At 49.3% G+C, this 288,358-nt stretch overlaps 2 protein-coding genes across 2 annotated transcripts; both read left to right on the top strand.

Annotated features, from left to right (window-relative positions):
* Positions 1 to 104,168: 104,168 nt before the first annotated feature.
* LOC146830582 (proteasome activator complex subunit 2-like) lies at positions 104,169 to 287,799 on the top strand. The gene is made up of 11 exons (XM_085604783.1): positions 104,169 to 104,612; positions 115,125 to 115,157; positions 115,406 to 115,468; positions 143,887 to 143,970; positions 144,072 to 144,114; positions 149,189 to 149,286; positions 231,149 to 231,217; positions 256,972 to 257,039; positions 257,285 to 257,339; positions 286,575 to 286,661; positions 287,594 to 287,799. Exons 1-11 carry the CDS (start codon positions 104,562 to 104,564, stop codon positions 287,672 to 287,674), a joined length of 732 nt encoding a protein of 243 aa, XP_085460909.1. The 5' UTR covers positions 104,169 to 104,561; the 3' UTR covers positions 287,675 to 287,799.
* LOC146830583 (uncharacterized) lies at positions 154,914 to 156,101 on the top strand. The gene has a single exon (XM_085605095.1). It carries the CDS (start codon positions 154,914 to 154,916, stop codon positions 156,099 to 156,101), a length of 1,188 nt encoding a protein of 395 aa, XP_085461221.1.
* Positions 287,800 to 288,358: the final 559 nt, after the last annotated feature.

The following is a 288,358-nucleotide window of genomic DNA, read 5'->3' as shown; positions in this document are numbered from 1 at the left end:
GGTGTCCTCTCCCCCCTAGGGAATATTGAGGGGGGGGGGTTATTATCCACCTCCTCTTCTTCCCCTTCCTCATCTGATTTGCCATCACCATGTTCAGATGGGTGGTCCTTAGCATACTCAGCCAAGAGATCCTGGAGCCTTAGTTTGGTTGGATGCAGGACCATTGGTATATTTTTAAATTTGCATAGGGACCTCAATTCCTTGAAAGACAAGTGTAAGTAAGGTGTGAGGTTGAGCTCCTCCACCAGGTCCATGTTATTATTTTCACTAATAGCTGGGTTTGTTTGAGTCATTCTAACCTGACAGTTCTAATCCTCTACCCTGACTATAGTGACTTATTTTTCTAAAATTCTAATGGGACTTAACCAAGGCCATAGCAAGACTTTTAGTATTTTTGGAAAAGACCAATCAGAATTCTAAAGGCAATTTTAAGAGTTCTGTCGTGTGATCAGATGGTAACCAAGTAGTAACAAATGCAAGTTTGTATCCCATCGCTGATCCACCAAAGTGAGAAAGTGGCTCTGTATGGAATATGCTACTTACCAGTATGCATCTGTTCTTGGCATGTAGAGCTGCAGAGTCACACACTTAGGATAGTAGATCGCCATCTGGTGTTGGGCTCGGATGCTTGCAGGTTGTTGTTGTCTTCGGAAGACGTATTTGGTCACGATATAGGTGACTCCTTCCTTGGACGACAGTGCGCATAGGCATCAACTCCATCGTTAGATTGTTTTTCGCCATGATGGGAAATGATGGAGTTTGTAGAAAAGAGAGAGATGTCCATGTGTGTTGTCTAAGTAAGACAATGCTGGAACAGATACAGGTCCCGGGGAGGTGGGTGGGCGTGTGCGACTCTGCAGCTCTACATGCCAAGAACAGATGCATACTGGTAAGTAACATATTCCGTTCGAGGCATATGAGCTGCAGATCACACACTTAGGATAGACAATATAGCAGTATCTCCCCTAGCGGTGGTCACCTGTATCCGTTGCAGCAGTTTGAAACAAAGTTTTAAGGACAGCCTGACCCACAGAAGCTTGTTGCTTTGCTTGTACATCAACACAATAGTGTTTGGTAAAGGTGTGTGTTGTAGACCATGTGGCTGCCTTACAAATAACTTCTAAGGGAATGTTTCCTAAGAATGCCATGGAAGCCCCTATTTTACGTGTGGAATGCGCTCTAGGGGGGTAATGGTTAGTGTGCGTTTAGCCTTGTGGTAGCATATTTGGATACATTTAACTATCCACCTAGCTATCCCAGATTTGGAAATGGGGTTGCCTTTATGTGGTGGAGAGAAAGCGACAAACAATTGTTTTGTTTTGCGGAACGATTTGGTTCTGTTGATGTAGTAAAGGAGGGCTCTTTTAACGTCTAGGGTATGAAGAGCTCTTTCAGCTACCGAGTATGGATTTGAAAAGAATACTGGTAACTCTATTGATTGGTCAAGATGGAACGGAGATATGACTTTTGGAAGGAATTCCGGATTTGTTCTAAGAACCACTTTGTTACGGTGCAATTGTAAGAATGATTCTTGTATGGTTAAAGCTTGGATCTCACTTACCCTTCTGAGGGATGTGATAGCGATAAGGAAAGCCACTTTCCATGTGAGGAGCTGTAGTTCGCATTTATGCAGAGGTTCAAATGGGGGTCCCATGAGCCTTGCAAGAACAATGTTTAGATTCCACACTGGAGAGGGTGGTAATCTGGGAGGAATAATTCTTTTTAGTAGTACCATGAAGGCTTTGATCGCAGGTACTCTAAAGAGTGACAAGTGTCTATTTTGTAAGTAGGCTGCTAATGCTGCTAGGTGGAGACGTATGGATGAGTATGCCAAGTTACATCTTTGCAAGTGTAGTAAGTAGCAAATGATATCCTGGGTGGATGCATCCAGTGGGTTTATATGATTGTTAGTGCAGTAAATGGTAAATCTTTTCCATTTTGCAGCGTAGCAGGCTCTAGTGGTAGGTCTTCTGGCCTCTCTTATAATATTCATGCAGTCTGGTGGTAGGTTGAGATAACCGAACTCTAGGACTTCAGGAGCCAGATTGCCAGGTTCAGTTGACCTGGATCTGGGTGTCTGATTTCTCCATGGTTCTGGGTTAATAAGGACGGGGAGAGATGCAGTTTTTGGTGTGGCACTAGCGAGAGTTCCAGTAGTGTTGGGAATCACGGTTGGTGTGCCCATGTGGGAGCTACTAAGATCAGTTTGAGAGACTGTTGCCTGAGCTTGCGTACCACTAATGGAATGAGTGGGAGAGGCGGAAAAGCGGACGCATATCTGCCTGACCAGTTCATCCATATTGCATTGCCCTTTGACTCCGGGTGGGGAAACCTGGCGGCGAAGGTTGGGCATTTTGCGTTTTCGTGTGTGGCGAACAGATCTAAGTCTGGTTGGCCCCATTGTTGGAAAAAGGGTATTAGGACTTGGGGATGTAGTTCCCATTCGTAGATCTGTTGAGTCTGTCGACTTAACAGATCGGCAATCTGATTGTGAACCCCTGGAAGGTGTTCTGAAAGTAGGTATATTTTCTGGGGCCATCTCCAAATGTTCTGTGCGAGCTGGGACAGCTGGAGAGAATGTGTGCCCCCTTGTTTCTGTATGTAATACATGGCTGTCACGTCCGGATGAGGACAGTTTTGTTTTGGAGATGTAGTTGGAATGATTTCAGTGCTAGGAACACTGCTAGCAGTTCCAGGTAATTGATATGGAGCCTTTTTTGTTGAGTGGTCCATTTGCCCTGAGTGGTGTGGCCGAGAAGATGGGCTCCCCATCCTGTGAGCGATGCGTCTGTTGTCAGCACTATCTGTGGAAGAGGCTCTAGGAACGGCCGCCCTTTGGAGAGGTTTGTTATGTTCCACCATTTGAGAGAGCGATTTGAGCGGCTGTCCACCAACACCAGATCCGTAAGTTGTCCGTGAGCCTGGCTCCACTGACGTGCTAGACATTCTTGCAAGGGGCGCATTTGAAGTCTGGCATAAGGCACAATGAAGATACATGACGCCATCATGCCTATGAGTTGCATGAACACTCTTGCAGGAAGAGAGTGTTGGATTTGGAATTTTGTGATAAGAGCTTGTATATTGGCTATCCTGGCTGGATTGGTATATGCTAGGGCTGTGGAGGTGTTTATGGTGGCTCCTAGATACTGATGTATGTGAGCAGGTTGGAGGTGAGATTTGGGATAGTTTATTGTGAATCCCACGTTGTGTAAGATTTGGATGGTTTGGTGAGTGTGTAGAACACACTTGTTGAATGACTTGGCTTTTATTAGCCAGTCGTTTAGATACGGGAAGACATGAATTTGTTGCCGTCTGAGATGTGCTGCTACTACTGCTAGACATTTTGTGAATACTCTGGGTGCGGTTGTTATCCCGAATGGAAGGACTGTGAACTGGTAGTGTTGTCCGTCCACCACAAACCTTAAATACTTCCTGTGGGCAGGATGTATGGGAATGTGGAAGTAGGCGTCTTTGAGATCTAGTGTGGTAAGGAAATTGCCTTGTTGCAGTAGTGGGAGCACTTGTTGAAGAGTGATCATATGGAAATGATCTGAGTTGATATACAGATTTAGTGGTCTGAGGTCGAGTATTGGTCTTAGAGTCCCGTCCTTTTTGGGGATTAGGAAGTAGAGTTAGTATACCCCTGTACCCTGATGTTCTAAGGGAACTGGTTCTATTGCGTGTTTTTGAAGCAATGAGAGAACCTCTTGTTTGAGGAGTGTAAGATGGTCCGGTGACATGGAACGTTGTTTGGGTGGTATGTGGGAGGGGGGGAAGTAGTTGTGAGTTCCAGGCAGTAACCATACTGGATAATTTGTTTGACCCACTTGTCTGTTGTAATGGAGTTCCAGACAGGTAGGAACTGTGTTAGTCTTACCCCGACCGGAGTGGAATGGTCTGGGGGGAGTGGAGGAAAGTCACTGTTCTGTGGCAGGGGAGGTGCAAGTGTTGTTATTAGCTCGACCTCGCCCCTTGTTGTTGTTTCCTCTGTATCCGCCTCTAAAATATCCTCTACTGGGGGATGTGTGTGGCGCGGTTTTGAATGTAGAGGAGGTGTCCGTTCCAATATTTTTGGAGGCTCCTCTATAGAAGGAGCGCCGAAAGGAGCCACGTGGTTGGGGAGTCTGTAATGCTCCCATGGACTTAGCCGTCTGTGTCCTTTTTCATTTTTTCAAGGGCAGCGTCTACTGCTGGCCTAAAGAGTTGTTCCTGATTGAATGGCTGACTAAGTATAGTAGTTTGTACTTCTGGCTTAAAGCCCGAAATACGTAGCCATGCATGTCGTCGAAGGAGCACACTTGTGTTAATTGCTCTAGAGGCGGTGTCTGCGGCGTCAAGTGCACATTTAATTGCTGCATTTGAAATGATCTTTCCCTCTTGAAGGAGGTCATTTGCCTGGGCTTTATATTGGTCTGGCAGGTGTTGTAAGAGAGTCTCTAATTGGTCGTAATGGGCCCTGTCATAGCGTGCTAGTAGGGCTTGGGTGTTGGCAATACGCCAATGATTAGCGGCTTGTGCTGCTACTCTTTTGCCAGAGGCTTCCAATAGTTTGGATTCTTTGTCTGGGGGTGGTGCATCTCCTGTGGTTTGGGAGTTGGCACGTTTCCGAGCATTGGAAACGACCAAAGAATCCAAAGGGAGTTGCCCTTTGATGTAATTAGGATCTTCAGGGGCAGGCCTATATTTCCTTTCGATCCGTGGGTTGAGAACCCTGGCACGAACGGGGTCTTTAAAGACTTCGGGGGCGTGTTTTATGACTCCTTTAATCATGGCCAGAATTTGTACAGACTTTTGAGACTGTTCGAAAGAGTCTAATAGGAAGTCTTCCTCTGGTGCGTCTGAGTGCTTTGTGACGCCGTGGTATATTGCTGCTCTATTTAATAACTGTCCAAACCCCAGGTGATCGTCAGGAGGTGATAGTTTTGAGGGATATGGCTGAGGGTCAGCCATGTCTGGTAAAGGGAATGTCCAATCATCCATTGGTGAGGTGTCTGGATCCGTGAACGGATCATTAGGATCACCCCCACCCCCTAGGTCATCATCATTATCCTGTGGTGGTGGTGTATGTGTTGGAGAGGGTATAGGTAAGGGTGGTGTAGGCAGAGGGGGTGGGATAGGAGGCAGTATAGGAGAGGAAGGCGGGATAGGGGATGTTGAAGAGTCCTTCCTGTTTAAACTGGGGCAGGGGGTGTGTCCAGTTTCCGTTTTTTACATGGCACCGTGGTGACATGTCCAGCCTTGGGGTTGATATAAGGAATATGCAGTATGCATCTGTTCTTGGCATGTAGAGCTGCAGATCTACACACTTTTGCATAGATCGCCATCTGGTGTTGGGCCCGGATGTTTGCAGTTTGTTTTTCCTTTTGGAAAGTCTTTGGAAGTCACGAGGTCGGTGACTCCTCCCCTGGATGGTATTGCTCATGGGCTTCGGCTCCATCTTCAGATTGTTTTTTGCCAGCAGGGAAAGATGGAGCGTAGTAATCACAGTGAGGAAACCCATGTGTGTTGTATCTAAATAAAATAGACTGGAACAGATACAGGTAGCCAGGGAGGCGGGTGGGCGTGTGTAGATCTGCAGCTCTACATGCCAAGAACAGATGCATACTGGTAAGTAGCATATTCCGTTCGAGGCATATGAGCTGCAGATTACACACTTTTGCATAGACTATATAGCAGTTCCCAACCCTAGCGGCGACCACCGGTATCTGTTGCAGTAGTTTGAAAAAGTGTTTTCAGTACAGCCTGGCCCACACTAGCTTGTTGCTTGGTTTGCACATCTACACAATAGTGTTTAGTGAAAGTGTGCGGTGTTGACCATGTAGCTGCTTTGCAGATATCATCTAGTGGGATGTTCCCTAGAAATGCCATGGAAGCCCCTATCTTTCGTGTAGAATGGGCTTTAGGGGGAACGGAAAGCGTTTGTTTTGCTTTGTGGTAGCAGATCTGGATGCATTTAACAATCCACCTAGCTATCCCTGATTTTGAGATGGGGTTGCCCTTGTGTGGTGGAGAGAAAGAGACAAACAGTTGTTTGGTCTTTCGGAAGGGTTGTGTTCTCTGGATATAGTAAAGTAAGGCTCGTTTGACATCTAGCGTGTGCAGAGACCTTTCTGCAACGGTCTGAGGTTGCGAGAAAAATACTGGTAATTCTACAGATTGGTTTAGGTGAAAAGGGGAAATGACCGTAGGTAGGAATTTTGGGTTGGTACGGAGAACAACCTTGTTTTGGTGCATCTGAAGAAAAGGTTCTTGTATGGTAAGTGCTTGTATCTCACTAACCCTTCTAAGGGAAGTGATAGCTACAAGGAAAGCTGTTTTCCATGTGAGGAATTGCAGTTCACATTTATGCAAAGGTTCGAAGGGAGGCCCCATGAGCCTCGTGAGAACGATATTTAAGTTCCACACAGGTGAGGGTGGTACTCTGGGGGAAATTATTCTTTTGAGGCCTTCCATGAAGGCTTTAATGGCAGGTACTCTGAAAAGCGATAGGTGCTGCCTGTTTTGTAAGTAAGCTGCAATTGCTGCGAGGTGTAGCCGAATGGATGTATAGGCTAGATTACACCTTTGTAGGTGGAGTAAGTAGCATATGATGTGTTGTATAGACACGTCTAGAGGATTGATTGTGTTGTTATGGCAATAAACAACAAATCTTTTCCACTTGGCAGCGTAGCAGCCTCTAGTGGCAGGGCGTCTAGCTTCTCTGATGACGTTCATGGAAGGTTTAGGTACCCGAATTCTAGGATTTCAGGAGCCAGATCGCAAGATTGAGCTGATCTGGGTCCGGGTGTCTGATCTCTCCATGATTCTGGGTTAGGAGGCATGGTGAGAGGTGTAGCTTTTGGTGCGGTACTACTGAGAGTTCCAGCAGCGTGGTGTACCACGGTTGTCTGGCCCACGTTGGAGCTACTAGGATCAGTGTGAGGGAGTGCTGTTGTAGCTTTCGCACCACTAATGGAATGAGTGGGAGAGGCGGAAAAGCGTACGCAAGTTTGCCTGACCAGTTCATCCATATCGCATTTCCTTTGGACAATGGGTGTGGTTATCTGGCGGCGAAGCTTGGGCATTTTGTGTTTTCGTGGGTGGCGGAGAGGTCTATCTGTGGATGCCCCCAGATATGAAAGAACGGATGAAGAACCTGTGGGTGAAGTTCCCACTCGTGGATCTGTTGTGTCTGTCTGCTGAGCAGATCTGCCACGGTGTTTTGGACTCCTGGGACATGTTGAGCTAGGAGAAAGATTTTGTGGGGAATTGCCCATCTCCATATGCTCTGTGCTAATTGAGAGAGCTGTGGAGAGTGTGTGCTGCCTTGTTTTTGAATATAATACATGGCTGTCATGTTGTCTGTGCGAATGAGGACTGCCTTGCCTGAAATCTGTATTTGAAAAGATTTCATGGCTAGAAAGATTGCTAGTAACTCCAGATGGTTGATATGGAGCAACTTTTGTTGCGGTGTCCATGTGCCCTGCACTGTGAGGTGTAATAGATGCGCTCCCCAGCCGGAGAGCGATGCGTCCGTTGTTAGTATTATCTGGGGAACCGGGCCCAGGAACGGTCGACCTTTGGAAAGGTTCTTGGTGTTCCACCACTGCAGAGAGCGATGGACACGACCGTCTACCAACACCAGATCTGTCAGTTTCCCCTGGGCCTGGTTCCATTGGTGTGCTAAGCACTCTTGGAGTGGACGCATCTGGAGTCTTGGGTTGGGCACTATAAAAATGCAAGAGGCCATCATCCCTATGAGTTGCATGAACACTCGTGCTGGAAGAGAGTCTTGAGGTACGAATTTGTGTCGCAAAGCCTGAATGCTTGCAATCCTGGCTGGATTGGGGTAGGCTATTGCTTTTGAGGTGTCTATGGTGGCACCAAGGTATTGTTTTATGTGGGATGGTGTTAGCTGGGACTTTTGGTGGTTCACTGTGAAGCCTAGTTGGTGAAGTAGATGGATTGTGGTGGCGGTGTGGTGTACACGTTGGTTGTATGAAGTGGCTTTTATCAGCCAATCGTCCAAGTATGGGAAGACGTGAATGTGCTGTCTTCCGAGGTGTGCCGCCACTACCGCTAGGCACTTGGTGAATACCCGTGGTGCTGTTGTGACTCCGAACGGGAGCACTTTGAATTGGTAGTGTTGTCCGTCCAGTACAAATCTGAGGTACTTTCTGTGAGCATGGTGTATTGGAATGTGGAAGTATGCGTCTTTCAAGTCCAGTGTGGTGAGAAAGTTGTTCTGGGAGAGGAGCGGAAGTACCTGCTGAAGCGTTACCATGTGAAAATGGTCTGAGTGTATGTATGTGTTTAGGGGCCGGAGATCTAGAATAGGTCGTAGAGTCTCGTCCCTTTTTGGTATTAGAAAATATAGGGAGTAGACCCCCAAATTTTGCTGATTGACAGGAACGTGTTCTATTGCCTGCTTTTGTAGGAGGGAGATTACCTCTTGCTTTAGCAATGTTGAATGTTCTTGTGACATTGGGCGTTGCCTGGGTGGAATGTTTGGGGGGCTAGATGTTAATTCCAGGCAATATCCTGACCGAATTATTTGGGTCACCCACTTGTCTGAGGTGATGGTCTCCCAGACATGAAGGAAATTTGTGAGTCCGCCCCCGACTGGAGTGGAATGGTCTGGGGGGAGCGGGGAGAAGTCATTGGGTAGTAGGTGTGGCAGAACGGGCGTTGTTTGTTTTCCCTCTGCCCTTGTTGTTGTTACCCCTGTAGCCGCCTCTTTGGTAACCTCTTGTAAAGGTGGTCTGGGTAGGGGACTTGTACGAGGTGGACGCTGTGTCTCTGGATGCACTCCGAAAGGATGAGCGGCGAAAGGAGCGTCTGGGCGGGTGAGACTGTAAGGCCCCCATGGATTTTGCGGTATCCGTGTCCTTCTTCATCTTTTCTAAGGCCTCATCCACCTTTGGCCCGAATAGATGTTCCTGGTCAAAGGGGTGGTTAAGGATGGAGGCTTGTACCTCTGGTTTAAACCCAGATACCCATAACCAAGCATGACGACGGAGAAGGACGCTGGTGTTAATGGCCCTGGAGGCTGTGTCTGCTGAATCTAGGGCACAACGTATAGGTGTTTGTGATTGTTTTACCCTCTTGAATCAACTCGTTGGCTTTACTTTTATATTTTTCAGGGAGATGTTGCATTATGCTCTCTAATTGGTCATAATGAGCCCTGTTATATCTGGCCAGCAGTGCCTGAGTGTTTGCTATACGCCATATGTTGGCGGCCTGGGATGCTGTGCGTTTGCCTGAAGCATCTAGCAGTTTTGACTCCTTGTCAGGTGGAGGTGCATCACCTGACGCTTGCGAGTTTGCCCTTTTACGTGCCGTAGAGACCACTAAAGAATCTAGTGGCGCTGGTCCCCTGATGTAAGAGGGGTCTGAGGGAGCAGGTTTGTACTTCTTTTCGATACGTGGGTTAAGGACCCTGGCTCTAACTGGGTCTTTAAAAACTTCTGCCGCATGCTTTACCACCCCTTTGAGCATGGGCAGTATGGAGGTGGACCTCTGTGTAGTATCGAATGTGTCTAGGAGGAAATCTTCCTCCACAGGGTCATTATGCATGTCCACCCCATGATAATGTGCTGCCCTTTGCAGAAGATGGTTAAACCCTAATGAATCTTCTGGCGGAGATGGTCTAGAAGGGTAAATATCGTCTTGTGGGACGTTGGGATATCTGGTATATGGTAATCGTCCCATGGATCTGGAGATCCTGTAGGGGTGGGGTCTTGTGGCACATCCCCTGTATCATAATATGGGTCCCCGTGGTCATCATCGTCTAGAGACGGAGTAGGAGAACGATGAGGTGGGGGTGGAGATGGTGGAGGGGGTGGAGGTGGGAAAGGAGGAGGAGGTGAAGGTATTCTGAATGGCGAGGTAGCAGAGTCCTTCCTCTTTGGAGGTGGAGGCGGAGCCGGCTTCTACAAATGTCTCTTCTTAGTAGAGAGTATCAAATGTCCAGTTTTTGGATCCTTGGTATGAGTTTTTTGCAAGGGATCCGGTGTAAATAGCTCTGGTCCGTCGGCACTGAAGGCTTCGGGGCCGATGATTTTTTAGGTGTTTCCGTGCCGGTTTGATGTTTAGAACCCGGCTTGGGACCCTCCGGTCTCTTGGTCGGCGCTGAGATGGGCTTCGGCTTGGAAGTGTCGGTGGCTTTGTGTGGTTTGGTCGGTGCCGAAGGGCTGGGTTTCGACCCCGAGGGCTTCGGTACGGAGCTCGGTGTCGAGGTGGAGTCCGTCTTCTTTTTCGGTGCCGAAGTGTATTTCTCGGCACCGCTGGTAGGCTGGCTCGAGCCGGAGCCGCCTGAAGGCTTATTTGGCTTCTTCACCGGGCCCGAAGGTGGGGAGTGTGAAGCAGTGTCTCTGGTCTTGCCTAGGCCCGGAAGCGAAGGCGTGACCTAAGCCTTTTTGGGTTGTTCCACCACTGCAGAGAGTGATGGGTGCGACCGTCTACCAACACCAGATCCGTCAGTTGCCCCTGGGCCTGGTTCCATTGGCACGCTAAGCACTCTTGGAGTGGACGCATCTGGAGTCTTGTATGAGGCACTATGAAAATGCAAGAGGCCATCATCCCTATTATTTGCATAAACACTCTTGCTGGGAGAAAGTGTTGAGGTATGAATCTTTGACGCAAAGCCTGAATGCTTGCAATCCTGGCAGGATTGGGGTAGGCTATGGCTTTTGAGGTGTTTATGGTGGCACCGAGGTATTGCTTTGTGTGGGATGGTATTAGCTGGGACTTTTGGTGGTTCACTGTGAAACCTAGCTGGTGAAGTAGTTGGATTGTAGTGGCGGTGTGATGTACACATTGGTTGTAGGACGCGGCTTTTATTAGCCGGTCGTCCAAATATGGGAAGGCGTGAATGTGCTGTCTTCTGAGGTGTACCGCCACTACCGCTAGGCACTTGGTGCATACCCTTGGTGCTGTTGTGACCCCGAATGGGAGCACCTTGAACTGGTAGTATTGCCCGTCTACTACAAATCTGAGGTACTTTCTGTGAGCATGGTGTACCGGAATGTGAAAGTATGCGTCTTTCAAGTCCATTGTGGTGAGAAAGTCGTTCTGAGAGAGGAGCGGAAGTACCTGCTGAAGTGTTACCATGTGAAAATGGTCCGAATGTATGTATGTGTTCAGAGGCCGGAGATCTAAGATAGGTCGTAGAGTCTCATCTCTTTTTGGTATCAGAAAATATAGGGAGTAGACTCCTAAATTTTGTTGACTGGAGGGGACTTGTTCTATCGCCTGTTTTTGTAGGAGGGAGATTACCTCCTGTTTTAGTAACATGGAATGTTCTTGTGACATTGGGCGTTGCCTGGGTGGAATGTTTGGGGGGGTAGATGTCAATTCTAGGCAGTACCCTGAACGAATAATTTGGGTCACCCATTTATCTGAGGTGATGGTCTCCCAGACGTGAAGGAAATTTTGTAGCCTGCCCCCGACCGGAGTGGGATGGTCTCGAGGGAGCGGGTGGAAGTCATTGGGTAGGCGGTGTGGCAGAGCGGGCGGTATTTGTTTTGCCTCTGCCTTTATTGTTATTGCCTCTATATCCGCCTCTTTGATAACCCCTTGTGAATGTGGATTGAGCAGGGGATTTGTAGGACGTGGACGCGCTATCTGAGGAGTAGCCTCTGGCCGTGCCCCGAAAGGAAGAGCGGCAAAAGGAGCGCCTAGGAGGGTGTGACTGCAAGGCTCCCATAGATTTCGCCGTATCTGTGTCCTTCTTCATCTTCTCGAGGGCCTCACCTACCTTTGGGCCGAATAGATGTTCTTGATCAAATGGATGATTTAATATGGAGGCTTGTACCTCAGGTTTAAAACCTGAAACTCGCAGCCAAGCATGGCGACAGAGGAGGACACTAGTGTTATTGGCCCTGGAAGCTGTGTCTGCTGCGTCTAAGGCACAGCGTATAGAGGTGTTAGTTATGGTCTTACCCTCTTGAATTAATTCTGGGAGATGGTGCATGACGGTTTCTAGTTCATCATAGTGCGCTCTGTCGTATCTGGCCAATAGCGCTTGAGTGTTGGCGATACGCCATATATTGGCTGCCTGTGACGCAGTGCGCTTTCCTGACGCGTCCAGTAGCTTTGACTCTTTGTCAGGTGGTGGTGCTTCGCCTGACGCCTGTGAGTTTGACCTTTTCCGTGCAGTGGAGACCACTAGGGAATCCAGTGGCGCTGGCCTTTAGATATAGGCAGGATCTGTGGGGGCAGCTTTATATTTTTTTTCTATGCGTGGTTTAATGACCCTAGCCCTGACTGGGGCGCATGTTTTATTACCCCCTTGAGCATAGGTAGTATGGAAGTAGACCTATGTGCGGTATCAAAGGTGTCGAGGAGGAAATCTTCCTCTACCGGGTCAGTGTGTAGCTCTACCCCGTGATAATGTGCCACCCTCTGAAATAGGTGGTGAAAACCTAATGAGTCCTCTGGTGGAGATGGCCTGGATGGATAAAGGTCATCTTGTGGGACATCTGGAATGTCTGGATTATTATAATTGTCCCATGGGTCTGGGGATCCTGTAGGGGTGGGGTCTTGTGGCACATCCCCTGGATCGTAGTATGGGTCCCCCTGATCATCATGGTCTGGAGACGGGGTCGGAGAGCGATGAGGCAGGGGTGGAGTAGGCGGAGGGGCGGGGGTGGAGGAGGTGGGGAAGGCACTCTGAAAGGGGAGGTAGCACAGTCTTTCCTCTTTGGAGGTGGAGGCGGAGCCGGTTTGTCCAAATGTCTCTTTTTAGAAGAAAGTGCCAAATGTCCAGTTTTTGGATCCTTGGTAAGCGTCTTTTGCAATGGATCCGGTGCAAACAGTTCCTGAGACAATGTTTGTTCCGTCGGCGCTGAAGGTTTCGGGGCCGATGACTTTAGGCTTGTCCGTGCCGTGCTTTTTTGGAACCTCCGTTTTTTTTTGTCGGCGCCGAGGTAGGCTTCGGCGCGGGAGTGTCGGTGCCGAGGGCCTTATGGTGTTTGGTCGGTACCGAAAGGCTGGGTTTCGACACCGAGAGCCTTGGTGCGGAGCTCGGTGTTGAGGTGGAGGCCGGTCTCTTTTTCGGTGCCGAAGTGTGTTTATCGGCACCGCTGGCAGGCTGGCTCGAGCCCGAGCCGCCTGAAGGCTTATTAGGCTTCTTCACTGGGCCCGAAGGTGGGGTGTTCGAAGCAGTGTCTTTGGTCTTGCCTAGGCCCGGAGGCGAAGGCGTGACCGAAACCTTTTTAGGTGTCGGCGCGGGTGTGGGAGGGGGTATAGTACTCACGACCCTCTGCGCCGGGGTGATGTCCTCCACATCCGAGTCGTCGGCTTCGGAAGCACTGACGAGGTCCTCTTCGGTGTGCTGCTGTCCCGGAGCTTCGACGTCGTCCCCGAAGATGTCGACTGGAACGGAGGTCGAGGACTGCGCCATGTTTGGTCTGGCCCTTCGATCTCGAATAGTCTTTTTCGATATGAAAGACTTGAAGGCGGGACAGTCTCGAGCCTCGTGTTCAGGGGAGAGGCAGAGGTTGCACACCTCATGAAGATCGGTGTGGGGGAATTTGGACCCACATCGAGGGCACTTCTTGAATGGAGTTCTTTCCATCAACCTGGACCGGAGCTTGGATAGGCCCGAAGGCCGCCGTCGACGACTGGAATCGAAGATGTGTCGAAGAGAAGGTAATTGAGGAGATCAGGATCTGAAAAATACCGCGATGAGCGAGGATTCCGCTTCGATCGTCGAACTGGAAATGTTCGGAACCGGAGCACGAAGTATTACATCCGAGCCCGATGGCGGAAAAAAAACAATCTGAGGATGGAGCCGAAGCCCATGCGCAATATGAACCAAGGGAGGAGTCACCGACCTCGTGACTTCCAAAGACTTTCCAAGAGGAAAAACAAACTGCAAACATCCGGGCCCAACACCAGATGGCGATCTATGCAAAAGTGTGTAATCTGCAGCTCATATGCCTCGAACAGTCTTTTTGGATCGAAAAGACTTACAGGACGGACAGTCTCGAGCCTCGTGTTCTGGGGAGAGACAAAGGTTGCATACCTCATGAAGATCGGTGTGGGGGATTTTGGACCCACATCGAGGGCACTTCTTGAATGGAGTTCTTTCCATGAGCCGGGACCGGAGCTTGGGTAGGCACGAAGGCCGCCGTCGATGACTGGAACCGAAGGTTTGTGTCGATGAGGAGGCGCGTTGATTGAAGAGATCGTGATTGAAACAATACAGCGATTGGGGTGAGGATTGCGCGTCGATCGTCGAACTGGAAGCTGTTCGGAACCGGAGCGCGAAGTATCACATCCGAGCCCGATGGCGGAAAAACACAATCTGAGGATGGAGCCGAAGCCCATGCGCAATACCATCCAGGGGAGGAGTCACCGACCTCGTGACTTCCAAAGACTTTCCAAAAGGAAAAACAAACTGCAAACATCCGGGCCTAACACCAGATGGCGATCTATGCAAAAGTGTGTAATCTGCAGCTCATATGCCTCGAACATCTTTTTCTGCCTTGGGTCGATTGGATCTGGATGAAAAAGTTCTTGTTTTTCAGGAACAGTCTTTGTTACTGATTTTTTCGGTTCCGATCGAGGTTTTGGTTGATCAGTAGCTTGTTTGGCTTTAGGAGGCGTATATCGCCCTTGGTGTTTTCGGGGCGGAGGGCTTTGGAGCCGATTTTGGTGCTGAGTGGTCTTTTGTCTTCCTTGCCGATGGTGCCGGTCGGACAATGACATGCGGTTAGCTCGGTCCCGAGCTACCGGAAGGCTTATGTTTCTTCGGAGCAGAGCCCGGAGGCGGGGCTTCTGAAGGATGTTTTCGGTCTCGACTGGGGCCAGCAGGCGAAGTCTTGACCAATGCCTTTGGTTTTGGTGGGGTTGGGGCAGGGGCAGTAGTACTCGCATGTTACCCAGGAGTGATGGGGTCGTCTGAGTCGTCTGCTTCGGAAATTATTTGTGGATCTTCGGACTCTTCTTCCGGGACATCGGGGCCTTCATCAAAGATGTCCTCTGGTTCCGGAGCTGGTCTCTGTGCCATGATGTGGCGTCAAGCCCTTCGATCCCGAATGGTCTTTTTGGATCGAAAGGATGCGCAGGCTGGACAGCTGGACTCGTCGTGTTCCGGTGATAGGCACAGGTTGCAGACTCTGGGGTGGTCACTGTGCGGAAATTTTGCTCCACACTGGGGGCATTTTTTGAACGGCGTCCTTTCCATGAGCCGTAGGCCTCACAGCGTGGATAGGCCCAGCAGCCCGTGTCAACGTCCGGAATCGAGCCGATGTAATCGATGTCGAGAATGAAGGTGCTTCGATGGTTTGTGTGAAGTTTTTCGCTTCGAAAGGCTTGGAAAGAATATGCTACTTACCAGTATGCATCTGTTCTTGGCATGTAGAGCTGCAGAGCCACACACTGAGGATAAGATCGCCATCTGGTGTTGGGCTCGGATGATTGCAGGTTGTTGTTGTCTTCGGAAGAAGTCTTTGGTCACAAGATTGGTGGACAACAGTGCGCATGGGCATCCACTCCATCCTCAGATTGTTTTTCACCATGATGGGAAATGATGGAGTATATAAGAAGTAAAGAGAAAGGATGTCCATGTGTAGTGTCTAATTAAGACAATGCTGGAACGGATACAGGTCCCGGGGAGGCGGGTGGGCGTGTGTGGCTCTGCAGCTCTACATGCCAAGAACAGATGCATACTGGTAAGTAGCATATTCCGTTCGAGGCATATGAGCTGCAGATCACACACTGAGGATAGACTATATAGCAGTGTCTCCCCTAGCGGTGGTCACCTGTATCAGTTGCAGCAGTTTGGAATAGAGTTTTTAGGATTGCTTGGCCTACTGAAGCTTGTTGTTTGGATTGCACATCAACACAGTAATGCTTAATGAAGGTGTGTGTAGTAGACCATGTGGCTGCTTTGCAAATGTCTTCTAAGGGGATGTTCCCTAAGAAGGCCATAGAAGCCCCTATTTTACGCGTGGAGTGCGCCCTAGGGGGAACGGTAAGAGTACGTTTAGCTTTTTGGTAACATATTTGGATACATTGGACTATCCATCTGGCGATACCCGATTTGGAAATAGGGTTACCTTTATGTGGTGGAGCAAACAGTTGCTTGGTTTTCGGAAAAGGTTTGGTTCTGTCGATGTAATACAGTAAGGCTCTTTTAACATCTAAGGTATGAAGTGCCCTCTCAGCTACTGAGTCTGGATTAGAGAAGAAGACTGGCAGTTCGACTGACTGGTTTAGATGAAAAGGGGGAATGACTTTAGGGAGGAATTTAGGATTGGTCCTAAGAACCACTTTGTTCCGATGTAGTTGTAGGAAGGGTTCTTCGAGAGTTAAGGCTTGTATTTCACTTACTCTTCGCAGGGATGTGATTGCGATGAGGAAAGCCACTTTCCATGTTAAGAACTGCAGTTCGCATTTGTGCATTGGTTCAAATGGGGGACCCATGAGCTTTGTCAGAACAATATTAAGGTTCCACACCGGGGAAGGTGGTAACCTTGGAGGAATAATTCTTTTAAGACCCTCCATAAATGCTTTAATGGCTGGTACCTTAAAGAGGGACAGGTGTTGTCTATTTTGCAAATAGGCTGCTAATGCCGCTAGGTGTAGACGTATAGAGGAATACGCTAAATTGCATCTTTGCAAGTGTAATAAATAGCAAATGATGTTTTGGATGGAAGCATCCAGTGGTTGTATGTCATTGTTAGCGCAGTAAATGGCAAATCGTTTCCATTTTGCAGCATAGCAAGCCCTAGTAGTAGGTCTTCTGGCTTCTTTAATGATATGCATACAGTCTGGAGGAAGGTTGAGGTACCCGAACTCTAAGACTTCAGGAGCCAGATTGCCAAGTTCAGTGTTTGAGGATCTGGGTGTCTGATTTCTCCATGGTTCTGGGTTAGAAGATCCGGGGAGAGATGCATTTTTTGATGTGGAACTAGCGATAGTTCCAAAAGTGTGGTGAACCAGGGTTGACGTGCCCAAGTGGGAGCCACTAGGATGAGTGTCAGCGACTGTTGTTTCAGTTTGCGTACCACAAATGGAAAGAGTGGGAGAGGCGGAAAAGCGTACGCAAATCTGCCTGACCAGTTCATCCATATTGCATTGCCCTTTGACCGTGGGTGTGGGAACCTGGCGGCGAAGTTTGGGCATTTTGCGTTTTCTTGTGTGGCGACCAGGTCTATGTCTGGTTGTCGCCATGTTTTGCAGAATGGGAGTAAGACTTTGGGGTGTAGTTCCCATTCGTGTATCTGCTGTGTGTGGCGACTGGGAGGTGTTCTGCTAGCAGGTAGATGTTTCGGGGAATTGCCCATCTCCAAATTTGTTGCGCCAGTTGGGACAGTTGTAGAGAATGTGTCCCTCCTGGTTTCTGTATGTAATACATTGTGGTCATGTTGTCCGTGCGGATGAGGACAGTCTTGTTTTGTAGATGCACTTGGAAGGATTTCAGTGCTAGAAACACCGCTAGGAGTTCTAGGTGATTGATGTGGAGCTGTTTTTGTTGAGTGGTCCACCTTCCCTGAGTGGTGTGTTGAAGGAGGTGGGCTCCCCACCCCGTGAGAGATGCGTCGGTGGTTAGCACAACTTGTGGAAGAGGCTCCAAGAACGGCCGCCCTTTGGACAGGTTGATGGTGTTCCACCACTTCAGCGAGCGAAGTGAGCGGCTGTCCACCAACACCAGATCGGTAAGTTGTCCGTGGGCCTGGTTCCACTGTTGTGCTAGACATTCCTGTAAGGGACGCATTTGAAGGCGTGCGTAGGGTACTATGGAGATGCATGATGCCATCATGCCTAAGAGTTGCATGAACACTCTTGCGGGGAGAGAGTGTTGTGTTTGAAATTTTTTGATGAGACTCTGTATGTTGGCTATCCTGCTGGGATAAGCTACGGCTTTGGCTGTGTCTATGGTGGCTCCCAGGTATTGTTGTACTTGGGAGGGTTGTAGTTGAGATTTGGGATAGTTGATGGTAAATCCCAAGTTGTGTAGGGTTTGAATAGTGCGGTGAGTGTGGAGAACGCATTTGTCTAGAGTATTGGCTTTTATAAGCCAATCGTCCAGATAGGGGAAGACATGGATTTGGTGTCTCCTGAGGTATGCTGCCACAACTACCAAGCATTTGGTGAACACCCTGGGTGCAGTTGTTACTCCGAATAGGAGAACTGTAAACTGATAGTGCTGACCGTCTACCACGAATCGTAGATACTTCCTGTGAGCGGGATGCATAGGGATGTGAAAATATGCGTCCTTGAGGTCTAATGTGGCAAGGAAGTCTCCTTGTTGAAGTAATTGAAGGACCTGTTGGAGAGTGATCATGTGGAAATGATCTGATTGTATGTACTGGTTTAGTAGTCTGAGGTCCAGTATGGGTCTTAAGGTTTTGTCCTTTTTGGGAATGAGGAAGTATAGGGAATATACTCCTGTGCCCTGATGTTGTAGTGGAACAGGTTCTATTGCTTGTTTTTGAAGCAAAGACTGTATTTCTTGTTTGAGGAGCGTGAGGTGGTGAGAGGTCATGGGACGGTGCCTGGGTGGTAAGTTTGGGGGTGGGTTTATGAGTTCGAGGCAGTAGCCAGATTGGATAATTTGGCTTACCCACTGTTAGACCTGGCACCATTGGCGTGGGTCACCCCTCCATTTTTGTCTGTGCCTCAATGTGTTTTTGTGTTGGTGTTAGCTGCTCAGGGCACTGTGCCACTGCCATCCAGTGCCACAGTGCAAGTGCTCAATATGGTAAAATGTATTATGTGAATTGACTTCCACGTTTGGCATATTTGGTTTACTGTCAGTCCCTTGTAGAGTGCACCAGGGGTGCCAAGGGCTTGTATATCCAAATGCTGCTAGTGGGCTTGCAGCACTGATTGTGCCACCCACCGAAGCAGCGGGGTAAAATGTGTCTAGGATCTGCCACTGCAGAACCTGCGCGCGGTCTGGTACCGTCGCGCTGACTGAGCAAGTGTCCCCACTTGCCAGTCCCTAAACCTTCCCTTAACTACATGTTAGTCACCCCTCTGGTAGGCCCAAGCGCAGGGTGCATTGTAGGCATAAGGTAGGACATGCCCTGATGTGTGTGGCATGTCTTAGTAGTGAATTACAGCCATTTTTCGTTTTTCACTATTGAAGGCTACCTGCTCTCCATAGGCCAGAATGGGCTGCTGGGATCGCTACACACTGTGACCCCAGTGGACTCAAAGAGCATGGTAGAAAGTCATGTTTAGTATGCCTGAACTCAGGATAATAAAATACATCTTTTAGTAAAGGTTATTTTAATATCCTGGGTTTGCAAATGCTACTGTTAGAAAGTTAGCCTCTGCGTGCCTGACCATCTCAGTCCGCCTCTGCTGTGGGTGTGTGTTCTGCCTAGCAACAGTACAGGAGCAGGGCTGGGGGATTCCAGGAGACAGGTTGGCTGCCAGGTGGAGGGTAGAGAGATTACACCAGGATGGGTGGGAGGAGTACACCCTGACTCTTGAATAGACCTGTGCTCTGCCACCACAAAGCCGGCGCCGCCCCCTGTGGAGCGGCTGATGTCTCTGCCCTGCTGCTGAAAGGAAAGAGCAGAGTCACCAAAACAAAGTACTCCAGAACTGGACTGAGCCAGGCCCAGGCCCCCTGGCGCTAAGGAACACAAGAATCACTGTATAAAGGTAGGAGCCTGGCTCCTAAGAAATCAGATCCAGATTGAACCACGAAGGAACTCTGCCCGACTAGAAGGACCTGGAAGAAGCTGAAGGAGGAGTAACTTTCCCTGACCTGAGGGACTGGCCTGCAGTAGGTGCCTTGCTGAGGAAGGAGAGGAAAAAGACTGAAAGAGACTTTTGCACTTTGTTCTTCAACTATCTCCAAGGGCTTGGAAGAAGAGCTTGCCCCCTGAACTGAACCCCAGGACCAGTGGGTTCACCGTGTCTCCGCTCGTCTGAGAACTCGAGCCGTGTGCTTTCTCCCGCCGGAGTGCTCTGCGCACCTTGCCACCCCTCCTAGGGCCGTGACACCCAGAAGCCTGGCCGCCTCCCCTCGCTGAGAGCCCCGCTCTACCTGAGTCGCTCTGGACCCATCGAGGCTGGCCGCCCCGCTTCCCTGTCACCTGCCTGCCACTGGAGCGTGCCTGGTGCCCTCTTGCCCTCCCGCCGGATTTCTAATTGGGAAGTGAAATCAAGCCTCGGACGGCCGCCCTTACGTCGTAACGTATCCGGCCGCCCCGCTTCACCTCCCAGCCTGAGTCTGACCGTTGCGCCCTCCGCAGTGACCTCCCGCACAGTCCGTGTCGGAGGCCCTGGGTCGCACCTGTCTACCGAGAGCCGCCCGCTGAATTCTCGATCCGGAAGACCCACGAGGTGCAGAACCTGCATCTCCCCTGAAGACTCGTCCAAGCACATCGCACGTTCCCAGGTACAGTGAACAATCTATCGGACTCGGGGTCCGCAACGTTCTGATTTCCCCGTATCACTGTATCCCGGGTGCACTGCGCATCATCGTGACTGGACCGACTCAACCGAGCCCTGTGAAGCGCTCGTGATCGAATAAGTTACCAAAGACAAGAACAGTGCCTAATTATCATCTTGTGGCTTCCATTTCGCAACCGTTATTGATGGTCTTGTACATGCCTGCGTAACAAAGAATCTTTTATATAAAGCATCCGTATTTTTGATACAACTTACGCCTGGTGTCCGTTTGTGGGGGATCGTTGTGGTTTACTGTGTGTGATCATAAATGCTTAACTGACTAGCGCCCTGAAGTTTTGCCCTGACTGCTCGCGCCACACTACCTATAGGGTGAGCAGGGGTTGTTCTGAAGGGGTAATTCTCTCGCCCTGAATAGAAGAAGGGACCACTGCTTGTCACAAGTACCTACCTGTGCCAACCAGAGGTTCCCCATTCTAACATTGGTGGCAGCGGTGGGATTTCGAATTTGCATTTATGATTTACATACAGTGAATTATTGATCACCACGTAGAGCAGACCTATAACACAGCCACAGATTGATTGACAGTTGTTGCTAAAGAAGAATCTCCACCTTAAGAAACCATGCCTAGCTCAGTCAATGGAGGCGGAGCTTCTTCTGTATTCTCTGGAGTGGATGACATCGATTGGGAGCCCGAGGCACTGAGGAAGTGCACAAATGATGTCCTGAAGGGATATCTCTCCAAGTACAGAATCAAGCAAAGTGGACTTGGCAACAAGGATCAGTACGTGACAGCGCTGAGAGCCTGGCACGAATCAAAGTTCCCAGAGAATGCACGGGAGGTGATACCCCCCGAAGGTGTTTTTGAGCCTAGCAGAGGCCTGTCGCCCGAGGAGATGGCCGACAGGAGTGCTGCACGAGCACATGAGGTGGAGATGGCAAAACTGCAAATGGAGATGGAAAGGCAGAAACTGGCCATGGAGCATGAGGTAAAAATGAGGGAGTTGGATCTCAAGGCCAGGAGTTTAGACAACTCACCCTCTGGTGGCAGCAATTCAACAGAGTCAAGGGTGCACATTCCTAAAGATGTAGTCAAAGAATATTATAAGCAGGATGATATTGGGCAGTGGTTCAGGGCCTATGAAGTAGCCATGTCCTCCCACCGGGTCCCTGAGAAGGATTGGGGAGCGGGGTTGTGGGGAAGGTTCCTGAGTGAGGGGCGGGACACACTGCTGGATCTCCCCTCTGATGTCACCACATCCTATCCACACATGAAGGAGGCTCTTATGACAAGGTATGGGTTAACTCCTGAATTGTACAGACAGAGATTTAGGGATTGCACCAAGAAACCTGGTACCACTTATGTAGAATATGTGACCTTTTTTTGCAGAGCGCTGGATGGTTGGGTGAAGGGTAGCAAAGTGAATGATTACCAAGGGCTGTTTGATTTAATTGCATGGGAGCACTTGTCGGATAATTATTTTCCTGAGCTACGCCAACACCTGATCGATAGCAAGCTGTCCAACCCGAGGAAGCTTGCTGAGGAGGCGGACCGCTGGATCAGCACCAGGGTCCACAAGGGTCCCATGGGAGGCCCCGCCAAAAGTGTTCAGGGTCCCGAGCAGAAGAGTGGGGGGGACAAGGGTAAAAAGAGGGAGTTCTACAGAGGGCCCCAAAGTAATTCCCAAGGGAACCAAGGGAAAGGTTCTCAGCCACCCCCACCCCCGAAGCAGACCGGGGCCCGACAGGTAACCCTGTTCAAAGAGGGCCCCTCAGATGTTACAAGTGTAACAACCTGGGGCACATTTCCGTGGATCCTAAGTACCCCCTGTATGGTAAACCAGCACCCTCTGGTGCTCCACCCCCCAAGCAGGTGAATAGTGTAGCCTTGGGGAGGGAGATAGATGTCCAAGGGGCGGGGGATCCCGTACAGATGACCCTAGTCTCATTAGGAGACAGTGAGATGGTTGCTGAGGCCCAGCTGCCCCCCAATACTCAAAAGTATGGGCAGTGGGTGACCATAAATGGCAAGAGGGTGGGGGCTCTTAGAGATACAGGAGCCAGTGTGACTGCTGTCAAGCAACACCTGGTGTCTCAAGAGCAGGTTGTCCCACACAAATTCTGCCGTGTTGTCAACGCCGACAACACAGAGAGTCAGTGTCCAATGGCTCAGGTTCCCTTTGAGTGGGGGGGGTCTCTGGTACTCTGCAAGTGGCTGTGAGAGAGGCCATGCCGGTTGATTGTCTCCTAGGTAACGATTTGGAGAGCTCCCCTTGGGAAAAGGTGGAGAAGACAACTTACCTGCGGATGGTGGGCTTGCCTGATTGGGCGTGCGTGACCACCCGGTCGATGGCAGCCGGTAGGGGTGTTGAAGGAACCCTGGAGCCTGAGGGAGAGGCCCAGGAACCGGCCTTAGAGAGAGGGCAAGGGAGGCACGGGAATCCGGCTCCTGAAGTTCCCACGGCCCAGGAGGAAGCAGACCTTGAGGGGGATGCCCTGGAGCCTACCGGGGAACAGATAGCCGAACTGGGGGACCTGCCTGAGCTGACCCATTGGCAGCAAGAAGGAGGCCCCACCAGGGAGGAATTCTGCAGGGAGCAGAAAGAGTGCCCCTCTTTAGAGGGTATGCGGCAGCAGGCTGCAGCCCAGGCCAATGGTGATCAGTCCGGAACTCACTTGATCTACTGGGAGAACGACCTCCTATACTCAGAGCCTAAGGTTGCTGAACCTGGGTCAGCCCGTGCGCTGGTGGTACCCCAGAAGTTCAGAGCCTTCCTACTGGGGCTGGCTCACGACGTACCGTTAGCAGGACATTTGGGGCAGGACAAGACCTTTGAAAGGCTTGTCACCCACTTTTATTGGCCCCAAATGCGCAGGAGTTCTGACACTCACTGCAGGACATGCCAGACTTGCCAGGCAAGTGGCAAGAGTGGAAGGAAGCTGAGAGCTCCACTCCAACCTTTCCCTGTGGTCAGTACCCCATTCCAGCGGGTGGGGATTGACATTGTGGGACCACTGGACCCCAAGACAGCCATGGGCAACAGGTTTATCCTGGTCTTGGGGGACCATGCCACCCGGTACACTGAAGCCATCCCTCTGAGGACAGTGACGGCCCCCGTGGTGGGACGAGCACTGATGGGAATTTTCTCACGAGTAGGATTCCCTCTAGAGGTGGTGTCCGATAGGGGGACCAATTTCATATCGAAATATATGAAATCCCTTTGGCAAGAATGTGGTGTGACATACAAGTTCACCACCCCTTACCATCCACAAGGAAACGGGTTGGTTGAACGATTCAACCGAACCCTAAAGGGCATGATCATGGGCCTTGAAGGACCAATGAGGCGTAAGTGGGACGTCCTCTTACCATGCCTTCTCTTTGCGTACCGTGAGGTGCCACAGAAGGCTCTGGGGTTCAGTCCCTTTGAGCTTCTGTATGGCCACCCTGTACGTGGACCTCTGAGTCTGGTCAAGGAAGGCTGGGAGCAATCTCCCAGGAAACCTCCCCAGAATGTATTTAGTTACATGCTGGCCTTCAGGAACCAGACTAGGCGTTTCAGGCAACTTGCTGAGGCAAATCTGGAAGCCAGCCAGGAGGAAATGAAGCGGTGGTACGACCAGAATGCCACTCTGGTTGAGCTTCAACCTGGTCAAAAGGTATGGGTCCTTGCCCCTGTGGAGCCTTGTGCACTCCAGGACAAGTGGACAGGACCCTTTGAGATTGTGGAGCGCAAGAGTTCTGTCACCTACTTGGTGAACTTGCGGTCTCCTAGGAACCCCTTAAGGGTCCTACATGTCAATCGACTGAAGCCCCACTTGGAGAGGTCCGAAGTGGGCATGCTCTTGGCCACCGATGATGGGACGGAAGAGGAGTCCGAGCCTCTTCCTGACCTCTTGGTAGCCTCAGAGCGAGACGGGTCAGTGGATGGAGTTAACCTCTCCCCCACCCTGACCCCTGAGCAACAGGGTGACTGCCGCCAGCTGCTGGGGCAGTTCCCTGACCTGTTCTCCCTGGTTCCTGGTATCACAAATTGGTGCGTCCATGATGTAGATACAGGAGACAGCTTACCTGTGAAGCACAAGGCCTACCGGGTAACTGACCGGGTCAGAGCCTGCATCAAAGAGGAGGTCTCGAAGATGCTTGCTCTAGGGGTGGTTGAGTCCTCCAGCAGTCCTTGGGCCAGCCCAGTGGTCTTGGTCCCAAAGGCTGCAGCGCCGGGTGCCACGCCCGAACTCCGGTTCTGTGTGGACTACCGAGGACTCAACTCAGTCACGAAGACTGACGCGCACCCCATCCCCAGAGCTGATGAGCTCATCGATCGGTTAGGGGCTGCACGGTACCTCAGCACGTTTGACTTAACGTCTGGGTACTGGCAGATCGCCTTAACTGATGGGGCCAAAGAGAGGTCCGCATTCTCTACACCAGATGGGCATTACCAGTTCCGGGTGATGCCCTTTGGGATGAAGAATGCCCCTGCCACCTTCCAGAGGTTGGTCAACCAGGTGTTGGCGGGGCTGACCGAGTTCAGCGCCGCCTACCTGGATGACATCGCAGTGTTCAGCGGCACATGGGAAGAACACCTGCAACATCTCTGGGAAGTGTTGATGGCGCTGCGCAAGGCAGGCCTCGCGATCAAGGCAAGCAAGTGTCAGATCGGGCAGGGTTCAGTGGTGTACTTGGGACACCAAGTGGGGAGCGGCCAGGTGGCGCCCCTCCAACCCAAAGTTTAAACCATCCTGGCTTGGGAGCCCCCAAAGACCCAGACGGAGGTGAGGGCCTTTTTAGGACTCACAGGGTACTACAGGAGGTTTGTCAAGGGGTATGGCAGCATCGTTGCCCCCTTGACAGAGCTGACTTCGAAGAAGCAGCCCAGGAAAGTGATATGGACTGACACCTGTCAGAAAGCCTTCGACACCCTGAAAACTGCCATGTGCACGGCGCCCGTGCTCTTGGCTCCTGACTTCTCCAAAGAGTTCCTGGTGCAGACGGATGCATCAGAGCATGGTGTAGGGGCTGTTCTCTCACAGATCACTGAGGAGGGCTTTGACCAACCCGTAGCCTTTATTAGCAGGAGGCTACTTCCCCGGGAACAAAGGTGGAGTGCGATATAACGAGAAGCATTTGCTGTGGTCTGGGCGCTGAAGAAGCTAAGACCCTACTTGTTTGGGTCTCACTTCCGGGTTCAGACCGACCACAGGCCCCTCAGATGGTTGATGCAAATGAGGGGTGAGAACCCAAAACTGTTGAGGTGGTCCATCTCCCTACAGGGTATGGACTTTACGGTGGAGCATCGCCCTGGCACAGATCACGCCAATGCTGACGGTCTGTCCAGGTTTTTCCGCCTTAGTGATGCAGAACTCCCTGGGGTAGGGTAGTTCTCCCCACTTTTCAGCTGGAGGGGACACGTGTTAGACCTGGCACCATTGGCGTGGGTCACCCCTCCATTTTTGTCTGTGCCTCAATGTGTTTTTGTGTTGGTGTTAGCTGCTCATGGAACTGTGCCACTGCCATCCAGTGCCACAGTGCAAGTGCTCCCTATGGTAAAATGTATTATGTGAATTGACTTCCACGTTTGGCATATTTGGTTTACTGTCAGTCCCTTGTAGAGTGCACCAGGGGTGCCAAGGGCTTGTATATCCAAATGCTGCTAGATTGTGCTACCCACCGAAGCAGCGGGGTAAAATGTGTCTAGGATCTGCCACTGCAGAACCTGCGCGCGGTCTGGTACCGTCGCGCTGACTGAGCAAGTGTCCCCACTTGCCAGTCCCTAAACCTTCCCTTAACTACATGTTAGTCACCCCTCTGGTAGGCCCAAGCGCAGGGTGCATTGTAGGCATAAGGTAGGACATGCCCTGATGTGTGTGGCATGTCTTAATAGTGAATTACAGCCATTTTTCGTTTTTCACTATTGAAGGCTACCTGCTCTCCATAGGCCAGAATGGGCTGCTGGGATCGCTACACGCTGTGACCCCAGTGGACTCAGAGAGCATGGTAGAAAGTCATGTTTAGTATGCCTGAACTCAGGATAATAAAATACATCTTTTAGTAAAGGTTATTTTAATATCCTGGGTTTGCAAATGCTACTGTTAGAAAGTTAGCCTTTGCGTGCCTGACCATCTCAGTCCGCCTCTGCTGTGGGTGTGTGTTCTGCCTAGCAACAGTACAGGAGCAGGGCTGGGGGATTCCAGGAGACAAGTTGGCTGCCAGGTGGTGGGTAGAGAGATTACACCAGGATGGGTGGGAGGAGTACACCCTGACTCTTGAATAGACCTGTGCTCTGCCACCACAAAGCCGGCGCCGCCCCCTGTGGAGCGGCTGATGTCTCTGCCCTGCTGCTGAAAGGAAAGAGCAGAGTCACCAAAACAAAGTACTCCAGAACTGGACTGAGCCAGGCCCAGGCCCCCTGGCGCTAAGGAACAAAAGAATCACGGTATAAAAGTAGGAGCCTGGCTCCTAAGAAATCAGATCCAGATTGAACCACGAAGGAACTCTGCCCGACTAGAAGGACCTGGAAGAAGCTGAAGGAGGAGTAACTTTCCCTGACCTGAGGGACTGGCCTGCAGTAGGTACCTTGCTGAGGAAGGAGAGGAAAAAGACTGAAAGAGACTTTTGCACTTTGTTCTTCAACTATCTCCAAGGGCTTGGAAGAAGAGCTTGCCCCCTGAACTGAACCCCAGGACCAGTGGGTTCACCGTGTCTCCGCTCGTCTGAGAACTCGAGCCGTGTGCTTTCTCCCGCCGGAGTGCTCTGCGCACCTTGCCACCCCTCCTAGGGCCGTGACACCCAGAAGCCTGGCCGCCTCCCCTCGCCGAGAGCCCCGCTCTACCTGAGTCGCTCTGGACCCATCGAGGCTGGCCGCCCCGCTTCCCTGTCACCTGCCTGCCACTGGAGCGTGCCTGGTGCCCTCTCGCCCTCCCGCCGGATTTCTAATTGGGAAGTGAAATCAAGCCTCGGACGGCCGCCCGTACGTCGTAACGTATCCGGCCGCCCCGCTTCACCTCCCAGCCTGAGTCTGACCGTGCCGCCCTCCGCAGTGACCTCCCGCACAGTCCGTGTCGGAGGCCCTGGGTCGCACCTGTCTACCGAGAGCCGCCCGCTGATTTCTTGATCCGGAAGACCCACGAGGTGCAGAACCTGCATCTCCCCTGAAGACTCGTCCAAGCACATCGCACGTTCCCAGGTACAGTGAACTATCTATCGGACTCGGGGTCCGCAACGTTCTGATTTCCCCGTATCACTGTATCCCGGGTGCACTGCGCATCATCGTGACTGGACCGACTCAACCGAGCCCTGTGAAGCGCTCGTGATCGAATAAGTTACCAAAGACAAGAACAGTGCCTAATTATCATCTTGTGGCTTCCATTTCACAACCGTTATTGATGGTCTTGTACATGCCTGCGTAACAAAGAATCTTTTATATAAAGCATCCGTATTTTTGATACAACTTACGCCTGGTGTCCGTTTGTGGGGGATCGTTGTGGTTTACTGTGTGTGATCATAAATGCTTAACTGACTAGCGCCCTGAAGTTTAGCCCTGACTGCTCGCGCCACACTACCTATAGGGTGAGCAGGGGTTGTTCTGAAGGGGTAATTCTCTCGCCCTGAATAGAAGAAGGGACCACTGCTTGTCACAAGTACCTACCTGTGCCAACCAGAGGTTCCCCATTCTAACACCCACCTGTCTGTAGTGATGGTATTCCAGACAGGTAGGAACTGGTGAAGTCTTCCCCCGACCGGAGTGGAATGGTCTGGGGGGAGTGGTGGCAAGTAACTGTTTGGTGGCTGTAGAGGTGCGGGTGTTGTTGTAGTTGCCCCGTCCTCGGCCTTTAGTATTGTTTCCCTGATAACCTCCTCTAAAATATCCTTTGTTAGGGGATGTTTGACCTGATGTTTTGAAGGTGGAAGAGTTGTCTGTTCCCACATTTTTGGAAGCTCCTCTATAAAAGGAGCGACGAAAGGAGCCTCTGGGTTGAGTAGACTGCAATGCTCCCATAGATTTTGCAGTTTCATTATCTTTCTTCATTTTTTCTAGGGCAGTGTCTACTGCAGGGCCGAATAGTTGCTCCTGATTAAAGGGTTGAGCAAGAAGGGTGGTTTGTACTTCCGGCTTGAAGCCAGAAATGCGCAGCCATGCGTGTCGTCTAAGCAATACGCTTGTGTGGACTGCCCTAGAGGCAGTGTCCGCTGCGTCTAATGCGCATTTAATGGAGGCATTGGATATTAGTTTGCCCTCTTGGATGAGGTCAGTGGCCTGTGTTTTGAATGGTTCAGGCAGGTGTTGCAAGAGATCCTCTAATTGATCATAATGGGCTCTATCATAACGAGCCAATAGGGCTTGTGTATTTGCAATACGCCAGTGGTTAGCAGCTTGAGCGGCAACCCTTTTGCCGGACGCCTCCAGGAGTTTAGACTCTTTGTCTGGGGGTGGCGTGTCTCCGGTTGTTTGGGAGTTCGCCCGTTTTCTGGCATTTGATACGACTAGTGAGTCTAGGGGGAGTTGGGCCTTGATGTACGCAGGATCTTGTGGCGCCGGTCTATATATTTTTTCTATTCTGGGGTTGAGAAACCTGGCCCTGACAGGGTCTTTAAAAACCTCATTGGCATGCTTTATCACTCCCTTAATCATGGGTAGAATGTGAACTGTTTTCTGCGACTGCTCAAAAGTGTAGAGTAGAAAATCCTCCTCAGGAGTGTCGGTGTGCATGGTGACACCATGAAACGATGCTGCTCTGTTTATAAGCTGACCGAACCCTAAATGGTCATCAGGAGGGGAGGGTTTTGAGGGGTATGGAGTGGGGTCAGGCATATCAGGCATAGGGTAAGTCCAGTCATCTACTGGTGCTGTGTGAGGGAGTGTAAAAGGATCAGTGGGATAAGTAAAGAAATCTGGGTCTCCCCCTCCCCCTAAATCATCATCATCCTGTGGAGGTGGTGAGTGAGAAGGAGATGGTAGAGGTGAAGGCGGTGGGGGTGGGGGGGATGGAATAGGAGGTAATGTAGGAGAGGAAGGACGTATGGGTGAAGTGGCACAGTCCTTCTTCTTTGGAGGTGCTGGAGGAGGTGTTGTGTCCAGCTTCCTTTTTTTGTAGGTCACCGCTGTGACATGTCCAGTGTTCGGATTTATGTAAATCCGTTTTTGCCTTGGATCAGGCCGAAAGAGTTCCCCACTGTCCGAAGGCGGCTTTGGCGCCGACTTTTTTGTTTCTGATTTTGTTTTTTGTTCTTTATGGACTTGTTTTGGCACCGAGGATGTTTTTGGTGCCGAAGAACTTTTCGGTTCCGGTGGATTTTTCGGTGCCGAAGGACCTTTCGGTGCCGACGAGCCTTCTGGTGTAGGTGGAGACCTCGGCACCGAAGATCGTTTCGGTGCCGGTGTAGATGTCGGCGCCGATTGACGTTTCGGGGCCGATGGAAATTTCGGTCTCGGAGCCTGCTTCGGCGCCGAAGGTATTATAGGCACAATAACATGAGGTTTTTTGAGCCCGAGCCACCTGCAGGCTTACTTTTTTTCGGAGCCGGGCCCGAGGGCGGGGCTTCTGAAGATGTTTTTGGATCGCGACTGGGCCCAGCTGGCAGAGTCTTGACCAATGTCTTTTTGGGTGGTGTTGGGGTAGGGGGGCTGGTACTCACAGGCTGCCCCGGATCGGAATCGTCGGCCTCGGACACGATCTGGAGATCTTCGGAGTCATCATCAGGGACATCCTGTGCAAAGCTGTCTTCTGGTTCCGGAACCGGCTTGGCCATGATATGGCGTCGAGCTCTTCGGTCCCGGAGAGTTTTCTTGGAACGGAATGCGGCGCAGGCTGGACAGCTGGATTCGTTGTGGTCTGGTGAAAGGCACAAATTACAGACCTCGTGGTGATCGCTATGAGGGAACTTTGCTCCACATTGGGGGCATTTTTTAAAAGGTGTCTTTTCCATCAGCCGCGTCCGGAGTCGGTCCGATATGGATTTTGACGTTGAGTTTTCAAATTTTGAGAGTTGTAGTGATTGCTATAAGTTTTCTGCTGGAGCGGAAAAAAGTTCATACGAACCCAATGGCGGAAAAAAATAATCTGAGGATGGAGTGGATGCCCATGCGCACTGTTGTCCAGGGGAGGAGTCACCAATCTCGTGACCAAAGACTTCTTCCGAAGACAACAGCAACCTGCAATCATCCGAGCCCAACACCAGATGGCGATCTTATCCTCAGTGTGTGATCTGCAGCTCATATGCCTCGAACGTGATATTTCCAACCGGAGCGGAAAAGTGGCATCCGAACCCAATGGCGGAAAAAAACAATCTAACGATGGAGTTGATGCCCATGTGCGCTGTCGTTCAAGGGAGGAGTCACCTATCTCGAAACCAAAGACTTCTTCCGAAGACGACAACAACCTGCAAGCATCCGAGCCCAACACCAGATGGCGATCTACTATCCTAAGTGTGTGATCTGCAGCTCATATGCCTCGAACATACTGTTCCCAAATAGGTACAGGGTGTACAGAGTCCACAGTCTCCAGAGGTTTGGCAGAGGCTAAAGTTAGATATAACCTTACTCTCTAAAGTGGTAGCTTGGTCGAGCAATAAGGCAGTATCAGAGGACAGTGTAAAGAATTTGTTGCACACATTCAGCCAGCAAATGGTCTCACACACTCAATAACTGAACTCTAGGCCAATGGTTTATATATAAAAATGATATGCTTGTTTTATTTTACAACCAACAATAGGTATTAAAAAATACTTTCTCAGAATGAGATGCTTTATATAAATACTTTTGCAATATGCAATTGACTTTTGTAGAAAGTTACAAGTGGGTTGCAAAAGGCAACACAATTTTAAACACAATAATGCATTGAGTTCAATGGAAGTTTCACTTTATTTGCAACAGATTACTTTTAGGATTACTTTTGGATTTCCAGGACTGGATGCTAGATTCAGCCCTGGGTCAGTACTTGGAATCAAGTGATAAAAGTCGACTTAATTACTGTGATGATTTTTAGACAATATTTTGCTATTTTAAAAGTTGACACTTCGAAAATATTTAATAGAATACAGTCAATGATTCCCTATGGCAGAAAATTCAAGTTGCAGGTATAGTATGTTCTCGTTACTTTTGTAATCCAGTACTGGGTGCCTAGACTCAGTACTGGGACCTTTATCCAAAACAGGTAAGTAATTACGTTTTCAGAAATTATACGATTTTTAAAGAATATTTAAAGATTGCAGAAATTGACACTTAGAAGAAATTTCACAGAAAAACAGACAATGATTTCCTATGGTAGAAAATTGGGTTACTGGTAAGTACAGTAAGTATTTTTCAGATTCGATGCTGGGCACCAAGATCCAGCACTGGGAGCTCACCTAAGAGCAGGTGAGTATTTTTGTTTTAGTTACTCTGCTGATTTTTGGTGAATATTTTAAGTTTTGAAAAGTCCACTCTTAGAAGAAATTTCAGAAAAAGCCAGTCAATGTTACCCTAAGGAGAAAATTGAGTTATCAGTTTAAAGGTAAGTACTCGACTGACAGAGTTAAGGTTCTGGGCATAGACTTAGAGGTCTCCCAGGGTCAGGTAGGTACAGTTGGTTCACCCTCAGCGGCCGGTGCAGTGAGAGTTAGGCCCAATGTTATCCTATGAGAGGTAGGGGGGCCTTGGTTGGTGGCTGCTTACTAGCAGGCCACGTGGCTGTGGGAGCTGGGCTCCTGGTCACTTACTCAAGGCAAGTGGGGAAGTAGATAGGTGTAGAGGTTGCACTGCCAGGGCCACTCGGGCGGCTGGGTGCAGGGTGCTTTTCAGCTTTCGGGCGCTCAATTGATTTCAATGGGAAATCTCCGGTTTAGAAAAAGACTGCAAGCTCGGGGACAAAGATTCTTCGGGTGCCACCACCACTTCGAGAGGTAAGTTGGGTAGTTGGAGGATAGGTAGGCACCCGGGATTGGGCACAGGGGGCCGCGGGGCACCAGGTGCAGGGGTTCCTTTTGGTGTCGGGAAATCTTACCCTCTGTTGATCGCGGTTGGGGGGGGCACCTGGTTCTGAGGCTGCAGGCTTCTTCAGGAGTGTCGAGGGAGGTCCTTGGGTGCCGGACTCGGGGTCACAGTCGCCGTGGGGTCGTCCTCGTGGTCTTTGTTCACTCCGGCACAGTCCAGGCTTGGCGGGTGCAGAGTGGGAAGGGTTCGCGGTTCCGGGCTGCTGCCAGGGATTAGAAGTAGATTTTGAGTAGAGCCTCTACTCATGGGAGTCCCAGGGGTTGAGAGTCAAAAGGTAGCCAGGTCCTCCGGGGTTTGTGAGGTTGCTGGCCACAAGAGATGCCAGGTTGGAGCAGGAGCAGGTTCGAGGGTCGACAGGCCGGGAGGGCTGGAGTCAAAGCAGTTGGTGTCTTCCTCTTCTTAGCAGCTGCAGGGCAGGTCTTCTTTCTTCTAGCTCTTCTTCGGATTTTGGAATCTAGGGAAGGAAGGTTCAGGGTGCCCCTAAAGGAATATGCTACTTACCAGTATGTATCTGTTCTTGGCATGTAGAGCTGCAGATCTATACACTGTGCATAGATCGCCATCTGGTGTTGGGCCCGGATGTTTGCAGTTTGTTTTTCCTCTTGGAAAGTCTTTGGAAGTCACGAGGTCGGTGACTCCTCCTCTGGTTAGTATTGCGCATGGGCTTCGGCTCCATCCTCAGATTGTTTTTCGCTAGCAGGGAAAGATGGAGCATAGTAGTAACAGTAAAGAAACCCATGTGTATTGTATCTAAATAAGATAAGAGTGGAACGGATACAGGTAGCCGGGGAGGCGTGTATAGATCTGCAGCTCTACATGCCAAGAACAGATGCATACTGGTAAGTAGCATATTCCGTTCGAGGCATATGAGCTGCAGATTATACACTGTGCATAGATTATATAGCAGTACTCAACCCTAGCGGCGACCACCGGCATCCGTTGCAGTTGTTTGAAACAGTGTTTTTAGTACAGCTTGGCCCACACTAGCTTGTTGCTTGGTTTGCACATCTACACAGTAATGTTTTGTGAAGGTGTGCGGTGTTGACCATGTCGCTGCCTTGCAGATGTCATCTAGTGGTATATTCCCTAGTAAAGCCATAGAGGCCCCTATCTTCCTTGTAGAGTGCGCTTTAGGGGGAACCAATAGCGTTCGTTTTGCTTTGTGGTAGCAAATCTGTATGCATTTTACAATCCACCTAGCTATCCCTGATTTAGAAATAGGGTTGCCTTTGTGTGGTGGGGAGAAGGAGACAAATAGCTGTTTGGTTTTCCTGAAAGGTTGTGTCCTCTGGATGTAGTAAAGTAAAGCCCTTTTAACATCCAGTGTGTGTAAAGCCCTTTCCGCAACTGTTTGGGGTTGCGAGAAAAAGACTGGTAATTCTACCGACTGGTTTAGATGGAATGGAGAAATGACTTTGGGTAGAAATTTGGGGTTGGTGCGGAGTACAACCTTGTTGTGATGCATCTGGAGAAAAGGTTCCTGTATAGTGAGTGCTTGTATTTCACTAACCCTTCTGAGGGAAGTGATGGCCACCAGAAAAGCTGTTTTCCATGTGAGAAATTGCAGCTCACATTTATGTAATGGTTCGAAAGGGGGTCCCATTAACCATGTGAGGACTATATTCAAGTTCCAGACAGGTGAGGGTGGCACTCTGGGTGGAATTACTCTTTTGAGGCCTTCCATAAAGGCCTTGATGGCAGGCACTTTGAAAAGTGAGAGGTGCTGCCTGTTCTGTAAATAAGCAGCAATTGCCGCGAGGTGTAACCGAATGGAAGTATATGCTAGGTTACACCTTTGTAAGTGGAGTAAATAACATATAATGTGCTGTATGGATACATTTAAAGGATTGATTGTGTTGTTGTGGCAGTAAACAACAAATCTTTTCCACTTTGCTGCATAGCACGCTCTAGTAGTAGGGCGTCTAGCTTCCCTGATAATGTTCATGCAATCAGGGGGAAGGTTAAGGTATCCGAATTCTAGGACCACAGGAGCCAGATCGCAATGTTGAGCTGAGCTGGGTCCGGGTGCCTGATCTCTCCATGGTTCTGGGTTAGGAGGCATGGTGAGAGGTGTAGTTATTGGTGTGGTACTACTGAGAGTTCCAGCAGTGTGGTGTACCACGGTTGTCTGGCCCATGTTGGAGCTACTAGGATCAGAGTTAGGGAATGCTGTTGTAGCTTTTGCACCACTAATGGAATTAGTGGGAGAGGTGGAAAAGCGTATGCAAATTAGTTTGACCAGTTCATCCATATCGCATTGCCTTTGGACAATGGGTGTGGATATCTGGCGGCGAAGCTTGGGCATTTTTTGTTTTCGTGGGTGGCGAATAGGTCTATGTGTGGATGCCCCCACTTCTGAAAGAACGGGTGAAGAACTTGTGGGTGAAGTTCCCACTCGTGGATCTGCTGTGTCTGTCTGCTGAGCAGATCTGACACGGTGTTTTGGACTCCTGGGACGTGTTGGGCTAGGAGAAAAATCTTTTGTGGAATTGCCGATCTCCATATGCTCTGTGCTAACTGAGAGAGCTGTGGAGAGTGTGTGCCCCCCTGTTTTTGAATGTAGTACATGGCAGTCATGTTGTCTGTGCGAATGAGGACTGCCTTGCCTAAAATCTGCGTCTGGAAGGATTTTAGGGCAAGGAAGATCGCCAGTAACTCCAGATAGTTGATGTGGAGTAACTTCTGTTGTGGCGTCCATGTGCCTTGTGCTGTGAGATGTAACAGATGAGCTCCCCAGCCGGAGAGTGATGCATCTGCTGTTAGGATTATTTGTGGGACCGGGTCCAGGAACGGTCGACCTCTGGAAAGGTTTGTGGTGTTCCACCACTGCAGAGAGCGATGGGTGCGACCGTCTACCAACACCAGATCTGTCAGTTGTCCCTGGGCCTGGTTCCACTGGCGTGCTAAGCACTCTTGGAGTGGACGCATTTGGAGTCTTGCATGGGGCACTATAAAGAAGCAAGAGGCCATCATCCCTATGAGCTGCATAAACACTCTTGCCGGGAGAGAGTGTTGACATAGGAATTTTTGACGTAGAGCCTGTATTTTTGCAATCCTGGTAGGATTGGGATAGGCTATGGCTTTTGAGGTGTCTATGGTGGCTGAGAGATATTGTTTTGTGTGTGATGGTACCAGGTGGGAGTTTTGATGGTTCACGGTGAAACCTAGCCGGTGAAGTAGTCGGACCGTAGCGGCGGTATGTTGCACACATTGTTGGTAGGACGTGGCTTTTATGAGCCAATCGTCCAGATACGGGAAGACGTGAATGTGCTGTCTTCTGAGGTGTGCAGCCACTACTGCCAGGCACTTGGTGAAAACCCTTGGTGCTGTTGTTACCCCGAACGGGAGCACCTTGAACTGGTAGTGTTGTCCGTCCACCACAAATCTGAGGTACTTTCTGTGAGACTGGTGTACTGGGATGTGAAAGTATGCGTCTTTCAAACCCAGAGTGGTGAGAAAATCGTTTTGGGAGAGGAGTGGAAGAACCTGTTGAAGGGTTACCATGTGAAAATGGTCTGAATGTATGTAGATGTTTAGAGGTCTGAGATCTAGGATAGGCCGTAGAGTCTCGTCCGTCTTTGGAATCAGAAAGTACAGGGAGTAGACCCCTAAATTGTGTTGATTTATGGGGACCTGCTCTATTGCTCCTTTTTGCAGGAGGGACATCACCTCTTGTGTTAGTAGCGCAGTATGTTCTTGAGACATAGGGCGGTGCCTGGGTGGAATGTTTGGGGGGGTAGATGTTAATTCTAGGCAATACCCTGACTGAATAATTTGTGTCATCCACCTGTCTGAGGTGATTGTCTCCCAGACGTGAAGGAAATGTTGTAGTCTGCCTCCGACCGGAGTGGAATGGTCTGGAGGGAGCGGGGGAAAGTCATTGGGCAGGAGGTGTGGCAGAGCGGGCGGTATTTGTTTTGCCTCTGCCCTTATTATTATTGCCTCTGTATCCGCCTCTTTGATAACCCTTCGTGAAGGTAGGTTGAGGAGGGGATTTATAGGACGTGGATGCACTGTCCGAGGAGTAGCCTCTGCCCGTGCCCTGAAAGGAAGAACGGCGAAAGGAGCGCCTGAGAGTCTGTGTTTGTAGGGCTCCCATAGATTTCGTCGTGTCTGCATCTTTTTTCATTTTTTCGAGGACTTTGTCTACTTTAGGGCCAAATAGATGATCTTGGTCGAATGGGTGATTTAATATAGAGGCTTGAACCTCTGGTTTGAACCCTGAAACCCTGAGCCAGGCATGGCGACAGAGAAGGACACTGGTGTTTATGGCCCTGGAGACTGTATCTGCTGCATCTAGGGCACATCGTATCGAGGTATTGTTTATTGTCTTCCCCTCTTGAATAAGTTCATTAGCCATAGTCTTGTACTTTTCAGGGAGATGGTGCATGATGGTCTCTAGCTCATTTTAATGCGCCCTGTCGTATCGGGCCAACAGTGCTTGCGTATTGGCAATACGCCATATATTGGCCGCTTGTGACGCAGTGCGCTTCCTTGACGCATCTAGGAGCTTGGACTCTTTATCAGGTGGGGGCGCCTCGCCTGACGCCTGAGAATTTGAGCGCTTCCTAGCTGTAGATACCACTAGGGAATCTAATGGTGCAGGGCCTTTAATGTAAGAAGGGTCTGTGTGGGCGGCTTTGTATTTCTTCTCTATCCAAAGGTTTAAGACCCTGGCCCTGACTGGGTCTTTAAAAACCTCAGGGGCATGTTTAATTACGCCCTTTAACCTCTTCAGTGCCCATGACGAGCTGGTCTCGTCATGGGCCGCGGTTGCGCTGTGCCCATGACGAGACCACCTCGTCATAAACCCCGCCCGCTAATGAAACGCCCGGCACAGGGCGGGGAAAGGGGCGGGCACTGAAGGGGTTAACATAGGTAGAATGGCAGTGGACCTATGTGTATCGTCAAAGGTGTCTAGGAGAAAATCCTCCTCCACTGGGTCGGTATGTAACTCCACCCTGTGGTAGTGTGCCGCCCGTTGTAACAAATGGTGAAAACCCAAGGAATCTTCAGGAGGGGATGGCCTAGATGGATAAAGGTCATCCTGTGGGACATCTGGGATGTCCGGATTGTTATAATCATCCCATGGGTCTGGAGATCCAGTAGGGGTGGGATCTTGTGGCACATCTGCTGGATAATAGTAAGGGTCCCCCAAATCGTCTGGGACAGGAGACAAGGTGGGGGAACGATGAGGTGGAGTGGGTGGAGGTGGAGAGGGTGGAGGAGGTGGGGAAGGCACCCTGAAAGGAGAGGTAGCAATGTCCTTTCTCTTTGGAGGTGGAGGTGGAGCTGGCTTGTCCAAGTGTCTCTTTTTTGCAGACAATGTCAAGTGTCCAGTCTTTGGATCCTTGGTGAGGGTTTTTTGGAAAGGATCCGGTGTGAAAAGCTTCTGTGACACTGGTTGCTTGGTTGGCGCCGAAGGTTTCGGGGCCAACGGCTTTTTAGGTTTATCGAAGCCGTGCTTCCTTGGAACCTCCGTTTTTTTGGTCGGTGCCGAAGAAGGTCTCGGCACGGGAGTGTCGGTGCCGAGGGTCTTGTGATGTTTGGTCGGCGCCGGAGGAGCAGGTTTCGACACCGAAGACTTCGGTGCCGGGTTCGGTGTGGAGGTGGAGGCCGATTTTTTCTTCGGTGCCGAAGGGTGTTTCTCGGCACCGGTGGTCGGCTGGCTCGAGCCCGAGCTGCCGGAAGGCTTAATAGGCTTCTTTACCAGGCCCGAAGGTGAGGTGTGAGAAGCAGTGTCCTTGGTCTTGCCTAGGCCCGGAGGCGAAGGTGTGACCGAAGCCTTTTTCGGTATCGGCGTGGGCGTGGGAGGGGGAATTGTACTCACGACCCACTGCGCCGGGGATGATGTCCTCCACATCCGAGTCGTCGGCCTCGGAAGCGCTGACTAGGTTGTCGTCCTCCTGTTCGATGTCCTGCGGTCCCGGAGCTTCGACGTCATCCCCGAAGATGTCGACTGGAGCGGAGGTCGATGAGTGGGCCATGTTGCGTCTAGCCCGTCGATCTCGAATGGTCTTTTTTGAGCGAAAAGACTTGCAGGCGGGACAGTCTCGGGCCTCGTGTTCTGGGGAGAGGCAGAGGTTGCACACCTCATGTAGATCGGTGTGGGGAAACTTGGACCCACATCGAGGGCACTTCTTGAAGGGAGTTCTTTCCATCAGCCGAGACCGGAGCCGGAATAGGCCCGAAGGCCGCCGTTGACCACTGGAATCGAAGAAGTGCCGAAGAGAAGATGAGTAAGATGATTTATATCTTTGAAGAAGCTCGATGAGTGAGGATTTGTGCGTCGATCGGTGAACTGGGAAGTTCGGAACCGGAACGCAAAGTATTACATCCGAGCCCGATGGCGGAAAAAACAATCTGAGGATGGAGCCGAAGCCCATGCGCAATAATAACCAGAGGAGGAGTCACCGACCTCGTGACTTCCAAAGACTTTCCAAGAGGAAAAACAAACTGCAAACATCCGGGCCCAACACCAGATGGCGATCTATGCACAGTGTATAATCTGCAGCTCATATGCTTCGAACTACTAGATTTAGGGGCATTGCAGGTAGGGAACAATGGGTCCCTGTCCTGGGGTGGGTACACCCCCTTTCCTGCCTCTCTCCTGTGGGAGGGGGGCAGTAGCCTAGTCCTGATTGGGCAGGGCTTCCCATCTTCAAGATGGCGAGAGCCCGGAGATGTGCTTCACCTCGCCTTGCCTCCCCCACCTGAGGGTTGGGGTTGGCAGGCTGGCACATCTTTATTTGGGGTTTCCGGCCAAGCTTCCCGCCAGAGTGGGGGGTTGCAGTGGCCTGGGGAAGCTCACAGAGGCGGCATGCCTTTGAAGCTTCCCCCTGCCCATCCTGGGGGAGGAGATTTAGCACCTCGCCCAGGATGTGCATTGTTGCAGGCCAAGGAGAGCAGGGGCTCTCCTACCCAGGGGTCCAGCAACATGTCTGCTGTGTGGCAGCCTAGGCATCCTCAGAATAGACTTGGATTGTAGGTTAGGTTTTAGGGGGCATCTCTAAGATGCCCCCTGGGGTGCTTGGTACATTAAACCCCACACTGGCATCAGTGTGGGTTTAATGTGCTGAGAAGTTTGATACCAAACTTCTCAGTCTTCAGTGTTGCCATTATGGTGCTGTGGAGTTCGTGTTTGACGAGCTCTCAGCACCATGTACTCTTAAATGGCAGCACTGCACTTACAGTGCCCAGGAATGGACCTGGGTACTGTAGGGGCACAGGGCTCCTGCGCCCACACCATTGGCATAGGGCACCCAGCTAGAGGGGTGGCTGATGTATGCCATGGCAGTGTAGGTGTTGGGCATGGCACACAGGGGTGTGTGGCATGTTGACTCTTTGTTTTGTCTTGTACCCAGACACCCAGCCTGAAAGGGCAGTGTGTGTGTGTGTAAGGGTCACGGCCTCCAAGGGTGGCACAATGAGTGCTGCAGCCCTTAGAGGTCTTCCCTGGTCACAAGGCCCTGGTTACCTAGGGTACCATTTACCAGGGTCTGACATGTGGCCAGGGTTTGCCAATTTGGGTTTTGTGTATTTAGGGAAGGAACATGGGCCGTGGGCACCTGATTGGCAGGACTCCAGGGCACACTCAGTCAAAGTACATTCAGCAATTCAGCAAAAAGTAGGGGCATACCATGCAAGAAAGATGGCACTTTCTCACACTAAGTCGACTTTTATCACTTGTTTCGAAGTACTGACCCAGGACTGAATCTAGGATCCAGTCCTGGAATCCCAAAAGCAATCCTAAAAGTAATCTATTGCAAATAACTTGAAACTTCCATTGAACTCAATGCATTATTGTGTTTAAAATTGTGTTGCCTAATGTAACCATTTGTAACGTTCTACAAAAGTCAATTGCATATTGCAAAAGTATTTATATAAAGCATCTCATTCTGAGAAAGTATGTTTTAATACCTATTGTTGGTTCTAAAAGAAAACAAGCATATATTTTTTATATATAAACTATTGGCCTAGAGTTGAGTTATTGAGTGTGTGAGACCATTTGCTGACTGAGTGTGTGCAACAAATGCTTTACACTGTCCTCTGATACTGCCTTACTGCTCGACCAAGCTACCACTTTAGAGAGTAAGGTTATATCTAACTTAGCCTCTGCCAAACCTTTGGGGACTGTGGACTCTGTACACCCTGTACCTATTTGGGAACAGTATATACAGAGCCACTTTCTTACAGTGGTGGTGCTGTATGTGGTGCTGGTGGACGTGGTGGTCATGTTGGGGGTGGTGGACATGGTTGTGTTGGGCATGGGGGTGGTGGTGGCCGTGGGGGTGGTGGACGTGGTAGTGGTTGTGGACGTGGTGGACATGGTGGTGTTGGACGTGGTGGTGGATATGGTGGTGTTGGGCGTGGTGGTGGTGGATGTGGTGGTGCTGGACGTGGTGGTGGACGAGGTGGTGGTGCTGGATGTGGTGGACATGGTGGTGGTGGACGTGGTGGTGCTGGTGGACGTGGTGGTGGATTTGGTGGTGGACGTGGCTGTGATGGTGGAGGATGACATGGTGGTGGTGGATGAGGGGGTGGTGGTGGATGTGGTGGACGTTGTGGCTGTGGTGCTGAACGTGGTGGTGGACGTGGTGATGGTGGACGTGGTGATGGACGTGGGGGGGTGGTGGACGTGGGGGGTGGTGGACGTGGGGAGGCTGGTGGACGTGAGGGGGCTGGTGGACGTGAGGGGGCTGGTGAACGTGGTGGTGTTGGACGTAGTGGTGGTGGAGGACGTGGTGCTGGGTGTGGTGGTGGTGCTGGACATGGTGGTTGACGAGGTGGTCATAGACGTGGTAGTGGTGGACGTGGTGGTGGACGTGGCTGTGATGGTGGATGTGGTGGTGGACATGGTGATGGTGGACGACGTGGTGGATGTGGGGGTGGTGGATGTGGTGGTGGTGGACGTGGTGGTGTTGGACATAGTGGTGGTGGACGTGGTGGTCGTGGTGGTGATGGATGTGGTGGACGTGGTGGTGGTTGTGGACATGGTAGTGGATGTGGTGGTGGATGTGGTGGTGGTGGACATGGTGGTGGATGTGGTGGTGGTGGATGAGGTGGTGGTGCTAGACATGGTGGTGTGCTAAAAGGTGGTGGTGGACATGGTGGTGGACGTGGTGGTGGGGGAACATGGTGGTGGACATGGTGGTGGTGGACGTGGTGCAGATGGACGTGGTGGTGGTGGACATAGTGGGGGTGGTGGTGGACGTGGTGGTCATGGTAGTGGTGGACGTGGTGGTGGTGGTGGTAGACATGGTGGCGGTGGTAGACATGGTGGTGGTGGACGTGGTGGTGGTGGATGTGGTGGATGTGGTGGATGTGGTGGTGGATGTGGTGGTGGATGTGGTGGTGGTAATGGTGGTGGTGGATGTGGTGGACATGGTGGTGGTGGATGTGGTGCACGTGGTGGTGGTGGTGGACGTAGTGGTGGTGGACGTGGTGGTGGTGGACGTGGTGCACGTGGTGGTGGTGGACATAGTGGTGGTGGACGTAGTGGTGGTAGACGTAGTGGGGGTGGTAGATGTGGTGGTGGTGGACGTGGTGGTGGACGTGATGGTGGTGGACGGGGTGGTGGACGTGGTGGACGTGGTGGTGGTGGATGTGGTGGACGTGGTGGTGGTGGACGTGGTGGTGGACATGGTGGTGGTGGATGTGGACGTGGTGGTGGTGGATGTGGTGGTGGATGTGGTGGTGGTGGATGTGGCGGACATGGTGGTGGTGGATGTGGTGGTTGCTGACATGGTGGTGGTCGACATGGTGATGGTGGTGGACGTAGTGGTGGTGGTGGACGTAGTGGTGGCAAATGTGGTGGTGGCACACGTGGTGGTGGATGTGGTGGTGGTGGATTTGGTGGTGGTGGACATGGTGGTTGTAGTGGACATGGTGGTGGACGTGGTGGTGGTAGACATGGCTGTGATGGTGGACGTGGTGGTGGACGTGGTGGTGGTGGATGTGGTGGTGGTGGACATGGTGATGGTGGACATGGTGGTTGTGGTGGATGTGGTGGACGTAGTGGTGGTGGACGTGATGATGGTGGACGTGGTGGTCGTGGTGGACGTGGTGGTGGATGTGGTGGATGTGGTGGATGTGGTGGTGGTGGAGGTGGTGGACGTGGTGGTTGTAGAAGTGGTGGTGATTGGGGATGTGGTGTGCTGGATGTGGTGGACGTGATGGACATGGCAGAGGACGTGATGGTGGTGGTGGACGTAGTGGTGGTTGTGGTGGTGGACGCGGCTGTGATGGTGGACTTGGTGGTGCTGGACGTGGTTGTGAACATGGTGATGGTGGACATGGTGATGGTGCACGTGGTGGTGGACGTGGTGGTGGACATGGATGTGCTGGATGTTGTGGATGTGGACGTGGTGCTGGTGGACATGGGGTGGATGTGGTGGTGGACGTGGTGGTGGTAAACGTGGTGGTGGACTTTGTGGTGGTGGACGTGGTGGGGTGGTGGACGTGGTGAACGACGTGGTGGTGGACGTGGTGAATGTGGGTATTGTGGTGGATGTGGTGGGTGTGGTGGTGGACGTGGTGGTGGACATGGTGGTGGTGCACGCGATGGTGGTAGACGTTGTGGTGGACATGGTGGTAAACATGGTGGTGGATGTGGTGGACATGGTGGTGGTAGTGGACATGATGGTGGGAGTGGACATGGTGGTGGTGGTGGACGTGTTGGTGGTGGTGGACATGGTGGTGGACGTGGTGGTGGACATGGTGGTGGATGTGGTGGTGGACATGGTGGTGCTGGTGGACGTGGTGGTGGTGGTGGACGTGGTGGTAGTGGACATGGTGGTGGTGGTTGTGGTGGTGGACATGGTGGTGGACGTGGCGGTGGACGCGGCTGTGATTGTGGACGTGGTGGTTGTGGACCTGGTGGTGGACATGATGGTGGACATAGTGGTGGTGCTGGACGTGCTGGTGGTGGTGGACGTGCTGGTGGACGTCGTGGAAGTGCTGGACATGGTGGTGGTGGACATGGTGCTGGTGGAAGTGGTGATAGTGGACATGGTGGTGGTGGACATGGTGATTGTGGACATGGTGGTTGACAGTGGTGGTGGATGTGGTGGTGGTGGACCTGGTGGTGGACATGGTGGTGGACGTGGTGGTGGTGGACGTGGTGGTGGTGGTGGAGGTGGTGGATGTGGTGGTGGTGATGTTGGTGGTGGTGATGTTGGTGGTGGACGTGGTGGTGGTGGACGTGGTGGTGGTGGACGTGGTGGTGGTGTTGGATGTGGTGATGCAGGACATGGTGGTGCAGGACGTGGTGGTGCAGGACGTGGTGGTAGATGAGGTGGTGGTGCTGGATGTGGTGGTGGATATGGTGGTGGACATGGTGGTGGTGGACGTAGTGGTGGTGGACAGGGTGGTGGTGGACGTGGTGGTGGTTGTGGACAAGGTGATGGTTGACATGGTGGTGGTGGACGTGGTGGATGTGGTGGTGGATGTGGTGGCAGTGGACCTGGTGGTGGACGTGGTGGTGGTGGACGTGGCGGTGGCCATGGTGGTGATGGTGGACGTGGTGGTGGTGGATGTGGTGGTAGATGAGGTGGTGGACGTGGGGTGGTGGTGGAAATGGTGGTGGTGGACGTGATAGTGGTGGAAGTGATGGTGGTAGACGTGGTGGTGGTGGACAGGGTGGTGGCCATGGTGGTGATGGTGGATGTGGTGGTGGACATGGTGGTGGACATGGTGTTGGTGGACGTGGTGGTGCTGGATGTGGTGGTGCTGGATGTGGTGGTGGTGGCCATGGTGGTGATGGTGGAAGTGGTGGTGAGAGAAAGTGGCTCTGTATATACTGTTCCCTAATAGGTACAGGGTGTACAGAGTCCACAGTCCCCCAGAGGCGATAGAGGTCAAAGTTAGGTATGACCTTACTCTCAAAAGTGGTAGCTTGGTCGAGCAGTAAGGCAGTACCAGAGGACAGTGTAAAGCATTTATTGTACACACTCAGTCAGCAAATGGTTTCACACACTCAATAACTGAACTCTAGGCCAATGGTTTGTATATATAAAATATATGCTTGTTTTATTTTTAGAACCACAAAGGGAGTAAAAATATACTTTCTCAGAATGAGAGGTTGAATATAAATACTTTTGTCTTAAACAATAAATTTGTGTAAACAGTCACAGTTGGTTGCAATAAACAATCCTATTTCCTAAACATAACAATGCATTGAGCTCAATGGTAAATTCAGGTTATTTGTAATAAATTACTTTTTCAGATTACTTTTGGAATTCCAGGTCTGGCTCCTAGAACCAGCCTGGGGTCAGTATTCAGAATCAAGTGATGAAAGTCGACTTAATAACTGTAATGATTTTTAAATAATATTTAGCTATTTCAAAAGTTAGCACTTAGAAAATATTTCAAAGAAAACATTCAATGGATCTCTACGGCAAGAAATTCACATTGCAGGTAGAGTACTTTATCGTTACTTTAGTAGTCCAGGACTGGGTGCCTAGACCCAGGACTGGGGTCCTTATCAAAAGCAGGTAAGTAATTTCGTTTGCAGAAATGGTACGATTTTAAAAGAATATTTCAAATTTGCAAAAATAGACACTTAGAAGAAATTTCACAGAAAAGCAGACAATGGTTTCCTATGGGAGAAAAATTAGTTAGAGGCAAGTATAGTTGTGAACACTTTTCAGGGTCAGGGCTGGGCACCAAGATCCAGCACTGGGAGCTCACCTAGGAGCAGGTGAGTAAATTCGTTTTTGTCACTTGGCTGATTTTTGGTGAATTTTTGCAGTTTTGAAAAGTTCACACTTAGAAGATTTTTGAAGAAAAAGCCAGTCAATGTTACCCTATGAGGAAAATGAAGTTAGCGGTTTAAGGGTAAGTACTCGACTGGCAGAGTTGAAATTCCGGGCCTGGACTCAGGGGTCCCCCAGTGTCAGGTAGGTACAGTTGGTTCACCCTCAGCGGTTTCAGGACGGCCGGGTGCAGAGAGAGTTAGGCCCAATGTTATCCTATGAGGGATAGGGGGGCCTTGGTTGGTGGCTGCTGTCTGGCAAGCCACACGGCTGTGGGAGCTGGGCTCCTGGTCACTCACTCAGGGCAAGTGGGGAAGTAGGTTAGTGTAGAGAGGGCACTGCCAGGGCCACTCGGGCGGCTGGGTGCAGGGTGCTTTTGAGCCTTCGGGCGCTCAATGGAAATCAATGGGAATGTTCCGGTTTGGAAAAAGGCTGCAGGCTCGGGGATGAGGATGTTTCAGGTGCCACCACCACTTCGAGAGGTAAGTTGGGTAGTTGTAGGTTAGGTGGGTACCCCGGGATTGGGCACAGGGGGCCGCAGGGCGCCGGGTGCAGGGGTGCCTTTTGACGTCGGGAATCTTACCCTCTGGTTGATCGCGGTTGGGGTGGCACTTGGTTCTGAGGCTGCAGGCTTCTTCCGGGATGTCGAGGGGGGTCCTTGGGTGCCGGACTCGGGGTCACAGTCGCCGTGGGGTCGTCCTCAGGGTCTTTGTCCACTCCGGCACTGGCCAGGCTTGGCTGGTGCAGAGTGTGTTGGGTCCGCGGTCCCGGGCTGCTGCCAGGGGTTAAAAATAGGTTTCTTGAGTAGAGCCTCTACTCATGGGAGTCCCAGGGGCTTAGAGCCAAAAGGTAGCCAGGTCCTCTGGGGTTGGTGAGGTTGCTGGCCACGAGAGATGCCGCGCTGGTGCAGGTTCGAGAGTCGACAGGCCGGTAGGGCTGGGGCCTAAGCAGTTGGTGTCTTCTTCTCTTTATAGCAGCTGCAGGGCAGGTCTTTGTTCTTCTTGCTCTTCTTGTAATTTTCTATCTGGAATCTGCGGAAGGAAGGTTCAGGGTGCCCCTAAATACTAGATTTAGGGGCGTTACAGGTAGGTGAAGGCCAGGGACCAATGGGTCCTTGTCCTGGGGTGGGTACACCCCCTATCCTGCCTCTCTCCTGTGGGAGGGGGGCAGTAGCCTAATCCTGATAGGGTAGGGCCTCCCATCTTCAAGATGGCGAGAGCCCGGAGATGTGCTTCACCTCGCCTCCCCCACCTGAGGGGTGGGGTGGGCAGGCTGGCACATCCCCTGTCCTTGTATGGGGTTTCCGGCCAAGCTTCCCGCCAGAGTGGGGGGTTGCAGTGGCCTGGGGAAACTCCAAATGGCGGCCTGCCTTTGAAGCTTCCCTTTGCCCATCCTGGGGGAGGAGATTTCTCACCTCACCCAGGATGTGCATTGTTGCAGGCCCGGGAGAGCAGGGTCTCTCCCACCCAGGGGTCCAGCAACGTGTCTGCTGTGTGGCAGCCTGGGCAGCCTCAGAGCAGACGTGGATTGTAAGTTAGCTGTAAGGGGGCATCTCTAAGATGCCCTCTGGGGTGCTTAGTACATTAAATCCTACACTGGCATCAGTGTGGGTTCAATGTGCTGAGAAGTTTGATACCAAACTTCCCAGGCTCCAGTGGTGCCAATATGGTGCTGTGGAGCTCGTGTTTGACAAGCTCTCAGCACCATGTACTCTTAAATGACAGCACTGCACTTACAGTGCCCAGGAATGGACCCGGGTACTGTAGGGGCACAGGGCTCCTGCTCCTGTGCCCACACCATAGGCGTAATGCACCCAGCTAGAGGGGTGGCTGACATATGCCTTGGCAGTGTAGGTGATGGGCATGGTACACAGTGATGTGTGCCATGTCGACTCTTTGTTTTGTCCTGCACCCAGACACTCGGCCTGCGAGGGCAGTGTGTGTGTAAGGGTACAGGGCCTCTGAGGGTGGCACAATGAGTGCTGCAGCCCTTAGAGGCCTTCCCTGGCCACAAGGCCCTGGGTACCTAGGGTACCATTTACTAGGGGCTGACATGTGGCTAGGGTTTGCCAATTGGGAGTTTGTGTGGTTTAAGGAAGGAACATAGGCCCTGGGCACCTGATTGGCAGGAACCCAGGGTACACTCAATCGAAGTTCATTCAGCAATTTAGCAAAAAGTGGGGGCATACCATGCAAGAAAGATGGCACTTTCTCACACAATCCCCCCCCCCCCCCCCAACCGAAAGGTGATGAGACTAACCTTGTCCTATGGAGTCTTCATTGTCTAAGTGGAAGAACCTGGAAAGTCCCTCTGCATTGGCATGGGCAGTCCCTGGTCTGTGTTCCACTTCAAAGTCCATTCCCTGTAGGGAGATGGACTACCTCAGTAGTTTTGGATTTTCCCCTTTCATCTGCATTAGCCATCTGAGAGGTCTGTGGTCAGTTTGAACTAGGAAGTGAGTGCCAAACAAGTATGGCCTCAGCTTCTTCAGGGACCAAACCACAGCAAAGGCCTCCCTCTCAATGGCACTCCAACGCTGCTCTCTAGGGAGTAGTCTTCTGCTTATAAAAGCAACAGGTTGGTCTTGGCCTTCATCATTGGTCTGGGATAGGACCGCTCCTATCCCTAGCTCAGAGGCATCAGTCTGCACTATGAACTGCTTGGCATAATCTGGAGCTTTTAGAATTGGTGCTGAGCACATTGCTTCTTTCAGGGTGTCAAAAGCCTTTTGGCAACTAACTGTCCAGTTAACTTTCTTGGGCATTTTCTTGGAGGTGAGTTCTGTGAGGGGGGTCACAATGGACCCATACCCCTTCACAAACCTCCTGTAGTACCCAGTCAAGCCAAGGAATGCCGTGACTTGGGTCTGGGTTGTTGGAGCTATCCAGTCCATGATGGCCTGGATTTTGGGTTGTAAGGGCTGTACCTGGCCTCCACCTACAAGGTGGCCCAAGTACACCACAGTGCCCTGCCCTATCTGGCATTTGGACGCCTTGATAGTGAGACCTGCACTCTGCAGAGCCTCTAAAACCTTCCCAAGGTGGATCAGGTGATCCTGCCAGGTGGAGCTAAAGACAGCAATATCATCAAGATAAGCTGCACTAAAGGACTCCAACCCAGCCAGGACATGGTTCACCAACCTCTGGAAGGTGGCAGGGGCATTCTTTAACCCAAAGGGCATCACAGTAAACGGGTAATGCCCATCAGGGGTGGAGAATGCTGTCTTTTCTTTTGCTCCTGGGGCCATGCCAATCTGCCAGTACCCTGCAGTTAAGTCAAAGGTACTGAGAAATTTGGCAGCCCCCAATTTGTCTATCAGTTCATCTGCTCTTGGGATAGGGTGAGCATCTGTCTTGGTGACAGAGTTGAGCCCTCTATAGTCCACACAGAACCTCATCTCTCTCTTTTCACCCTGTTGACGAGGCTTGGGGACCAGAACCACTGGGCTAGCCCAGGGGCTCTCTGAAGGCTCAATGACCCCTAACTCCAGCATCTTGCTGACCTCAGCTTTGATGCTTTCCTTGACTTGATCTGACTGTCGATAGATTTTGTTCTTGACAGGTGCACTGTCCCCAGTGTCCACATCATGGGTACACCAGCTTGTCAGACCAGGGGTCAGGGAAAAGAGGCTAGCATATTGTTGCAAGACTTGCTTGCAGTCAGTCTGCTGTTGGGCAGAGAGGGTGTCTGAAAAAATCACACCATCTACTGACCCATCTTTTGGGCTGTAGGATAGGAGGTCAGGGAGTGGCTCACTCTCTGCTTCCTGTTCTTCATCAGTCACCATCAGCATGGTGATGTCAGCCCTATCATTGTAGAGTTTAAGGCGGTTCACATGGATGACCCTTTTGGGTGTCCTGCTAGTGCCCAGGTCAACTAGATAGGTGACCTCACTCTTTCTCTCTAGGATAGGGTAAGGGCCACTCCATTTGTCTTGGAGAGCCCTTGGTGCCACTGGCTCCAAAACCCACACCTGTTGCCCTGGTTGAAATTCAACCAGTGCAGCTTTTTGGTCATACCAATGCTTCTGGAGCTCCTGGCTGGCCTCAAGGTTCTTGGATGCTTTTTCCATATACTCAGCCATTCTGGACCTTAGGCCAAGCACATAGTCCACTATGTCCTGTTTGGGTTCTTGAAGAGGCCTCTCTCAGCCCTCCTTTACAAGACACAGCGGTCCCCTTACAGGATGACCAAACAGAAGTTCAAAGGGTTAGAAACCTACTCCCTTCTGTGGCACTTCCCTGTAAGCGAAAAGCAAGCATGGTAACAGGACATCCCACCTCCTTTTGAGTTTCTCAGGGAGTCCCATGATCATACCTTTCAATGTCTTGTTGAACCTCTCAACAAGGCCATTGGTTTGTGGGTGGTAGGGTGTAGTAAACTTGTACTGCACCCCACACTCTTTCCACATGTGTGTTAGGTAAGCAGACATGAAGTTGGAACCTCTGTCTGAAACCACCTCCTTAGGAAAACACACCCTGGTGAAGACACCCAGGAGGGCCTTGGCTACTGCAGGAGCTGTAGTAGTCCTAAGTGGAATTGCTTCAGGGTACCTAGTAGCATGATCCACTACTACTAGAATGAATTTGTTCCCTGAGGCTGTGGGAGGTTCAAGTGGACCCACAATGTCCACACCTACCCTTTCAAAGGGGACCCCCACCACTGGTAGTGGAATAAGGGGGGCCTTTGGGTGGCCACCTGTCTTGCCACTGGCCTGACAGGTAACACAGGAGCTGACAAACTCCTTCACCTTTTGGTGCATCTGGGGCCAGTAAAAGTGACTCACTAACCTTTCCCAAGTTTTGGATTGCCCCAGATGTCCAGCTAGGGGGATGTCATGAGCCAAAGTTAGGAGGAACTCCCTGTACTTCTGTGGCACTACCACCCTCCTGGTGGCTCCAGGAGTGGGGTCTCTTGCCTCAGCATACAGTAATCCCTCTTCCCAATAAGCTCTGTGGGTACCACTGACATCTCCCCTGGCTTCTGAAGCAGCTTGTTGTCTCAGGCTTTCAAGAGTGGGACAGTCTCGCTGACCCTGGCACAGCTCTTCCCTAGAGGGTAACCCTGGGCCCAAGAGTTCAACCTGGTAAGGGTCAAGCTCCATGGACTCAGTTCCCTCAGGGGTATCTACATGCTCTCCAGGGGGAGAGGGGTTCTGAGTGTTTGGCTGTACAGAAGCTGGTCCCCCAGTCTTCTTGCCCTTCCTCTTGGTTGATTGGGCCATTATTCCAGGCTCCAAACCTACTTTTTCACCCTTCCTCTTGCTCTGTGCTCTGGTTTGCACACACACCAATTCAGGGATGCCCAGCATGGCTTCATGGGCCTTTAACTCAACCTCAGCCCAGGCTGAGGTTTCCAGATCATTTCCAAGCAGACATGCAGCTGGCAACTTTGGAGAGACCACTACCTGTTTCAGGCCAGTAACCCCCCCCCCAGCCTGTTACCATGGCCATGGGATGACTAGTGGTGACACTGTCAGCGTTGGTGACTGGGTAAGACTTCCCAATCAAGTATTGCTCAGGGGAAACCAGTGTGTCTTTCACCATAGTGACACTGGCACCTGTATCCCTCAGAGCTTCTACCCTAGTTCCATTTACCCAGGGGTACTGTAAGTATTTCTTTAAGTTGGGGGGCCACACAGCCACAGTGGCAAACTCCACTTCTCCCAAGGAGACTAAACTTGCTTCAGTGTGTTCCCAGATTTGCTCAGGGTACACCTCTGATCCCATTTGAATACTTGCTGCCCCAGGAGTGGCTGTACTGGGTGCCTTAGGGGCTTTGTTTTGGGGGCAAGATACAGTTCGGTGTCCCTGCTTCTTACAGGTATTACACCAGGCCTTTAAGGGATCAAAGTTCTTCCCCCTATATGGTTGGGGCACATAGGGAGTAGTTTGGGTCCCACCCACCTGAACAGGTTTTTGGGGCCCTTTGGAAGACTCAGACTTTTTATCTTGGGGATTCTCACCACCTTTCCCCTGGGGAGGTTTTGTGACCACCTTCTTTTGGTCACCCCCAGTGGTTGTCTTGGTCACCCTAGTCTTGACCCAGTGGTCCGCCTTCTTTCCCAATTCTTGGGGAGAAATTAGACCTAGGTCTACCAAATGCTGATGCAACTTTTCATTTGTGCAGTTACTCAAAATATGTTCCTTCATGAATAAATTGTACAATCCAGTAAAATCCTGCACACTATGTCCAGCTAACCAACCATCCAGTGTCTTCACTGAGAAATCTACAAAATCAATCCAGGACTGGGTCTGGGTTTTGTGAGCCCCCCTGAATCTAATCCTATACTCCTCAGTGGTGAATCCAAATCCCTCAATCAGAGCTTTCTTCATGAGGTCATAGGATCCTGCTTCTGGCCCAGAGAGAGTCAGAAGCCTGTCCCTGCAGTTACCAGAGAACAGTTCCCACAGGAGTGCCCCCCAGAGAGGTTTCTTTACTTTCCTGATATCACAAGCCCTCTCAAAGGCTGTGAACCATTTGGTGATATAATCACCTTCCTCAAATTTAGGGACATTTGTAAATTTTTGAGTTTACATAAGGACCTCAATTCCTTGAAAGACAAGTGTAATTAAGGTGTGAGGTCGAGCTCCTCCACCAGGTCCAGGTCATTATTATCACTAATAGCTGGGTTTGTTTGAGACATTCTAACCTGACAGTTCTAACCCTCTACCCTGACTATAGTGACTTTTATTTTTCTAAAATTCTAATGGGACTTAAGCAAGGCCCTAGAAAGACTTTTAGTAATTTTGGAAAAACCAATCAGAATTCTAAAGGCAATTTTTAAGAGTTCTGTCGTGTGATCAGATGGTAACCAAGTAGTCCAACAAATGCAAGTTTGTATCCCACCGCTGATCCACCAATGTGAGAAAGTGGCTCTGTATATACTGTTCCCTAATAGGTACAGGGTGTACAGAGTCCACAGTCCCCCAGAGGCTGATAGAGGTCAAAGTTAGGTATGACCTTACTCTCAAAAGTGGTAGCTTGGTCGAGCAGTAAGGCAGTACCAGAGGACAGTGTAAAGCATTTATTGTACACACTCAGTCAGCAAATGGTTTCACACACTCAATAACTGAACTCTAGGCCAATGGTTTGTATATATAAAATATATGCTTGTTTTATTTTTAGAACCACAAAGGGAGTAAAAATATACTTTCTCAGAATGAGAGGTTGAATATAAATACTTTTGTCTTAAACAATAAATTTGTGTAAACAGTCACAGTTGGTTGCAATAAACAATCCTATTTCCTAAACATAACAATGCATTGAGCTCAATGGTAAATTCAGGTTATTTGTAATAAATTACTTTTTCAGATTACTTTTGGAATTCCAGGTCTGGCTCCTAGAACCAGCCTGGGGTCAGTATTCAGAATCAAGTGATGAAAGTTGACTTAATAACTGTAATGATTTTTAAATAATATTTAGCTATTTCAAAAGTTAGCACTTAGAAAATATTTCAAAGAAAACATTCAATGGATCTCTACGGCAAGAAATTCACATTGCAGGTAGAGTACTTTATCGTTACTTTAGTAGTCCAGGACTGGGTGCCTAGGCCCAGGACTGGGGTCCTTATCAAAAGCACGTAAGTAATTTCGTTTGCAGAAATGGTACGATTTTAAAAGAATATTTCAAATTTGCAAAAATAGACACTTAGAAGAAATTTCACAGAAAAGCAGACAATGGTTTCCTATGGGAGAAAAATGAGTTAGAGGTAAGTATAGTTGTGAACACTTTTCAGGGTCAGGGCTGGGCACCAAGATCCAGCACTGGGAGCTCACCTAGGAGCAGGTGAGTAAATTCGTTTTTGTCACTTGGCTGATTTTTGGTGAATTTTTGCAGTTTTGAAAAGTTCACACTTAGAAGATTTTTGAAGAAAAAGCCAGTCAATGTTACCCTATGAGGAAAATGAAGTTAGCGGTTTAAGGGTAAGTACTCGACTGGCAGAGTTGAAATTCCGGGCCTAGACTCAGGGGTCCCCCAGTGTCAGGTAGGTACAGTTGGTTCACCCTCAGCGGTTTCAGGACGGCCGGGTGCAGAGAGAGTTAGGCCCAATGTTATCCTATGAGGGATAGGGAGGCCTTGGTTGGTGGCTGCTGTCTGGCAAGCCACGCGGCTGTGGGAGCTGGGCTCCTGGTCACTCACTCAGGGCAAGTGGGGAAGTAGGTTAGTGTAGAGAGGGCACTGCCAGGGCCACTCGGGCGGCTGGGTGCAGGGTGCTTTTGAGCCTTCGGGCGCTCAATGGAAATCAATGGGAATGTTCCGGTTTGGAAAAAGGCTGCAGGCTCGGGATGAGGATGTTTCAGGTGCCACCACCACTTCGAGAGGTAAGTTGGGTAGTTGTAGGTTAGGTTGGTACCCCGGGATTGGGCACAGGGGGCCGCAGGGCGCCGGGTGCAGGGGTGCCTTTTGACGTCGGGAATCTTACCCTCTGGTTGATCGCGGTTGGGGTGGCACTTGGTTCTGAGGCTGCAGGCTTCTTCCGGGATGTCGAGGGGGGTCCTTGGGTGCCGGACTCGATGTCACAGTCGCCGTGGGGTCGTCCTCAGGGTCTTTGTCCACTCCGGCACTGGCCAGGCTTGGCTGGTGCAGAGTGTGTTGGGTCCGCGGTCCCGGGCTGCTGCCAGGGGTTAAAAATAGGTTTCTTGAGTAGAGCCTCTACTCATGGGAGTCCCAGGGGCGTAGAGCCAAAAGGTAGCCAGGTCCTCCAGGGTTGGTGAGGTTGCTGGCCACGAGAGATGCCGCGCTGGTGCAGGTTCGAGAGTCGACAGGCCGGTAGGGCTGGGGCCTAAGCAGTTGGTGTCTTCTCTTTTTAGCAGCTGCAGGGCAGGTCTTTGTTCTTCTTGCTCTTCTTGTAATTTTCTATCTGGAATCTGCGGAAGGAAGGTTCAGGGTGCCCCTAAATACTAGATTTAGGGGCGTTACAGGTAGGTGAAGGCCAGGGACCAATGGGTCCTTGTCCTGGGGTGGGTACACCCCCTATCCTGCCTCTCTCCTGTGGGAGGGGGGCAGTAGCCTAATCCTGATAGGGTAGGGCCTCCCATCTTCAAGATGGCGAGAGCCCGGAGATGTGCTTCACCTCGCCTCCCCCACCTGAGGGGTGGGGTGGGCAGGCTGGCACATCCCCTGTCCTTGTATGGGGTTTCCGGCCAAGCTTCCCGCCAGAGTGGGGGGTTGCAGTGGCCTGGGGAAACTCCAAATGGCGGCCTGCCTTTGAAGCTTCCCTTTGCCCATCCTGGGGGAGGAGATTTCTCACCTCACCCAGGATGTGCATTGTTGCAGGCCCGGGAGAGCAGGGGCTCTCCCACCCAGGGGTCCAGCAACGTGTCTGCTGTGTGGCAGCCTGGGCAGCCTCAGAGCAGACGTGGATTGTAAGTTAGCTGTAAGGGGGCATCTCTAAGATGCCCTCTGGGGTGCTTAGTACATTAAATCTTACACTGGCATCAGTGTGGGTTCAATGTGCTGAGAAGTTTGATACCAAACTTCCCAGGCTTCAGTGGTGCCAATATGGTGCTGTGGAGCTCGTGTTTGACAAGCTCTCAGCACCATGTACTCTTAAATGACAGCACTGCACTTACAGTGCCCAGGAATGGACCCGGGTACTGTAGGGGCACAGGGCTCCTGCTCCTGTGCCCACACCATAGGCGTAATGCACCCAGCTAGAGGGGTGGCTGACATATGCCTTGGCAGTGTAGGTGATGGGCATGGTACACAGTGATGTGTGCCATGTCGACTCTTTGTTTTGTCCTGCACCCAGACACTCAGCCTGCGAGGGCAGTGTGTGTGTAAGGGTACAGGGCCTCTGAGGGTGGCACAATGAGTGCTGCAGCCCTTAGAGGCCTTCCCTGGCCACAAGGCCCTGGGTACCTAGGGTACCATTTACTAGGGGCTGACATGTGGCTAGGGTTTGCCAATTGGGAGTTTGTGTGGTTTAAGGAAGGAACATAGGCCCTGGGCACCTGATTGGCAGGAACCCAGGGTACACTCAATCGAAGTTCATTCAGCAATTTAGCAAAAAGTGGGGGCATACCATGCAAGAAAGATGGCACTTTCTCACAGGTGGTGGACGTGGTGGTGGACATGGTGGTGGTGGACGTGGTGGTGGTGGACGTGGAGGTGGTGGACATGGATGTGGTGGTGGACGTGGTGGTGGAGGACGTGGTGGTGGATGTGGCGGTGGTGTACAGGGTGGTGGACATGGTGTTGGTGGACATGGTGGTGGAGGACATGGTGGTGGACGTGGAGGTAGACCTGGTGGTGGTGGTGGACATTGTGGTGGTGGTGGTGGTGGATGTGGTGGTGGTGGATGTGGACGAGGATGTGGTGGAGGATGTGGTGGACGTGGTGATGGATGTGGTGGTGAAGGACGTTGTGGACATGGAGGTGGACATGGTGGTGGTGGACGTGGTGGTTGTAGACGCGGGGGCCATGGACGTGGTGGTGGACGTGGTGGTGCTGGACATGGTGGTGGTGGATGTGGTGGTGGGTGTGGACGAGGTGGTGGTGCTGGATGTGGTGAACATGGTGGTGGAGGACATGGTGGTGGAATGTGGTGGTGGGCGTGGTGGTGGATATGGTGGTGGACGTGGTTGTGATGGTGGACGTGGTGGTGGACGTGGTGGTGGACGTGGTGATGGACGTGGTGATGGACGTGGTGATGGACGTGGGGGTGGTGGTGGAAGTGGGGGTGGTGGACGTGGTGATAGTGGTGGACATGGTGTTGGTGGACGTGGTGGTGGATGTGGGGTCGGTGGACGTGGTGCTGGTGGGTGTGGTGGTGGTTGTGGACACGGTGGACATGGTGGTGTTGGACGTGGTGGTGGACGTGGTGGTGTTGGACCTGGTGGCGGATGTGGTTGTGGCGGACGTGGTGGTGTTGGACGTGGTGATTGACGTGGTGATGGTGAACGTGGTGGTGGATGTGGTGGTGGATGTGGTGGTGGACGTGGTGGTGGACGAGGTGGTGGTGAAGGACATGGTAGTGGAATGTGGTGGTGGACGTGGCTGTGATGGTGGACATGGTGGTGGAGGAAGTGGGGGTGGTGGATGTGGGGGTGGTGGTGGATGTGGTGGTAGTGGTGGACGTGGTGGTGGTGGACATGGTGGATTTGGTGGTGGTGGTGGATGTGGTGGGTGTGATGGTGGATGTGGTGGTGGACATGGTGGTGGTGCACGTGGTGGTGGCGGACATGGTAGTGGTAGACGTGGTGGTGGACGTGGTGGTAAACATGGTGGTGAATGTGGTGGTGGTGGTGGACATGGTGGTGGACGTGTTGGTGGACATGGTGGTGGACGTGTTGGTGGTGGTGGACGTGGTGGTGGACATGGTGGGGACATGGTGGTGGACGTGGTGGTGGGCGTGGTGGTGCTGGTGGACGTGGTGGTGATTGTGGTGGTGGACGTGGCTGTGATTGTGGACGTGGTGGTTCTGGACGTCGTGGTGGACATGGTGATGGTGGACGTCGTGATGGTGGTGGACGTGGTGGACGTAGTGGTGGTGCTGGACGTGGTGGTGGACGTGGTGGTGGTGGACACGGTGGTGGTGGACGTGGTGGTGGTGCTGGACGTGGTGGTGGTGGACATGGTGCTGGTGGAAGTGGTGGTGGTGGACATGGTGGTGGTGGACATGGGGGTGGTGGTGGGTGTGGTGGTGGGTGTGGTGGTGGTGGTGGACGTGGTGATGGTGTTGGACGTGGTGGTGTTGGACGTGGTGGTGGTGAAGGACATGGTAGTGGAATGTGATGGTGGACGTGGTGGTGGAGGAAGTGGGGGTGGTGGTGGACGTGGTGGTGTTGGACGTGGTGGTGGTGGACGTGGTGGTGGTGGACATGGTGGACGTGTTGGACGTGGTGGTGGTGGTGCAGGACGTGGTGGTAGATGAGGTGGTGGTGCTGGATGTGGTGGTGGATATGGTGGTGGACGTGGAGGTGGTGGACGTAGTGGTGGTGGACAGGGTGGTGGTGGTTGTGGACAAGGTGATGGTTGACATGGTGGTGGTGGACGTGGTGGTGGATGTGGTGGCGGTGGACCTGGAGGTGGATGTGGCGGTGGCAATTGTGGTGATGGTGGACGTGGTGGTGGATGTGGTGGTAGATGAGGTGGTGGTGCTGGATGTGGTGGTAGACGTCGGGTGGTGGTGGAAATGGTGGTGGACGTGGTGGTGGTGGATGTGGTGGTGGAGGACATGATGGGGGTGGACATGGTGGTGGACGTGGTGGTGGTGGACGTGGTGGTGGTGGACATAGTGGACATGGACGTGGTGGTGGAGGACATGGTGGTGGAGGACATGGTGGTGGACGTGGTGGTGGACGTGGTGGTGGAGTGGTGGTGGTGGACGTGGTGGTGGTGGACATGGTGGTGGGCGTGTTGGTGGTGGACGTGGTGGTGGTGTTGGACGTGGTGGTGGTGTTGGACGTGGTGGTGGTGGTGCAGGACGTGGTGGTAGATGAGGTGGTGGTGCTGGATGTGGTGGTGGATATGGTGGTGGACGTGGTGGTGGTGGACGTAGTGGTGGTGGACAGGGTGGTGGTGGACGTGGTGGTGGTTGTGGACAAGGTGATGGTTGACATGGTGGTGGTGGATGTGGTGGTGGATGTGGTGGCGGTGGACCTGGTGGTGGACGTGGTGGTGGATGTGGTGGTGGTGGTAGATGAGGTGGTGGACGTGGGGTGGTGGTGGTGGAAATGGTGGTGGTGGACGTGATGGTGGTGGAAGTGATGGTGGTGGACGTGGTGGTGGTGGACAGGGTGGTGGCCATGGTGGTGATGGTGGATGTGGACGTGGTGGTGGACATGGTGGGGACATGGTGGTGCTGGATGTGGTGGTGATGGTGGAAGTGGTGGTGGACATGGTGGTGGTGGACATGGTAGTGAAGGACGTGGTGGACATGGTGGTGGTGGTGGACATGGAGGTAGACCTGGTGGTGGTGATGGACATTGTGGTGGTGGTGGACGTGGTGGTGGTTGACGTGGTGGTGGATGTGGTAGTGGATGTGGATGAGGATGTGGTGGACGTGGTGGAGGATGTGGTGGACGTGGTGGTGGATGTGGTGGTGGTGGACGTGGTAGTGAAGGACGTTGTGGACATGGAGGTGGACGTGGTGGTGGTGGACACAGTGGACATGGACGTGGTGGTGTTGGACATGGTGGTGGAATGTGGTGGTGGACGTGGTGGTGGATGTGGTGGTGGACGTGGTTGTGATGGTGGACGTGGTGGTGGATGTGGTGGTGGATGTGGTGGTGGTGGATGTGGGGGTGGTGGATGTGGGGGTGGTGGATGTGGGGGTGGTGGATGTGGTAGTAGTGGTGGACGTGGTGTTGGTGGACGTGGTGGATTTGGTGGTGGTGGTGGATGTGGTGGTGGTGGATGTGGTGGTGGAGGTGGTGCTGGTGGGCGGGGTGGTGGTTGTGGACGTGGTGGACATGGTGGTAGATGTGGTGGTGTTGGACGTAGTGGCGGATGTGGTTGTGGCGGTCGTGGTAGTGTTGGACGTGGTGATGGTGGACGTGGTGGTGGAAGTGGGGGTGGTGTTGGACATGCTGGTAGTGGACGTGGTGGTGGACCTGGTGGTGGACGAGGTGGTGGTGGATGTGGGGGTGGTGGACGTGGTGGTGGACATGGTGGTGGTGGACGTGATGGTGGTGGTGGATGTGTTGCTGGGTATTGTGGTTGACGTGGTGGGTGTGGTGGTGGACGTGGTGGTGGACATGGTGGTGGTGCATATGGTGGTGGCGGTAGTGGTGGTGGACATGGTGGTGGATGTGGTGGTGGTGGTGGAGGACATGGTAGTGGACGTGTTGGTGGACATGTTGGTGGTGGACGTGTTGGTGGTGGTGGACGTGGTGGTGGACATGGTGGTGCTGATGGACGTGGACGTGGTGGTAGTGGACATGGTGGTGGTTGTGGTGGTGGTGGACGTGGTGGTGGACACCGCTGTGATTGTGGACGTGGTGGTTGTGGACGTGGTGGTGGACATGGTGATGGTGGTGGACGTGGTGGTGGTGGACTTAGTGGTGGTGCTAGACGTGCTGGTGGTGGTGGACGTGGTGGACGTGGTGGTGGTGGACGTGGTGGAGGATGTGGAGGTGGTGCTGGACGTGGTGGTGGACATGGTGGTGGTGGACGTGGTGGTAGATGTGGTGGTGATGCACGTGGTGGTGGACATGGTGTTGGTGGACATGGTGGTGAAGGACGTGGTGGACATGGTGGTGGTGGGCATGGAGGTAGACCTGGTGGTGGTGGTGGACATTGTGGTGGTGGTGGACGTGGTGGTGGTTGACGTGGTGGTGGATGTGGTGGTGGATGTGGACGAGGATGTGGTGGACGTGGTGGAGGATGTGGTGGACGTGGTGATGGATGTGGTGGTGGTGGATGTGGTGGACTTGGTAGTGAAGGACGTTGTGGACATGGAGGTGGCCGTGGTGGTGGTGGACGTGGTGGTGGTGGACACAGTGAACATGGACGTGGTGGTGGACGTGGTGGTGTTGGACATGGTGGTGGAGGACATGGTGGTGGAATGTGGTGGTGGACGTCGTGGTGGATGTGGTGGTGGACGTGGTTGTGATGGTGGACGTGATGGTGGACGTGGTGGTGGACGTGGTGGTGGATGTGGTGGTGGTGGATGTGGTGGTGGTGGATGTGGGGGTGGTGGATGTGGTAGTAGTGGTGGACGTGGTGTTGGTGGACGTGGTGGATTTGGTGGTGGTGGTGGATGTGGTGGTGGTGGATGTGGTGGTGGTGGATGTGGTGGTGGACGTGGTGGTGGTGGACGTGGTGGTGGACGTGGTGCTGGTGGGCGGGGTGGTGGTTGTGGACGTGATGGTGTTGGACGTGGTGGTGGATGTGGTGGTGTTGGACGTGGTGGCGGATGTGGTTGTGGCGGACGTGGTGGTGTTGGACGTGGTGATGGACGTGGTGATGGTGGAAGTGGGGGTGGTGTTGGACATGGTGGTGGTGGACGTGGTGGTGGACGTGGTGGTGGACGAGGTGGTGGTGAAGGACATGGTAGTGGAATGTGGTGGTGGACGTGGCTATGATGGTGGAGGTGGTGGTGGACGTGGTGGTGGTGGATGTGGGGGTGGTGGACGTGGTGGTGGACATGGTGGTGGTGGACGTGGTGGTGGTGGTGGATGTGGTGGTGGGTATTGTGGTGGACGTGGTGGGTGTGGTGATGGACATGGTGGTGGACATGGTGGTGGTGCATATGGTGGTGGCAGACGTGGTAGTGGTGGTGGACATGGTGGTGGATGTGGTGGTGGTGGACGTGGTGGTGGTGGTGGTGGTGGAGGACATGGTAGTGGATGTGTTGGTGGACATGTCGGTGGTGGACGTGTTGGTGGTGGTGGGCGTGGTGGTGGTGCTGGTGGACGTGGACGTGGTGGTAGTGGACATGGTGGTGGTTGTGGTGGTGGACGTGGTGGTGGACACGGCTGTGATTGTGGACGTGGTGGTTGTGGACGTGGTGGTGGACATGGTGATGGTGGTGGACGTGGTGGTGGTGGACTTAGTGGTGGTGCTGGACGTGCTGGTGGTGGTGGACGTGGTGGTGGTAGACATGGTGGTGGATGTGGTGGTGGTGCTGGACGTGGTGGTGGTGGACATGGTGCTGGTGGAAATGGTGGTGGACGTGGTGGTGGGCGTGGTGGTGGACATGGTGGTGGTGGACGTGGTGGTGGTGGACGTGGTGGTGGTAGACATGGTGGTGGTGGACATGGTGGTGGTGGACGTGGTGGTAGATGAGGTGGTGGTGCTGGATGTGGTGGTGGATATGGTGGTGGATATGGTGGTGGACATGGTGGTAGTGGACGTAGTGGTGGTGGACAGGGTGGTGGTGGTTGTGGACAAGGTGATGGTTGACATGGTGGATGTGGTGGCGGTGGACCTGGAGGTGGTGGTGGATGTGGTGGTGACCATTGTGGTGATGGTGGACGTGGTGGTGGATGTGGTGGTAGATGAGGTGGTGGTGCTGGATGTGGTGGTGGACGTGGGGTGGTGGTGGAAATGGTGGATGTGGTGGTGGTGGACGTGATGGTGGTGGACATGACGGGGGTGGACGTGGTGGACAGGGTGGTGGCCATGGTGGTGATGGTGGTGGATGTGGACGTGGTGGCGGACATGGTGGTGGACATAGTGGCGGTGGACCTGCTGGCGGTGGTGGACGTGGTGGTGCTGGATGTGGTGGTGGTGGCCATGGTGGTGATGGTGGACGTGGTAGTGAAGGACGTTGTGGACATGGAGGTGGAGGTGGACGTGGTGGATGTGGTGGTGGTGGACATGGTGGTGGTGGATTTGGTGGTGGTGGACGTGGTGGATGTGATGGTGTTGGACGTGGTGGTGCTGGACGTGGTGGTGGTGCTGGATGTGGTGGACATGGTGGTGGTGGACATGGTGGTGGTGGACGTGGTGATGGATGAGGTGTTGGACGTGGTGGTGTTGGACGTGGTGGTGGTGGACGTGGTGGTGGTGGATGTGGTGATGGTGGATGTGGTGGTGGACGTGGTGGTGGTGGACAGGGTGGTGGCAATGGTGGTGATGGTGGATGTGGTGGTGGATGTGGACATGGTAGCAGACATGGCGGTGGACCTGGTGGTGCTGGATGTGGTGGTGGTGGCCATGGTGGTGATGGTGGACGTGGTGGTGGAGGTGGTGGATGTGGATGTGGTGGTGGATGTGGTGGTGGTGGACGTGTTGGTGGTGGACGTGGTGGTAGATGTGGTGGTAGTGCACATGGTGGTGGACATAGTGGTGGGCGTGGTGTTGGTGGACATGGTGGTGGACGTGGTGTTGGTGGACATGGTGGTGGAGGACGTGGTGGACATGGTGGTGGAGGACGTGGTGGACATGGTGGTGGTGGACATGGTGGTGGACGTGGAGGTAGACCTGGTGATGATGGTGGACATTGTGGTGGTGGACGTGGTGGTGGTGGATGTGGTGGTGGACATGGACGAGGATGCGGTGGACATGGTGGAGGATGTGGTGGACGTGGTGATGGATGTGGTGGAGGTGGTGGTGGACGTGGTGGTGGTGGACGAGGTGGTGGTGGATGTGGTGGTGGTGGATGTGGTGGTGGACATGGACGAGGATGTGGTGGACATGGTGGAGGATGTGGTGGACGTGGTGATGGATGTGGTGGTGGTGGATGTGGTGGTGGTGGACGTGGTAGTGAAGGACGTTGTGGTGGTGTTGGACGTGATGGTATTGGATGTGGTGGTGGTGGTGCTGGATGTGGTGGACATGGTGGTGGTGGACGTGGTGGTGGTAGAAGTGAGGTCGGTGGTGCTGGTGGACGCGGTGGACATGGTGGTGTTGGACGTGGTGATGGATGTGGTGTTGAATGTGGTGGTGTTGGACGTGGTGGTGGTGGATGTGGTGATGGGTGTGGACGAGGTGGTGGTGCTGGATGTGGTGAACATGGTGGTGGAGGACATGGTGGTGGAATGTGGTGGTGGACGTGATGGTGGATGTGGTGGTGGACGTAGCTGTGATGGTGGACGTGGTGGTGGACATGGTGATGGACGTGGTGATGGTGGAAGTGGGGGGTGGTGGATGTGGGGGGGTGGATGTGGGGGGGTGGATGTGGGGGTGGTGGACATGGTGGTGGACATGGTTGTGGACGTTGTGGTTGTGGACATGGTGGTGGACATGGTGCTGGACGTGGTGGTGGTGGACGTGGTGCTGGTGGGCATGGTGGTGTTGCTGGATGTGGTGGACATGGTGGTGGACATGGTGGTGGTGGACGTGGTGATGGATGTGGTGTTGGACGTGGTGGTGTTGGACGTGGTGGACGTGATGGTGGTGGATGTGGTGGTGGTGGATATGGTGGTGGATGTGGTGGTGGTGGACAGGGTGGTGGCCATGGTGGTGATGGTGGATGTGGTGGTGGATGTGGACATGGTGGCGGACATGGTGGTGGACATGGTGGCAGTGGACCTGGTGGTGGTGGCCATGGTGGTGATGGTGGACGTGGTGGTGGAGGTGGTGGACGTGGATGTGGTGGTGGACATGGACGAGGATGCGGTGGACGTGGTGGACGTGGTGATGGATGTGGTGGTGGTGGTGGACGTGGTGGTGGTGGACGAGGTGGTGGTGGACATGGACGAGGATGTGGTGGACGTGGTGGAGGATGTGGTGGACGTGGTGGAGGATGTGGTGGACATGGTGATGGATGTGGTGTTGGATGTGGTGGTGTTGGACGTGGTGGTGGTGCTGGATGTGGTGAACATGGTGGTGGAGGACATGGTGGAATGTGGTGGTGGACGTGGTGGTGAATGTAGTGGTAGACGGGGCTGTGATGGTGGACGTGGTGATTGTGGACGTGGTGGTGGAAGTGGGGGGGTGGTGGATGTGGGGGGGTGGATGTGGGGGTGGCGGATGTGGGGGTGGTGGACATGGTGGTGGTGGACATGGTTGTGGACGTTGTGGTTGTGGACGTGGTGGTGGACATGGTGCTGGACGTGGTGGTGGTGGACGTGGTGCTGGTGGGCGTGGTGGTGGTGCTGGATGTGGTGGACATGGTGGTGGTGGACATGGTGGTGGTGCACGTGGTGATGGATGTGGTGTTGGACGTGATGGTGGTGGACATGATGGTGGTGGATGTGGGGGTGGTGGATGTGGTGGTGGACGTGGTGGTGGTGGACAGGGTGGTGGCCATGGTGGTGATGGTGGATGTGGTGGTGGATGTGGACATGGTGGTGGACATGGTGGCGGTGGACCTGGTGGTGCGGGATGTGGTGGTGGTGGATGTGGTGGTGGAGGTGGTGGACGTGGATGTGGTGGTGGATGTGGTGGTGGAGGACATGGTGGTGGAGGACGTGGTGGACATGGTGGTGGTGGACATGGAGATAGACCTGGTGGTGGTGGTGGATATTGTGGTGGTGGACGTGGTGGTGGTGGTCGAGGTGGTGGTGGACATGGACGAGGATGCGATGGACGTGGTGGAGGATGTGGTGGACGTGGTGATGGATGTGGTGGTGGTGGACGTGGTGGTGGTGGACAAGGTGGTGGTGGATGTGGTGGTGGACATGGACGAGGATGTGGTGGACGTGGTGGAGGATGTGGTGGACGTGGTGATGGATGTGGTGGTGGTGGATGTGGTGGTGGTGGACGTGGTAGTGAAAGACATTGTGGACATGGAGGTGGACGTGGTGGTGGTGGACGTGGTGGTGGTGTTGGACGTGATGGTGTTGGACGTGGTGGTGCTAGAAGTGGTGGTGGTGCTGGACGTGGTGGACATGGTGGTGGTGGACGTGGTGGTGGTGGACGTGGTGGTGGTGGATGTGGGGTCGGTGGTGCTGGTGGACGCGGTGGACATGGTGGTGTTGGACGTGGTGATGGATGTGGTGTGGTTGTGGTGGTGTTGGACATGGTGGTGGTGGATGTGGTGGTGGGTGTGGACGAGGTGGTGGTGCTGGATGTGGTGAACATGGTGGTGGAGGACATGGTGGTGGAATGTGGTGGTGGATGTGGTGGTGGACGTGGCTGTGATGGTGGACGTGGTGGTGGACGTGGTGATGGACGTGGTGATGGTGGACGTGGTGGTAGACGTGGGGGGATGGTGGATGTGGGGGTGGTGGATGTGGGGGTGGTGGACATGGTGGTGGTGAACATGGTTGTGGACGTTGTAGTTTTGGACGTAGTGGTGGACATGGTGCTGGACGTGGTGCTGGTGGGCGTGGTGGTGGTTGTGGATGCGGCGGACATGGTGGTGGTGGATGTGGTGGTATTGGACGTGGTGGCGGACGTGGTGGTGTTGGACATGGTGGTGGTGGACGTGGTGGTGGGTGTGGTGGTGGTGGAGGACATGGTGGTGGAATGTGGTAGTGGACGTGGTGGTGGATGTGGTGTGGACATGGCTGTGATGGTGGACGTGGTGGTGGACGTGGTGGTGGAAGTGGGGGCGGTGGTGGATGTGGGGGTGGTGGATGTGGTGGTAGTGGTGGACATGGTGGATTTGGTGGTGGATGTGGTGGTGGTGTACGTGGTGGTTGTGGACGTAGTGGTGGTGGACGTGGTGGTGGTGGTGGACGTGGGGTCGGTGGACGGGGTGCTGGTGGGCGTGGTGGTGGTTGTGGACACGATGGACATGGTGGTGTTGGACGTGGTAGACGTGGTGGCGGACGGGGTGGCGGTGGACATGGTGGTGTTGGACATGGTGGTGGTGGATGTGGTGGTAGACGAGGTGGTGGTGCTGGATATGGTGAACATGGTGGTGGTGGTGGACATGGTGGTGGAATGTGGTGGTGGACGTGGTGATGGTTGTGGTGGTGGACGTGGCTGTGATGGTGGACGTGGTGGTGGACATGGTGCTGGACGTGGTGATGGTGGATGTGATGGTGGATGGGGGTGGTGGTGGATGTGGTGGTGGACATGGTGGTAGTGGTGGACGTGGTGGTAGTGGACGTGGTGGATTTGGTGGTAGATGTGGTGGTGGTGGACATGGTGGTTGTGGACGTGGTGGTGGATGTGGTGGTGGTGGACGTGGTGGTAGATTTGGTGGTGGTGGACGTTGTGGATATGGTGGTGAAGGACTTGGTGGACATGTTAGTGGTGTTGGACATGATGGTATTGGACGTGGTGGTGACATGGTGTTGGATGTGGTGGGTGTGCTGGATGTGGTGGTGGACGAGGTGGTGGTGCTGGTTGTTGTGGACATGGTGGTGGTGGACGTGGTGGTGGAAGTGGTGATGGTGGGTGTGGTGGTGGACGTGGGGTTGGTGGTGGACGTGGGGGTGGAGGATGTGGTGCTGGTGGACGTGGTGGTGGTTGTGGATGTGGTGGACGTGGTGGTGTTGGACGTGGTGGTGGTGCTGGACGAGGTGGGGGTGCTGGACGTGCTGGTGGTGCTGGACATGGATGTGGTGGACATGGATGTGGTGAACATGGTGGTGGTGGTGGAGGATGTAGTGATGGTGGATTTGGTGGTGGACGTAGCTGTGATGGTGGACGTGGTAGTGGACATGGTGATGGTGGACGACGTGGCGTTGGATGTGGTGGTGGCCATGGGGATGGTGGCGGTGGATGTGGTGGGGTTGGACATAGTGGTGGTGGACGTGGTGGTGGATTTGGTGGTGGTGGACGTTGTGGATATGGCGGTGAAGGACTTGGTGGACATGTTAGTGGTGTTGGACATGATGGTGTTGGACGTGGTGGTGACATGGTGTTGGATGTGGTGGGTGTGCTGGATGTGGTGGTGGACGAGGTGGTGGTGCTGGATGTCGTAGACATGGTGGTGGTGGACGTGATGGTGGACGTGGGGGTGGAAGTGGTGATGGTGGGTGTGGTTGGTGGTGGACGTGGGGGTGGAGGATGTGGTGCTGATGGACGTGGTGGTGGTTGTGGATGTGTTGGACGTGGTAGTGTTGGACGTGGTGGTGGTGCTGGATGTGGTGGTGGTGGAGGATGTGGTGATGGTGGATTTGGTGGTGGACATAGCTGTGATGGTGGACGTGGTGGTGGACATGGTGATGGTGGACGACGTGGCGTTGGATGTGGTGGTGGCCATGGGGATGGTGGTGGTGGATGTGGTGGGGTTGGACATAGTGGTGGTGGACGTGGTGGTGGTGGTGGACGTGGTGGTGGACCTGGTGATGGTGGACGACGTGGCGTTGGATGTGGTGGTGGCCATGGGGATGGTGGTGGACGGGGTGGTGGATGTGGGGGTGGTGGACATGGTGGTGGTGGACATGGTTGTGGACGTTGTGGTTGTGGACGTGGTGGTGGACATGGTGCTGGACGTGGTGGTGGTGGATGTGGTGCTGGTGGGCGTGGTGGTGGTTGTGGACGCGGTGGACATGGTGGTGGTGGACGTGGTGGTATTGGATGTGGTGGAGGACGTGGTGGAGGACATGGTGGTGGTGGACGTGGTGGGTGTGGTGGAGGACATGGTGGTGGAATGTGGTGGTGGACGTGGTGGTGGATGTGGTGTGGACGTGGCTGTGATGGTGGACGTGGTGATGGACGTGGTGGTGGAAGTGGGGGCGGTGGTGGATGTGGGGGTGGTGGATGTGGTGGTAGTGGTGGACATGGTGGATTTGGTGGTGGATGTGGTGGTGGTGGACGTGGTGTTGGACGTGGTGGTGGTGGAGGATGTGGTGATGGTGGATTTGGTGGTGGACATAGCTGTGATGGTGGACGTGGTGGTGGACATGGTGATGGTGGACGACGTGGCGTTGGATGTGGTGGTGGCCATGGGGATGGTGGTGGTGGATGTGGTGGGGTTGGACATAGTGGTGGTGGACATGGTGGTGGTGGTGGATGTGGTGGTGGACCTGGTGATGGTGGACGACGTGGCGTTGGATGTGGTGGTGGCCATGGGGATGGTGCTGGACGGGGTGGTGGATGTGGGGGTGGTGGACATGGTGGTGGTGGACATGGTTGTGGACGTTGTGGTTGTGGACGTGGTGGTGGACATGGTGCTGGACGTGGTGGTGGTGGATGTGGTGTAGGTGGGCGTGGTGGTAGTTGTGGACGCGGTGGACATGGTGGTGGTGGACGTGGTGGTGGACGTGGTGGTATTGGATGTGGTGGAGGACGTGGTGGTGGTGGACGTGGTGGGTGTGGTGGAGGACATGGTGGTGGAATGTGGTGGTGGACGTGGTGGTGGATGTGGTGTGGACGTGGCTGTGATGGTGGACGTGGTGATGGACGTGGTGGTGGAAGTGGGGGCGGTGGTGGATGTGGGGGTGGTGGATGTGGTGGTAGTGGTGGATTTGGTGGTGGATGTGGTGGTGGTGGACGTGGTGGTGGACGTGGGGTCGGTGGACGGGGTGCTGGTGGGCGTGATGGTGGTTGTGGACACGATGGACATGGTGGTGTTGGACGTGGTGGTGGTGGACGTGGTGGCGGACGGGGTGGCGGTGGACATGGTGATGTTGGACATGGTGGTGTTGGACATGGTGGTGGTGGATGTGGTAGACGAGGTGGTGGTGCTGGATGTGGTGAACATGGTGGGGGTGGTGGAATGTGGTGGTGGATGTGGTGGTGGTTGTGGTGGTGGACGTGGCTGTGATGGTGGACGTGGTGGTGGACATGGTGCTGGACATGGTGATGGTGGATGTGGTGATGGTGGATGGGGGGTGGTGGTGGATGTGGATGTGGGGGTGGTGGACATGGTGGACATGGTGGTAGTGGTGGACGTGGTGGTAGTGGACGTGGTGGATTTGGTGGTAGATGTGGTGGTGGTGGACATGGTGGTTGTGGACGTGGTGGTGGACGTGGTGGTGGTGGACGTGGTGGTGGATTTGGTGGTGGTGGACGTTGTGGATATGGTGGTGAAGGACTTGGTGGACATGTTAGTGGTGTTGGACATGATGGTGTTGGACGTGGTGGTGACATGGTGTTGGATGTGGTGGGTGTGCTGGATGTGGTGGTGGACGAGGTGGTGGTGCTGGTTGTCGTGGACATGGTGGTAGATGTGGTGGTGGTGGACATGGTGGTTGTGGACGTGGTGGTGGACGTGGTGGTGGTGGACGTGGTGGTGGAAGTGGTGATGGTGGGTGTGGTGGTGGACGTGGGAGTGGTGGTGGACGTGGGGTTGGTGGTGGACGTGGGGGTGGAGGATGTGGTGCTGGTGGACGTGGTGGTGGTTGTGGATGTGGTAGACATGGTGGTGGTGGACGTGGTGGGGGTGCTGGACGTGCTGGTGGTGCTGGACATGGATGTGGTGGACATGGATGTGGTGAACATGGTGGTGGTGGTGGAGGATGTGGTGATGGTGGATTTGGTGGTGGACGTAGCTGTGATGGTGGACGTGGTGGTGGACATGGTGATGGTGGACGACGTGGCGTTGGATGTGGTGGTGGCCATGGGGATGGTGGTGGTGGATGTGGTGGGGTTGGACATAGTGGTGGTGGATTTGGTGGTGGTGGACGTTGTGGATATGGTGGTGAAGGACTTGGTGGACATGTTAATGGTGTTGGACATGATGGTGTTGGATGTGGTGGTGACATGGTGTTGGATGTGGTGGGTGTGCTGGATGTCGTGGACATGGTGGTGGTGGACGTGATGGACGTGGGGGTGGAAGTGGTGATGGTGGGTGTGGTTGGTGGTGGACGTGGGGGTGGAGGATGTGGTGCTGGTGGACGTGGTGGTGGTTGTGGATGTGGTGGACGTGGTAGTGTTGGGCGTGGTGGTGGTGCTGGACGTGGTGGTGGTGGAGGATGTGGTGATGGTGGATTTGGTGGTGGACATAGCTGTGATGGTGGACGTGGTGGTGGACATGGTGATGGTGGACGACGTGGCGTTGGATGTGGTGGTGGCCATGGGGATGGTGGTGGTGGATGTGGTGGGGTTGGACATAGTGGTGGTGGACGTGGTGGTGGATGTGGTGGTGGACGTGGTGATGGTGGACGACGTGGCGTTGGATGTGGTGGTGGCCATGGGGATGGTGGTGGACGGGGTGGTGGATGTGGGGGGTGGATGTGGGGGTGGTGGACATGGTGGTGGTGGACATGGTTGTGGACGTTGTGGTTGTGGACGTGGTGGTGGACATGGTGCTGGACGTGGTGGTGGTGGATGTGGTGCTGGTGGGCGTGGTGGTGGTTGTGGACGCGGTGGACATGGTGGTGGTGGACGTGGTGGTGGACGTGGTGGTATTGGATGTGGTGGAGGACGTGGTGGTGGACATGGTGGTGGTGGTGGGTGTGGTGGAGGACATGGTGGTGGAATGTGGTGGTGGACGTGGTGGTGGATGTGGTGTGGACGTGGCTGTGATGGTGGACGTGGTGGTGGACGTGGTGGTGGAAGTGGGGGCGGTGGTGGATGTGGGGGTGGTGGATGTGGTGGTAGTGGTGGACATGGTGGATTTGGTGGTGGATGTGGTGGTGGTGGACGTGGTAGTGGACGTGGGGTCGGTGGACGGGGTGCTGGTGGGCGTGATGGTGGTTGTGGACACGATGGACATGGTGGTGTTGGACGTGGTGGTGGTGGACGTGGTGGCGGACGGGGTGGCGGTGGACATGGTGGTGTTGGACATGGTGGTGGTGGATGTGGTAGACGAGGTGGTGGTGCTGGATGTGGTGAACATGGTGGTGGTGGTGGAATGTGGTGGTGGACGTGGTGGTGGTTGTGGTGGTGGACGTGGCTGTGATGGTGGACGTGGTGGTGGACATGGTGCTGGACATGGTGCTGGACATGGTGACGGTGGATGTGGTGATGGTGGATGGGGGGTGGTGGTGGATGTGGATGTGGGGGTGGTGGACATGGTGGACATGGTGGTAGTGGTGGACGTGGTGGTAGTGGACGTGGTGGATTTGGTGGTAGATGTGGTGGTGGTGGACATGGTGGTTGTGGACGTGGTGGTGGATGTGGTGGTGGTGGACGTGGTGGTGGTGGACGTGGTGGTGGATTTGGTGGTGGTAGACGTTGTGGATATGGTGGTGAAGGACTTGGTGGACATGTTAGTGGTGTTGGACATGATGGTGTTGGACGTGGTGATGACATGGTGTTGGATGTGGTGGGTGTGCCGGATGTGGTAGTGGACGAGGTGGTGGTGCTGGTTGTCGTGGACATGGTGGTGGTGGACGTGATGGTGGACATGGTGGTGGAAGTGGTGATGGTGGGTGTGGTGGTGGACGTGGGAGTGGTGGTGGACGTGGGGTTGGTGGTGGACGTGGGGGTGGAGGATGTGGTGCTGGTGGACGTGGTGGTGGTTGTGGATGTGGTAGACATGGTGGTGGTGGACGTGGTGGTGGTGCTGGACGTGGTGGGGGTGCTGGACGTGCTGGTGGTGCTGGACATGGATGTGATGGACATGGATGTGGTGAACATGGTGGTGGTGGTGGAGGATGTGGTGATGGTGGATTTGGTGGTGGACGTAGCTGTGATGGTGGACGTGGTGGTGGACATGGTGATGGTGGACGACGTGGCGTTGGATGTGGTGGTGGCCATGGGGATAGTGGTGGTGGATGTGGTGGGGTTGGACATAGTGGTGGTGGACGTGGTGGTGGATTTGGTGGTGGTGGACGTTGTGGATATGGTGGTGAAGGACTTGGTGGACATGTTAATGGTGTTGGACATGATGGTGTTGGACGTGGTGGTGACATGGTGTTGGATGTGGTGGGTGTGCTGGATGTGGTGGTGGAAGAGGTGGTGGTGCTGGATGTCGTTGACATGGTGGTGGTGGACGTGATGGTGGACGTGGTGGTGGAAGTGGTGATGGTGGGTGTGGTGGTGGACGTGGGGGTGGTGATGGACGTGGGGTTGGTGGTGGACGTGGGGGTGGAGGATGTGGTGCTGGTGGACATGGTGGTGGTTGTGGATGTGGTGGACGTGGTGGTGTTGGACGTGGTGGTGGTGCTGGACGTGGTGGGGTGCTGGACGTGCTGGACATGGATGTGGTGAACATGGTGATGGTGGTGGAGGATGTGGTGATGGTGGATTTGGTGGTGGACATACCTGTGATGGTGGACGTGGTGGTGGACATGGTGATGGTGGACGACGTGGCGTTGGATGTGGTGGTGGCCATGGGGATGGTGGTGGTGGATGTGGTGGGGTTGAACATAGTGGTGGTGGACGTGGTGGTGGTGGACGTGGTGGTGGACCTGGTGATGGTGGACGACGTGGCGTTGGATGTGGTGGTGGCCATGGGGATGGTGGTGGATGTGGGGGTGGTGGATGTGGTGGTGTTGGACATAGTGGTGGTGGACTTGGTGGTGGACGTGGTGGTGGTGGTCGTGGTTGATGTGGTGGACGTGGTAGTGGTTATTGACATTGTGGTGGTGAACATGGTGGTGGACATGGTGGTGGTGGTGGACATGGTGGTGGTGAACGTGGTGGTGGTGGTGGACGTGGTGGTGGTGGTGGTGGTGAACGTGGTGGATGTGGTGGTGGACGTGGTGGTGGTGGATGAGGTGGTGGACATGGTGGTGGTGCCAAAAGCTGGTGGTGGACATGTTGGTGGTAGACTGGTGGTGGACGTGGTGGTTGACGTGGTGGTGGTGGTGCTGGTGGTGGACGTGGTGGAGGTGGATGTGTTGGTGGTGGAAGTGGTGGACTTGGTGGTTGTGGACATGGTGGTGGATGTGGTGGTGGACGTGGTGGTGGATGTGGTGGTGGACGTGGTGGTGGTGATGGACGTGATGGTGGTGGACGCGGTGGTGGTGGACATGGTGGTGGACATGATGGTGGTGTGTGAGAAAGTGCCATCTTTCTTGCATGGTATGCCCCCACTTTTTGCTGAATTGCTGAATGTACTTTGACTGAGTGTGCTCTAGACTCCTGCCAATCAGGTGTCCAGGGCCTATGTTCCTTTCCTAAACCAAAACCTCCAACCCAAATTGGCAAACCCTGGCCACATGTCAGCCCCTGGTAAATGGTACCCTGGGTACCCAGGGCTTTGTGACCAGGGAAGGCCTCTAAGGGCTGCAGCACTCATTGTGCCACCCTTAGAGGCCCTGCACCCTAACACACACACACTGCCCTTGCAGGCTGAGTGTCTGGGTACAGGACAAAACAGAGAGTCGACATGGCACACATCCCTGTGTGCCATGCCCACCACCTACACTGCCCTGGCATACATCAGCCACCCCTCTAGCTGGGTGCCCTATGCCAGTGGTGTGGGCACAGGAGCATGAGCCCTGTGCCCCTACAGTACCCAGGTCCATTCCTGGGCACTGTAAGTGCAGTGCTGCCATTTAAGAATACATGGTGCTGGGAGATTGTCAAACATGAACTCCACAGCACCATAATGGCAACACTGAAGACTGAGAAGTTTGGTATCAAACTGCTCAGCACATCAAACCCGCACTGATGCCAGTGTGGGATTTAATGTACCAAGCACTACAGAGGGCATCTTAGAGATGCCCCCTGAAACCAAACCTACAATCCACGTCTGGTCTGGGAGGCTGCCTAAGCTGCCACAGAACAGACATGTTGCTGGACCCCGCTCTCCTGGGCCTGCAACAATGCACATTCTGGGTGAGGTGCTAGGTCTCCTCCCCCAGGATGGGCAGGGGGAAGCTTCAAAGGCATGCCGCCTTTGTGAGCTTCTCCAGGCCACTTGCTGTACCCAGCAAACTGGCCCCCACCGGTTCTGACCCCCACTCTGGCGGGAAGACTAGCCGGAAACCCCAAATAAGGACAGGGGATGTGCCAGCCTGCCAACCCCACCCCTCAGGTGGGGGAGGCGAGGTGAAGCCCATCTCCGGGCGCTCGCCATCTTGAAGATGGGAGGCCCTGCCCAATCAGGACAAGGCTACTGCCCCCCTCCCACAGGAGAGTGGCAGGATAGGGGGTGTACCCAACCCGGGCAGGGACCCATTGGTCCCTGCCCTTTACCTACCTGCAACGCCCCTAAATCTAGTATTTAGGGGCACCCTGAACCTTCCTTCCTTAGATTCCAGATTACGAAAAACAAAGAAGAGCAAGAAGAAAGAAGACCTGCCGTGCAGCTGCTAAGAAGAGGAAGACACCATTTGGCCCCAGCACTACCGGCCTGTCGACCCTCGAACCTGCTCCTGCTACAACCCGGCACCTCTTGTGGCCAGCAACCTCACAAACTCCGGAGGACCTGGCTACCTTTTGGCTCTAAGCACCTGGGACTCCCATGAGCAGAGGCTCTGCTCAAAACCAGCTTCTAACTCCTGGCATCAGCCCGGAACCGCGAACCCTGCACACTCTGCACCTGCCAAGCCTGGCCTGTGCTGGAGTGAACAAAGACCCCGAGGACGTCCCCCCAGCGACTGTGACCCTGAATCCGGCACCCAAGAAACCACCTCGATGCTCCTGATGACGCCTGCAGCCTCAGAACCAGGTACCCCCCCCAACCGCAATCAACAGAGGGTAAGATTTCCCGACACCAAAAGGCACCCCTGCACCCGGCCCCCTGTGCCCAACTCCTGGGTACCTACCTATCCTCCAACTACCCAACTTACCTCTCGAAGTGGTGGTGGCACCTGAAGAATCTTCGTCCCCGAACGAGTAACGAAAATACTCACCTGCTACTAGGAGAGATCCCAGTGCTGGATCTTGGTGCCCAGCACTGACCCTGAAGAACAAGTTACTTACCTTCGGTAAAGATGTATCTGTAAGAAACATTAGTTAGTTAGATTCCTCACCTTAGAATATCCCCAGGCGTCAGACTGGATCCGTAAGATTGTTGTAGCAATACCCCTTGCGTGTCGCTAGGCGTCGTCTGCGGCTCCGCTTTCGTCGTTGGCGTCGTGCGCCGGAATGACGTCGTCGGAGTACTTTGACGCCGCCCTCGCGCACGGACGTCAGTTCTTGTACACAGCTTTCCGCGCGAGGAACGCAGAGCCATGCAAGAGACCGACACTGGTGCCAAAAAATCTAGGGCCCAGAAAGGGATAGCCTTAACCCTAGATGTCAGTTCGCAGAACGGGGAGAATGGGTGGGTCGGTGAGGAATCTAACTAACTAATGTTTCTTACAGATACATCGTTACCGAAGGTAAGTAACTTGTTCATCTGAAAGAAACACGTTAGTTAGATTCCTCACCTTAGAATAGATACCCAAGCAATACTAACCCCGGTGGTGGGTCTGCGAACCAAGATCACACCAGAAAGTCCTGGAGGACAGAACGGCCAAAGAAGCCATCCCTCCGGACTTGGCTGTCTAGGCAATAATGCCTGGCAAACGTGTGCAGCGAAGCCCACGTCGCCGCCAGACAGATGTCCTGCAAAGGGACTCCCCGCCCCAAAGCAGTAGTAGCCGCTGTGGCCCGAGTAGAATGGGCTCGCAACCCAACAGGAGGGTCCTTTTTTGCCAAGGAATAACAGGTTTTTATACACAAAACGACCCACCGGGAGATGGTCCGTTTGTGCACAGCTTTTCCCTTCTTAGCACCCACATAGCCAACGAAAAGCTGGTCCTCCACCCGGAACTGTTTCGTGCGGTCCAAATAAAAGGAGAGCGCACGTTTTGGGTCCAGAAGGTGGAGCCGCTCATCCTCTTTGGAAGGATGCGGAGGTGGAAAGAAGGTGGGCAAGGTGACAGATTGCCCAAGATGAAAGGGGGTCACCACTTTCGGCTGAAAGGAAGGACGAGGCCGAAGGACAACCTTGTCCGGATGAACAGATAGAAAAGGAGGCTTGGACGATAGAGCCTGGAGCTCACTCACCCGTCTAGCCGAGGTGATGGCTACCAGGAAAGCAGTCTTAAGAGTGAGAAGACGAAGAGGACAATTGTGAAGAGGCTCAAAGGGAGCGCACTTCAGAAAAGTTAAGACAAGATTCAAGTCCCACTGAGGCATTACGAAAGGGACAGGAGGGAACGTGTGAGTAATGCCCTTAAGAAAGCGTGACACTACAGGGGACTTGAAAAGAGAGGGCTGATCAGGAAGCCGTAAGAAGGCAGAGATGGCAGCAAGATAACCTTTCAAGGTGCCCAGGGCAGAGCCCTGCCGGGCCAAAGAAAGAAGAAAGAGGAGAACCTCAGAAAGAGGGGCGGAAAGGGGATCCACAGCCTTTGCTGTGCACCATGCCACAAATTTGTTTCACCGGCAGGCATATACCGTCTTTGTGGAGGGACGCCTGGCTGCCAGAATGACATCACAGACTTCAGGAGGCAAGTCAAATGGAATCAACTGCCGCCGCTCAATCTCCACGCATGGAGGTGGAGGCTGGACAGGTTCGGGTGGAGGACCGTCCCCTGCTGCTGCGACAGAAGATCCTCCCGAAGGGGCAGACGTATCGGAGGGTCTGTCAACATACTGAATAGCTCGGGATACCAGTACCTTCGTGCCCAATCCGGAGCCACCAAGATGACTTGGGCCCGGTCGCGCCTGATCTTCTTCAGCACTCTGGGCAGAAGTGGTATAGGCGGAAAGGCGTACAACAGACCGCAACTCCACTCGCGACGAAAAGCGTCGCCGAGCGAGTGCCGCCTTGGAAATTCCAACGCGCAGAACTGCTGACATTGCGCATTCTCGTCGGTGGCGAATAGATCTAACCAAGGCTCTCCCCACTGCTGAAAGAGACCTTGCGCCACCTCAGAGTTCAGACGCCATTCGTGATCCATCATGCACCGGCGGCTGAGTTCGTCTGCTCTGGCGTTCAGAGAGCCCGCCAGATGTTGAACCACCAGGGTGATTGTGAGAAAGTGCCCTCTTTCTTGCATGGTATGCCCCCACTTTTTGCTAAATTGCTGAATGTACTTTGACTGAGTGTACCCTGGACTCCTGCCAATCAGGTGCCCAGGGCATATGTTCCTTCCTTAAAACACACAAACTCCAAATTGGCAAACCCTGGCCACATGTCAGTCCCTAGTAAATGGTACCCTAGGTACCCAGGGCCTTGTGACCAGGGAAGGCCTCTAAGGGCTGCAGCACTCATTGTGCCACCCTTAGAGGCCCTGTACCCTTACACACACACACTGCCTTTGCAGGCTGAGTGTCTGGGTGCAGGACAAAATGAAGAGTCGGCATGGCACACATCTCTGTGTGCCATGCCCATCACCTACACTGCCAAGGCATATGTCAGCCACCCCTCTGGCTGGGTGCCTTATGCCCATGGTGTGGGCACAGGAGCAGAAGCCCTGTGCCCCTAGAGTACCCAGGTCCATTCCCGGGCACTGTAAGTGCAGTGCTGCCATTTAAGAGTACATGGTGCTGAGAGCTCGTCAAACACGAGCTCCACAGCACCATAATGGCAACACTGAAGACTGGGAAGTTTGGTATCAACCTTCTCAGCACATTAAACCCACACTGATGCCAGTGTGGGATTTAATGTACCAAGCACCCCAGAGGGCATCTTAGAGATGCCCCCTTACAACTAACCTACAATCCACGTCTGCTCTGAGGCTGCCCAGGCTGCCACACAGCAGACACGTTGCTGGACCCCTGAGTGGGAGAGCCCCTGCTCTCCCGGGCCTGCAACAATGCACATCCTGGGTGCGGTGATAAATCTCCTTCCCCAGGATGAGCAAAGGGAAGCTTCAAAGGCCTGCCGCCTCTAGGAGTTTCCCCAGGCCACTGCAACCCCCCAATCTGGCGGGAAGCTTGGCCGGAAACCCCATACAAGGACAGGGGATGTGCCAGCCTGCCCACCCCACCCCTCAGGTGGAGGAGGCGAGGTGAAGCACATCTCCGGGCTCTCGCCATCTTGAAGATGGGAGGCCCTACCCTATCAGGATTAGGCTACTGCCCCCCTCCCACAGGAGAGAGGCAGGATAGGGGGTGTAACCACCCCAGGACAGGGACCCATTGGTCCCTGACCTTCACCTACCTGTAACGCCCCTAAATCTAGTATTTAGGGGCACCCTGAACCTTCCTTCCCCAGATTCCAGATTCCGAAACTACAAGAAGAGCGAGAAGAAACGAAGACCTGCCCTGCAGCTGCAAAGGAGAGGGAGACACCAACTGCTTTGGCCCCAGCCCTACCGGCCTGTCGACCTCGAACCTGCTCCTGCTCCAAACCCGGCATCTCTTGTGGCCAGCAACCTCAGAAACCCCGGAGGACCTGGCTACCTTTGAACTCCGATTCCCTGGGACTCCCATGAGTAGAGGCTCTACTCAGAACCTACCTTTCACCCCTGGCAGCAGCCCGGAACCACGATCCGGGCCCACTCTGCACCAGCCAAGCCTGGCCTGTGCCAGAGTGAACTAAACCCACGAGGACGACCCCACGGCGACTGTGACCCCGAGTTCGGCACCCTGAAGAAGCCTGCAGCCTCAGAACAGTGTGCCACCCCAACCGCGATCAACAGAGGGTAAGATTTTCCGACACCAAAAGACACCCCTGCACCCGGCGCCCCACGGCCCTCTGTGTCCAATCCCGGGGTACCTACATATCCTCCAACTACCCAACTTACCTCTCTAAGTGGTGGTGGCACCTGAAGAGTCCTCGTCCCCGAGCCTGCAGTCTTTTTCCAAACCGGAGATTTCCCATTGAAATCCATTGAGCGCCCGAAGGCTCAAAAGCCCTCTGCACCCAGCCGCTCGAGTCGCCCTGGGAGTGAAAACTCTACACTTTCCTACTTCACCACTTGCCCTGAGTGAGTGACCAGGAGCCCAGCTCCCACAGCCGCGTGGCTTGCCAGACAGCAGCCACCAAACCAGGCCCCCCTATCCCTCATAGGATAACATTGGGCCTAACTCTCTCTGCACCCGGCCGCCCTAGAGTCGCTGAGGGTGAACCAACTGTACTTACCTGACCCTGGGAGACCCCCGAGTCTGTGCCCAGAACTTCAACTCCGCCAGCCGAGTACTTACCCTTAAACCGCAAACTCTATTTTCCTCATAAGGTAACATTGACTGGCTTTTTCTTGAAATTTCTTCTAAGTGTGGACTTTTCAAATCTTCAAATATTCACCAAAAATCAGCCGAGTGACAAAAACGAATTTACTCACCTGCTCTTAGGTGAGCTCCCAGTGCTGGGTCTTGGTGCCCAGCACTGACTCTGAAAAGTACCCACAACTATACTTACCTTTAACTCATTTTTCTTCCATAGGAAACCATTGACTGTTTTTCTGTGAAATTTCTTCTAAGTGTTGATTTCTGCAATTTCTAAATATTCTTCAAATATCGTATAACATCTGAAAACGTAATTACTTATCTGTTTTGGATAAAGGTCCCAGTACTGAGTCTAGGCACCCAGTACCGGATTACAAAAGTAACGATAACCTACTGTACCTGTAACCTAAATTTTCTTCCATAGGGAATCATTGATTGTTTGCTCTGAAATATTTTCTAAGTGCTAACTTTTAAAATAGCTAAATATTAGTTAAAAATCAGTACAGTACCAAAGTCGACTTTCAACAACTGATTCTGAGAACTGACCCAGGACTGGATCTAGGATCCAGGCCTGGAATTACAAAAGTAATCTAAAAAGTATTCTGTTGCATATAATTAGAATTTATCATTGAACTCAATGTATTGTGTTTAGAAATAGAGTTGCCTACTGCAACTACTTGTAACTGTTTACTGAAAAGTCTATTGCATATACAAAAGTATTTTTATGAAACATCTCCTGTCGAGAAAGTATATTTTAATTCCAAGTGTTGGTTCTAAAATAAAACAAGCATATATTTTTTATATACAAACCATTGGCCTAGAGTTCAGTTAATGAGTGTGTGGAACTATTTGCTGACTGAGTGTGTACAACAAATGCTTTACACTGTCCTCTGGTATTGCCTTACTGCTCGACCAAGCTACCACTTTAGAGAGTAAGGTTATATCTAACTTTAACCTCTGTTAAACCCTTGGGGTCTGTGGACTCTGTACACCCTGTACCTATTAAGGAACAGTATATACAGAGCCACTTTCTCACATTGGTGATCAGCGGTGGGATACAAACTTGCATTTGTTGGACTACTTGGTTACCATCTGACCACACGACAGAACTCTTAAAAATTGCCTTTAGAATTCTGATTGGTCTTTCCAAAATTACTAAAAGTCTTGCTAGGGCCTTGCTTAAGTCCCATTGGAATTTTAGAAAAATAAAAGTCACTATAGTCAGGGTAGAGGGTTAGAACTGTCAGGTTAGAATGTCTCAAACAAACCCAGCTATTAGTGATAATAATAACATGGACCTGGTGGAGGAGCTCGACCTCACACCTTACTTACACTTGTCTTTCAAGGAATTGAGGTCCTTATGCAAACTTAAAAATTTACAAATGGGTCTGCATCCAACCAAACTAGGGCTCCAGGAGCTCTTGGCTGAGTATGCTAAGGACCACCCATCTGAACATGGTGATGGCCAGTCAGATGAGGAAAGGGAAGCAGAGGAGGTGGACAACAACCCCCCGCCATGCTATTCCCTAGGGAGGAGAGGGCACCCATACCCTCCAATCCAAGAATTAGCATCTGGGCACCTAGAGACTACACAGGTGGCTCTGGTCCCAGAGAGAACACTGGGGGACCGCCCAGTGAAGAGGACAGCCTTGTGAGGCTGGCCAAAAGATTAGAGCTAGAGTCCAGGCTCCTGGCTCTAGAAAAAGAAAGGAGAGAGATGGGTTTAGCACCCATCAATGGTGGCAGCAATAATAAAAACAAGCATAGGGAGGAAACTTCTGACCTTAAAATCCCCAAAGGGATTGTCCCTAAATTTGAGGAAGGTGATGATATCACCAAATGGTTCACAGCCTTTCAGAGGGCTTGTGATATCAGAAAAGTAAAGAAACCTCTCTGGGGGGCACTCCTGTGGGAACTGTTCTCTAGTAACTGCAGAGACAGGCTTCTGACCCTTTCTGGGCCAGATGCAGGATCCTATGACCTCATGAAGACAGCTCTGATTGAGGGATTTGGATTCACCACTGAGGAGTATAGAATTAGATTCAGGGGGGCTCACAAAACCCAGACCCAGTCCTGGATTGATTTTGTAGATTTCTCAGTGAAGACACTGGATGGTTGGTTAGCTGGACATGGTGTGCAGGATTTTACTGGATTGTACAATTTATTCATGAAGGAACATATTTTGAGTAACTGCACAAATGAAAAGTTGCATCAGCATTTGGTAGACCTAGGTCTAATTTCTCCCCAAGAATTGGGAAAGAAGGCAGACCACTGGGTCAAGACTAGGGTGACAAAGACAACCACTGGGGGTGACCAAAAGAAAGTGGTCCCAAAACCTCCCCAGGGGAAAGGTGGTGAGAATCCCCAAGATAAAAGGTTTGAGTCGTCCACAGGGCCCCAAAAACCTGTTCAGGTGGGTGGGACCCAAACTACTCCCTATGTGCCCCAACCATATAGGGGGAAGAACTTTGATCCCTTAAAGGCCTGGTGTAATACCTGCAAGAAGCAAGGACACCTAACTGTAGCTTGCCCCCAAAACAAAGCCCCTAAGGCACCCAGTACAGCTACTCCTGGGGCAGCAAGCATACAAATGGGATCAGAGGTGTACCCTGAGCAAATCTGGGAACACACTGAAGCAAGTCTAGTCTCCTTGGGAGAAGTGGAGTTTGCCACTGTAGCTGTGTGGCCACCCAACTTAAAGAAATACTTACAGTACCCCTGGGTGAATGGAACTAGGGTAGAATCTCTGAGGGATACAGGTGCCAGTGTCACTATGGTGAAAGACACACTGGTTTCCCCTGAGCAATACTTGATTGGGAAGTCTTACCCAGTCACCAACGCTGACAGTGTCACCACTAGTCATCCCATGGCCATGGTAACATTAGGCTGGGGGGGTTACTGGCCTGAAACAGGTAGTGGTCTCTCCAAAGTTGCCAGCTGCCTGTCTGCTTGGAAATGATCTGGAAACCTCAGCCTGGGCTGAGGTTGAACTAAAGGCCCATGCAGCCATGCCGGGCATCCCTGAATTGGTGTGTGTGCAAACCAGAGCACAGAGCAAGAGGAAGGGTGAAAAAGTAGGTCTGGAGTCTGGAATAATGGCCCAGCCAACCAAGAGAAAAGGAAAGAAGACTGGGAAACCAGCTTCTACACAGCAACCCATTCAGGACCCCTCTCCCCAGGGAGAGGATTTGGATACCCCTGAGGGAACTGAGTCCATGGAGCTTGACCCTTACCAGGTTGAACTCCTGGGCCCAGGGGGACCCTCTAGGGAAGAGCTGTGCCAGGGTCAGCGAGACTGTCCCACTCTTGAAAGCCTGAGGCAGCAAGCTGTTTCAAAAGCAAGGGGAGATGTCAGTGGTACTCACAGAGCTTATTGGGAAGAGGGATTATTGTATGCGGAGGCAAGAAACCCCACTCCTGGAGCCACCGGGAGGGTGGTAGTGCCACAGAAGTATAGGGAATTCCTCCTAACTTTGGCTCATGACATCCCCCTAGCTGGACATCTGGGGCAATCCAAAACTTGGGAAAGGCTAGTGAGTCACTTTTACTGGCCCCAGATGCACCAAAAGGTGAAGGAGTTTGTCAGCTCCTGTGTCACCTGTCAAGCCAGTGGCAAGACAGGTGGCCACCCAAATGCCCCCCTCATCCCACTACCAGTGGTGGGGGTCCCCTTTGAAAGGGTAGGAGTGGACATTGTGGGTCCACTTGAGCCACCCACAGCCTCAGGGAACAAATTTATTCTAGTGGTAGTGGATCATGCCACTAGGTACCCTGAAGTAATTCCCCTTAGGACTAATACAGCTCCTGCAGTAGCCAAGGCCCTCCTGGGTGTCTTCACCAGGGTGGGTTTTCCTAAGGAGGTGGTTTCAGACAGAGGTTCCAACTTCATGTCTGCTTACCTAACACACATGTGGAAGGAGTGTGGGGTGCAGTATAAGTTTACTACCCCCTACCACCCACAAACCAATGGCCTTGTTGAGAGATTCAACAAGACATTGAAAGGTATGATCATGGGGCTCCCTGAAAAACTCAAAAGGAGATGGGATGTCCTGTTACCATGCCTGCTTTTCGCTTACAGAGAAGTGCCACAGAAGGGAGTAGGTTTCTCACCCTTTGAACTTCTGTTTGGTCGTCCTGTAAGGGGACCACTTTGTCTTGTAAAAGCGGGCTGGGAGAGGCCTCTTCAAGAACCCAAACAAGACATAGTGGACTATGTGCTTGGCCTAAGGTCCAGAATGGCTGAGTACATGGAAAAAGCATCCAAGAACCTTGAGGCCAGCCAGGAGCTCCAGAAGCACTGGTATGACCAGAAAGCTGCACTGGTTGAATTTCAACCTGGACAACAGGTGTGGGTTTTGGAGCCAGTGGCACCAAGGGCCCTCCAAGATAAATGGAGTAGCCCTTACCCTATCCTAGAAAGAAAGAGTGAGGTCACCTATCTAGTTGACCTGGGCACTAGCAGGACACCCAAGAGGGTCATCCATGTGAACCGCCTCAAGTTCTACAATGACAGGGCTGACATCACCATGCTGATGGTGACTGATGAGGAGCAGGAAGCAGAGAGTGAACCTCTCCCTGACCTCCTCTCCTACAGCCCAAAAGATGGGTCAGTAGATGGTGTGATCTTCTCAGACACCCTCTCTGCCCAACAGCAAACTGACTGCAAGCAAGTCTTGCAGCAGTATGCTAGCCTCTTCTCCCTGACCCCTGGTCTGACAAACTGGTGTACCCATGATGTGGACACTGGTGACAATGCACCTGTCAAAAACAAAATCTATCGACAGTCAGACCAAGTCAAGGAGAGCATCAAAGCTGAGGTCAGCAAGATGCTGGAGCTAGGGGTCATTGAACCCTCTGAGAGCCCCTGGGCCAGCCCAGTGGTTCTAGTCCCCAAACCTCATCAACAGGGTGAAAAGAGAGAGATGAGGTTATGTGTGGACTATAGAGGGCTAAACTCTGTCACTAAGACAGATGCTCACCCTATCCCAAGAGCAGATGAACTGATAGATAAATTAGGGGCTGCCCAATTCCTCAGTACCTTTGACTTAACTGCAGGGTACTGGCAGATTGGCATGGCCCCAGGAGCAAAAGAAAAGACAGCATTCTCCACCCCTGATGGACATTACCAGTTTACTGTGATGCCCTTTTGGTTAAAGAATGCCCCTGCCACTTTCCAGAGGCTGGTGAACCATGTCCGGCTGGGCTGCAGTCCTTTAGTGCAGCTTATCTTGATGATATTGCTGTCTTTAGCTCCACCTGGCCGGATCACCTGATCCACCTTGGAAAAGTTTTAGAGGCTCTGCACAATGCAGGCCTCACTATCAAGGCATCCAAGTGCCAGATAGGGCAGGGCACTGTGGTGTACTTGGGCCACCTTGTAGGTGGAGGCCAGGTACAGCCCTTACAACCTAAGATCCAGGCCATCATGGACTGGATAGCTCCAACAACCCAGACCCAAGTCAGGGCATTCCTTGGCTTGACTGGGTACTACAGGAGGTTTGTGAAGGGGTATGGGTCCATTGTGACCCCCCTCACAGAACTCACCTCCAAGAAAATGCCCAAGAAAGTGAACTGGACAGTTAGTTGCCAAAAGGCTTTTGACACCCTGAAAGAAGCAATGTGCTCAGCACCAATTCTAAAAGCTCCAGATTATGCCAAGCAGTTCATAGTGCAGACTGATGCCTCTGAGCTAGGGATAGGAGCGGTCCTATCCCAGACCAATGATGAAGGCCAAGACCAACCTGTTGCTTTTATAAGCAGGAGGCTACTCCCCAGAGAGCAGCGTTGGAGTGCCATTGAGAGGGAGGCCTTTGCTGTGGTTTGGTCCCTGAAGAAGCTGAGGCCATACCTGTTTGGTACTCACTTCCTGGTTCAAACTGACCACAGACCTCTCAGATGGCTAATGCAGATGAAAGGGGAAAATCCAAAGCTATTAAGGTGGTCCATCTCCCTACAGGGAATGGACTTTGAAGTGGAACACAGACCAGGGACTGCCCATGCAAATGCAGATGGACTTTCCAGGTTCTTCCACTTAGACAATGAAGACTCCATAGGACAAGCTTAGGCTCATCACCTTTCGTTTGGGGGGGTTGTGTGAGAAAGTGCCCTCTTTCTTGCATGGTATGCCCCCACTTTTTGCTAAATTGCTGAATGTACTTTGACTGAGTGTACCCTGGACTCCTGCCAATCAGGTGCCCAGGGCCTATGTTCCTTCCTTAAAACACACAAACTCCAAATTGGCAAACCCTGGCCACATGTCAGTCCCTAGTAAATGGTACCCTAGGTACCCAGGGCCTTGTGACCAGGGAAGGCCTCTAAGGGCTGCAGCACTCATTGTGCCACCCTTAGAGGCCCTGTACCCTTACACACACACACTGCCTTTGCAGGCTGAGTGTCTGGGTGCAGGACAAAATGAAGAGTCGACATGGCACACATCTCTGTGTGCCATGCCCATCACCTACACTGCCAAGGCATATGTCAGCCACCCCTCTGGCTGGGTGCCTTATGCCCATGGTGTGGGCACCGGAGGAGGAGCCCTGTGCTCCTACAGTACCCAGGTCCATTCCCGGGCACTGTAAGTGCAGTGCTGCCATTTAAGAGTACATGGTGCTGAGAGCTCGTCAAACACGAGCTCCACAGCACAATAATGGCAACACTGAAGACTGGTAAGTTTGGTATCAAACTTCTCAGCACATTAAACCCACACTGATGCCAGTGTGGGATTTAATGTATCAAGCACCCCAGAGAGCATCTTAGAGATGCCCCCTTACAACTAACCTACAATCCACGTCTGCTCTGAGGCTGCCCAGGCTGCCACACAGCAGAACCTTTGCTGGACCCCTGGGTGGGAGAGCCCCTGCTCTCCCGGGCCTGCAACAATGCACATCCTGGGTGAGGTGATAAATCTCCTCCCCCAGGATGAGCAAAGGGAAGCTTCAAAGGCCTGCCGCCTCTAGGAGTTTCCCCAGGCCACTGCAACCCCCCACTCTGGCGGGAAGCTTGGCCGGAAACCCCATACAAGGACAGGGGATGTGCCAGCCTGCCCACCCCACCCCTCAGGTGGGGGAGGCGAGGTGAAGCACATCTCCGGGCTCTCGCCATCTTGAAGATGGGAGGCCCTACCCTATCAGGATTAGGCTACTGCCCCCCTCCCACAGGAGAGAGGCAGGATAGGAGGTGTACCCACCCCAGGACAGGGACCCATTGGTCCCTGACCTTCACCTACCTGTAACGCCCCTAAATCTAGTATTTAGGGGCACCCTGAACCTTCCTTCCCCATATTCCAGATTCCGAAACTACAAGAAGAGCGAGAAGAAACGAAGACCTGCCCTGCAGCTGCAAAGGAGAGGGAGACACCAACTGCTTTGGCCCCAGCCCTACCGGCCTGTCGACCTCGAACCTGCTCCTGCTCCAAACCCGGCATCTCTTGTGGCCAGCAACCTCAGAAACCCCGGAGGACCTGGCTACCTTTGAACTCTGATTCCCTGGGACTCCTATGAGTAGAGGCTCTACTCAGAACCTACCTTTCACCCCTGGCAGCAGCCCGGAACCGCGATCCCAGCCCACTCTGCACCAGCCAAGCCTGGCCTGTGCCAGAGTGAACTAAACCCACGAGGACGACCCCACGGCGACTGTGACCCCGAGTCCGGCACCCAAGGACCCCCCTCGACAATCCTGAAGAAGCCTGCAGCCTCAGAACAGTGTGCCACCCCAACCGCGATCAACAGAGGGAAAGATTTTCCGACACCAAAAGGCACCCCTGCACCCGGCGCCCCACGGCCCTCTGTGTCCAATCCCGGGGTACCTACCTATCCTCCAACTACCCAACTTACCTCTCGAAGTGGTGGTGGCACCCGAAGAGTCCTCGTCCCCGAGCCTGCAGTCTTTTTCCAAACCGGAGATTTCCCATTGAAATCCATTGAGCGCCCGAAGGCTCAAAAGCCCTCTGCACCCAGCCGCCCTGGGAGTGAAAACTCTACACTTTCCTACTTCACCACTTGCCCTGAGTGAGTGACCAGGAGCCCAGCTCCCACAGCCGCGTGGCTTGCCAGACAGCAGCCACCAAACCAGGCCCCCCTATCCCTCATAGGATAACATTGGGCCTAACTCTCTCTGCACCCGGCCGCCCTAGAGTCGCTGAGGGTGAACCAACTGTACTTACCTGACCCTGGGAGACCCCCGAGTCTGTGCCCAGAACTTCAACTCCGCCAGCCGAGTACTTACCCTTAAACCGCAAACTCTATTTTCCTCATAAGGTAACATTGACTGGCTTTTTCTTGAAATTTCTTCTAAGTGTGGACTTTTCAAATCTTCAAATATTCACCAAAAATCAGCCGAGTGACAAAAACGAATTTACTCACCTGTTCTGAGGTGAGCTCCCAGTGCTGGATCTTGGTGCCCAGCACTGACTCTGAAAAGTACCCACAACTATACTTACCTTTAACTCATTTTTCTTCCATAGGAAACCATTGACTGTTTTTCTGTGAAATTTCTTCTAAGTGTTGATTTCTGCAATTTCTAAATATTCTTCAAAAATCGTATAACATCTGAAAACGTAATTACTTACCTGTTTTGGATAAAGGTCCCAGTACTGAGTCTAGGCACCCAGTACCGAATTACAAAAGTAACGATAACCTACTGTACCTGTAACCTAAATTTTCTTCCATAGGGAATCATTGATTGTTTGCTCTGAAATATTTTCTAAGTGCTAACTTTTAAAATAGCTAAATATTAGTTAAAAATCATTACAGTACAGAAGTCGACTTTCAACAACTGATTCTGAGAACTGACCCAGGACTGGATCTAGGATCCAGGCCTGGAATTACAAAAGTAATCTAAAAAGTATTCTGTTGCATATAATTAGAATTTATCATTGAACTCAATGTATTGTGTTTAGAAATAGAGTTGCCTACTGCAACTACTTGTAACTGTTTACTTAAAAGTCTATTGCATATACAAAAGTATTTTTATGAAACATCTCCTGTCGAGAAAGTATATTTTAATTCCAAGTGTTGGTTCTAAAATAAAACAAGCATATATTTTTTATATACAAACCATTGGCCTAGAGTTCAGTTATTGAGTGTGTGGAACTATTTGCTGACTGAGTGTGTACAACAAATGCTTTACACTGTCCTCTGGTATTGCCTTACTGCTCGACCAAGCTACCACTTTAGAGAGTAAGGTTATATCTAACTTTAACCTCTGTTAAACCCTTGGGGTCTGTGGACTCTGTACACCCTGTACCTATTAAGGAACAGTATATACAGAGCCACTTTCTCACAGTGATGCCCTGGTGTTCCAACCATGTCCAGAGGCGCAGAGCCTCCTGACAAAGGGTCCACGACCCCACCCCGCCCTGTTTGTTGCAATACCACATGGTGGTGGTGTTGTCCATGAACACCTGCAAGACACTTCCCCGGACAGAGGGAAGGAAGGCTTTCAGTGCAAGTCGGATCGGTCTCAGCTCCAACAAGTTGATGTGGAGGCGAGACTCCGCCGGAGACCAGAGGCCTCTGATCTCCGCCTCTCCCATATGGCCACCCCATCCCAGGAGGGACGCATCCGTCACTACGACATGCTCCGGTAGGGGTAGGGAGAGGCTCTTGCCCGTGACCCAATCGCGGTCTGTGAGCCACCACTGCAACTGCTGTGCAGTGCCCTCCGAGATCAAGACATGGTCGGACAGGTTGCCGTGATGCTGGGCCCACTGAAACTTCAGGTCCCACTGCAGAGCCCGCATGCGCCGCCTGGCGTGATGCACTAGTAGGATGCAGGAGGCCATCAGCCCCAGAAGCCGCAACACTAGCCTGACCGAAACCCAGGATAGAGGCTGAAAGATGGGAATCAGGGCCTGTATATCCCGGACCCGCTGTTCCGGTGGATGAACCCGGAATTGCGCCGAATCGAGAACCGCTCCGATGAAGAGGAGCTTCTGAGAGGGGCTCAGGTGTGACTTTGGCACGTTGTTGGAAAACCCCAGCAAATGCAGGAGATCCGCCGTAGTCTGGAGGTGGGAGACGACTGTCCGGGGCGAGCCCGCCTTCAACAACCAGTCGTCGAGATAGGGGAAGACTGGAACCCCTGATCTGCGCAGATGAGCTCCGACCACCGCCATCACTTTCGTGAACACCCGAGGGGCACTGGTGAAGCCGAAGGGGAGCACGGTGAACTGAAAGTGCTCCGGACCCACCGTGAACCGCAGGTAACGCCGGTGGGCCGGCAGGACGGGGATATGGAAATATGCGTCCTGCAAGTCCAATGCTACCATCCAATCTCAAGGGTCTAGGGCAGCTAGAACCTGTGCCAAAGTCAACATTTTGAACCTTTCCTTCCGGAGGAATGCATTGACGTTCCTGAGGTCCAAGATAGGGCGTAGGCCTCCTTTGCCCTTCTTGGGAACCAGAAAGTAGTGGGAATAACAACCACGACCTACTTCTGGGCTCGGAACTCGCTCGACGGCCTCTTTGGCCAAGAGGGCCGAAACTTCCTCTAGCAGAAGATTCAAATGATCCTCCGAGATACGGTGGTGCTGCGGTGGCATGGCTGGAGGGGTCGTCTCGAAGGGGAGGGAGTAGCCCCTTTGGACGATTTGCAGCACCCACCTGTCCGAAGTAATGGTACGCCAGTGGAGCAGGTGATGGCGAACCCGGCCTCCCACTTGGGAGGAATGGGCCTGAAATCTCGGACTAGGAAGGCTTTAAGGCGGATGCTGCCGGGGTGGATGTGGACTGACCGCGTTGTCCTCCAGTACTGCCTCGGCGGAAACCACGTCTGCGACCGCGTGCAGGCTGCTTCTACGGCCGGTGGCTAGGCGGACGTGAGGAGGTGCCCCTTCCTTGGCCACGAAAGGAGCGAAAAGCGGAAGTTTGTGGCCGCGGGGCCGAGAGGCCCAAGGACTTGGCCGTAGCCCGGGAGTCCTTGAAGCGAGCCAGCGCACTGTCCGCTTTCTCACCAAAAAGGCGAGTGCCATCAAAAGGCATGTCCATGAGTGTGCTCTGGACATCCCCTAAAAAGGACGTGGACCGCAGCCAGGCGTGACGTCGAAGCGCCACCGTGGTAGAAATCGCCCTACCCAGCGAGTCCGTAGTGTCAAGTCCACATCGGATGGCATGGCGCGCTGCATCTCTCCCATCGGCCAGAGCCAAAGAAAGCCGTGCCCGGGCCTCCTCCGGGCACAGTGGCAGCACGTCCTCCACCGCATCCCACAGAGAGTGGGAATAACGGTCCAAGAGACAGGCGGTGTTCAAAGACCGCAGGCCCAAACTGAGCGAGGAGAACAGCTTTTTACCGAACTGTTCCAGTCTCTTGGAATCCCGGTCCGGAGGAGCGGACGGGAAGGAGGATTGGGAGGTAGAGGCCTGGATAACCAGACTCTCGGGGGTGGGGTGTTGGGACAGAAAACTGGGGTCGCCCGGAGCAGGGCGGTGGCGCCTGGCAATGTTCCTATCCACAGGAGGGACTGTGGAGGGCTTGGACCAGGTGCCCTGCAGAACGTCAGTGAGGGCCTCATTGAATTGCAGCAGAGGCTCAGTGGAGCATGCAGCAGACTGAAGCACCTCAGTGAGGATGTTAGTCCTCACAGCCACGGCAGGCAGCTCAAGCCCAAGGGCCGCGGCCGCCTTGCGCAGCACCACAGAAAAAGCTGCACCCTCCTCCGAAGCCACAGTCGGAGGAGAGATGAATCCAGTGTCCGGTGAGGTATCCAAACCACTGGCCTCCCCCAGTTCATAATAATAATAAAACCACTTCTAAAGCGCATGGTTACACTAAAACAGTGTGTCCCCGCGCTGAAAGATGCTACTGCTCCCCGAAAGGCCAATGTCCGGGGCTCGCCTGGATCCCAGGTTGCAAGAGGCTATTATTTACGTGGGAAAAGATGAGTTTTCAATTTTAGTCTGAATCTTGTTTCGGAGGGCTCAATGCGTAAATCAAGAGGAAGCTTGTTCCAGTGTTTACTTGCTAGAAACCTAAAAGAACCACCTCCCATCCTGGTCTTGCGAACGCAAGGAAGTTGGAACAACATCGCTCCGGCAGATCTTAAATTACGGGTGGGACGATGGATAGTAAGAAGGTTTCGCAAATAACCTGGGCCTTTTCCCTGGGCAATGCGATGGGCAAAACAGAGAGCCTTAAACTTAATTCGCTCCTCAATAGGGAGCCAATAAGTTCAAATAGTGCTATTTTACCTGATGCTCTGCGTGGGAGGTTTAGCACCATTCGCGCAGCAGCATTTTGGACGCACTGCAGTTGGTGGATACCTTTTTTGCTTAGGCCTAGGAGAAGAGCATTGCCATAGTCTAAATGAGGCGTGACTAGGGCATGAATAAGTGTTTTCCTAGCACCAATGGGGAGTAGGTCGAGAACTTTTCGGAGTGTTTTAAGTATTCCAAAACATTTTCCCGTGATTTTACTAATCTGATGCTTAAAGGAAAGCTCCGCGTCCACCATGATCCCTAAATTTCTAAAAGACTCCACCGGATGGGGAATTGCCCCTAATTCTGTTGGCCACCAGGCCTGCGACCAGGCGGAGGGGGATTTACCAACCACTAGCAGTTCTGTTTTATCGCCATTAAGGCGCAAGCAGTTGTTGTTCATCCACCCTGCCACAGAGAGCATGCAGTTGGAAAAGTTAGTGGCATCCTCTGCCTGATTGTGAGTGAGTTTAATTATTAGTTGGGTATCGTCAGCGTATGTGACGATATCCACTCCAAAAGCTTCCACAATGTGAGCTAAAGGCTCCATATATAGATTGAACAACGTGGGCCCTGAGGAACTCCATGTCTGAGCTTTCGAAGGGAGGATATTATAAGAGGGGCAGTGCACCTGGAAGCTCCTGTTTTCTAAAAAGGATTTTATCCATTCCAGTGCCGAACCCTCAACTCCCATGTCTGAGAGGCGAGACAGCAGCGTTGAGTGCAGCACGGTGTCAAAGGCTGCACTTATATCTAATAAAACCAACGCTGCCGTCTGCCCCTCATCTACTAGTTGTCTCAGACATTCTGTGGAGAAGAGAACCGCCAACTCTGTTGAGTGGCCCGCTCTAAACCCTGACTGTGTTGAATTGAGAAGGAAGTTCTCCTCAACAAATTTCATGAGTTGTGTATTTACTACCTTCTCTACCACTTTCCCACAAAAAGGGAGAAGGGAGATAGGGCGGAGATTTTGTAGCTGGGAGATATGCATGGTAGCTTTTTTCTTCAGGGGAATTACTTGTGCCGTTTTCCATGCATCTGGCACATAGCACTCCTGAAAAGATAAGGTGATCAGGTGTTGAATCTGATCAAGCATACATTCTAAAACTCCCTTACAGCGATTAGGAGAGATCACATCATAGGGGGAGCCGGACTGGATGCCGTTTATGATGGTGAGCAGATCTTGCCTCTCAGGGACTTTGAAACATGTCAGATGGGGTTTGGTGGCAGGGTCATTTCTCACCATCGGATGTTTAGTCTGCATGTTATCAACAAAAGTGGCATGTATTACGTCTACTTTCTTCACAAAAAAGTCCGCAATATCATCACATAGCTCATTGGAGCAGGTGTCTTGAGCCTCCAGTCTAATAGGAACAGTGAGTTCTTTGTAAATGGAAAAAAGCTCTTTAGTGGGGTTTTTTGCAAATTCAATGCGTTCCTTAAAATGAGCGCCTTTGGCTGCTCTTATGAGTTTGTGATATATTTTTAGTTCTTTTTTATAATTCAGCATGTCTTCCGGAGTATAATTTTTCCTCCAGCCACGTTCTAGATTTTTACATTTGGCTTGAACTACTTTAAGTTCTTTGGAAAACCAGGGGGCAGTTTTGATTTTTCTAGCAGGTGGCTTGAATGTCCATGGTGCTACAGTGTCTAGAGCCCTAGACATCCATGTTTCATAGTCATTTCATGCCTTCAGCAGAGTATCACTAGGCGGAGGAGGATCTTTTAGTAGGGCGGATTTAAAATCATCCTACGTGAACTTCCTCCAATCTCTGCGTTTTTGAGGCTTGGGCTTGGTCATTCTGCCTTTCTGTTGGGCAATTACTACCTCAATAGGGACGATGAAATGATCTGACCATGTTATTTGAATCGGTGTGGCAACTGTGATCCCCTCCCAGTTAGCAAAAACGGGGTCTAGGAGATGTCCTAGTTGATGCGACGGAGAGGTAGATTAAAGTTTAAGCATCAAGGATTTAAGTACATCTACTACTACCTGTGCCTCCTTACAGTTAGGATCCTCAAAATGAAGGTTAAGATCTCCCAAAATAAGAAATTTCTTGTACCGCAGTGCATGCTGAGTTATCAGCTCTGCAAGTTGATTACTGAATTGGGAGGACTTGCCTGGAGGCCGATACAAGAGGAGTCCATTGATAATAGTTTTAGGATTAGCTTTGATAGTGAAAAAACCACCTTCACAATTGGGCAGTGTGGCCTTCTCTAAGCTGCATTGTAGATTGCTTTTATAGATCATTGCCAATCCCCCCCCCCTTTCTGCTTTTCTCTGTCAAGTCTGAGCAGGCAGTAGTTTACAGGAACAGCTTCCAAAGTTTCTGGTGTTGAGGCATCATCTAACCATGTCTCTATTAAAAAGAGCACATCGAGATCCCTATCTAATACCAGGTCATGTATCTCCAGTTTGTGCTTTTTCATAGATCTACAATTTAATAATATTAGTTTCATATTAATCAGCGTCAACTCGTCGTTACTCCATCCACGGGTGGTAAAGTGGCAGGTATCACAATGAGGTGAGGATGAGTCTACTGACAGGGTGTGGCGACAGCTATCTGCAACCTTGGGGCGGAGGGCCAGTAGATCATTAGTGGTATAGCAGATAGTCCTGCTTTCATTACTGGCAGTGGAGATAAAAGAGGCAGGAGTCCTGGCCCCCGAGCCCCGGCCGGCCGCGGACGGGCGTAGACGGGCTTGCCTTTGGCACGCCTTTGGCACGCCGCCGGCGCGCCCGCCCGCTGAGCGGACGGAATGGCCCACTGTTTTTATACATGTTTGAAGGAGATTGGAGGAGGGTGGGAGGGAGGAACATCTAGACCGGCAGCCTTACCCTGCTCAAGATGGCGGCTAAGGTGAATCGAGTAAGTTAGTTGCCAGCGCCTAATAACAGCAGCGCTGTGGCAGGGCAGGTCAGTGAGGAGCCTCGGAGCGACGCAAGTCTCGCGCCGAGGTGGGGAAGATAATTAAAAAATGCAAGCTAAAATATTTACACTTTTTAAAATCGTTATTTTTAAATCAATAGCGAGCGATCAATAAGTTTTAATATAAATCCCAGAAAAGAGCAAAGAACCCCCGGCTTCCGCCTCAGGGGAGAAGTATGCCCAGTCCTGCGAAAGTTGCCCCTGAAGGGCCATAGGGTCCTCAGACCCCTCCCCGTCGCCCCCGTCATCCGATTCCTGGTATACAGGAGGAATGATCGGAGCCGGTCGATAGACAAACTGTGTCTCTATCGGCACCGGATGCGGCGTCGGGCAGCGCCGCACCGGCGTCGGGACCGGACAGGGGCTGAACCGGGGATCGACGTCGACCGGAGTCGGCGTCTGAGGTGGCACCGGTGTCGACGCCGGCGGAGGAGGCGTGACGAGGTCGACCGGCGTCGACGGGGGCCCAGGCCTGGGCCCCTCGGGGACCTGCGGCGTCGGGCCGGAGCCTCCAACAGGGCCGGAGCCGCCGGCACGCAAGGTCGAGTCCGCGGGGCCCGAAGGCGCGCCGGGGGGCGTCGACGTCGGGGCCAGGCTCCTCATGGCCGAGAGGAAGGCACTGACCTCCGCCGGCGTCGCGTCAGTCCCAGGGACCGGCGGGTATGGGGATGTGCGCGGCGCCTGCGGCTCCCGCGGAGCCGCGGGGGTGGAACCACCCTGACACTCGGCCGAGTCGCGCGACCGGCGAGGGGAGTCCGAAGAGCGGTGTCGCCTCTTGGACTTCTTGGAGTGCTTCGACTTACCCGAAGACTTCGAGCCAGTCGAGCGACGATGTCGAGTGCGGCTCCGCGACCGATACTTTGACCTCCTCCTAGACCGGGATCGAGAATGGCGTGGCGGAGCTCGAGAAGCTTACGGGACCGCTCCCGCCGAGCTTTCGAGGTCAGGGCCATACAATCGGAGCACGACTCCGCGTCGTGGTCGAGGCTCAAACAGTACAGGCACCGGCGTTGATGATCGGTCACCGACATCAGTCGATGACAGTCGTCGCAGGCCTTGAAACCTGGCATCCTACCGGCACCAGAGTCGAGAAAGTGACCAAAAAGAGTCAAAAAGTTAGTCAAAAAATGACTAAAGGGGTAGCTCTCCCGGATCGGCGCTTACTGGCGCGGAAAAAAGAAGAACTGACGTCAGCGCGCGAGGGTGGCGTCTAAGTACTCCGACGACGTCATTCCGGCGCACGACGCCAACGACTGACGCGGAGCCGCAGACGACGCCTAGCGACGCGCAAGGGGTATTGCTACAAAAATCTTCCGGATCCAGTCTGACGCCTGGGGATATTCTAAGGTGAGGAATCTAACTAACGTGTTTCTTTCAGATAAGTACTCACAACCGTACTTACCATTAACCCAATTTTCTTCCATAGGAAATCATTAACTGTTTTTCTGTGAAATTTCTTCTGTCGATTTTTGCAATTTTTATTTGATAACTTTAAAGGCCCCTTACACCAGGCCTGAGAGCGTAAACTTGTTCGAGTTCAGCCACTGCGACCTGGGAGGTACTAAACACCAATATAGCGAGATGAGGCCCTGGGCTCTCAGCACACATATTTGTATTACTGCGTTACAGCAATCACAACCAACAATGTGCTTTCAGTATAGCACTCACGTCAGTCTTACAGCTTTGAGGCGCTGTATTTAACACGCACAATTGAAAAGATGAAAGGCGAGTCAGACCTAAAGATCGATTGCAGCAGCCTGCACACATCTATGAGGCAGGTGGATCCCGTCGGTACAAAGTGTGACTCGCCTGTAAATCCACTCATTGCGGTTTCAATGAGGTCCTCGGGCTCCAGTAATATGCAAGTATTTCTGCACTTAGGACTATCCATCAGTCTCCTGACATACCAAGATAACCGTTAAAACTACAGCACAGCCAGCGTAGGTAAAACAAATGCATCAGAACAGTCTGAGACACTGGCATCCAAGAAAGCTTCTCTTCTACATGCAAAACATGTTTTCAAAGTTGACACAAACACCCTCGTAAAACGTGTAAAACAGAGTATAGTCATAACTGCTTCCTCTTGAATCGAGGCAGCCTGACTTTGCTCTCTCCTTCCGATGTGTATACTGGGGCTGAGGCGGTCACAGGTTTGGACAGTACAGGAGAAACAGGTCTGTATGTGGCCAGATTTTACTGTGAGCTGTCCAGCTCACTCTTTCATCCTCCCAAGGGTGATAATACAACTGAGTTTCAATTAGTTGATAGGGGCAGACCTCAAGCAAGCACCAAAATACACGTGAGTAACTTTACAAGTCATTTTAGAGATGAAGCTGAGGGACTAAAGGATTGATGGGTACCCATTTAGGGGGGAGATTTTGGGGGGCAGAAGAGGGACAATTGTGTTCTGTGTTTTAGAAAGGGAGTAAGCAAGGATTAAGTCAAAATATCAACTTTTCCAGTGAAAGTGGTTTATCTCTTTCCTGCATAGGACTTATCAGCGTGGAAATCCATCTTTCTATTTTGAAATTTTAAGAGTTTCCGTTTACCATAGCAGTATTTGTGTTTCAAATTTAATTGAGTGCATGGCCTCAACAATCGTGTACGGACCAGCAAAGTAATTGAAATTTTGCCACAATTCAAGGTTGAATGCAGTGGTTATATTCTTTTGCTTGCCATGGTTCTATTTATTCTGTTGATTTTTTGGTTTGTGTGTGATAAATTAGTAGTATGTAAATCGCTGTTAGAAGGGTAACATTTGCTCTAATTGTAATATTAATCCTGTTCAATTGGGTTATTAGACTTTTTCCAAAGGTGGCTGCAATCTTTTTTGCACGTTCTATTGTATTTGTTTTTGGGAGTCCCATTTTTAAATGAGCACTGCGAATCACGTACTTCCTTACAGAATGCCATGTAATATTTAGGTTATTGACAAGTGTAAACTTGTTTTAAACTGCGCACTGTTCACCTAGTGTTCAAATTAACACCACAATATAATCAAAATCAAAACCGCTCAAACATTGTTTCCAAGTAAATTATAAGACATTTACTTTACAATGATACTTATGTCATCACTTTTTAACAACCAAATAAAGTTTTCCACATTCAGTGATACAAAAAAACGAATACATCCGTTGTACATATATTCCTTTTTTGTATACAAATATGTTAATCAATCACATGATTGCATTTTTAATTTACATGCCCAATGCATTTCGGAACACTACGGTTCCTTCTTCAGGGGACGGTCTGCAAAAAATAAACAAATGCATGAATGTATTAATGGTATCTACATGGGAGGCTCTGAAAGTATTTAGTGTATGTGGCAATGCATACCTGAATGGTCAGACAAAAGTGTGCCCTTGTGTAACTTTCTGAAAGAAACGAAGTAAAAATGTCATGTGCTAAGTGTGTAAAAAAACAACATGGAAAGTTTAATGATAATGGCATGGAAGGTTTAAAGATAATAAGCTTACCTGTGTAAAGATTTTCAATATTCCCTCCAAAAATTTTTTTTAAATAGGAGTGCTTCCCTGATCTCATAACAACATGTAATATTTAGGGGAATGATGTTAATTTGCCGCAAATGTTCCCTTGTGGTAGGAGTTTGGAGAGGCAGAATATGGTCAGTTAAGGATGGCACATTTGCAAGATAATTTACATGGGAAAAAGTTACTAGGAGCTATGGTGTCTTTCACCAAAATAAAACAAATGTTTTTCAAGTTCTCCAGGTACTGTGTTGTGCTGAGCTTATTTTCAAGTACTGCTATACACATATTAATGCCATATAAACAAGTTCTAAACCCTTCCCTCGTATCCCTCCTAGACTCATCCAATACCTCATCTTTCTCCGTAATCCAATTCTAGAAACTCTTCCCCCTCTACCTTTCCTTATCCCAAACCTCCTCCTATTGCTACGATCTCCAAATAAATACTTTTTAGACCATTCCCTCTACTATTCCTCCACTATACTTTTCAATCCAACTAACAGACTCACATGTCCACAGCTCAAATTAATTTTGTATTTCCCTATACTAACTCACCACTAATCCTTTTTGGGTTCCGGAGTAGCGTGCTACTCACTGAAAAGCACCTTGACAGGGTAGTAAGCACTATATCAATGCAAATACAAATCAAGGGTCCCTTCCAGTGACTATTCCCCCTACCCCCTACTGCCACCATCTAAAGCCCATGCCCTGCATGCACCATGCGTTGATAGGCCCTTCATGCCCAAGTCAAAGGTCCCTCCCATCTGCCCCACTTCCACCCTCAATCACCCACATCCCATGCGAGGCTTCTCTCAGAGGAGTCTGTAGACGTGCTCTACATGTACCAAGCGTCCACATACCACCTCTTTCCCTCAGAGGCTTGGAACTGCTAGCCCCAAGTCAGCACAGTGCCACAGAAAGCAGGATGACTAGCAACCCTGGGCTATTGAGCTTGGCTTAACCTATTGTTGTAATCTTCCGTGTTCCTTGCCTTTTTCCCCCTCCCCCCTCTCCTGTCCTGGGTATTGGTACTGCCCAGGTTGTAGAACCTTGGATTTGGAGTTCGCTTTAGAATGTTGGGTGTGTAGGCGGTTGTGAACAGGACGTGGGATCCTATTGGAATAAATGCTACTTTTTCTTCACTTCTCCTGGCGCTATATTCATTAATTCCTAACATTTTGGCGACGAATTCAACTTACTGTGCTGGGGACGGTGAGGATCCTTTCCCCAGTGTTCTTGCTGCCTGCTCGCTAACACCTTCACCGGAGGACTTGGTGTCGATCTGCCCCGTTTTCCTTCGTCTTCCTGCGGAGCCTCTTTCCATCGTAGCGGACTCCTTGGCTACTGGAACTGTCCCTCACGGTGGGTGAGTTTGTTTCTTCCGCACTGGGGCATTTCCACCGTTCCAACTCCTCTCGCCATTATCGATGTGTCGATGACGTTCTTGGAGGACGGTTCTTCTCGTCTCTTCAGAGGATATATGCGTTTGGTTAGAGGCTGGCTTCAAGTTACCCGTCTTTTTCCCCACCTCCGTGAGAGTGCCCCGCTTCCTCGCTGGAGTTCTCTTTGGTCCGTGTGGCGAAGTGTTGCTCCAGTGGTTCTCTTTCCAGGGAAGCCTACGGTCTAGGTTCCCGCCTCTTCCCGGGGACGTCATCTCCTTCGTTGTTTTCCCCGCAGACTCTGCCCTGAAACACTGCTTCATTTTCCTGCCTACTTCATTGGTCTCAGCCTGCATTTTTTTCTTTGGAGGTGGTCCGCGCTATGAATGTTCCGCCTTTCACATGTGACAGGATTACTCATTTTTTCGAGTGGTGATTGGCCTTCCTCAGCAGACACTACCTATCAGACACCACTCCAAGGTTTTCAGCCTGCATGCTACTTTCGCTGACAGGCTCAGCTTACACTTCGTGTGTGGTTTTATTATAGAGGTTTTTAACTTAGTCTATGATCCGGTACTGTTGAAGTTATCTTTCTCATTCATTTGCCTGCATATTTCTACCCGCTGACAGGCACAGCTTATTATTGGATGTTGTTTGTTCATTGTACATTCTCTTTTTGACTGGCACAGCTCATTTTGATGTTGTTTGTTTTTCGCACATCCTCTTTCTTTTTTTCTTTTCTCTTCTTTATATTTCCGGTTCTTTCTTTTTCTTCTTTCCTCATTTTATTCCATCACCTGTTGCTCTCTTATTTCTCCTCCTTTATTTTTCTTTCCTTTCTGCCTCCAGCATGTCTGCGTTTGCTATGTCTCAACCTCCTTCATTTCTTGATGAAGCTGGAGATCCTCTCATTCCATGGAAAAAGTGTGTGAATCTCTTTGAATCATATCTTATTGCTATAGGTGGTGACAGGATTTCCGCTGTGCGCAAACAACCTATCCTCCTGCACAACCTGGGGAAGCAGGGTAGGGAAATTTTTGATGACCTTCCTGATTCTATTGTTGAAAATGTGAATATTGATGGTGAGGGTGATGTCCAACAAGATGTATATCAATTAACCTTAAAAAAATTGGAGGCGCAACTTGGGGAAAAAATTATTATTGTACTAGAGCGTCACAAGTTTTTTTTGCGTGCTCAAGGGAAAAATGAAAAAGTGATCAATTATATTGCAGTTCTGAGGGGTTTAGCCTCTACGTGTGATTTTGGAAATTTAACTGAGTCTCTTATTAGGGAACAGCTGGTAAGATGTACTAGCGACAAGAAAATTCAGGAAAGACTTTTAGCTGAAGCCCCAGATTTGAAACACGCCATTGCCATTGCCAAGAGCATTGAACACACTGCATATTGTATGAACGAGATGAAAGATGCTGTCGATGTTAAATTTGTCTCAGAAAACAATGTAAACAAGATTTCTAGCAAAGATTCTAAACATAAATCCCTACCTACAATTCCTGAGATACATACTACTTCTGGGAACAAGTTAAGATACTACAGGTGTGGTAATCCTAATCATTTAGCTAACAATGTGAAATGTCCCGCCAGAAGTGTAATGTGTAGCAAATGTAAGAAGAGAGGTAATTTCTCTAAAGTGTGTCACGATTCAAAGAAAGGTATAACTCACATGATATCAAGTGAACCTATTTCTCAGCTTCCCGAAGAGGATATTGTTTTCCAAGTATTTAATTGTTCTGAAAGTTGTAGCAATTCGTACCCAAAGTGTGAAATTTTTCTAGACAGTGTCAGGTATGTAGTATATGCAGACTCTTATTCCCCATATACCCTCATCAACGAAGCTACTTTACATGCCAATTCAGGTACAGAAAAGTATAGTCTATTGTCTCCTGACATCTGGCCGGGTGGATACAATCAGGATCCCATACCTCTGGTGGGGATGCTGCTTATGCATATAGACTTCAAGGACAGATCGACTGTTGGAAAAGTCTACATTACTAAAAATGGTTCTAATTTACTTGGTTGGAAACATCAAAAAGATCCAAGAATAAAGCTGGACCCGAATGCACCCGAACCAGTTTACCTGGTGGATAGATCTAATATTGGAATGGAAATTTGTGGAAAATTTCCGGAGTTTTTTACGGACACTCTAGGTCTCTTGAAAGGTTTTCTTCACAAAATTAAACTCAAGTCAAATTCGAAACCAGCTGTCCACAAACCTAGATCTATTCCATTACTTGTAAGAGAACCACTTTAAAAAGAACTGGACAGATTGGAAGCCAGCAAAGTCATTGAAAGGATCGAACGTTCAGAATGGTTGGCCCCCATTGTAGTAGCAGCCAAGGGTGGTGGCAAGGGCATTCGTCTATGTGTTGACCTCAGGGATTTAAACTCCAACATTTGGGTGGATAGACACCCTCTCCCCAATATTAATGAAATGCTTTCTGCCATACAAGGGGCGAAATTCTTTTCAGTTTTAGATCTATCCTCAGCCTACCATCAGGTTGCTCTGCATCCAGAGTCAAAACCTCTCACTTCGTTTATAACGCCGTTCGGGGCTTATCAATTCTCTAGATTACCATTTGGTCTAGCTTCTGCTGCAGCAGTATTTCAACGTGTAATGCATCACTTACTACAAGGTCTGGACAATGTGCTTTGTTTCCAAGATGACATCCTTATTCATGGTTCGTCTGTGATGGAGCATAACAAAACTTTAGAAGCAGTCTTGATTAGACTCAGTAAAGCTGGGTTCACCACCCAGAAAGACAAGTGCAAAATTGGTGTGGAATCTGTAGTCTACCTTGGTCACACTATTTCAAGTGAGGGGATCAAACCCAAATACAACCTGATAGATTCTGTCAAACTGGCTCCAACTCCCAAAAATAAAGAGGAACTCAAATCCTTTTTGGGTTTAGTTGAGTATATGTCCAAGTTTGTCAAGAACTTTGCTGATCATGTCCATCCTCTCAGAGAACTACTAAAAAAAGGGTCATCATTTGAGTGGAGTCAGCAGTGCCAACACGCTTTTGTACACGTCAAGGAAGACATTACTGAAGCACCCATCCTAAGTGCATTTGACCCTAACGCTAAAACCATCCTGACCACAGATGCTAGCATGAAGGGGTTAGGAGCGTCACTCACACAGATAGTAAATGGCCAAGAGAAAGTAATAGCATTTGCCTCGAGAACCTTAAGAGATGCTGAACTCAATTACTCCACAATAGAGAAAGAGGCACTAGCCTGTTATTGGGCCATGAACCATTTCAAGTATTTCCTCTGGGGAATTCCATTTTCACTAAAAACAGATCACAAACCGTTACTCCCTTTATTCTCCACAAAACGTCTTGAAAATGCCACTCCACGTATTTCCAAGTGGGTACTGAGTCTACAAGGCTTCAACTACTCCATGGTTTACATTCCAGGCATCGACAACCAGGTAGCTGATTGTCGCTCGAGACTTCCTGTGTCCAGTGAAGATCCCATGAACAACCCTCCTGATGAAACCATCCTTACTATTGAAATTCCAGCCTTCAATAAAGATGAATGGGATAAATCCTTAAAGGATGACTGTGATCTAAGAGTGTAATTAGCAAAGGATGGCCTAAAACTATAACACACTTTCCCGAAGCTATCCGCAAGTTCTGGATTGTAAGAAATGAATTGTCTATTGTAGGTGACCTTATTTATCGAGGCAGCAGAATCATCCCTCCAAAAAATATGTATGAACGGCTAATTGAAATTGCACATGAAGGCCACCCTGGTAGGAACATGACGAAGAGAAAAATCAGACAGAACTATTGGTTCCCTAATATGGACTCTCTAGTCGAGTCAAGTAAAGAATTGTGTGGCATGTGGCATTAGCGACACAACTAAAATCATCCATAAATCACCGCTTTTGCCGGTGACAATTCCCACCAAACCTTGGGGCAAGTTAGGGCTGGATATTATCGGTCCTTTGAACCTGTTATGTCATTCTCATAGGTTATGGACTACCATTCCCATTGGATTGTTACGAAAATGGTTTCTTCCATCACTACCACATCATTGATTGAATTTTTGAAGGAAACCTTTTTCAAAGAAGGCATTCCTAGCGTTATTATATCAGACAATGGAGTTCAATTCACTTCAGATGAAATGAAGCAGTTTATGACCTCATTATCTGTTACTCACCTCAGATCCCCCCTTTACTGCCCCAAAGCTAATGGCCTGGTAGAAAGGGCTAACAGGATGCTAAAGGACACCATTCAACTTGCATTATCTTCACGAGAACCGGTTGTGGAGGCCATTAGAAAAATGTTGTGGTCGTACCATACGACACCCAATGCTGTCTCTGGAGTTTCTCCATTTATCTCACTTAAAGGAAGAAACCCTGGTTCAAATCTCACACCCAATTGGCTTAATGGTGGGACTCCTGTGTGGGTGGACAGGGAAGATGTTCTTAGAAAACCTGAAAAACATCAATCAGAATATAAGCACAGGTATGACAGTCGTTGGGGAACATCCACCAAGTGTTGGCGAGAAGGCCAACGGGTGGTTGTCAAAAAACACAATGTTACCAAATCTAAGATCTCCTCATATTCTAAACCACAGAGAATAAGACGTGTTCACAACAACTCTGTAGTGCTGGGAGATTGAAGCATGTGGAGCATGGACAACATTGCGGGCTGTCCAAGTGTTTCTGGTTCCATGCCTTCTTTGGGTGACAGTCAGAGCAGTCCAACTTCCACGGACAGCGATCCCAGAAGTACAAGGTTACGCAGACCACCTATTTGGCAAGCTGATTAGAATATGTAACCCTTTGATGTACTTCTCTCTGGTTTCCGCATATGCCACCTATCCTCTTGTGTTAGACTAGATGTCAACGATGTGTTATATTACACTTGTATTTGCTCCTTTGTATCCATTTACCTCTTAATTTCCCTTTTGGGATTGCAGTTTTTTACCATGTTTTTGGTTATCCTCCTTTTAGTAGGGAGGTGTGTTGTAATCTTCCGTGTTCCTTGCCTTTTTCCCCCTCCCCTGTCCTGGGTATTGGTACTGCCCAGGTTGTAGAACCTTGGATTTGGAGTTCGCTTTAGAATGTTGGGTGTGTAGGCGGTTGTGAGCAGGACGTGGGATCCTATTGGAATAAACGCTACTTTTTCTTCACTTCTCCTGGCGTTATATTCATTCTTTCCTAACACCTATGTTCCAAAATGTTACCTTAACCCCTTCGGTGCTCATGACGGAATGGTTCCGTCATGACCCACGGTTGAGCTGTGCTCATGACGGAACCATTCCGTCATGACCACGCCCGCGCAAGATTCCGCCAGCACAGCGGCGGAATCTGCGCAGCATCGAAGGGGTTAAAGGAGAATGAGGCAAACAAACACGCTCAGACACTTTACTATTTCAAATTTGAATACTCTGCTAAAACAGTTTCCATGATCTAAGGCTGAAAAGGAATGATTACAAGTAAAATAAAGTGCCGCAACAATGCCGCAAAATTTCCCTTTTTGTGCCGCTAAATTTTCAAATCCTTGCCGCATAATCCTGGGGAGATCTTTCCAATGTAGGACCGGACTTTCGCTTGCCCTTCGCTGTTTTCTCTCTCCCATTTACGCCTCCTTTTCTCCATTTTTAAATTCCAACATCCTCTCTATCCTATACCAGCTCTCTGGCAGCAGCCTGAATGAAGACGCACCGTCAAGCTAAATTAGCTTGAGACCCCCTGGTAGAGATCAGTCGCGCGCGCCTCCAGGCAGCCTCGGCGCCGATTACTTGCTGAGCCACAGTGCGCCCACCTGCCCAGGTACAGCTCCAGTACTCCAGCCTCCTCTCTCCGAAACTACGGAAGCAGCCAGCGAGACGCGCAGAACGGGCTAGAGGTGTCAATCGAGGCTATTACAGCGCCGCCCACAGAGCGGGAGGAGAAACTGCAAGACTGGGTACGAAGGAACTCAACGCTCCCCCAACTCCTTTCCATGAAGGACTGTAGACACCGCGTGACTTCCCACCAGGCGCGGCAGCCTGGAAAACCCCATCCGTTCAAAGAGCCCTCGCAGCTCCCAGGGCACCTGCACCGACGGTTGAGGAGGGCGAGAGAGGCACCACCCAGCCGAGCGCCCAGGGACGGCCCCTAAGGACTCTGCACCAATGCGTTGGGCCGCCGAAAGGGAAAGTAAAAGAAGCCGGACTGCTGAGAAAGAGGGTTGGGGTGGGGGTAGGGTTGGGGTGGGGGTGGGGGTGGGGTTAGAACTGGAAGAGACAGCAGCCGGGGAGACGACTGAAAGATAGGTGCGCTTGTAACTCCTGCATTATGGCGAAGTCACCCTGCGCCCTCAAAGTCAGCGGCGACGGCAAGAAGACGGTAATTCCAATACTTCATGATCTGCCAGTGTGCGCTTCACTCTGTCTTGTGTCTCCTCTTTCTTCATTTTATATGGATTCTCATCCTACGAGTATTCTCTTAGTACTGACACGTGATCCCTTATGTGTGTTTTAGTTCTAGCTGTGCGGGCAATAGCACTCTGGTTGCTGGGAGTTTTATGTCCAAACTTCTAGTGTGACTAATTAAACCCCGGAAAATGGATAGTGAAATGAAGCTAGGAGTGTGACTGAAGCAAGTGAAACGGGACCACTTGTCAATAAGGCTGTCTTCTGTACATTTTTTTATGTCTGCCTACCTCAATTTTCTCCCCTTCTCTCCATGTCAATATAATGGCCTCTGCCCGTTTCAGCCACTGTTAGCCTGGCCATTAACCAGTTACCAATACCACAGCGGCACCTGGGCCGGGGTCAGGGAAATGGGTGGCTATCAAACTCTTACGTTACTACTATCTTAAGTACCTGGATAGCAAATGCCACACTTCAGGAGAGGACTTTATTGCTTTACCACTAGGTAAGAATGCCCCTGTCCACACCGACCCGCTATACATCTGGGAGAGAACTAACCAGGTTTGCTAAACCTCAAGAAGAAAAACTCATGTCTTTAGGAGAGAAAGCCACCGGTATAATACAAGGTTAGAACCCCCCCCCCCCCGAATCCCTCCTCCGTGAATGAATCCTTCTGGCAGCATAGCAGGGGGCATACCCCCCTTCCGTCCCACCTACAGAGAACCACTCCACCAAACCAGCACGTGCTATCCCACCAAACGATATGCATTCTCTGTACCACACCATCCTTACTTAGCCCCTAAGTGATAACCCCTCCCGCTTGGTATACTGCTAGCAAAAGTACCTGCAACCCTACTATGGTGAATCCACTCCTGCTTTGGCCCCATGAGGGAACACCCCACATTCCTGGTGTGGGGGAGAAAATCTCCCTATGCAACTGAATGAGAATCCCACCTTACCATATTTTCAGACCTCTGCTATTTTACCAGGTTAAACCTCCCTCTCTACCACCAAGACAAAATTCTTCATTATACTGCCCGAAAATAACTTCCTAATGTACAAGTTAAAGAAACTAGAGCGAGGAGCAGCACTCCACTTTAGCACCAGGAGAGAGGAAATCCTATTCTGCCAGCAGGACAGAATATACCACGCCTTCCCTTCAGCAGATAATTCCTTGATTAAGTACCTGGAAAGATCAATCCCGTTATGTCTGAGGAAAAAAATCCAACTATATTGTGGGATGGAGCACTCACTATATTAATAAGTTGCAGCACACCTTCGCTCTCCAGCCAGGATAGGGCAAGCCGTACAGTATTAATTTGAGAGAACACGCTCACTAGACCACCTGTAGAGAACACCCCGCCATTTGTGTTGCACGTTGGAATGTAGAAATGCTCAGTCAATGCCAGTAGATTAAGAGCAGGTTTATGGTAAGTTGAATGGGTACATAAATGACCCAACCAGGAGCAGATGTTGGTGGATGCTCGGCCCTGGTCTGTCTGACTCAACCGCCCTCCAGGGCCCCCTCATAACTCTGGCATTCCACAACATCAATTATGACTAGCCACCAAACTACACCAATAATTACCACAGTACAACATCAAACGCTGACACAACCATTCATACAGCCAAGGAAACAAAAGCAAAAACCTGGAATCTTTCAATATTCATACTCCGTTAACTTGCAACAGATACATTTTAACCCACGCACTCATCCCACGAAAGGGCATCATATTTTTTAGCATTGTGAAGCTTTCAACCCATACACTTATCCTCTGTAAGTGCATTTAGTGTTTTTGCATCCAGTATCTTTCAACCTACACACTCATCCCACGTACGGGCATCTAGTGTTTTAACAATGGGTAACTTTCACCCCACTTACTTATCCCCTGTAATGGCATCATATGTTTTAGCAATGGCATTCTTTCACCTCTTATTCTCCCCTACCACTGAGTGAAAATCACACCGAACAGGAGTCAGCACAACCCAAGCACTGCCCTGCCACTGAGGGGGAATCACACGAAGCGCGGTTCAACACAACCTGAGCATTTCTCAACACGAGCTAGCGTGAACACTTGTCTAGTACTGGAACTTTTTTTTGTATAGTAGTATACTCAACCACTGAGGGAGCAGTAATAGAATGGGGTTAAAAACAACCCTATCATCACCAGAACCGCAGTCATCTTATAAAGGCTCAAACGGCAGAACAGCTGTTGAACAGAGAGCAGAATGTCCCTTTTTACAATGTGAAGTATGACTCAAGGAACCATAAATTGTCCAGTTCGGACAGAGATATGCTCGTAATATCTAACAGAGTATAGTGTATATCACGTAGTAAATAAAACATACCACAGACACATAACTCCTTGTAACAGTCGGATTACAAATGGGAATGTCCGCATACAGAAATATGACTATTATACGCTACTTGTGCTTAACAAGAAAGGACTGTCTAAAACAAAAAAGCAGGTATCGCAGGACGATAAACTGCAAAAGAAGCACGTCACTGTGTCATTATATAACAAGCATTTGCAATGCAATAGGTCTCGCATTTATAAGAGTTTGAGCTATTGGCATTGTAAAATTACAATGCCTTTTATTTATGTTTTGGTTTTAAAACAAATAAAAGGCATTATCATTTACAATGTCAGTAGCATAAACTCGCATAGAAGCAGTGTGTGGCGTGCAGCAGTGTGTAGCAGTGTGAGGCATGCAGCAGTGTGTGGCAGTGTGCGGCGTGCAGCAGCAGTGTCCGGCGTGCAGCAGTGTGTGGCGTGCAGCGGCATGCAGCAGTGTGTGGCGTGCAGCAGTGTGCGGCGTGCAGCAGTGTGCGGCGTGCAGCAGTGTGCGGCGTGCAGCAGTGGGTTGCGTGCAGCAGTGGGTTGCGTGCAGCGGTGTGAGGCGTGCAGCGGTGAGGCGTGCAGCAGTGTGAGGAGCAGTGTTCCGTGCAGCAGTGTGTGGCGTGCAGCAGTGTGGCGTGCAGCAGTGTGAGGCGTGCAGCAGTGTGAGGCGTGCAGCAGTGTGAGGCGTGCAGCAGTGTGTGGCGTGGTTTGTAAACAACAAGAAAAGCGGACATCAAAGGAAGGGTGGGAGGGAACGAGCTGTTCTGCTTGGGTTTTCGGATCAGGTGGAACCCGCTCAACAGTGCCTTTCTAACCCAAACCAGAACGTTACCCCCTCCCTAGGGCCTTTTTACACCTAAATAACCACATATATATGTACCACCTAAGGACAGGGAATTCCTATTATATATATATATCCAGACCTCACAGCCTCGCGGTCTCAGACAGACCCAGAACTTCCTACCCAGACGGCAGCCACAGTCTCGCGGTCTCAGACAGACCCAGAACCTCCTACCCAGACGGCAGCCACAGTCTCGCGGTCTCAGACAGACCCAGAACTTCCTACCCAGACGGCAGCCACAGTCTCGCGGTCTCAGACAGACCCAGAACCTCCTACCCAAACGGCAGCCACAGTCTCGCGGTCTCAGACAGACCCAGAACTTCCTACCCAGACGGCAGCCACAGTCTCGCGGTCTCAGACAGACCCAGAACCTCCTACCCAGACGGCAGCCACAGTCTCGCGGTCTCAGACAGACCCAGAACTTCCTACCCAGACGGCAGCCACAGTCTCGCGGTCTCAGACAGACCCAGAACCTCCTACCCAGACGGCAGCCACAGTCTCGCGGTCTCAGACAGACCCAGAACTTCCTACCCAGACGGCAGCCACAGTCTCAGACCTCACAGCCTCGCGGTCTCAGACAGACCCAGAACTTCCTACCCAGACGGCAGCCACAGTCTCAGACCTCACAGCCTCGCGGTCTCAGACAGACCCAGAACTTCCTACCCAGACGGCAGCCTTAGCACGAGCTCATCCTATTATTACCGTAGTACACGACAGGGGAATCGGGGTTACTATGTATCAGATCACACAAAGACTATTAGTTGAGCACAACCTGTTCTTTAGTTCGAGGGGCTCTTGTCTCCCTCATTCAGTTACCACTTACCTGATCAGGATTAACATCTGTTCATGTCAAGTTGAATCTGACTAGAAGAATAGGCTATCCTCCTATACAAGGATACACAACACATGCTGACTCACAACAAGCTAAATACTTTATTTAATAGCTACATGCACACTCACAGAATACATCATATATACAGCCTGCAAGGAAAGTAAAAGGTTAAGTTATACACTTCAATAAAAAGGGGTCGACATCACCTTAGTCGTATGTAGCCTGTGCTCAATGGTCATCTAGGTTCCCTTCTCGTCTGTGCCTCGGCCTCGCCTGGAAGTCACACCTCCGCAGTCACGGATCTACTCCCTTCTCCCTCTCCGAGTCACTGGAACCTCTTCCTCATCGGCTACTCTCTCCTCCTTAGATTCAAATTCGTCATCTGTCTTCCCTGAAATAAGTAGTAGCTTTTCTGCTAACGGCCAGGTGCCGCCTATGGACTAGAAGCAAGTGCCCATATCTAACTCAGACTTTCACTAATATAGAGGTGCATTCTCTCATGGAAAATTCCAGCTCGAAACCTGCCGCCCACCAAATTCCTGTACCTCCCCGTGCCAAGGACACGTTCCCAGCCGGCCGGCCTGATGTAGTGTCTTCGGCAGGGGAAAAATACACTTCTTCGATAAGGGCCGGCCCGAACCGGTTCTCTCCGAGCGAATAACACCTCATAACTAAAATATCACCCTTCACCTAGAAATGTCCCAAGCTGCCGGGGCAGAAGGAAAGATGGAGTCTCTCCTGTCTGAGGCCTACCAGGCCTGAATTCAGCACGACTCCATGAAATACCCTCACTATAGGGCAGGTTATCCTTAATACTAACAAATCTATCCCCTAGGCTATGTATGTAAGCCCTGATCTATGGGGAGGAGCACAGGATCGTGTCAAAGTGTCTAGTGGATAGGCTCTATTCACTACTCTTATCCTTAGACTTGGATGGAAAGAGACTGAAGTCATATTAATCGCTCTACAACACAAGAAGGCCGGGAAAATCGAGCAGTACACGAGCATATGGGGTGTGAGTTATAACGAAAGTTAATTGTTGTAAGAGGGGATACAGGAAGTGAGGCCGAGCGCGCGCTGGCGAAAGCAGTCTGCTGCTTTCAAGTCCGATGCCAGCTTCGCGCTTGAATGCCTCACATGCACTGGCCATAGACTGCATTCCTAAGGTCTTGTGCCCCTTACTAAATCTCTCTGAATGCGTGAGGCGGCGCACGCGCAGGAAGTAGCTGGTGGCAAATGGAGTGCGCGTGGTTGTGCGCGTAACCGCCACCCGATCCGCCTGGGAAGCCTTTGGGAGCATTTTCTGAAGCCCCTACACAAGTCTCGCTGAGTGATCGCTTACGCGATAGCCAGGCGAGACCTAAAAAGTGTGCTCCCATATAGCCTAGAAAAGCAAAGCAGTGAACTGCTCAAAATGTACCAAGGTATTAAAACTTAAACACCTAGAAAGCGTGACCCACGGTAAAAGGGAGAAGCAAATGTTAGGCAAAATATAGTTGTAAATAGCAGCGAACTGTCAAATCAAACAATGTTCGCATGACGTAAAATGGCATGCAGATCGCCATTTTAGCAGACACCACATTTTCATGCACGGAGTTATATATCCCATATTACTACCAGCAGATGGCGCCCAGTTATTCTGAAGAAGATCGAGGAATCGTGCTGATAAAATTTCCGTAAACAAACCAAAGCTTCCTAGCGTCCTACCAGTCAAAAACAAGCATTTGCACTGGGTCTCGCATTTACGCTAGTTTGAGCAATTGACAGTGTAAATGACAATGCCTTTATTTTTGTTTTCGTTTTTTTAAACATAAATACAAGGCATTGTCATTTATAAATAATGTCAATAGCTCAAACTCGCGTAAATGCGAGACCTATTGCATTGCAAATGCTTGTTAGTAGGCACTTCTCAGTGCAGTGCTGTAACGTGATATGCTAATATCACAGCTTCAACGTGTTAAAGAAATAAACTTTTTTTTATACTGAAGCGACTTTATCATATTGTACGTGATTTTTGTTGTATGATTCACAGGGAAAACATTCTCAGGGCTTTAAGAGCCAAGCCAGACCCTTGGCTCGACTTGACGTGTTAATGTGTTGGCTCGCCCACCTCTACTTCTTGGAGGGCTAAGGCAGTTCAGTCAGCAGTGATTCCATTGTGATGGCTCTTACAAGCTAAAGGTTTCTTTGTTCTTTTACCATTAACATAATGTCGCCCAAGAACCAGCTTTGAAACACGCAGAATCAAAATTTCAATTCAAACTTTTCTGGGTGTAACCCTTAAGAAAAACAAGCATTTGCAAGGCATTAGGTCTCGCATTTGCGAGATTTTGTGCTATTAGCATTGTAAATGACAATGCCTTTTTATTTCTATGTTTAAAAAACATACAGTAATAAAAGGCATTATCATTTACAATACCAATAGGTCAAATTTTCGCAAATGCGAGACCTATTGCATTGCAAATACTTGTTAATGAGATGCACGCATTAAGATTCGGCGCAGCATCGCAACTAGTGTGGGCATAAACAAGTTGCCCAAAGCATGGAAGCCTTCCGCTGCCGGCGAACAGCTCGCATGAGATAGCATGAAACAACCAGTAAAATGTACATGCTGTGAAAATTCAGCTCAAAACTACGACTAAACACTAAGTTGAGTACCCAAAGCCGAGCGCAGAAATACCTTAAAAAAAACAGATGTGGATGAAGTCATTAAGGTATATTTGCTGATGACTATATACAAATAGACTTGTAGCAGGAGAAATAAACACGGTCCATAAACGCGTTTGCCTTGCGAGGACACAGACTGCCTGGGAGCTGTTACACATGGTTGAACTGAAATGCTAGCCTACACTTTTAAAGATGCTTATAGAATTAAGCATGTCAGAGGAACATCAGAAAATCGTACATTTGCTTGCAGTTTTGTATAGCGCAAACTCGACCTGAAGGTATTAGACAGGGGTGTGGAATTTAATAAAATATCTACTTGTCCATGGGGCAGGTTGCTTCATAAATCTACTTGTCCTGTTACAAAATCCAGTTGTCCCTTTTGTGCAATGTAAGGCGGCGACAAATTATGACAGCAATCTCATTATATAAGAGTTCTGAAAAAGCATCCCTGTTTATGCCAGGGCTCCTTCATAGTAGGGTTTGAATACCATCAATTCCCTTATGTTGCCACGTTTCCGCAGATCTACATACTGGGGCTGAAGGTAAAGGTAGTTCCACGGTTGTAAGACCCTCCTGAGTCTGTGCAAATCTACTAACTTGCATGTTTTAAGAGTTTTCACCAACTTTTTTCTAATCTTTTCCCATACTGAGAAAGGTTGGATATTTACTCCTGACAGTGGCAGACCTAATACTTCTTCAAGGGTTGAGAAATAAGTGGTTAGAGGGAAAGTGAACTTGCAAACACTCCGATTTTTGCATGAGCAGATCTACACCTGCATATTTGATCATTCTAAAATGCAGTTAACAAATATTTTCTAGGAGTTCTATTTCTTGGCCTACTTCTGTAAAGTCTTGTGAATTCACAAACGTTGTACAACTGCACTTAATCCAAGGACATGGGTGCACTTTATTTAATAATTGGGCCCCTATAGGTCTGGTGTTAACCATGACCTTTTGTGTGTATTAAAATGTTGTCTCTCTTTCTGTCTATCGGCTAGCTTCACTGGTAGTGACAGCATTCTGTTCTTTCACAAGGAGCATATTGATACAGTTGTTTTGTTCAGTGCCAGGAACTGCTATGCAATGTGTGCTTTTTGAGACCAAAACAATTTTTGCTTTTGCCAATGTTTTATAATGGCAAGAGCCCAGCAGCTCCCACACTTATAATGTTTTACGAAAAACCATGCCAAAACAAATCACGCATTGACCAAACCAAAAGGCTGACCAACAATTTCAGACCTACTGGCTTTACCAGTGCTTGTTTATTTTTGTTTCCCATAATCTTATTAAAACTAGTTACACTTATTTTCCATTATTAGTATTTTTGAGAAATACTATCATGCATCAACACATTTTACTAAATGATGCCGCAAAGAAATGTTACCTACATTCGCACCATGCGCGTCTGAGACTCACTTCACCTTCAGTGCACACATTGACCAGGCGCTCTTTACCATCGCCTCCTGTGCACCACGACACGCTCCCAGCGCGTCCGAGTCTCGCTTCACCTTTGTGTGTCCAAGATCACAGGGCACACCTTCTGAGGGCCTCAAGCTGCCACAACACGCGCCCACCGTGTTACTTGAATTCTCCGGAAACTTTTATGTTCCTATGTTTCAAACAGGGAGCCAGCTCACCTCAGGCCCTTGGGGTTACAAGACACAGCACAAAGCACAGTCTTCTACAAGCAGGGGGACCCAGGCGCACGAAGCACAGTCCAAACAGCCTCTTCCTCTGTTAAGACGGCAAACTGCAGACCAGCACCAGATCGCAAAGCAAGGATTGGTCCTTCCCAGCAGTCTATTCAGTTGTTCCTTCCTTAGCAGAGGTTCCTCTTGACCACAAAATGGGTCCAAGCCTTTTCAGTCTTAATCCATTTCGATTCCTATTCCAACATTCAGGGGCCTCAGCACTCATATTTATACCCCTCAATGTCTTTGAAGTTCGTTGTGCTGAGGGGTCCCTGACCCCTGCCTAAATCAGTTCTGGGTTTATCGTTCCCAGTGTCACCTTTCTCCCTTTGATACTGGGGGCTGGATCCTAAATCACTCAGCTGGAGATGGGTCAATTGTTTTATAGCTGCAACCTAGGCCTCTTCACCTCCCGCGGTTTCTCCTACGCTCTCTCTCCAGATGCAGGTCAGCCTGGTGCCATCTCACCCCTCCCCTCTGAGATCCAGACATTCAATCCACATACAGCAGAGACACACAGAAATGCTTAAAGCACAAAACTCAGCCACTTTCTAAACGGGTGGTTTCTGAACACAGAGTGACAAAACCACCTTCAAAGAAAGATGTGTTATGACACTGCGAGTTCATACATACTAAACTTCACCTCTCTATTTTAATCCTATGAGAAACTAGACTAACAAACACATTACCCAGCCTCCCCCATTCTGTCCTATGGGCAGAATGTCCTTTCACCAGTGAAAAACAGAAATGGAGTGCTTTTCACTGTCGACATAACATACACACCTTAGGATATGTCCTGACTTTTACCAACACAGCACCCTGCCCAGGGGTTACCTGGGACCTACCACGGGGTGTCCACTGTCTATGCAAAAGGGAAAGTAAGGCCTGACAAGTGGTTGCACGTGTCAGGACAACATGCTAACTTAGCAAACTGCGCGCAGGCCCTACAACTAGGAAAGAATCCCCTTGTTCACACCACTTAAGGAAATCCCTCAATAAACCTTCAGGAGAGAACTGGCCAGCTTTTGGTAAACCTCTAGGATAAAAACCCATGTCTCGACGTGAGAATGCCACCGCTAGACCACCAGTTGAGACTCCACACCTCCCCCCCCCCACCCACTTCTTGCCCCCCGCAGTGACCCCGTGGGCAAACCCTTCTAGTAGTATAGCAGGGGATAGGGCCCCCTGTCCCACCTACAGCGTAACACTCCACCAAGACAACCCTACGCTATCCCACCAGGCGAGAACCACCCCATGCCACATTGCCAAGAAATAACCACCCCACCCTTGCTAAGCCACTGAGTGAGAAACCGTCCTCCTTGGTAAACCTCTAGCAAAGAAGTACCCCATAGCCCCCACCCCCGCCCCCCAAACTAGAGTGATCTCACTCCTGTTTTGTCACCATAAGAGAACACGTTTCTGCTTTGGGGGGAAAACCCTCACTATGCAATTGTAAGAAAATCCCACTATACCAGCAGTAGCAAAACCCTGCTGTTCCACCAGAGTAGACCATGTACTCTACCACTAAGAGAAAACTCTTTGCTATACTGCCTGAAGAGAACTTCCTGCCACAAAACATAGAGAAACAACCACCATGAGAGAACATCGAACTCTAGCACCAAGAGAAAAGGAATCCTACTCTGTCAGCAGTACACAAGATACCACGCTGTCCCATCAGCAGATAATTCCCCACTTTAATATCTGGAAAGATGAATACCGTTATGTAACCGACAGCAAAACATTCCAACTATATCTATGGGGATGCAACACTCTCACTATATTTATAGATAACGGCACACCTTCACTCTACAGCCAGGATAGGGCAATCCATAAGAGAGAACACGCCTTCTAGACCAACAGTAGACCACACCCCACCATTTCATCATAAGAGTACAGCCCACTGTACCTTGAGTAAAGAAAACACCCTACCTTACCACTAGAATGTTATCCACAAAAATCATATGCATTCTATAACCAAGATAGAAGAACTTAATTCCAAAGTCTATGAAACTTAACCCCACTCAGAAATGTTAAACTGAGAAGGTGATTCGATTTGAAGGAATATCTTTCCAAGATATACCCTATCTAACAACTTCTTTTTTTTTTCTTGTAGGTGAACGCTTTCCGGGATGCTCTTTTCAAGGAGGTAACTGTACTTCAGAAAGAGTAGGAATACTGCTGTCGAAGATCCCTGCTCACGGCTGCATATGTCTGTACCCTATTTCTTTCTTTGCCCACACCCACAGTCCCTACCTGTACCCTGTGCTTCCTTGCCCATATTCTCATGCTTGGACTATATACTGTATGTCTCTCTGATTAACCCTAGTTCTTCTGCAGATGGTAGTGTCTCCCTTACTTTTCAGACATTAACTCTCTGTATTGCAATTTCTCTAGGCAGAGGAATTTATCACCGTGTTTTTACCATTGAAACTAAAGGAACTCAACCTGCTCCTGAAGGTAATCCTTGTTCTAGTTTAAACCTTTTTCTTTCCTTTCTTTCTTTTCTTTCTCGCGCTATCTCTGTAATAAGCACAAACGGAACCTAAGCGGAGGGGATCTAGGCTCCTTCTCTGAGTGGTGACATTGGGATTATACTTGGACCTAGCATGGCCTTTGGCACCAATAATCAATCAATCAGTCAGAGCATTTGTAAAGCGCAGTACATACCCGTGAGGGCCTCAAGGCGCTGGCGGGGGGGGGGAGGGTTTGGGGGAGGAATGCTGCTACTGCTCAAAAATCCAGGTCGTGAGTCTTCTGAAGGTCAGCAGGTCTTGGGTCTGCCATAGGTGGATGGGGAGGGAAAACGATCTGCCGCCAGAGGTCGCTCTTTGGATGCGGGGGACTAGGGCGAGGTCGGCGGAGCTGGCGGGTGGGGGTGTAGAAGCTTAGTCGTCTGTTGAGGTACGCTGGTCCGTTGTTGTGAAGTGCCTTGTGTGCGTGGGTGAGGAGCTTGAAGGTGATCCTCTTGTTGACATGGAGCCAGTGCAGGTCTCTCAGGTGGGGTGTGATGTGGCTGCGGCTAGGGATGTCAAAGATCAGGAGTGCGGAGGCGTTCTGAATGCGTTGAAGTCGTTTCAGGAGTTTGGCTGAGGCTCCTGCGTAGAGGGCGTTTCCATAGTCCAACCTGCTGCTGACGAGGGCCTGGGTGGGGATCCACTTTTAGATCTTGCGGAGCATGCGGAGGGTGTTGAAGCAGGAGGACGAGACGACGTTGACCTGCTTTGACATGGAGAGGGTAAAGTCGAGGATGAACCCTAGGTTGCATGCGTGATCGGTGGGTGTTGGAGCTGTTCCCAGTGCGGTCGGCCACTAGGAGTCGTCCCAGGCCGAGGGGGTGGAGCCGAGGATGAGTACTTCCGTCTTGTCCGAGTTCAGCTTCAGTCGGCTGTTCTTCATCCACTCGGCGACGGCTTTCATTCCTTAGTGGCGGTTGGCTTTGGCGGTGTGGGGGTCTTTGGTGAGGGAGAGGATCAGTTGGGTGTCATCGGCGTAGGAGATGATGTTGAGGTCGTGCAGTAGGGCGACGTGGGCGAGCAGTGCCATGTAGATGTTAAACAGCGTTCGGCTGAGGGATGAGCCCTGGGGTACGCCGCAGATTATCTCTGTGGCTTTGGAGCGGAAAGGGGGAGGCGGACGCTCTGTGTTCTGCCGGAGAGGAAGGAGGTGGTCCAGTCCAGGGCCTTCTCTTGGATCCCGGCGTCGTGGAGGTGTGTGCGTAGAGTGTGGTGGCAGACCATGTCGAAGGTCGCTGACAGGCCCAGGAGGATGAGGGCCACGGTTTCTCCGTTGTCGAGCAGGGCCCTGATGTCGGTGGCTGCGACGAGGGCAGTTTCGGTTATGTGGTTGCTGCGGAACCCGGACTGGGACGGGTCCAGGATGCTGTTCTCCTCCACTGGATTCAAGCAAGCCTGGCTGATGACGGCTGATTAGCCAGAAACCGGTACCAGGATGCTTCTTTCCGGTCCAGGGAAGACATGGCTTGGCTGTTCGGGCTGGACTGTTCCCATGAGGCACAGGGTCAGACTGATTTGCATATGGCCATGTCTGAACTGGGGTGGCGGAGTGAGCTAAAGAGTGATGATGGATTAAACCCAGATCAGTTGACTGGAGGTGAGTGCTTGCAATGTTCAACACTCCGTCCATCATCCCCTTTGGTTTTGCTTTGTTCTCCTCGAGGTAGCGGGTCAGTTGTTTGTTGACGGTCTTCTCAATGACCTTCGCCGGGAACGGGAGCAGGGAGATGGGCCGGAAGTTCTTTGGGGCCGCTTTGGGTTTCTTGAGTAAAGCGTTGATCTCTGCGTGCTTCCAACTCTCCGGGAAGGTTGCTGTCTCGAAGGAGATGTTGATGGCTTTCCGGAGATGGGGTGCGAAGGTGGTGCTGACTTTGTTGAAGATGTGGTGTGAGCATGGGTCTGACGGAGATCTGGAGTGGATGGTGTTCATGATTTGATGGTGTCGTCGTCGTTTATGTTGGTCCAGGAAAGTAGGCGGTCGGTGCGGATGGTGGTTGTGGGGGGCGGAGGTCTCCGTGGTTGTCGGGGCGGTTGTGGTGTTGAAGCTGTCATGGATGTCTGCGATCTTGCGATGGAAGAAGATGGCAAGGGAGTCGCACAGGTCTTGCGAAGGTGGGATGTCCTTGGTGTTGGAGAGTACCATCACGATGTTGAAGAGCTCTTTGCTGTTGTGTACGTTGTTGTCTAGGCGGTCTTTGAAGGAGGTCCTTTTGGCGGATCTGATGAGGTGATGGTGTCTGCAGGTGGCGTTCTTGTGGGCTGCGTAGCTGTCCGGTGTTCGTTCAGGCTACCATTTCTTCTCAAGCTTTCGGCAGGTTTGTTTGGAGGCCTGGAGGTCTTCAGTGAACCAGCTGGCTTTCTTGCTGGTGTGGTTGTTGTAGGGTTTCTTGATCGGGGTGAGGGTGTTCGCGCAGTCGATCCACTGTCTGAGGTTGCGGGCGGCGGAGTCTGGGTCGGTGGGTGGGCTCCGGGCAAGGGCGGTGGTTAGCTGGTCTCTGGTGACTTTGCTCCAGCAGCGGCGAAGGGGATCTGTTGGGTGCGGTGGTGCATGGTGGGTTTCCAGGAGGTGAAGTGGATGCAGCGATGGTCGGTCCAGTGGAGTTCGGTGGTGTGGTTGAAGGAGACGTGGGAGCTTGCGGAGAAAATGGGGTCAAGCGTGTGGCCGGCGGAGTGGGTGGGTGTTGTGACGAGTTGTCTGAGTCCGAGGTTGTCGATCAGGGTGGTGGAGTTGGTGTAGTTGTTGTTCTCGAGGTGGAAGTTCAGGTCCCCGAGGAGGATGTAGTCCGTGGAAGCGAGGGCGTGTGTGCTGACGAAGTCGGCGATGGAGTCGCTAAACTGTGGTCGGGGTCCGGGGAGGTCTGTAGACGAGGGTTTCTCTGAGGGTGGTGTTGGGGTCGGTGTGGACCTGGAAGTGCAGGTGTTCGGCGGTGCTGAGGGTGTCGTCGGTGTTGGTCGAGACTCTGTTCCTGTGGACGATGGTGCGGTCCCTGCGGGTGATCTTGTAACCGTCTGGGATGGCTATGGCGATGTCTGGTGCCGAGGAGGGGTTCAGCCGGGTCTCCGTCAGGAAGGCAACGTCTGGTGAGGTTGAGTCGAGTAGGTCCCAGAGTTCAACGGCGTGTTTGCGGGCGGAGCGGGTGTTAAGAAGAATGCACCTGAGGTAGTTGGGTTCTTTCCTGGTCAGTGGGTTGGCGGGCCGGATGCTGGTGGCTCTGCAGTTCCGGCAGGAGAAGGGTCCTTGGGTGCGCTTCGGGCGGCCAGGCAGCAGGTGCGTGGTCATCCGGCATTGAGTGCGTGGAAGGTGCTAGAGTCATAGCGGAGACTGGCGTTTGCGGCGGCCAGAGGTTCTGGCGCTGGGCGCGGGTCGGGCGCAGACGGGGTTGCCTTAAGCGCTCCTTCGGCGCGCGCTGCCATAAGAAGGGGAGGTAGGAGCAGCTGGGAGGAGGGAGTGGACGAATGGGCAAGCGGGGGGACGCAGTGGCGGGAACAATCGGGGGCGAGGGAACAGAAGGCAAAAAGAGGGCACAGAATACAACGGGGGGAATAACGAGGGAATTAACCGTGATCAGGGAACATAGAGGCAATACAGTACAGAGCAGGGGGGGCGGGCCGTAGGAGACGCAGCGGTGGGAGAAACGGGGGCAGGGACGGTGAGGGAACAGAAGGCAAAAGGGGGCACAGAATACAACGGGAGAAGGAGGCAACATTAACAGAATAGCAGTCAAGCAGAGGGGGAGAGAAACAAATCAGTTAAACAATAAACCAGGAGCAATACCGAATACAGAGGGAGAAAAGAGGCAAAACAAGATAACCGTCAAAACAGAGGAAGAAAAACGAAACAGTTAAACAATAAACCAAGAGCAATACAGTACCAGCAAACCTACAGCCAGCCACTGACCACCAGGGATGAGGCGCAGGTGGTAGCCTGCGGGTGGAGGAGGGCCTCGAACTCGCGGCAGTGGCAGCAACAGCGAGCAGGGAAACGCAGGCACAACAGGTGGTGCTGTCGCGGCGTGGGGAGCGACCTGCCTGGAGCAGGGTCAAGGGTCGCTCTCCTCACCGCGCAGCGGCCGCCATAAGAAGGGGAGGTGGGATGGAGGAGCAGCTGGGAGGAGGGAGTGGGCGAGTGGGGGGGAGGGACGGAAGGCAAAAAGAGGGCACCGAATACAACGAAGGGGAATCACGAGGGAATTATGAACAGGGAACACAGAGGCAATACAGTACAGAGCGGGTGGGGCGGGGCCGCAGCGGCGGGAGAAACTGGGGCAGGGACGGTGAGGAAACAGAAGGCAAAAAGTGGGCACAGAATACAACAGGGGTGGAATAACGAGGGAATTAACAGTGATCAGGGAACACAGAGGCAATACAGTACTGAGCAGGGGGGGCGGGGACGCAGCGGCGGGAGAAACGGGGGCAGGGCCGGCGAGGGAACAGAAGGCAAAAGGGGGGCACAGAATACAATGGGAGAAGGAGGCAAAATGAACAGAATAGCAGTCAAGCAGAGGGGGGAAGAGAAACGAATCAGTTAAACAATAAACCAGGAGCAATACAGAGGGAGAAAGGAGGCAAAATGAACAAGATAACCGTCAAAACAGAGGAGGAAAAAACGAAACAGTTAAACAATAAACTAAGAGCAATACAGTACCAGCAAACCTACGGCCAGCCACTGGCCACCAGGGATGGGGCGCAGGTGGCAGCCTGCGGTTGGAGGAGGGCCTCGAACTCGCAGCAGTGGCAGCAACAGCGAGCAGGGAAACGCAGGCACAACAGGTGGTGCTGTCGTGGCCTGGGGAGCGACCTGCCTGGAGCAGGGTGAAGGGTCGCTGATAATGAGGCCACTACCAGATTGGTGAGAAATGGCTGTCGCATGTTTATATGTAGAGCATGAATTATATTGGACGACACCTAGAAAAGTGTCGCCCCCTGCCAATAAAAGGTAGCTAGCGGCACTGGTTGGGACTTGGAATGTTTTAAAATGTACCTGTGTGGTGATTCCTAAAGTTCCACAGAATATCAGTTGAAATCCATGTAATTATCCTCCGGGTATTTTGGGTGGTAGTTCTTAATTAACTTTGGTCTTACTCTAAACTAATAAGGGCTCTGTGTTTTTAATACACGTGGAGGTACATTATTGTGAGTTCTCAAATTTGTACGGTCTAATGTGTTTATAGTAAATGTGAGGAAATTGTATTATATGGTGTGCTTGTGTGACCTCACTGTGTAATACAACTACCAACCCCTTTCGGGCCAGTGGGTTTCATTTGTTAAACCCTTTATCAGCCTTGGGTAGCTGTGGCTCTGAGCAGCAGGGCCTGCACAAATGAAAACAGTCTTTTAACAGTACCAAAACAAGTAAAGAAGTAACTGAAAATCTGACACAAGTTTATAAAAATAAAGTGTCTTTTTTTCGACACCATTCCAAAAAAGATCCACTGGAATGTTTCGGAGATATAGATTTTAAAGGTATAGTAAATGTGTTTTTTACTCCACCACAAAGACACTTAAAAACATTTTGAGCAAAAACTTTTTCTAGTTGTAATGCAGTCTGTTAGATGTGCTTTGGGTGACCAACTCCGGCAGGGAGCCAGTTTGGAGGGGGGAGGGGGCAGCAAGGTTCTCAGAAACAGTTAACTCCAGAAAAGAAGCAGTCTCCAGTCGGTTCCAGGCACTTTATCTCCTTGCCATAGGCTCCTATGGAAAGGGATCTAGTGCAAGGGATACAGGATGCTGAAGATTCTTTAAGGATGCTGTGGATGCATTGTGGTCGACTGGGTTTTTATGCGGCTACAACTCAGTCCCCGAGCTTGGTGAGACGGTCCTGGCCACAGGGTTGATGTCCTTCAAAGTCCTCTTGAGTCTGGTAGAAGTACACTCGCCACTGGACTACCAGTCGCCCGGTTTTGTGTTCGCAGGGGAATCCTTCCTGGAGCAGTAACTTGTCTTCTGGGCGACCGAGCTGCACTCTGATGACTCTTCTGGGTCCAGCAGCTTGCGTGCAACTTTGAGAAATGGGTCCTGGTCTCTGGTGCTCAATGGCGACAAGAAACGGTACCTTGAAGATATGAGCTACCAACTTGCCCCAGGAGGCTTATTCAGCTGTTGATGCCCTGTGCTATGAACAGAAGGTCATCCAACTGTCCCTTGGAGTCTTTTTCTTCGGAGACGACTTCTGCACGAACAGAACACAGCAGGCACAGACCCTTCTCCTTTGTTAGGGACGTTCAGCAGGTGCTGTCAACGCCAGTGCAGCCTCTTACTCGGTGCAGCAGGGCAGTCTTTCTTCGTCCTTCTTCCAGGCCAGTTGGGATCTGAGTTCGGGGTGCCACAGGTGCCCTTTTCTGCTCAGAGAATTCCCTCAGACTAGGATGCATTTGGTAGCCAATGGACTACCAGATTCCCTTTCTCCTGATGACCACTTCCTGCAAAGTGTGGAATCTTGCTATTCTAAGATGCACCGTTCTGCCCACTTCCAACAGGGCTGAACCCTCTCTTGGCTTCCAGAGCCCCCTAATCCAACTCAGGTGTGTGGCTACCAAGGGGGCTACACGCCCTTGGAAAACGGGTTTGGCTGCTGGTTTTCCCTTCCCGGTCTCTAGTGTCACTGTCCACCTAGACAATAAAGTAGCCCCTCTCAATGTTTTCTATTTGCCATTCAAAGGCGGCCTCACCTTTTTGAAGTCTCTTTTTGAGCCAACACCTTTGTCACTTCTCATGAGGGGGAGGTAATACCTCTCTCCAGTGCAGGCCGCTATTGTAACCTCTCCTGGGAAACGTTAGCACGTCTCCCAGGAGAACAGAAAGCAGCGTCAGGGCAAAGTTCCATGTGCAGCCGTTAAGGGCACAGGGGACTAAAGGCAACAAATTGGCAACTTTGTAAAAGTTGCACACTACAACAAGGTACATTAAATGCGACTTGAGAATCAAGTCGGGAGAGTGTTCGAGGCATATGAGCTGCAGATCACACACTTGGCATAGATCGCCATCTGATGTTGGGCCCGGATGTTTTGTCCTGGAAAGTCTTTAGAGGTCACGAGGTAGGTGACTCCTCCCTTGGATCACAGTGCGCATGGGCATCGGCTCCATCCTCAGATTGTTTTTTTCCGCCATCTGCCTCGGATGTGTTTCTCGCGCTCCACTTCAGAACCGTTACCGATTCCATTTCAACGCGCAATGCTTCACCCTTTCTACGGTATTGTCTCGATCGCGAACCCTACTCATCGCGTATCTCTCCAAGTCGAAGTCTTCGATTCCGGTTGTCGACGAAGGCCTTCGGGCCTACCTGGGCCTTAGCATCTGGCTCATGGAAAGGGCGCAATTTAAGAAGTGTCCTCGAGGTGGGTCGAAGTTTCACCACACCGATCTGCATGATGTGTGTAACCTCTGCTCGTCACCGTAGCATGAGGCCAGAGAATGTCCAGCTTGTGCCTCTTTCCTCTCCAAGAAGACTATTTGGGATCGGCGAGCTCGGAGGACCATGGCTCACTCGCCGACAGCAATCCCCGACGACATCTTCCAAGAGGGCATCGATGTACCGGAGCGGATTGAAGAAGGCCTTGTCAGCGCTTCCGAAGCCGATGACTCCGTCAAAGAAATCACTCCGGCGCAGAGTGTCGTAAGTAAAGACGTTCACCCCCGAACCCCTCCATACAAAAAAGGCTTCGGTCACACCTTCGCCTTCGGGCCCAGGTGCACACCGACACACCGCTTCCCATGCCCCGCCCTCGGGCCTGGCAAAGAAGCCTACCAAGCCTTCAGTGACTCTGGCTCGAGTCAGCCTGCGTCTGGTGCCGAAACTCCATCTTCGGCACCGAAAAAAGAAACCGCCCTCCACCTCTGTGTCGACTGCTGCTTCCATCTCAAAGCACTCAACACCGAAAACAACAAGCACCGACTCGCCGGCACCGAAAAAACACTCGAAGCCGACCAAGAAGCCACTCCCCAAGAGTTCGGACTCGCACTCTTCGGAGCCGAAAAATCATCGGGACCGAAAAAACACACAGACTGCATAATAACATGGGTCCAAACCCAAGGACACTCCAGAGCCGGTGCCGAAAAAGCCCTCTGAACCGAAACACTCCGCGCCGAAAAACCAACTTTCATCAGAAGAGCTTTTTCGACCAGACCCTGCACAAAAAACTCTGGTTAAAGACCCTAAAACTGGTCAAATGACACTAAGCTCCATGAAAAGACCACTGGACAAGCCTACACCTGCTCCACCACCTAAGAAGAGGGACATTACTACATCCCCTCTTAGAGTCCCTTCTCCACCTCCTCCTCCTCCACCACCTCCTCCCCCACTACCGCATTCTCCTATTCCATCTCCTACACCAGTAGACAATGATGACACCTCTGATGACACGGGGGGTGCGGACGATGTTCCACTAGGGGATCCCAGCCCACCTTGTTCCCCTGACCCTTGGGATGACTATGATACGGCTGCCTCCCAGCTGCTCCGCCCTCCCACTTCGCCTCATATGGAGCCCGCGCCGATTGTACGCCGATTGTGCGCCAAAGGCATGCCCGTCTACGCCCGTCCGAGTCTGGACCGCGCCCAGCGACAGGACCCCTGGCCCCGCGGCTGCCAGCCCACTCGACGGACTTACGAAACCACCACCCTCAACGCCGGACGAGACCCCGCCTGCTACCGAGCCACCCCGAAGCGCGCCCACGGACCCTTCACCTGCCAAACCTGCAAGTTCTCCTGCCTCCGGACCTGCACCACTCCCGCCAAGCCGAACTCCAGCACAACCACCTCAAGTGCATCCTGCTCAACACCCGCTCCGTCCACACACACCATCGAACTCTGGAACCTCCTCGACACAACATCGCCAGACGTCGCCTTCCTCACAGAAACCTGGATGAACGCCTCCTCAGCGCCCGACATCGCCACAGCCATCCCGGACGGATACAAGACCACCCGGAGGGACCGCGTCAACCAGACCGGAGGAGGCATCGCCATCGTACACAAGAACACCATCCACATCACGACCAACTCCGACGACACCTTCACCACCGCCGAGCACATCCACTTCCAGATACACACCGACCCAAAGACCACCCTCAGAGGCACCCTCATCTACAGACCCCCGGGACCACGCACACAATTCAGCGAAGACATCGCAGACTTCATCAGCCTGCACGCCCTCCCCTCCGCTGGCTACATCCTCCTAGGGGACCTCAACTTCTACCTGGAGAACAACAAGGACTGCAACACCACCACCCTGCTGGACAACCTCGCCAACCTCGGACTCAAGCAACTGGTGAACACCCCCACCCACTACGCCGGTCACACGCTTGACCCCGTCTTCTCTTCCAGCAAGCACGTCTCCTTCAGCCACTCCACCGAACTCCATTGGACTGACCACAGCTGCGTCCACTATAGCTTCAGAAGAACCACGACCCACCACCACCCGCAACAGGTTCCTCGCCGGAGCTGGAACAAAATCACCACCGAGCAGCTCACCACCTCCTTCAGCCAGAACCCTCCCACCAGCACAACGGACCCCAACGAAGCAGCCAGCAACCTCACACAGTGGCTGACCGCCGACGACCTCGCACCACTGAAGAACCCTCCCAGCAGACCCGGCAGCAAGAAAGCCCCCTGGTTCACCGACGAACTCCAGGACTCCAAGAAGAACTGCCGCACCCTCGAGAAAGCCTGGCGCCACGACCAGACCACAGACAACATGACCGCCCTCAAGCACGCCACCCGCAAGCACCACCAAGAAGACCGCATTCAAAGAAAGACTGGACAACAACACCCACAACAGCAAGGAACTCTTCAGCATCGTCAAAGAGCTCTCCAACCCCAGTGCCGGAAACAACGACATCACTCCCTCACAAGATCTCTGCGACTCACTCGCCTCGTTCTTCCACCGCAAGATCGCCGACATACACAACAGCTTCGGCGCACCAACCACGCACCGAACCAGCGCTCCCCACCACCACCCTCTGCGCCTGGACCCCGGTCAGCACCGAAGACACCACCCGCACGATGAACACCATCCACTCCGGATCTCCAACCGACCTCTGCCCCCACCACGTCTTCAACAAGGCCGACTCCATCATCGCACCCCAACTCCGGGACATCATCAACACCTCCTTCCACACCGCCACCTTCCCGGAGAGCTGGAAGCACGCCGAGCTCAGCGCCCTCCTGAAAAAACCAACAGCGGACCCCACCGACCTCAAAAACTTCCGCCCCATCTCGCTCCTCCCTTTTCCTGCCAAAGTCATCGAGAAGACCGTCAACAGACAGCTCGCTGCCTTCCTCGAGACGAACGGATCCCTCGACCCCTCGCAGTCCGGTTTTCGAGCAAACCACAGCACCGAGACCGCACTGATCGCAGCCACCGATGACATCAGATCCCTGCTCGACAACGGCGAAACAGCGGCCCTCATCCTCCTGGACCTCTCTGCAGCGTTCGACACTGTCTGCCACCGCACCCTAGTACAGCGCCTCAGCAACATCGGGATCCAAGAGAAGGCACTGAAGTGGATCATCTCGTTCCTCGCCGGAAGAACTCAGAGAGTCCACCTCCCCCCGTTCAGATCCGACGCCACCGAAGTCATCTGCGGCGTACCACTATTATCATCGCTCAGCCCCACCCTCTTCAACATCTACATGAGCCCCCTCGCATGCCAACATAACCTCAACATCATCTCCTACGCTGACGACACCCAGCTGATCCTCTCCCTCGCCAACGACCCCGCCACCGCCAGAACCAGCCTCCAGGAAGGGATGAAAGACGTCTCCGAATGGATGAAGAACAGCCGCCTAAAACTGAACTCAGACAAGACGGAAGTCCACATCCTGGGATCATCACCCTCTGCCTGGGACGACTCCTGGTGGCCCCCTGCCCTGGGCACCACTCCCGAGCCAACGGACCACGCACGCAACCTGGGCTTCATCCTGGACTCCTCCCTCTCGATGACCAGACAAGTCAACGCCGTCTCATCATCATGCTTCAACACCCTGCGCATGCTCCGCAAGATCTTCCGATGGATCCCCACCGAAACCAGGAGGACGGTGACCCAGGCACCCGTCACCAGCCGACTGGACTACGGGAACACCCTCTATGCCGGATCCACAGCCAACTTCTTTGAGCATGGGTAAAGTAGATGCTGACCTTTGTGTGGTGTCGAAAGTGTCCAACAAGAAATCCTCCTCGACGGGGTTTGTGTGTAGGTCGACCACGTGGTACTGGGCAGCTGTGTGTATGAGCTGATTAAAGCCCATGGTGTCCTCTGGCGGGGAAGGCCTAGAGGGGTAGATGTCATCTTGCGGGAGATTAGGGACATCAATCATAGCATTTGTATAACGCGCTACTCACCCAGAGGGTCTCAAGGCGCTGGGGGAGAGGGGTCTGCTACTGCTCGAAGAGCCAGGTCTTGAGTTGCTTCCTGAAGGAGATATGGTCCTGGGTCAGCCGAAGGTGGATGGGGAGGGAGTTCCATGTCTTGGCTGCCAGGTAGGAGAAGGATCTTCCTCCGGCGGTGGCTCTGCGGATGCGTGGTACGGCGGCGAGGGCGAGGCTGGTCGATCGTAGCTAGCGGGTGGGCGTGTAGAAGGTCAGGCGGTTGTTGAGGTAGTCGGGGCCAATGTTGTGGAGAGCTTTGTGTGCGTGGGTGAGGAGTCTGAATGTGATCCTCTTGCTGACGGGAAGCCAGTGCAGGTCTCTCAGGTGGGCGGAGATGTGGCTGTGTCGGGGGATGTCCAGGACGAGTCGTGCGGATGCGTTCTGTATGCGCTGGAGTCTTTTCTGAAGTTTGTCAGTGGTCCCTGCGTAGAGAGCGTTCCCGTAGTCCAGTCGGCTGGTGACGAGGGTCTGGGTGACCGTTTTCCTGGTTCCAGTGGGGAAGATCTTTCGGAGCATGCGGAGGGTGTTGAAGCAGGAATAGGTGACGGCGTTAACTTGCCTGGTCATCGTGAGGGGGGGAGTCGAGGATGAACCCCAGGTTGCATGCGTGGTCCGTGGGCTTGGGGTGGGTGCCCAGAGCCGGGGGCCACCGGGAGTGGTCCCAGGCGTCGATGGATGGGCCGAGGATGAGGACTTCCGTCTTGTCTGAGTTCAGTTTCAGCCGGCTGAGCTTCATCCATTCTGCGACGTCTTTCATACCTTCCTGGAAGCTGGCCTTGGCGGTGGCGGGGTCGTTGGTGAGGGAGAGGATCAGTTGGGTATCGTCGGCGTAGGAGATGATGTTGAGGTTGTGCTTGCGTGCAATGGCTGCGAGGGGGCTCATGTAGACATTGAAGAGGGTGGGGCTGAGCGAGGAGCCTTGGGGTACGCCGCAGATGATCTTGGTGGCTGCTGCGCGGAAGGGCGGAAGACGGACTCTTTGGGTTCTGTCGGAGAGGAAGGAGGTGATCCATTCCAGGGCCTTTCCTTGGATTCCGGCGTGGTGGAGACGGGTTGTCAGGGTGCGGTGGCAGACCGTGTCGAAAGCAGCAGAAAGGTCGAGGAGGATGAGGGCGCCGGTTTCCCCGTTGTCCAGCAGGGTCCTGATGTCGTCGGTGGCTGCGATGAGGGCGGTCTCGGTGCTGTGGTTCGCTCGGAATCCGGACTGCGATGGGTTGAGGGAGCCGTTCGTCTCGAGGAAGGCGGTCAGCTGCTTGTTGACAGTTTTCTCGATGACTTTAGCGGGGAAGGGGAGGAGAGAGATGGGGCGGAAGTTCTTGAGGTCAGTGGGGTCTGCGGTGGGTTTCTTCAGGAGGGCGTTGATCTCCGCGTGCTTCCAGCTCTCCGGGAAGGTGGCGGATGTAAAGGAGTTGTTAATGATGTCCCAGAGTTGGGGTGCGATGATGGAGTTCGCTTTGTTGAAGATGTGGTGTGGGCAGGGGTCGGCTGGGGAGCCTGAGTGGATGGTGTTCATGGTGTGGGTGGTGTCTTCCGTGCTGATGGGGGTCCAGGTGCGGAGGGTGGTGGTGGGGGGCGCTGGTTCGGTGGTTGGGTCTGTGGTCTGAGCGCCGAAGCTGTCGTGTATATCGGCGATCTTGCGGTGGAAGAACGTGGCGAGGGAGTTGCAGAGGTCTTGTGATGCCGTTGTTGCTGGCGTTGGGGTTGGAGAGCTCTTTCACGATGCTGAAGAGTTCCTTGCTGTTGTGGCCGTTGTTGTCCAGCCGTTCTTTGAAGGATGACCTTTTGGTGGTGCGGATCAGCTGGTGGTGTTCGCAGATGGCGTTCTTGAGGGAAGTCATGTTTTCCGCTGATTGGTCGTGGCGCCAGGCTTTCTCGAGGGCACGGCAGGATTTCTTGGAGTCTTTGAGATCATTGGTGAACCAAGAGGCTTTTTTGCTGTCAGGGTTGTTAGGGGGGGTTCTTCAGTGGTGCGAGGGCATCAGCGCAGTCAGTGTTCCATTGTGTGAGGTTAAGAGCTGCTTCGCTGGGGTCCGTAGTGTTGGTGGGTGGGTTTTGGTTCAGGGAGGTGGTGAGTTGGTCGGTGGTGATCTTACTCCAGCATCTTCGGGGGGCTTGTTGCAGGCGGTGGTGGGTCGTTGTTTTCCTGAAACTGAAATGGACGCAGCTGTGATCGGTCCAGTGAAGTTCGGTGGCATGGTTGAAGGAGACGTGGTTGCTGGAGGAGAAGACTGGGTCGAGCGTGTGGCCGGCTCGGTGGGTGGGGGTGTTGACCAGTTGCTTGAGTCCGAGGTTGGCGAGGTTATCTAGCAGGGAGGTGGTGTTGTTGTCCTTGTAGTTCTCCAGGTGGAAGTTGAGGTCCCCTAGGAGGATGTAGTCGGAGGAGGCGAGAGCGAGCGGGCTGATGAAGTCTGCGATGGCTTCGCTGAAGTGGGTGCGTGGTCCCGGGGGTCTGTAGATGAGGGCACCTCTGAGGGTGGTCTTGGGGTCGATGTGTATCTTTAAGTGAAGGTGCTCGGCGGTGGTGATGGCGTCGTTGTTGTCGGTCGTGATGCGGATGGTGGTTCTGTGGACAATGGCGATGCCCCTGTAAGATCTCGCACAACGGTTTATGGTCAGACCTGACTTCAAACTCACCACCCCAAAGGAAATTCTTTAATTTTCTTATAGACCAATAAACAGCAAGTGCTTCTCTCTCAATCACGGAGTAGCGCAGCTCCGCGCCTCAAACTCCTTTACAAGAAGAGAATCACTTGTTCCTGAGAACGCCCTTCTTGTAGTAAAACAGCTCCCAACCCCTTTAAACTTGCGTCCGTGAATAAAATAGATTTCTTTTCCGGATCAAAACTGCATAGTTTAGGAGCATTTTTCAATTTCTCTTTGATTGCATAGAACTCTTTTTCACAGTTGTTATCCCAATGAAATTCAGAAACTTTGCGGAGCAACGCTCTCATGTGAACACATAAGGATGCAAATCCACTTACAAATTTACTATAATATTCGGCCATACCGAGGAAGCTCATAAGTTCTTCTTTATTCTTTGGGGAGGCTAGATTTTGTATAGCAGTAATTAAACTTTCTTTTGGTAAGACACCACCCTCAGATATAGTGTGTCCTAAATATTCAATGGAGTTTCTTCTAAATTTACATTTCTCAATCTTTACTGTCAGATTGAACTCTTTTAACCTGTTAGACACCATGTACAGTCTATCATCATGCTCCTTAGAATCACCTCCCAAGATCAATATATCATTTGGTAAACCCTAACGCCCGTAAGGCCTTTCAAAACCTTTTCCAGCGCTCTTTGGAAGACTGAGGCTGCTGACACAAGGCCAAAAGGGAGTCTTGAAAAACGAAATGTGCCAAAAGGAGTGACAAATGCCGTTAAATCTTTCGAAACCTCATCTAATCTAATTTGATAAGCCGACCTTGGGTCAATGGTGCTGAACACCTTTGCCCCCTTTAACAGCATTAACATGTCGTTAATCTTAGGCAGCGGATAACTGTCAACAACAACACTCCTGTTTAATTCGCAAAGGTCCACACACAAACGAAGAGATCCATCCCCCTTCTTTGCGGCGACCACTGGAGCAACCCATTGTGTAGCTTCTACATCTTCAATCACTTCTTCAGATTTTAAGCGTTCCAGTTCTATTTTGACCATTTCTCTTACTGCAATTGGTACATTCCTAACTTTGCAACAAATAGGTTTTGCATTCTCAACCATACGAATGTGATGAAGATACCCTTTGAGGCACCCTAACTTATCTGAGAACACATTTGGGAATTTTGTTTTCAAACTCTCACAAAATCCTTTATCTACAGTATTCTGACTAACTGAGACTAAATTGGAATTGTAATCTTTTTTAAGTATGATGGGGGGTGAAGAATTTGGGTCCAACAATAGATCCCTCTGGTGGAACCAGCTCAAAATGCTGTCTCCTTTTTGTGAAATATAAATTTTAGCGCTTGTTAATCTGTTTTTATAGTCAATTAAACCCCAGAAATAGCCAAACAATTTAATGGGTTCCCCTCCGTATGCAAACGGTTTTATGTCAGGGCGAAAGACTTTTACCTTTCCACAAACTTCTTTGGTAAAGAAATCTTTTGAGATAATGCTAATCTTTGCACCCGAGTCAAAAAGAACTTTAGTGGGTCTTCCTTCCACTACAATTTCATCTACAGGAAATTTTTTCCCTTCCTCACTCTGCACGGCTTGAACCTGTATTCGGCCACAGTCTACCTCATCTTGACATTCATAAGTATCATCCACATCATAGTAAACTTCACTTATTTTGCCTCTGTAGTTTCTTCCTTTGCACATGACAGAGAAATGACCCTTCTTTTTGCATTTACTGCACGTGACCTTCCACCCTGGTCATTGTCTGTCATTTGCAAAGTGTTCTGTTTTTCCACAACGGAAACACTTCACACTTGAGGAATCAAATTTCTTTCCTATTTCTTATGAACTGTCAATCTTCTCATTACCCTTGTTACCTGTTGTCGCTCTAGGTTTAGTGGCAACAGCTTGAATGGAATTTTTCTCTTTGCTTTCATTATTTTTCTTTATAACATCAACACATTTTAGTGAGTGTTCTATTCTTTTTGCAATTACAATTACGTCTTCCAAGGTTGGCTCATCTTTTTGCCACAATTCTTCCCTAACGCGTTCAATGCTGCAACCCAGCATGAACTGATCTCTTATTCTCTCATCAAGAGTTCCCTCAAATTTACATGACGAAGCCGATTTCCTAAGAGATGCAACATAATTCTCTATACTCTCGTCTTCTAATTGATTTCTCCTCCCAAAATGGTATCTCTCTAGAATGGTATTGACTTTGGGCAAGTAATGTTTGTCAAGCTTAGCAAAGCAAATTTCGTATTCGTTAAGGCTGCGATCATGAAGTTCAGGAAGGTGATCAAAAACTTCCTGTCCTTCGGATCCCAAACAATGTAAGAGTAGTGCGGTTTTCCTCTCTGCACTTAGGGATGAGCCGCACACTCTTGCATACCTTTCGCCATTTGTGCCATTTAATGGGGGGGATCACCTGGTGTTGTAAAAAAAAAACGGGGGTGCAGTGACGTTCTGCATTGTTTTCCCCGTCCCTGAAATACTACCTTTAAAGATTTATTTATTTTTTTAAATTAGAAAACTATTACTTTTTTTTGTTGAAAACTACAACTTCAGTTAGTTAATTAAAACAATTATCCATAGGAAAGTAAAGAAAACCAGAGGGAAAAAAAATTAATCCATTTTTTTTTTTAATTTGTGACACACGAGTGTGTTTATCACTGTTGTAGAGTCAAAGTTTGAAGAAAGTGTGTGTATCACTGTTATGATACACTTCAAATTTACCTTTGACCTGTTGAAATGAATAAATAACTGGAATGAGGAAACAAAATGATAAATACAGGGTTTTGTCTCCTTAATGTAAGCGCTGAGTGCTGGAGGCGGTCATATTCCTTTTCGTGTTTGCATTCTCCTCGTTTTCGCCGGCGCGTTTAACGCGGAGAAGAGAGTTGTGTATCGTTGCTTAGCAACCATGCGTCACGTGCAGGGACGTCGGTGCGTCTATACGCGCTTGTCGTAGGAGAGTTCCGTGTGAAGACGCAGGCTGTCGGGGTGACGGAGTGTTGAAGGCTGTGTTCCAGGGAAGGAACAGAACTCGCGGGGCACTGAACACCGCTGGACTCGAACACTCGTCCACGAGGTGAGTGCGTGCAGTACTTTTTCAAATATAAACTTTTCCGCCCTATTTTCCTGAGCATACGCTGACGCGGCGAAATTTCCCAGAGCTAAATCAGCAGATGCACAGTTTAGAGGAAGTCAGTGGTGGGGGCACAACACGCCAACAGACACTTGCACAGTTTAGAGGGAGTCGGCGGTGGGGGCGCTCACTGTCCCAAAAGTGCCGCGCCTCGTCGAGGAGAAGGAAAGTTCCAATCAGCAGTAGGCAGTACCTTTTCCAGGCACAGATGCCAATTCTGAGTAACAACGCTGTTTCCTTTCACCCAAGCAAAACGTCGGTGCTAAAGGCAAAGTCCAAACAGGCAACGCTGTGTACTTCAAATAAAAAAAAATATATCAATCCACAAAGGGGTACAGGCGGAACAATCCAGAGAGGCACCTGTGTAGCAGATAACACGCCTATTATAATACACAATAAAACGAAGTAGATGAAGAGACGTGAAGAATAGGTTTCACCAGCAGTTTCTCAGCTTTGATGAAGAAGAAATGTTGAGATCTTTCCATTAGTAGAAATAATCCTTTAAGGTGTAGAAATCGATGCCTTCAGGTGTATCCCATCCTCAGTCGCCAAATGTAAGAAGGACACCAAACAGGAAGGCTGTAGCTGATAGGTTTATTCCATAGAAAGATCCCATCCACATAAACAGGTCTTGTAGGGATGAAAGCTAGGCAGCAACTGTCCTCTAGTCATTACATCATAAGACTCATCCAGATGATAACATTCTACAATGCCTAGCAACAGAAGTGACATCTCAAGATGCCACAGCCCCCTCCGGCTTGGTTGATGCGGTCCCTCCGGATGATCTTGTAGCCGTCCGGGATGGCTATGGCAATGGCGATGTCAGGGGCTGAGGAGGCGTACATCCAGGTTTCCGTGAGGAAGGCGACGTCCGGCGCTGTGGAGTCAAGGAGGTCCCAGAGTTCGGCGGCGTGTTTGTGGACGGAGCGGGTGTTGAGCAGGATGCATTCGAGGTGGTCGTGGTTGTTGCCGGTACTGGCGGGCGTGGTACTGAACCGGAGGCAGGTGAACTTGCAGATGCGGCAGGTGAATGCTCCGTGGGTGCGTTTCGGTGTGGCTTGGTAGCAGGCTGCCTGTCGGCCGGTGTTGAGTGTGTGGAGGGTGGTGGCGTCGTATCTCCGTCGGGTGGGCCGGCTCCGGCGGGGGCCAGGGTTTCTGGCGCTGGGCGCGGTCCCGGTGTGGACGGGCGTAGACGGGCTTGCCTTTGGCGCGCCATCGGCGCGTACGCGCGGTCCCTGCCATATATGGCGAAGTGGGAGGGAGGAGCTGCTGGGAGGTGGGAGCAGGGCGGCGAATGGGTTAGCGGGATCGGGAATATCAGGAAAGGGGGCGGGGCCGCAGGAGAGCCGCGGGGGAGACTAGAGCGGGAAAAGCAAGTCACGGGGTAGCGGCGGCGAGGGGGCGAGCCTCGAGGACAGAGGCAGAACAACGAAGCAAGACAGCACCAGCAGTGACCAGGGCACACTGGGGCCGTGCGGTGAGTGGAGTGACCGGCCCTGCTGACGAAAATGTGTGGATGGAGCCGATGCCCATGCGCACTATGATCCAAGGGAGGAGTCGCCTACCTCGTGACTTCTAAAGACTTTCCAGGACAAAAACAAGTGCAAACATCCGGGCCCAACACCAGATGGCGATCTATACTAAGTGTGTGGATCTGCAGCTCTACATGCCAAGAACAGATGTATACTGGTAAGTAGCATTTGCCTTTCTTTAGTTTTTGTTTATTGCATTTCAATTAAACGCACATAACAAACCAGTTCACATCGATTGCCCACTGATATTGATACATTCGCAGATGACGTACCATATAATGATACACATTTCACATAAACCACTATTTCATTTCACTTTTTACCACAGATTTTGTTCAGCCAGGGTTCACTCCAGAAGTGCCAGGAGGTACGCTGTCATTGATGACCAGAAGTCTCTCGGTCTGGAGACCCACGGCAATTCCTCCGCATATGTTTTCAGTTGGTCCCTGCAATATGCTGTTTCCTTATACCATCCCTCTATCTTAAGATATGCTTGTTGACCCTAGTGTTTTGCAATCCCTGTTTTAGCCAGTAGCAGACTAATAGCCACAAGCTTACGACCAGCCGGTTTCATTGGGCGTACATTGAACTGTTTCAGACACCACCTCGGTAAGGATGCATGTAACCTGCTCTCAGTAGTGGAGTATCCGGGTGCAGCTCCATGCTAAGGGTAAGAAATCAGTCCCTGGGGAGCCACATCTGCTACAATTATCATCCTCCCTGAGGCCATACCTCCGAAGTCTGAGTGGCGTGTAGTACTTCTGATGGAGGAACCTAAAGTGAATCATGTGCAAATTCCCATTAGAGGTGAACTTCCCGGTTTGTGCACAGCAGAACGTCCGTTCTGTTAGTGGGAGGGGTGTATTGAGGACAACATTCCATTTGTCCCTCATGGAGTTACTGGACAGAGCGCTGTCCAGGTGTGATGTGTTTTTATAGCTTGGTGATTAGTTTCTGCCTAGTTGGCGTGGTCAGAAGTAGTTGGAGAGCTGACCATGCCGGGGTCTCCTCCGGGAATTGTGGGTACAGCCCACGCATGGATGCGCGCAGCCGCAGGTACGTAAAATGAAGTAAAGCAGAGCCATATCCTCTTTGGACCACTGCTGTTCATTCAATAAACTTCCCATCTGGGAACCAGGACCCCCTTCTCCCCGCCCCCCCTTCCCCCCCATTGTCTGCAACTTGGTTCTGCTATGACTGACATTGCTGGGTGGTGAACTAACGGTAATTCTGTTTAACAAAATAGGGAGTGAAGAGGTAGTGTCCAAAACGGACACTGGAGGTGGATTTGTCCTCCTCTTGCAGTGTATTCTAAACAATGGGATCCACCATCAGGTGGTACAAAAAGGAACGTTACAAATTACAGTTCATGTGCATTACCTACAATGGTGGGAAGCACATAGTGTTTCTTAAATACCCCTCACAAACCAAAAGGGCTCTTGGTGTCGTGCTTCATCATGTGGGTCATCCGCCCCGCTGCGGGACGGGGCGTGCTACGACCTACGGATACGTGGGAGCACTGATGTCACAACTATGTGTTGTGTAGGAATGAGTGAGTGAAAAGGGTCAGGGGTGAGTGAAAAGGGAGTTAAAAAATACCTAGCTCTTGTTGATTAGAACATTTTTATATTCCATTGAGTCTGTATTAATAAAAAGGTGGGTCGGAGGTATGTTGCTTCAATGTGCAAAAACTCCTTTGTGTGTCTACATGTTTCGAAACTTGCTGCTTCTTCTTCAGGACAAGTTTCTGATCCCTTCCGCTCTCACATAACTATGTTGAAAATGTCAATATTTTATAGTAGGTATGCAATGCATGCCAGGTGAATGGATGTTGACCTGTTACAAAGTGGTGCATGTTATTCCGCTAAGTTCTAAGCGTGGGGTATTCTACTGGTGTCGTGCCCTGTAAATAAATCGGTAATACAAGACAAACACACATACAACGTTAATCACACACTCTGAATGGAAAGTTCCAGGAATCTGTGAGGTATTAAAAGCCGTTAAATGTGTAAAGGCACAGTTGTTATGATCAGGAAGACTGGAGGAAAAAGTGAATAAAAAGTTTAAAAGCATACTTGTATTTTGATAAAGCAATGCCCCACGAGACTTAGACGGGGGAGCCTGTAATCGCACTCTGTTAGTGGAAAAAAGATGCGGTCAGAGGTAGTAATATGCATCTTTTGGCTCCATTCCCACTTTTTCATATTCCCTAATACAATAATTTCTTTCGCATCGACCGCGAGTAATTGAGCAGTCTAGTCAAAATGCACACGACCCGAAACAGTCACCTGTTTTCATTCACTTCGGGGTTGGCGTAAGCCGTGCATACATGGCGTCCTACCCCCTCCCGCATTTGGCAGCAAAAGAACTAATTGGATACACTATTTATAGAAGCTCCCTCGCGGTCTCAGTCTATCGACGGAGCCGCGAGTAGGGGAATTTCGATTGAGACAGCATCCTGGATCGTGTAAGTACGGCACAGCTGGTACAGAGATGTCAGTGTTTTTTTTTTTACCTATTGACCACCATAATCTGACCGCATCTTTTTTCCACTTACAGAGTGCGATTACAGGCATTTTTGCCCCCGTCTAAGGCTCATGGGGCATTGCTTTATCAAAAAACAATTATGCTTTTGTACTTTTTATTCATTCAACATCCATTCACCTGGCATGCATCGCATACCAATGTTTTTAATTACTGTGTTTCTCTTATAGATTGCCATTTAGGAAATTCCTTGGGTATTGTCTATTGATTAAGACAAGTCTGTCTTTTATTCACGTAGAATTGACTACCTATTACTCTAAAATGTGGTCATTCTCAACATATTTATGTGAGAGCAGCAGGGATCAGAAACGTGTCCTGAAGAAGCAGCAGCAAGCTTCGAAACATGTTGACGCACAGGAGTTTTTGCACATTGAAGCAACATATCTCCGACCCACCTTTTTAATAATACCGGCTGAATGGAATATTAAAATTTTCCAATCCACAAGAGCTAGGTATTTTTTAACTCACTTTTCACTCACCCCTGATCCTTTTCTCTCACTCATTCCTACAACACACATAGTTGTGACATAAGTGCTCCCACGTATCCGTAGGTCGTAGCACGCCCCGTAGCGGGGCTGGAAGATCCCCATGACGAAGCGTGACACCAAGAGCCCTTTTGGTGTGTGAGGGGTATTTAAGAAACTCTATGTGCTTCCCACCATTGTAGGCAATACACATGACCTATAATTTGTAACGTTCCTTTTTGTACCCCCTGATGGTGGATCCCATTGTTAAGAATACAGAACTAACGGTAATGCCATTGCATGCAGCAGAGTTCAGTGTGCTCTGTGTCCCAACTGTTGCCATGCCTTAGTAGTGCAATGAATAGTGCTGATTTCCATGGATCTATTAGTCTTTATAGCGTGCGGAATCAAGGCTGGAACTGGGTGTGCAGCATCATGTTCGATTGCTAGGTGTGGTGTAAAGTCAGGGGGAGAGACCGAATAGTGTGCGTACTGAGCTTGAGTGCATTAGTAGTATAGTCACATATCCAGGGCTGCAAATCCACCCTGCTCGAACGGGAGAGTTGGTATCCTCCATGCTTCCATGGTTGCTTGCCTGCCCTGATCAAGGTTATTAAGAGGGAATTAAGCGATTTAAAGAACCCCTGTGTAAGGGTAATTGGAACTGTATTGAATAGATAGAGACATTTTGGCAAGATTATCATTTTCGTGATGGCAATTCTATAAGCAAGGGAGAGTGGCAGGTGTGACCATCTGTGTACCTTTTTTTCTAATTGGGAAAGCGTTCTACCTTAGTTATATCGAACCACCACTTCAGTGTCCCTATGAATCCAAATCCCCCTGATATTTTACTGGATCACTGTGCCACACCAGGGGGAACTCCAGCTCGCAGGGTGTTGTGCAGGTAGTGAGGGGCACCAAAAAAAGGTTTCTCCCAGTTTATGCTGAGGCCCGACAACCGCTCAAAACAGATATATTCCAGAATGATCGTGTCCAGGTAAAGATCTGGTTCCTGAACATAAACGACCATATCGTCTGTGTACATCGAGATCGCTAGTGGTCAGAGTTTAAAACGTAGTACGGCTGTCGCATGTTGCGGACGTATAATGTTCTTGCGATGGAGGATCAGCGACAGTGGGCAGCCTTGTCTCATACCTCTGTGTATGGGTATTGCCCCAAATGTAATCCCATTTATCCTGGGTCGAGCCGCAGCAGCGCTATATAATAAGGGGACCCAGTGGAGGAAGGCAGGGGGCACCCCCATCCGGAGTAACATAGTGAACATGTAGGACAATTCAACTGAATCTAATGCTTTTGCGGCGTCTAGCAAGACTGCCGTGGCTTTCAAAGAGGTGTCAAGCTGTTGGAATAGCTCAAAGATAGTTCGTTGATTCTGCTTTGTTGAGCGAGTAGGGATGAAGCTGGACTGATCTGGTAGGATCATGTTGATGAGCAGTGGTTGCAGTCTGGTAGCTTATATTTTGGCCGGTATTTTCGTATCTGTGTTAACGATAGCGGCCGATGTGAGGAGCATTTGTTCGGGGGCTTGTCGGGCTTTAGAATGGTTATCAAAGGGGCCTCCCTACGTGACGGGGGAGCACTTGCTTGTCGGATGCTTCTTCAAACATCCTAAGCAAGTTCGGGGCCACGAGTTCTGCGTATTCCATATAGAATTCGCCTGACAAGCCATCTAAGCCCGGGGCTTCATTGTTGGGCAGTATACTTATTACTTCCTCAATTTCCTCTACTGTGACTGGTTGTGTCAAGTATTCTCTTTGGCCCTTTGATAGCCACACCAGATCGATATTTTCCAGATAGCCTGATATCTCGGCCTCTACCGCTCCTTCGTGAGAGCCGTAAATTTGGGCTTAAAAAGCAGAGAATTTCGCACCAGTAGCGGGGGGGTGTCCTAGCAAGGTGTACCATTGGGCCCATCTATCTTGGTCACATGTGACTGCTCCCACGGAGCTATCAACAACATGGCCAAATGACGCCTCGGTCTGCCAGCTCCATCATACGCACGTGCCACGTGCCTACAGGACAGATGGCGCGATTTCTGCTCTCTCATAGTCACGTACTCAGAGATTTGCTCCCTTATGAGTGCCAGGGTGCTTGCCTTGGGGACGCCCTCATACTCCTGCTTCTGCAAGTTGTTCTCCAGTTTCTTTAACTGAGTGCTGATGTCCCTTAAAACCCCTGTTTGCGTACCCATGCATGCCTTCCTGAATGGTGGCTTTGAATGCCTCCCAAAGGACCCCAGCGCAATCCACCAAATCTTTATTTATGGCTAAGTATTCCACTATAGCTTTCCTCACGGCTCCCTGAAAATTGGGTATAAGAGCTCAGTTGGGTGTAGGCGCCACTGGAACTGTCGAAGTGCATGCGTTGGGATAGACCGCGCTATTAGCAACTGTGCGTGATCAGATAGTGTTTTGTGGCAGGTGGTGTATATTTTGCATCCAAGTGTTAAACCCGCTTGTCCCAAACCAGTAATCTAAGCGGGACCAGGAAACATGGACTGATGAGATATAGGTACTCTCCCTCTCACTCGTCAGAGTCTCCAAATGTCAATAAGGCCAAAGTCCTCCATTTCATTACGCATCAGCTGCGCCAACTGTTTTCCTCTCAATTCCCTCTAGCTGATCTGTCCATGTTAGGGTCCAAGTATAGGTTCATGTCCCCGCACCATATTGTCGCCAAACGTGCGCATAGAACTCTGGGTCGTCCACATTGGGACCATAGGTATTCTAGATGGTCAACGTTGTGCCATGTATTGTGCCCTGTGCGATCACATACCGGCCGTATTTGTCGATCTCCGAGTATGTTTTCTCAAATGGGATCCCTTTTTTGATCAATAGCATGACCTCCCTTGCATAGTTAGAAGAAGTAGTAGCCACCTAGTATCCCGCCCACCTGGCTCCCACCATCTCTATAGCCCTGCCCCTAAGGTGCGACTCCTGCAACAGCGCTATGTGCATCTTATGCCTATCCAGATAGGTTAGCACTTGTCTAATCTTTTTGGGATTATTGAGCCCCAGTACGTTCCATGTTATAAGTAATGGTTCAGATCGTGGTGGTTTAAACGTCTACTTTATCTGCACGTGTGTGTGTGTGTCCATTCTGGGCATGTCATCACATCTGGCACTATCCGTGATTATACATGTGTAGGCATATAATACGAAACAAACAAACCTCCCACCCCCCTCTCACTTCAGCAACCCAACCTTGCTAAAGGCATCTTCCCTAGGTAACTGAACTTCTCCGATGCAGTTTATTAAGAGTCTATACCATAATTGAGACATGTCCCATGTGGAGTGGGGATCACCTAAGGGGGTGGGGGTGCGGCAGCTAGTCACCCAGTTAACCTCCTGGTGGACGGAGGCAACCAGGGAGCTGATTCACCGCTATTTGGGCATGAAACCAACAGACAAGTAGTCTGGGCGGATACACCATGTGCACGGTCCATGGTGGTTCACCTACCTCAGTGCCCTCACTAGGGTCTCTTACTTCATCGCAGCAGCGCCACGCCTGTTCAAAATAGTACTTACTAATTGTTCGGACCCAGCCCGGGTGGCCCCTATTCCAGCAGGGTCTTGTAGTCAGTACAACCATCTCTATTCTCATCAGCCAACTGGAGCCACCCAGTCGTGGGGCCACCTCCTGGGGAGTACTGTCACGGCCCGCTTATTTCTCCTGGTCGGGCCGTCGTGGGCCCGTGATCTGCTTCACATATTCCATTGCTAGTTTAAGAGTGGTGCATATCTTTTGTGTTCCCTTGTAGACGATCCTGAGTTTGGCTGGAAATAGCATAGCATACTTGATGCCCTCCTTTTGCAATTTCTTTTTTACTTGAAGGTATTCCCTGTGAGCGGCCTGCACTGACGCTGTAAAATCACGAAAAAAAAGGAGAGGGTGCATCTCTGAGTGTTCGGCCATTCGCATGATATTCTGGAAGGGAAACAGCCAGATCTTTCATAATTTGTTGTGCTGTTTTAGGCGCAACTTAAATGTTCAGTAGTAGTTTAACTTAATACCATCTGAAGTATATATGTAAATAGCAAGGAGTGATAGGGGAAAAACCTTCCACCATGTGACGGGAGCAATCAAGTGTAACATATGAAGGCAGAAGCATTGGCATGCATATTATTATATACTTATTATTCTTTATTTGGAGGTTACATTTCGCAATGGCAGTTTATCAAACATCACATATGTCATTGTGCCAATAACTCATCCTGACATTTTAAATACGATCAATATCTTGACATTCAGGTTCACAAATTCTCTGTTCATTGTGGGCTCCTCTTTAGTAGTCTTGGTTATTCAAAGAATTGCCATTCGTATGCAGAAACACTTAAATGTTTGATTAGACTGCTTCTCTTGCAAGAATGAGTTGGTGACAAACTGCCTGATTTTTATACTGGCGGAGAGGGTTCTCCATCGCAACAAAGTTCCCTCCCCACCAATATAGAAGTTCACCCGCCAAATTTAATTGCTGGTGGACCATAAGTTTTGCCACGGCTGAAACTGCTCCATCTCCACTATTGCCAAACGTCTCCGAGTAATGGCTGTTCGAGAAATGGCTATATGTCCGCCCACCCAATCATAAGTGGACATGTAGTAACTTTTTTTATTAGTCTGTGACCGCTAGGCAAATCCTGGCAGTGAGGGACAGTAAAAAGCAAGTAATGACTCCCATGTCGAAGGGAGCATTACTTTTTGTATTTTCAAATAGAAAATCACGTTTCTGGATTTTCTTTTTGAAAATAAAAAAAGAAAACTGTTTGGTACAGGGCTGTGTCATGATGACACAGCCTTGCACCAAACAGCGATATGCATTCAGCAGTTCTGTCCATGCATTCTAAAGGACCACCTGCTTGGCTGTCATTTCTAAATTTGATGGTTGGCCCCTCCACCATGGGGAGAGAGTAATTCCGCATTTAAATCTGACCCAAAGACTTTCTGATCACTTTACTCACAGTCCTACAAAGATTATTTACTATTATGAAGTTAATTTAAAATGATGCTGTTTGTTTTTTGTAGTCCAGATAAAGGTCTGCCCTCCAAATTTAAAAGCAGGCTTCAAGCTTTTCTTTTTGAAAATAGAAAACAGTTTTCGGCACATCACCATCATCTTGACAGAGCCCTGCACCAAACTGTAGATGCCATTGACAGGAACCTCCTTGACAGCAATTCCTGCTAACGCTGTCAAAATGACTGCCAGCTTGGCTGTCCTTTCTAGATTAGGCGGGCGACACCTCCGTAATGGCAACTGAGTAATTTACTCCATCTCCCTGGTGGAGAAACTGGCCGCCTGCCTATATATAAATTAGCCTCCCAGTATAGTGATACAGAATCTCTTGCCAGTCAGTACAAATAATAAAAAGCATTGGCAATACCAACTGGTATGGCTTAAGTAAGTCAGCGGTGTTTATTCTTTTTGAAATCGTGAAGCTTGTAGTAAAAGTTTCAAAGTAATAAAGAGTAAAAAAAGACCGGCATCTAAAAGTGATGTGTGTGTGTGTGTGTATATATGTATTTATGTGAAACAGTGGAAAATGACCACTGCAAAAATGAACTAAAACAAATTATGAAATTAAAGTAGCTATTAGCCCTCCAGCCCCAGTAGTGAAGTGGACGACATTTTAGGTAGCTGTGCACATGTACACAAGCAAAATGCCATTAGTGAAAAGATCCAATGGCTGAAGTGAATGACCCGTTGACACATGCTGTGGTGTGTGGAAACAAAATGTGAATAATGCTTGAACATAACACTGGATGAAGAGGGCTAACCAAAAGTCTATATGTATTTTTTTTATTATGATTTTTGGGGGGAAACGTGAGACAGCTAAAGTAGTAGTATGGCCATTCAAAAAAAGCTCATTGTAACTGCTCCGCATTTTTTTTATTCTTGATGAATAATTTTTGTTTGGATGCTCTGAGTAAACCCAAAAGCTTATTGATAAAAACAAAATCACGTTTACATTTTTCTCTCATTAAGCCTACATTGTGAAAAAAGAAACTTTGAGGACCAAAAGCATCAGTTAAAGAGCCTTTTAACTGTGTCTGTTTTCTATTTTACAAACTGCTGGAAGACCTTTACTTTCTCAGAGTGCTTATATGTCTTCATACCATTCCTTTTGTGGGATTGGGACTACTCGGGGACAGCCAGTACAAAAATCACAATCCTTATTCTCGCCCTAAATCCCTGTTAGACTTGGGCATAGATTTTTTTCTTATTGTTGGCTTAGCCTTAAATGTTAATCCTTGTCTTGAAGTGCAACGTTTAGAAGTATTGGATGAACTAACAAAAACGGCATAGAGGTTGTATTTTACTGCCATTCTATGACTGCCTTTCATAATTGAATTCAAGCATGTATATAAGTTGAGGTGAGCAAATTAATGTTCCTTTGTTTAAACTTATAGCTGATGTCTGTGTTAATATTGTGGTTTGTGTTCATGGAATATTGTAAGACCTGATTTATAGACTCTTTAGAAGTTAAGAAATCGTCACTATTTTTCTTATTGTATCTGGTCATGTTTCTAGGACAGGGCTTCACACACACTGACCTGTGTGTGCCCCCTGTTGTGATGTCACCACATTGTGATTGCTGGTGTTGGTGCTCTCCTCACCTCTGCATCACATGTATTTGTGTTAACAATGAATCTGTTTGTACTGATCAGTGTTTGTTTTCAGGAGGACGCTCTGAATATTTCTGACCTAACATTAATTCATGCGGAATTGGATATTCCTATTCCAGACCCTCCTCCAAAAGATGAGGTGAGCAAACTTGAGTGATCATACCATGTGCAGTGCGTCTAATCTATCCATACCTACCTTGATAGATCCCTGACAGTCTCTCATTACCTATTTCCATCTAGGGATCCACTAAGATGGAAACGGATAAGGAGGAGAAGAAAGAGAGTAAGAAGGTTTTTCTTCTTGGTAGCATCAGTAACATAAAGCAGGGACCCATATGAGGCCATTGGTTGATTGTTCGTGGCTGAAAACAAAGCACAGTATTATGCACATATTTAAATTATAGCCATAATTAGAATTTGGTTTTCACTTTTTTTTTCTGCTTGTCGGAAAATAAAGGTAAGTGGCTCAGAGAGGGAACTCTCTTTGGTGTCTATGGCTTGTTTTTAAGCATTCCTTTTCCCCACCTTGGACGCCCACAACTTCGTAGGCATAAATATTCTACAGAGGGGGTTTTCAGATCACTTATTTATAATTCTATACTTTTAAGTCAACAGCGAAAGGCCACAGAGCATGTGGAGATTAAATGCATGGTAGCTGGCACACAATGATTTCAATGCAGCCCTAAGACGGGATGCAGACAACTTTTTTGCACTTAATACCAATTCGGTACAATCTGCAGCCACCCTGTGGGAGCCTTCAAGGTCGTGATTAGGAGTAGGTCCATGACTTGTGTTTGAGACCAGAAGAGGCTCAGGGACGCCACCATCGTAGAGTTGGAGGTAGAAATTGCCCAGGTCATTTCACAAGATCCAAAGCTGAGGGCAGACCGACCAAATAGCGGAAGCATTGTTAAAACATGCACAACTGCATAACTTCATGGGCCCAGCCACAGGGCTTTGGATGGCTTCGCAGCGATGGATGTGAGACAGGTGATATTCCTGGCAAACTACTTCACTGGCTACTAAGAAACAGTCCCCCACGCTCATTCCTAACCTGAAGGCCCAGGGGGTTATGATATGATGACTGCGAAAGACCTTCCTGAAACATTTGCAACTTACTACAGAGCGTTAAAAGCTCTGCCCCCTCCCCAGATCAAGCAAGCAAATCCCCCTACTCACAGATCTCTACGTGCAACAACCATAACCAAAGCAGCCCAGATTCGACTTGAACTAGGCTTATTAAATTATGAAATTTCTGGCACAGGATTGTATTTAAATCTGTGCCACAAACTGAGACAAGCAGACACAGGCTCATTGGAGTCTTTAATTTGGTTGGACATTTCCCAGAAAAACCCACGCGGCTCTTATAGCCGTCTTTTTAGGATTCAATACAAGAACTGTCTGCGGGTGCTCTATGGGACCTTAACCCCAGTAGGTCAGCATTTAAAACTAGCATTAAGAAATGTATTCGAACAAGGTCCCTACTTATTGACAAAGCTCACTTTGCCAAACGCAGACACGCGTGGGCCACAATGAGTTCGTATGGTCGCCTATCCCCCGCTTCCTACTTATCCTGTACCTATTCCTTGCACCTAAAAATTAGTTTTATGGCTGTCAGACTGGGCGAATGGCAATTTTTAAACGACATGCCCGCCTGGCGCCGTCTGTCAGCGGGAGTAATGTGCAGAGGGTGCGGTACGACTCCTGAAACCCTGGTTCACATAGTATGCCTTTGTCCCACTTTTATGTCACAACGTAGACGTAAATTGAAATCTGAGTGGAACAGGCTGGGAATCCGGTCGTGTAGACAAGCAATTATTGCAGCATTAATACCAGATAACATAGCTCTAAATATTGCTTTAACAATCTTCATACGACATGCATACCGCACCTTCAGATAGCGTAATGGCAAGCCATTCCCGTTACTATCTTTTTAGGAGCTATTCCGTATCACACTGCAACCCTTTTTATGTTGCTAAAATTGATCCTATTTGACTACACTGTATATTCTGCTGTTACTTTACAAAACATTGGATTGCATTTATGGCTGATTGTTAAGACCCGAAATCGAATGCATTTTATATGTCACTGTCATTGTTGTTTGCACATTCTGCTTTTTATTATTCACTCATCAGTGAAGTTTTTAAAGTAATTTGAAGATTTTAATAATTATTGTCCCATGTATTGTTGCTGTAATTTCAAGGTGTTCTTTTAAGGTTATTTTTATATCCAAATAAAGCATTCTTATAAAAAATAAATACATAAAACCATAACCAAAGGAACGAGAGACTGAAGGCTCCGACTTCTGAGGAAGAGGTTAGGGCTATAATCTGAGGCCTAAATTCTGGGAAGACTTTCAGCTTCAACTGGTTCCTGGTAGAATTCGACAAGAAATTTGCCTCATTAGTGGACCCCCACGTGCTGTTGTTTCTCACCAAACGTGGGCTACCACTCTGGACCCAGACTCTCACAGACCTATATATATGTTCAAAATATTTCCAAGGTTATTGCAGGTCTGCTTGCACCAGTTGTCCATACTCTGATCCACAAGGACCCAGAACTTCATGCCAGAACAAGGCACCCAATGCTGCATCATGCATGTGCCTACAACTGGCGCTGCACAAATATTGGACTGCAGAAGGCCCTGTACTTGATTTCGAAAAAATGTTTAATTCGATTGACTTTGTACCCAAGTTGGCACAGCTCTGGGCCACATGTAAGTCCCTTGTAAAAGGTACCCCTGGTACCAAGGGCCTTGTGACCAGAGAGGGCCTCTGAGGACTGCATCATGTACAGTACCACCCTTAGAGACCCTGCCCCTTAACACACCTGCAATGCCCTGGCAGGCTGCGTGTTGTGGTGCAGACCAAACTGAAGTCAACATGGCACACATCCCTGGGTGCCATGCCCACCAACACTGCCTGTGGCACTGGTAAGTCACCCCATTAGCAGGCCTTAGTCCTAAATGCAGGGTGCACCATACCCAGGTGAGGGTATAGCCACAGGAGCAATATGCCCCTACAGTGTCTGTGCTATTCACTGTCATTGTAAGTACAGTGGAGCGATTTTGAGTGCATGGGCTGGGAGTTAGTCAACACGAACTCCACAGCTCCATGATGCCTTTATTGAAATCTGGGAAGTTTGGTATCAAACTTCCCAGCACATTAAAACCACAATAATGCCAATGTGGGATTTAATGAAAAATGCACTTCGAGGTCATCTTAGCGATGCCCCCTGAAAAACGACCTACCCTGGTGTGGGCTCTGACTGACTCCCAGCCATCTGCCACCACCAGACAGGTTTCTGGATCCCTGGGTAGAGTCTGGAAACAAAGCACATCCTTGGCAGAGGTGTCATGCCTCCTCCCCCAGGATGGGCAGTGTTCACAAAGAGGGAGCATCAAAGGCATGCCAACCCCACTGCTCAGGTGGAAGAGGCAAAGTGAAGGCCATCTCTCAGTCCCCGCCATCTTGAAGATAAGGAGACCCCTCCAATCAGAAGAGGCCTTTGCCCCCACTCCCACTGGAGGGTGGCTTATTAGGTGATTTAGACACCCCAGGGAAGGGACCCATTGGTCCCAACCTTCACAACCCTGCAACACCCCTAAATCTAGTAATTAGGGGCACCCCCTGAACCTTGCCTCTTCTGATTCGACGTGACAAGAAGTACCGAACAGCTGTGCTGCAGAAGAGGAGGAAGACGACAACTGCTTTGCTTTCAGCCCTACCGGCCTGTCTCCTGCTCTGAAACCCATGCAAGCTGAACCCGGTGTGTTCTACAGCCAGCAGCATCCAAGAACCCTGGTGACCTGCCCTGTCTTCCTAGAGAACTCTGATCTCCTGTGGACACCTGATTTGTCCAACATCAACCCAAGCCAGGACTCCAGAGCCAGCCAGATTTGCGAGTCCTCATCACTCTGCACCCTACACCCAAGGCCCAAGTTCGAGTGGCCCAACACCCTAGTGAGGTCCCCCCGGCGATCCTGATCTGTGTTCCAGCGTTGGATCCCGACACGAAAGACACACCTGCACCCTGAGTCCTGTGGTGCCCAACCAACGGTGTCCTGGTGTCCAGGAACTCTTCAAATTCATCCCCCAGTCATTGTTTTCCTTCGAGTCTTCTGGCTCCAGCCTACAGTCCTTTTCCTCAACCGACATCATCCATAGGAAAGCATTGGGCTGACATCTCCTGAGCACCCGGCTGCCCTTGCGCCGCTAGTGGTGTGGATGTGGTGCTAACCTGGGACCCTCTTTGCCCTTACCTTAACCCCAGGAGCTTGCCTCCCAAGACTGAGTACCTGCCCAGTAGCAGCCACCAGCCGAGGTGCCAAATTGGCTAACATTGGCACCCAGCTGCTCTAGTGTCGCTGGTGGTGCCCCTTGAGTGCCAATCTGAACCTTGGTTCTAACCCCCACCCCTTCAAAACTCCAATCCTAAAACCATTTATTTACCTGTAAACCTAACGCTTCGCTTTTCACCATAGGATTGTATGGTGGGTTTTCTCAGAAAAATCTTTTAAGTGTTGAACTGTCTTGTACTGCAACAACAGTAGCTTAGTGCCTTTAAAAGAGTTACCCTGTTTACTGATGTCCTGCGTCGCTTAAACTGTGTTAGGACTTTGTTTCATGCCAAACTAGAAAAGTAATCTGAAAGTAATTACAAGTGCCTTTGAACAATTTACAAATCGTTTTCTCAATATTCTCTGAATATTTCTACAAAACCAGTGTTCACTGTATTTTGAAAAGTATACCTTACCTGCTACCGAGTAAATCTTGGTTCTAGAAATAAAACCACAAAATAAGTACTTTTTGTACAAACCATTGGTCTGGATTCAGTATTTGAGTGTGTGACATCATTTCTTGCCTGAGTGTGTACAACAAATGCTTAACACTACCCCCTGATAAGCCTGAATGCTCAACCACACTACCACAAGAGTAAGGTATTATCTACTTTACCTCTGCTATAACTTTGGGGATCTACTGGACTCGGTGCGCACTATACCTCAATTTTGTATAGTGCATACAGAGCCAGTTTCCTACATATGCTATTCCTCTTTTTTCCCGTTATATGAATGGGGTCACGAGAGGTAGCAGTAGCCGCTCTGTGCTAGCACTGACTCAGCCTATGCTACCCCTAGTCCCAAATCATGAAGGCAGCAGCAAGAGAAAAGGAGGGCTCTCGGAGGCCCAGGCTTTGAGGAGCCAGCCCTATCTGTTAAGGAAGGTGATGTAGGATGCCATAGAGCACAAGATCTTGCTGCCACTAGCATTTTGTTATGTTGGTGTCCATGTATTGATATTTACCTTTACAGGTCACATTCCTACCTGATGTATCTTCCATCTTCTTGTCCTCCGTAGCTCCCAAGTGTGGGTTCCTGAAGGGAAATGAGCAGATCCTGAGCCTGCTGAATCGTGTAAAGCCGGAGGTGCGCATCCTAAAGGAGAAGTGCATTCTGGTAAGGAGACTTTATGTACATAGGTCAGGGTTCTGGCTAGGAAAGCTTCTCCTAGCAGGGATGGGAGGCACCCAAGAAAACAATATTACACTCTGCATGCTTAGGTTCAAGCAGACAATGTGAAATCTTTCCAGGGCAGAGCAAGCTTCTCATCATCAAGGTGGACTTGTGCCATGAAGAAAGTCCACCTGACAAGGCGAGCTTCCTTTCTGCAGCAAGAACTGCCCTCTCCTTGACAAGGCAAACCTCCGCCAAGCTGTGGGAGAACCTTTCTATCAGAGTGTGCTTCCTACCAGGAGGAAGAGCTTGCTCTTGACAGAATAAGGCAAGCTTGCTCCTTGCACTTCAGTGTCATAAACCCCATGCAGTCAGAGGCTTTGGCATTGTCCTGTCACTGCTACAGGACTCCAGCAGTGTGATCTAGTCCTCAGCAGTCTATGAATACTCTAAAAGGCTATTCTAATAGTCAGGGCTTTAAGTGGGATGAAAAAACTGGGGGAGGCTCCCACAGGAGCGTGACCGATGTAATTGAGGGTGTGGCTTAAATCACTTAAGCTAAAAATCTGTGCTCAGCATAGTGTACTGCCCCAATGGTATTTTGCTGCTTCTGTCCATTCAGCAAGATATAAAATACAACAAGTAACATTACACCTACAACAAGCCCAAACTATTGGCTTTTTCAATGGTTGTAAGTTGTATAAGATAAATAAGCAGCAACTATGACTTCGTTGTATATAATATTGAAAATGCTTCCGTTCTTGTGGGCCAGGTTGTGGCTAAGGCGAGAGCTGCCAACTTTTAGCTGAGAAAGCAGGTTCGAGCCCCACGTCGGCTCAACATCCTGTGATTTAAAACATGAATATGTCTTTGTGTAAGGTGCTCATGTTTGCGCTATATAAAACTAAACCAGCATCTGCAATGCAATAGGTCTCGCATTTGCAAGAGTTTGAGCTATTGGCATTGGCATCAGAGAACCACTTTCTGAGAGGGTTGGTTTCTCTCCCTCTCTCCACTCCCCTGCTACCGCCACGTATGGATCTGGGCAAAAATCCCATCAGGCACATCGCAAGATTACGTCCACTGCTATTTTGGGTCCGCCTGGCTAGATACGCTGACGCCTTGGATGAGATCATCAAGCTAAACACAGGTACCAAGATTAAATGGCTTTTTAACCTGAAGCGTTTGGTGACTGATATTGGCTATGGTGGGGAATGGCTTAACCAGACCCCACCGCCAAAGCAAGTCATCAAAAAAGCATACTGGGCCTGGGTAAAGGGAGAGGAAGCAAGAAACCCTAAGAGAGGTTCCCTCACTAACTTGTTCCTTGAGCATAAGCTGGTGGCAAAATCTGAGCAATACCTTGATTACACCAATGCCCCCGCGATAGAACGCTCTATATGAAGTTTAGGTTCGGGTCCCTCCCACTCAACTCCTGGGTTGCAGGGTGGAAAGGTCAGCCTTTGACACCTGCTGACTGCCCTGGGTGCCCTACCCCTAATGAAACCATCCCCCATTTCCTCTTTGCATGCCCAATGTATAGGGCGGCCAGGAGGAAGTGGCTCAGACCCATCTGCAGGAATCTGGGGTTATCGAATAAAGTGATACAACAATAACAAGCTATTGGCATTGTTAAATGACAATTCCTTTTATTTATGTTTTGGTTTTTAAAACATAAATAAATGGCATTGTCATTTACAATGCCAATAGCTTAAACTCTTGCAAATGCGAGACCTATTGCATTCCAAATGCTTGAAGACATCGCTCAGTTGGCACCTTCTGTCTCCCATGGCCCCCGAAGAGCTCCCCGTTTGCTACGAGTTAAATAAGCAATCCTAGCTGCCCACGAGAGACCCACCTGCAGTAAGAGAAAGTCATTAAAAAAATAGTACTTACAGACTAAAGAAGACCTACTGTGTAACAACCGATGTAAAAGGGCACGTCCTCATGGGAGGTACTAAGGAGGGACTAACAAGCCTAATAATGAATCAGAAGCCATCATTTACGAAGGACAATGACACAAGCCAATGAACAACATGGGCGGAGAGTGGGCGGGGCTTCAAGTACATAATACAATACAGCATGGCTGACAGAGCAGCGCTGTCCAGTCACCACCTAAAAATTACTCTTTAAAGTCACATCAGAAGTATCAAATCCCCCCGCCCCCCCTTTTTACCTTTAGACCCTTCCCGGCACCTGCTTTTAAGAACTGATGGTCCCACTTAAAGCCCTGCTTATAGTCCCAGGTCACATTGTAGAAAGAGTGCGTAGTGCCTTGAAGCCAATTAAAAACTCTTAGAGACATATTTTTCAACAAAATCTTTTATTCTTAGAAAACAAATCTTTTAGGTGATATTTCAGTGGTGATCCAGCGGGTTACCAATCTCAGGCACTCAAACATAAAATACTCACCTGGGCCCATAAACACACATTCACATAGGCTAGTAAATACCTCTTGGGGTCAATTTGTATAGATGCTTTATGAGATTGTTTACCTGTCAATATTTTAACTAATCTTCACTGATCAATAAGTTCTTTACTCTGGTCAATGGACCTATTAGTTGTAATTTAGTTTATGGCGATATGACATAAAGTTTATATTTCTTACTTGTTTTATCTAGTTAAGTTCATGTGAGCCAAAATCAATAATACAGTATGAACTCAGTTTCTCCGAGGAAAGAAAGTCAATTAATTTATTAATCAGTCGCCTATATTAAAACAAAGTTTCTCAATAACAATACTCAAGAAAAAGAGGATAGAGAGAGCAGTACAAATTACATACTACACAGAAGTATATTTACCTAGAATGGTGTGGAAACCAACCCCTTGGCCAAGGAAATTGGAAGGGTCCCCTGAGACAGCTCAGGTGACAAAGACTTCAGGACAGGTCAGATGACCTCTTCTAGATCCGACGCCTGCGTCGCACCCCCCTTTGACACTATCTTCCTCCTCGATTCTTCCGCGATAATCTTCTAATTAATTTGCTCAAATTCAAAGTCTGCAATATCGATTCTTCTTCAGCATTCGTTCAGCTCTCGGACAGCATCCCCGCATCTCAGGATCACGAGTTGTGTCAAACTAACTAAACTACCTCAATTATACCTTTCCAATGGCATGTACCACCTCTAAATGTTTCAACTTCATGGAACCCCTAATTCTGATTGGACAAGCAAGGGGGGATGATCAGCACACCATGCTAAGTTTTAATAATTTTCTTTGGCTCTTTGTTTAATGTTCCCGCCCCTTAATTCTTATTCCCAAGCTTTATTTCCCACCCGTATTCGCATCTTTATCAGGGAAAAAGTAAACCTATGACATTCATCTCTTCAACGTGCAGGATGTCCATCAGGTTCCCAGGACATGTAGCGAAGATGGCCTTTGATGGGTTTCAAGAAACAACATCATGGCTTCTGTCTTGTTATTACTGCGCCTGCGTGAAAGTCACGTGTGGTACAGGCTTCAGTCCTGCCCGAAGGCCCAAATACGAACTAATAAAGAGGTCAAAGAAAAACAAATTAAAATCAAAATAAAATGATTTCGCTGTATACCACCTATCTCTACTGTAATCCCATTTACTTATAATAACTCTCCCCGCATTAGCATTTAGTAAATAGCTTGTTTTAGTTTTAGCGAAGCAGATGCTTAGCTTGTGCGCTATATAAATGCTGTGATTGATTGATTGATTGAAGCTGCCATTTTAAATGCGATTGCGCAGGTGCGAGTCTTTGCTCCATCAATCCCCTCTCTGATGGCATTTGTGCCATCACAAAATTACCCATCACCTAACCAGATGTCAACTTTAGCACATCTCGATTCCCTTTTCAGTCTTCATTTCCTTCTTCATTTTTTTAATTGTTTTTTATTGGTTTTAACATTAATAGGTCACTTGCAATTATGAATGATATCAGGTACATCTCATGATACACAGAAATCCTCAGGGAAAGGTATCCTTTACAATCAGGGTGCATTCAATCATCGCATGTCTGTGCATTGCAGTTCCATTTCTGTTGACGGGGAAACACATAGGTCACCTTAATAAGCATTCCATTTGCCCCACTTTTTGTCCCATTTCTTAAGGCACCCCCTCGCTTTGAACACCTCTGTTCGAGGCATGTGAGCTGCTGAATTTATAAGTTAGCATAGATCGCCGCCTAGTGTTGGGTCCGGATGGTTGCACTTTGTTGTTGTCCTGGAAGAGTCTTTTTGTAGTATCGCGATAGCGGACTCCTCCCCTGGACCACAGTGCGCATGTGCATCCTCCTCCATCTTCAGATTGTTTTTTTCCGCCATTGGGTTCGGATGTGTTACGATTACTTCGGATCGAAGTTAGATTAGATTTAGTCAAAACAACTTTTACTCAACGGTATTGTCTACGCTCGGTACCCTTTAACTTATTAGAATCAGTTTCCAAGACTTTTTTGTCGAATCGGGCCTTTGGGCCTTCTCGACGCCACGTGGTCCAGTAGTTCATGGAACGGACCCCATTTAAAAAATGCCCTCAATGTGGGTCTAACTTCCCACATAGTGATCATCATACAGTCTGAAATAGGTGCCTTTCTCCGGATCATCGAGAAGAGGATTGCTCAGCCTGCGCACAGTTCCGATCAAAGAAAACTATCCGGAACAGAAGAGCAATTCGAGAAAGCATGCAGATATCTGTACCTGATCCTGAAGACATCTTTGAGGGCGACGCAGAAAGCGTGTTTTCAGAAGCAGACGATTCAGATGATCTCCAGATTGTGACGGTGGAGGATCAATCCGAATCAGACGATCCACTCACACCAGGTCAACACGTGAGTACAAGCCCCGTCCCTCGACCCGAGAATAAAGCCAAGGTCAAGACATCGCCAACCGGCCTTCGTCAAGACCAGCATAAGCGTTCGGAAGCCCCACCATCGAGTCCGGCTCCGAATAAATCACCGAAACCAAACAAAAGTTCGGAAGCCCCGCTACAAAGCTCGGCTCCGAAAAAGACTGTAAAATCAACTAGTGACTCGGTGCCGACAAAACCACACCTTGACACTAAAAATACCTCAACCTCGACACCGAAAAAATATACGGAACCGAGGCAAACGGCCGGCACCAGTGGCACTGAGCCGAAAAAGAGAATCGTCGAACCGAAAGCCCTTAAGGTCGACCCGAAGCCAATAAAAACTAAGGCTATCGAGGAAAAGGGTTCCGACCCGAAAAGTCGAGAACCGAAAGACACTAGTAAAAAGACTATCCAAACAAAGGCTATCCAACCGAAAAACACGGAGCCGAAAACGATTCGACCGAAAACGGTCGAACCGAAACAAAAGATCGTTGAACCAAAACCCGTCGATCCGAAAAAAGGAAATAAAGACATTCCTTCGAAGCCGAACAGTTCCAGCTCCAAAATTTCGGTGCCAAAACGTCAAAAAATATAAGAAACTCTATTTTTCCCGGATTCTATTGATCCAAATCAATACAGGCTATCTATAGACCCACAAACGGGTCATATAATAGCACATAAGAGGAAATTGGACACTGAAACACCACCTCCAGTTCCTAGCAAGAAAAAGGACTCTGCTACATATCCTTCTACACCTCTTATTCCCTCTCAGCCTTCTTCTCCCCCCTTACCACACACACCTCCACAAGACACACATATGGAGGAAGAACAAATTATTCCTCCACAAGAGACACCTATAGAGGAAGATCAGGAAATACCTCAAGATGAGGAAGATTATTACATAGACCCTGATGATGAAGAGGCCCAAGATGATTGGCAAGACCCAGATTATGGGGACGAACCATCAAACATGCCTACACCATTGCCATACCCAACTAAACCTTCTCCACCTGACGACACCATAGCCTTCCAACAACTAGTTGATAGAGCAGCTACATTTTTTAAAGTAGACATGCATACTGACCCGGTGGAGGAAGATTTCCTATTTAATACTTTTAGTACAGTAGAGAAATCAGTACGCACTTTACCCATGCTCAAGGGGATGGTAAAACATACTCCTGACATATTTAAGGACCCGGTGAGACCGAGAATACTCGACCCAAGGATAGAGAGAAAATATAGGCCTGCTCCTTCAGACCCAACCTACATCAAAGGGCAACTACCATTAGATTCCTTAGTGGTAGCAAATGCTAGGAAGAGAGCAAATTCCCAGACATCAGGGGAAGCACCACCACCTGATAAGGAGTCAAAGCTGTTAGATGCATCAGGCAAAAGGGTAGCCTCTCAAGCAGCAAATTCATGGAGGATAGCAAATACACAAGCGCTACTAGCAAGATACGATAGAGCGCATTATGATCAATTAGAACAACTCATACAACATCTTCCAGAACCCTATAATAATCAAGCACATGATTTAATACAGGAAGGTAAAGTGATAACAAATGCATCAATTAAGTGTGCATTAGATGCGGCAGACACGGCGTTAAGAGCCATTAACACCAGTGTACTGCTTCGCAGGCATGCATGGCTGCGTATTTCAGGCTTCAAACCAGAAGTGCAGAACACCATTTTAAACCAGCCTTTGAACCAAGATGCACTATTTGGCCCACAAATAGATAACATCTTAGAAAAAATGAAAAAAGACACCGATATTGCAAAGTCAATGGGAGCTTTGCAGTTCCAGTCTAATCGAAGTTCTTTTCGTCGCTCCTCTTTTAGAAGAGCAGGCAGAGGTCACACAACACAAACCGGGAACAGCTACACCTCTCCCACACAAAATAATTTTGGTAGAGGTTACGGTAGGGGGAACTATAGAGGAAATAATACCAAGGGTAGAGGACGTAGAGGTAACAATACCCGACCCTCCTCTACCTCCCACCAGTGACTCTCACACACTACCCCCAGACCACATAACACCAGTCGGGGGCAGATTATCACAGTTCCTACCGGTCTGGGAATCCATCACCACAGACCAGTGGGTAATACAAATTATCCAATATGGCTATTGCCTAGAACTAACTTCTACTCCACCCAACATACCACCCAAACACCGACCAATATCAAAAGAAAACACCACACTACTTCTGCAAGAAGTAAAGTCAATGCTAGAAAAGAATGCAATAGAACAGGTACCATTGCAACAACAAGGGACAGGAGTATACTCACTATACTTCCTTATCCCCAAAAAAGACGGGTCTCTCAGACCAATATTAGACCTCAGACCCCTCAACGCATACATACCCTCGGATCACTTCCATATGGTCACGCTGCAACAAATACTCCCATTATTACAGCAAGGAGATTTTCTAGCTACGCTAGACCTCAAACACGCATACTTCCACATTCCAATACATCCAGCACACAGGAAATATCTCAGATTCACAGTGTAAGGCAAACATTATCAATTCAAAGTACTACCCTTCGGAGTCACAACAGCACCAAGGGTATTTACCAAGTGCTTGGCAGTGGTAGCAGCACACCTCAGAAGGCAACACATACATTTGTACCCCTATCTGGACGATTGGCTAATAAAGGCAAACACATACAAACCGTGTGCAAGCCATATCAACAGGACTATTCACCTCTTACACGATCTAGGGTTTACTATAAATTACCTCAAATCCCATCTACAACCCTCCCACGTACAACAGTACTTAGGAGCAACAATAGACACAACCAAAGCCAGAGCTTACCCAAACCCAGTCAGGATTGCGAATATGAAATCACTACTACAAAGATTTCAACCACAACACTCACTCACAGCCAGAGTGTTTATGCAGCTGATAGGCATGATGGCCTCATGCATATTTATAGTTCCATATGCTCGTCTGCAAATGCGTCCCCTTCAAGAGTGCCTAGCACGTCAGTGGAACCAAGCTCAGGGACAATTAAACAACCTAGTGTTGGTAGACAGTCGCACGCATCACTCTCTGCAGTGGTGGAACACAAACAACATTTCCAAGGGGCGACTGTTCCAAGAGCCAGTTCCACAGATTTAGTTAACAGCAGACGCATCACAGACGGGGTGGGGAGCCCATCTACTTCAACATACTGTTCAAGGACTTTGGTCACAGGAACAAAAGCAATTCCATATCAATTGTCTAGAACTCCTGGCACTAAAACTTTCCAGAAACATATAGTCAACAAAGTGGTATTGATCCAGACGGACAATATCACAGCAATGTTCTATATACAAAAACAGGGGGGGACACACTCTCCACAACTCTCTCGTCTATCACAGAGCATTTGGAGATGGGCCATTCCGCAGAACATTTACCTCCTAGCGGAACATCTCCCAGGAACACAAAACCAACTAGCAGATCTCTTAAGCCGATACAGTCAACAAATACACGAGTGGGAGATTCACCCACAGGTACTCCAACCGTTCTTCCAACAATGGGAGCACCCAGAGATATATCTCTTTGCCACACACGAGAACGCAAAATGCCCCTCCTTCGCCGCCAGATTCCCGCACCCTCGGAAGGCAATGCGATATGGATGAGCTGGTCAGGCAGATTTGCGTACGCTTTTCCGCCAACACCAATGATTCCATTAGTGGTACGCAAGCTCACACAAGAATCACTAAAAATGATTCTAGTTGCTCCCACATGGGCAAGACAACCCTGGTACACAACGCTTCTAGAACTATCAGTAGTCCCACATCACAGACTGCAACTAACTCCAACACTCCTTAAACAGAACCATGGAGAGATAAGGCATCCAGACCCAGCACAAATGAACCTAGCGATCTGGCTCCTGAAATCCTAGAATTTGGATACCTTAAACTGCCTCCAGAATGTATGAACATAATTAGAGAGGCTAGATGTCCCACTACTAGAGCCTGTTACGCAGCAAAATGGAAGAGATTTGTGATCTACTGTAAGAACAACAACATAAATCCTTTAGACGCTTCCATACAAAATTTAATTTGCTATCTACCACATCTACATACAAGTAACCTTGCATATACATCTATAAGGTTACATCTAGCGGCTATTGCAGCCTACCTGCAAAATAGACAGCACCTGTCTCTATTCAGGATACCAGCCATTAAAGCCTTCATGGAGGGCTTAAAAAGGGTAATCCCGCGTAAAATTCCACCTGCCCCACAGTGGAACTTAAACATAGTTTTAACCAGACTCATGGGACCACCCTTCGAACCATTACACTCATGTGAGATACAATTCTTAACATGGAAGGTGGCTTTTCTTATTGCAATTACTTCACTTAAAAGAGTAAGTGAATTGCAAGCGTTAACAATACAGGAACCATTCCTACAAATACACAACAACAAAGTAGTCCTCAGGACAAATCGAAAATCTTTACCTAAGGTAATATCAACTTTTCATATGAACCAATCAATAGAATTACCTGTATTCTTCCAAAAGCCACAAACAGTAGCTGAAAGAGCACTACACACACTAGATGTTAGACGTGCACTACTCTATTATATAGACAGAACAAAATCCTTCAGGAAAACCAAACAATTGTTTGTAGCTTTTGCACCACCACACAAAGGTAATGCAATATCAAAAATGGGAATTGCTAGATGGATAGTGAAATGCATTCAAATATGCTATCACAAAGCTAAAAGAACATTAACAGTGCCCCCAAAAGCGCACACTACCAGAAAAATGGGGGCATCCATGGCATTCCTAGGGAACATCCCAATAGAAGAAATCTGTAAGGCAGCAACATGGTCTACCATACACACCTTCACTAAACACTACTGTGTTGATGTGCAAGCCAAGCAGCAAGCTGCAGTAGGCCAGGCTGTACTTAAAACTCTTTCCCAAACTGCTGCAGCTGACACTGGTAACCACCAATAGAGGAGATACTGCTATACAGTCTATGCTAACTTATAAATTCAGCAGCTCACATGCCTTGAACTGTAAATGCTACTTACCAGTATGCATCTGTTCTTGGCATGTAGAGCTGCTGCATTTATAATCCCACCCTCCTCCCTGGTGACAGTAGCAGCTTCAGCATAATCTTAATTAGATACATTTACATGGACATCTCTCTCTATATTTCCTACTTACTCCATCTTTGCCACCAACGGCGAAAAAACAATCTGAAGATGGAGGAGGATGCCCATGCGCACTGTGGTCCAGGGGAGCAGTCCCCTATCGCGATACTACAAAAAGACTCTTCCAGGACAACAACAAAGTGCAACCATCCGGACCCAACACTAGGCGGCGATCTATGCTAACTTATAAATGCAGCAGCTCTACATGCCAAGAACAGATGCATACTGCTAAGTAGCATTTACATTTTCTGCTATCATGCATTTGTCATATTCTCTGACCCACATTCTGAGTGAAGGCTTGTCTGCCACCCACCATTTCCTCACTATCTCCCTTTTAACTAAGGTGTAGCCCAGTGTCGTGAATTGTTGTTCGGTGTCTGAGATCGGTTTGCTCCCATATATTTAGGAGACCGAGGCGTGAGGGTGAGTTCCTTCCCCAGGGCGTCCTGTATGTGATCCGTGGCCCCTTCCCACAGCTGCATCACTCCCGGGCAGTCCCATATCGTGTGATAAAAAGTTGCGTCTTGTTGGCAGCCTCGCAGGCAAAATGGACATCACTCCCGGGCAGTCCCATATCGTGTGATAAAAAGTTGCGATAAGTTGGCAGCCTCGCAGGCAAAATTTACTCGTCTTGGAGCCTATCCTCGCCAGGGTTATTCCAGTCAGATAAGATCTACGTACAATTTTTAGTTGAATAAGTCGGTACTGGAGGGTCATGGCTGCCTCCCTGGGTGACATCAGTGCCAGTCTTCGTCATTAATGGGCCCTAAGTCAAGCTGCCATCTTCCCTGGAGTTTGTGGAATGTATCGGGTAGATTGTTGCATGATTTTTTTATGTTAGCGATATGGCCTTGGTGACCAGTGGTCCGTCGAGGAGCTTATCCTCCAGGAGGGAGGAGTCTGGGATATCTGTCATGTCCGGGAGGGCGGTGGTAAGGGCGTGTCTAATTTGTAAGTATCTAAACACCTCCCCTTGGGCCAAGTCATATGTCTTCTGTAAGTATCCGAATTTGAGAAGTGCACCCCTCTTCACCAGGTCCCGGGATGGCTACCCAGAAGTCCCAGCTTCTGGGTACACCATAATAGCGTAGCTTTGGTGAGGGTCCTCGCCCAGCCTAAACGGGAATTTGCCTGGTGCCATATCGCCGCTGTGGGGCCTACATACTGTCCTTTCCAGGCCTTAGAATACAATGCCTCCAGGTATCCAGCTCTTCCCATTTGGTACTTGTCATCCTTCTCCATTTTTATCTTTTAAATTTTTCATCTTTTTATAGAATTCTCCTTTCATTTCTACTAATTGGAATTCTTCATACTTCCTTTTCTTTCCCTTTCCATTCACTTCATATCTTTTTCTCTTTCCACAACATTTGTACCATGTCATTATTGCTAAGACTAATATTATTATTCCAAGTATAGGTAGTATTATTTGGCCTACAATACCTTTGCCTATATTAGCAAACCAAGTCCCTATTGAAGTAATACTATTTGTTAGTTTCTTCCAGTCACTGTCAACTTCCAGTGGTTTCAAATCTTCAAGTTTCAAAATATTTTTTATATATCCTCCAATTTCAACACTTTTATCGGGAATATAAGTGCAACAATGTTGCACTTTCAGCATTTCACAGACTCCACCCTCTTTTGCCAGTAATATATCAAGAGCAAGTCGATTTTGTAAAACCATTGATCTAATTGCAACCATTTCTGTGTTGGTCATTAAGAACCCTCCTGCAATATCAGTCGATAGACGATCAACCACTGTAGATAACTGACAAATTTTCCGTGAATTCAGGATGACTCCCACTGAAGGTATAAATGCACTAAATATATCACCTACTATTTCTGAAAAACTAGCTCTTTTGCTACGTGTTAATCCGTTATTGTTTTCATTGCTTCTAGTGATTCTTTTCACATGATAGACTTTAGGGAATACTATTCCAAAATAGCAACTCCCGTACCATCTTGCAGGAAGCCTGAAATAAGCTTTATTCCTGCATACATAGTAAACTTCAGGAAATACTGGCTCTGTTCCCCCTTTTAGTCCCCATCCTCCAATAACCAGGAAATTATGTTCACATTCACTGGAACAAATAAACACATTGTTATAGTCCGTTTTTAACCTATGAAGGCAGATCTTTCCTTTCTTTTCAAAATCTAGGGCCATTGCAGCATGAGTCTTGCCAGCTGTATATATTTCCTCCTTCTCAGCCCATTCAGGAATCTGAGGTTTCATTTCAGAAGCCTTTCTTTGGAATTCCGGTCTCCTTTCTTCTACTAAATTCAAAAATGTATGTCCGAGGCATATGAGCTGCAGATCACACACTTAGGATAAGATCGCCATCTGGTGTTGGGCTCGGATGATTGCAGGTTGTTGTTGTCTTCGGAAGAAGCCTTTTGGTCTCGAGATAGGTGACTCCTCCTCTGGACAACAGTGCGCATGGGCATCCACTCCATCCTCAGATTGGTTTTTTTTCCGCCATTGGGTTCTGATGAACTTTTCCGCTCCGGCTGAAAACTTTCAAAAACCAAGCTTTTCGAAGCGAAATTCACACTTCACTCGACATCGAACATTCATCGGACCGGTTCCGGATACGGCTCATTGAAAGGAAGCCTTTTAAAAAATGCCCCCAATGTGGAGCAAAGTTCCCGCACAGTGACCATCACGAGGTTTGCAACCTGTGCCTCTTGCCGAAACACGAGGAGTCCAGCTGTCCAGCCTGCGCCGCATTCCGATCCAAGAAGACTATCCGGGATCGGAGAGCTCGACGCCATATCATGGCCAGACCAGCTCCGGAACCAGAGAACATCTTTGATCAGGGCCCCGATGTCCCGGAAGAAGATTCCGAAGAACTCCAGATTATATCTGAAGCAGACGACTCAGACGACCCCATTACTCCTGGGCAGCGCATGAGTACCTTGGCCCCTACCCTCACCCCTCCAAAAAAGGCACTGGTCAAGACTTCGCCAGCTGGCCCCAGTCGAGACCGAAAACAATCTTCAGAAGCCCCGCCTTCGAGCCCGGCTCCGAAGAAATACAAGCCTTCAAGTGGTTCGGGCCCGAGTAAACCACATATTACTGTACCCCCGGCACCTTCGGCACCGAAGACGCAAGACCTCTCGGCACCGAAGCAGGCACCGATACCAAAGTCATCGAGGCCCATTGACAAACCGGCATCGAAAGCTCCCAAGCTTAAAGATCCCTATCGGCACTGCAAACCCTATCGGCACTGCAAACCCTATCGGCACTGCAAACCCTATCGGCACTGCAAACCCTATCGGCACTGCAAACCCTATCGGCACTGCAAACCCTATCGGCACTGCAAACCCTATCGGCACCGAAAACTTTACCAGCACCGAAAACTTTACCGGCACCGAAAACTTTACCGGCACCGAAAACTTTACCGGCACCGAAAACTTTACCTGCACCGACACAACCATCTAAGGGCCATTCTACTAAAGACTCGACCGATCATCCAACACATAGATCGGAACCCAAAAAATCGACACCAAAGCCAATTACGGAGGATCATGAACTTTTCCACCCTGATCCAATGCTAAGGAACATTTATATCAATCCTAAAACTGGACATGTCACGGCTGTGCCATATAAAAAGAGGAAGCTGGACTCAACACCTTCTTCAGCTCCTATAAAGAGAAAGGACTCAGCCACTTCACCCATTTGTCCCTCCTCTCCTGTACCACCTCTTACCCCACCCCTCCCGTCTCCACCTCCTTTACCTCTACCATCCCCTTCACATACACCACCTCCACAGGATGATGATGATGATCTCTTAGGCGAGGGGGTATTCCGGATGATCTTTATGATCCTAATGATCCTTTCGCAAATCCAGACAAGGTACCCTTAGACGACTGGGCATACACACTACCTGATGTTCCCGATCCAACTGCATACCCTTCCAAACCCTCACCTCCAGATGACCACCTAGGGTTTGGGCAACTCATCAACAGGGCAGCACTTTATCATGGCGTCACCATGCACTCAGATGCGCCTGAAGAAGATTTTTTGCTAGACACCTTTGAACAGTCCCAAAAAACAGTTCAAATCTTACCTATGATGAAAGGGGTCATAAAACACGCCCCAGAAGTGTTTAAAGACCCCGTACGGACCAGGGTTCTTAACCCCCCGAATTGAAAATAAATATAGACCTGCCCCAGAGGACCCTGCTTACATTAAAGGACAGCTCCCTCTAGACTCTTTAGTAGTTTCTAACGCCAGAAAGCGGGCTAACTCCCAAACAACTGGAGACACACCGCCACCAGACAAAGAGTCTAAGTTATTAGAGGCCTCAGGTAAAAGGGTTGCAGCACAAGCAGCTAACCATTGGCGTATTGCCAACACACAAGCACTATTGGCACGCTATGACAGGGCTCATTATGATCAATTGGAAGACCTTTTACAACACTTACCAGATCAATATAAGGCCCAGGCCCATGACCTCATCCAAGAGGGAAAGCTCATATCTAATGCATCAATTAAATGTGCACTAGACGCTGCGGACACTGCCTCTAGGGCAATCAACACCAGTGTACTTCTTAGACGCCATGCATGGCTACGTATTTCAGGCTCTAAGCCAGAAGTACAAACTACAATATTAAATCAACCATTCAACCAAGAACAGTTGTTTGGGCCAGCAGTAGATACTGCATTGGAAAAAATGAAAAAAGATACAGAGACTGCTAAATCAATGGGAGCATTACAGTCTCCACAACCACTTGGCTCCTTTCGACGCTCCTTCTATAGAGGAGCCTCCAAAAATACGGCAGCAGACACCTCGTCCACTTTCAAAACCTCTACGCAAACATCCCCCAATAGAGGCTATTTTCGAGGAGGATATAGGGGAAACCATGTCAAAGGAAGAGGTCGAGGTAGTACCAACACTCGTACCTCCCCCACCACTAAACAATGACTTTCCTCCACTCCCCCCAGACCATTCCACTCCAGTCGGGGGAAGACTCAAACAGTTCCTACCTGTCTGGAATTCCATTACTACAGACAAGTGGGTAAGACAAATTATCCAATCTGGTTACTGCCTACAACTCACAAATACCCCCCCCCCCCCCAACTTACCCCCCAGACATCGTCCAATGTCACAAGAACATCTTGCGCTCCTCAAGCAAGAAATTCTTTCCTTACATCAAAAACAGGCAATAGAGCCAGTTCCACTCCAACATCAGGGCACAGGAGTATACTCTCTATACTTCCTAATCCCCAAAAAGGACGAGACGTTAAGATCTATACTTGACCTCCGACTACTCAATCAGTATATACACTCGGAACATTTCCATATGATCACTCTTCAGCAAGTGCTCCCACTACTACAACAAGGCGATTTCCTTGCCACACTAGACCTCAAGGACGCCTATTTTCACATTCCCATGCACCCTGCTCACAGGAAGTACCTAAGATTTGTGGTGGACGGACAGCACTATCAGTTTACTGTCCTCCTATTCGGAGTGACTACTGCGCCCAGAGTCTTTACAAAATGCCTAGCAGTAGTAGCAGCACATCTCAGGAGACCACAAATTCACGTCTTCCCATATCTCGACGATTGGCCTCATAAAAGTCAATTCATTCAGCAAATGCGTTCTACATACTCACCAAACTATCCTAATTTTACACAACTTGGGATTCACCATCAATTATCCCAAATCTCATCTACATCCCTCCCACATACATCAATATCTGGGAGCTACCATAAATACCTCCAAAGCTATAGCTTACCCCAGCCCAACCAGGATAGCCAACATACAAGCTCTCATCTTAAGATTCCAACCCCAACACTCTCTTCCAGCAAGAGTGTTCATGCAACTCTTAGGCATGATGGTGTCATGCGTATTCATTGTGCCTTACGCACAACTTCAAATGCGCCCCTTACAAGAGAGTCTCGCACGTCAGTGGAATCAGGCTCACGGACAACTTTCAGATCTGGTGTTGGTGGACAGCCGCTCGCATCGCTCACTAAAATGGTGGAACACCATAAACATGTCCAAAGGGCGACCGTTCCTAGAGCCTCTTCCACAGATAGTGCTGACAACCGATGCATCTCTTACAGGATGGGGAGCCCATCTCCTAGGACACACCACTCAGGGCAAATGGACCACACAACAAAAACTGCTCCATATCAATTACCTAGAACTTCTAGCAGTGTTCCTGGCGTTAAAGTCATTCCAACCACATCTAAAGAACACGGCTGTCCTAATCCGGACGGACAACATGACAGCCATGTATTGCATACAAAAACATGGGGGGACACATTCTCTCCAGCTATCACAGCTAGCACAGAACATTTGGAGATGGGCAATTCCCCAAAACATCTACCTACTAGCAGAACACCTTCCAGGGGTTCACAACCAAATTGCCGATTTGTTGAGTCGACAGACACAACAAATCCACGAATGGGAATTACACCCACAAGTCCTACTCCCATTCTTCCAAAAATGGGGCCATCCAGACATAGACCTGTTCGCCACACACGAAAACGCAAAATGCCCAACCTTCGCCGCCAGGTATCCCCACCCACAGTCGAAGGACAATGCGATATGGATGAACTGGTCAGGCAGATTTGCGTACGCTTTTCCGCCTCTCCCACTCATTCCATTCGTAGTACGCAAGCTCAGGCAACAGTCCCTCAAACTGATACTAGTGGCTCCTACTTGGGCACGTCAGCCCTGGTTCACAACACTACTGGAACTCTCTTTAGTTCCACATCAAAAGCTGAACCTCTCCCCGTCCTTGCTAACCCAGAACCATGGAGAAATCAGACACCCAGATCCACAACAACTCAACTTAGCGATCTGGCTCCTGAAGTCCTAGAGTTCGGTTACCTCAACCTACCACCGGACTGCATGAACATTATTAAAGAGGCCAGACGGCCTACTACCAGAGCCTGCTATGCAGCTAAATGGAAAAGATTTGCCATTCACTGCAATAACAATGATATACGCCCACTAGACGCATTCATCCAAGACATCATTTGCTACCTACTACACTTGCAAAGATGTAATCTAGCGTATTCTTCCATACGTCTCCACCTAGCAGCCTACTTGCAAAATCGACAACACTTGTCACTATTTAAAGTGCCCGCGATCAAAGCCTTCATGGAAGGTCTTAAAAGAATCATTCCTCCAAGATTACCACCCTCTCCAGTGTGGAATCTAAATATTGTGCTCACTAGGCTAATTGGGTCCCCCATTTGAACCTCTACATAAATGCGAGCTACAATTTCTCACATGGAAGGTGGCTTTCCTAATTGCCATCACATCCCTTAGACGGGTAAGTGAAATACAAGCCTTAACCATACAAGAACCATTCCTACAATTACATCGAAACAAAGTGGTTCTTAGAACAAATACAAAGTTCCTGCCAAAAGTCATTTCTCCTTTCCATCTTAACCAATCAGTCGAGCTACCAGTGTTCTTCCCAAATCCCGACTCTGTAGCTGAACGAGTTCTTCATACCTTAGACGTTAAAAGAGCCCTTCTTTATTACATTGACAGAACCAAATCTTTCCGCAAAACCAAATTGTTTGTTGCCTTCTCCCCGCCACATAAAGGCAACCCCATTTCCAAATCAGGGATAGCCAGGTGGATAGTTAAATGTATCCAAATCTGTTACCAAAAGGCTAAACGCACTCTTACAGTTCCCCCTAGAGCACACTCCACACGCAAAATAGGGGCTTCCATGGCATTCTTAGGAAACATTCCCTTAGAAGATATTTGTAAGGCAGCCACATGGTCTACAACACACACCTTCACTAAACACTACTGTGTTGACGTGCAAGCAAAGCAACAAGCTTCTGTGGGTCAGGCTGTCCTTAAAACCTTATTCCAAACTGCTGCAACGGATACAGGTGACCACCGCTAGGGGAGATACTGCTGTATAGTCTATCCTAAGTGTGTGATCTGCAGCTCATATGCCTCGAACGGAATATGCTACTTACCAGTATGCATCTGTTCTTGGCATGTAGAGCTGCAGAGCCACACACGCCCACCCACCTCCCCGGGACCTGTATCCGTTCCAGCATTGTCTTACTTAGACATTACACATGGACATCCTTTTCTTTATTCTTACACACTCCATCGTTTCCCATCATGGCGAAAAATAATCTGAGGATGGAGTAGATGCCCATGCGCACTGTTGTCCAGAGGAGGACCTATCTTGTGACAAAAAGGCTTCTTCCGAAGACGACAACAACCTGCAATCATCCGAGCCCAACACCAGATGGCGATCTTATCCTAAGTGTGTGGCTCTGCAGCTCTACATGCCAACAACAGATGCATACTGGTAAGTAGCATATTCCTTTCTTCTTCGTGTAATAAACATTTTAAATTGTTTTTGTGTGCTTCTGCTATATCTATTGTTTTCATGGTTAAGAAATATTCACCCATAAATTGTGCATCTTTAGTACTAGGGAACTGGATTCATACTCTTGCGCATAGGAACCTCAGAAAATATCACATCTACATTTGAATAATACTGTAATCTCCCTGTTCTATAAAATAAACTAGCTAAAATACTACATGAAATACCATATGTTAATGGCAAATGCTGATAAGTGTCACCCTCTGCTACTGATGCTGGTAATTTCATACATACAAAACAATCACTAACCTCCATTGTGTCTACATACTGAACCAATAACTGTGAATGCATTTAAAGCAGTGTAATTATTTGTTAGTACGATGTAAATCTAGCTCATCTGGTGCTTCTAAGTCTACTCTACTTCCCTTTGTTAGCTACTCTTTCTTTAGTATCTGTTATTTTTCTTTTCTGTCACCATCAAATAAGGAATAGCTATTGTTAATAGTAACAAAATGATAATTACTAAAAATATACTACAGATGCATATTCTACAACATTTCTTTATACAATTTCGTTTTGGTCTTCCAGTAACCCTATCATCAGCCATTTTAATTTTTGAAGATTTCTTTTCTTTCCTTTTGCTTTACTTTGCAAATTTTTATGTTTTCAGATCTTAAAGGGGGCCTCACTTCCCCTCCGTCAATTGTTTCAACAATTATTTCCTCGTCACTTTCTTCATTCAAATCTAGATTCACAAATTCTTCAAGAATTACATAGGTCCACTCAGGACCTTTGAACGTATTATTCACAATTCGCAGTCTTTGGCGGCTTCGCCTAGGCTTCTCAGTCGATTGTCCAGAGTAACTAGAAATATAATTTACTTGTTCAGGTTCTTCACTTATGGTTTTTAAGTGGTACTTAAATCTTTTAACACCACCTGGCCAATTATCACCTTTTCTGACCTTTTTGGCTTGTACTGCACTTTCACTGTCCTCGTCTCTTTCGAGATTTTTATTTTTGTTATGTTGTGGCACAATTTGATTTTCCTAGTCTTCAGAGTCCCTCTCTGTCTGTCCTTGTTCAGGGCTTATTGTAGTGACTTCATCTGCCTGAGCATGTTCTTCTTCCCTTATCTGATCCTGTTCAGGGGTTGTTTCAAATTGCTCTTCTTCCTGAACTTGTTCTTCTCCTCCTAACTAGTCCTGCTCAGGACTTATTGCACTTTGGTTTTCTGCAGCCTGAACATGTTCTTCTATACCCATCTGTCCCTCCTCAGATCTGTGAATGTGTTGGTTCACCTCTGTTTGAGTATATTTTTCTCTCCCTGTCTGATCCTGCTCAGGGTCTCCAACAGTTGTATTTACCCTTTCCTGAGCTTATTCTTCTACACCTGTCTAATCCTCTCTGGATTTGTCGTAAATAAAGTATTACGCACTCAGAATTTCTATATATCAATATGATCATGCATAAAGCAAGAGGCTGAGTCTGTGGTATCAGGTTCAAAAAGGGCTTTATTCCAATAACTCGAGTCATAGGGAGAATAGTTCCATCACCACAAGGGATCAGGAAGGGTGATTCTCAATATATTCTCAAACTTTATTCACAGAGTACAGTATATATACATTTCAATAATATACGTAAGCAGGAGAGCAAGAGAGAATGAGATAAGAGCATGTGGGTGTGTAGGTAGGCGTGAAGGTGGGCGTCCATGTGGGCGTCCACTTGATGATAATAGGTGAATGTCATAGGTGGGTGGATGCCTGGAGGGGGTTGCGTGATCTGCTGGAATTGTACTGGAACTTTGCCTTACTTGTGCTCAACTCGAGCATGACGTGTAACTGACGTGGGGAAGGGTTGCTGTGCAACCGGGGAGTCTGGAAGTGAGGCCTTCAGTGTCAGGACGACCAGCACATCTTGTATTATCTGATATCTAAAGTCTGGAGCAGGGACTGATTTGTGACATAGGTTGCCCATCACCAAGAGCCAATGTGGCATCTATTTCTTCATTTACTGCGTAGGCCTTACATGGGGGCTATGGGCTTTTCACTGACGTGAGCTTTGCAATCACACAAAAAGAGACAGAAAGGCTAGGCTCTCTCCTTTGCAGACGGGTCGTGTTTATTCCTCCTTCTCCAGGCAGGAATGTGGTTCAGTAGGAGTAAGCAGATAACCGTGCTCAATGCTGTCTCGGCACCTCGGACAGGGCCCCTTTGGCTGAGGCCCAAGTGTGCAAGGCCAAGGATACGCAGCTGCAGCTCTCAGAGCGTCTGAGGCCTGAAACCTCTTTTCGGCTCTGGCTGAGCCATAAACATGGGTTTTCATGAAAATGCAGGAAAACATGATGCAAAACGTGTAGGCCTCAGTGCAGATTTGTCGTTTCTCTCATGGGAGACTGGATGATGGCAGGCCACATTATAGCATAAGCATCATGATAGACAGGCCATAGAGGGGAAATGCATGGGTTACATGCATGTATATATAAAGCGTTTGAGGGGCACATAGGGGACATAGAGGTCTCTCAATTTTTATTTCCTCATTCCCTCCTTGTCCCCTAGTGGACCCTTCATGTCACATCTATTCTCATGAGACAGTCGATCTGTTCTTGCAGCATTATTTTTCCATTTTCAATGCTCTGTAAATGGGGATGTGGGACACCTGCAGTAGCACACAGACCGCAAACGGCCGGGCCACACTGCAGACATAGACAACAACTGAATATCATTAGTAGTATTAATCCACAGACGGTCAACACTTTCCATCCCCATGCCGATATTAATCCCCAGAGCCAACTGGACCAAGTCCACGTGCCTGGGTCTTGATGTATGCTTTGGGCAATCTTGTGGAGCCTTGTTATTGCTTTGTATACAGACGGTGCGTTATTAGGAATGAAAACGCAACAGCTGGAGCCGATGACCCTACAAGCCCCGCCCCTATCCGCCAGGATGACGTCAAGAACAAGACGATTCTGAAGAACGACCAGTCTCATAGCATAATGTTCCTGGGTTAAGTTCCCCAGGGCTGATGCAGTCTCATTAGCAACTGTTTCTAGAATCCTTGGTAGCCTGCGGATAAGTTTACTATTCTGGACGGGACCTATGAAGAAAAAGAATCCTTTGTTGAAATCTGTATATTGCTCCCAAACTGTCTCAGTCTGGTCAATGCCAGAGGCATCGAGCCCTCGTCTGTGTCTGATAAGTGCTAGTCGGAGATCTTGATGATAGTTCGATGGGGCCAAGAAAACGGGTGGTAAAAGAAATGATATGTAGCACGTCCCACCCCAGTCTAAGGGCAGTTGCACATAGGCTGTCTGGCCACAAATAAAGTAGGTGTGTCGTGATGCTCTGAAATAGGACTTTCCTTTGTCTTTAAACACTATTATAGTATTACACTCGCTGTGCCCCAAATGTACTGAGCCTTCTTTTCTGACACACAAGCTCCCTTTTACTGGCAGGACTGTAATTGAGGATGGACCTAACTTGTGTATGGGCTTGACATTCAACACTATAAAGTCGAGGGTCGCATTTCCTTGCAGATACTCTTCATTTTCTAGATCTGTACCTTTCCTTTGGGGAATACCTTCTTCGTCCGGGAAACATGCTTCATTCATGACTTTATTCAAGTTACCCCATACCCAGTCGCCCCTACACTCCTTGTCTTGACATTCTTTGGCATCACCGTTGATGGATGTCATTAAGGCAAACCATGCTCCGCAAGCTCCATTATGGGAGAACGGAAAAGGGAAAAGAGGCAACACTCCCTTCACCTTCTGATACGGGGGAAGTTGGCCACAGACCCAGCAGTCTGTAGCATTACTAGTCTGATGTGAACGGTGCAGCATCTGAATAAAGGTATTGTTGCGTAAGGCAAGTCGATATGATAGCTCATGGGATGGCAGATCACTAAATGTGTGTATTATGGTATCATTAGTGGAGGAGTGTAAGAGTGAGGCAATAGGAGGAAAAATAGCATGTAGTATTAAGCTGATACATGTTATCGTGATACACAGAAGAGATAGAAAAATCAAAGTCACTATACATCTACCACGCAATATTTTACAGTATTTGCTTTTCATCTTGCTCTTTTTCTCATTATTTTTGTTCGAGATCTTATGCAAGCCAGAATACATGTTCAACCGCTTCACCACCTAGTGGACTTAATCGATCAAACGGGTTCTGACTTTTTAGATCTAAGTTTAGCTTTGTACTCCTGCTGGGGAGTCTCCTCTAGTAAAGGGGGCTCAAAGTCTGAAAAGTTTGTGTCCTTTTTAAAAGAATCGTTATTCCCGAAGTACCGTTTACAATGATGAAGATGAACCCATCCTTTCCGTCCTTCGACTTTAACGGCTGTCCTCGTGGTCAATAACACTAACTTCCTATAGGCCTATCTCGCTCTTGAACGCGGAGCCCAAAATCCTCGCCAAGGTGCTAGCCAACCGGCTGGTCGGCGTGGTGGGCGATTTGGTCCACCAAGACCAATCCGGCTTTATACCCCACCGCAACACGGCCCTTAATCTGCGACGCTTGCACGGGGTGCTCGCGCGTGTCCCGTTTGTGCGGGAACCGGCCATCTTGGCGTCCTTGGACGCCACCATGGCGTTTGATACGCTCGAATGGCCATACATTTGGGCGATGCTGGCGAAGTTTGGCTTCGGACCGGGATTCATCAGCTGGGTCAAGTTGTTGTACTCGGGCCCATTGGCGCAGGTGGTGGTGAATGGACGAGTCTCGGCCCCATTCGCACTGGGAAGGGGCACGCGACAGGGGTGCCCCCTGTCGCCTCTCCTGTTTGCACTGGCCCTGGAACCCCTGGCGGAGTGGCTGCGGTGGCACCCTTCCATCCGTGGTCTCCGCTGGACCCCCGAGCATGAGGACCGCGTGTCCCTCTACGCAGACGATATCCTTCTGTATCTCGCCTCCCCGCGTAAATCACTGATCGTCCTGGTTGACGTTTTGCGCTCCTTCGGTCGCAACTCAGGCCTTGTTATTAACTGGGCGAAATCCTGTGTATATGTGCTTTCCGGGGAGGCTCCGGTCCTACCACGGGACTGTCCGATCCAGATTGCCTCCCAGGGGTTTCGGTACTTGGGTATATATATTACTCTGGACCCAGAGGCCCGCTACGAGCGGAATTTGCTACCCCCCCTCCAGCGCTTGAAGGAGGACGTTGTGCGTTGGCGACGTCTGCCGCTTTCGCCGCTTGGCCGAGCGGCCTTGTTTAAGATGATGTCGTTGCCGCGCTTCCTGTACGCTCTCCAGAACACTATGGACTTGGTCCCGGCGCGCTATTTCCGTGAGGTGGAGAGCCTGCAGCGGCGCCTGTTCTGGGACGGGAGGCCGCGTATTGCTTTGGCTAAATTGACGCTCCCGTGGTACGATGGGGGGGTTGCCCTCCCGGATATTAAACGGTATTACTGGGCCTCCCAGCTAGCTGCAATTAATCATGGCCTTTACGGGCCCGCCTTGAACCCGGCATTTGAAATGGACAAGATGCTCCTGCCCGGTGGCGACTACAATCGAGCGCTCTACTCTGGCGCGCCCGACTCCCGCCTGACGGGACCGACGCGTGTCATGGTACGTGTATGGCACGCGGCTAACGCAGCTATGGGGTGGAAGGACCGTTTGACCCGGGCGTCACCGCTATATGCGTCTGAGAGGTTGGGCTCCCTGTGGACCTCGAAGGGCTTCGAGAAGTGGGACACGATCGGCATCAGCACAGTGGGAGATCTCTGGACACGGGGGGGATTCAAAACTTTCGAGACGCTGCAGACGGAGTTTCAGTTGCAGGGCAGCGAGTACTTTCGGTACTTGCAAGTCCGCCATGCGCTGGGCTCCGTCTTTCCGGATGTCGCATCCATACCGGAGTCTTCCCCCCTGGAGGACAGAGTGCTGGATGGCCATGTCCCAGACAGCACGATCTCCCTTATATATAAAAAACTGATTAACGACCGATCGGGCCTGCTGACTGGCCTCCGCGAGGCCTGGGTTGCTGATGGGCTGGAATTGGACGACGAGGACTGGATATCCGCGGTGGCCTCTCCGAAGGAGGTGGCCATCCCGGCTCGCCTTCGCTTCGTCCAGCTTAAGATCCTCCACCGGGTTTACGTGACGGGGCCAAGGCTTCTACGTATGGGCTTTGCTGAGGATGGATTGTGTAAGCGTGGCTGTGGTGCCTTGGCAACTTTCTTGCATATTCTGTGGGAATGCCCAAAGGTGGAGCGATTCTGGCGTGGTGTGCATGAGGTCCTGCGAGTGGTCACGCGTGTCGCGCTGTTGCCTGAAGCGAGGAGATGCTTGCTGAATGTGTGGGAACCAACTGACTACTCGGTTCCGCAGACGCGGTGGGTGACTCTGGGATGTATGGTAGCCAAGCGTGATATTGCCCAATTGTGGGGATCCCAGAGGCCCCCGACGGTGTCGGCCTGGAAAGAACACATGGATTGGTGTATGTTTCGTGAAAAGGTGGTGTATGTGGCGAGGGGTAAGCCTGGGGCGTGGGTGAAAATCTGGGGCCCCTGGAACGCCTATCGCGGGGGTATTTGCGAGCCGCCACTGCTACCGGCTGCCTCACCAGCTCCGTCCCCCTAGCCGACCCCCTCCCCCAGCCGTGGGCAGGTGGTTCCCCAGTCCCTGATCGGTTCCCATTCCCCTCTTCAGAGTTTGGCGGTTGGTTGGGATCCCCCACTTAAGGAGCGCGTGTCGTCACTTTGGATTGCGGGTTGCCTTGCGGGTGTGGTTTTTTTGTGTTGTTATGTTTTGACAAAAGGGAACCGTATTGTGGGCTTGGAGTTATGTGGCCCGCGCTATTGATATCTCCTGATTTACCACTTTGCACCGCTAAGAAATTTTTCTGTATGTATGTCATATGCTTCTGCCACTCTAGCGGCCGGCCGGACGGTTGTAGGCCCATACTTGTAACCATTTGAGATTGCAATAAACGGTTTCAAAAAAAAAAAAAAAAAAAATAACACTAACTTCGGCGCCTTCCACCTTGGCTCAAGAGGGCTCGATCTATCAAAGTTCCTTATTAGTACATAATCCCCAGGAGCGATGGAGTGTTCCTTGACCTGGGTGTTGTCAGGGAAGGCGGCAGCAACCTGCGAACGACAAGAGAGTAGTGCAGACATCAAGGAAGCCAGGTAATCTGTCAGCATGTTACTATCAACATCAGTAATCTTTTTAGGCATTGGAGTGCCCCACATATTCGGTGGTCTACCAAAGACCACTTCATAGGGAGATAAGCCTGTTCTGGAATGGGCTACCATTCGCATGTAAAAGAGGGCAACCGGCAGGGCTACCATCCAATCTACACCTTTGTCTGCGCAAATCTTTGCTAGTTTTATCTTTAAGGTCTGATTATGTCTTTCTACAAGGCCTGCTGCCTCAGGATGTCGTACACAATGGAACTTCCAGGTATACCCTAACAGAAGGGACACCTGTTTCATGAGTTCAGAGGAGAAAGGCTGACCGTTGTCGGAATATACGACACGCGGTAATCCATAACGTGGGAAAAACTCTCGCACCAATTGTCTGGCGGTAGTTACAGCAGTATAATCAGGGACTGGATAGGCTTCTGTCCACCGTGTCAGTGAACATACTACTACCAGGACATATTTGTAACCTCTACATCTGTCCATTTGGATATAATCCATTTGGAGGACTTCAAAAGGATGGTCAGGTGGATGGAATCCACCTTGTTCCATCGGAATGCCTTTACCTGGATTGAATTGGCAACAGATCATACATGTTCTGACCTTTTGTTTCGCTGCTGCACGCAGGTGCTTGTTGAACCATATATTCTGTAAGCTGTCTAGCATTGCTTTCTCTCCTAAGTGTGCAGGACTATGTGCGGTATTTATGATCACTTGTACCATCGAATCAGGAAGAAACCATGTTGTTTTGCCCTTAGTCATCCAACCCTGATCAGTCAGTACCCCTCCTTGTTCCGACCATTTCTTTAATTCGTCTAGAGTAGCATGTGTCTGTATGTCTTGTACATCCTTGGAAGGATCCCTGACTGTCATGGCTTTGGTCATTGATGGTACCTGTGAGTTTGTCATGTCTAGTGGGGTCTGAGCTGTCTGTTTAGCAGTTCGGTCTGCCAGATCATTGCCTTGAGAAATGGTATCTGTGGCTTTAGTATGTACTTTGCATTTCAGGATAGCTATGGCAGTTGGTAAATGTATCGCTTCCAGAAGGGCTTGAATAAGGGGGCCATGCTGTATCTTGGCCCCGTGAGAGGTCAAGAAACCCCTTTCTCTCCACAGTACTCCGAAGTCATGAACTACCCCATATGCGTATTGTGAATCGGTGTAAATGTTTACTCTCAAGTGCTTAGCTCTTATGCACGCTTGTGTCAGGGCAATGAGCTCTGCTGCTTGTGCTGACAGTATGTCTATTCTTTTAGTCTCTATGATTTCAGTAGCAGTGGTCACTGCATATGCTGCCACTAATTCTCCCGCCCCCGTCCTCATGCATGAGCCGTCAACATATAGTGTTAGGTCAGGGTCTGGTAGTGCAACATCTGTCAAGTCTTGTCTTGGTTTAGTCACGGTATGTATTACTTCAACACAGTCATGTAGGGAAACGCTTTCTGTACTGGAGGGCAAAAGAGTAGCAGGATTCAGTATGTTGCATCGTCTGATCTCTATGTGTGGTTGAAATAACGTCAGCTCATAACCTGTCAGTCTCGCTACAGTTAGGTGTTGGGTTTGTGTTCGGTTCAAGAGAACCTCCACTGCGTGCGGTACTTGTACTGTCAGGGGGTGGCCCAGCACTATCGAGTCACTTTGTCTTATGGCTAAGGCCGTTGCTGCAACAGATTTTAGGCACGCAGGCAAAGCCTGTGCTACTGGGTCCAATGTACTAGAAAAATAAGCACAGGGCTTGTGTTTTCCTGCATGATCTTGTGTTAGGACAGATAGTGCTGTTCCATCCCGCTCTGTCACAAAAAGCATAAAAGATTTGTTGTAATCAGGGATCGCTAAAACTGGTGCTTGACATAAAGCTCTTTTTAATTCTTCAAATGCCACAGTGTGTTCTTGTGTCCAAGGGAGGACATTAGTAGAAGCTGCCTCCTGTGTCGTCAACTGTATGAGGGGCTTGGCTATGTAAGCATACTGGGGAATCCACTGCCTGCAATATGAAGTGAGGCCAATGAATAGACGTACTTCCTTTTGTGTCTTGGGCTGTGAAAGGCCAGAAATCAATTGAATACGTTCTGGTGTCAGTCGCCTACCCTCCTTGGATAGCAAGTGCCCAAGGTACGCCACTTGCTGTTCACAGAATTGTAGCTTCGAAGGGGACACTTTGTGCCCCTTGTCAGCCAGGAAGTGTAAAACCGTGAGTGATGCATCTTCACAGTCATTTTCCGATCTTGCAGTGATGAGAATGTCATCTACATACTGTATCAGTGCTGTAGTGGTAGGCATATGAATACTGTCTAGTTGTCTTTTTAGTGCCTGACTGTAGATGCTAGGACTTTCCGTGAAGCCCTGTGGTGCTCTTGTGAATCTGAAGCTGCGGCCTTTTAAACTGAAACCGAAAAGATATTGGCTGTCTGGATGTATTGGGATACTGAAAAATGCGTTCTTCAGATCGATAACTGTAAAGAACGTAGCCTTCGCATCAATAGCAGTCAATAAGGAAGAAATGTCCGGGACCACAGGGTACTGTGGCACCACACATTTGTTTAATTCTCGCAGGTCCACAACTAATCTATAGACAGGTGATGTATTGGGATCAGTTCTTTTAAGAATAGGAAGAACAGGTGAATTGCATATGTTTGAATCTGTCTCAATCACCACCCCTTGTGCGATTAGGTCATCTATTATTTTCAGTAACCCTACTTCAGCCTCAGGTGGGATTTTGTATTGTCTAATCCGTGGCAGCACCACTCCTTCCTTGAGGGTGACCTGGTGTGGTGTAATGTTCATGAAACCTACGTCAGTCGGGCCTTGTGCCCATAGGTGCTGTGGTACATTTCGGAGCCTGATGTCAATATCTTTCATTACAAAATGTCCCTTGAAATCACGTAAATACAGTCGCACTCCTTCTGGCGAGCAACAGATAATTGCTCCCAGTTCCTTTAATGTTTTTATACCAAGTAAGTTTTCTGGACATGATTTGGTAAGCAGTAAGTCTGTTGTATGTATTAGTGGACCAACTCCTAAAGAGACTGGTTCTGAAACCTCATTAATAATAGGCTTTCCTGAAAAACCCAGGGATACACTCTTTGAGCCCGAGAGGGGTGCCCCTGGAACCTCGGAATGACTGATAGTAGTTCTACTCGCCCCAGTGTCAATCAAAAACTTTTTATTTTGTCCTAGTAAACGTGCATGTACATAGGGACCCGCTTGGTCCACAGGAACTGGAATAAGGGGCAAGTCGAATTCCCTCTCTGGGCTGCTTCATGAATATGCTTGGTATTCTGGATAGTTAGTTTGAGCGTGCTCATACATTTGTGTTGTGGCGCGGGCTGGTGCAGGTGCATGGACAGGCGGTGGCGGCGGAGGAAACGTATCTGATGTGTGTTATTTTCCTTGGGAGGATAAGGACGTGGCTTTGTTTTACCTATAGCTATATTGTGTTTCAGGACTGCACATTCTTTTACGAAGTGGCCTGGCTTCTTGCAATAATTACAGGTCCCACTAGTTTGTTTCGTGCTATTCTTGTTCGTGTTTGTGTTTGCCGGTGTCGATTGGGCCACCAGCATCTTCATCTTTGTGTCTTTCATGCGTCTCTTTTCCAGGTCGTGTTCTTCTCTAATTCTGTTCTGGTGATATTGTAACATCTGTAACATTTGGGAAGGGCTGCTTGCTTGCCAAGTACTCTCAACCTTCAGTACCCTATACTTTACCTCCGGTAGGGAATTTTCTACTAGTTTGCTCACGAAAAGATGGGGATATGAATCGCTACCGGGCTTAAGGCCACTATTGATAGTAAAACATTTCTCAAACCTAGAGTAAAAATCGCTAGTGTCCTCGTCTGGTTTCTGTTTACAGGCTGAAATAGCATCCCAGTCTTCTTTCTTGGTAATTAATAATCTAGGCAAAACTTGTACAAGGAGTTCAGGTAAGTCTTTAGCTCTGGGACCCAGACCAACCCCCGGGCCTCTTCCTTCTTCTTCTGTTTCCAACTGATCCCAGCTGATCTTTTTCTCTCCCACCTCCCAGTCCTTTCCTTTAAGCTTCTCGTAAATACCAGCAGGCAATAGTACTTTTAATAACTTTAGAATGTCAGCATATGTATATTCTCCTAAGCGGAGAATGTCTTTTAGTTCTCGGTGAAAACCCCCTGGGTCTTTATCATGGGAGGGCAACATTTTTTTCATTTCCAGTATCTCTAATTTTGACAGAGGGGTGTAGACATACACCCGTTGCAGCGCATTATTTGCATCCTTTACAGGATGAACCTCTCGTAGGGGGTTCAGCTTGTCGTATGACTGTCCCTTACCCTGTGGTGGAGCGGGAAGCAGGGACCTAGTCACGTATACTATATATTTGTGTCGCTGATCCAGGATGACATTAATCAATTCAGTACCCATGTTCATCCATCTGTCTAGTATTATGTCGTCCAGCAACTTATACAATAGACCAGGACCAGAATATTGACTCTCATACAACGTGATCAAATGTTGGACCATGTAAACACCAGCTATGCGCTGTTCGTTTGGTGGGAGGCTCAAGAACGTCTGTGCTACGATATCATTATTATATATATCATATTGGGATACCCACAGGGTGGCTGACCGTGCTAATTCATTTTCGGTCGGGGTGAGGGGCTGATCGTTACCTAACCATTTATTCACCGCTTTTTCGGTGATTTGGAACAAACTTTCAAGGGAATATCTTTCTTTTATAGCCGTTCCCTGTTTACGGTGATTGAGGCCCTTGGGCCTTTCGAATCGCCGGGCATGGCCCACATATTGTATTCTGTCTTGGTCCCCCGCTTCATCATCAGATAACTCAGCTTTTTCGTTCGGTCCTCCTTCGTGTGACGCTATTATTGCCTTTCGGATTTTGGTCAACATGTTGTCTGTCTGTCCTGATTTATCATGCTGACCGGCATCTATGCGATCACTCCAACCAATATAACGACGGTCTACGTCCCCGTTACCTTCGTCTTTTTCCCTGATCAGACAGTTAATTAGGAAGCAAAGGATATAGTTCTTAATAATTACTTTTCTATTTTGTATAGCATCTGCTATGCTCTCAGAACCTTCCCCTGTTCTTATGAATGTGTACATTTTCTTTAGATGTTTATCCATATCTGGTAATTTTTCTAAATCTGCGACTGCTCGTCTAAGCCGTAGTGAAAACACGAGCATTCTGCCCTTTCCTGGATCTGGATCATATAAATATTCGGAGATGTCTACTTTTACTGTCGGCCCCCCTCCTGATGCTGTCCCGGATCCTCCCTCCCCGCTGTCCTCGAGCTCCTGGAGCTGGGCTTGCGTTGGGGGTGCAGGGAAAGATCCGTCCACGTATGCTGGTGGTGATTCCTCTAGGTAGCTGTTAATAAACGTTTCGGATGCTGTTTGTTTTATTTATCGGGGTACTGGCGGTGGCACTCTAATGGGTCTTTCTACTGAGGCCACTCTTGCTAGTTCCTCTGAAAGGACGGGATAAATACCAGCAACGACAGTATTTCTTTTTCTTTCAGTCTGCTCTCCTTTTACCCGTTCCCCTTCCTCCTGTAATTTCTTTTCTTTGGCTTTTTCAGACTCCTGTCTACTTCTCTCTACTTTGTGGAACTCTTTCTCTGTTCTTCTATGTGACTCCTTGCGCCACAACTCAATGGCGTCCTTCTGAGCAGGTCTAGATTTTCTCTTCCATATCTCTTCCTCTACCTTCATAATGCATTCCGCATCCCACGTTCCCGTGATAGGCAAGCTATACTTTGTCTCTAAATCCTGTGTGTAATCCACCCATAGTTCTAAAAACAACACGGCATCTAAACCATGCTTACAGTACATGAAATGTCCAGGTGTGTCTCTAGGCGGAATGTTAACTGGTTCCTCTAGTACACCTTTTCTGGTACATATCTTACGCAGTTTCGAAAACAACGGCATGTTGGTATGTAACCGAAAACAAAAATCACAATGACCCAAAAAACAAAAATCACAATGAAACAAACTTACAAAAAAAACCTGACGTATTCAAACCTAACTGAACCTGACTAAGACAATAACATTCATACAGTTAAATCGGTGCACCTCAATACTTGGATAACTCTAATTCTTTAATTCTTGATGCATGCTCTTGAACATACCGGTCTCACAAGTGAGACACGTCTTTACCGTGTTCATTAAATGAACCCGTCTTTATTGCAACCCCCATGAAAAACTCACCGGGAAGCAGAACTTGAACTTGAAGGCCTCGGACACTTGACGCTGCGCAGGGAATGGCGTATCTTAGGTGGATCTCTAGAAACCTCGGACACAGCTCTCTCGCAGGTGGGCTCTGGGTCGTGACGATCCGCAATCCTCACCGCCTCGTATGGATGCCTGGTCGCAGTCCGTCTCCTTCGTTGGCCTGAGGGAGTTGGCGGGGAAAACCCGCGACGTGTACACTTGAAGTCCGTCACGGCTGTAGAAGGGGGCAAAACTGGACCTTCATCTCCGGCGCATGGGGAAGGAGATTTGTCCCTATTCGGGCGCCATTTAATGTCGTAAATAAAGTATTACGCACTCAGAATTTCTATATATCAATATGATCATGCATAAAGCAAGAGGCTGAGTCTGTGGTATCAGGTTCAAAAAGGGCTTTATTCCAATAACTCGAGTCCTAGGGAGAATAGTTCCATCACCACAAGGGATCAGGAAGGGTGATTCTCAAAATATTCTCAGAATATATTCTCAAACTTTATTCACAGAGTACAGTATATATACATTTCAATAATATACGTAAGCAGAAGAGCAAGAGAGAATGAGATAAGAGCATGTGGGTGTGTAGGTAGGCGTGAAGGTGGGCGTCCACTTGATGATAATAGGTGAATGTCATAGGTGGGTGGATGCCTGGAGGGGGTTGCGTGATCTGCTGGAATTGTACTGGAACTTTGCCTTACTTGTGCTCAACTCGAGCATGACGTGTAACTGACGTGGGGAAGGGTTGCTGTGCAACCGGGGAGTCTGGAAGTGAGGCCTTCAGTGTCAGGACGACCAGCACATCTTGTATTATCTGATATCTAAAGTCTGGAACAGGGACTGATTTGTGACATAGGTTGCCCATCACCAAGAGCCAATGTGGCATCTATTTCTTCATTTACTGCGTAGGCCTTACATGGGGGCTTTGCAATCACACAAAAAGAGACAGAAAGGCTAGGCTCTCTCCTTTGCAGACGGGTCGTGTTTATTCCTCCTTCTCCAGGCAGGAATGTGGTTCAGTAGGAGTAAGCAGATAACCGTGCCCAATGCTGTCTCGGCACCTCGGACAGGGCCCCTTTGGCTGAGGCCCAAGTGTGCAAGGCCAAGGATACGCAGCTACAGCTCTCAGAGCGTCTGAGGCCTGAAACCTCTTTTTGGCTCTGGCTGAGCCATAAACATGGGTTTTCATGAAAATGCAGGAAAACATGATGCAAAACGTGTAGGCCTCAGTGCAGATTTGTCGTTTCTCTCATGGGAGACTGGATGATGGCAGGCCACATTATAGCATAAGCATCATGATAGACAGGCCATAGAGGGGAAATGCATGGGTTACATGCATGTATATATAAAGCGTTTGAGGGGCACATAGGGGACCTAGAGGTCTCTCAATTTTTATTTCCTCAGATTCTTGCCTTTCTAATCTGGTTCTGCTTCTTGTATTAATAGTCACCTCAGGTATGTCAACCACTGGTATCCAGTCTTCCTGACTTCTGCTCGGTTGTTCTCGATCAGCTACTTCAGAATCTGTTCTAGATTCCTCAGCTGTACAACCTTCAGCACCCTCAACTGCTTGTGTCAGTTGTGGTTCACTTTCTTCAGGAGCTGGTACCCGTTTGGTATGACTGGCATGTATCCAGTTAGGCAAACCTGCACATTTCACTGCTGTTGTTGTGACCAGTATGACCTGTCGTGGCTTTTCCCACCTGGGTGCTAGGCACGATTCTCAGGTGTGATTCTTCACTACCACCCAGTCTCTGGGATTTAGATCATGTGCTTGATCCAGCTGCCTGGCAACTGTGTCTTCTCCAACCTGGTGAGAGACAGAATGCACTAGGTCAGCCAATCCTTTGCAATAATCTAGTACCAGATCATCAGTTACACTCCATAGTTTATGTCCGGGTATAAATGCTAGCCTCATTGCTCTTCCCATTACAATTTCATGGATACTCAGTCCTGTGTTTCTATCAGAAAGAAGAAGAGGTAATGCATCTGGCCAACACAGTGATGTGAATGCACGCACCTTTGCCAATCTCGTTTTGATTGTGCCATTCATTTGCTCTACCACTCCGGAAGCCTCTGGGTGGTATGCACAGTGCAGTTTGTGTTCAATTTTAAATGCTTCACAGATTAACCAAATTATTTCATTATTAAAGTGAGATCCTCTATCTGATTCCAGTTACTGGAAAACTAAATCGTGGAATTAGCTCCCTCAACAGTAGTCTGGCAACTGTTATGCTGTCATTCCTTGTAGTAGGGTATGCCTCCACCCACCGTGAAAACAAACTATGACAAGGACATACTTCAATCCCCTGCATGGTGGTAATTGGATAAAATCTATCTGCAACCTCACAAATGGTCTTTCTGCCTTTCCAATTCTTTCCCAACTGACCACTGTTTTCCTGCCTGGGTTTATTTGTTGACAAGTTAAACATCTCTGACAAAGACTCTCTGCAACAGTCCTAAATCTTGGATTGTACCAATCCTGTCTAAAGAGCCTGATCATGGCATCCCTGCCTACATGTGTGTCTCCATGATACATTCGGGCCATTTGAGAGAGTAAACAATTTGGCATTACTGGTCTGCCATCTGGGTAGATCTACACATCATCTCTGTTCTCCTTTGACACCCTGTTCTTATCCATTCCTCCTTTTCACTCACTTCCACTTCATCCTGTAGTTGTCTCACTTCATCCCATGTTTCTAGTGCTGAGAGTAGCATAAGTTGACATCTGAGTCCACTTGTTTCAATTTTCTTGTTTGTTGCCACTTTATATCTGGCACAGTATTGGGCAACCTGGTCAGCGTATTTACAGTGTCTACAGCGGCTGGCGCGTCACTAGGTGGACGGCGTCTTTGGAGCAACGGAACCGACACTAGCATTTAGTGTGTACTCCCCCCGGCCCTGTATGCAGCACAACCCAGGAGGGTGTGCTTTTTAGCTACGGTACCACACTTTTTTAAGGGTGCTGTATGCGTGCTCACTAATTAGTCTCTTATAGACATTGGGCACCACCAAAGAGGTGTAGGTAGCCACAATAATTCCCTGGTCCTGATGAATTGCCATTTATTATATACAAAGGCAAGAAACATGTTGACCTATTGATCACGTCAGCACATACACTCACTTAACTACTGGTGTCACATGTGCGGACTTTATATTTTTTAACCAGGATGGTGACCACACTGCATTAAAATTATTTAGTGGATCACCTACCCCTGTTTTAATCGTTTAACTTCAACCTCATTTGCACCTACACTCACCTATGTCTTAATTTTGTTTTTCCCACCCCACACACACATCACTCACCGGCGTTGGAATAAAAGATCTCCGCTAGGAAGGCCCTATTAGGTGCCTGATCGGGCATTGCACTCGCCGGCCCGATAAGGAGCAAAGACCCGGTGATGAAGCAAGACACCCGCTTGTTGGGTGTGTGAGGGTCTTCATTTTCCAAATTAGGAGTAACTTTTACTCCTGCTTTTCACCACAGTTCCCTGTCACCACTGTGTTACCCTCTTGTTATTCTGTCACACCTTGCATTTACGTTAGGAACTGCATACCTTCTGTTTTCACTTATGCATGGGCATGTATGCTGGACCTTGATAACAATAAAATTTATTGTTATTTTTTCAAGCCCTCTCTTCCCTCGATTTGTTTGATACAGCGTATTTATTACCAGCTACCACATAGTCCTACCCTGACTGATGCGCAGCACATTTGACCACTGCCACTTCTTTTGGCAACTGTATTGCTTCCAACAGTTCCATTTTTAATTGGGGATCCTGAAGAAGTCATGAAATCCCTCTACATCCAGAGCTGGCAAAAGTTGTGCACAACCCCGTAACCATACTGGCTATCAGTGTAAATGGTTACTTTCCAATTCCTCCCAATTTTGCATGCTTTAATTAAAGCTATCAATTCGGCTACTTGTGCAGACTTGACTCCTGGTAAATAGGATGCTTCGACTATTCTAGCCAATGTGCATACAGCATAAGCTGCACTGAATCCTCCTTCTTCATATCTCATACATGAGCCATCTACAAATAGCTCATGTTCTGATTTCTTTCAGGGGTTCCTCTTGTATGTCTGGACGAGGCTTAGTACATAACTCGGTAACATCCAGACAGTCATGTTCAACTTCATCTCTTCTTCTCCACATACTTCTGGCAATAAAGTGGCAGGGTTTAATACAGTACACCTGACCACTGTCACGTGTTCTGCTCCTAACACTATTCTCTAGTACTTAGTCATCCGACTAGGAGTAAGGTACTGTGTTCGTGTTCTAGTCAAAAGAATTTCCACTTGATGTGGAACAGATACTTTCACAGGATGTCCCCTCACAATGGACTCACTTTGTTCAAGGCTCATACAGGTAGCAGCTACCACTTTTAAACAGCCAGGTAATGCTGATGCTACAGGGTCCAAAGTAGCAGAAAAGTACGCTACTGGACGTCCCATCAAACCATGTCATTGGGTTAGCACAGAAAGGGCACAATTTTCTCTTTCACAAGAGAATAATGCAAATTCTTTTATATAATTTGGCATACCTAGAGCTGGAGCTTCACACAAACAATTTCGTAATTTCACAAAAGCTTCCATGCTTTCATCGTCCCAAACTATTGGCTCTTTTGCTCTTTTCTGTGTCATCTGTATTAGTGGTTTAGCAAACTAAGAAAAACCTACAATCCACTGTCTATAATACCCCACTACACCAAGAAACATTCTGATTTCTCCGATTTTTTAGTAACTGCATCTGTTTTGTTATGTTTATTCTTTCAGGGGTCACTTTTCTCACCCCTCTTTCTATTTGGTGTCCCAAATATTTGACTCCAGTTCGACAAAATTGTAATTTCTCTGGAGGCACTTTGTGTCCACCATCAGCCAAATGATTCAGCAAAGCAATTGAATCAGTAACACAATCATCTCGTGACTTTGATACAATGAGCAAGTTGTCAATATATTGGACTAGAACTAAATTTCTGGGCATCACCGTCCTCAAACTTAAAAGAAAAGAGATACTGGCTGTCTGGGTGTAAAGGAATGGTGAAGAATGCTTGGCATAAATCAATTACAGTAAACCATCCTGCATTCCATGGTATTTGATACAGAATCACTGCTGGATTCGGTACTATAGGACAACAAGGTACAACAATCTTATTGATTTTCCGTAAATCTTGTACTATCCGGTATTTTCCACTAGGTTTCTTAATGCCATTTATAGGTGAATTACAAGGGCTGCTCATTATCTCTTTCAAAATGCCTTGTTTAATCATTCGATCAATTTCTGATGCAACACCTGCTTTGACTTCTGGACTCCTTTTGAATTGCCTAGTATTTGAGAAGATGGCACCTTCCTTTAGAGTCACTTTTACTGGATCTACATTTGCCATTAACCCTATTTCTTTTCGGGTGAAATCCCACACCTGGATTTACAGTCAATTTTAACTCATCTGGTAAATCATCCTTTGTCATTATTGAATACATTTCGTCTACTTCGGTGACTTGTTTTGCTAGCATAACTTTGTAGACGCTGTCTTCATCAGGGGTCTGTATCGTAACACCATCTGGTGTGCAATAAATTGTGCAATTCATTTTGCACAATAAGTCTCTTCCTTGCAAGTTTACTGGACTAGAGCCGCACACCACAAATTTGTGCATCTCTCTGAAATTGCCAATGCGTACCTCCATGGGTTCTGTGATTGGGGTTCTAATCTGTTTGTTTGAAACGCGTACTACTTGGATGGCTTCTCACGAGTGGGATAGGTTTGGGATGTCTGCTGTTCTCACAGTAGAACGGGTAGCACCAGTGTCCAACAAAAAGGTAATCTCTTTTCCTTCTACCTTCCCATCAATATATGGACCTGACTGATCTACCGGCAAGGATGCGCCAAGTACATACTCCTCTTCCTCCCCCCTCAGGCACCGTTATTGATCAGCCTCATGGGTGCAACGATTCTGCAAAAGAAATTGGAAGTTACAGAATTTTTCTTACCACTTTCTCCTGGAGATCCGGTGTCCGCACTGTACTTTGCTCTGTTCACAAAATTTGGCATAGGGGCAGGTGGCAACTGACTCTGCTGTTTAACAACCTGCTGCGGTTGGCTCATTATCGCCTCGTTCTGCGTCTGTGAATTTAAATTATGATTTGGGCCATTATCATTCTGAATATCTTTAAACTAGTTTTTCCCAATTTTCCGCACCCATGACGAGGCAATTTCTGCTTTGCTTCCTCTCTACTCATTCGTCCTCTTGGTTTTCCCCCATTATCATTCTCACCCTGTCCTTTCATTTGATCATCAGTCTGTTTAATTTAAGCTCTTGATGTTCTTCTAATTTCACTTGTGCCCACATCACTTTTTCCTCCAACATTTATGTCTATTCTCAATGTCGTCCCGACAATATTGAGCATATTTTAGAATATCGTCAATTGGTTTTCCCTGCCAGCACAGCATATGCTGCTGAATCATGTGGGAGATTTCTGGTCTTAAACCAGACACAAACCGATACACAAAGTGACCCATATTTTTATCTCCAATGTTCTCAAACCCGCTATACTGCTTAAATACCTGTAAGAGGCGTTCATAATAAGCATTTACAGACTCATTTATTTATTGGGTTGTTCTATCTATCTTTACCCAATCTGTTTCTTTTGGTGGAATTTTCACTTTCAAGAAAGTGATCACCTGGTGATATTTCTTCATTACCTCCTCTGAAGGGGCTCCGGTCTTGGGTACTAATCATTAAGGCCAATCAACTGTGATTTTGCATTCGGTCTATAAATCGGCAGGCACCACTATATCAAATAGACCATCCAAATCTTTCAACCAAACCTTAGAAATCTTCACAAACCTTTCAACTTGCCTGTACCATTCAACTGTTTTTTCTCTTAACTTTGGAAAATCATTAGTAAATAACAAAATATCCTGTCAAGTCCATGGGACATGTACATATGCCCCTCCTGGAACTTCTCTCATGGACACAATCTCTCTGCATTTCCTGATTCTTTCAATAAGAATTCAGATGTTGTTCGACTTGCCTGTGCTTCCTCCTTTTTCTTCATCCACCTAGCTTTCCATCCGTCTAAGTCTCCCCACTTTTGTAAGATGGTCATTAACTCCTTAATCTGCAATTTTCCTCCGGACACATTCATAATTTCCAAATCCTTAACCGTAAATTCTGCTCTATATGTTTTCTGCAATACTTTAGATCTCCCTATTTCAATTCCCATTTAGGAGGCAAGATCTGTCAATTTCTCATGAAATATCTTTGTATTTCTACTGATGCTTCTACAAATGAACAGTAACTCTTATTCGCTGTAATTGTTAAGCCTATCTAATCCCACATTTCCGGTTATCATTTCTTCCAATTCCACTTTTAATTTGTAAATATCTAAAATCTTTGGTTGTTGATTCGGTTTGTCGATTTCCTGTGCCCATCTCTCTAAATCTTCCGGGGATACTATTGTGGCACTTTTAGTTCCTGTAGATGTTTCTAATCGTATTTATTTTGAGCAGCTAGGTGTAACTCTTCTCGGGGTTTCCTCTTATCGGCAAATCCATTAATGAAATTACTGAATCGCATTCACTGGCTTGATCCTCAATTATTATATTTTCTTTTCTAGGTTAGATTATGGGAGTAGTCTTGACGGGTGGTCTGGGACAGTTCATTTTATCCCATACAATGGAACAACAGGACCTATAGTCACTGGTATTGTCAATGCTTCAGGTTGTGTATTCAATTGGGTTATTTTCTGTATCAATTCTTCTCTAATTTTATTTATTGCTTTCCTTTTCCTGGAGTACCCTCCCCATTATTGGTTCATGCATCACCTGTGGAACCAAAGGTGTTCCCTAAATCGGGGCACTTGGAGTAGTTCTATTAGGTCCTTCCTGATAGGGTGGTGGATTTTTTGTTAAAATGTCCTCCATAAACTCATCTTCTGATTCCCCACAACCTGTCATTGTTAAATTCTTGGTCTTCCCTGTGCATTTGCCTCCTGACTGTTCCTCAGCCATTAATACAGGATACAATCCTTCTGTAATCATTGCTTGCCTCCATTGTTTCATCTGACTTTCTTGTGACTCGCGCATCTGTTTAGGGAAAAATCCTCTAACTTCTACTACTTCTGGATCTGCCTCAGTTTCCCATTCTTCTAATGCTTCATACTGTGTTAGACTAGGGCTGGGCTCTAATTCATTCATCCGCATTCTTAAATTATGAATAATTCTCCCATTAAACGTACCATTTTCTGGGAAAGCTAACACTCCATCACTTTTTGTGTATTCTATCCAATTTTCTAACCACACACATGTATGGTAGCCTTTCTCCATCATCATAAATGAGGCAGGTGTCTTCGGTGGTGGGATAAGAATTCCCTCTCTAGTCTTAATAGGTTTATCTTTCTTGAAGTAATTTTTTATTTTCTGCATAACATTTTTCTCTTTTCTCCATACATTTTAGGTGATGACCTTTTTTATATACTCTTCTCTAGCGAATCCTAAATATCTCCTAGCTGCAGGAATTCCCTATTAATTTTGGATCGTATTTCCACATACAAACTCCACTGTCCAATACTATCAATCACAGCTTCTATTTTGACAACCAATAAGATTCTTGCTCACACTCTAGGTTTGACCAATCCCAGCGAGGCTTCTTTCATTTGACCAATCAAACTCAGGCTTACGCTATCCGTCTAGCCAATACAAACGCAGCCTTTTTGTGACGTCAGTATCACTCCTTTACAAATTTGCGTTAATTACATGCCCACTGTTTCAACCAATCCCAGCGCAGCCCCCTGTGACGTCTTTGCAACTCCGGCAACTGACCCTCCCTTCACAAGGTAACACGAAAACGTATTTTCTCACAACTTTGCATCAAATTTTCATTAATAACGTAAAAACATTCGCTACTCTGTTCAACAAAAACCAAAAGATAATTTATTTCTTTTTCTGCGGGTAAAACCTTCCGCTTACTCTTCATACACTGCGAGTAAAACATTTCCGCTTACCCTTCACTCAATCTCTGATGAACCTGTACTCCTTCGGTATTACCCTTTCTAGGTGATATAAATCAAAGTTTCACCAGAGAACTCATTTGCTATCAATCACTCTCACTTTAATACAAAAATAGTCCCTTATTTAACACTGCCAGCCCTGCATAACTTCTCAGTGCTATTCCAACAGACGAGTAACCTCACTGCAGTATGGCTTCCATTTACCATCCGCTATTCACTTCCCGGGAATTTTCAGACAACATAAAACAAAACACAAACTGGTTTGTTAGCATATAAAATCAATGTTCAATACTTATCACCAAACTAATCAATAATAACTATAGCTCTGCTACCAGAAAACTGATCCAGCGGGTTACCAACATCAGGCACTCAAACATCAAATACTCACCTAGGCCCATGAACACCCATTCACATAGGCCAGTAAATACCGCGTGGGGTCAATTTTTATAGATGCTTTATGAGATTATTTACCTGTCAATATTTTAACTAATTTTCACTGATCAATAAGTTCTTTCCTCTGGTCAATGGACCTATTAGTTGTAGTTAGTTTATGGCGATATGACATAACGTTTATATTTCTTACTCTTTGAACAAACCACAGACTCTGGAAAAGTTTAAATGTTTATCTAGTTAAGTTCATGTGAGCCAAAATCAATAAGGAAAGTCAATTAATGTATTAATCGGTCACCTGACAATACTCAAGAAAAAGAGGATAGAGAGAGCAGTACAAATAACATACTACACAGAAGTATATGTTCAAGGCATATGAGCTGCAGATCACACACTATGCATAGATCGCCTTCTGGTGTTAGTCCCGGATGTTTGCACTTGTTTTTGTCCTGGAAAAGTCTTTGGAAGTCACGAGATAGGGGACACCTCCTTTGGATGATAGTGCGCATGGGCATCGGCTCCATCTTCAGATTGTTTTTTTTCTACCATCGGGCTCGGCTGTGTTTCTCGCACTCCAGTTCGAACCATCACCAATTCCACTCTCGACGCGCAATCCTTCACCCTCCGTTATTGTTCTCGATCGCGATACCTAGTCGTCGCGCATCTCTTCAACATCGAAGTCCTCGGTTCCGGTCGTCGACTAAGGCCTTCGGGCCTACTTGGGCCTTGGTATTTGGCTCATGGAAAGGACGCCATTCAAGAAATGTCCTCAATGTGGGTCGAAAGTTCCCCACACCGATCTTCATGAGGTGTGCAACCTCTGCCTGTCACCGGAGCACGAGGCCAGAGACTGTGCGGCTTGTGCCTCTTTCCGCTCCAAAAAGACCATTAGAGATAGTTGAGCCAGGAGAACAATGGCTCGCTCGTCGGCACCCATTCCCGATGTCATCTTCCAGGAGGGCATTGATGTACCAGAACAGGAGCGGATCAAAGAAGGCCCCGTCAGCGCCTCCGAAGCTGATGACTCTGACCTCGAGGACATCACTCCTGGGCAGCGGGTCATAAGTAAAGACGTCGACCCCGACCCCCTCCCTACACCATCGAAAAAGGCTTGGGTCACACCTTCACCTTCGGGCCCAGGTGCACACGAGAGACTGCTTCCCATGCCCCGCCCTTGGGCCCGGCAAAGAAGCCTACTAAGCCTTCAGGCGAATCGGGCTCGAGTCAGTCTGCCATCGGTACCGAGCGGTCACCGGCACCGAAAACGAAACCGCCCTCCTCCTAGGTGCCGATCGCTGCTTCCACATCCAAGCACTCTGCACCAAAATCTACAGGCACCGCCCCAGCTACTCCGAAAAACTCCTGGATCCGAGCAAAAAGTTGATTCATGAAGCTTAGGATTCACACACTTCAGAACTGAAAATGCCTCGGAACCGAAAAAACACCTGGTTCCACAAGCGGCCACAGAGACTGTAAAACATCACAGTTCCAAGCCAATGGAGCACAAAACCGTTCCAGAGTTGGTGCGGCGCAAGTCTGCCGAAACGGTCGACGCCGAAAGACCAGCCTGTATCAGAAGAGCTATTTAGACCAGACCCTAAACAGAAAACTCTTCTAAAAGACCCTAAAACTGGTCAGCTGACTTTGAGTACAAAGAAGAGACCATTGGATATGCCAATACCGGCTCCACCACCTAAAACAAGCATTTACAATGCAATAGGTCTCGCATTACTGAAAGTTTGAGCTATTAGCATTGCATTATTCTTAGCAACGCCATTAGCTCAAACTTTCAGTAATGCAAGACCAATTGCATTGCAAATGCTTGTTCAAATAAGTTAACCCGTGGCAGTGCAGATAGCTGCTCTGCCTTGCTGCTGCTGATCTCTATTCCTTGCATTTTTGCACATTGCTGAATTTTGAAATCTGCTATATTTTTTAAACTGTTGTGTGCTCTTAGATTGAATTTTTTAAAAGACTATTTGCGCTTGGAATTGTTCTGGGGAATTTGACGTGCGGTGGGAATCGAACCCTGACCAAAGGAAGTGGGAAATTGCAACTACCCGCCATTTTAGCCAAGGCGCGGTCTAGTTGTTATGTACACGGTGCCTTTAAAACGGGACGCTGCGCGAGTGTGCTTGAACCCGTGGTAGTGCAGATAGCTGCTCTCCCTCACTGCTGCTGATCTCGATTCTTTGCATTTTTGCACATTGCTGAATTGTGAAAGCTGCTATATTTTTTTAAAACTCTTAGATTGAATTTAAAAAAAAACTATTTGCACTTGGCATTGTTCTGGGGAATTTGACGTGCGGTGGGAATCGAACCCTGACCAAAGGAAGTGGGAAATTGCAACGACCCGCTATTTTAGCCAGGGCGCGGTCTAGTTGTTATGTACATGGAGTCAATCATTTGCATTTATAAAGCGCGCTACTCACCCGTGAGGATCTCAAGGCGCGGGGGGGGGGGGGGGGTCAGTGCTCGAAGAGCCAGGTCTTGAGCTGCCTTCTGAAGGAGAGGTGGTCCTGTGTGGCGCGAAGGTGGCTGGGAAGAGAGTTCCACGTCTTCGCTGCTAGGTAGGAGAAGGACTTGCCTCCGGCGGTGGTTTTGCAGATGCGAGGTACGACAGCCAGGGCTTGTCCGGTTGAGCGTAGGGTGCGAGGAGGAGTGTTGAAGGAGACTCGGTTGTTGATGAGTTTTGGTCCGAGATTGTGCAGGGCTTTGTGTGCGTGGGTGAGGAGTCTGAAGGTGATCCTCTTGTTGACTGGAAGCCAGAGGAGTTTCATCAGGTGTCCGGAGATGTGGTGGTGGCGAGGTATGTTCAGGATGAGTCGTGCGGCCGCGTTCTGGATTCGTTGAAGTTTTCTCTGCAGTTTGGTGGTGATGCCGGCGTACAGAGTGTTTCCGTAGTCCAAGCGGCTGGTGACGAGGGCGTGGGTGACGGTCTTCCTGGTGTCGGTGGGGATCCAGCGGAAGATCTTGCGGAGCATGCGGAGGGTGTTGAAGCATGCAGAGGTCACCGAGTTGACCTGTCTGGTCATGGAGAGGGAAGAGTCCAGGATGAAGCCGAGGTTGCGTGCGTGGTCGGTGGGTTGGGGAGTGCTGCCTAGGGCGGGGGGCCACCAGGAGTAGTCCCAGGCGGTGGGTGTAGGGCCGAGGATGAGGACCTCCGTCTTCTCTGAGTTTAGTTTGAGCCGGCTGTCTGTCATCCAGTTCGCCACTTCCTTCATGCCTTCGTGTAGTCTGGTTCTTGCTGTGGTGGGGTTGTTGGTGAGGGATAGGATGAGCTGGGTGTCTTTAAAACGGGACGTAGGACAAAGCCTGGAAAGCAGGTCCCTTGCCCCTCTGTGTTTTGGAACACGATGGATAACAGTGATTTGATAATGCTTGTAAATACACGCTCCTTGAAGCAGCATGAGTTTCAAATCTTTGATGTGCTCTCTGAGCTTAAACCTGATGTTTTGTTTTTGACGGAGACCTGGCTTCACGAAGTCTCAAATTCGACTATTGCAAACGCTATTTCCCTGAGCTACCTAATATTGAGGATAGATCGTCGGGGGGGGGGGGGGGGGGGCGAGGTGGGGGAGTTGGTATTATTTATAAAAGTTTGCTTACCTGCAGTGCATTACCTACTCATGAGTTGGAGGATGCCGAAAGTCTTGGTTTTTTTGTTAGTGGTATCTGCCCACCAGTCAATTGCAGGTACATTAATTTACCGTATACCAATAGGATCCACAGGGATCCCAGTAAAAACCTACCTTTGGTTAGGTACTCTGAAAATGGCAGAGTCCTAGACAAAATTATTCCTGGAAAAACACTTGTTTTTCTAGAGTCCCCTCACTCGTCTAGGGTTGCCCCAGGGTGACATGCTTCATCATAGGGGTCCTCCCAGGCATCTACTGTCTGGGGCGTGCTGCAACTTGCGGATTACGTAGGAGCACTTATTTGAACTATGTGTTGTGAATGTGGAGTGACAAAAGTGAATTAAAAATTACCTAGATAGTGAGCCCTGACTTTATTCTGTTCCTATCTGGTAAATATATATTTAAAGGGGCTAGTAACAGAGAACAGTGACAATTATGTGAGGCTGTCCCTTTTTACTTCGTCAACATGTTTCGTGGTTACCCCAACCAGTTCCTCAGGACCACACAAGGGCCAGCCCTGTGTGTACCACTCCGTGAATTACATTGAAAGTATTTATTTGTAGCAAATGTACTAGGTATGCTTATTTCTATACATACGGTTCCCTTGTGGAAAGAATAATCCGTAGTCACATCTGGATGATGTATCTGTTTAGAGATATGACACACATAGATTAGATATATACACCTGTCCACTGGGTGTTGTGGACAGGGAAAACAAATTGGTGTACGTTACATCGTGGTGCCAGGTATCTCCTGTAACAGAGTTTACATTTTTTCTTAAAGTGCTCGAGGGAAAAACCTGTGGACACACAGACATACAAACATAAAAACATTATGGATTCCGCTGTTTTCACCTACTTTAAAAAAAAAGTATTATTATACTTCATGGTGTCGCTGGGGCGGAGGGTCTCGAGATCCCTAAATTAGAGAATTAACGATGGTGAGTAAAATCTCATTATTAGCGAGCCAAGGAGCTAGATAAGAAAAAAGGTTGCCAGGAAGTAGTGGAACGTGGGGTCACCGCCGCGATAGAGTAGCTGTGAAAGAAAATTCTTAATTGTCTAGTTAGCACCTCTAGCCGTGAGACCTATTCTCTCCCAGGATCACCGCATAATAGCGTGTGAATCAGGGAGCTCAGGTTATATGCACTGTAGAGGCGGAAAAACAGCTTGTGAAGTAGGCACTGGAGCGCTAAATCTCATAATAATGGGCGCCATCTTGGGGGTATACTGCTTTTGCATGTGACCTGATAAGTCCTTTGTTAAGGTTATCCGTATAATTAGTAGCTGAATAAAATAGGCACATATTTCTGAAACTCAATTTTAAGGGTACCACTAACCAAAATAAAGGTACTATTTATTAAAACAAAATTGTAGGGGATTTTTATTGATAAACACGTTTTTATTGTTTTAAGTGACACAACAGAAAAACATTGAGCCTGTCTAACCACCAGGACCACTCCCCCCCCCCCCTCCCCCCCCCGAAACTCTACCCCCGTCCCCTCCCCCCCCACCAAACAGCATGTTCACAATACATTGCCCAACCATTTCCCACAGACCCTACGGTACTTCTTAAGACAGCCCCTCGCCTGGTAGAGAGTCCGTTCCTGTGCCGCACACCAGTCCACTCCAGTACTCCATTTGGCCAAGCTAGGCGGCTGTGGGTGCTTCCAGGCCGCTGCAATGTCTCGTTTCGCCACCATTAGCGCCGTCATAAGGAATAGCTTCTCTGCGCGCGTGCCATCTAGGCCGTCAGTGATACCCAGTAGGGTGTGTCTAGGGTTATGTGGCACCACCCACCCCAAAACCTCCGTGAGGTCGGCTTCTATGCCGCTCCAGTATCCCCCCAAGTCCGGACAAGACCACACCATGTGGATTAAGTCAGCCGGAGCAAAGCCGCAGCGGGGGCAAGCTGCGTCAACGGAGAGGCCCGCACAGTGCAGACGAGCCGGTGTGAGATAGGCAGTGTGAAGGTAATAAATTTGAATAAGCCTCAGTTTGGCGGAGGCCGTCACCAGCCTGTGGGCCATAAGGGCATCCCGCCAGTCGACCTCGTCCAGGGGACCCACCCACACCTCCCATCGTTCCTTCAGGCCTTCCCGGGGTGTGGGGGTATTGTTGATAAGAGAACGATGTATCCTGGAGATACCCCCCCCTCCCCAGGTTGCCCAGCAGGACCTGAGCCTCCGGGGGGGGCTGTGATCCGGTAATCTAATGTCCAGTGGGGTGTAGGTGCTTATGGCGTGTCGCAGTTGGAGGTATCTATAAAATTGAGATGAGTGGAGGGAGAAGCGTGCCTGCAGTTCCGAGAATGAGCACATGCGTCCCCCCCCGCCAGACATCTCCAAGCTGGGAGATGCCGATTAGGTCCCAAGATTTGAAGCCCTCCAGTTCCGCAACCTCCCGCAGCCATGTCCCATGCCAGAGGGGGGTGGCGCGAGTCAGCCTCCCGGTCCACCGGGTGTGGCGGAGCGCCGCTCGCCAAGCCAGGAAGACCGCTTTGGTGATGTCGGGGCAGGAGGTGGGGATGGGGGTGCCATACAGGCGGTCCTGTAGATGGGAGAAACCTAGGTCTTCTAACTCCACTCTGTAGGCCGGGTCAGACCATCCCCCCCCAAACCAGTCATGGATGACCAGGAGGCGGGTGGCCAGGTAGTAGAGGCCATTCCCAGCCCCGAAGGAGAGGATCCGTTCGGATCAGGGCAGCAAGGGGCTCCATTGCAAGCGCAAAGAGGAGGGGCGATAGCGGACACCCCTGCCGTGTTCCTCGGCCGATCCGAAACGGTCTCGACAGTGCCCCATTAACCAACACTCTGGCGCGGGGGTGGGCATAAAGGACCCGTACCATTCCAACAAACTTGGGGCCGAAACCCATGTGGGTCAGGACATCAAACAAGTAGGGCCACCCAACCGAATCGAAAGCTTTCTCGAAATCGGCAAGCAGGAGGGTGAGATATGGAGATATGCGATGGCGGTGAGCCAAGGCCACGTGAAGGCGACGGAGGCAGTGGCGAGTGCCCCGATCCGGCATGAAGCGGCATTGGTCCGGATGCACCAAGGATGACAAAAAGGGCCAGAGCCTCTGGGCCAGGACCGCTGCGTAAAGCTTGATATCAGTGTTGATAAGAGAGATTGGCCGATAGGCCGACCTATCACAAGGAGGCGGCGTAGACTTGGGCAGAACCACAATCGTGGCTATGTCGGCTTCCGGAGGGAAGGAGCCTTTGGTGACCGCTTCAGCATAGAGGGCACCCAACCGCGGGACCAGGTGCTCCCTGTAGGTGGCATAAAACTCCTGGGGGAAGCCGTCCGGTCCCGGGGTCTTCCCCGCGGACGTGCGCCCTATCGCGTCCCCAATCTCCTCAGTAGAAATGGGCACCTCCAGACTCTCCCAGTCGTCCGACCGAAGTTGGGGAAGCCGCAGGTCACTAGTGGCAAGCAGAGAAGCCAGGGAAAGGTCCGATGCCCGAGCCCGATAGAGCTGCGAATAATACTGAGCGAAAGCTTCCGCTATTGCCACGGAGGAAGATTGGAGCACGCCGGCAGAGTCGGCTACCGCCGGGATGATGCGCGATGCCCTGGGGTAAGTAGCCAGCCGATGCAGCAGCGCCCCATTCTTATCGCCCCACCCGTATACCCTCGCCAGCGAGGATTGCCAGAGGAGCTTAGCCGCATCAAGCGACCGCTGCCGAATCTCCTCACGCAGAAGTCGCAGTTGCCGGGTCCCAGCCGGATCACCGGACTCAGAGAGAGATTGCTCCAGTCGCAGCGCGCGGGCTTCACAGGCAGTGAGCCGATGGAGTTGCTTCTGACGGTGCCGTACCACATGGGTTTTGGCTGCCCCCCTAATGGTGGCCTTACAGGCTTCCCAAAGGGTGCCCGCAGAGGAAACCGATCCGTCGTCACCGAAATAATGCGCCAATGCGGATCCCACCTCCCCACGGAGCGTCTTATCCTGGAGGAACCAGGCGTTGAAGCGCCACATCTGGCGGGCCACACGGGGCGGGGGGCCCAGACCGAGGAGGACCGGAGAGTGATCAGATATCCCCCTAGGGAGGATGCGGATGTCCTGGATGCCTACACAATCGGCGGGGGGACAAAGATCGCATCAATGCGTGCATGGGTGTGGTGGGCGGCCGAAGTATGAGTGTACTGCCGTGCGCGCGGGTGCCAGGTCCGCCATGCATCGCACAAGCCCTGAGCCTCCGCCCAGCCCGCCAGCTGCTTCGCCCGCGCGGCGCGGGGCGCCAATACCGGACCCGAGGAGTCGAGTTGCGGGTCCGAGACGGCATTGAAATCTCCCCCAAGAACAACAGTGCCCGGCGGGAGAGTTGCCAGCAAAGATGAGGCCTGCGATAAAGCCTGAGACAGCCCGGAAGGCGGCGCGTAGAGTGATATGAGACTGAGCGGCCGACCCTCAAGCGTGCCGCAAACTGCAATCCCCATGCCAAGGGGGGTCATGGATCACCCGGGTAAACACAAAAGGGAGGGAGCGGCGCAGCAGGACGGCGATCCCCCGCGAGAACCCGGAGTGCCACACCCGGTCATACCCATAGCGCGCCAGAAAGGGACATTTCTCGCCAAGCAGGTGGGTTTCCTGAATCATGAGCACATCTGCCTCCGCGCGCTGGGCATATTTAAGGACGGCGGTGCGCTTGAGCCGGTCCAGTTGGCCGTTCACGTTCCATGAGATGATGTTCCAGACGAGGCAGAGGAGTCTCTCACTGTCCTGCCAGAGATGCTCGCAGACCGGGTCCGGGCCACTGCCGCGCCCCGTCGCTGCCGGGAGTGCGTGCGCTTCTTGCGCCGCGGTCGTTGGGGCCCAGCTGCGTCGTGGCCCCGGGGCACATTAGTGGGCGACACCCCTCCGGGCTGGCGCAGGGGTCTCTCCTCGGTGAGCCAGGTCCAAGCTGCCCTGGGAGTGTCGAAGAACAGTGTCTTGCCCTGGAAAACGACGCGCAGGCGGGCCGGGAATTGGAGCTGGTATTGGAGGCCCAGGGAGCGCAGCTTCTGCTTTACCTCCGTGTAGGAGCGGCGTTGTTCCTGGACCTCCCGGGTGTAGTCCGGGAAGATCATAATGGTGTGGTTGTTGAAAGTCAAAGAGCCGCTCACCCGCGCCTCCCGCAGGATAGCGTCTCTGTCCCTAAAGTTGAGGATCCTAATAAAGGGGCGCGGGGGGGCTCCCACAGGAGGTTTGGCCGCGAGCGACCGGTGCGCCCTCTCCACCACGAACCAAGTTGACAGACTGGCCGCCGGCATCCAAGACTTAAACCAGGCTTCTAGGAAGTCGTCGGCTCGGCCAGACTCGACCCCCTCCGGAAAGCCCACCAGGCGGAGGTTGTTGCCGCGGGCGCGGTTTTCGGCATCCTCTGCCCGTCTGTGCAGCTCTTTAGAGTGGGTTGTGAGCTCCCGAACCTGGTCCTGCAGCTGGCGAATGTCGTCCTCCGCCGTGGAGATCCGGGATTCCGTTTCCGTAATGCGGGCCGTGGCGTTGCGAGGTCCTGCCGCAGGAGCGTAACGTCCACCTTCACTTCCCCAACCATCCCCTCCAAGGATGTGCGGGAGGCGTCAATGTCCTGGAGGATGGTAGCCAAGTCCTTGTTCGGGGCCGGCGCCTCCCCTCCGCCCGCACCCGGCGGGTCCGAGCTCGCGAACTGCTCAATCCTCGTCTGGTGGGACGCCGCCGGCGGTCTGGGGCCTCGTTCTTTGCCCATGGTGGGCCCAGGGAGCACGCGCCGGGCACGAGGGCGTGCGCAACGGACCGGCAGACGGCTCCCGCCCGCCGAGCGAAACAGCTCCCCGCGCCGGGCCAGGGACAGAGAAGTCAAGGATAAGGAAAGGGGAAGATGCGTCCTGACCCCAGCGAGGGAGTGCCCCAAGTCCGTCCGGCACGCACCCCCTCCAGCCGGATCCGGGCTGAGCCGCCCTCACCGCGTCTCAGGCCTCGCGCCGTAGTCCACACCCGTGAAGATCACCCTACAATGCCCAGCCCACGGGCCGCTGAAGCACCGTCCCTCGCTCCATGTCACAGGCTCGGCCCATTCAGCAGGGAACTCCGCGGCCGCCAGGGTCGGGGGGCGCCCCCGCCAGTCCAGGTACAGCGCCGGGCAAGAGAGACAAGGTGTGAGGGGGGGGGGGCTCCCCGCCGACGATGGCGCCCGGGCAACGGCGCAAGGCAGAAGGTCCGGCACAGCTTTCCCCACACGCCGGCGTCGCGGGCGCCAAGGAGACTTCACAGCTCTGTGCGTGGGGACTATGTTAGGGGTCCGAGTCCCCCAAGCGTGCATCCAGGACAGGTTGATGGGGGGCCAGGAGGAGCCATCCCCCTCAGTCGGTGTTGGCCCAGGGCTGGCAGCAGAGGGAGGGAGCGGGTGTCAGCGCCGGCAAAACCAGACCCGGTCCTGCAGTCGGGCCCACACAGCTTGGGCCGATCCGCCCGCCGGACAGGGCCGCGCCGCCACCCGTCGTGCGCCTCCACCCCTCAGCAGCTCCGGGGGTGCGCACCATCCACAGCCCCCCCCCCCCCCCAGCTCACTTGAGGTTCGGCACCAGTTTCGGTTGCACTCCGGAGGCTCCTCCGACTCCCGGCCAGTCGCTGGCAGTCTCGCGGCCTCCGCCCCTCGTGGTGCGCCGCGGGCGCTCGTAGAGTGCACTGCCGGCCGAGGAACCGGCCGAGTGCGTCCCGGTCACCGGCGCAGCTCACGGGCCGCCTATCTCGGCTCCAATGGCTCAGAAGCGGCTGAAATTTTCACCGGAGGCAGGGCAGCAGGTCCTCAGCACTCGACGGGCATTAGATCGCACCTAGGACGGCCCTGACGGATGTAGGGCGGATGCGAGGGGTCAAGCATCCAGGAGCCTCACCTCAGTGCGGCCATCTTGGTTAGCGCCACCTAGCGCTCGCCAGGTAATAAAAAGTTTAAGAAAAAAGACTAATGGTTATGAAAAAAAGACTTTGACCTCGTTATTTATAAAAACTTCTCTATTGGTGAGCGCTCCGTGTATTATTTATATCATTATTTATAATTAATTCATACCTTGGAGGTCTCTTGATATGGAATTTGCAAACATTACAATTATATATGGGTATTCGTAGGTACCCATGGATTGTAGAGTGGCAGAGTGCATGCCAAGCGATTACTGTTTTTGGATATCATATAGAAGATGTTTGGGCTTTAATAAATCCTCCTTGGTTCACACCTTCGTATTCTTTAATATGGAGCAAATCGAATTATATATGGGTTATTATGGGTATACCAGTTTGTACTGGTATACCTTAAGGCCATGACAAAAGATGAAATGTTGCAGTACTACAACACAGTGGCGGCTCCTCCGCTAAGGCGGAGGAGCGTCACCCTGCTGCTCTTGGAGCAGTGTAAAAGCAAAAATAGAATGATAATAACAGAAGTTACTTCTGTTAATATCTTTTTATTTTTAGTGCCAGCCAGGTTGGGTGGGGCGGGACTGAGCTCCCGTGACGTCCGGGATGAGGAGGGGTTGCTGCATTCCGTCCCTCTAGGGCTGGCCAAACAGTCATGCGTACTTTGCATGTTCCCCACCAGGCTGCATTGGAACATACCCAGCCTCCCATTCCCCGTCTCAGCGCCGAGCCAGGCAAGCAGACCAATCACAACACTGCATTGCAGCTCTGTGATTGGCTTAGAGGAGGGAGCCTGTGTGCTTCTAGGTTCCAGCCACAGAGAGACGAGGAGGGATTGTGGCAGCGAGGAGGTAAGTGTGTTTTTATTTTGTACCCCCGACCCTGCCCCCGCCCCCGCACTCCACTCTCGTTCCCTGCCAGCTGCTACTGCTACAACCTATACAGCAAAAAAGGGAGTCAGAGACTCTTTGAAACTGACAGAGCTGACTGACAACATCCCCCTGTGATAGAGGAGGTGAATGATGCCAGGTTCAGTGTGATAAAAGGTGTTTGCCGGAAAAACATATACAGTAAGAGTAAATCCGGTGACTACTAAACCTGATATATACTTAAACGTGTCCACCTCAGACGATGAACAGAAAGGTGCCAAATGAGAAGAGAATCAGGATATATCTTCCTTAGTCAGGGGGGGGGGGGGGGGTGAATTCCAATATTCCGTTCTCTTGGGAGGGACTCAAAAACGGTACAAGTCTGACTGCAAACGTAAAACCTCAAGTACAGATATACTGCTCTGCCCAGGTGGTTTTCGACGACATCAACATTTTTATAGGGCTCATTCTTCATCCAAATAGTAAAAAGGCTATTATCATTCAACTACAGAAAACAAGCACTGGCAAAGTAGATAGATCTCATCTTTGGAACCTATTGGCTTTGCTAATAGTTTTTAACCATTCTGCTTAGCAACCCTGATGCTGTGCTGCCTGGCTAAAGAAAAAGCAGATTTTAAAAAGAAGCTGATCCGTTTTGGAAGCACAACTTACCATGCATGTGGGCATCCACTAAATTATGTTGAAGGTTATTTTTTCTTTTTAGTTACTGATGCAAGTTGGATCGATACTTAGAAGAAAAGAATGTGAAAGCGTTTTTTTGTTTTTTTAAACGAATGGGTAAAAACAAGAAGGGGTGGTTGAAACAACAGAAGCGAAGCTACAGGGTGAAGGGAAGCAGAAATATACAGGAAGGTAACACAGGGGCTTGAAAGGGGGTTGGAAGCTTCGCTGGGGCATGGGAGGAGGAAAGGATACAGAAAGATTTAGCATAGTGCAGTGCTGTGAAGGGGAAGCAAACAGGTGAAAAAGAGCAACATAGAGCTCACGAGGAGAAGCACACAGGCAAGAATACAACACAGGGGGTGTGTGGGAGATGCACACAGGCGAGAAAAGAGGAACAGCAGAGTGCGGCTGGGGTAGGAAAAGAATATAAAGTAGACAGATGGTAAACATATGGGCTCTCGTGCAGTGCTTAAACAAAAGAAAATAGTAGCCCCTGAAAAGTGAGCAGTGGAGGTACACAAGTAATGCGTTCATGCTCCAAGGTATGGAAAAACCCAAGAACAGCAAGGAAAGCCTACACACGTTAACGAATAAGCAAGCAAATATGAGACTATGAAGCCACGCAAAGGTAAGTAATGGCCAGATTTTAAGCTCACTGTAAGCTAACAGTATGTCTTGCAAAAGACAGCACAACATGCACTGTCTAGGGGGCAAGACTTAAAAAACCTTGCAAGATCCTAAGAAGCCACTAAATTATAGACAGTTATTGGACATTCACATGGTCAGTAAGCACCTGCAAAGAAGGCAGTGACAGTTCAATCCCAGCAGCATGTAGTGAAGGAGGCACTCCATGCCTCCTTCAGTTCTGCCCCATATACTTCTGGGTACCATACAACCTGGCTCCGGTCAGGAATGTGGGACATAGAAGTAGATACTGTGCAATATATTCAACTCATTGCAGATAAATCTGACCATGAGTACCTTGTGCTTCTGGATCTCTCTGCAGCCTTGGAACTGTGGACCATGATGTATTCAGCCCATTTAACAAGAATTGGGGAGGTAACCGGTTCTGAACTATCATGATTTTGTTTCTTGCCCAAACATAGCTAGACTGATGTACTCTGAACTTTATGTGCAGTCCCAGAAAACTGATATGCAGAGTCCCAAAAATATCACCCTTACCTTCATAGACTTTATTCCGTATATTCGGCATTTGTGGAACATAATCAATCCCCTGGTGCAATCATATGCTGATCACATCCAACGTATGACTGAAATGAATGGGAACACCTCAGCAAGACACTTGAAGAAATGCTAAAATCAAATTAGGACCTGGAGGTGCTCTAGCTGGATTCAGTTAAAGGCAGCCAAAACAGAAATCAGACCAGATCAGTCTCAATGGCTAGTCCTTATTGGAAACCCTCCTCTTTCAATTATGGTTCCTGGTCGACTCAACTAAGTAATACGGTCTTGCCGACCCCATCTCGAGTTTATTCTGCAAAATAGTACTAAAGCACAGACACATTTTTGTAGTGTAAATTATATAAAAGCCATCAATAATTTTGATTCTAATCATGAGTTCAATTCTTGGGAATCCCTAAATACCCAGACACTTATAAGTAGGAGTCCTCTGCTCTGGGCCTGGGGCATGCTCAGTGTTCGCTGCTTCAACTGGAAAAAGGATGCTATTTCTGAGCCCAACCAATGGAGGCTAGAAATGTGCACACCACGTGAAACAATAACCCAACAAAACCAAGGGGGGCACAGAGGATAAGTGTTCTCCTCCTGCATATCACACCTCTCCAGCATTACAAGTGCTTTTACATATCATGCTTTGGTAAAACAGATGTTTGTTCTTTGTACCTTTATGCACAAACGTTCGGGGTGGGAAAAACATTTTCCACTTCTGTGGTGGTTAATGTTCAGAGTTTGTCGTAAGTATTCCCCTGTTATTCGCATTGGGTTTTCAGAAATGCACCTCTTCCCCTCAGATGTATGTGTTTCTAATAAGAACACCGAGAAGCCATTTGCAATGTAAATCACAAACTAACCGGCTTTGCAAACAACCACTTCTTTTTATCTTGCTCTAGATCCTCTCTGCATTCCACAGAAGTGAGTTAGGGCTTTTCACATTTGAAGATAGAAGGTTTCAGTTATAGAAGTGAATCGTCAACTAAAAAAGTAACTGCACTTCTGGAAAAGTTGGAATATGAGCAGAATGATCACTTGCGAAAAAACAGAAACCCCACAAACATCTTTACATAATTCAATTGACATTCACTTTCATGAGTTTCTTCTGCACGTTTTCTTCATTAGAAGAAATCAACTGTGACATCTGAAACATAAACATGCAGGAGCATGCAAGAGGGCTCAATAGCATGCCCTTTCCATGCTCTGTGGACATCCCTCTTTTACAACTGTCTGATGAGGAGCAGAATACAAATAGCTATTCGACTTTGCTACAAAAAGTCGTACAGAAGTAAAACGTGATGAGATTGTTCTTACTTGCAAGGCAGAACGCGGACCACATCATTCTGTTTGTAGCTCTCGATGCATACGGCACAGTGATCAAAGTCGGGGTTTGTTTCCTGGAGGCAAGGAGAGGGAGATTTGAATTTAGATCAGAGCACGAAAAATCAAATCTATACACATGCATACTGCAGACCACAACATATGCATAGTTAACTCTGGCCGGGTACATTGAAGAAAAGTTGCAATCAGGTCAAACCGCCAACGCAGCGAAGACTACTGGTTATACTGTAAGACCAGAGCACTATTGCCAGACCTTTGTAGCACACTGGAGAGGAGTCTTCCTTCTCATTCTGTGGCACTCTCCATCATTCCGAATACTGAATTTCTCAGTCTTACCAGAGAAGGTCAGCTAGCCAGATGAATCTGTAATCAATTTGATGCCCTAGAAACCAAAGGGGAGGAAAGCAGAGACAGTCTGTCCTCCTATCTTGGGTGGGGGCTTGTGGAAAGAGCCTAAACTCACCGTGAATATTCCCAAACAGCTGTACTAGACTGGCACTCTTGGAAGACTGTACTGGCTTGTCAAGGACAGGAACTTAGAACCACCTGCAATGATCTAGTCAAAACCTAAAGGAGTTAAAAACAAAACAAAAAAAAAAAAAGAGCTGGCCAGAAGGTGAAAAAGATGGGGATGTAAAGGAATTTGAAGCATAGCATGGGAGGGGATCGCCCACCACACCACCACATATTCATCTAATATTCGAAGGCCCACTTCACTGGAAGAGAACTGGAAAAAACAGTAGTTAGCAAAAAGAGGAGCTGGTAGAGTTTCTTTGTGAGATGGGGGAAACACGCGTAACCTAAATATCATACTGTTAAATGGTAGCGGCAGTTTCAGTCGATAACCCTTCAAGTATTGCCCGGCGGTAATCGCCTCTCCTACCATTCGATAATTTACCAATGAAAGAGGCAGGCGCCGGAGACTGGAAGGCAGGAAACAAAGTTTTTATTCCGTCGGAGCAGAACACATCAGATCAGACAGCAAGGTATCGTCACGAGGTGCTCTAACTGCATCTCTAAGGCCTGGCCTCTTATACACAGGTTTATGACTTTATTGCAGGGTTATCGTACATGGCACATTCTTGAGATTGTCTTGGAACATGAAAGAACATCCTCGGAATCCCCACTTCAAGCTCGTTCCCACACATATCCACAGTGGAAGTCCCCACCCCATCTACAGTAGGAGATGGCTATCACGCAGCTGGACATTCCGCCAATTCCCGGGGGTGTGTGCGACCGGCCGGGTCTCAGGGGGTAGGGGCTTTGATCTACTGTAATCCCTTTGATGTGGGGTGTTTCCCTTACAGTAGGGGCAATAAACTGCATCCGCAGGGCTAGGTGATGGCCTGGGATCGATTCGGACAATGGGGCGCAGAGGAAGGGGGTTATAAAAAGAGATGCATGACCATGTATGGGATGTCGGTCAGGCGTGGGATGTGGTTCCATGGCAGGGTCGCGCAGAAGGAGAGGGTTTATGGCCCGTGTATGAGAGAGCGGGGGGTGGCCGGAGCGCGGGGGATGCTTGCAGCGCCAGGGGAATGCGCTGGCGACCGACAATGAGCGGGGGAGAGAGTGGGGTGCCTAAAATGGCGGCTGTGCGTGGCGCTGGGGAGAGGCAAGATGGCGCAGATAATGTTCAGTTACAAGCTAAATTTCCACAGTCCTCCCTTTTAACATATCTCGCCAGCTTGCCTGGCCGACATTCACCTTCGTTAACCCTCCAGCTATAATATCGTTAATGTTTTCCATACATTCCTTAAAGATACAGAGTTTTTAGGGCAGGCAGGAGTAATCTGACACATTTATACATAGTTACATACAGTTGATAAAGTAGGCGAGGAGGTAGTACATACAAAATTACATCAGCTGCGCCGCATGTCAGGCCCAGGGATAGGAGGAGGGAGCTTGTTTGAGCACAAATAGGATACTGTAAAGCAAAAATGTTTCCGGCAAAACAAGGGATATTTCGTACATTACTTAAGGCCCAGACTTCGTGTGGATCAAAAATAGTCAGTATAGTCGTGTGCATGGCTGGTGTTGTATGAATGTCATTATACAAAGTTAGATTTTCTTAACTTCTCAGTGTACAGTCGGAAGTGACTGATGCAACATCATGAAAACTCGATAGGAAGATAGTTAATATAAAAAGGTGGTTGGGAGAGGATTTCAACTTAACATGGGTTCTTCTTTCCAGTGTCCTATTATAAAGAGCCATCACTGGTAAGCTCTTATTGTTGTTCTTCTTTCGTTGGCACTGTTGAGCACCAGCGGTGGAGCTAAGGTCCAGCTCAAATCCAATTTCTCACGTGGCAGGGTGTGACCATTCGCTGTTCTCCGATCACAGTCCTGTTCCCTAACACAGTTCATCATAGGTACTTTGAGACAGGGTACCCGCTTTTTGTTCTTCTGTAGTTAAGTCAAATTCATAATCCATATAAAAGAGGGAGGGAGGGAGAGAGAGAGAAGGGTGTGACGTGCTTCGGGATGCCGAGGGAAGAGGGGGTGGAGTGGGATCGGATCAAAATGCGGACCAAGGAGAGCAGAATCTTCCAGCACTGGGCCCATCAATCGGGCCCGACGGGTTGGGACTTCAGGCACGCTGGTCAGTGAGCAGGGGGCCTCGATATAGCCCTTCATTCTATCGCTTATCATCCTGATAATGGTGCCTCGTCTCACGCCCTTTTTGCTTCGTTGCTTCCCCCTTGGTCGATGCCATAGATGCTCCATGGTCTGCAGCCAGGCTGTGCGTCACGTCCGACCCCTCTCTTCCGATGGCCGCAGGTTATCTTTGAATGGGTACAAGAAACAAAATCTTAGAGTTGGCAGGGAAGACATTTACACACTTCATCCTCTCTCCCAACCACCGAGTAGTTGCGGAAATGCTTTTATCAGTTGCTGTATGATTGATGTCTATTAACTCTGATGTTAGTGTGCGTGTTACTAATCTATTAATCATTGCTGTGGTGCAGGTTTCTGTGGATGTCCCTGTCCATCGTCTGGCCTTCTAGGTGTCGATTCCTGCGCCCTATAACCGTTGCAGGAAGCCTGACATCTGTCAACCCTTTGGTCTATTAAAAATTCGAACCGGCTTCTCCGGTTGAGACTCGTTCATTTCAACACAAGTTTTGTTAATACACATTTTCCTCTGAGGACTGCTAAGTTTATGAAAAAGTGCGAGGTGCTACTGTCATGGGTTCACAAGTATCCATTTCAGGGAGGAACATAAGCTAAACATTATTCTTGCTGGAGACAATAGGTAACCCTTATCAGTTTAGGCGATGTATTTTTAGAGAATAAGGTCATAAGCTGTTTCGTTCGAAATACTCTGAGACGGCTAGTATAGGGCTGGGGTTATTTTGGGAGAACGGGGTGCTTTAGACATTCTATTTCGGGGTAATTGGGCGGGGGCAATCCTGGGCGGTGGAGATGGTGTTGTTAAAGCTCTAAAAACGAAAACCACTGACATATAGTCCCCGTGATGAGGGCCAAATTGGGAGACATCAGTCGTCTTACCTGTCCTTTCTTTCTCAGCCAGTTAAGCTCAACATTTGCAGAAAGGAGAGGTAGTAACGTGGTAAAGTATGGTCGTTTAGTTTCTGTCAATTTGTTCGAACAGCACCGTGTTTCAGGCCAATTATACACTTACCGAAGAGGTATGTGTCGTTAATTTATTCAAAAAGAAAGAGGGCAAGAAAGCCTTTAGTGAGGGAGGGGGAGAGAGTGAGAGAGAGAGAGAGAGAGAGAGAGAGAGAGAGAGAGAGAGAGAGAGAGAGAGAGAGAGACGTGTGCATCAAGTAGGCTATTTGGCATATGTACTACACAAAACGAGAGAGAGAAAGACATGAGTACGATAATAGGCCACTTGGTGCACACACAACATGGAGTAGCATGGGCCTGTTCTATGTAAGAAAACACAAGCGGGGGAAAGACATAAATTCGGAGATCACGTACACACAAATGCCGGATAGGGTGTGACAGTACATGCATCAAGCGCAGAAACTTAAGACGGAGACTCAGGGCTACGTTGAGTATGGGGACCTCTCCGTTCCTGTCCTCTTTCCTATGCATGCTGCGTATTTTCAGTATTTTGTAGTTTATCTTGGGGGGGGTCGGACCTTTTACTCTCCTCCCTTTGATCGATGGACGAGTACTTCAATCATACGGTGACGCTCTCTTCAAGTGACCCAACCATGGAATGCATACACATTCATACCGTATAATCGTAGCACACACGCACAATCATACCATACAGTTTTTCATGTTCCCAATGGTGGCCTGCACTTTACGCACTATCCCACAACGTTTGTCTATGTTTTTCCTGATATTGAGCACGGTGCGGACCATGTCCACTCCATTCTTCAGTCGGAACTTCGTCGTGACCTATAGAGGGGAAAAAGAGGGGAGGGGACGTGCAGTATTCTAAGGACCTTAGCGCACGTAGACACGAAAAAGTTCTACTTACCACGTACCAGGCTAGCCGCAGGAGTGGGTAATACCACAGACCTATTATTCTTTTTGTCCGAGACAAAGATGCTCTATTTCATTCATCCCCTAAATTCGGGTTCCCTGGTCGTACATGCATTTCTCAATCGGTCGTGTATTATGGTGCTAGATACCATATCTTGCGTTCGGCCTATACCTTAAGCTATAGTTGACCATTGTTTGACAACTCTTGGAAAAAGACAGGTGGGATGGGTACAAATTCCGTTAATCAAAAAGATTCAGGCAAATGGGGTCTGCATTATCTGTTTTCTATTGCTTGGGAGTAACAATCATTTATTCAAAAGAAAAGAAACCTTTACCAACCTAGATGATTTGTCATGACACGGATTCCGTAATTCCTTTTAATAAGCCCTTTATTTAAAACAATGTCAGTATACAAATACGGGCCTACAACCGCTATAGGCCGGCCACGGCGTGAGAGGCGTCGAGTATCATGAGCAACACTACTTGAGCATAAAATCGGTTCCCTCACCGCACCCCCCCCCCCCCGACCATCATGTGTGGAAACATCGCATACATATCTCTTTTTAACACAAATGCCACGTGACTGGAACGCCACAAGGAGTTGTAGGCCTCCCCCACATCGGCGCCATTTTGGGGCGAGGTCGGGCCAGTGTACAGTCTAAGTCTTTCCATGAATTAGCTGTTGGACCAGAATTCCTTTCGGTAGTTCGAGAACCTTCGTTAGCGTCAGCTTGCGTCAGCATGGCGTCACCGCGATCTTGTAGCAATGCCGTGGTCCGTTCTTGGGGCGGGGCAGCAGGCGGGTTCTTCCGCCGACGCCTTGAATCAGTCTTTCTCACTGCACCAAGCGGAGGCAAGGTGGCTGCCGCCCGGGGCAAAGAACAATGGCGGCGGTTTGTCCTTACCGGAAGTCAGCGGGAGTCGAGTGCCAATGACTCCAGCAGACTCTGCAAAGCTGAGGGGGGCGTTTTGTCAAGGGTGGGGCCCACGCCCAAGCAGACAAGCTTTCGAGTCCAGAATCGTCTCACGGTGGGCTAGGCCTGGATCCGGAGAACCGACCGCCGGAGTCCAAAGGCAGCAGTAGCAGCAGCTCTTCGGTACAGCCACCGGAGTGGGTCCAGCAGCAGCAACGACAGCAGTTCGGATGATATCGCCACCGGGGTGGGTCCCCGATTACTCGGCTGCGGGGGCCCACTCCTCGCGTCGGGCGCTAGTGGCAACCCTGGTGAACCCGTGCTTGGGTGGTTGTCCGGCGGTCGAGTGCAGGGGCGCCAACTCAGCCGAACGGCGAATGAAGTGGCAGGGCGCAACTCGGCTGGCCGGTGAAAGACGGTTGGGGTGCCCTCATCTGCTGGCGAGCCTCCACCTGGGGAGGTGGGGGAGGCCCGTCCGCGTCGCTTCCCCCCGCCAGGGCTCCCTCCGTTATTGAAGGAAGAAGAGAATGGGAAGATCCGCACAGCGTGGCAGACTCCGCCTTGGCGCTGCCAGAGCTTCGGCGCTTCGTGCTGCCTCCGGCCTATTCGCACAGTCGTCCGCCACTGATGTCAATGGATTTTTGCATGGCTTTTATAGCCCAAAACCGACTAAGAGGACCGCCCAAAACAGGCCAATGTTGCAACTTCGAGGAAGGAGAGGCGAGGACGGTGTCACGTGGACGTAAATGCTTTGGGATGCAGGTTGCAGCAGACTGTCATGTAAATAGTTGTTTAAAACGTGTTTTAACCTGTTCATCTTGTCGGAATGTTGTTATACCTATAAGTTATTAAAATGTTTAACCATACTACTTTGTTGGAGTGTTGTACATATTTGCAATCTAGTTAGTTTAATCGGAAAATGGCATTGTCCAATTGCGCGTGATCCTAGTCAAGTTCGGTGACGTTGATGGTGGGTATCAACAGACTTCCGGTTGTGTCTACTGGGCGGGGTGGGTGGTAGGGCAGACATGTTTAGGCAGCGAGAGCGATGGAGCCGGGCTACCTCGTGGCCGTCTTGACCGTGAGCTTGGTTCCTTCCCCTAGTTCCATATATCCCACAAAGGGCTATTTCCTAGCGTTTCTTTAGTTTCGTAGGGTCAAAAAGGGTCCTACCAGTGGCCACTGACTCTCGGGGTCCCCCTTTGTATATTTTATGCCATAGCTTGCTATAAACTACGGCGATTAGTTCGTATTTTAGTGAACATGTCCTTATTAGGGGTGCCTTCCAGAGGAGCCGGATGGTTCACCTCTAATAAGCGGTCCAGGCAGAACCAACTACCAATCAGTGGGGAGAAGATAGGCATGACGGGTTTCAACGGGGACAAAAGTCAGCACTACCTATCTTTTCACTGCTTGCAAAGACTAGACAGAATATCTCTATTCCTCGTTATTTGTAAGCAGAGAATACCTCCAAAGAACCAATATCGAACAACTAGTGTTCATACAATCACTCAATCAATCAATGGGGAGATAAAGATAGGCACAACGGGTTACAACGGGGACAAAAGTCTGCGTTACCTACCCTTCACTATTTGCAAAGACTAGACAGAATATTTCTATTCTACGTTATTTGCAAACAGAGAATATCTCAAAGAGCACTATTCTTCAAAACAATCAATGTTCGGATAATCAATCAGTGGGGAGATAAAGATAGGCACGACGGGTTACAACGGGGACAAAAGTCTGCGTTACCTACCCTTCACTATCTGCAAAGGGAGAGAGAGAGAGTATTTCTACTCCTCCCCGTTTGTAGACAGCGAATATCTCAAAGAGAACAATCAATGAGCAATACTAGTATTTCAAACAATCAATCAATTATTTCGCAATTTGTCGTGTTTCACGACCTTACCCGGACCGCGTGGACAGTTTCTCGTCTTCCGCCTCCAGCGCCCGATCGTCCTCTACTTTCCGTATTTGCCGCGGCACTCCTGATGGTTCCCAGTCAGGACCGTAGATCACTCGAGAGAGGTCTGCTCGGAACCAGTGAAGTTCGGATGATCGGCTGCCAGACGAGGGTCTATCGGGCAGGAGCTCTCCCGATCGTTGCAGTCGTTCACTCTGTCGTCAGGACCTCTCCCACTGGATCCACGTGTCGCTGATGGGCCCCACGCTTGGGACGCCAATTGTTAAATGGTAGCGGCAGTTTCAGTCGATAACCCTTCAAGTATTGCCCGGCGGTAATCGCCTCTCATACCATTCGATAATTTACCAATGAAAGAGGCAGGCGCCGGAGACTGGAAGGCAGGAAACAAAGTTTTTATTCCGTCGGAGCAGAACATATCAGATCAGACAGCAAGGTATCGTCACGAGGTGCTCTAACTGCATCTCTGAGGCCTGGCCTCTTATACACAGGTTTATGACTTTATTGCAGGGTTATCGTACATGGCACATTCTTGAGATTGTCTTGGAACATGAAAGAACATCCTCGGAATCCCCACTTCGAGCTCGTTCCCACACATATCCACAGTGGAAGTCCCCACCCCATCTACAGTAGGAGATGGCTATCACGCAGCTGGACATTCCGCCAATTCCCGGGGGTGTGTGCGACCGGCCGGGTCTCAGGGGGTAGGGGCTTTGATCTACTGTAATCCCTTTGATGTGGGGTGTTTCCCTTACAGCAGGGGCAATAAGCTGCATCCGCAGGGTTAGGTGATGGCCTGGGATCGATTCGGACAATGGGGCGCAGAGGAAGGGGGTTATAAAAAGAGATGCATGACCATGTATGGGATGTCGGTCAGGCGTGGGATGTGGTTCTGTAGTAGGGGATCTCTGTGTATAGTCATAATCTAGTGAATAGTCCCGCCCATGTGCGCGGACCCCGGAGCAATAAAAAATAATCTCTAAAAGGTGACAAATCATGCAGACCTGCATACACCTTTAAGAGAGAATTTAATTTAAAGACAGATAATGCAGCCTATACCCACAGGCTACACTGTCCAGTACTTCAACTAGAATTCCACCAAAATCCACAAACAGCACTGCCTGTCCAGCTTTTCTCCCCATAGGAAAAAGCCCTGCCTCTACCAGCAAAAAGCCTCTGGAATGATAGAGAGGAAGGAGTGGACAGACAAGCCCCATAGGCTGCCATTATGTGGCTTGGAACAGGATACTGTGCCTTTAAGAAAACTTTCCAGTTTTCCAGAACTTTCCCCAGTATCCCAGAATGCCCAGCAGGTCCCATTTACTTTCAGTTCTTTTTTCCGGCTCCTGCTAGCAGGACCCTGGAGCATTGAGCTCTACCTTGTTCAAGGTTTTTCATTGAGATTTTGGCAATTTTTGTCACTTTTTCTTGTGTTTAGTAGCTGGTACTGTCAACATGCCTGGCTTGTTCGACAAGTGCCCGGAATGTGGTCGAAAGAAGGCTAAAACTGACCCACACGAGGTGTGCATAGCTTGCCTTCCCCAGTCCCACGTGCCTGAAAGCTGTACCATCTGCCACTCGTTTTCAGCAAGAACCCTGAGGGACAGGATGAAGAGCAGGCTTCAAGCTCTGGAGGAGCGAAGACTGAAGGCACCAGGTGGGTCTGGAGGGGCTGATTTGGCCCATGCTGAGGCCTCTGGGGGGCTCCCCAGGGGCAGGAAGACCAGTAAGCGCTCCCGCTCCCCGTCGACGTCGAGGGCGTCGACGGCGACGTCGAGGAGGATGACCACCGTCTGTTCGCCGTCTCCCCAGGGCTCTGGGGAGAAGCGGCGTCGACGATCGCCGTCGAGGGACCTGAATAGGCCGCCGTCGACTACATCGGCGTCGTCGGCGACGACGCCGTCTTCGACTGCGTCCAGCGGTCGACGTCGAGAGAAGACCCGGCGTCGGCGTTCGGCGTCGAGGGATCGCAGCTCGCCGTCGATGAAGAGAAGAAGATCGCCGTCGAGGCGAAGATCGCCGTCGAGGCGAAGGTCGCCGTCGAGGCGGAGGTCGCCGTCGAGGCGGAGGTCGCCGTCGAGGCGGAGGTCGCCGTCGAGGCGAAGGTCGCCGTCGAGGCGAAGGTCGCCGTCGAGGCGAAGGTCGCCGTCGAGGCGAAGGTCGCCGTCGAGGCATAAGTCGACGCCGAGGAGGAGATCGACGCCGAGGAGATCGACGCCGAGAAGATCGCCGTCGAGGCACAGGTCGACGTCGAGGTCGAGGAAGAGAGAGTCGCCGGGATCGGTGTACTCAGCGGTGTATACCCCGCCTCGGAGGTCTCCGTCGCCTCCTCCTCTCCCACCTCTGCCACCACCTCCTCCTCCTCCACCACCACCACCACCACCGCCACCTCCTCCACCACCGTCTCCACTTCCTCCACCGCCTCCTCCGCGGCCGCGGACTCTGTCTCCGCCACCCCGGCCTCTGTTGCTGCCAAGCACTCCTGCGGTGCCGCCGCCGGTCCCCCCGAGGTCGGTTTCCCTTCCACGGTACCCGACTCCGCCGCAAGGGACCCCGAAGCCACGACGCCCACAGTCGCCTGGACCAGCGAGACCGGCGGACAGGCCTAGGCCGAAGAGGTCGCGCTCCCGCTCTCACAGGAGGCGACGATCGCGGAGCCGAGGGCGATCCTCGTCAGACTCTAGACGACGCCGCAGAAGGTATAGGTCCAGGTCGCGCTCCTCGGACAGGGACCTTTCCCCGACGCTGTCGGACTCCCCGGGGACTAGGGTGTCGCCGGTGGACGACTTGGTCTCGTTCCAGGAGGTGCTGTTGCGAGGGGCTGCGAAGCTGAATATCACGGTGACGGTTCCAACACCCACGACGTCCGTGATATTTGAGACGCTTCATAAGAGACACTTGTCTCGCCCCCTCCTGCCTCTCGTGCCTGGACTGGTGGAACCAGCTTTGGAACTGTTCCTCACTCCCGCAACAGCGAAGGCCGCTCCGTCCAGGCTCATGAAGAAATATAGGGCCCCGGAGTCGGATCCGTCATTCTTGAGAGGGGACCCGAAACCGGATTCGGTTATCGTGACGGCGGCGAGAAAACAACATGCGACCGCCCCGGCCTCCACGGTGCCACCGGACAAGGAAAGCCGCTGGCTGGACTCTGCGGGCAGGAAGGTGTGTGGTACCGCTGCCACCACGATGAAGGCGGCGAGTGCAGGGGCGTTGTTGGGCCGTTACGACTGGGCCCTGTGGGAATCCCTGCAGCAATATGCGGACCTCCTGCCACGAGACAAGAAGGAGGACTTCTTGGAGACGGTGCGCGAAGGCATGCTGGTTTCTAACCAAACGATCAGCGCAGCAGCGGATATATCGCTATTGGCCGCCCACGCCTACTGTCATGGCGTCCACCAGCGGCGCCATTCCTGGTTGCGCCTGACGTCCCTCAAGCCGGAGGCGCAGCAGCGAGTGGCCAACCTGCCCTTCTCGGGGGAAACCCTGTTCGGGAAGCATGCGGACGATGAAATGGCCCGCATGAAGGCTGAAGCGGAAACCCTGACGGCCGTCGGGTTAGAGAAGGCAGAGAAAAAGAAACGACCGTTCCAGAGGAGGTTCGGGTCGTCGGGCCGAGGGCGTGGGCAGGGCTCGGGACAGCAGCAGCCACAACAGCAGCAGTTCCGCAAGCCCTTCCAGAAGCGCCAGAGGGGTAGAGGTGGCCAGCAGGCTACTACCACAAACAAGGGCCCGGCCGGTTCTCGGCCCTGAGCTGTTACTTCCCCCTCAACCGTTACCCACTCCAGTGGGGGGAAGCATTCGATTTTTTCCGGCAGAGTGGAGAAAAATTACTCAGGACAAGTGGGTGCTGAATATTGTTTGCAATGGATACAGTCTTCGGTTCATCAGCCCGCCTCCAGCGATTCCGCCGGTCAGCTCTCGCTTCCAGCTGAGGGAGCTCCAGGCGGAGGCAGACATCTTGTTGAGAAAAAAGGCGGTAGAAGAAGTACCTTTGTCTCAAAGGGGAAGAGGTCTGTACTCTCGGTTCTTCCTCGTTCGCAAGAAGGACAAGAGCGAGTTCAGGCCCATTCTGGATTTGCGACAAGCAAACAAGTGGATTCGCAGAGAAAAGTTTTGCATGCTATCATTGCACCAGATTTACCCTCAGCTGCAACGGGGAGACTGGCTCTGTGCCATAGATCTACAGGATGCGTACTTCCATGTGCCCATAGCACAGAAGCACAGGAAGTTCCTGCGATTCCAAGTCGGCGCCAATCACTATCAATACACAGTACTGCCATTCGGGCTAAAGTCTGCTCCCAGGACTTTTTCGAAGTGCATGGCGGTGGTGGCGGCACACCTGCGGAGGAACAAGGTGTTTGTCTACCCGTATCTGGACGATTGGCTGATCAAGGCGTCATCCTTCGAGGAAGCGCAAGAACACTTCCGTTGGACGTGCGAGCTCTTGAACAAGCTGGGGTTACACGTCAACATGTCCAAATCAGTCCCATCTCCGGTACAGTGCATACAGTACCTGGGGGCCTCCATAGATACGCGGTCAGCAAGCGTGTCTCCTTCGGAGGAGAGACGGTTATCACTCCTTCGGAAGGCTCAGGACCTCAGGACTGCTCCATCGACGACTGTGAGGAAGGTGTCGTCTCTACTGGGATCGATGGCCTCCTGTATCTTCCTCACTCCGCACGCACGTCTGCAGATGCGACCACTGCAGGAGTGCTTGGAGGATCAGTGGGATCAGAAGACAGGTTCTTGGGACGACAAGATCCGACTGTCTCTACATGCTCGTCAGTCTCTGAAGTGGTGGTGTTCGGCGGAAAACCTCCTCAAGGGGGTTCCCTTCCACAAGGACATTCCCACGACGAATGTGGTGACGGATGCTTCTCTCCAGGGCTGGGGTGCGCATTCCGGGGACCTACAGATTCAGGGGAAGTGGTCTCCTTTGGAATCGACGTACCACATCAATTTCCTGGAACTCAGAGCTGTCTTCCTGGCACTGAAGGCTTTCCTTCCGTCCTTCCAGACCAACTCGCTGCTGATACAGACGGACAATACAACCACGATGTATTACCTCAACAAGCAGGGGGGGTCGAGATCGCGCACTCTGTCGCAGGAGGCGCAGGCGATCTGGCGCTGGCTGCTGGCCCGAGGATTGACGATCACGGCCACGCATCTGCCAGGGGTGCAGAATGCTCAGGCGGACGCCTTGAGCAGGCTGATTCAGGAAAACCACGAATGGGTCATAAACGACGAAGTACTAGGAGAAGTCTTCGCAAGGTGGGGGACTCCAGACGTAGATCTGTTCGCCACCGCCGAAAACAGCAAATGCCGAGACTTCGCATCCAGGTACTACCAGCGGGGGACGCTGGGGAATGCGCTATGGATCGATTGGTCGAACAGCTTTCTGTACGCTTTTCCACCCATTCCCCTGATTCCGGCGGTGCTCATCAAGCTGTCCCAGTCCAGGGCGCGGATGATCCTGATCGCCCCGGAGTGGCCCAGGCAGTGGTGGTTCACGGACCTTCTTCACCGGTCTCTCCTTCCGCACATGCGGTTGCCGTGCAGGCCGGACCTTCTCACGAAGTTCGGGGGGCGGATGGTGCACCCCAACCTCTCGTCTTTGAGTTTGGCGGCATGGCTCCTGAAATAGTGCAATACGGTCATCTGAATCTACCAGACGATTGTATGGACATTCTGAAGGAGTCTAAGCGACCTTCCACTAGGACATCCTATGCTTACAAGTGGAAGAGGTTCTGTATCTGGTGTAAGTCCAAGAACTTTGATCCAACAACATGTAAGGAAGATGTCATCCTTCCATACCTTTTGCATCTGGCGCAGTCTGGCCTTAATTTCCATTCCATTAAGGTTCATCTGGCTGCTTTGACTGCTTACAGGAAGTGCCCTTCACAGACGTCCTTCTTTCAGATTCCTGTGGTCAAGGATTTTTTGGAAGGCTTGAAGAAGGTGTTCCCTCCTGTCAGACTTCCCTCGCCTTCTTGGGACTTGAATGTGGTGCTGTCCAGACTGATGAGAGAGCCTTTTGAACCTATTCACAAGGCTTCATTGCAGCACCTATCCTGGAAGGCGGCGTTCCTAGTGGCCATTACATCGGCTCGCAGGGTGAGTGAACTTCAGGCATTATGTTGTCAAGAACCTTATACTGTGTTTCATGCTGCTAAGGTTGTGATGCGTACTCACCCTAAGTTCCTTCCTAAGGTTATCTCTGACTTTCATGTCAATCAGACCATAACTTTACCTACGTTCTTTCAGAATCCCTCTTCACCAGCGGAAAGGGCTCTCCATTCCCTGGATGTCCGAAGGGTGTTGAAATTTTATCTGGATAAGACCAAGGATATTCGTAGGTCTGACCAATTGTTTGTTAATTATGGCTCAGTCAGGACTGGTCTTGCGACCTCTAAGCAGTCCATCTCTCGGTGGATTGTGTCCTGCATACAGTTGTGTTATCAAAAGGCTAATAAGACCTTAGGGGGTAAACCTAAGGCTCATTCCACCAGGGGCAAAGCTGCCACGACGGCTTTGCTGCGTAATGTTCCGATTGCGGAAATCTGTAAGGCGGCCACTTGGAAGTCGGTCCATACCTTTGCTGCGCATTACTGTCTGGACTCGGATGCCAGGGCAGATGCTCAGGTTGGGCAGGCTTCGCTGCGAAATTTGTTCGCACAGTGGTGGTTGTGTCTTATGTGTTCTCCACCGCTTTTGTTGTGTGGGGATGGGCTTGCCATTCTATTCACTAGATTATGACTATACACAGAGATCCCCTACTACAGAAGGAGTAGTTTCTTTTCTGTAACTCCAGTTCTGTAGTAGGGGTATCTCTGTTATAGTCATAAGCGCCCGCCCTCCTCCCCGGTGGAGAGATACTTATTCATATGAAGAATGCTACAGGTCTGGCGTGCTACGCCTTCAAAAAGAACTGAAAGTAAATGGGACCTGCTGGGCATTCTGGGATACTGGGGAAAGTTCTGGAAAACTGGAAAGTTTTCTTAAAGGCACAGTATCCTGTTCCAAGCCACATAATGGCAGCCTATGGGGCTTGTCTGTCCACTCCTTCCTCTCTATCATTCCAGAGGCTTTTTGCTGGTAGAGGCAGGGCTTTTTCCTATGGGGAGAAAAGCTGGACAGGCAGTGCTGTTTGTGGATTTTGGTGGAATTCTAGTTGAAGTACTGGACAGTGTAGCCTGTGGGTATAGGCTGCATTATCTGTCTTTAAATTAAATTCTCTCTTAAAGGTGTATGCAGGTCTGCATGATTTGTCACCTTTTAGAGATTATTTTTTATTGCTCCGGGGTCCGCGCACATGGGCGGGACTATTCACTAGATTATGACTATAACAGAGATACCCCTACTACAGAACTGGAGTTACAGAAAAGAAACTACTCCTTCCATGGCAGGGTCGCGCAGAAGGAGAGGGTTTATGGCCCGTGTATGAGAGAGCGGGGGGTGGCCGGCGCGCGGGGGATGCTTGCAGCGCCAGGGGAACGCGCTGGCGACCGACAATGAGCGGGGGAGAGAGTGGGGTGCCTAAAATGGCGGCCGTGCGTTCGCTGTGCGTGGCGCTGTGGAGAGGCAAGATGGCGCAGATAATGTTCAGTTACAAGCTAAATTTCCACAATACGACCATGCAAGCCAACTATATTCCTTCGTCCTCTGGAAAGAAATGGAAAAACAAACAAGTAACAGTCTAATTTGCATGCCTGTCATACAAACAGTGGACACATTGTGGAAGCAGAATGTCACAGCATACCCATATCACTGCTGACATAATGGGAAGTGAATAGCAGTGCATCTGTCTGCGAGATGCTGGGCCCACTTCTGTATCAATCTCATTAGTAGTGTGTGTAGCAGGTGTTCAACAAGCATTTACAATGCAATAGTTCTTGCGTTTGCGAAACTTTGAGCTATTGGCATTGTAAATGACAATGCCTTTTATTTATGTTTTGTTTTTAAAACATAAATAAAAGGCTTTGTCATTTACAATGACAATACCTTAAACGCTCGCAAATGCGAGACCTATTGCATTGTAAATGCGTTTGCGCTGTAAAAAAAAAGTCAAAACGCGTTAGGAGAGAGAGTGTCCTGCCTGCAAAGGCAGGCAGGACAAAGCTATTTGAGCTGTTTGGCAGTATTTAATGATAAAATAATATGCTTTGTTCTGTGTGGCATATTTTGTAGGGCGAGTGCTGTCATGAGAGACGTTGAATCCAGATAAGTTGAAAATGAGTTTCAGTAGAAACGGGGATTTGATAGCTGTGGACTGCATATCAGAGACCACTAGGGAAGTGCGGGTGGGGGTAGGAGTGTGGTATGAGTGAACTGACAGTGCTAAATTACAGTGCCTCTGCACTGGTAATGCTGAGCACAAGTTCATGACGCTAGGAAGATGCAGAGTTAGTGTGTGTTTGTGAACATCCTTCAGGGCAAATGTTTCATAAGTGGGGGCTCTGTTAATGTTTTACGAAGGACTGACCTTTGGACCTCTTAGTTCATCACGTCACCCGAATCCCTTGATGCACCAGGCCAGTAATATATGGCATTAAAAACAATGATTAGTTAAGGGAAAGCCCAGAACCGCGAGTTGCTGGCGACGTCATTAAATCTTCTGAGTCCTCTGTATCCAGATCGCTTCCTACAGTGACTGTAATTGGAGCCTGCTATGAATGAATGAATGATTGCTTCACTACAGCGCTCTAGGGAATCGGCCTCAAAGCGCTGGCTAACGTGAACCGCGTCATGCTCCCCTTTTCTCAGTAGAGCTCTGGTTCTCAGAGACCAAAGGCGTGAGGGAAACGAGTGCGGGGCGCCAGGGTGGGCTGCAGATGGCCCTAATTATATGATTAAAGGCAGGAATTCTAAAGGCGACAAAATCAGTGCTGGGAAAATCGGGACACCAGTCAACTCTAGCGAGGAGACGTGCTGCGACTGAGCATTACAAGTAGCCTGAAAATGGTCAAATGCTAAATTATGCTAATTAGGCAGTGAGGCCCTTTATAAGGAGTTACCATGTCACGAGGGATACCCTTTCCGTGACTTTCTGTTAAAAAAAACCTATTGCATTTTGGGAGTTGTGGTCTTGGTTTGCGTCAATTGCATTAAATGGGCTAATAATACACCTGAAAACGGTGACGTGACAGAGGACATGGAGTGATCAGGTAATAGCAAATTTCAATACGTTTAAGCACACCTCCCTGTTCAGAGCAGGTCGGCGTCGCCTGAGGACAGAGGGAGGCAAGCTTAACACAGATGTCTCATATGAGAGAGGCCATTTTACGGGTCATTAAAACGCAGCGAGAGGAGGGAAGGGAAAGAAGACGGTGCAAGGGAGAGAGCCTGGATGGAGAGAGGCAGAGGCGGGGAGAGGCAGGGAGAGAAACAGTGAAGAGGGCCGGGAAGGGAGAAACAGAGGGGGCAGAGTTAGATTGGATGTTGAGGAGCGGGGGAGAACGGGAAAGGCAGAAAGGGGCATTTTATGGGTCATTAAATTCAAAGGGGAGACTGGAAAAGCCGCAAAAGTAAAATCGATCGCGTGTGTGTGGCTGCGAAAGTAAAAGCGATTGTGTGTGCGCGCGCTCATTCAGCACTTTTTCAAAGCACATACTCATGCTTGTGGCGTGCCGCTGTGCACTCCCGCAAGCTGTATGCCGCCACAAGCATGAGTATGTGCTTGGAAAAAGAGCTGCACGACGGCTAAAGGTCTCCTAGGCAGTGCATGCGCACTGCGTAGGCGAGACCTAAAAAGATTCATTGCCACAGCTCACCTCAGGGTCCCTTCTCCTCCACCTCCTCCCCCACCACACCATTCTCCTACACCATCTCCTCCACCAATGGATGATGATGATGACACCTCTGACACAGGAGGGGGTGCGGATGATGTGCCACTAGGGGGTCCACCTTAATCCCCGGACCCCTGGGATGATTACAGTACGCCAGATGTCCCTAATGTTCCACAGGATGGCATCTACCCCTCTAGGCCTTCCCCTCCGGAGGACACAATGGGTTTTGATCAGCTCCTCCACAGAGCTGCCCAATACCACTGGGTGGATTTACATACTGACCCTGTCGAAGACTTTTTCCTTATGGGCATTTTTGATAACCGACAAAGGTCCACCACTATTCTGCCCATGCTAAAAGGAGTCACCAAGCATGCACCTGAGGTACTTAAAGATCCTGTTAGGGCTAGGGTTATTAACCCCAGGATCGAGGAAAAAGTACAAGGCTACCCTAGCAGACACCGCTTACATTAAGGGCCCCCTACCACTAGACTCCCTTGTAGTCGCCAATGCTAGAAAGAGGGCCAACTCTGACATCACGGGACGCTCCACCTCCTGATAAAGAGTCCAAACTCTTGGACGCCTCTGGCAAAAGAACCGCATCACAGGCAGCTAACTTATGGCGTATCGCCAACATGCAAACACTGTTAGCCAGGTACGATAGGGCACATTACGACCAACTAGAACCTCTATTGCAACACCTCCCCGACAAATATAGGGACAAGGCCAATCACCTTATACAGGAGGGGAAACTTGTCACTAACACCTCCATTCGTTGCGCGCTGGACGTGGCAGATACCGCCTCTAGAGCTGTCAACACCAGTGTTCTCCTGCATAGTCATGCCTGACTACGCATTTCAGGTTTTAAACCTGAAGTACAAAGTTCCATCTTAAACCAAGCATTCGATCCGGAACACCTATTGGGCCCTAAAGTAGATTCATCCCTTGAAAAGATGAAGAAGGACACGGATACAGCTAAATCAATGGGAGACTTGCAATCGCAAGCTCCCAGACGTTCCTTTCGTCGTTCCTCTTACAAGGGAACCTCCAGAGGCTACTCCTCTGACAACCCCTCCACCACTTATAAGACTCCCACCCAGTCTACACTCACCAGAGGTTACCAGAGAGAAGGCTACAGAGGCAACAATAACAAAAGTAGAGGCAAGACCAACAACACCTGCTCTGCCTTCACCCCTACCCAATGACTTCCCACCGTTCCTCACCCGGCCCATTCAACTCCAGTCAGGGGAAGATTACAACAGTTCCTGCCTGTTTGGAGCAACATCACCACAGACAGGTCGGTGAGACAAATGGTTCAATCAGGTTACTGTCTAGAACTCACTTCTAACCCCCCCAAACCCCCCACCCCACCCCCCCCCAACATACCACCCAAACAGCGCACAATGAAGCAGGAAGTGATCTCCCTCCTAGAAAAGAGTGCAATAGAACCAGTTCACCTGCACCAACAAAACACAGGAGTTTACTCTCTGTATTCTCTGATACCAAAAAAGGACGGCTCTCTGAGACCTATTCTCGACCTCAGATACCTAAACCTGTACATACACTTCAGCAAGGCCTTCCTCTTCTTTCACAAGCCAACTTCCTTGCCACTCTAGGGGCCTCATGTAGGTAGCCAAATACCGGTCGGTAACGGCCGATTTTCGGTAATTATACCGTTACCGACCGGTATTTTGGCTTTTGGTATGTAGGGGGCTCATTTTTGTATTCGGTAATTTACCGAATCGGTAAATTTCGAATACAAAAATGAGATGTAGGGGGAGTGTGTGGGTGTTTTTAGGAGTCGGTATTTACCACCAACTAATAGTTGGTGGTAAATAATTAATGGATGTGTTTACGCATTTTGAAGCGCTTAGAAGTGTGCAATGTGGCAGACATACATGCCCTTAGGGTATGTATGTGTGCCACATGTGCACACGTGGCCGAATCAGGGGTGCAACAGGGTGTCAATGTGACACCCTGCTACCCTTGCATGTGTTCCCCTAATTACCGAATCGGTATTTACCGATTCGGTAATGAGGCATACCTTCCCATCAATGGGAAGGTATGCCTCATTACCGAATCGGTAAATACCGATTCGGTAATTACCGACTTTTACCGAATCGGTAAATATTACCGACTCATTCCCTACATATCATTTACCACTTCATAAATACCGAATCGGTAAAATTCGGTATTTATGAAGTGGTAAATGGGTCCCTACCTACATATGGCCCAGGATCTCAAGGACGCCTACTTCCATATTCCCATTCACACATCTCAAAAGAAATATCTCGGGTTCGTAGTGATCGGTCAACACTACCAATTCAAAGTACTCCCTTTCGGAGTCACCATAGCACCCCGGGTATCACCAAATGCCTGGCGGTAGTGGCAGCTCTTCTAAGAAGACAACACATTCACGTCTTCCCATATTTGGACGACTGCCTCATAAAAGCCAGCTCATACAATCAGTGTATACTCCACACTCATGCCACTATTTAACTGCTCCACGACTTGGGGTGTACAGTAAACCACGCAAAGTCTCATCTACAACCGTCCCACATACAACAGTACCTAGGTGCTACAATAGACACCTCAAGAGAGCTTGCTTACCCTAGTCCAGCCAGGATAGCAAGCATACAAACCCTCATAACCAGATTTCAGCCTCAACACTCTCTTCCAGCTCGAATGTTCATGCAACTCGTAGGGATGATGGCCTCTTGCATACTCATAGTGCCTCACGCAAGACTCCTGATGCGTCCGCTGCAAGAGTGCCTAGCACGCCAATGGAACCAGGCTCAAGGTCAGTTAACAGATCTGGTGTTGGTAGACTGTCGCACTCATCGCTCTCTGCAGTGGTGGAACACCAAAAACCTTTCCAAAGGGCTACTGTTCCTAGAGCCAGTTCCACAGATCGTCCTCACAGCGGACGCATTGCTCTCCGGCTGGGGAGCTCATCTTTTACATCACACCATGCAAGGCAGGTGGACTCCTCAACAGAAATTACTCCACATCAACCACCTGGAGTTACTAGCCATATTCCTAGCCCTAAAGGCATTCCAGAAGCAAATATCACGCAAGGCTGTCCTGTCCTAGTCCGCACAGACAACATGACAGCCATGTACTACATACAGAAACAAGGTGGGACACATTCTCTACAGCTCTCTCAACCAGCACAAATCATTTGGAGATGGGCTATACCACTGAACATTTTTCTCCTAACCCAACATGTCCCGGGAGTCCAGAACAACATAGCCGATCTGTTAAAGGGTCAAACGCAACAGATTCACGAGTGGGAACTTCATCTACAAGTTCTTCAACCATTTTTTCAAATGTGGGGCCAACCACACACAGACCTTTTTTCGCCACACACTAAAACGACAATTGTCCAAGCTTCGCCGCCAGATTGCCACACCCATTGTCCAAAGGCAATGCGATATGCATGAATTGGTCAGGCAGATTTGCGTACGCTTTTCCGCCTCTCCCACTCATTCCACTGGTGGTGCAAAAGCTACAGCAACACTCACTGACTCTCATTCTAGTTGCTCCAACTTGGGCCAGACAACCGTGGTACACCACATTACTGGAACTCTCTGTAGTTCCACACCAAAAACTGCACCTCTCCCCACGCCTCTTAACCCAGAACCATGGAGAGATCAGACACCCGGACCCAGCTCAGCTCAACCTTGCGATCTGGCTCCTGAGGTCTTAGAATTCGTTTACCTTAACCTTCCCCCTGACTGTATGAACATTATTAAAGAGGCTAGACGTCCCACCACTAGAGCCTGCTATGCAGCCAAGTGGAAAAGATTTGTTATATATAACATCATCAATCCCCTAGATGTGTCTATCCAACATATCATAGTTTACCTACTACATCTCCAAAGGTGTATCTTAGCATATACATCTATTAGGTTGCACCTCGCTGCCATAGCGGCCTATTTACAAAATGGGCAACACTTATCTCTTTTCAGAGTACCTGCCATCAAAGCATTTATGGAAGGCCTCAAAAGAATAATTCCTCCCAGAGTACCACCCTCACTCACCTGTGTGGAATTTAAACATAGTTCTCACAAGACTAATGGGTCGTTCCTCTGAACCTCTACATAAATGTGAGCTACAGTTTTTAACATGGAAGGTTGCTTTTTTAGTGTCCATCACTTCTCTTTCTTACAAATACATCATAATAAGTTTGTTCTCCGAACTAATCCTAAATTCCTCCCTAAGGCTATTTCTCCCTTCCACCTCAATCAATCTGTAGAGTTGCCAGTGTTCTTCTCGCAACCACGAACAGTCGCAGAAAGAGCTCTTCACACTCTAGATGTTAAAAGAGCACTGCTTTATTACATTGAGAGAACATATCCTTTTCGCAAGACAAACCCACTTTTCGTGTCCTCCTCACCACCACATAATGGCAACCCCATCTCAAAATCTGGGATAGCAAGGTGGATTGTCAAATGCATACAGATCTGCTATCACAAAGCAAAAATAACATTATCAGTTCCCCCTAAAAACCACTCTACCCGAAAGATAGGGGCTTCAATGGTATTTTTAGGGAACATTCCCTTAGATGATATCTGCAAAGCAGCTACATGGTCTAAACTGCACACATTCACAAAGCACAGATCTGTTAGGGTCCGCTAACAGATCTGGTGTTGGTAGACGGTCAAACTTTGCCGCCAGGTATCCTCACCCATTGTCCAAAGGCAATGCGATATGGATGAACTGGTCAGGCAGATTTGCTTACGCTTTTCCGCCTCTCCCACTCATTCCGCTAGTTGTGCGCAAACTACAGCAACACTCATTAACGCTCATCCTAGTTGCTCCAACTTGGGCCAGACAGCCATGGTACACCACACTGCTGGAACTCTCAGTAGTTCTGCACCAAAAACTACACCTCTCTCCATGCCTCTTAACCCAGAACCATGGAGAGATCCAGCACCCAGACCCGGCTCAGCTCAACCTAGCGATCTGGCTCCTGAAATCCTAGAATTTGGTTACCTTAACCTTCCTCCTGACTGTATGAACGTCATCAAAGAAGCTAGACGGACTACCAATAGAGCATGCTATGCAGCCAAGTGGAAGAGATTCGTAGTATACTGCCATAACGACGACACTAATCCACTAGATGTGTCTATCCAACACATCATAGGCTACTTACTACACCTCCAAAGATGCAACCTAGCCTATACCTCGATCAGATTGCATCTTGCTGCCATAGCAGCATATCTACAAAATAGACAGCATCTCTCACTTTTCAGAGTACCTGCCATAAAGGCCTTTATGGAGGGACTCAAAAGAATAATTTCCCCCAGAGTACCACCTTCCCCTGTGTGGAATTTAAACTTTGTCCTCTCAAGACTAATGGGGCCTCCCTTTGAACCTCTACATTAATGTGAGCTACAATTCTTAACATGGAAAACTGATTTCCTCGTAGCCATTACTTCTCTACGAAGAGTTAGTGAACTACAAGCACTAACCATTCAAGAACCCTTTCTACAGATGCATCTTAATAAAGTTGTTCTCCGAACTAATCCTAAATTCCTCCCTAAAGTCATTTCTCCCTTCCACCTCAATCAATCTGTAGAGCTGCCTGTATTCTTCTTGCAGCCACAAACAGTCGCAGAAAGAGCTCTTCACACCTTAGATGTCAAAAGAGCACTACTATACGACATAGAGAGAACAAAACCCTTTCGTAAGACCAAACAACTATTCATGTCTTTTTCACCACCACACCAAGGCAACCCCATATCAAAATCTGGGATAGCTAGGTGGATTGTCAAATGCATACAGATTTGTTACCATAAAGCAAAACGTACATTATCTGTTCCTCCTAAAGCCCACTCTACACGAAAGATAGGGGCTTCAATGGCATTTTTAGGAAACATTCCTTTAGCAGAGCAGCTACATGGTCTACACCACACACATTCACAAATCACTATTGTGTCGATGTGCAAACTAAACAACAGGCTAGTGTGGGCCAGGCTGTACTCAAAGCACTATTTCAAACTACTGCAGTAGATACTGGTGGTCGCCGCTAGGGGTGGATACTGCTTTACAATCTATGCACAGTGTGTAATCTGCAGCTCATATGCCTCGAACGGAATATGCTACTTACCAGTATGCATCTGTTCTTGGCATGTAGAGCTGCAGATCTACACATGCCCTCCCGCCTCCCCGGCTACCTTTATCTGTTCCAGTTCATCTTATTTAGATACAACACACATGGGCATCTTTCCTGTTTCTTACTAAGCTCCATCATATCCCTGCTGGCAAAAAACAATCTGAGGATGGGGCCGATGCCCATGCGCACTATGATCCAAAGGAGGAGTCGCATACCTTGTGACTTCCAAATACTTTCCAAGACAAGAACAAGTGCAAACATCCGGGCCCAACACCAGATGGTGATCTATGCACAGTGTGTAGATCTGCAGCTCTACATGCCAAGAACAGATGCATCTTGGTAAGTAGCATATTCCTTATTATAGCATTCATAGTTAGTCTAGTGATCTTGGACAGAGGTCACACCAGCCTCAGCATGTTTGTACATTTTCAATCGCAAACTATTGATACATGGGTTTGTGTTTGGAAACAAATAGTGGCTAGTCTCCAGCAGTGCCATAGCGTTGTTACAGGACCCAACAGTGTGACTTTTCCTCAAGCAATATTAAGACTGAAGCAGTGTGAGCGTCTTGCCAGCAGCCCTCTAGCAGCCACTTCATCAACACCTCTAATTTACCTCCAGTAGGTTTTACAACCCAGGCCAGACTGTGCGGCACCTTGCCACCTGAGATGTTGCAAGAGGGATATCCGCTAACGAGGCCTGACAGACAACCTGTGATGAGTTTGTAACCTGATTCTGAAACATCAGTGCCTGTATATCGTCCTCTACGCTTGTATACAGGTGGTGAACCAAGATCACAGTCTGTTTAAACTGCAAGCCCTCTTGTCAGCTGTACCCTAACTAAAGGAAACACTTGGATTCTCATTTGTTCGAGGGGTTCAAGGTTTAGATGAGGCATTATTCTCGACTCAATGATTGCTGTTCTTAGACCAGGTAAATACAGATGCATTGTTTGACCCATTCAAGAAGTCAGCATGATTTTCTTGCTGCCGTGCCCACCTCTAAATCGGTTGACTGGGACGAGAAACTGCCTCTGCATCCGTTCGTAACGAACAAAGTACAACATCTAGGCTATGTTGATATTCTTTTTCCTCTACTGCCAAATATTATCCCTTGATTTGTAACTGCCTGCCTATCGTAGACACTCTGTGTGCACTGGATGCCGTGTGCCATGTTAAAATGCTGTTACATTTTCATTGTTTACCTTCTATTAAAATCAGGTGGAGTTTGTTCAATGCGTTCAGGTGGTGCAGAGTGCAAAGTGGGTATACGGTTCAAAATCTAGCCCAATGGTTATTTCTTTACAATGCACAAAAGCAATCCAATAATTTTCAGACTTCTACTAGACTACGGACTCTTTAATCTCCATGAAGCACTATCTTCATTTACATGCAGGCAAGTCATGTGAACCATGCGTTAAACTTAAGATACTGACAGTAGATCATCTGATAGAAGTCCAGTCAAAGCAAGCCAGGAATGCGTGTGTTCAATCAAATGCCTAAATACTCCACTATAATAGCCGAGTCGAGTGTGTTATCTATTGGTGGTTGGTCCTGAGCAACACTTAAACCAGTTTTCAGATCTACACAATCTTTACAAAATGAAGTGGGACCTTCTAATTGATTGGAATGCCTGATTTAAGCATTGGGGTCACAACCTCGAAATCTGCTGGGGCCGTGGACGAGCCGAACAGCTTCTAAGGAAGGTTTATCCTTCAGATCAATGTTCTATAAATAAACATTGCTCAGCATGTGTACGTTAGCCTTCACAACTCCCTATATAACTGTTTCTATTCAAAAGGTATTGTGCAGGTTTTCTTAGTTTCTAAAACTTGTTCAGGCTCTAGTGACAGAATCTCGATCTAGATTAGGACCCCTTTTTGTTTACCACTCAACTTGTTTTGCCTTTGCAATCCTATTTTGTGTAGGTAAGGTGAGCCAGTACCTATGGAAGGGCCATTGTTAACCTTGAATGAAAGTTGCGCATGTACACATCTGATCTGAATGTATAGGGCTGAAGAAAGATTTCTCTCACAATTACTTCAAAGCATGTTTAGCACTAGAATGTTTTCCCCAGTATTGCCTGTGAGTGCTGTATAACTATTGGAGTCCGAGTTCTTACTCAGCGGTGCCTGTATGGGACACTAGCAGTAGCTCACCTTCCAGTATTAGCGTCAGTGCTATAAGACTCGGCCAGTGGCCAGAAAATCTGTAACAGCTTCCTCCACAAGTGTCCTGTCGGGTCTAGATGACTCCAGCATTGTGACCAGCCACTCTCCCTAATTTTCCCCAAGTACTTCATGTCCTTAGGGAGTGCCTCATGGCTCCAGCTGAGATCTGGGAGTGCTGTACGTCACCAGCAGTGTCAGTCTCTTACAGCAGTGTGTTGTCAGGTCTTTATCACTCTGGCCGTATGTGCTTCATCTAGCAGTCTCATTAAAAACTAAAAGATTCAAAAGATGTGACTAGTTCCAATTCTAATAGTGCTGTCAGTTCTATTGGACTCAAACAGTGCCCAGTGAATACTAAAAAAAAAAACTACCTGTGCTGTGTGATCGTCTTCCCATAGTTTGCATCCGTGATGTATGCCAAAACTTTGGACTTCATACAGAAGTGCCCCATAAGTGCCATGTGACTCAAATCAATGTCTTATGGGTGCTTAAGGTGTTCATCAGTGTACATTGTTTCTGGCTCTGCCCTGTCAGTGCTTAGGAGTGCACCCGCAGTGCCATCAATGTTGTATCGTTAATGTTGCATGGTGTATATTCTTTCTGGCTCTGCCCTGTCAGTGCTTTAGAACTCTTACTGTGTCACCATCCTCACCCACAGTGTCATCTATGTTGTATAACCCCAACATTGTGATGTTTTAGAGCTGTGCCAGGCTGTTGCCCTGGGACTCAGTGAACCTCCACAACTTATGCCACCCATCCTATACTACTGTGCACACTTTGTCCAGAACTACCTGACTGACAGTGCTTTAAAACCTGGGACAGTAATTAAAAATTTACTCTGCCTTAGGTCATCACCTGGATCCAACATCTGATCCCCAAAATTGAAGATGGAAATGATTTTGGAGTCGCAATTCAGGTAAGTGTGTTTGTGTATGTGCAAAAGATATTATGCAGCTATTTTAATCTGTAGATCTGAAAGAGACACGTTATTGATGGATTCCTTACCTTTGAATATCCCCAGGCGTCAGACTGGATCCGGAAAGTTTTGCTAGCAGTACCCCTGAGCATCAGTAGATGGCATCATGCGGCTCCGCGTCAGTCGCTGGCGTCGTAAGCGCCGAGATGACGTCACGGAGACTACTTAGATGCCACCCAAGCGCTGACGCACATCCGGATAGAGTACGTACCTTAGTCACTTTTTGACTACTCTTTTCAGACTTTTTGTCTCTCCTTTTTTCTCCTGATGCACGTAGGGATGCCTGGCTTTAAGTCTTGTGGGGCCTGCCGTCGCAACATGTCAGTGGCGGACCCCCATGATGTTTGCCTCTACTGCCTGGAGACAGAACATGACTCTCGGTCCTGCAGAGACTGTCGAGCCATGGCCCCGAAGGCCTTGTGGGAGCGGCGCCAGAAGCTCCTGGAGGTCCGGCGCTCGTCCCAACGCCGCTCAAGGTCCAGGGGCCGCAGTCGTCGCTCCTCGGGCTCCAAGTCTTCGCCCTCGGATTCTGGTAAGCGACGACATAAAAAGAAGTCGAAGAAGCATGTTCGCTCTCCGACGACCCCCTGTCGGTCCTCAGATGCGGACGTGGGGGACAGGGGTTCTGCCCCCTGCGGCAGCCTGGGAGTCCTGCGGCCTACCCGCCTTACCCGGGTCCGTCGGCGACTCCCGAACAGGTACAAAAGTTTCTTGCCACCATGGACCGCCTTTTTAGGCCTCTGGCTCCCGCCGGCGCGCCTTCGGGCCCCGCGGTCCCGTGTCCAGATCCTGTCGGCGCCGCCGGCGGATCCAGCTTGGGCGCCACAGGATCCTACGCCGTTGGCTCCGGCCCCGGCGCCACGAGGTCCAGCACTGCCGCCTCCAGCACCACAGTGGGTGCCGCTTGTTCCTCCCTTGCCCCGGTTCCAGGACTATTTCGTTCCTACCTGGGATCCACATTGGGAGACTGCGCTGGCCCGGCCCCAGCCGGCGCCGAATGGCACCGTTTCCGACGCCGATTGTCCCTTCTCCGGCTCTGCCGCCGCGACCATTTCCTCCTGCAAAGGAGGTGGAGGATGACTGAGATGGGTCCTCGGACCCTCTTTCCAGTCAATGTGACTCCGAGCAGGACTGGGTGGACGATCTGGAGGATGCTGGCGACCTCGATGTCTCTTCTGATCCGGGGTTTGCCACCTACAGGGGAGGAGGGTGCTTCCTACACGATGGTGCTCCGTCGGGCTGCTGAGATCCTCAAACTTGATCTTCCCACGGTGGCCCTCAAAACTAACCTCCTAACTGAGGTGCTTCAGACGGCGTCGACTTCGTCGGAGCCACTGCTTCCTTTCAACGACGTCCTCACGGACGTCCTGTTGGACACTAGGTCGCGGCCGGCCACAGGGGCCCCTGTGGATAAGAATGTCGCCAGGCGTCGCTGCCCGGCGCCTGGTGACCCTGCGTTCATCCCACGCCTGAGAGTCTGGTCATCCAGGCTTCGATGTCGCTGAGTGCCTTTCCCACGGCTCCACCGGATAAGGACTCTAAGAAGCTGGAGCAGTTTGGTAAGCGGTTGTTCTCGTCGGCCAGCTTGGGGCTGTGGTCGGTGAACACCGCCTGCTTGTTGGGCCGCTATTCCCACACGGTTGCTCAGCTGTTACCTCATTGTCCTGAGGAGGTCCCTGCTGTGCTTTCCCAGGCAGTTGCTGAGGGTAAGGATGCGGATAAGTTCGTCATTCGGTGTGAGTTGGACACCGCTGACTCGTTGGGCAGGGCGATTTCTCCGACTGTGGCGTTGCGTCGCCACGCCTGGTTGCGATCCACTGGGTGCTCGCCTGACGTCCAGTACTCGCTCATGGACATGCCCTTTGATGGCACTCGACTGTTTGGCGATAAGGACTCGCGGGCCATGGCCATGTTCTTGGGTCTTTCCAGTAAGAGCCCAGCCACTCCTGGGTTTCGTTCCTTTTGTGGCCAAGGCAGGGGCACCCAGGCACGTTCCTTCAACAAGCCTGTGCAGAACCAGCCTCAGCGCGGACGCGGCTTCCACAGGGGCGGCTCTGGTAATCAGCTTGGGGGGCAGTCCACCTCTGCCGCTTCTACCTCTAAACCTTCCTAATCTGAGCTTTGTGGAGCACCCCATGCCGGTGGGTGGCAGGATCCGCCACCACCTCCACCACTGGCACGATATCACATCGGACAAGTGGGTGTTGCAGATCATCCGCAGGGGTTATGCTCTTCCATTTCAGTCCTCCCCTCCCGACATGCCACCTCGGTGCCACCGCATGTCGGAGGATCACTTGCTGCTTCTTCAGCAGGAAGTTACGGCCCTCTTCAAGGGGGCCTTCAAGCGCTTTCTTGGGCCAGAAGTAGGACGTGGTTGTTATTCCCACTACTTTCTGGTCCCCAAGTAGGACAAAGGGGGCCTGCGCCCCATCTTGGACCTCAGGAACGTTAATCGCTTCCTCTGGAAGGACAAGTTCAAGATTTTGACTCTGGCTCAGGTCTTGGCTGCCCTCGACCCTGGCGACAGGATGGTAGCGTTGGAGTTGCAGGACGCATATTTTCACATCCCCGTCCTGCCGGCGTTACCTGCAGTTCACGGTAGGCCCGGAGCATTTTCAGTTTGCCGTGCTCCCCTTCGGCCTTACCAGCGCCCCTCGGGTGTTCACGAAAGTGATGGCGGTGGTCGCAGCTCACCTGCGCAGGTCAGGGATGTCAATCATCCCTTACCTCGACGACTGGTTGTTGACAGTCGTCGCCCACCTTCAGACTACGGCCGACCTCCTGCATTTGCTGGGGTTCTCCATCAACGTGCCGAAGTCACACCTGAGTCCCTCTCAGAAGCTCCCCTTCATCGGAGCAGTTCTTGATTCAACGCTATTTCGAGTTTATCCTCCCGAGCAGCGAGTCTGGGATATTCAGGCTATGATTCCGATCTTTCAGCCTCTATCCCGGGTTTCAGTCAGGATGACCCTCCGGCACCTGGGCCTGATGACCTCATGCATCCTGCTAGTGCAACATGCCAGATAGCATATGCGGGCTCTGCAGTGGGACCTGAAGTTCCAGTGGGCGCAGCATCAGGGCAACCTGTCCGATCATGTCCAGATCTCGGAGGGCACTGCACGACAATTGCAGTGGTGGATCACGAATCGCGATTGGGTCAGTGGCAGTTCCCTCTCCCTTCCCCAACCGGAGCACACAGTGGTGACGGATGCGTCCCTTCTGGGATGGGGAGGCCATTTGGGAGAGGCAGAGATCAGACGACTCTGGTCTCTGCCGGAGTCCCGGCTCCATATCAACCTTTTGGAGCTTCGGGCGATCCAGCTTGCACTGAAAGCATTCCTTCCCTCTGTCCGGGGAAGTGTGGTGCAGGTGTTCACGGACAACACCACCGCCATGTGGTATTGCAACAAACAGGGCGGGGTGGGATCCTGGACCGAATGTCAGGAGGCTCTGCGCCTCTGGACATGGCTGGAACGTCAAGGCATTACCTTGGTGGTTCAACACCTGGCAGGTTCTCTGAACGCCAGGACGGACGAACACAGCCGCCGGTGCTTGATGGATCACGAATGGCGTCTGCACTCGGACGTGGTGCAAGGTCTCTTTCTGCAGTGGGGATAGCCTTGGTTAGATCGATTTGTCACCGAAGAGAATGCGCAATGACATCAGTTCTGCGCGTTGGAATTTCCAAGGCGGCACTCGGCGACGCTTTTCATCGCAGCTACTCAGCATGGCGATCGATCCCCCCCGATTGGACTGCCTCTTCGGGAGGATCTTCTGTCGCAGCAGCAGGGGACGGTCCTCCACCCAAACCTGTCCAACCTCCATGCGTGGAGATTGAGCGGCGGCAGTTGACAGCTTTTGATCTTCCTCCCGAAGTCTGTGATGTCATTCTGGCAGCCAGGCGTCCCTCCACTAAGACGGTATACGCCTACAGATGGAGCAAGTTTGTGGCATGGTGCACAGCTAAGACTGTGGATCCCCTTTCTGCCCCTCTTTCCGAAGTCCTTCTGTTCCTTCTTTCCTTGGCCCAGCAGGGCTTTGCTCTGGGTACTATCAAAGGTTTTCTTTTGGTCATCTCCGCCTTTTTACACCTTCCAGATCAGCCTTCTCTTTTTAAGTCCCCAGTTGTTAACCGTTTCCTAAAAGGCATTACGCACACGTTTCCTCCGATGCCGTTCATAATGCCTCAGTGGGACTTAAACCTTGTTTTGACATATCTAATGTGCGCTCCCTTCGAGCCCTTTCATAACTGTCCTTTGCGTCTTCTTACTCTTAAGACGGCTTTCATGGTAGCTATCACCTCTGCCAGAAGAGTGAGTGAGCTTCAGGCACTTTCTTCTAAACCTCCTTTACTTTCTGTTCATCCGGACAAAGTGGTTTTACGGACCCGTCCTTCTTTTTTGCCAACGATTGTCACGCCCTTCCACATCGGGCAGACCATCACTTTGCCCACCTTCTTTCCGCCTCCTTCAAGGGAGGAGAGGCTCCACCGTCTGGACCCAAAACGCGTGCTCGCGTTCTATCTGAAGCATAAACAGCAGTTCCGGGTGGATGACCAGCTCTCTGTTGGCTACGTGGGTGTTAAAGATCGGGCTGTGTACAAACGGGCCATCTCGCGGTGGGTCGTTCTGTGCATCAAGCCATGTTACTCCTTGGCTAAGAAGGAGCCTCCTGTGGGGCTGCGTGCCCATTCGACCAGGGCAACTGCAACCACTACTGCCTTGGGACGTGGCGTTCCCTTGCAGGACATTTGTCAGGCAGCTACGTGGGCTTCGTTGCACACGTTTACCAAGCATTACTGCCTTGACAGTCAAGTCTGGAGAGACGGCTTCTCTGGCTGTTCTGTCCTCCGTGACTTTCTGGTGTGATCTTGTTCGCAGACCCTCCACCGGGGTAGGTATTGCTGGAGTATCTATTCTAAGGTAAGGAATCTATCACTAACGTGTCTCTTTCAGATGCACAAGTTACTACTTGTGTAACGATGTATCTGTAAGAGACATTAGTTAGTGATAGATTCCTTACTGCCCCACCCATCCTCCCCGTTCTGCAAACTGATTCTAGGGTTAAGGTCATCCCTCTTTCAGGGCCCTAGTTGCATGGCACCAGTGGTCAGTTTCTTGCATGGCTCTGCGTTCCTGGCGCGGAAAGTCGTGTACAGAACTGACGTCAGCGCGCATGGGTGGCGCCTAAGTAGTCTCCGTGACGTCATCTTGGCGCTTACGATGCCAGCGACGGACGCGGAGCCGCATGACGCCACCTACTGACGCGCAGGGGTAATCCTAGCAAAAATTTCCCGATCCAGTCTGACGCCTGGGGATATTCTAAGGTAAGGAATCGATCACTAACTAATGACTCTTACAGATATATCGTTACACAAGTGCATGCACTGAATATAGCATTTTTTAATCAAGGGATACCTAGGCAGTGCAGGAACCGTGTGCAAGGCTGATTAGCTTAGTCTGGCAATGATACATCAACATAAAGTCTGGAATCTACTGAAAAAGAACACGTTTGTCAAGTGATTTCAGATTAAATAAACCACTGGTGTAAACTCTTGAAAAAAGGATCTGTGTACATTGATCTTATTTCACAATTCCTTGACCTGAAAGGTTAGAAGGTGTATTTTGAAGGATCCATGTATGAAAGGCAAAGTACCTGCGTCCAGACCTGAGAAGATGAGCCAACTCACTACATATCGGTTTTGGTGAGATTTTACTTGAACATTTAGACAAATTTAGCATTTCCAACTCGGCCAATAGAGAAGCTAGGCGAGAGGGGATACCTTTTACTATTTTCATAATAGTTTATATTGCTTGTGCTTGCTTGGAGATCGTTTACTCAAAAGATGATGTGATCCTAATATGCGAGTAAAGTAAATATTAAATAATATCAACCAGAGCATGATCTTGAAGGGGTCCTTCTGATCCATGGCTGAGGATTGGAATTAAAATATAGAATAGCAATACATTTGGTTCTCCTTTTTACCTGGGAGTGTGTGAAATTTGTGTAATCGGCTTTCGTGCAGATATATGAACTTCCGCCAAATTTATGCAAATTACGTGAAATGCCAATCTGTGATTTTGAGTTCTATTTTAGCACAAAATGCACCATCTGATCTATTTTTCACACTCCGTGCTAGAGAAAATTGCAAAAAAAACAAAAGCACAGCTAACTGTAGCCACTGGCATTCTGTAGTCCCTATGCTTTCACTGTAAATCTTTAGAACGAATGCCGTGTTCACTGTAAATTTTTAGCAGGAATGAAAAGAAATTACACCGAGTGGTGTAATTTCAGGAATTTCATGTAACGTGTAATTCCCAAAATTATTCTTATTGCAATGCATATTTTAAATGTAACTTGAGCCTAAATGTAGGGTTCTTCTTTCATATTCATAAGTGCTAGAGTAGTCTTTACCATGCACAAGATCAAAGAATACCTTTTAGGATATTAACATATACCATCTATTTAAATATTTGAACATTTTAAATTTTAAATGGTAATATAATTACATTATTCCAAAATCCAATTTTTCTGATTTTCATTTGTTTTGTTTATTACAAATAAATGCCCATTTAACACTACATGATACATACAACAACCTTACTTACTGTGTTGCCCTAAACTGTGTAGCTGAGGCTAGCTTTTGTGTCCCATGGCGGGAGTAACAAAAGACTCCTCAAAGGGCACCTTGGTCAGTTGCAGCAGTTGAACTTCCAAAAAGAGTAATGGGAGGGACATAAAGGGCTGCTATGAACGGTGCTACCTGAGCAAGTCCTACTTCTGTAGTAGGGGATCTCTGTGTATAGTCATAATCTAGGAATAGTCCCGCCCATGTGCGGGGACCCCCGGAGCAATCAAAATATCTCTTAAGCTGTCCTGCATTTGCAAACCTGCAAAGACACTTAAGAGACAGACAAAATAATACCGCCTAATAACAATATGGCTGCACTGGCCAGCACTTCATCTGAAGTGAACACAAAAGCCAAAATAAAGATTTTTATTCACATCTGACATGTTCCTTTATTGTATCACACTCCCTTCACCAAAATCCCTTTAAACAATAGAGAGGAAGGGGTGGACAGACAAGCCCTATAGGCTGTCATTATGTGTCTGCTAAAAGGATACCGTGCCTTTAAGGAACTCTCCAGAGACCCCCGGTATCCCAGGATGCACAGCCAAAGCAAGTTACTTTCAGTTCTTTTTTCCGGCTCCTGCTAGTAGGACCCGGGAGCATTGAGCTCTACCCTTTTGGGTGGATGTTTTGGACTAAAATTGGTTTTTTGAAGATAAAAGTTTGTTCATTCGACTTCTAGGGCCTTTCTCTGCTGCATCCTGGAGTTTGGTGCAGTTTGACCCACTCTATTTTAATTAACATGGCTTTATTTGATAAATGCCCTGAGTGTGGGAGGAAAATGGCCAAGACGGACCCACATGATGTCTGTATTCTCTGCTTATCATCTTCACATGTACCTGCTACATGTGACATCTGCAAGACCTTCTCAAGGAGGACCCTGAGGGACAGAGAGAAGATTTGCCTTCAGGGACAGGAGAAGCAGAGAACAGGTGGGACTTCTGGGCATGGAGGATCTCCTTCCCCATCCTCTGCCCATGCTTCAGCCACTGGAGGGACCTCCGGGCAGAAAAAGGAGCAGAAACGACGCCTACCGGCCGGAAGATCCCATTCGGCGTCGAGGACGTCGTCGGCGAGAGGTACAGCGCCGGTGTGTTCGCCGTCGATCCAGGGCTCTGGATCTCGGCGTCCTCGACGTTCGACGTCGAGAGAGGGGCTGGCGAGACCTAGGACTAGGTCGCCGTCGAAGACTTCACAGTCGACGTCGACACACCATCGACGTCGTACTGCGCCCCGCGGACAGCGCCGCTCGCCGTCGAGGCGAGCCCGCTCGTCTCCTTCGCCGTCGACTCATAGATCGACGACATCGACGCAGAGACACCGGCGAAGGCCGTCGAGTCGAAGGAGATCGCCGTCGAGGCGAAGGAGATCGCCGTCGAGGCGAAGGAGATCGCCGTCGCGACGAAGGCACTCGACGTCGAGGAAAGACAGGGGATGCCGTTCGACGTCGAGGGGACGCCGTTTGCGGTCAACGGCGAGGAGAAGCCGTATGAGGTCGACGCACCGTTCGACATCGAGGACGAGATCACCTGGTACCGCTTCTTCAGTGATTACGATATCCAGTCGTGGATCTAGGAGAGGAGGACGGTCTCCCTCGTTCACTTCAGCCTCTTCACGGGGTAGACCCGCAAAGAAGAGAAGGGTGGACGGAAGTCCGGACAGAGCTAGTCCGGGTTCTCCTGCAAGGGGTGATGGACGGAGTGAGTCTCCAATGGACCCCCTGCCACTGCCCCCTCAGCCGCGGCCTCAGAAGACTCCTACGCCTCCTCCTCCTCCTCCACCTGACCCCCGGCCCCCTGTGGCGCCTCCTAAGCCACCTACGCCACCTCCGCTACTACCGCCTCCGGTGCCACAGCTCCCGCCTTCGCCGCGGCTACCAGTGGCTCCTAAGACCCCACGCAGACTGAGATCACGCTCTAGATCTCGCCGGCGGTCACGGAGCAGACACAGATCGTCCACTCACACAAGGCATGGACAACGGAGGTATAGATCTCGATCTAGAGGCACGAGGTATACGGACTCTTCTGGCACTGGACGGCTTTCCCCCACGTTATCGGAAACACCGCCTACTAGAATCTCGCCAGTGGATGATATTGCCACTTTCCAAGATGTACTGATGAGGGGCGGCAAAATTGGGAATCTCAGTGACGGTACCAGTTCCCCCTACCTCTGTGATATTCGAGACATTACACAAGGCGCATCTATCACGCTCCCTCTGGTTCCAGGTCTGGAGGAACCAGCCATGGAGGTCTTCTTGACACCAGCCGTGGTGAAGTCTGCTCCCTCAAGGTTGCAGAAGAAGTACAGGGCCCCTGATTCGGACCTGGCGTTCCTCAGGGTGGACCCTCCCCCGGACTCTGTCATTGTGGTTGCGGCTAGGAAACAACATTCCACGTCGCCCTCTTCAACAGCTCCTCCGGATAAGGAGAGTCGCAAGATGGACTCCTTGGGGAGGAGGATGTGCTCTACGTCGGCCACGACTATGAAGGCTGCTAGCGCCTCCGCTCTGCTGGGTCGCTATGACCGATCATTATGGGACTCCCTGCAACAGTTTGCTGACTCCCTGCCTAGGGATAAACGGGAAGACTTCCAGGATGTGTTGAATGAGGGCATGATGGTCTCCAACCAGATCATCAGTGCAGCGGGGGATGTGTCATTGCTGGCGGCCCATGGGTACTGTCATGGAGTACACATGAGGAGACATTCCTGGCTGAGACTTACCTCTCTAAAGCCTGAAGCGCAGCAAAAGATTGCTAACTTACCTTTCTCTGGCACGACGTTGTTCGGGTCTCATGCGGATGACGAAATGGCCCGCATGAAGGCCGAAGCAGAAACCCTGAAGGCCGTGGGGTTGGAAAAACCCAAGGAACAGAAGAGATCATTCCGTTCCTATGGCAGGCGTTATTCTAAACAACGCGGCCAAGGGCGTCAGTCTGGTCTACAACAGCAACACCAGCAACAACAACAGTTCCCGAGGCAGTCCTTCCAAAAGCGCCAGAGGGGCAGAGGACAGCATCAATCCTCGTCGGGGAACAAAGGCCCGGCCGGGTCGAAGCCCTGAAAGGTCACTTCCCCCTCATCCGTTACCCGCTCCGGTGGGTGGAAGTATTCAATACTACCTAGCAGAGTGGAGAACAATAACTCAGGACAAGTGGGTGCTGAATATTGTTTGCAATGGGTACAGTCTTCGTTTCACCAGCCCGCCTCCACAGATCCCACCAGTGCGCTCTCCCTACATGGTGCGAGAGCTCCAGTGGGAGGCGATAGAGACTGTTCCTTTGAGGCAAAAAGGAAAAGGTCTTTACTCAAGGTTCTTTCTCGTCAGAAAAAAGGACAAGAACGAGTTCAGGCCTATTCTAGATCTGCGTCAAGCAAACAAGTGGATCCGCAGAGAAAAGTTCCGTATGTTGTCCCTGCATCAGATTTACCCTCAGTTGCATCGAGGAGACTGGCTGTGCGCCATAGATCTGCAGGACGCTTACTTTCATGTGCCGATCGCACAAAAGCATCGCAAGTTCCTGAGGTTTCTGGTAGGCAACAACCATTACCAGTATACAGTACTCCCGTTTGGTCTGAAGTCTGGACCAAGGACGTTCTCCAAGTGCATGGCAGTGGTGGCGGCACACTTGCGGAAGAACAAAGTGTTTGTGTATCCATACCTGGACGATTGGCTGATCAAAGCTTCCGCGTACCAGGAAGCCCAGTGTCATTTCAATAGGACATCTGCCTTGCTTCATCGCCTGGGACTGCACATCAACATGACGAAGTCAGTGCCGATCCCTGTGCAGTGTCTCCAGTACTTGGGGGCCTCAGTCAATACTTTGAACGCAAGCGTGTGTCCTTCGGAGGAGAGACGCTTATCTATCCGTTGGAAGGCCCTGCACCTCCTCTCAACCCACTCTCCTGCAGTGAGGACGGTGGCCTCTTTACTGGGGTCGATGGCTTCATGCATCTTTCTCACCCCCAATGCACGTCTGCATATGAGGCCTCTGCAGGAATGTCTGGAGGATCAATGGGACCAGAGGCGGGGGCGTTGGGAGGACAAGATTCATCTGTCCCAACACGCTCTACAGTCTCTGAAATGGTGGTGCTCCTCAGAGAATGTCTGCAAGGGGACTCCCTTTCACAAGGATATTCCGGTCCAGACCATAGTGACCGATGCGTCTCTCCAGGGCTGGGGAGCGCATTCGGGCCCTCTTCAGATTCAGGGGATATGGTCACAGACGGAGATGACTTACCACATCAACTTTTTGGAACTCAGAGCAGTACACTTGGCCCTGAAGGCGTTCCATCCCCCCTTCAAGACGAACTCCCTGCTAGTTCAGACGGACAATACTACTACCATGTATTACCTCAACAAGCAGGGGGGCTCCCGTTCACGCACGCTGTCTCGGGAGGCACAGACGATCTGGAATTGGCTGGTGGCCAGGAACCTGACGATCACGGCAACCCATCTGCCAGAGTGCAGAATGCCCAAGCCGATGCGCTCAGCAGGCTCGTTCAAGAAAATCACGAGTGGGTGCTAAACGACGACGTGCTAAGAGACGTCTTCGCAGAGTGGGGCACTCCGGATATCGATCTGTTCGCTACGGCAGAAAACCGCAAATGCCACGACTTCGCGTCCAGGTACTACCAACCAGGGACGCTGGGGAATGCACTATGGATCAGCTGGTCGAACAGCTTTCTCTACGCCTTTCCACCCATTCCCCTGATTCCGGCGGTGCTGATCAAGCTGTCGCAATCCTGAGCCAGGGTGATCCTGATTGCTCCGGAGTGGCCGAGGCAATGGTGGTTCACCGACCTTCTTCACCGGTCTGTTCTACCACACCGGCGCCTGCCGTGTCGGCCGGACCTTCTCACGAAATTCGGAGGACAGATGGTTCACCCCACTCTCTCGTCCTTGAGTTTGGCAGCATGGCTCCTGAGCTAGTACAGTATGGACACTTGAACCTACCTCAGGACTGTATGGAGATCTTGAAAGAGGCGAAGAGACCGTTTACGAGGACTTCTTACGCCTATAAGTGGAAGAGATTCTGCTTATGGTGCACGGCAAAGGACATTGACCCTACATCCTGTAAAGAAGATGTTATTCTGCCTTATCTGCTGCAGTTAGCTCAATCTGGGCTTAACTTTCAGTCTATTAAAGTTCATCTCGCAGCTTTGACTGCGTATAGAAAGGGCCCTTCCCAAACCTCATTTTTTCAAATCCCTGTGATTAAAGATTTTTTGGAGGGTTTGCGTAAGGTGTTTCCCCCTGTTAGACGACCTTCTCCACCATGGGAATTGAACGTGGTGTTGTCCAGATTAATGAGGGAGCCTTTTGAGCCTATTCATAAGGCTTCTTTGCAGCATTTGTCCTGGAAGGCTGCCTTCCTTGTGGCCATTACATCAGCCAGGAGAGTAAGTGAGATTCAGGCTCTGTGTTGTCAAGAGCCGTATACTGTATTCCATGCTTCTAAAGTGGTAATGCGTACTCATCCTAAGTTTTTACCTAAAGTGATATCTGATTTCCATGTAAATCAAATGATAACTTTGCCTACATTTTTTCAGCATCCCTCCTCTCCGGCGGAGAGGTCTCTGCATTCACTAGATGTGCATAGAGTGTTGAAATTCTATCTAGATAAGACATCCGCAGGTCGGATCAACTGTTTGTAAATTATGGTTCGGTAAGAACTGGTCTAGCTACCTCAAAACAGTCCATCTCCAGATGGATTGTGTCCTGTATTCAGCTCTGTTATCAGAAAGCTAATAAGACGTTAGGGGGTAAGCCTACAGCGCATTCGACTAGGGGCAAAGCAGCGACTACAGCTTTGCTTAGGAATGTTCCAATTGCTGACATATGTAAGGCTGCCACCTGGAAGTCGGTCCATACGTTTACGAAGCATTACTGCCTGGACTCTGATGCTAGGGCAGATGCGCAGGTTGGACAGGCTTCGCTGAGGAATTTGTTTGCACAGTGATTTGTTGGTGTTCGGTTTTTACTCCACCGCTGTTTATTGGTTGGGATGGGCTTGCCATTCTATTCATAGATTATGACTATACACAGAGATCCCCCTACTACAGAAGGAGTAGTTTCTTACCTGTAACTCCAGTTCTGTAGTAGGGGTATCTCTGTTATAGTCATAAGCGACCCTCCCTCCTCCCCGGTGAAGTAAACTGACAGTATCAGGCCTGTTGTTATACACCTTCAAAAAGAACTGAAAGTAACTTGCTTTGGCTGTGCATCCTGGGATACCGGGGGTCTCAGGAGAGTTCCTTAAAGGCACGGTATCCTTTTAGCAGACACATAATGACAGCCTATAGGGCTTGTCTGTCCACCCCTTCCTCTCTGTTGTTTAAAGGGATTTTGGTGAAGGGAGTGTGATACAATAAAGGAACATGTCAGATGTGAATAAAAATGACATTTAATCTTTATTTTGGCTTTTGTGTTCACTTCAGATGAAGTGCTGGCCAGTGCAGCCATATTGTTATTAGGCTGTATTATTTTGCCTGTCTCTTAAGTGTCTTTGCAGGTTTGCAAATGCAGGACAGCTTAAGAGATATTTTGATTGCTCCGGGGTCCCCGCACATGGGCGGGACTATAACTAGATTATGACTATAACAGAGATACCCCTACTACAGAACTGGAGTTTCAGGTAAGAAACTTCTCCTTCCTCCAGGTGATTTGATAGCATAGGGTTGTGGGGTGGTCTATTCAACCATTAAGAAAAGAAATTGTGAAAATGGGGCCAAAAATGCACAAAATTTAAATAAAATGGTCAGTTGCATTTTATGGCATTTTCAAAACAGATGAGGAATGTAACTGGTCAAGTCTAAACCGTGGTGGATCTTTAAATACCCCAGTATGAATCACACACAGCAACTGAGGTAATTTAGCGAGCTGTAAATGCTCTAAGAAGATTGGATAGAGGGGTGAAGCTCCTCACCCCTAGAACCTTTTGTAAAAAAAAGAAAATGGCCAAATAGTACATTTTACAGCATAGTTTTCCCTAAATTGAGAGCTTGGTTTTCTCAAGGTGCTCCCTGGTAAATTCAGGTGTTAAAATTTAAAAACGTGGGGTGACAAAGTGAAGCGACTAAGGGTGGAAGCCATTGAAGTCTAACAGAAGTGGGTGTTAAGCATCCAGTATAAATTGAGCAAAGGAACACCAAGGGTAGCCTTCATTACTCCTGGAGGCTGGATAATTTTGTAAAACAATTGCTAAATAATGTATTTCATTTAGAGCTTAAACTGGACCAAACCCATGAGTCTGAAATAGCACTCAAGATATGACCCTTTCCGGTGATATCTCGGGCTTGCCCGCCTCCATAAAACTGAAAGATTGTAGCAAGACATTTGAAAACATCACTAAAAATTGTCTAACAGACCTTGGTGATAGAATCAGTCAAAATATCTTAGTATGCAATTTCACATGCTCTGTCAGTTTTTAGAACATATATAGCATATTCTATTACTTCTGCATTCCACTTTCCTATATTTTCCAGTCTTTCCCCTTGCAAGTAGGCTCCAGGCATGCTCTAGGATTAAAAATCTACTTTGAAGGGGCTTGGTGTAAAAATAAAAAAATCATAGAAACCGCACACATTAGACCGCTGAGGTAGAATTATCTTAAAGAATAATAGATCAGGTAATTGAGTTAAAGACTCTAGTGCATAAGGCGTTCAATGGCAAGACACCTTCTTTCTTTAAAAAACTGTATTTTGAAGTACAGTCCTGGGAGTCCTGTTCATTCCTCAGAGGGTAATCTTCCAACAATTGGCAGAATATGGAAAAGTAGGTCGGGTGGTTGAAGCTTTTCCTTCTGCACCCGCAACTTTGGTATTCTCTGCCCTGATACCTCTGCTTGGAGATGTCTCTGTCTAAATTCCGATAGCCCTTAAAAATTTCCTCCAAACTTTTTGTCCTTCTTTACCACATGAAGATGAGTGACACCAGAAAATACTTTGGTGAGCTGACTATTCTTTGCTAGTAACTCCTGCACCTTCCTGTGTGCCACAAACCACACCACAGTACCCTAAAAAGGCATGCTAATCATCAAACAAGCTAGTGATGAGGGGCAACGTCTTCTGAAAAAGATACGACTCAGACTTGAAATTTTGACTCCGATTCCCACATCTCTTCCTCTAGAACTACCTACTTCTATCCCCCATTAAAGGAACTTCCTGATTGTGACATCACTATTTGTTTCTCCAACGCTTCCCTTCCTTTTTGACCCCACACTGGTGTCCTGTGATCTGACGTGACCAGGAGTGTATATTCCTTCCTATTGGCATTTCTATAAGGAAGTTCTCATTTTGATCTTACTGTGTCTTGCTGCCCATTGCCTCCACGTTTGATAGTGGATACGATGAAGACGTATAATGTAAAATTGTAATGAAAATCATAAAAACAATAGTGGTGGACAATGGTCAGTCACCCCGGAGAAAACCTTAACATGTCATCTAACACCCGCTCCTTTATGTTAACAGAGAAAGGTGAACCTTATTGCTGCCAGGCATGGAAATGATTGCATCCCCTGAAATGTATCCTGGTCCAATAAATGCCAGGGCCTCCTAGAAACCGATTAGTGTCTGGATGAGGTCTCAGTAGTGAAGATCACTGCTAAGTGGAACAAACCTTATGCCACTGAGACCGCTACTTGAGAGTGCAGGTAGTCCCTGGTGTTCTACAGTCTGCTTCTAGCAGAAACAACCAGCAAAATCCGTCAATCTGCAAAACCTGAGTTGAGGGGTGTGGCTTAGCCGGGAATGGAGTGAGATGTACCTCCTGCTGCTCCAACCCCGGACAGCTTTTATCTGAGAGCAACAGCACCCCATACTCTACGCCTTTTAACTGTGGGAGATAACGTAGACGTTTGGGGGTACCCCTTGCCTGTGGTTGCCTCCATCCAGATACAGGAGCAGCACATTGGCCAGTGCTTACAGTGATGTTTGGTGCGGCCATGAGACACTGCCCGCCATCTTTTTGCCCCAGTCCACAGGGACACACCAGGGGGGACCCCACCAGGGCTTTGGCGTAGCTCCCGCACCATCTGTGCCACACCTGGGGGGCCCCCTGGCACGACAGAGGAGATGGACGCCTTTGTGTCGACCGCGGCAGACTCTGGAATCCTACCAGAGATTAGGCTTTTGAGGCCTGCACGGCCTGACCAGAGTGATCGTATTGAGGCCCCAGTGGGGACTCCAGGGCCATCCCTGGTGGGTCCCTCTGCACAGCGGTCACCCCATAAAGCTTGTGGGCACCACTGTGGGCACGGCCATAGCCCGGTCAGCCTGCCCTATCTTTTGAGGCCTAACTAGGCCCGCAGCTAACCACCTGCTCCTTGCACTGGAACTCTGGAGCAGGACCTTCATACTAGCGGCGACCAGACAGACCCTTACTGCAGTAGGGGATTCTCTGAACATCAGGGGAGGACTGGAGGAGAATGACATCTGGATCCGCTGATCTGAGCCTTTGGGAATCCCACATGCCCCTGGTGCTCACTTGGGGATACTGGGGCCCCGCACCGGGAAATGGAGGGGGGAGCTGTGACGCTCTCAGCTCAGTGTGACACAGACACCCTAGCAGCGGCTTAGCACTGACCCCTGCAACACCAACCTTGCATGACAGGTGGTCTTAGTCCGGTGGCACTCTCACTGGCATTGCACCCACCACCCCCTTCCTCACAGAGCCTCAGGCCCTCACTGCTGTGGGGTTTGAGAGGGCCCCTCGTCAGCACTGGAGCTCATGGACTCCGCGGACAGGTCTTTCCGCCCACACCTTTTCACCTCCCTACCCTCCTCTCGTTTGAGCTTCTGGGCTCCTTTCCCAGAAAACCGCATCACCTTGACAAGTGCCACCCAGCAAGGAACTCACCTGCGCTACCCCAGTCCCTCCCACATCACCGATCCCCTAACTTTGCTACATAGTCCACCTGCATTTGGTGCCACCATAGTAAATGAAAGGTAGCCCAAGAACAGTTTGGTGACAGACCTCTGGTACCGTACGGTATCTGTGACGTCTAACTCCACCCCATCACTCAGGCTCCCTGAAGACTGATTTCAAGGCATGCCTCCAAGACCTGCACAAGGAGGTCACAGACCTGAGGTGGTAGAGTAGACCAAGTGGAACGCTCCTTAGATACCAGGTCAGGAGAACAGGAGATGCTTTGGCAGCAGTTGCGCACCCTGGATGACCATCAGATTAAACTACAGGCGAAGCAGGAGGACTTGGAAAACAGAAGTTGCCACAAGACCGCATATCTCGAACAAGCTACTACTACTACTACTCCTCCTGCCCTCTAGAGGGGGGACTGGCTTGCCCCAACTTGATTGAGTATTATAGGGCAGCATTACTGGGCTGCCCACCTCCAATATATCTTGGAGTGGGTTGTTCTGGAATCCGAAAAAACCTGGCTACATGTGACCGAGAGGTGGCTTGCAGGTCGCTATAGGACCTAGCATGGCCACCGAAACACCAGTGCCCTAAGAGTACGTAGCAACGCCTACCCGAACTGTACTTGAGATTTGGGGCCATGTAGCCACCAAGAAAGGCTTTACATCCTTTCCCTCATTCAACACCCCCTTTCTCTGCAACTCGGAGGGGGCGTGGCAGGAGGTGAGAAGTGGGTGTGGGACACCTGGCAAACTATTCCATAGGCCTCTAGTCAAATTCTTTGACTAATGCAAACAAGAATTCTGATCCCTTGAAACTGCTGGCCTCCAATACCCTGTTGCGACACTGGGCCCGCCACCCTTCAAACTCTGACAGCAGCATAATCGCTCACTTCATTAGAGAGGTTGGTCCAGTCCTTCAAAGGCACCAAAGGACTTCTCACACAACTACACCACAATACAATCGATCACGTGCGATCACTCAAGTCAAGCAGGCCCACAATGCTGCTGCTCTCTTTGCTCACTGCTCACCACCCCACCCCCCGACATGTTTGAACCGGCGTGCATAGCCGTCATTTGCCACATGGCATTGTTAAGTGTTTGGGCAGATGCCTGTTGTCCCTCTGCTCTACCCAAGTTCAATCTCGCACAGCCCCCTCTCACGCCAACTCCATGAAGCCTCGTTTAGCCGACCTTTCATCGCCTTTGTGTGCACCTCGCACTCACTGACTACACTATACGCAACTGCCCGCCCCAGGGGTGTCTGGTCAAACACGCACAGTGCTGCACTTTTCTCTTGAAACATGTCACCCACCAACGTAATTACTTGGAATATCCGGGGATTCCACACACCATCACGCAAATATAACATCTATGCGTATCTTGAGCATCACAAAACTCACATAGCGCTCTTGCAAGAGACGGACGTAGCGCAGCCTGAGATCGCAAACTGCAGCAGCGGTGGAATGGGCAGGTTCTGGCTACAGGCTATTCATCATACGCCAGGGGGCTTTAATCTGGATCAGGCCCAGGACACTCTTTACACCAGAAGAGACCGAGATTGATGCCTATGGCAGATATGTCCTATCTAAAGAGCAGCTGAGTGGGAAGCACATGGTGATAGGCTCCATTTATGCCCCAAACACGATCCAGAGCACGTTCCAGCATACGCCGTCCAACATACTATTGCACTGGTGCGATGTGCCATGGTTGCCCGTCGGGGATTTTAACAGGGTTCTATACAACACCATTGATAGGTCCTTCCCTCCACTGAAACACACACACACTAATGCAGCATCTAACACGTGAGGACTGGGTACGCTGCTGAGGGCTGTCGGATGTCTGGAGGGCACTTAACCCACAGTTGCTCTCTACTCTACTCGCACCCGCATGGACTACATGTTTGCATCGACCGCTTTGTTGCAACCCAGCAGGTGCCAAAGCAGATTACATGGGTAAAACACATTCAGACCACAACCCCCACATGCTGTAGGGTGATGAAGAGAGACCCACTACCCATCTCTGGAGACTGCAACCCCTGGCCCTGGAAGACCCTCCCCTTCCGGCAGGCAATAGATGAGGCGATAGTCGCATATTTCAAGGAAAACACTGGCTCGATCACGGACACTGGGTTGCTATGGGATGCGGGAAAGCCTGCGATCAGAGGGTGATGCCGGAGCTTAAGTAAGTCCGTTAGAAAACAACTTGACGATGAAATAAGCTGCATAGAGCGTACCCTCACTAGACTGGAGACCGACCTGGCTAGCGGCATGCAGCAGGCAATAGACGGCCAGAGACAGAAACACATGGCGGTGCTAGAGAGATTATGCTACCTAAATTACACCTCACATGCAGCACGCACACATGCCGCAGCTGATGGGGCAGGCAGACTACTCGTGCTGGAGTGGGGGACCCTGTCGTGTACACTACGTGAGTCAATGCTGGTGTCGAAGCCAAACAGGAACGCGGAGCTGATGGGCTTGTACCGCCCGCTTGCACTCCTAAATACGGATTAGAAGATTTTAGCTAAGCTGCTGGTGTGCAGACTGGCCTCGCTGGTTCTGAAGCTGGTTTACATGGACCAAAATGGTTTTGTGCCGGCTCGCAGCACGTCCCTAAATCTCCGCCGGTTCTTCAGAATGGCTCACTATGCTAGGGAGAACTGGGACCATTCCGGATGCCTATTATTAGATCTGGAAAAGGCCTTCCACGCCTTGGATTAGGGATTCTTGTTTGCTGTGCTCCGTAAATATGACCTGGGGGAAGAGTTCCAAAGCCTCGTACGACTTCTCTATACCCAAGCGGTAGCTAGAGTTAAGACTGGCCCGCACCTATCAGATCAGATTCCAATCGAGCGGGGTACGCGGCTAGGGTGCCCGCTCTCGCTGTTACTATTTGCACTGGCCATCGAGCAGCTAGCTGAGTCACTGCGTAAAACGCAAGATGAGTGTGGGATCCCCTTGGGTGATGGCATGTCTCATTATACGCGGACGACCTGCTTATTTACCTCCAAGGATGTTAGGTCGTCTTATGCTTCAATAGAGCCAATATTACTTGAATTTGCTAACGTTTCAGGACTCCATGTAAACTGGGACAAATCATGCATGTACCCTTTCTCGGAGACAACTTTGAACCCACGATTGTCCCTCAGCAACAAGGCAATCCATTGGCAGGAGTCGGCATTCCGATATCTGGGGATACTCCTCTGTAGAGGGCCTGCAGACCTCCTTGAAGGTAAACTGGTGCGAGCTATCACTGCGATACGTGCGCAGAGGACTTTCTGGGGTGCTCTTCCTCTGACGGTCATTAGGAGGATAACGCTACTCAAGATGGTGGTACTCCTGCGACTGCTGTACCACTTCGTAAATGTGCCCTTATGCCTCAAACCAGCGCTGTTCAAAAGCTTAGAGCTCGATGTCCAGAAATGTATTTGGGACGGGTCGTGCAGCAGGGTGGCGCTAATCAAAATGTACCTTTTGGCAGCCAGCGGGGGCCTCTCGCTACCCAACATGGAGCAGTACTATCTTGCAGCGCAGCTCCAGTGGGTGGCGAGATGGCTTGATGCGCCCCATCTGGAGGATTCAGCGACTTGTGCCCCGGACTCACCCACCCACAGATAGTGGTGTTGTTCCACCCTACCGACGGGGCAGGCGGCCTGCCCAGCTACTAGTGGAGGAGGCCCACTAATGCTTCCGTCGCAGTCTGCGAGTTACGCGCCATGTGAACCCCATTCTTGGCATGCCCAGGGGGCGCCAAGCAGTCACCACCGGGGATCTGCCCCAATGGGAGGAGGTGGGTATCCTTACATTAGGGTATTTATATAGCGATGGGCAACTCCTGCCGTTTGGTACCCTTGTGGAAGACACAGGCCTCCCCCAGGGTGAATTCTTGTTGCAAGCGGCAGTGGTGCCCATGCTACAAGAGGCATGGGGCGAGGTTGCGCAGGAGCCGGCCACGCATCTGACTGTGCAATATCTGCATGAACTGGGCACGGGCCGCCACTTAGTCAGATGGTTCACGGAATCCTTAAGGATACACACCGTGCCGCAGCTGGAATCCCTTCGAGCCCACTGGGACGTGGATTTGCAGCGCCCCAGCACCGAACGAGAAAAGGAGGATATCCTCAGGAGCTAGGTTCCCGCTCATACAGTATTATATAGTCCACAGAGCATACTTGACCCCAACCAAAATAAATAAATAAATACTTCAATCGTACCGACGCCAGCTGCCTCGCGGTGGTGAGCTAGGAGCGCACACTTACCTGGTCGTGGGAGGTGTGTATCTTGGGTTTATACAAGTGGTCGAGTAAGAATAAAGTGACATCCCGCTACATTGAGTTAGGGCTAATAGTAGCCAAGCGCCTACTTAGGAGGCAGTGGAAATCCCCAGGGACACCCCTCCACCCCCAGCGAAATCCTGGTACCAATCGCTACTTTGCTGGGCAAAGGCGGAGAGCATAGCGCTACGTCGAGAGGACGCGATAGGCATTAGGAAGCAGCCGATGGCAACCAAATGGGACGCAATCCTGACAGACTTTCGCGCCATGTGTCAGAATCCCTCCGAGGACTCAGACAACACGTCTGTAGCTGTGTGCTCCACCTCCCCGCTGACATTCACCCAGGTCTAACACGACGCATGACAACCACTATGAACAATGCACATGTGCGTAGATCAACAACAAGACAGTCAGAGAAGCATAGTTCGGAACGAGGACCCACCATCAATACCTTCAGTTCTTTTACAAGAGGACAGAATATCCACCCTGTTAAGTCAATTGTTATCTTGCTAGCTGTTTTCAAAAAATAGTTTTTCATGGAAACATACTATTATGTACGACGGCTCAGACTACTTATTGATTTAAAAAAATTAAAAAATGGAAAAGAAACCCTTGCATTGTTATGTAACTAGTGAACAGATGCGTACCATAAAATGGAAAAAAGCAATAAACAAATTTAAACAAAAAAAAAAAGAATGCTTGGCACGTCAGTGGAATCAGTCACATGGTCAGTTAACATATCTAGTGTTGGTAGACACCCGCACCCATTGCTCTCTGCAATGGTGGAACCCACAAAAGTTTTCAAAAGGGCGGCCTTTCAGCGACCCTGTTCCACAAGTCGTGCTAACAGCCAGACGCATGTCTGACAGGTTGAGGAGCACATCTCCATCATTACACAATACAGGATCTCTGGGACGACAAACGCAAACAACTCCACATCAACTATCTACAGCTTCTAGCAGTATTTCTAGATCTGAAGGTTTTTCATTCTCATCTCGCAACCAAAGTTGTTCTAGTCCACAAAGACGAGACAGAAGATGTACTATGTACAAAAACAAGGTGGGGAGACACTCTCTCCAATTGTCACAACTGTCTCAGCCAATTTGGAAATGGGCAATCCATCACAACATGTACCTTCTGGCTGAAAACCTCACAGGAGTAAACCATCAAATTGCCGACCTCCTCAGCAGGGGACAACAAATACATGAGTGGGAACTTAATCCCCAAGTTCTCCTTCCATACTTTCAACAATGGGGATATCCTCAAATAGATCTGTTCACCACAGCAGACGATGCACAATGTCCAAGTTTTGCCTCCAGGTCCGCACACCCTCTATTCAAAGGCAATTCGCTTAGGATGAATTGATCATAGATATTTGCCTGCGCTTTTCCGCCTCTCCCTCTCCTTCCATTTCTGGTTCGGAAGCTCAGGAAAACATCCCTCACACTGAATCAAGTAGCTCCCACATGGGCCCGTCAACCGTGGTACACCACCCTGTTAGAACTCTCAGTAGTTCCATATCAAAAGCTACATCTCAACTCCAGTCTCCTCACTCAGAACCATGGAGAAATCAAGCATCTAAATCCCAAGTAACTCAACCTAGCGATTTGGCTCCTGAAGCCATAGAGTTTGGAGATTTAAATTCACCACCAGACTGTATGACTATTCTGAAGGAAGCAAGAAAACCTACTACCAGAGCTTGCTATGCAGCAAAATGAAAACGGTTTGTTGTCTACTGTAACAACAACCAAATTCTACCTCTGGATGCTTCTATTCAGAACATTGTTTGTTACCTTCTGCACCTACAGCAATCTGGGCTGGCTTGCACATCAATTTGGTTGCATCTTGCAGCAGTAGCTGAGCTACATATTTACAAAACAGACTGCATTTGTCTTTGCTCAAAGTTCCTGTCATTAAAGCCTTTATGGAAGGACTACAGAGTTATACCACCAAGAATTCCCCTGGCACCAGTGTGGAATCTTAATATTATACTTAGACGTATGGGTCCACCCTCTGAACCACTACACAAGTGTCCTTTACAGTTCAGGGAAGGTTGCATTCCTCATTGCAATAGCATCATTAAGGAGAGTTGGTGAGCTGCAGCAATTAATTTTAGGAGAACTGTTCTTTCAACTCCATAAAGATGGGGTTGTTCTTCGCAACAATCGCAGATTCCTTCCTAAAGTGGTTTCTGCTTTCCATATTAATCAATCATTAGAGTGACCTGTCTTCTTTCCTCAACCTGATACAGTAGCACAGCGCGCTCTTCGCACACTTGACGTCGGAAGAGCTCTATTGTATTATATCAAAAGAACAAAAGATTTTCATAAAACAAACACCTCACAAAGGCAATCCTATTTCTAAATCGGGCATTTCAAGATGGATTGTTAAGTGCATTCGAACTTGCTACGCAAAAGCTAAAAACTTTGGGCCAGATGTACAAACACTTTTAGCATGCGCAAACGGGTTAGCGAGTCGCAATGAATTGCGACTCGCAAAAAAGTGTTTAGAGACTCGCTATTTGGAAGGGGCTTTACCTTCCAAATAGCGAGTACTTCAAGTAGCAGGTATCCCTTCCCCTTTGCAAATGCATGGGAAATAAGTTTTTACGGGCAGGCAGTGGTCCCAGGGACCACTGCCTGCCCTTAAAACAATGACACGAAAAAGTTTCGTTTTCTATGCTTTTTTTAAATGAATCCCGTTTTCCTTTGACGAAAACGTGCTGCATTTTAAAAAAAAAAACAGCTTTATTTAAAAGCAGTCCCAGGCATGGTGGTCTGCTGAGCCCAGCAGGCCACCATCCCTGGGAGGGCCTGTCATTCCCAATGGGGTCGCAAATTGCGAGAGGCTCCTCAATCTTAATGAGCCTCGCAATTTGCGACCCCATTCGAAATCGCAAACCGTGTTGAACACACTGATGTACATTTGATTTTGCGCTTTCCAATTTGCGACTCGCAATTTGTCGCAAATTGTGAGGCGCAAAAACAAATGGTCGTTCATCTGGTCCTTTATCAATACCCTCTAGAGTGCATTCCTCTCGCAAAATAGGGACATCTATTGCCTTTTTAGGTAACATCCCTATAGCTCACATCTGTAAAGCAGCAACACGGTCTACACCACACAGATTTACTGAACACTATTGTGTGGATGTATTAGCACGCCAAGAGGCATGTGTAGGCCGAGCAGCGCTAAAGACACTTTTTCAGAGAACTGCAACATCCTCTGGTTAGCCCCCACTTTGAGAGGATACTACTATATAGTCTATGCAAAGCACGTGAATCTATAGCATACATGCCTCGAACGGATTATGTTACTTATCCAGTTAGCATCTGTTCTTGGCAGGTAGAGCTGTAGATTCACATGCGCCCTCCTGCCTCCCCGGACACCAGTAGTTGTTGCAGTTCTCATTATTTACATCACATACGCATGAACATCTCCATACTACAATTATTACATTCTCACACTCTTGCGGGAAAACAATCTAACAATGGAGTCTATGCCCATGCACACTATCACCGAAAGGAGGAGTCACCTTACCTCGTGACTGGAAAGACTTCTTCAAAGAAAAACAATTTGCAAACTTCCGGACCCAACACTAGATGGCAGGAGTATGCAAAGCATGTGAATCTACAGTTCTACATGCCAAGAACAGATGCTTACTGGGTAAGCAACATAATCATTTTTCCTCAGTTTTATGTATTCAGCGTACAGTTGTTTTTCATCAATATTTAATATGTGGATCTGTTCAGGCCATTTTATGTTGGGAAAGAGGAGATGAGAATTTGATTCCTCAGTGCTCTTAAAGCATTTTACTTTTTCTTTTAATGACCAGGAAAAAATTGTGTTATTATGTCAAGTACCTATGATTACAAAGTGGTGCTTTGGCTGAACACAAAGGGCAATTATGGTTTCACAGCTGAGCAGCGTCTCTGTAGGCGATATTTGCAGAGCTGCAACTTGAAGTTTCTTCTGTGCATCCACTAAGCATTATTGCTACAGCTCAAATGCCAGAGCAGGTCATGTAGTTTTTAGTGCCGCTCTGAAAACTTTATTTGAATAAGGTTTTGGCTGCTGTTGTGCATATAGGTCCTACTGTCCTTAATTTTCTATGGCAAGTCAATGTAGGGATGTGCATGTTACTCTAGTCTTGCATTTAGGACGATCAAGGAAGATCCTATAATGCAGAAGGAAGGTATATGCTTGTAATCCTAGTTCTGCATAGTAGCAATCCTAATTGAATTCATAAAGGCCCAACCATCCTCCTCTAGTAGAGTAAAACATTGCACTTTTGGGTTCTTGTACTCATTCATAGGTCTGAAGCTCTGGAGCAGCAACCAGTGTAAGGCACGATGAGATATGGAATCAACTGGCTTCTCATAGATGAAGTGTTCTTTTCAGCTTTCCTTCGCTGCTGCTTATCTGGCTATACTGTCCTTTAATTTCAGTTATGTTTAATATAGTTTGGACAGCTAGGTAAGGATTATGCTGCAAATGTTTTTTTTTGTTCTCATTTCATAATATTTGGACATTTATTTTTGATATTTTCTGTTTGTGTGTGTTTATTTTTTTGTTATGTAACAGTGTTAATGACTTAATTGAATAATCCTAGGATGCTTAGCTTGGATTACATCTAAATAACTTGCTGTTCCCTTAAGAGTTATAAGTACTTTAGACTGCCTGCCTTCTACTCACACGAGTGGGTCTGTGAGGATAACATGACAAAAGAATGAAAACCTCGGCTCCAATGCCATCATCTTTTGCTCAGGACCACAGTTCTAATTGATTCAATGTTTGTTGCACCCGAGCCCTGCATCTGCTTTTCTAAAAGGAGAACCTTCTGATGCTACAAACCACTTGCCTCTTTCACACCTCATTAAACATTTCTGGTCTCTTACTCTCTCCCTGGCATATTAGGAGAAGGTCCTGGAAAGAGTGACAGCCGTCAAGACCAAAGTTGAAGCGTTCCAGACCAACATTGCCAAGTAAGTCTGTATTGAGGGTTCTGAGGGAGTAACAGCAAGAGAAGTATAGATGAGAAAAGAGGAGAAGAATTCAGGGAGATAAAGGGATTGGATGAAAAACGGGGAGGTTATAGAGAAGAAATAAGGGTGGAGGAAGTAAATCGGTAATGAAAAATAGAGAGATGGAAGAAAGGGAGGAAAAGAACAAATGAAATAAACTACTGATTGGTGGGCTGGATGTTATCACTTTTCATGCTTGTCTTCAGGTATTTCTTGGAGCGTGGCGATGCAGTAGCAAAGGCATCAAAGGAGACGCATGTGGTGAGTGAGACTAAGCATTACTTAATCCGTCCCAGATATACTGGCTCCCTCTGCCCTTTAAATTCTGCATCCATTCTCTGTCCAAAATACTTCCTCCCTTCCCCCTCCAACAGGGCAGAGTGGGGAGAGATGGTGTTACAAGGGGCAGAATTGATCTGCCCCAGAGTGTTTCAGTAGGTGAACCCAAATGTGCAGCAGCCAAGCTATATGTCACATCAATAGTTCTCTAGCTCAACAGTTCTTAACCTTTAGACTTCTGTGGACCACTGAGTTAGTAATGGATGTCTGGAACTCCCGACCTAAGCAATTCTTATGATATGAACCTCAAAACAATACATAAAAATAAGTATAACAAAACAAATGTTCAAATAGTGAAATATTTTGTTTAATTCACAATCAAATGTGGAAAACGTTTTAATATTCAGTTTTGCTTCTTTAATTGGCTATACACTTAATTTATTTAAATATATTGATTTTAATATTATTCGATTTTGTAAAACCTCAAAGGGCACCCTGAGTAGGCCTCGGACCACGGCTTAAGAACCACTGCTCTTGCTCTTTCCTATCTTTTGTGTGCATGTTTTTTCTTTATCTTCTCAGATCTTCCAATCTCCTTCTAGATTCTCCTAAACTGCATTTGACTCTTCTTTGATTGCCAAGTCTGTCTCGCTCTTTATCTGTTTTCTCTGATCTCCAACTCAGAACTTTCCCACTTATTCCCCTGTGAACTCCCAAGTTGCCCTCCTTATTTTCTGATTCCCAAACAAATGAGCTTTCTTTTTTTATAATGAATACCTTTTATTGACATTTCGTAAAACTCTGGTGACCACCAATTATTTCTATTATTATTGATAATTGGCATTGCCTCTGGCTGGCCAATAGTATTATATTAAGAAGTATAAAACATAGTGTTGAATATATACATTTCATGGTATTGTAAGTCTCTTGAATCTGTTATTTTTTCCACCTTGACGTGCAAAGATACTTCATCAGTTTTAACTTTTTCTCACTCAATTTGATATTGTTACATTAAACATTATTAGTTCTTTTACTGGTCTTCTTGCACATCCACTACTTCATCAGTGGCATTTATTGTTTTTTACACAATAAAACAGGACCAGGACTCTTTCGCGTAGTGGTACTAGAAGGAAGGCGCTAGTATAATTTTCTAATTTGACATCAATTATAGATTTACAGTGATTGAAAGTTATCTCAATATGCTCCCTCACTAATGCGTAAGATGTACCTAGTAGGATTGTGCATGTGGAGCCCCAGACACCACGAAATAAGTCTCTATATTCAGCATGTCCGTTAGGATTTTGGGAACACCATTTTTTTTCACATTTTCTGTAATCTCGCCCTTGAGTTATTTTTTCAAGAACCGTGAATTGTGCTTACCCAAACTTATTGGGAGTAGCCACTCTCCTAAGGAGTTTTTTTCTCTCTATTGTGAGGAACCTAAGTTACCTAGTCTGTTTCCCATTTCTCCATTCGGCATAGCAACATTATCTGGCATACTTATACTTTGTTTTATGAATCTGGGGCATCTCTTTTGTTAGACTCAGTCTTCCAGTGTGTTCTGTACTGATATGTTTTTATTTCGATTAGTCAAGAACCCCCTGCAAACCACAGCTTGAAGTACTTGGTGCCTATCCAAGTCATATTCCGAATGTGTTTCTTTATATGTATAAGTATGCCTTTGTTTCAAATTTAAAACAAATGCTGGATTCGGGTCCCATTTTCTGAAGCCTCCACCTTTGTATATCATACCTGTCTAGAATGGTGTTTTCGTATTCTTCCCTCCCATCAATACCATCTATTGCCTTCCACTCAATGTCTGCAGAACTACCTGTGACACTGAGGGCGCGCCCCACCCACCTCTTAAATTACAGAAAATACTTAGCACTTTGCAGATAAATTGTCTGAGCTGTAAAGAGTATTTTAAGCATGTGTATAAAATGGGGAGTCATAGTTGCTTTTCCTATTGTGTTCCCTCTTCTGTCTTCCAAAGGTCGAAGTCGTGGTACCATTGGTTTATAATTTGTCCCTCAGTTTGCAATTTCATTTCTCATCACAAATTTTCATAGGTGCTTGAATCTATCAATCTCTAGTTTGCGGCACCTCTCCCTTATACCAGAAACACCACTGATGCCCCCCTTGCTAATGGTCCAGTCTATATCTATGCCAAACACCTCCATCATGTTCTTATTCAGACCCTGGAGAGCATTGTGAGTCTCCCATGCAAAGCCCTATATTGTCCATATAAATAGCTAAATAGTTTCCCTTTCCCCATACCATGTTCTACACTTCATCAGTTTATCTTGATGCAACAATTCTCTGCCAGTGGTGTAAGAGCTCAAGCGACATGAGAAGGGGCATCAACAGGCTTCTTGGTCTAAAGGCGCAAAGCATGTAAAAGGTAGCCTTAGTTGTGAGTTGAGTGAAGTATTTTTGCTCATCTAAGACCATTTGCTATGTTCCCAAGATCATCCATAATAAACCACAGTTCTAGGGAATTATGTCCCTTTCCACATTTAATTTTAGCATTTGAGACGGGTTCCTCAATATCATCTTCCTGAGTTGATCCCTGTACCCTAGTCCACTGTGGCCATGCATTTCAAGTCATTTATTTTAGTGGAATAGCCAGAGACAGCAAAACAAATGCCTAAAAGAAGCAAAGGATATTTTGAGAGTATCGAAGGTAGTGCATTTCGGACTGCCAAACTGTGAAAGACAAAAGCCAGGCACCACACCCATCCTGATCATTTAAAAACATTACAAGAAAGAGTACTTCCAGACCATCTATTGATTCCATGAGGAAGGCGAGACCGGCATCAATACACCAGTTGATCACAGTGGGCCGGTTGTGGAAATATGGATTTTCATGATCAGTTATGTCCCCTATCTTGGACCCCAACGGTTCTATATGCATGTTACAAGTATATGTATGTTCCCTCCAGTTCCAGTTTTTAAGACGCAAACACATGTGCGTCCACCGTCAACATGTCCTCTGTCAGATCCGCCATGAATGGGCTGGATATTCGATTCCTAAGTATGAAAGGCCACCGACTTTATATGGCTCAGTGACTCCATTTTGCAGTTTAGGCGAGTAGGCCCTGATTCTGCCATCAAGCTTTTCCTGCTCTCTGCCTCTGACAGCTTCAGCTTGAGCTCGCATCTGTATCCATGAACTTTGTCCTACTCCCTGTGCGGCTAACGGTGCCTGCCTCGGCCAGTTTTGCCTGCCTGCCAAAAACTGTATTTCACCTTCGAGTTATCTGCTTCGCTCCTCGGCCGATGCATTCCTGTCTAGTAGTTTAAGTAAACATTTCCTTCGGCTACCAAGCAAAGGGCCCGGCCTCTCTGTCCTCATGCAAGTAATTCATAGCCCTGTTACCATGGAAGGTTTCTGCCCCTTGCATCTCATTTAGACATCTAGACGCTTGTGCACGCACACACACTCAGTATAGAATAGATTTTGTCCGAGAGTCCTTCCTTTGTGGATAACATAGTTCTTTAAACATAGGATGTTAGATATGATTTGGGATTAGGTTGACTTGACCCCCCAGACTTCTTGTCTCCACATGTAGAGCTAAATGTCAAGTCCCCTTCACCCCCTAGTTATACGTCAATCACACGTCATGCTGCTGCGCGCGCATCTATGCCAAGTATTATCTTATAGATCCACCTATATATGACATCATAACCAATAACGTTTCTTTTTACTCCTCATTACGCCCATTTTTGGTTACGCATGTGAATTATCATTTTTCTTATCAATTGTTACGCCTTCTGCATTTGCTTCATTGTAATGTACATTCTATAAAAATGATTGTCTGTCAATAAAATGTTGTACTTCACTTCCTGAACCCCCGTGGTGACGGAACATGAAGGCCGCGACTCGAGTCGGCCATTTTGGAATAAAGCCCATTCAGAAACCTCTTATACCACGGATTCTGCCTCTTATTTTTCTGAGCTATTCTATTAGATTCCGTATCAAATTCAGTCCCGGTAATTAAATTATTTACCACATAATTGGCGCCCGAATAGGGACACTTTCTCATCTCACGCGCCGGTGGTGCGTTGCAGGCCCGGTCTCCTGCCATAGCTGGACGGACCATAACGCGTACCAGCAGGATTTCCTGTAGCTCCCTCCGGTCAAGCGGGGGCGACTGAGGCTGCGATCAACCCAGACGAGGCGGTGAGAAGTGCGAAGTATCCCGACCAGAGCCTAGCAGAGAGAGAGCAAGATCCGAGGTATACAGATGCCCACCAGATTTCGAAGTCCCGACGTCCAGAGGGTCCGATGTCCGCAGTTGTCGAGTCAAGTCCAGTCCCGTTTCGAGGCCTTCCGTTCCGAGCTACCCGGTGAGTACCATTGCTGGGGAGGCGTTCAGACGTGCACTTAGGTTGTGCCGGTCAAACCGGATTTGGGTACACAAATCCGGTCTGTACTGTTTCAGCAGTGTATCAAGTATTCCGAAGTATCTAGTTATTGTCAAGAATTATGCTTGGTGATTAGTTGTGCAGACGATCATCATTGTTGGTCATTTTAAAGGTTAAAATGTTTAATGTTTAATGTGTTAAAACGTCTTGCATATTGTGGTATGAATGATTGTTCATTGTTGTGCTTTCCGTACTAAGTGTGTTCAAGATTAAGTATCAGATCAGTTGTCAATATGCCGCTCTTTTCAAAATTAAGACAGATCACTACTAGAAAAGGGGTACTTGAAGAAGCAGTTCCTATTCCTCCTAGGGACACTCCAGGGCACTTCATGTATCACAAACATGGCTTAGATGCCATATTATTTCTTGATTTATGGGTGGATTACACCAAAGAATTACCGGAAAGTCAGAGATGGCCCGTAGCTGGGACCTGGGATGCAGAGTGCATTATGAAAGTAGAAGAAGAGTTGTGGAAGAGGAAAGCTAGACAGTCACAGAAAGACGCTGTTGAGTTATGGCGTAAAGAATCGCATAGACGTACCGAAAAAGCGCTAAGACAGGAAGAGAGAAGTAAAGAAAGTGCCAATAAAGTTCGAGAAAATCTGTTGATTGAAGAGGGTACACGAGTACAAGCAGAACAAGCCGATAGACAAAGAAATGCCCTTATGAAAGGTATGTATCCCCTTCTGGCCGAAGGATTACCTAAGGCTACTACGGAGATACCAAAAGACTTACCACCCCCATTGTTTCCAATAAAAGTACATCCTAAAGGACATCCCAGAACCGCAGAAGATGTTTTTCTTTCCTCATATTTAGATGACGCAGCTCCCGAGTATGCTAACCCCGCACCACATAGACCATCTGCTGGGGGGGGTTCAACGTCAAGATCAGGTATCTGTCTCTGTGCAACAACAAACCCCGACACAAGCTTCGGCAAGCACATCTGTTTCCGCATCTGTCCCCGCAGCCGATTCTACAGTTGTGTCCACACCTGTAGTTGCTGTAGCACGTTCAACGAATCCTTTCGCGCCCAGTACCCCAGAGGGGGCTACCGGAGGTGCTACTAGCATTTATTCTACGCCACCCCGAATAAGTAAACTTACTTTTCAAGAACCAGTACATACACGTACGCCCAAACTTGTAAATCCCTGCATGCTTAAGGACCTTTTGATAGATTGTAGATATGATCCGGTGCCTGGCAAAGAGGACGAAATGGTTCTGGCATCATTACGTATCAGAAGAGCTGCAGGGTTTTTAGGGAAGCTACCCGGAATGACTATGCATTTGGATAGCATATATCATTTTGTCCAAACAGGGAAAGACCCTGAATGCATTAACAGAGCTATGGAATATCAGAAAGTGGAGATACAGGGGGAATTGTTACGTTTTCTCGTAAATTGTGTGATCAGAAATCAAGACCGACCGGGGGTGAACTCGGAAATAATGCAAACTCTTACGAGATGGAGTCAGAATATATCAGACGGAAGACATGATAAACAAGGAAGTATAGTAGCCATGTGCCGAAAAATCAGGAAAGAAATAGAACGTATACATGAAGAGAGATTGGAGACAGACGAGTTTGAGCAAAACGAGGCGTCCGAATCAGGGGATCCCGTAAGACAGTCAGACACCATAGCCTATGTCGGTAGAGGAAGGTCCTGTAATAATACTAGATGTTTTACTGATCCGATACATTCAATATGTCCAGATAATAACAGAACTTATCCGACGCCTATAATAAATCTGAAGTCTCCCGAACATTCATTTCAAGCTGCTGACAAAATACTCCGAGAGCGAAGGGGTTACCACCTCCTCGATTCTATGGATGAGCAAGAATTAGCTAGGTCAGCTGTTCATTGGATTGATAGTCCCGGAAAATATGGTGATGACACAGTAGCACACACGTTTTTGAACCTCAGCCCAGATGAACAACGTTTAGCTGGAATTTATATGATTCAGCAACTTCTTATATTATATAAGAACCAACATGCCGATCCTGGTCCCTTACCTGATATATTAACTGAACTACTCACGAATAGATGGAGAGGTTCTGGTAATAAGTTAATTAAAGAAATACTAGTATCACGAAAGCAGTACATTCTTTTTGTAAGCCCAGATCCTTTCTCACTGCCCAACAAGGAAAGAACGCCGTACTACATGGATAGACAGAATCCTTTACGAGAAGTGCACCCAATAAAAGGCGAGGACAATAATTTTCACCGTGTATTTGTATACACACCCATATCTAAAATGGAATTGTTAGAAATGAAGAAAGTGGTACCAAGTCATGACAAGGACCCAGCAGGTTTCCACCGAGAAATCAAAGACATGTTACTGATGGGAGAGTATACCTATCCTGACATTATGACGATATTAAAGGTGCTAATGCCTGCTGGCATTTATGAAAAACTTAAGGAAAAAGAGTGGGAAGTGGGAGACCAAAAGATAGACTGGACAGCATTAGAAACCGAAGAAAGAGGCCGAACTGCAGGTTCAGGGCTTGGGGATAAAGTTAAAGCACTACCAGGTTTACTAGTACAGGTACTGCCACGTTTATTAGCTACGAAAAAGGAAGATTGGGGTGCAATCTCAGCCTGTAAACAAAAACAAGATGAAGACACTAGTGATTTCTATGCCCGATTTGAAAAATGTTTTGGTATAAATAGTGGTATAAAAGCAAATAGTGAGTCATATCCACATTTATTTGTGACAAAATTAGTGGAAAATTCCTTGCCTCAAGTGAAGAATAGAGTATTGAAATTCGAGAGTACATGGCAAGGTAACACTCCGTCACAAATGCTACAAATGTTACAGTATCATCATAATAGAATAAGAGATGAACAAGAACACGAACAGAGACGTATGAAGGACACTAAAATGAAAATGCTAGTTTCCCAGACAGTACCAGCGGATGGTCACAAAAAGGGTGTGACACATTCCGGAGATTCAGCAGTTCCTGTAAAAGGAACATGCAATTACTGTAAACAACTAGGTCATTATGTACACGATTGTCCAGTCCTGAAGCGTAATATAGCTGTAGGTATTGCAAAGGAAAGACCACGACCACTCAGACAGGATCAGAATGAACAAGGAGCTCCGCAGCATGTACAGTCCATGCCAGCTCAGCAACAGTCCATGCCAGCCTCACAACAGCCTATACAGTTTGTGCCAGCTGCACCAGCGCTGCCCGTTGCTGCTACACAAACGACAACACGACAAATGTATCAGACCGCACAGTATGAATATCCTGAGTATCAACGTTACGCATGAACCAGCCTAGAGAGGGAAGTTGACTTACCCCTTATTGAGATCCCAGTAGATCAAGAAGGACCTTATGTGCACAGTGAATTATTAGGTCAAGACAGAAAATTTTTACTTGATACAGGGGCAAGTCGAACAACAATAAAACGTAGTGAAGTTCCAGGGGCACCCCTCTCAGGCTCTCAAAATGTTTCCCTTGGTTTTTCAGGAAAACCTATTGTTAATGAAGTATCACAGCCACTTCCACTCACGATTGGTCCCTTGACACGAACTACAGATTTATTGCTTACCAAATCATGCCCAGAAAACTTGTTAGGTATAAAGACATTGAAAGCTCTAGGGGCTATTATATGTTGTTCTCCGGAAGGAGTAAGATTGTTTTTACGTGATTTCAAAGGTCACTATGTGTCCAGAGACATGGATCCCCGACTACAGACTTTACCCGCACATTTATGGGCACAAGGCCCTACTGATGTTGGTTGCATGAACATTACACCATATCGAGTCACATTAAAGGCAGGAGTGGTACTACCACGAATGCGACAATACAAGTTACCACCAGATGCTGTAGTGGCTTTACTGAAAATCATTGACGAGCTTATTGCCCAAGGAGTGGTTGTGGAAACCGACTCCAATGTATGTAATTCCCCGATAATTCCGATTCTTAAACGAACTGATCCAATGGCCCCGCCAGTATATCGACTGGTTATTGATCTGCGCGAACTAAACAAATGCATTGTGCCACAATTTCCTGTGGTCCCCGATATCTCATCATTACTGACAGCCATTGACTCACGAGCCACATTCTTTACAGTAATTGATCTAAAGAATGCCTTTTTCAGCGTCCCCATAGATCCGGAAAGCCAATACTTGTTCGGATTTAGTTTAAATGGACGAAGTTTTAAATTCACCCGCGCTCCTCAAGGATTCACAGAAAGCCCCAGCATCTATAGCCAAGCACTGAAACGAGAACTTGACAGTATACACATGCCAGCTTGCACTGCACTGCTTCAATATGTCGATGATCTGCTGATCACCGCCCGAAGCGTACCTGAATGTGAAAAAGCATCGCTGACGGTTTTACAATTTCTAGCCGAAAAGGGGCACAAGGTGTCCCCTTCTAAGCTGCAATTCTGTGTCCAGCGAGTTGTTTACCTTGGACACTCGCTGTCCAAGGAGGGAAGGCAGCTTACACCCGACCGCATTCAGTTAATTGCTAACATGCCAATACCCAAGACACAAAAGGAGGTGCGGGCTTTTATAGGCCTCACTTCATACTGTAGGCAGTGGATCCCTCAATATGCATTTCTAGCAAAACCGCTCATTCAGTTGACAACACAGGAGGCGGCCACATCGACTGTCCTCCCTTGGACCCAGGAACACACACTAGCTTTTGAAAGCTTAAAGAAAGCTCTATGTCAAGCACCTGTTTTAGCGACACCATGTTACTATAAACATTTTACACTCTTTGTTACAGAACGTGAAGGTACTGCTTTGTCAGTACTCACTCAGGAACAAGCAGGATCACGCAAGCCATGTGCTTATTTCTCTAGTACATTAGATCCCGTAGCTCAGGCTTTGCCTGCGTGCCTGAAATCAGTGGCAGCAACAGCTTTAGCAATCAGACAAAGCGATGCCATAGTGTTAGGACATCCATTGACAGTACAAGTACCACACGCAGTAGAGGTTCTTGTGAACCGAACGCAAACACAACACTTGACCATAGCAAGACTTACAGGATATGAACTAACATTGTTTCAGCCACATATAGAAATCAGACGTTGTAATACATTGAATCCTGCTACACTTTTACCTGTAATCGGAACAGACCCACTAGCTCATGATTGTGTTGAAGTTATTACAATAACAACGAAACCCAGACAAGACTTGACAGACGTTCCATTGTTAGATCCAGACCTGACGTTGTATGTAGATGGATCATGTATGAGAACAAGTACAGGAGATTTAGTGGCCGCGTATGCAGTCACAACAGATACTGAAGTCATCGAAACAAACTGTATAAATACCTTGTCAGCCCAAGCAGCAGAGCTTATTGCTCTGACACAAGCCTGTATTCAAGCCACAAATAAGAAAGTTAACATATACACTGATTCACGTTATGCATTCGGAGTTGTACATGACTTCGGGGTGCTTTGGCGAGAGAGAGGTTATTTAACTTCTCATGGCACCCACATACAGCACGGGTCCCTCATTCATGCTCTGTTAGATGCAATTCATCTGCCCACTGCTATATCGATTATGAAATGCAAAGCGCATACGAAGGTTACTGATATCATTTCTCAAGGCAATGATTTAGCTGACAGAACAGCTAAACAGACTGCTCAGACTCGCACATCCGACATGACAAAGCCAATAGTTCCGACACCAACACATTGTATGACGATTAAGGATCCCGCACTTGACATAATTGACATACAGACACATGCTACAGCAGACGAAATAAAGAAATGGACTGAGTTAGGAGGGATCCAAACAGATCAGGGATGGATGACGAAGGAGAAATCTGTATGGTTTCTTCCTGACTCTATGGTCCAAGCTATCATAACTACGATCCACAGTCCGGCGCATTTAGGAGAGAAAGCTATGCTAGACAGCATTCAACACATTTGGTTCAACAAACATTTACGAGCAGCAGCTAAGCAAAAGGTCCGTACCTGTATGATATGTTGTCAGTTCAACCCAGGAAAAAGCATCCCCGTAGAGCAGGGTGGATTTCAGCCTCCTGATCACCCTTTTGAAGTCCTCCAGATGGATTATATCCAGATGGAACGATGTCGAGGATTCAAATATGTTCTCGTAGTTGTCTGTGCTCTTTCCCGATGGACTGAAGCATACCCAGTATCAGATTACACTGCCCCGACTACTGCCAAGCAGCTAGTTCGAGAATTCTTCCTGCGGTACGGTTTACCACGTGTTGTCTATTCAGATAACGGCCAGCCTTTCTCATCCGAACTGATGAAACATGTTTCACTCTTGCTAGGATATCAGTTGAAGTTCCATTGTGTCCGACACCCCGAGGCAGCAGGTCTCGTGGAACGACATAATCAAACTTTGAAAATCAGATTGTCCAAAATATGCAGGGAGAAGGGTGTTGATTGGATAGTAGCCTTACCAGTTGCACTCTTTTACATGAGAATGGTAGCACACTCTCGAACAGGGCTATCCCCTTATGAGGTGATCTTTGGCAGACCACCGAATATGTGGGGGACGCCTATACCCCGTAAAATAACTGATGTTGACTGTAATATGCTGACAGATTACCTGGCTTCCTTGATGTCTGCACTACAATCTTGTCGTTCACAGGTAGCTGCAGCCTTTCCCGACAACACTGAGGTGAAACCCCATGACGTAGTTCCGGGGGACCTTGTTCGTGTGAGAAATTTCGACCGAAAGACTCAGCTGGAGCCCAGGTGGAAAACACCCAAATTGGTCCTGCTCACCACAAGGACAGCCGTGAAGATCGAAGGCAGAAAAGGATGGGTGCATTCAAGTCATATCAAGAAATTTCATGGACTTCCTTCGGATGTAAATAGCCCACCTCGTGTGTCTTCACCCATTGACTCAAAACTACCTTTGGCTGAGGCCACCAGTCAGGATCTTTATAAATTGAAACTCAGGCCTAAACCGTCGGACGATTTGATTGTTTAAGTCCTCTCCAAGGTGAAGCGGTTAAATCTGTCTCCGACATGTATCCCTTAGACCTGAATCATGGAAAATCGCGAAAAATGTTGAAACGACATGCGTATTGTAAATCACTGCGTAGCCACTGTATAGTGACGTTATTAATTTTGTTTTTCTTGAGTTTTATAATAATCACTGCAAGTATATTGTTGCATATATATTATCCTATTTCTAAACATGTTTTCAATATAACTGATGAACATTCTTTCAGTGACCTACCTCCGCATGAATTGTCCTATAGACTTGCGCTGCGCAATAACACTTTCATTAGTATGTTGCATCATTCCCATCAGACTAGTAATGCCACTAATTGTTGGGTGTGTGGCCGACTCCCTCCCTATCAGAATTATAAAGGAGTTCTGCCTTTCTTTCCACATCCGTTTACACATAATGGCTCCTGTGGAGCATGGTTTAGTTTAATCAATTCCATAGACTCAGACACAGCAGTTTATCAAGACCATTGGGTATGGGGAAATCTGAACCTAGTTTTACTCAAGGTCTGCTACCCTGACAAGGAGGGTCGCCCCAAAAGAACAGGAACTGATCTAGAAAATGAAGTATATGGATTAGGTAATTTTACACCTAATCTCATGATTCTGAATGTCGAATCCGAAGTTGAACTAGTTTTGCCCACCATGTCAGTATTTCCAGCTAAAGGTGAATTGTGTGTAAGGAAAATTGGTTCCATACATATGGGCCATAGTAAATGCACTACTATAGTAGAATTCAGTGATCAAGGCAAATCTTCATTTAGAGCTTCTCGCCACTCCTACTTCATATGTGGTCAGACTGCATATATACGTCTACCTCTAGATTGGGATGGTACCTGCTACATTGCATTTCTTTTGCCACCTGTTTTCCTAGCTCCTCCTGATTATTATAGAAATATTCATTTAGTACACAATAGAGAGCGGAGAGATCTCCCAATTGTCGATTACACTGAGACGGCATGGGACAAGTATGTAGATTTCAATAAAGGCATCTTTCCCTATATAGGTACAATTTCAAATAGTAAGCTAATACGTAGATTAACTAAGACTCTTGAAGCTGTAGTGAATGAAACTATTGCCGCCCTAGGCAACCTGACAGAGGAGCAATCTGCGATGAGGATTGTTGTTCTTCAAAATCGTCTTGTTCTTGACGTCATCCTGGCCGATAGGGGCGGAGCTTGTAGGGTCATCGGATCAAGCTGCTGCGTATTCATACCAGAAAATTCGCCATCTGTATATAAAGCTATAACTCGCCTTCATAAGATTGTGAGCCAGATACACCAGAATCCAGGCACTTGGACTTGGTCCGGGTGGTTTTGGAGTGTGATATCAGCCTGGGGATGGAGAGTTCTATCCTTCCTAGGTATTGGCCTTCTTATACTATTCAGTTGCTGCTTATGCCTGCAATGTGGACCAGCGATTTGCGGCCTGTGTGCCACATCGTGTATTCCACATCAAGGTTTTCACTCAAGATCCCGGAAGAAGAAAGAAGAAGAAATGATGCTCCATGAACAAATCGATGGATTAATGAAGATTGATGTCTCTTGATGGGCAAGTAGGGGACAAGGAGGGAATGTGGAAATATGGATTTTCATGATCAGTTATGTCCCCTATCTTGGACCCCAACGGTTCTATATGCATGTTACAAGTACATGTATGTTCCCTCCAGTTCCAGTTTTTAAGACGCAAACACATGTGCGTCCACCGTCAACATGTCCTCTGTCAGATCCGCCATGAATGGCCTGGATATTCGATTCCTAAGTATGAAAGGCCACCGACTTTATATGGCTCAGTGACTCCATTTTGCAGTTTAGGCGAGTAGGCCCTGATTCTGCCATCAAGCTTTTCCTGCTCTCTGCCTCTGACAGCTTCAGCTTGAGCTCGCATCTGTATCCATGAACTTTGTCCTACTCCCTGTGCGGCTAACGGTGCCTGCCTCGGCCAGTTTTGCCTGCCTGCCAAAAACTGTATTTCACCTTCGAGTTATCTGCTTCGCTCCTCGGCCGATGCATTCCTGTCTAGTAGTTTAAGTAAACATTTCCTTCGGCTACCAAGCAAAGGGCCCGGCCTCTCTGTCCTCATGCAAGTAATTCATAGCCCTGTTACCATGGAAGGTTTCTGCCCCTTGCATCTCATTTAGACATCTAGACGCTTGTGCACGCACACACACTCAGTATAGAATAGATTTTGTCCGAGAGTCCTTCCTTTGTGGATAACATAGTTCTTTAAACATAGGATGTTAGATATGATTTGGGATTAGGTTGACTTGACCCCCCAGACTTCTTGTCTCCACATGTAGAGCTAAATGTCAAGTCCCCTTCACCCCCTAGTTATACGTCAATCACACGTCATGCTGCTGCGCGCGCATCTATGCCAAGTATTATCTTATAGATCCACCTATATATGACATCATAACCAATAACGTTTCTTTTTACTCCTCATTACGCCCATTTTTGGTTACGCATGTGAATTATCATTTTTCTTATCAATTGTTACGCCTTCTGCATTTGCTTCATTGTAATGTACATTCTATAAAAATGATTGTCTGTCAATAAAATGTTGTACTTCACTTCCTGAACCCCCGTGGTGACGGAACATGAAGGCCGCGACTCGAGTCGGCCATTTTGGAATAAAGCCCATTCAGAAACCTCTTATACCACGGATTCTGCCTCTTATTTTTCTGAGCTATTCTATTAGATTCCGTATCAAATTCAGTCCCGGTAATTAAATTATTTACCACACGGTCACCAAAGAAAGAGGGCCAGATATACATGTGGCCGCCCGGTGGCCACGTGTTTGATCAGCTCCAATTTGACAAATAGGCACTGCAGACTGAGAGCAGGGAGGCAGTGGCGAGGGTTTCACTGTTTGAACTGTCACACTAATGCCCTGAAAGGGGATTACTGTTCGGTAAGCCTTAGGGGAGGACTTCTGTTTAATGTACAGCATAATTGTTGAATGTGGTTTAGATATGTGGGTGGTGTGGAGGGCTCAGAAGTTAAATTGAGTGACTGTAACGTTTAAGGAAGGGCTTCCACAGGGATGAGAGAGATGGCTATCCCAACTGCCAGAAACATGTAGAGAGAGGTCCCTGCAGATCATCTGCTTTCATATGCAGGGGCTAAATGCTATGGTAAATGATAGATGACCCTACATTCCCTTAAGAAGCTAAGGACACACATCTGCCTCTTACGGGCAATGCATCTGTTACATAGGGATGTATGGAGGGTTTGTTCTACTGCGAAGACTAAAATGGCAGGTGTAGGGATGCTTTTCTCACCACGTGGGGTTCTCATTAGGTGAGAGTTATGCTGAATAAGGGGGATAGTGGCTCCTATTGAAAATACATTTTTGAGAAAAGGAGGTATGTGGCTAAGGACCTGTGAATATGGGTGAAGGGGGCTGAAATTCTGTGCTTGATGCTAGTGTGACAAGAATGGACATGCATTTGGTGGGGGGGGGGCGGGGGATGAGGACACCCATGATTTAAAGAGCTTCAGAAGGTGGGTCTAATAGACGTGTGGTGGGCATGCAGCATCATTCAGACTATTCCTGCTGCTTAACCTCACATAAATCCTATGCCAGAATACACATTATTTTTCAAGACAATACATTCTTATGCTGGGATGAGGGTTATTTCCGTTTCAGATCACTCCCTAGTACTGTGCCAGATGCAACAGAATAGGACACTCAAGTGGCATGTGTGCTTAAATGATCCATTACTCAGTCACAAGGTTTTACTACCGGCAGTCTGGGATCATTTGGAGGAATATCTAAACTTTAATGACACCGGAGACTTACCTATAGGGACTACCAGGATGCCCTTAAGGTGGTAGTGAGGTGATACCTCATGACGGAGGATAAGGGAGGCAGCAGGGACAAAACTAGTTGATGACCTAAAGAAGGCTTAGAATTCCCTTAAGAAAACTCAGTTTCAGAATATCTGACATTGGGTCTCACATCTGAGAAATCGGCTTCAGATACTCAACCTCTCTAAGGAAGAATTCATTGTGGCAAGGTTGGTGTTGAGAAGATAAGGAGGTAAATCCAGACCCCAGAAATCACAAGAAAACAGTATTGTGATTATTTTTATTTATTAGAACTCCGTCACAGAAGACAGCATCCATGTACACCAGAAGATCAGTAGTTGAATGCCCTAACGGCATAACGAAACCCACTATACACACACATGAGAAATTAAAGCATATACTCCCCCGCTAGCCCCCCAATTCCATATGAATTTGAGGGTAAACAGACACACTGGAAAACAAGCGTGTGTCTCCGCTTACCAACTTTGTAGCAAAACATTTGATTTACACACACGCGAGCACAACACACGTTGCACGCTCGCGTGTATGCAACAGTTGGTCAGGGGTTCCATTAGGGCTTTAACTGGCTGGAAGGTTGCTGGTGTCCAGGGCTGAAGGTGAAGCAAAAACAGGGCTGTATCTTTTCAATCATGGGTCAAAGGGGGGGAAGCAACTAGATCTTTTAGACTGCTTCCTTAGGTTCTACCAGAAGCTGTATGATGCCAGCCTGTCATACCAGGAGGATTTTACTTACTATCTAGAACAAGCAGACTTAGATAGACTCTCTCCTGTACATTCATGCAGAGGACCTGGAATAACCTATATTCAACAGAGGAAATTCTCAAGACAAATTCCTTAAGGAATCTAATGCAGCTTCAAGTATTTAATGCATCGTCCGAGTGGCTGAGGCACCATTGAAGGAATGTTTTCAGACTTTGTGAGAAAAAGAACAGGGAGCCACCTATTCAGATAAGAATTGAGCCAACATACTGCAGTATGCATGTAGGGGAGCCACAAGCATGGGTGGGAAGGAAAAAACTCTATAAGTGGCACTAAACCCGTGCCAAACCCCCTACTCGGGATGGGTGGCAACCCAACAAATGTTGGAATGCAGGGGTCGAGGGACCATTTTGCATACATAGTGGAGCTGTCCTGTCCAATTTTAGTGTTTTGGGGTTTATTCGTAGATTATGTGTCTCGGATAACTAGAGTGACGAATCCTGCTTAAGTATCGGTTGCCATTTTGCGTTGGGCACTGGAGATCAGTTGGGGTCCAGTAAAGGACATTATTGCTACCTCTATTGGTTACCAAATAGACACTGTTAGCAAGATGAGAAGGTTGCACTCCCAGTAAGTAGCTTTATGCTACATACCTAGAATATGTGACCTATTTGGAATGGAAAAGACCTCAAATGAGCGGGTTGGAACTGAGGAGCTATTCTCCAAGATCTAGTTGCATGTGTTGACGTTCTTTTCTGAGGATGCAAGTTCTTTCATGACTGAGATCTCTGACGGCTTTCCAAATATTGCCAATAGATGAGACAACTTGAATTTTCTGTGGTGGGTGAAACTGTTGATGAGGGTACTACCTGTAGGTGGTTTTCTGAGGGAAGCATAGATTTGTATGATGTGTCTGGTCCTGAGAGCAGTGATCATGGGTTGCAAAGGAAGAGCAGGTTTCTATTTTTTTTCTCATGTTTTGTACTCACTCAAAACTTTATTAGAATCTTAATTTGCGTTTTATGTCTCTCAAGCAAGCAAAATAATTGTGTATATCTGAAAGAGACACGTTAGTGATAGATTCCTTACCTTAGAATTACCATCAGACTGGATCCAGAAAGTTTTCGTCAGCAGTACCCCTGCACGTCGGACGGTGGCGTCGTGCGGCTCCGCATCCGTCGTAGGTGTTGTGATCGCCGGGATGACGTCGCAGCAGCTACTTAGACGCCGCCCTAACGTGCTGACGTCAGTTCTTTATTTGTCCACACCAGCAAACGCAGATCCGGAGAGAGCGGTACCCCCAGTCAATTTTTGACTGAGTTTTTTGAGTATTGACTCCTGGCGCTTTAGGGATGCCCGGTTTCAAGTCTTGCAAGGCCTGTCCCCACATGATGTCGGTCACTGACCTGCACGGCGAGTGTCTCAACTGCCTGGGGCGCGACCACGACCCCACGTCGTGCCCCGACTTCCGGGCCATGACCCCAAAAACTTTGCGGGAGCGGTCCCGAAAGTTGCTTGAGACCCGGGTGTCCGCTCCGTGCCGTTCAAAGTCCCGGTCCCGCGGGAGGTCGAGGGACCGGTCACGGAGCTGCCACCATCGTTCGACGAAGTCTTCGCATTCGGGGTCAGGTAAGATGAAGTACAAGAAGTGGAAGAAGCATCGTCGCTCTTTGCCTTCCCCTAGCCTGTTGCGCAACACGGCTGAGGGTGCTGGTGGTGCCACCGCCGCGGCTCCGGCAGAGCCTATGTAGTTGCCGACAGCCTACCTGCCTTTCCCGGGTCTGTCGGCGACTCTGGCCCAGCTGCAGGAATTTCTGTCAGCTATGGCCCGCATCTTTGGCCCGTCGGGCAGAGCGATTTCCATGACATTGGCGCTACGTCGTCACGCCTGGCTGAGGACGATTGGCTTTTCCGGGGATGTCCAGAACACTCTGATGGACATGCCTTTTGATGGCACTCGCCTTTTTGGCGACAAGGCGGATAGTGCGTTTGAGTGCTTTAAGGACTAGCGGGCTACGACCAAGTCCTTGGGCCTTTCGGCCACGTGCACTCCTTCGGCTTCTACTGTTCGTTCCTTTTGTGGCCAAGGAAGGGGCGCACAAACACGTTAGTTTCAGAGCCACAGGCCTGCACAAGTTGGGTTGCGGTCTATGGTATGCCTTTCCGCCTATACCACTTCTACCCAGAGTTCTGAAGAAGATCAGGCGCAACCAGGCCCAAGTCATTCTTGTGGCCCTGGACTGGGCTTGAAGAGTTTTGTATCCCGAGCTACTCAGTATGAGCGTGGATCCCCCGATCTGACTGCCTCTTCGGGAGGATCTTCTGTCTCAGCAGCGGATGGTCCTCCACTGAACCTGTCCAGCCTCCGTCTCTTTGCGTGGAGATTGAGTGGCGACAGTTGATTCCATTTGACTTGCCTCCTGAAGTCTGTGATATCATTCTGGCAGCCAGGCGTCTCTTCACTAAATCGGTATACGCCTGCAGGTGGAACAAATTTTTGGCTTGGTGCCCAGCAAAGGCTGTGGATCCCCTTTCTGCCCCTCTTTCAGAAGTCCTTTTGTTCCTTCTTTCTTTGGCCCAGCAGGGCTCTGGTCTGGGCACTATTAAGGGCTACCTCTCTGCAATTTCAGCCTTTTTCAGGCTACCTGATCAGCACTCTCTTTTCAAGTCCCCTGTTGTAACTAGATTTCTCAAAGGCATTACTCACCATTTCCCTCCTATTCCTTTTGTGATGCTGCAGTGGGACTTGAATCTGGTTCTTACTGTCACGATTTCCTGGCCGGGTGTTACGCTAGCTGTACGCGCGTATTTTCGGCCAGGAACTACATTCCCCAGAATGCCCAGAGGGACGCGACGTGTGCAAGCAAGGGCGGAGCCGGAATCGGGAAACAGGATACAAAGCGGCGTTGCCGATTATTCCTCTTCGTGGTCTGTTCCAGTGGCAGTTAGGATAGTCGACGCCTCCGTGGTAGCGGTAAGAGGGTTCTGGAGTCTTCACTCTCGGAACCGCCTTTTCATAGCTTTGGTCCGGCAACGGACACGTCTAGTCCTGGGATCTCCTCTGTTGGCCGTAACGTGCTTTCCAGCCGTTACTTGCAGAGGGGAGTCGTCGCCCGTAGTGGCGCGTGGGTTACCTGCTCCCTGTTGGAAAAAGGCCGACTCGTGGTCCTTTGTTGCAGGGAGGGTATAGTGCCCGCGAGTTATCTTCCAGCAGTTTAAACGTCTGTGTTGGTGAGCGTGCAGTGAGCTGTGTCTTTCGTACTGTGGAATAAAGACAAGCTTTCACTTATACGCCTTTGTTGGTGACGCGTGCGGTGTGCAGTGTCTTTCGTACTTTGGAAAGAGACACGCATTCACGTCTAAACATTTGTTTATGAGTGTGCAGGGTGCAGTGCCTTTCGTACTTTGGGAAGTGTACATAACAGAGCGTCCGCTCATCGCAGTGAGTGTTGGTGTGTGAATTGACTTAAGAAGGGAGGAATAAACACACCTCCATATATGAGACTTTATTTTCCGTTATCATCCTTAAGTTAAGTATTTAGAGAGTGTGTGTGGTTGTCAACCACGCAACTATTGTGTTCGGTGGAGAAGACCTCAGAGTTCCCCTATTCAACTGAAGCTCCAGGTGGGGCAATATACACGCAACTAGCGTGATCAGATATGTGTTCCAGGGTGGAGCACTTTATTGTGCAGTAGTTTTGTTTTCTCTTTTTTCTTCATTTTCTCGGGAACTACCAGGAAAGCCTAGTAGGAAACCCTGGTTTCTTGTTCCGGAGATACGTCTGGTTGGTCTCCTACTACGTCACCTTGGATATCTATGTGAATGTGTTCCAAGACTCCTTTCTTTTCTTTACAGGTAGGAAAGGAGACGTAGAACGGTTGAGTGTAGTAGAAGGGGGGATTAGAAGTAGGAAGAACGATATAGCTGTTTTGGATTTTATATTGTTTCTTTCTCTACACAGGTCTCCCTCCCCGCAGTCCCCATCCTTTCCTTCCCCCGCTCAATTGCCCCAAGAGTCTGTGTATTCTACATGTGCCAGACTGGGGTCGATTCAGAGGTGGGCCCCCATAGAGCATCGACACAGCCCTGAGGACTCGGATTTGGAAGGCACGACACTTACCTATTTGATGTGCACTACCTTGGAGCCGCTTCACAACTGTCCTCTTCGTTTACTAACTTTAAAGACTGCTTTCCTGGTTGCCATCACCTACGCTAGGCGCGTGAGTGAGCTCCATGCTCTTTCCTGTAAACTTCCTTTTCTGTCTGTTCATCCGGACAAGGTTGTGCTCCGTACTCGTCCTTCCTTTTTGCCAAAGGTTGTTACTGCCTTCCATATCGGGCAAACTATCACCATGTCCACTTTCTTTCCGCCTCCGCACCCCTCCAGAGAGGAAGAGAGGCTCCACTGTCTGTACTCAAAACGTGCGCTTTCATTTGACCTGAATCGTACACAACAGTTCTGGGTGGATGACCAGCTCTTTGTTGGCTACGTAGGCGCCAAGAAAGGCCGGGCTGTAAACAAGAGGAGTATCTCCCGCTCGGTCGTCTTGTGTATAAAAGCCTGTTATTCTCTGGCTAAAAGGAGCCTCCGGTGGGGCTGCACGCCCATTCTACCAGGGCGACAGCAGCTACTACTGCATTGGGACATGGGGTCACCCTGCAAGACATCTGTCAGGCAGCCACGTGGGCCTCGCTGCACACTTTTACTACACATTGTCTTGACAGCCACGTCCGGAGAGATGGCTTCTTTGGCCGTTCTGTTCTCCGTAACTTTCTGGTGTGATCTTGGTTCGCAGACCCACCACCAGGGTTGGTATTGCTGAGGTATCTTTTCTAAGGTAAGGAATCTATCACTAACGTGCCTCTTTCAGATGCACAAGATACTTTCCTTCGGTAACAATATGTTCGAGGCATGTAGGCTGCTGAATTCATATCTGTGCATAGATCGCCGCCTAGTGTTGGGTCCGGATGATTGCACATTGTTGTCCTGGAAGAGTCTTCGAAGTATCACGAGATAGGTGACTCCTCCCCTGGACCACAGTGCGCATGGGCATCCTCTCCATCCTTAGATTGTTTTTTTCCGCCATTGGGTTTGGATGTGCTTATCTTAGCTCAAGTTAGGAAAATTCAGTTTAAGGCCAAAAGGCCTTTAGTTCTCGTCGGTACTGTTCCCGTTCGGTATCGACTAGTTTCTTTAGTACTTTAGCACCTTCTTCCAGCTTTTCGGATCCGCTTGGTCTGAACATCAACCTTCGATCGACGATGGAATCGAGGACTCCATTCAAACGGTGTCCTTTATGCCACGCGAAATACCCACACATCGACGTCCACCCCGTATGCAACAAATGTCTCTCACCGGATCACGATGAGTCGAAATGTATGGCCTGTGCCCGATTCCGATCGAAGAAGACTCTCCGGAATCGACGGGCAGCGAGGTTGGAGGCGCAGCAATCGGCGCCTGCCCCGGCCAACATCTTTAGCACCAAAGATGAGGACGCCGAGAGCGTGGAAGACGTAGACTCCAGCCCCGCTTCCGAACATGATTCCCTATCGGAAGACGACGATGAGGTGATCTTTCAGAGAGAAGAAGTCGTCGAAGAGGTAGGAGACTACGATGAGGCCTTTGGGGCCGAGGAAGATAGCTCCAGCGAGGAGCTAGGCCAACCCGTCGATACGGAGGCCGAAAAAATACGTCGTCATGAGGCTCCGGTCAAGGGATCGCCTTCGGGCCTTACCCAAGATCGATCTCACGGTTCTTCGGCCCCGCCTTCAGGCCCGGCCTCGAACATTTCGCAAGAGCCATTACTATCAAAGACGACTGGATTCCATTCAGCGAAACCGAAACCATCCATCGCACCATTTCCATCGAAACCGAAAGTGAAACTGGTTGTGATTGGCTCGAAGCCCTCCACTCCTTCGACGCCGGCAAAGGTCATCGACTCCGACCGCGCAAAAAAGGATTTCGGTGCCGAGCTCACCGCAGCGGATACGGGTGCCGAACCAAAGAAGGAGGCCCTCGGTCCCCACAAGGCGCCTCGGCCTTTGGCACCGAAAACATCGGCCCCAACCACCAAAGTTAAGATGGCCACCCCATCTGCATCGACGTCTAAGGTGGCGGCGCCTGCCAAGTAATCGATTCCAACGAGCGTCGATACCTCCCTTCGGATCGATGACCCCATGACTGCAAAAACATCGGGGGCCGCTTCGACGCCTACCTCCAAGGTGCCGACCGGTTCCAAAGAGCCATCTGCGTTCACCGTGCAACAGGTCTCGGCATCGTTGCAACGCATCAGAGATCGGGCAGCCCTCCACGCACAAGGCTTCGAAAGCACCCTCGGCGCCGACCAACATCACGTTTGGGTTGCCGCCTCCCACGGCGCCGAGACTGTTCCAGATTCGGACAAGTGTCCGCCAAACACAGTCCCCATCCACTGGACAAACAGATCTCGAGCCTTCACAGCCACAATTTATCGACGCCAACACTGGTAGGTTGATGCTCCGCTTGCGGAAAATCACGCCAGAGAGGGGTTTGGACTCCTACAAAATCCCTCTCAAACACAAATTGCCGGCAGGGTCAGAGCCAGTGCTTCATGAACACTTTCAACCCTTCCATCAGGATCCACCGTCCTTTTCTCCTACGCCTTCAGAGGCAGACGCAGTAGAGGACTATGTAGGGGATGATACCACCTACCCTGGGGATATCGATCCTGATGATGACCTGCAAGACCCAGATCAGGCATGGGATGACCCCACTGACCCGGGTACCGCAACAGATGCCCATGACACGCAGCTTTATAACATAAAGACATCTCCCACAGAGGACACTGCTGCCTTTAATGCCCTCATAGAACGGGCTGCTGTCAATCATGGAGTAGAACTCCATTCTGACACTATCGAAGAAGACTTCTTGGTGGACACTTTCGCCTCTTCCGAAAGAACTGTCAAGACTCTGCCCATGTTGAAAGGAGTTCTCAAACCTGCAAAGGACATTTTTTAAGAAACAACCAGGGCACGGGTGCTAAACCCCAGGATTGAAAAAAAATACAAGCCTGCACCCGGAGACCCTATGTACATTAGGGGTCAGTTACCTTTGGACTCTATGGTGGTTGCTAATGCTCGCAAGAGAGCCCACTCACAAACAGGTGATGCTCCTCCCCCAGACAATGAGTCCAAAGTGCTGGAGACATCAGGCAAACGGATTGCAGCGCAAGCAGCGAACATCTGGCGCATTGCCAACACACAGGCACTCCTGGCCCGTTATGATAGGTCCCACTACGACACACTAGAGGCACTACTCCAACATTTGCCAAATGAATATAAAGAGGCAGCGGAGCTCCTCATTAGAGAGGGACAACTCCTTACCAATGCATCCATCAAGTGCGCACTGGATGCAGCCGACACAGCGGCGAGGGCAATCAACACAAGCGTCATGTTGAGACGGCATGCATGGTTAAGAATCTCAGGCTTCAAGCCGGAGATTCAGAACAATATCCTAAATCAACCGGTCAACCCGGACTATTTATTTGGCCCTGAAGTTGACACTACCCTCGAAAAAATTAAAAAAGACACTGACACTGCGAAATCAATGGGGGCTCTGCAGACGCAGCAGTTTCGTAGTGGCTCCTTTCGTCGCCCCGGACATAGAGGAGCAGCTAGAGGTCAGGGGTCACAGCAGCAGTACACTAAAGGAGGCACACAAAGTACCTACGATAAAACCAACAGAGGTGGATATCGTGGCTCCAGCACCAAGGGCAGAGGACGTGGTTACGGCAACACCAGGTCCTCCCCCAAAAACAAACAGTGACGCCCTCTCCCTGCCCCCCGACCACATAACACCTGTCGGGGGGGAGACTCCAACGGTTCCTGTCAGCGTGGAAAACCATCACCACAGACAGGTGGGTCAGGGACATTATCCGGCACGGTTACTGTCTCGAATTAACGTCTACTCCACCCAACATACCGCCAAAGCACCGTCCTATGTCCGTAGAGCACTTGGCGTTATTGCAGCAGGAAGTGTTAAGTATGCTGCAAAAAGGTGCAATAGAGGTCGTGCCAGTCAACCAGCAGGGGACAGGGGTGTACTCTCTGTACTTCTTAATCCCAAAAAAGGACGGGTCGCTCAGACCTATACTAGACCTGAGACCCCTCAACCAATACATTCTCTCAGAGCATTTCCATATGCTCACCCTACAGCAGGTTTTCCCGCTACTCAGTCAGGGAGACTTCCTAGCCACACTGGACCTCGAAGATGCGTATTTCCACATACCCATACACCCTTCACACAGGAAATATCTCAGGTTCACTATTCAGGGGCATCACTATCAGTTCAAAGTTCTCCCCTTCGGAGTAACAACAGCACCCAGGGTCTTTACCAAGTGCCTAGCAACAGTGGCGGCACATCTACGAAGACAACACATTCACGTCTTTCCTTACCTAGACGACTGGATTGTTCAGGCAAAGTCAGCCCAGCAATGTGCCAGCCACATGTCCCTCACCATTCACCTTCTTCACAGTCTGGGATTCTCACTAAACTACCCAAAATCACATCTCCAACCCGCGCACGTACAACAGTACCTGGGCGCAACCATAACCACTCTGGCAGCCACAGCTCAGCCAAATTTAGTGAGGATCAACAGCATGCAACTGCTGATCTCAAAGTTCAAACCTCAACACTCACTTCCTGCGCGAGTGTTCATGCAGTTGATAAGCATGATGGCCTCCTGCATTTTCATAGTCCCGCACACGAGACTACATATACGCCCGCTTCAGGAGTGCTTAGCACGTCAATGGAATCAGGCTCACGGGCAATTAAAAGACCTAGTGTTGGTGAGCGGTCGGGCATACAACTCTCTGCATTGGTGGAATCCACAAAACCTTTGCAAGGGCCGACCGTTCCAAGAGCCTGTTCCACAAATAATACTGACAGCGGACGCCTCTCTCCAGGGTTGGGGAGCTCATGTACTCACTTACACAGTGCAGGGACTATGGACAACGCAACAAAAGAAGATGCACATCAACGTTCTGGAACTGATGGCACTCTTCCTAGCCATGAAAGCATTCAAAGTACACTTGTGCAACAAAGTCGTGTTGATCCGGACGGACAACATGACTGCCATGTACTACATACAGAAGCAGGGAGGAACACACTCTCCACAGTTGTCTCATCTGGCTCAGAGCATGTGGAAGTGGGCCATTCAGAGGAACATATTCCTCATGGCGGAACACCTCCCCGACAAGGACAACCAGATGGCGGATCTGCTCAGCAGACACAGACACCAGATGCACGAGTGGGAGCTACATCCGTCAGTTCTCCAACCGTACTTCCAACAGTGGGGTCATCCAGAGATAGACCTATTCGCCACAAACGGAAACGCAAAATGCCAAAGCTTTGCCGCCAGGTTCCCACATCCACAGTCACAGGGCAATGCGATATGGATGAACTGGTCCGTCAGATTTGCGTACGCTTTTCCCCCAGCGCCATTAATACCTCTAGTGGCACGCAAACTGCGACAACACTCACTGACACTCATCCTAGTTGCTCCCACATGGGCGCGCCAACCATGGTACACCACCTTTCTAGAACTTTCCGTGGTGCCGCATCAAAGGCTACGGATCAAACCCGCACTTTTAACGCAGAACCATGGCGAGATTCAGCACCCAGATCCGCAACAGCTGAACCTGGCAATCTGGCTCCTGAAGTCTTAGAGTTTGGCTACCTAAACCTGCCACCTGACTGTATGGATATCATCAAGGAGGCCAGGAGACCCACCACCAGAGCTTGCTATGCGGCTAAATGGAAAAGGTTTGTCATTTACTGCAACAACAATGACATTAACCCGCTGGACGCATCCATTCAAAACATCATCTGTTACCTCCTACACCTATACCGATGCAATCTGGCATACAACTCAATACGTATCCATTTAACCACGATAGCAGCCTATCTCAAACAGGCAGCACCTCTCTTTATTCAGAGTGCCTGCCATCAAAGCCTTCTTGGAGGGACTCAAACGAGTAATTCCCCCAAGACACCCACCGGCACCGGTGTGGAACCTCAATTTGGTCCTCACCAGATTAATGGGTCCACCCTTTGAACCTCTCCATTCATGTGAGATTCAATTCCTCACCTGGAAAGTAGCTTTCTTAGTGGCAATCACTTTGTTAAGAAGAGTTAGTGAACTCCAGGCACTAACCATCCAAGGGTTGTACTACGTACCAACCCCAAATTCATGCCCAAAGTGATATCGCAGTTCCACATGAATCAAACTATTGAACTGCCTGTTTTCTTTCAAAATCCTCAGAATGTCACAGAGAGAATGCTCCATACACTAGATGTAAAGAGGGCCCTCATGTACTATATAGACAGAACTAAGGACTTTAGGAAAACAAAACAACTTTTCGTTGCCTTTTCTCCACAACACAAGGGCAACGCCATTTCCAAAGCAGGGATAGCCAGATGGATCGTTAAATGTATTCAAATTTTGCTATCAAAAATCTAAACGCACATTAACGATTCCCCCACGAGCCCACTCAACACGAAAGTTAGGGGCGTCCATGGCTTTCCTAGGAAAAATTCCGTTACAGGAAATATGTAGAGCAGCCACATGGTTCACTATCCATACATTTACCAAACACTACTGTGTAGATGTACTGGCAGCTGTAGGACAGGCTGTTCTCAAAACTCTTTTTCAGACTGCTGCAGCTGGCACGGGTAGCCGCCGCTAATGGAGGAACTGCTATGTATTCTATGCACAGATATGAATTCAGCAGCCCACATGCCTCGAACTGAATATGCTACTTTCCAGTATGCAACTGTTCTTGGCATGTAGGGCTGCTGACATTCATATCGCCCACCCTCCTCCCCGGCGCCTGTAGCGGCTGCAGCACTCAGAATTACTGTATAGCATGGTCATCACTTACTGTATCTACTCCATCACTGCCACAATGGCGAAAAACAATCTAAGGATGGAGAGGATGCCCATGCGCACTGTGGTCCAGGGGAGGAGTCACCTATCTCGTGATACTTCGAAGACTCTTCCAGGACAACAATGTGCAATCATCCGGACCCAACACTAGGCGGCGATCTATGCACAGATATGAATGTCAGCAGCCCTACATGCCAAGAACAGATGCATGTAGGGCATAACGGGGCATAACAGTCGAATGTCAATCCACCGAGTGGACTCACAGGTGGAGTCTCTAGTGTGACCTATGGAAGAGAGCTGGTACGAAGGACTTTAGCTCGATTGGGTCCCCGAAAAGAAAAAAGATATTGAAGTGTCCATTACTGGTGCCAGGCGACCTTGTTTCCCCTGAAGAAATTTCCTCAAAGTGTCATGGCAATGAAATATGTTGGCTCAGTATTATGGTATGCGAAGCAACCGTTTTTAATTTGAATAAAGTGCACAAGGAATAATAAAGTGAGTATCGAGAAAAGTGCATTTTTCTTCAATTTTAATCTCACTAGGTCGCATCATGAGATGTGACTGTTTCACTTCTTTATTGCACCATTTTTCTGTTGGTTTGGACACTACACGTTTTATTTTTTAAGGCAAGATGACTACCAATGATGATGAAAGTGGGCATAGCTGGTGAGTACCAACCTGTAGGCCCGATTGGTGGTGCGCATGTGAGGGGTCATCTTGCCGTTTCACAATTTTTTCTGTGATGATTAATTCTGTTCCACTCTTCATACTATTTCTCTCATATATTGGGTAGGAGTAGTAAAATACGGGGACTATCAATTGTAAAATAAAATAAAAACCTTTTTAAATTAAAGGTATAAAGTAGGAGGTTACTATCTCAATAAAAATAGAGACGTATATGGGAATAAAAGCATTGCGGATCCCTACCTCTACTGATATATAGATTATTTCAGCCTGAAGAGAGGCACCTTCATAGATCAGATCTTATGGTATCTAAGCTGATTATCGAGTGGAGGGCGATCTGGTTTATTTTCCCTCTGAAGCTCCTTATTGTGCACACCCTAGTTTCAATGCACCAGTGGTCAGTATCTTGCATGGGTCTGCGTTCCTGGCACGGAATGTCGTGTACAGACCTGACGTCAGCGCGCGAGGGCAGCGTTTAAGTAGCTGCCGCGATGTCATCCCGGCGATCACGACACCTACGACGGACTAAAGTCTCTTACAGATAGATTGTTACCGAATGTAAGTAACTTGTGCATCGGATCCACCTATTGGTGATCACCTATGTGATCAATCATGATAGTTTAAAAAAAAATTATAAATACAGTTGTTACTAAAGTCAGCATCCAGTGGTTGTTTACTTGCGTGTTCTCCGAGCATTAAGTTACCACGTGTTCTATTTTCAATCCAAATGTTTACATAACCTTTAAACACAATATCACTGCTTGGTAATTTAGTTGTTCCTAGTTTCAGTACCTCCCTTCACAGCTCAGTATATGGTTCAAATGTTGTTGTGACTCTGTCCCTGGGTATCTATATAAAGAGCTACCTATATTCAAATGGTATGCATGTTTCTAACTTAGACGTAATATCATGACCCGCTCACCGCTACCAATTGCATGCATGCTTGTGCACTCCTGTGTAGATTGGAGTGATGTTCATGGAACTGTCTGTGCTTGCATGGTGACATTGAGTAGCTTGCATTTAGAACTGAGTGAATATTTTATAATGTTTTGTGGATACCCCCATCAGAATCACTGAAGTTTCTATTTCCTCAGTATGTGTGTCTCCATAACTGCCTGAGTTTGGTGTGAATGCCAGCACTCCGTGGTGCCAAGCCCATCATGGAGTGTTTAATCTATTGCACTGTTCTGATGACAGCTACTTGCGATGGAAATATGTAAGATAGACTACTATTTTATGACACCTGTATGTTATGAGTGAAGTCAAAGCCCCCTAATTGTTAACCCAGCGTTTTTGTGCTGTGTGCGTGTATGTACCTCATTTATAATAGTAGAATAAGGCTCAGATTGTCAGCATGAGCCAGAACTGAACCACATTGTGAAGTTTAACTGAATTATAATGACGAGTGCACATTATTGGTATATAAATCTCAATGCCCCAATCTGACACTTATCATACTCTGAACCATAATTCTTACTCCTGATTACCCAAGTCTTTGGTGGCTCCATGTCGCACACTTGTTGATCTTCAAATTCCACACTTCATTTCGATTCCTTTTTACTTCTTTCTTTCCCCAAGTGATGGCTTTCCTCCTCGTAACACAACATACTCCCTCTTACTCCAGTCCCAAAGTCTCTCTTGTTTCATTCTGATCTCAAGTGTTGTTGTCACCAGTTTGTTATTCTCACTCACCACAGATGGATTACCGCACACTTGTGCATGAAAAGGATGAGGCAGTGTATGCAGAGATACGCAGCATTTTGATGGACGTGCGTGGCTTCTATGTGAGTATTAGGCAGGGGACAGGAAAAGTGGTTTGGCCCTTATTTTGTTTTGCACATTTGCTTTCCTATTAGAGAATTGCAGTGATAGTAAAAATGTACTCTATTGGAATTGCCAGGCATTTTAGCATTACCACAAGATGAGTGTTGTGGTATTACCAGATTGCATAGCACCCCATAAAAACTATGTTGCCAGTAGCAAAAAGCTGGTGCTAACCACACACATAAAGATGCAGAAAACTTGTATTAATGTTAACTAGACCAAATTAGTCCCGGTGTTCTAGACATGTGAAATCCATTGGTAATACTGCAACTCCCGACTGTTACCACAAAAGAACAAACCAACTTTACGACCTCAGGATATTTCCTTTTCAGTTTATCATGTTTCCCCAAGTGGTGATCATAATAATTTAACCCCACTCATCATTTTTGCTTATATCATCAAAAATTCTGCTTCCATACTGCTGATGTAATATCAAGGGGTCTGTTGTCCAACACTTTCCCATGTGATATCATGTGATCTCTGTTGCTTGGTTTGCGCAATGCATAGTGTAGACTCAATTTTCTTGAATGTAAGGTTCACAGCCTTATTGTCTCTGTGCTTTCATGTGGTCATTCTGTTTCAAAAACCTAATTACTTAATGTGCCACATCACTCTTGTGCCTGTTAGCGTTGTGCACACGATGACACAAAATCTCACTCGTAACCTAGCACAGCTGTGTTCCTGCATCTTCCATGCCACCTTGAAACTTACCTGCTGCTAGTCTTAAAGACCTTCCTCTAGCCTTTAGGATAATCTGATATGATATTGGAATGAGCCTCAACTGTTGCTTCTGGCTTCTGTTTTACGCCTTGGTCTATTGTTATGGAGGATGACGAGATACATGCATAAATTATGCCTATTTAAATCCAAGTTTTGTTTTTTCTATTTGCAGGCTGAGCTTTATGACATCATCATTAAGAACGTGGAAAAGATCACAAACCCCAAAGGGGAGGACAAGCCTCCGATGTACTGAAAGCTGAGAGCACAACTCCGCTATCTGTCTCTCAGAAGCCTTCATGCTGCAAGACTCAACTGCTATAGAAGTGGCAACCCACTTTAATTATGAATTGTCACAAAATAAAAAAACATTGAACAGGTGCTCTGCATGTTTCTTTTGTCACGGCTGATGGCCTCATAATATGATAAATACAGTACTATCTGGAAGGTGACTATTGATGTTGGATTAAATGCTCCTTGGAGATATATAAACTCCACTTCTTTCTAAAAAAAAAGAGGTGAAAGAGTAAGTTCAATCTTCTGTGGGTGATTTCTAAATACTAGGTTAGTTACACTAATGGTTCCCTCAGGGTACTTTTTTTATTGATAAACTTGTATTTTAACAAAAGGCTAACATCAATAATTCATAGAATGATCAATAACAGCAGCTTTATTCATTAGATGCAAATAGGTGAAACCTAGAATATAGATTAAAAATAATTGAATTTTATCAGAACATGCTGGAAGCAAATGATGGAATTTGATTTCAACACAATACAATACATAGCTTCCCAACAAATCGAAGAAAGGAAGCAAACTCTTCAGTGTGTGACCATGGACAGACCAAACCTTATCAAGAAGAGCAGCAGTTGTTGTGCCAAATATTATAAAATTATGCGGTCCCGTGATAAAGAAATGTTTGAGGCATGTGTGGATGTTG

Source organism: Triturus cristatus, chromosome 5_1 (genome assembly GCF_964204655.1).
Source record: "Triturus cristatus chromosome 5_1, aTriCri1.1, whole genome shotgun sequence".
In the NCBI taxonomy this organism is placed as follows: Eukaryota; Metazoa; Chordata; class Amphibia; order Caudata; family Salamandridae; genus Triturus; species Triturus cristatus.
This window is presented reverse-complemented; position numbering and strand designations above follow the sequence as displayed.

What these genes read in the sequence shown, in the direction of transcription:
- LOC146830582 (XM_085604783.1), top strand. Translation starts at nt 104,562, where the DNA reads ATGGCGAAGTCACCCTGCGCCCTCAAAGTCAGCGGCGACGGCAAGAAG. An exon ending in GGGATGCTCTTTTCAAGGAG is followed by an intron (nt 115,158 to 115,405) that starts GTAACTGTACTT and finishes CAATTTCTCTAG; the next exon opens with GCAGAGGAATTTATCACCGT. An exon ending in TAAGGAGGAGAAGAAAGAGA is followed by an intron (nt 144,115 to 149,188) that starts GTAAGAAGGTTT and finishes TGTCCTCCGTAG; the next exon opens with CTCCCAAGTGTGGGTTCCTG.
- LOC146830583 (XM_085605095.1), top strand. Translation starts at nt 154,914, where the DNA reads ATGGAGGAAGAACAAATTATTCCTCCACAAGAGACACCTATAGAGGAA.